Genomic DNA, 285,444 nt, shown 5'->3' with positions numbered 1-285,444 from the left:
TGCCTCTGGAGCTCTGCTCTTGGACTCTCTACCTACATGGCCACCTTCGTTTGCTTGGAGAACTTGTATCTATCCATTAGCTTCCAGCTCCACCATCACTTCCTCCAGGAAGCCCCCCTTAATCCCCCTGAGTAATTCAATAGCATTTCCTGGAATTTTTCCTCAGAGAACAGGCCACCACACAGAAGGGGCCTTGTCTACTTTCTGTAAATCCACGGAAGCTTTCTGTGGGCAACAGATGTCTCACTTGTGCATTGCTGTTTTGGTAGAACTCAACTCTCAGTGGATGCTTTAATGAGATGAATAGATGATGATAAAAATTGGGGGGCCTTGATTAAGTTTGTTGTGAAAACTCAGATGTGTGTTGGTTTCGAGTTGTCGGAGAGGGGTGTTCCTGGAGAGAGCAACAAACCCAGGCACATCCCTGCATTTAAGAAGCACCCGTTTGCTTAAAACGTGGAGTTGAACCAACCATTTGTGGGCTTCAGATAAGCCCCTTCCATCAGGATTGGGTGGGCCGGGGTCATCTGTACCTGTGAATGTGGGCACCTTTGACCTGAGGGAGATCTCAAGGAGGAGAGGTGGGCAGATGGTGTAATTTGCACATGAGGTGTTTGGGTGGGAGCTAGGCTGGAGCTGATCTATAGACCAAAGGCACTTTGCTTGTGGCTGAAGATGCTTCAAAGGCCTATTCTTACGGCTCTTTCCTTAGGTTCTGTCCCAAGATCTAAGGCTTTTCATGGGGGTGGGGATGGGGCAGGTGGGATTCACCACCTCTGGGAGGCATGTAGGAATGCTCGTTCATCATAACTCACATTTGACTTCTGGGGCAGTTCAGCCCTATTCCAAGCTTCTGCCAAGATCTAACCTTTATCTGTAGCCACCGCCTCTTCTCCAGAATGAGGGCCTACCTGGGCCCTTGTCTTTCTGAGGAGTTCACATGTGACACAGCCTGGTCACAAGAACCTATCAAAGAGAAGGACCTGTAGCCTCCTGCTACGTCTGCAGGAGATGCGTGAGGAATTTAGTGGGCAGTTTTTCTGTGTCATAAAGTTGGGATGCACCTCAAACTTTCCCATGGGCCTGGATAGCCATTGGTAATGGCATGTGGTTTCATCACGAGCCTTACAGCTCTTCTCCATGTCACTCCACAGGTATGACGCCCAGTGGGCTTTGGTCTGTTCCACTTCTCTCCACGGAGGTGGCTGGTGTTAGGGAACCAGACCAGCTTCTCATCTCTAACTTGCTTTTGCCCTGAAGATACTCAGTTCCATGTGAACAAACAGGAAGGAAGATCTGGGCATGTTTCTGCCCTGGTGACCTCAGCCCATTTATCTCTTTGCTCTTTCCTTAGACTGGAACCACTGGGAAGGCAGCTGATGGCTCCCAGGGCAGTCCTCTGAGGAGGCTGCAGCAGCTGGTAAAAGGCGCCCCAGCAGTGTCTTTCCAGGGGTGAATACAAGTCAAGAACCAGAGTGGCCCTTGTCCCCATTCTCCAGATCTGTCAGCCTGGGAGCCATGGTCAGGCTGAGCTGGGAAGCTGTGGAGAATGTGATCCATTTCAACTTTGACAGAACAAGGTTAGAAGGGAAAATGTCCCCAGTTGGCAAGAATTGCAAGGTAAAAAGCAAGGCAACGAATGTGCCTGAAAATGAAGCTTTGGAGTGGAGGGCAGGGGACATGTAGACTATGGTGAAGGTGAGACCAGATGAGTGAACGAAGGGAAGAATGGCCAGGGGGCATCGCAGGGCTGAGTCAACAGAGGAAGTGGAACAGCACGGGCCAGGGAAGCTGCCAGGTGCAGTGCCACATCCCGCCAAGAAGGAGCTGTTCCCTGAACGCCTTCAATGCTGCAGAAAAGTTGGGGAGGAGGTTGGCACGGGGAGGGCCTGCCGTATCCAAGAGAGAAACTCTTTGGGTAGAGGGTTGGCACCCCTTCCTGCGTAATAATGTGAGGCAGTGAGCGTCACCAGGTCGTAGGCATGCAGAGGTGTAACAAAAAGTGGGTTTGGATGTCGCTGATTGCCAGTGGGCACCTTGGAATTTCTTCTAGGACCGGAGGAGGCTGGGTGTTTGGTCCTTGGTGGTGAGTATGTTTGACACATGGAGGAGGCCACTCTCCTCATTGCAGAGGTTGGGGACATGCAAAGCGAGATGGGGCAGAGAGCAGGGCTGCAGGTTGCAGGAGAGACGGTGAGGAGACACTCTAGGGGAAGATGAAAGACTTTCCAGAAAACAGCCACAAAGTCCCACGCCTAAGGACTGGAGTTTCTGTGTGTCCTCCTGCTGATTTACAGACGGGAGCAGGGAAGTCAGGGGTGGGAGGGAGAGGAGGATGGGGAGTGCTGAGGGCTGCACGTCCGCTTAATCACCATCCATCTGTCCTTCTCTGGCTGCTGCGTGCTCGGGGGAGACCTCCGTGAGCATGAGCCTGTGAGGATGAACAGAGATGCTGTGTTCACATGCACTTTGGGAGTAAAAGTGCTACATAAATACGCAGAGTGAGTACAGTCTCAAGGCAGAATTTATTTCAGAAATGCAGCCTGATGCTCCGGGAGGCTGGAGATGCCAGCACATTACGTCGTCCTAGTGATGTGTTTGTCATTTGAATGGTTCATCTCTGCTTCCCACAAGCTGGCCAGGCCCAGAAGGAAGCAAAAATAAATCAGCAGGAGATTGTGTACTTTCTACAATGTCAAACAATGTTTCCCATGTTGAAGTTGAGAGAAAATGAATTCCCCTCATTTTCCAACCAGCGGCAGCACAAGTGCGTCTCCCAAGGTGTCCGGCGGGGAGCGGGGCGGTGTCTGTGGGGCCAGTTTGGAGAACGGTCTCAGCCATCTCTAGTCTGGCTTCTCACTGATGCTCCTGCCATCGGACATCTGGCCGCGTCCAGCTGCCTGTCCTACCTCAGGTGGCCAGGCACGCTGGCTTCCGTATTTGCTTCCTATAAGCCAAACTTGTGGGCCCCTGGTCTTTTGTTCGTCCACCCCGACTCATTTACTTGAGGCAACTCTTCCTTCGCGAGTCATAGTACAAAAGCAGGAGACGTGTCGCCTTGCAGAGGGACCTGGCATCCTCGCGGGAGGCAGCTGGCACTGGCAGGAAGATGCTGACCAGGGAGCCCGGGGAGCCCACGGCCCTGTCACGTCCCAGCTCATGCCTCCAGCGGGAAAGGTTAGCTGGGAATGTGCACCTTACTTGCCTTCAGATGAAGTCAAGCAGTGGAGCTGAGCTGAACCCTCTCAGGCTGTGAGGGCAGCGTCTGGCTTTATTGTACTGAAATGTCTTCTACATAACATTGCATTTCTCAGCTGACAGCTCATCCTCATCCTGGAGGTTGAAGCCCATTGACACCTGAAAAAACTAGCGCAATTATCTGTGTCAGGGAGCCCTGCCTCTCACCTGCCTTCAAACCAAGGTTACTGGGTTGCTCGAATATTTTGGGGGTTCAGATGGTGCGGCTCTTAGTTTGGGCTTCCAAAGGGCTCCGCGGCCATGCACGTCTGTCACCAGGCGTCCTTCTGAACCAGCAAAGTCACGCCCGCCTCACCCTCCTCTGGGGTGCCGTTTTGTACATCGGCAAATTAGCTCATTTCCTCCTTGATGTCTGAGATAATTAAGTGACAGTCACTAAATGACTGACGAGAAGCACGAGGCACTCAAAGGAGCCTTCCGCCGCCGCCCAGCCGCGTCTCCCGCGCCGCGCGTCAGCGGAAGTCGGGCGCGCCGCCTGCGAGGGGCTGCGCCTGCCTTTGTGTTCCCCGGGTGGAAGAGGTCAGCTTCTCGAGCCACGTCTGCACCCCCAGCCGCACGTACGGCAGGGGGCGGGGCTGGCTCGGTTTATTCAAGTAATATTCAAACTCACTTTTGAACGTGCTCATTTCAGAAGTAAGACTACAGCTCTACAGGAGATTATTCGAAATCCTTCACTCTTCCGCGTGTATGCAAAAAGCTCTCTTTTTGCATAAAAAATTAGAAGGTACGGAAACCTTCAAACCACCGAATGCTTTCTCCAAGCTTACTGTTTCCTTACTCTCCCTTTTCCTACTGCAGGAGATGGAAATAGACCCAAAACACATCTTACAGCAGGAGGCTGGGTTGGCAATATTCCTTCACAATCTTTGTGATGAATTATTTTATGCGTTTGAGAAAACGTACCTGAGCTATGTGAGATGTAAAGGGCGACGAGATGAGCAGCAGCGTGCCCGTTACCCTGCTTCCAGAGAAGGACCTCAGGTGCGGTCCCTGAGCTGCCATCCTTGTCACACCTCCCCTGCCCCCTGCCCCCCGAACTTTGTGTTTGTCACTCTGCTCGTGACTCCATTTCCATAAATAAAATGTGATTGCTAATTTCCTAATTTTAAATTATAAAGCTGAGTGGAAGAATAGCTAGTCTTGAATACAGAAGTTCTCTGTAAGGGCAGAGAGCCAACCTCAACCGTCTTCTGATAAGCAGGATCAGTTCCCTCTGATCCTTGAATGAAACCATCCTCCTCGCCCGTCTGTCTGCGCCGTGAGGTGTCTATGGGTCCCTGGGTCCGCGTCCGGGCTATTTCCTCTTGCCCTCTGTTGTCCTTCTTCGCCCCAACTCCTCATCCTCCAGTCACTACAACTTCATAAGGTAAAATCCCTGCCATGTGTCTGGGTACGTTTATGTAACTGCATCTTCTCTACGAGTGTCTTCACTATTTTTCTTGGCTTTTCCACATACATTTTAGATTTAGTTTATGAAGTTCCTTGAAAAACTCTGTTGAGATTTTGACTAGAAGCATCCTGAAAAATTAGACCAGTATGGGGAGATTTCTCTGATCTTGCAATATTGAGTTTTATTATCCACGAGCCTGGTGAGTCTCCTCACTTTTTTATGTTTCCCCTAATGTCTTTCACTGAAGTATACAAATTTTTCCCTTGAAAGATGATTCATTTCTGTGGTTAACCTAATTTTAGGTATTTTATATTTTTAGTGCTATTATAAATCATATTGCTACGAGTCAGGGCAGGATATGTTATGTGTAGTAACAAATAGCCCCCAAATCTCTTAGTGGTTGAAACAAAAATTTTAATCTTCACTCACGTGACATGCACACAGGATTAGCTAGGAACATTTTCCCCAAAGATACGAATACCTCATCACAGCTGGGTCTTCAGAAACCTCACGTCTGTCCTCACGCAGACCCTTCCCCGGGAGGGAGCTCCCTTGCTTGTTCTGAATCAAAGGAGCAGAGACCCAAGTGCCACTAATGTCGGGGATGCGTGATTTGTTAAAGTCACAGTTGAGGCTCTATGAAGCCAACTGTTTTACTGGAGAGTTTTCCTTTTTAAAAGGATTTTATCTGCTAGAACCAGCCCTTGCTGGGGGTTGGGGGGGAGGGGGGAGGGGAGATATGCTTGGACAGGGGCCCTTCCCATACGTGTTGTTTCTCTGTGGCCCTTGGGGACATCCAGGTGTGCAAAGGGAAACCAAGGCAGAGAGCAGAGGAGGTTTGACTGGGCTCCTTGCAAGTCCCTCTGCTTACAAGGCTGCTGGAGCCAGGGTCCTGGGGTGGGTTTGCCCAGAAAGACCTGTGAATGTCCTCGGGAGGCGCATCAGCTCCTGCCAGACTCCGTCAGTGAACCTCTGGGCCAAGCAGGTCTCCTCTAGAAAGCCTGCAGCCACTCCAGTCTCAGCGGACAGGGCCAGGACTGGTCTCCTGAGATGCTGAATTCACTTTTCCCGGGGACAGGTCATCAGAGATTTAGGACGCTTACCTCTGTCACCCAACCCAGTAGATCATGAAGGCACCCAAAGCAGCTCTTCCGTAAAAGAAATGGTGCAAGTTCAACCTGAGCCTCCCGCACAGCGGCCCTTCCGCCCCCTGGCATCTACCCAGGAAAAGCACCAACACACGTCCCTGCAGAGAGCTCAGAGCTGGGGACAGTCCAGTGTCCACCCGCTGGGCAGGGGGTGATCAAAATGGGCCGCGTCTGTGCCGTGGAACCCTACCAGAAGGTTCTGGAACGTGGCCGAGCCTCAAAGACATGCTGAGTGAAAGAAGCAAAGGACGCTACACTGCTTGATTCTATTTGTAGGAAACATCCGGGAAGGGCAAATGCGCACGTGCAGGAAGCAGCCCAGGGCCTGCTCGATTCTGGAGACTGAGCTGCGGGCGAGGGGGCTCGCTGGGAAGAGAATGTCCTGCCTTTGCCTGGTGATGGCTGCACAGCCCCGAGCATGTAGATGAGGCGCAGTTGGATTGCTCTCCTCAATTTTGTTGTAGATAAACTCTCAACAAAGCTCCTAAGTGCATCTGAGGCGCTGTGTGCGTTTGTCCAAACTTGTCAAACTGTACATTTGAAAGGATGGACTTTACTGTGTGTAAACTTGCTCTCAATAAATCTGATTTTCACAACGGAATATCCACAGTTGAGTTTAAGACCCCAAGGACCTTTTCATGACTATGAACCTGAGAGACAGAGCCCCTCCCCGCCCTGGAGCAGGTGCAGAGAAGTTCCCAGAGATGGGGACACAGCATGGCGCCCTGGGAGGCTGGCCTTGGTCGCCCTGTCTGCTCTGCACGCTGGCCCCACTCATGTGTGGCTTGTGACCCTGGGACACAAACCCTGGGGAGTTGTCTCTTCTTGTTGGGCCTCCGTTCTCTCACCTATAAAATCACTGATAGAACCCAGGCCGTGGGACATTCAGTCACCCGCAACGGAGTGACCTCTTCCAGGTCACAGCTTCTATGGATATTACCCACTCCTCGAAAGAGTGAGATCTGGCAGTGCACAAAGAGGAGGAGCCGTGGGGGGCCCCCTCCTTCTGGTTGGGGGGCAGACACAGGGAGCAGGTGGGAGGCACCGCTCCCGCGCTGGGCCTGCTTCTCCGCCGGGACCACTCACGGGCCCCTGAGGTCTGGGCCTCGGCTGCCGCTTCCTGGGCCAGTAGAACGTGCAGGGAAGATGTGCTGCTGCTTTCCGGGCCCAGGACTCAGGGGCCCTGCGGCTTCTGCTTCAGTCTCTGGGAACACTCTTTCTGGGAGCCCTGAGGTCCTTCTGCCCTGAGACACTGAGCCCTTGGCCCTCAGGGCTGCGCGGCCATGCTGCTGGGGGCCCCGTCACGTGGGTGAGTGAGTGCCACTGAGGACCCTCAGTTGTCACTACAGCAAGGAGCCTCACCCAAAGCCGAGGCCCGCCTGGCTCTGGACCACGCAGGTCGTGAGCTACAGCAAAATGCTCCGGGTGTTTAGCGGTGGCCTGTGACATGGCAGTAATCAGGTGGAACAGGGGGGGCATCGGAAGTCCCCTGGTCCCATGCTGCCTTCTTCTACACACACGCTGGTGGGTCACAGCTGCTGCTCTGAGGGTGGAGGAGGCCCGGCCTCTCGTGTGTACAGAGAGTCATGAGTCTGGGTGGCCCAGGACAGTCCCAGCATAATTTTTAATAGCTCCCTCTTTCCCTGTCAAAAGGGAAAAAATACTAAAAGAGACTTACCTTAAAAAACTAAAAACAGACTTACCATATGATCCAGCAATCCCACTCCTGGGCTTATATCCAGAGAAAACTCTAATTCGAAAAGATGCAATGTTCACAGCAGCACTATTTACATGGAAACAACCTAAATGTCCATCAACAAATGACTGGATAAAGAAGACGTGCTATATTTATACAGTGGAATACTACTTAGCCATAAAAAAGAATGAAATAATGCCATTTGCAGCAACACGGATGGACCTGGAGATCGTCATTCTAAGTAAAGTAAGTCAGACAGAGAAAAAAAAAACCACCATATGATATTGCTTATATGTGGACTCTGAAAAAAGACACAAATGAACTTATTTATGAAACAGACTCACAGACAGAAAACAAACTTATGGGTACCAGTGGGGAAAGGAGGGAGGGAGGGATAAATTGGGAGTTCGAGATCTGCAGACACTAATAAATATATATAAAATAGATAAACAACAAGTCTTTACCGTACAGCACAGGGAACTATATTCAATGTACTGTAGTAACCTATCATGAAAAAGAACATGAAGGGGAATATATGCACGTGTACGTGTGACTGCGACATGACACCGTGCGCCAGAAACGGACACAACAGTGTCAACTGACGATACTTCAATTTAAAAGAATGCAAATTTTAAAAAGAAGAGCCTGGTGAGTGATAGCTGATACAAGCACCCTCCTGCGGGGCTTTCTCAGGCACTGTGGGGTCGAAGTTTCTGTGCCCCTGCTAAATGAGCGCTCTGGCAGCTGGACCGCCTGGCTCCGGGAGAAAGGCTGACCTCTTGCTATGCTTGGGGGGCCTCGGGCTGTGGCAAAGCAGAGCCAGTGGTCACTGTGTCCTGACTTTGCCTAGGGTCACAGAAAGCATTTCACTGGCTCCTGACAGCAGACTCAGGCTGGGGCTGGTGCAGCACCGCCCTGGGTGCGCTGGCCTGGCTCCCTGCCCTTCTGTTCCAGCGTGAGTCTGCTGCGTGCCTTCCGGAGGCCACCTCACCAGGAAAGAGTTGTCAGGGATCCATCTCCAGGAGTGTTCAGGTCCCACGCCCCCTTAACTGCCCTCGTGCATTTTCAGATTATCACGGAGGAAGCTCAGAACCCACCTTGACTGGTGGCCCTTTGCAGAGAAGGCATATTAAATCATGGTCCCGTCAAGTTCCTTAAAGCAGTAGAGTGCGCTGTGAGAGACAGTCACCTCGAAGCGGAGGGGTGGATTTTATGGACACTTGGTCTGCAGCTGGGACATGTGCAAATGACAAAGAGGAGTGGAGTGAAAAAGTCACCCCATAAAAGGAATTTACTGAGCCATACGTGTGCAGCTGTTCAGAAAGAGATACTAAACCACAATCTCCACTTGTATACTTTTCTCCCAAATGCTGTTGGATACAAAACTGGTGACATAGAGACAACATTTACCCGTAAAATTAGTTTTTGACGTGACAGAGTATCCATTCTCCAGCCATCTCGCCCCTGGGCATGTGTTTTTGGAAGACCTGGATTCTGTGTTTGGTATTTTTCTAAAATGAGACATGAGGCACATTTGCTGGTCTGTGTATGGGAGAGATGCTTCCCATCCCAGGAGCAGATGGACACAGTTCTGATGCACATAATGGAACAAATTCGGTTCCAGTCTGAGGAGAGGGCATCCTGCCTTATGGACTGTCGGTAGCAATCCAACCAGAGAAAGAGATACACGTCCACCCATATCCGTCACGCTTCTGGGACTCAAACATCTGTGCAGAGAGAATCTCAATAAAATTTTTATCCAAAGATAAAGTGGCAATATTACATTTATACATTTATTTCCAGATAAAATAAAATTGATCAAAGTCGATGCCTTAATGACATGTTAGGGGTTTTCACCAGAGACATACGCCACACATGATTTCTTCTTGGAAAACCGCACACTAAGCTGTCTCGAACAAGAAGCCGAGAGAATAATTAGTTTTCACCCTGAATGAAATACATTTGTAGCCCTTAACGGTTCAAAAATCTAACATTTATTTCAAATTTCTTCACTCAATTCAAGGGATTTAGAGTGATATTGAAGAACCCCAGCGTATGAAGTAACATCCTAACTTTCTTGACATAGACATTCTTGCTGGGAAATTCTGCCCAACATCCCAGGAATCAATAACTTCTGTGAAGCTTAAAGCCGTCAAGAGAGGGGATATGCTAGCATATTATCCCATTTCTTTTTATGTTTTCAAATTTTATTTATTATTTTACATATACATATTGGGTACCTACCATGCACTAGGTACGTTTCTAGGTACTGGGGATCTGGCAGAGAGCAAAATCAATTGCTTTTTTTAATTTCTGCATAAAAAACTAGTTAGTGTTTTGATATGTTGTTGAATCCATAGACTAATGTGGAGGGTATTGCCATCTTAACAATATTAAATCTCCTGATCCATAAATCTCCATTTATTTAGATCTTTCAAAATTTATTTCAACAATATTTTACGGTTTTTAGAGTGCACCTTGCACTTATGTTATTAAATTTATTTCTATTAGTATTTGATTCTTTTTCTGCTATTGTAAGTGGAATTGTTTTATTAAATTCATTTTTAACTGCTTTTTTCCAGTGACTAGAAATAGGGATGAGTTTTGTATGTTGATCGTGTATCTTTCAATGTTGCTAAACTTGTTTCTTAGTTCTAATAGGTTTTATTTATAGATTCCTTTGTTTTTAATATACATTATCCTGAATGCAAATAGAATTGGTTTTACAACTTCATTTCTGATATTGATGACTTTTCTTTCATTTTTATGCATGACTGTCCTAGATAGAATCCCAGTAGAATAGAATAGTATAGAACAGAACAGAACAGACTTCCTTGTCTTGTCTGACTTTAGGGGAAAAATGTTCAGTCTTTCATCCTGAGATAGCATGTTAGCTGTGGAATTTTAATAAATACCTCTTATCAGTTTGAGGAAATTCCTTTTGATTTCTATTCTAGTGAGTGTTTTTTTAATTATTATAAAAGTGGACTAGATTTTGTTAAATGCCTTCTATGTTATACTGAGATGATCATGTGGACTCTTGTCCCTTATTCTTTTGATAGGAAGTATTACACTGATTAGATTTCAGATGTTAAACCAACCTTGAATTCCAGGGGTACATCTTATTTGCTCATGGTGTATAATCTCTTTTATGTGTTGGTAGGTTTGGTTTGCCGCTTTTGGAGGAGAGGAGTTTGAGGATTTTTGCATCATTATTCAAAAGGTGTAGTAAGTGTTTTTTATTTCTTGTCAATTGCTTGTCGAGTTTTGGTATCAGGGTAATGCTTTCCTTGTTGAATGACTTAGGATGGGGTTCCCTCTTTCCTATTTTTTGGAAGAGTTTGTGAAGTATTGATAATAATTCTTTAATTATTTCATAGAATTTATCAGTGAGGTCATGTTGACATGGCTTTTCCTTGTGGAAAGTTTTCAGCTACTAATTCAATCACTATTGTTCTAGCTCTGTTCAGATTTTTTCTTCTTCAGTCTGTCTCAGTAGTTTGCTCTTTCTGGGAACATGTTTCATCTAAGTTATCTAATTTATTGGCATATATTTTTGCATAGTCTTAGAGGACTCTCTTTTATTATTGTAAGGTCAGGTAATAATGTTCTTTCTTTCACTCTTGGCTGCACACACTCAGAGTAGAATTTCAGTCACACTGCACTCAGGTTATGGGGGGGTAAAGGGAAGAGGCTGGTGTTAATAGGATTCAAATGCCCTGAAGTCTCACTGTTCTTAGTGAGATTTAGTAGATATTCTTGAGGAGATGCTTCTCCATTTGCTGTTTGCTCTTCTGACAATTTCCAGAGATGGTGTTTTTATTCTTATTGTTTTGGTTTGTTGTCTTCATTTTTTAATAATTTTCAGCTGTCTGATCATTGTTTCATGAAGAAGAGGAAACACTGCATGCCATTTGGCCATTCTGAAAGACAAACTCCAATCATTTTATTTTGTGTTTATCCATTTTGACATATGTGGCTCATTCATTCAAATATCATATATTTTTCCAACATATAAAAAATATTTTTACATTACTGATAAACACTGAGATTGTCTCCCTTTTCCTCTGTACAATAATGTTGCAAATGTTCTCATATATGAGTGTCTGGAATATGTCTGCATTTCTTCTTTAAATTGAGACCTAAGAATGAAATTGCAGGGTGTGGGAAATTTGCATCCTCATTAGATATTGCCCAGCTGGTTATACCAATTAAAGCTACAACCACCATCATTACTTTACAGTTTTATCAACAATTGAATGGTAAGAGTTTAGTTTGTCAGTCTGAGGCCAGCCTACTTTTGGATTTTATTTTATTTTTCTCTGATTGTTAATGAGATTGTGGGTCATTTCATGTTTCTGGATCTTTGGATTTCCTACCACATTAATTTTTTGTACATATTATTTGCCCATTTTCCTGTTGGGTTGTTTTTCTTTTAAAAAGCTTAATCTGTAGAAATTACTTATTCTGGATTTATAAGTTATCCTTATAAATGTTATAAATATCTCTTCTCAGTCTGTGACATGTCTTTTTACTTTATACATAATTTCTTCCATAGCAAGATATTAATTCTCTCCTTTCCCAAATCATAATGGAATTCTAGATTTTCTAGCAAAAGTTGTAAAGATTTGCTTTTTACATTTAGCCTTTTTTAGATTTTACCTAGACTTTATTTTAGCAATTGTCTCTGCACCATTAACTGAATAGTGCATTCTTTCCCCACTAATTTGTAAGGACTTCTTGGTCAGACATGAATGAAGCTGTGTTTGGACCTCAGGGGTATCGCTATGGTCTATCTTCTATTCCCTGCACCAATGTCACCTGATTTGTAAGTACTGTAACTTTTTAATAAGTCTGCTAGAGTGGATATTCTAACTCTCCCTGTATTATTTTTGTTATTTTGACATTTTCCCCTTTGGACTTGCATACGAATTTTCAGCATTAGCTTGTCTAGATCTGTGTCTCTTTAAAAAGAGCTTTATTTTTTTTTTTCTACATAGAGTTGTTTTTTGTTAAGTTGATTTATTATTAGTTACTTTATTTTCTGTGTTGTTATGTGGCAGGATCTTCTTTTAAATCATGTTTTCTAATAGATGTTGCTGTGTCTGGGGAACATGTGATCCCTGCGTTTTATCTTGCATTTAGCAACCTGGGTGGCCTCTCCTATTCATGTACGAAATCTCTTGTAACTGCTCTGCTGACAAATGTACTTCTTCTTTTTCATGCCTTAGAAGTTCTTTCTCTTGTTTCATTTTCCTCTCTAGAAACTCTAATAAAATGTTAAGTAGCATTAAGTGATGACAAGCGCTCTTACCTTATTCTTGACTGAAAAAGAGTGCCTTTAATCTTTAACTATGATATTCTAATATCATGGTAGGCACCGTGCGTCACGCACAGCGGCACAGGTTGGGCTCTCTGGAAGTGGATGTGAGATGGAGTTTGGGGTGAAGGATGTCTATGATGGGTCATAACCTGTAAAGGAGGGAGATTGGGCAGATGGAGAGGTTGAACTGTGACCAGGAGAAACCTTGGCCAGTCTGCTGGGGAAACTCCAATGTGAGAGCTGCCCACCAGAGTTGTTCCATGTTGGACCAAAATGGCCAAGACTTCTTTAGCTTCCCTCCCAGCTCAGCCACCAGATGAGATTTGTCCCAGAGGGGCTTAACCTCGGGGAGAGGCTCCTCTGCTCTTGATGCTAAACTCGAAGGCCCGGAGCTGGGGCCTCACTGCTGGCTCAGCTCCGTGTGGCCGGGCAGGCGTTCTGTCCTTGTAAGAGAGCGACAAGGGTGCCTCTCTGTCCACCACAACTGTGTGTCCTCGTCTAATTTCCTGAGTTTCTAAATGAATGTAAATTCTTATTAAATGCTTTGCTTGCAGCTACTGAAAAATGTCCCCCTCGTTTAGTCTTGTTGCAAGGAATTCCAAATTTAAGAAGTCAGGTGTACCTCATCTTTGGATCTGTTGAATTAAGCTCTGCCTTGGACAGGACGTGTAATTTTTCGCTGTGCACATTGATGGATTGGATTTGTAATATATATATATTTTTAGAAGATTTAGCTCTATTGTCATGAAGAAGGCTGGGCTGAATGTTCTCTTTCTTCTTTGATCTTGCTCCAATTTGACATCTTGGCTCTGCTGGCAGGAAAAAAGTGGACTACGTATGCTCCCCTGTTTTACTTAGTTTTTAGACTATGAGGCTGTTTGTACAAGATGATGATTATTTCGCTTCTGAAGGTTGGGTAGAACTTTTGTGTAGCACTACGTGGACTTGGCCAGGTTTATTTACTTATTAATTTTTTTTGGTGGTAAAGTGACAATGGAGAACAGAAGGGATCTTTTTGGGGTCTTTGGGTTTTGGCCTGGAGATTTCATTTCTTCAGTGATTTTATGTTTAACTCGCGCAGCCACCAGTCCTCACTCATCCTCCATCCCCTTACCTACTGTGTTTGTTTCATACAATTTATCACGCTCCTAAAACCTAACCTGTCTGTTTGATTGTTATTATCTGTCTCCCTGACTAGGATGTAAATTAATTAGGGACTTTGCCCATTTGCTGTTTTATTTCTAGATAATAGAAAGGTCTGTCACATCAAAGCACTTAATAAAATGTGAAAGATTGCAGGACGTTACATGTTTAGAATATTGAGCTTCTCCTAAGAAAACGGGAGTTAGTCCATATTCTCCTTCACTGCATCACATTGTTACATCAATAGGAAACGTAAGGCCGTCCCAACAGAGAACAAGATGCATGTAGGTAATGTATTTTTTAGAGAGTCGAAGACCTTATAAGAGGAGCTGCTAGCTGGCATGCAGTGCTGCGAACACAGGCGCAGGTGTTTCTCCTGGACCCACAAATATTCCTGAAGTGCGGAGCTCCCTCTAATTCCCGAGCCAGAGCTGGGGGTGGGGCTGAGTGAGACCCCGGGCCCACCTGGGTGGACGTCAGCGAGAACCGTGAGGCGGCCTGAACTCCAGGCAGTGCGCAACAGTGGGGCCTGTTAGCAACAAGAGGGGCCCGGGGCCAGGGAGGTTTTCCTCAGTAGGTGTCTGCCAGGGGCAGGCCTCAGCCTGTCAGTAACCAGCCTGTGGCCGGACCAGCCCTTGCGGTTCTCGTTATGACCGCAAGGTGCCCTTCAGCAACAACCATTAGGAAACTTTGAAAAATTAAAGTCTGTGACTTACAGGGCCTTCAAGTTACACAGCACAGCCGGGGCCTCACGGAGAGCTCGCTGGGAGAGCGAGGGAGAGAGGGCCGGCGGTCTGCTTTTACTGGGGTCGAGAGCGGGGGCCTAGGTGTCATGGGTGCACTTTTTCTTGGTGAATTTAAAACACAAGAGCAGGAATTTAAAGCCCAGAAGAGGAAAAACGAGTGGCTAAAATGGTCAGTTCGCAGAATCAATCAAGCTCTCCGACGCCAAGGGGGCTCCCCGGGGCGGGGGGGGGGGCAGCCTGCCTCCTTACCCAGGCCTGCGCTGCAACGTGTTCGTTCAGGAAGGCCGTCTTCGAGGTGGGCGCCCCTCGCAGCCGAAGCTCGGGCCGGGCAGCTGCATTACAGAACGAACGTGTAAGCAAACTGCCATCGTCTGCATTACAGGATCTTAACTCTTAATTAGAAAGTATGATAAATGAAAAATACAGTGAACTTCAAGAGGCTCACTCTCCTCTGTCGCAGGAGGGCACAGCGCCGTCAAGCATATGGAGACGGAAGACGGTTTATAGCGCGTATTTCCCTCCGGTTGGCTGAGCTGTGTGGCCCTCCTGTAGGCAGCAACCCGAGAAAAAGCGCATCTTACAAATGAAGAAGAAATAAACACACTTTCAGACTCACAAAAGCTGAAACATTTCAGTACCACAGACCTGAACTAAAAACATAAATCCTCTATCACTCTCCTGCTTTGAAGCCTTTAGTAAGTCCCCATGGCACTAAAAGAAATAATAGTACAATAGGTAGGTAGGTGGGTGGGGGGACAGGCAGATAAGTGAACAAGTGAACCGGCGTGTTTGCAGAGTCTCCAAAAGAGCCGCCGGCGTCTGGGAGCAGAACCCCGGATCAACAGCTCCTCCTCCCGCCACGCCCTTCCGTCCGTTGAAGCTGCTACCCTGTGCCTTCCGGCTTGCGCAGCTTCCGACAAGAACACCCCCATTTCTGCTGCCTTTGGTCTTTGCGTGCGATGTGTCTTTTTTCCCCAAGTGTTTTCAGAGTCTCTTCTTTCTGATTGACCTTGGGCAATTTGATTGTGGTTGTCGGTCTGTTCATGTTTACCGTGCTCGGGGTTTGTCCCACTTCTCAGATCTGTGGGCCTGTAGTTTGCATCAAATGTGCAACGTTTTTGACCATTACTTCTTTAAATTCTGCTTCCACCTCCCCCACTCTGTGTCCTACTTTCCAGGGCATCCACTGTTTGTCTGTTAAACTAGCGGAAGTCATCCCACAGCTACGGAAGCTCTTTCTGCTTTTGTGCTCCTTTTCCCTCATCGTGCTTCATTCTGCATCACTGCCACCGCTGCCACCGCTCTGCCTTCAAGGTAAGCGGCCTCTCCTTCTGCGGCGCGGCCGCCGGCCCTCCACCCAGGGCGTTGCGAGCCTCAGGCCTTGTAGTTTTCACCTCCAGACATTCGAGCCGATCTTTTGAATTTTCGGTGCTTCTCCTCAACATGTTCAATCTTTCCTTTAGCTTTCCAAGCATACGGAGCACAATTCCAATGACTTAGTATTTTTATCTATTGAATACTCTGTACTAGCTGTTGGTTTCGGGTGATCAGTTTTTGTCTGTTATGCATTGTGTTTTCCTGTTTCTCTGTAGGCCTCGGCAGTTTTGACTGAATGCTGGATATGACAGAACTGGCCAACTGAGTGCTGAAGGCTCTGAGCCTTGTCTGGAGGGCAGGGCGGCGACCTGGAAGCAGGTTCATCTCCCCAGGTCTCGCTTTTAAGCTTCCTCAGTTGAGGCCAGAGCGGCCCTTAGTCTAATTTTTCACTCCCCACTACTGAGGCGCCACCAGTCCAAGGAATGCCCCTGCCGCCCCAGGAATCGTGAAGTTTGTTCACTCTGGTTGGTTGGAACAGAAAGTGACAGTGGAAATCGGTGTGTGTAATGTTCCGGAGGCCAAGAGAAGAAAGTATTTCAAGAAGAGAAGACGTCACAGCCGCGAGACTGCTGAGATGAGGAGGAAGGCGGTGGGTGCTCCCTGGGTTTGGTGCCCTCAGGCTGGCTGGTGACCTTGGCTCACGTCACGTCAAGGTTCATGCAAAAATCTGGATGACGGTCAGTTGAGGAGGGAGTGCGGGATGAGGAAGCCGAGATGGCAGCCATACAGAACCCCCCAAGTTCTGTGCGGGGGGCTCAGAGAAACAGGGCGGTGAGGGTAAGAATGAGGACCAGCAGAGAATCGCGTAAAAGTGAACGAACAAGATGAAAGCTTAGCTGTGTCTCCAGAACTTACCTGGAGTTCCCCAAACAGACAGGGCGGGGCAGGGGGCGTTTTGGGAGGGCGGGGGTGTGCGGGTGTCTGTAGGGAGGGGAGCACCGCACGCACCAAACTCTACCAGAGCCCGGACACGTTTGCTGTCGTCGCTGCTAAGATGAGTAGAGACCCTGACATTGCATTTGTGTTCTCTGGGCCCTCCCGGGCCTTTATGCCTCTGAACACATGTGAACGTTCCCCCGGAGAGGCGCCTGGTGTCCTGGAGCACGCGCTGCCCCAGCTGCCCTGGCTCTGCTCCTGCGGTCTCCTTGTGCCCCCGACAAGGAGGCTGAGGCCGCACAGGTCCTCGGGGGGACGGAGAGGAGGAGGCTGCCCTTGCCCTCCCCTCCCTGCTGGCCCCGGCCGAGGTGCCCCTGCCGCTCCCGGACCAGTCCCCTCCCAGCCCTCGGGGCTGCGCCTCTCCCTCTGCCCTCGGGGAGCTGTCCTGCCGCCAGACCGCACGACCTGGAGGGCGGACACTTCTGGTGTGAGTCACTGTGGCGACCTGCTCCCAGCCCCGTCCTGGGCGTGCAGTGGGTACCTGAGCGTCTGGTACAATGCTTGCATTGTTTGGAAGCAGAAGCCAGCTCCCACTCTGCCTTCGTAGAGGTCCAGGATCAAACTGTGGGGGCTGTGGGATGAAGGAGAGGGGCTGAGTTCTCAGCCTCTGCAGGCAGACACCGCAGGGGCCCCTGAATGGGGTGCTGTGCTGGGACCCAAGGCGCTGTCCCCCCACTCCTTCGCTGCCCTGCGGACAGCTTACAGAGGGAGGTGCTGCCCGTCCTGGCGAGGGTGTCGGTGCCACAGCCTCCCTGGTGGGAGGCCAGGCCGCTGCCCACTCCCGGCCAGGAATTCAGTACTCGTCTCATCCCACCCCCATTACTTCTGAGCTTTTAATTGCACATCAGGTGGCTGGGGCTGGTGTTTGATAAATATGTCTTGAAGAAGCTGGAGTGAGTGAAACTGCTGGAGCACAAGGGGCGTGGGGCTGTGTCTCCAGCGCTGGCCCCGGCCGCTCGGAGCGCTCATCCTTCCCTGGGCCAGACAGGTGTAGGGGTCACCGCGGAGCAGCCTCCCCGCAGCCTCCCGCCAAGGTGCCCACCTCACAGGCGCTTTGCAATCACCCTGGCGCGGAGCCAGCCCTCTAGCTCTCCTAGAAATCCACGCCGCCTTTGTCACCTGGACGTCGGTCTACACCGCACCGAGGTGTCCAGATTAAAAGTGAAAACAGCGATCGCCCGTCCCATTTTGTCTCTCCCCTGAAATGATGGATCGGCTGTTAGCGTCCTTTGCTGAATTATCTCGTTTTGGAGAGGGTCTTTCTTGCAGCTGTCTTGGCGCCGGGGGCCAGCGGAGTCGGGCAGGAGGAGCTGGGAGACGGGTTTATGACGCCGTTCCGGCCTTCATCCCGGTGACGGATGGGCGGTGTTAGCAGTCCACCGGGGGAAGGACTACCGTATTTCGTCACTTACAGGATACCTGGGGAAAATGTGATTCACAGGGTATGGAATCAAGCAGGATAAAAAAATCAATTTATTATTTCAGCCATTCCTGAACATCACTTTGTAGCTGTCTCCAGCCCTGGGATGCTCTGAGGAATGGAAGCGCACTCCATCAAAAACCCTACAGCGTGATTTTTGCAAAGCACACCCTCCCTCTGGCTCCCCGGCAAACGATTTGGCAGAAGAGCCGGGGGAGACGGCGAGTGACGGGGCGCGAGGAGGGCCTCTGCATCCGGGGGTCTTCCTGGGCGCATGTGGCCGTTTTATGCTTATGGCCAACATGCTTCGCCCTCCACGGCCAGCCCCCGGGGCGGGGGTGCCTGATCAGCCAGGACGCTTTAGGTGCTGGGACGCCCCCAGCCTGGTTCTGTGCTGCCCGGAGGACTCAGCGGTGAGTCAGATCCTTTTTTTCCAGAGCGGAGGGGTCAGCCTTCAGGTGGTTCCTAGCTGGGCCGTGGGAGCTGAGACCAGGGCCCGCCTCTCCAGCACGGTCAGGTCCATCCATTCCTGGAATTGGCCGGGTCCCCTCAAGCCCTCATGGAGGTGGACCTCCCCTGCCCTGAGGACAAGGCAGACCTGCCTCTGAGTCCAGGACGAGGAAACCACCTGAACCTTCCCACTGTATCGCCCATCCCGAGCCTTAGGGTACAGACGGATTCCAGGACCACCCCCCTAATGCTGAAGAAACCCTTTCTCACTGCTCATCGACGCCCCATCTTCTGCCCTCAGGAAGCCGCTCCTTGGCAGACTCTGGGCACTTCCTCTGTGCGCCGTGGATGTCAGGGAAGCGCTGGGTGACTTTTAGCCATTTTCATCCCCACGTGAATGAATGATAGCGCCCACCCCCAGGGAAGCTGAGGAGGCCCAGGTGGCTGGAGTCAGGTGTGAGAACTCCTGCAGGGGACATTAGGAGAGGGGGCTGAGGCGCTGCACAGGAGGTGTCCCAGACCGCCGGCCCCGCTCCCTCTGGACGGCTGCTCTCTGGTCACCCCAGTCCCCCACCCCGACTCCATTTCACCCAGAGGGAGGCCACACCACGACCTCTTCTCCCCGCTCGCTGCCTGCCCGGCTCTCCCGCTCTCTGGACCCCTTTTGCACGTGGGAGCGCTGCTGAGCGTTCAATGTAAGAGCGCCTCCAAGCTGCGCCCTGGGCTTTCCTGAGATGCGGTTAGGTAGTCAGACGACAGGCGCCTGGGTCACCTCCTGGGGCTGGAGCTGGAGCGGCCGTGAGACCAGGTGCCTAATCCGGGTGGGGTGTCTTCCGTCCGTGCAGGATCAGCTGCGGCTCTGACGTGCCTTTCGTTCCTCTCTCCAGCCTTTCTGGCTTCCACGCTGAAGTCCTCCGGTTGCTATGGAAACGATGAGATCCTCTGGGCTTACTTAAGGTCACCCACGAGGGGCCTGGATCTCCATCACCGAAGGCGCAGCCCAGCACGCGCGGGGTGGAAGGCAGTGGACCCCGCCTCCACTCCTCCGCGTGAAGGAGACCCTCCCCGCCCCTGGCCGCGAGTGCGCGCTTCCCCCGGCCCATCAGTAAGCTTGAAGCTGAGAGCGAGGCCGCGTGGTGCTGCGACTGCAGAGAAGCGTCCGCTGGGACCAGTGTCCTCTCATGTTTCTCAGCCCTCTCAGTGTCTCTTGGTTGAGACCACATCAGACCCACCTCCGTGGCCTCAAACTCCCTCCTTCTGTGGGCCCTGCCCTCCAGGGGGCTCCTCTGCTCCCCTCACCCTTGGCCCTCCTGGGGGGCCCAGCCCCGCGGCCCCTCGCATCCCCACTCTGAGGCCCCGGGACTGGCTGAGTGACCCCAGGATGGCTTCTGAGGGCTGGTCCGGGCAGACTCAGCTTCTAAGACCCCAGGGACACAGAGCCAGGACTGCCTGGTGCACTCCTCCCCCTCCAGGGTTTGGCAAGTAGGTGTTCTGTCTCCAAAGCAGGCTCCTAGGGGGCAGAGACCACGGGCCCCTCGGAGTGTTTTCCCCGCACGTGCTTCAGCATCCCTGCTTCCCCAGGCCTCTGGCTCCTCTCTGAGCCCAGTGTCTGGGCTCTGCAGGCCCCTTCCTGCAGGGAGTCTCTGCTACGGGGGTAAAGGGCTCGCAGGGCCCCTGAGCCGGGCAGAGGCCAGTCAGACAGCAGCAGGGCTCCCCACCTGCTCAGGTACAGACAGCGGGCTCTCCTCCCGGGACCGTCCTTTCCCACCTCCCGCGGGCACCTGCCGCCCTTGGGGCCCAGGTGGAGCCCGCCCCTCCGCTCACTCTTCTGCCCGGGGAGCGGCTGCTCATTCACGTTCCAGGGCCTCTTCGCCTTGAACTCCTACAGGGGGTTCTGAATAACCAGGTCTGTCTGCTTCCGGGGCCGTGCCCCCTCGGTGCAAGCAGGACACACACCGGACACAGGCCAGCCCTGCAAAATCCCATGGCCTGCTGACCCGTGTGGACCCGTCACACCTCCCCAGGGAGCTGGAAACTCTTCCCAGAAAGACACAAACCTATGCACGCGTCTTTTATGATGACGTGCAAACATCAGGGCACTACAAAGAGATGGAGACTGTGTGTGCGTGTACGTGTGTGCGCAGGGAGAACGAGGGAGCTTGTGCACCAGAACACTGACCCTTTGGGGGGCAGCTTTTCATACTCTGTAGTGTATTTCATGTATTTCTCTAATGACTAAAGTTTATATAAGATGCGTAAATTCTCTCTGAAATCAGAAAAGAAAAAGCCCCCAGCACACCCACCGCATGAAGGGGTCTGAGCTGGTAAGGCCCATGGGAGATGCTCCCTGCTGCCCTGGCTCTGCATCCTGCCGTGTGGCCACTGTCTGTCCATTCACCTCCATTCTGAAGGCACACCGTAGAGGAAGGACCCCGACTTGCCATCTGTGCTAAACCCTGGCTGTTTCCCAGATGGTTCCGGGCACCAAAAGTGCAGAGGAGGTACCCGGCCCGCGAGAAGCTGCTGACCGTGGGAAGAGGGGGATGCACACCCAGCCTCATCCAAGAACAAGGTTTCTGGAAGCTTCCCCAATGGTGTGTCTGACAGGTGTGCTTGAGCAAGAAAAGGGAAAGGGTGTCCGGAGACCGGGAGCTCGCTGAGTAGCCGGCAAGGGCAGGACGAACCCACTGATGGACCCAGGGGAGCTCGCCACACCGCCCCGCTTACGCTGCCCCTTGTCAGGTGCCCTTCTGTCCCCCGAGCTGGGCGTTCTGCAAATTCCTGGTCCTCCTCCCTCCCTTCGAGGCCAGAGAGCAGAGCTAAAATCAGCTTCTCCGGGAGCACAGCTCTGTGGACCCATGAGCTCATCTGAAGACAAACAAGTGATGTTTAAATTACTCACTCAGCCCCATATTCAGGCAGAGAATGGACGGCTGACCAAACGCTGAGCAGTTAAGGATGAGCAGTCTGGCAGATGAAGAGGTCAGCTGGGCAAGGCTCCAAACAGGAGGAGGATGGGCTGAGTCCAGGGCAGACACTGGAGCATCTTGTCAGCAGCCCTGGCCACACCGAGAAGCAGCAACTCAATGTCTTGATCCCGACCGTGCACGTGGGGGCCCTGGGGCTTCTTGATGCTCCTGCAGCCCCTCCATCTGGAGATGCCCCCTTGCAGGCTGGCTCTGGACCTGCCAACCCAGAGCAAGCTGTTTACGAGGCACAGAAGCTGGCTCACTTGTTGATTCAGAGAGTCCTCAGCACGAGGTTGGAGATTTAGATGCAAACACAAGCTGCCAGCTTCCCAGAGCTTGTGGTTGTGCGTACGTGGTCTCCCGGGGGGCGCTGGGCCCCACGGAGAGCTGGGCCAGGACGCAGCTCTGAGCCAGCCTGCCGGCCCCCTGAAGGGGGAACTTCTGGGGCCCCTGGATCTCCCAGTCTTCCTGGTGTCTCCTTTCTCCCCTCCCTGCCTCCTTCCCTCTCCCCTCTCCTCCCCAGACAGAATTTGCCAGAAGGACTCCTGGCCCATCAGACATGTGGGGAATACCCTGTACAACAGCAAGTTGTCCAAAGACCCGTTTCCCAGCCTGCCCCAGCGTTAATGCAGAACATTTGTAAACAAGCTGATGACTGTCACCAAAGCCCCATCTACGAGATAATGAGCTCAGAACACGCCCACAGCACAGAGCTGAGAAATAGTTTCCCCCGAACTTCCCAGATGGGGTAGAGCTGTGCGGTCTAACAGAGGGTTATGGGCTGCCTTAGCCATCGAATACACAAATATTTGCCTTCTGTGTTCAGGAGGCACGGCGGGGACTCGTTTTTCACTGCTGCGTCTTACCGCCGCTAGTCAGGATCCGGCGCCAACAGATACAGAAGCCAATTAATTCTGGACGCATTCAAAACACAAATTCCGGCCGACCACCTGTTTTCTGGTGACAGCTTTATGCCATTTCACTCCTTCGTAAACAGGCCGGCAAAGCGGCTCCCGGTCTCTGCCCCGCACGGAGCGAGGCCGGCTTACTAGCCGCCTCGGCCCGTGTGGGCCCCAGAAGGGCTGCTCGCTCAGGCCTGTCCGCGTTCAGCACTGGTGAGCTTTAAAGGCTTTGCCAGTGGGGAGAAACTTCCAGAATCACTTCCTTTTGGTGAACAGAGGGAAATTTGCAGTAAAAATAGTAATAAATCAGAATCAAAACTGTTAAAGGAGAAAAATATCTTAATACCCTGTGGACCATCTGCACCGGAAGTCAGCGATGCTGGAGTGCGGGTCTTTAGAAATAGCCCTCAGTTAATGCCGCCCACTCGCGGCCCCTCACAGGGCAGGTCTTTCTACCCAATGCTCACCCTCAGGGTGAAGATTTCTGTCGTCTGGATACGGAGAAATACTGGGAGTGTCCGCGGCAGTGGCCGCCGTGCCAGTTACGCCGACAGAAGGCAAAGAGGGTGTCCTGGGGCTGCTCAGGGCCGTGCGGTGGCCACCAGGCTGGGTCAGCAGAGATGCAGGGCTGGACAAAGGCTGATTCTTTGTGACCAACAGAGAAGAGGCTGACTCTCAGGATCGAGTACTTAGTCGGGGACCTCAGCAGAGCCACACAATTACAGGCGTGCTCAACGCGTCCCTTCCCCGCGCACCTGGCGCCCGGCACGCCTTTAGTGGGACAGACCGAACCCCCGGAGCCTGTGGGTGGCGTGTCCACCTGTGCAGTTAGAATCAGTTCAAGCACATTCCAGCAAAATACCCTTCTCCTTTGTGTATACTTAGACGAAATATCGTACAATTGCATGTTACGTACGTGTGTGCGCCACCGTATGCACATGCAGGGGCACGCATGCGCCGGCGCGTGCACACGCAGCCCTGCGAGCGGGCCTCATCTCGTCGTGCTTGGTTTGTTGCACTTAAGGTGCTGCATCACTTGCCGACTGGAGGTTTGTGGCAGCCCCGCGTCGGGCGGGGCCGTCAGCACGGCTTTGCGACAGCGTTTGTTTACTTCATGTCTCTGTGTCGCGTTTTGGTGATGCTCACACTATTTCCACCTTCCTCATTATTATTAGGCGGAGCTCCAGGACCCGTGGTCTGTGGTGTCAGCACTGCGACTCAGATGCTGAAGGCTCGGGCGATGGCTGGCATTTTTAGCAATGAAGTGTATTTAATGGAGGTCGGCACCTTGTTTCTTAGATGTAATGCCACTGCACACTTGGCAGACCGCAGGATAGCATGAACACACCTTTTATAGTCACTGGGCAGCTGACACCTGTGTGTGACTTGCTTTATTACGACGTTTGCTTTGTTGGGCTGCCCTGGAACCAAGCCCACTCGGCATTTGCCTGCACAGCTCTCTGCACAAGTGGTCGTCCATGTGGATGTGTATAACATTAAGTTTTTGGATGCATAGAGAGACTGAGCAACGTGGAGACTATCTCACACACATACACATGCACACACACACACACACACACACAATTCTGCCGGCAGGGGAGCTGGAGAGCCTGCACACTGTCCAGTCCATGTCCTCCAACCCACACATGCTCGTTTCCAAACCCTGTCGCCGTCCTAACCGGGCAGTGCGTCCACGTGAGTGGAGGACATGCACGCAAGGGCTGAGGGAAGGTGACCCCGAGGAACCACGATCACAAGATTCCCCCTCAGCTGTCAGCAGACAGGTGGAGGTGACAACAGGCAACACGTGGAATCCCCTTCCTTTGCTCCTAAACTATCTTTTTAATGAAACCGATGGCACTTGGGGAAGAGGGCGCCGGGTGCACTGGGAGCATATTTTGTGCTCATACAGTATGCCTGCGCAGTCTCATATTTAGTATTTTCATTGATCAAGAAAAAGTCAAATAGAAACACCCTTTAGTCCCCCAGCACCCTGGGTTGCCCTTCTCAGTGAAGAGAGCCCGCGAGGGTGCAGCCGATCGCTCTAAAGACTGATGTTTGCTCAGATGATCCAAGTCAACAGTTTTATAATTGTGTCCACTCTGTTCCTGGACTTAATGGTCTTGTAAATAGAGGGCATTCGAGTTCAGCTGCTCTCCAAATTATTCTGTACGGCCGGGGGGTTCTTTCCCATCAAACACGACCGTGTCAGAGACTCGCTGGCACAGGGCTCGAGTGCAGCTGCGCACGCTTTGCACGATTCCAGCTGTTTCTTGTTCCAGCCCCAGTAAGTACTGAAAAATACACTTTATTCCTTCGAAATGAAAGTGATTCAAGGCTGTCACTTAAACTTAAAAAACGCTCTCAGTTCATCAGACGTTAATCTGACGTTTCACACCGGCTTGACCGGCTTGGGCAGCACTCGCTGGTTCTAGAGCTCGGAGGGCGGCTCTTCCAGGAGGGCTGATTGCTGATGCGTCCGTCTCGGGGGTGGGTGGCGCCGCCATCGCCGGCCGCCCAGAGAGCTCGTGGGCCAAGAAGGGCACGGCCTCTCCCTCTCGCCGGGTGTCCGCGGGCGACCTCCGCTTGGAGACTCAGGCTGCGGGAGCCTCTGACTCCCCGTTTCCCCGTCGCTCACTAGGGAAGGAAGAACAGGACAGGCTCTTGACCCTTCTGTCCAGAGGCGACCCATGCCACTCCTCGCACCTCGCTGGTCAAAGCAGGTGCAAGGTCACGCTCCACGTCTTCAAGGGCAAAGGCTCTGATTCCGCCTCGGTCCCGGAGGAACGGAGTTGGAGGCATCGGCTCTGCGGATGACGTGTGTACCCGTGAAACCCGCCTCCAGGCAGCTGATGCTGGAGCTTAGAATACGCACGTCTGTAGGAGCACGAGAGCTGCTGTTTGGCCAAGGTGGGCCCCTCCTGCAGGTGGAGGGTCTGAGACCGTGGGTCTGACTTCCCCTGAGCTCCCCACCTGGCGCAACTTCAAACCTCTCTGTTCCACGACAGCACTGGGGCAGGAGAGGGGCCCGGGGCGGGGGTGGGCTACGTCTCTGGTCTCAGGGCCCCTCACGGGGCTGAGTCTGGTCTTAGGAGCGATGCCCCAGCCAGCGCGCGAGGCTGGCGCCCGCGGGTTGACTCTCCTTTCTCGTCTCAAGGCCACGTGGCACAGGCATGGCCCCACTCCCAGTTTCCCTGCACCCCGCTCCCCCGCCCCAGACCCAGCCTTGTGCTTCTCGAGCAGAACAGCCCTGGCAAGACGCTCTGTCCGCACGTTCTGCTGGGCTGGTTGAGTCTAGAAGTGCTTTCAGCAGCATTTACTCTGAGGGCCCCCGGTCACCGGGGAGGGGCCAGAGCAGCGGCTCTCGAGTGGGTGGACCTGACTCCCTCAGCTGAACTCAAGGAAACGGAGGTCCTGGACAGTCTCAGAAGCGGGGCTGGAACCCGAGCCAGGACACCCCGGCCAGTCAGCGCCGAGCTGTGGCAAGCCTGTGCTCGCCCCTGCACTCGCCCCGGGATGCTCTCTGGCAGAGGCGTTTGCAGAAGCCCCGTGTTGAGCCAGCTGGTCCCCGGTCACAGCGGGCCCTACACCCACTGCTCTAGCCGGGTGGCCAGGCAAACGGGGCAGTGACAGAGGGGGGCACAGTGGGCAGGCCCATCCCTCTGTTTTCCGTTTGCTTGAGACAGCGGGCGTTCGGTTTAGGAAACAAGCTGAGTGTTTGGTGTGGGGAGTGAGCGCTGGCCCTGCCCCTGGTGGGGGACAACTGCCAAGGAGCTGCCCCGGGAGAGCACCAGTGGGCTGGAGCCTCCGGCCACAGGACAGTAGTGGCACCAGTGTTGGTCTCCTGGGACCATTCTGACAAAGTATGACACACAGGGGGGCTTAACACACCTGAATCCAACCTCCCAGGGCTCTGGAGCCCAGAAGTCCGAAATCCAGGTGCCAGAAGGGCTGGTCCTTCTGGAGGCTCACAGGAGGCACTGTCACCCCCCACCTCCCTTCCGGGGGCTCCGGGCACCCTTTGGTGTCCCTTGGGTCGCAGACGCATCTCTCTAATCATTACCTCCGTCTTCACATGGCCTTTCCCCTCCCACATCTTCCCATCTCAGGTCCCCCTCTCTTTTCCCTTATAAGGACATCAGGCTTTGAACTGGGGTCCACCCTGAACCCAAGATCCATACCTTGATTACATCTTAAGGACCGTGATTCCAAATAAGGTCACCTTCACAGGTGCAGAGGCTAGGATGCAGACACGTATTTTGAGGGGACACTGTTCACTCCAGTACCCCTGCATCCTGGTTTCTGAAGATGGTTGGGGTGGGTGGGTATAAGGGAAAAAATTGGTTGCTGGTCCTCAGCCTACAGGGAGAGGAGGCAAAGCTGAAACTGGAGGCCTACTTCAAGACAGGAATTTTTTAATCCTGCTGAGGCTAGACTGAGCCCCACGGCCAGCAGAGTGAGGTGTGGGTGGGGTGGGGCCGCGGGAAGGGAGGTCTCCTCTGAGAGCCCAAGGAGGCCTGGCCCCAGGGAGGGTGAAGCTAAGGCTTTGTTCCCTGAAAAGCTGAATCACTCAGCACCTGCCCAGCTGCAGAATGCACGCGGCATTGTTCCAAGGAAAGAATGAATAAATAAATGAATCAAGTCAATAATTTATACTCCTAAGGTTTCAGCATTAACAAATTCAATGCTCCATTTGTTAAATTTTAAAATGAGAGCAAAACACCAGAAATTAGACCATATCCCTCTTCTAATCACAAATTCACATGCCTCTCTGTCCTCTTGTGTCACAGCGTAGGACGTGTTACTATATTGAAAAGTCATGCCGTTCAGGTTATCAGGCTGAGAAGTAAGGGTCTAGGAAGGAAGAGAAGCCTAGAACACTGGGGGTCGGGTGCAGAGTCCCGGGCACTGGGAGGGCGGCGTGGGCGCTCGCCGTGCGTTTCCCACGGCAGGACCAAACGACGTGCGGCGGGCCTTCGTCCCCCCGGCGGCAAGGCCGGCCCCGGCCCTGCAGCTGGAACCTGGGCGCAGGGGCCCTGGGCCCCCAGAGGCGGCACGCTCCGAAGTTCATGGGAGACGCAAAGTGTCCAGTGAAAAGTGCGTCTCTGATGAGCAGCAAGAGGAGAAGCAGAGTAAATCCTGACAGAGAGCCCGTGGGGCAGTCATGGCAACGGACGCGGCCGTGTACTTGGGCCCCGGCACCACTCGCATTTGTGTTTCTAGCGAATGGCATGTCGACTCTGCCTGTCCTCCCTTTCGCCCTGTCACCTCTTGCTTCGTCCATTCTGCAGCCCCGTTAGGAGGGACACACGTGTTTGTGGCTGGTAGGTCTTAGCGGAGGTACCGCTCTTTTCATCATGAAGTGTCATTCGGTTCTTTGGTTGCACTGCTTGCTCTAAGGTCTGTTTTGCCTGCTATTAACAATGCGGCCTCTCCCGTTGCCTTATGACGAGTGCTTGCATGCACACACGTGCAATTGATAATGACTATGTAGACAATTTATAAACACACACATATGCATCCTCTTTTATTGTGGTAAAATACACAACATAAAATTTTCCATTTTAACGATTTTCAAGTATACAATTCCACAGTGTTGATTATATTTGCAATGTTGCACAACTATCACCACTATTTCCAAAATTTGTCTCTGTCACCACCAGATCCTCTGTACCCACCAAGCAATAACTGCCCTCCCCCGGCCCCTGGTAACCTCCAGGCTACAGTCTCACTGCATGAATTTGCCTGTTAGAGATATTCATGTAAGTGGAATACTATGTATCTACCAAACAAACTGCAAACAGGGATGGGAACAGATGCCTGTACACACATGTTCACCGCATCATCACTCACAGGAGTCGGAAGGTGGAAACAACCAGGTGCCTATCCACAGGTGATGGATAAACAGGGTGTGGTCTGATATTCATTGCACACAATGGAATACCTTTCAGTCAAGAAAGGAATGCATGGTATATGTTCTTCCTTCACTTGCTTTTATCTTAATGTTGCCCATGTTTTTAAAATGCTTTTTTTTTTTTTTCCTGAGAGCATCTGATTGGGTCTTGCTTTTTTTAATCAGCCTGGCAATCTCTACCTTTTAGGTGGAGTGTTTGGTTTACTTACGTTTGATGTGACGATTAATACGTCAGATTTAGCCGCCCCCACATGCTCCTGGATTTCTGGTCGCCTCATCTAGTTTTGCTCCTGGATCTCTCCTTGCCTGCCCGCTTTTGGGCTCACGGGACGCATCTCAGTGCTCCGTCCCGATCCCTCTGCTGACACGGTAGCCGGGTCGCTGCTGTGCTCTGCTGTCCGCGGCTGCTCTTCAGACGATGGACTGTCCTTAAGTGGACACAGTAATTCAAATGTGTAAAATACAAGTAAGTTGCAAGTGTGCCTCCACTCACCTGCTCACTTGCGTCTGTGCCCCTTTACAAACGTTAAAGCCAAAATGTGTTTTGTTTGTTTGTTTGCTTTAATGAGTCAGTTTATCCACATGATCACCTGTCTGTGCTCTTTGCTGCGGGGTTTGTTCTCAATTTCCTTCATCCTGAAGCCTTTCTTTCGCCGTCTGCTGCCGCCAGAGTATCTCCATTTTTATTTACCGGAAATGTCTTTATTTCACCTCCGGTTTTGAAGGGTCGTTTTTCACTGGGTATGGAATTCTGGTTTGCCCACTTACTCCTTTCAGTATTCCATTGTCCTCTTACCTTTGTTGTTCCTGCTGGGAAGTCCACCTTCATCTGTGTGTATTTTTTCTCTTACGTCCAGTGTGTTGTATTTCTTTGGATGCTTTAAAACTTTCTCTTTCTCTTTGGGTTGAAGCGACTTGACCTCTATGTGCCCAGGTACAATTATTATTTGTTTATTTATTTACTTACCCTACTTAGCGTTTCTTGATCTTCATGGGGTTATAAATCATGTTCTTCACCAACTTTGGGGACCTTTTGGGCTATTTCTTCAAATTTTTATGTATTTTTATATATGCTAGTAGACTTGATATTTCCTTGTGGCTTTGAGATTCTGTTTGATATTTTTAATCTGTTCAGTTTCATTTTATTCTTCAGTTTGGACCATTTCTATTGATCTATCTTTGAGTCGGCTTTTTTTCCCCCTTTTCTTCTCAAATCTTCTGTTGTACCTTCCTGGTAAAATTTTCATTTAATTTTTGTTCTTCTTGAGCTCTCAGTTTTCCATTTAGTTCCTTTTTAAAAAGAGTATCCACATATCTGCTGAGAATCTCTGCTTTGCCAGTGTGTGTGTATTTTCTTTCAAGTCCCTGAGTCTATTAACAGGAGCCGCTCACAGTCACTGTCTGCTGATTGCAACATCTGGGTCATCTCAGTGTCAGTTTCTGTTGACCTGGTTTCCATTCTTAGTTTGGGTCACACTTTGCTTTCTATGGTTATTACTGTTACGATGTTTGAGAGCGGGCACTGAGTGATAAATTACAGAGACTCTGGCCTTTCTCACGTTACCCTGCAGAGTGATTTTTGTCTTAGGAGGCGATCAACTTACCTGGAATCAAACCACAAATCTCTGTGCCCTCTGTGGTGGGAAATTGCTACCATCTCACCTCGGTTTTGTCAACTTTCAATCCTTCTTTTCCACCAGTCCCCGCCCCTCTCCACTGCATGTCTGGTACAGGTCTTAGGCAGGGACTTGCTAGATCTCAGACACAACTCGGGGGCTCACACTTACCTGGGGCTCCCTCCCTGCCTGGGCTGCCTCACTGACTCTGTGGCCGTCCTGAGCGCCTTGTCACAGGCAAGTCTTATTGGCCCGAGGGCCCTTCTAACACCTTGGCTGCCACCAACTGAACAGCATCTTAGTCAGAAACCGACAGCCTCGCAGACCTCACCCCTGCCGCTCAGTGCTCAAGGCAGACTCCCTTCAGTGTCCCTTGCTTCCTTCCTCAGTGCCTGCAAAAAGTTATGTTCTTTAAAAACACTATTTTCAGTCCAGAATCCGTGACTATTGTCTGTGAGTGAGTTAGCTTGCTAGGCTTGCCTGTCATTAACCTCTGACAGAGGTTTGCTAAAGGTCTGGGTAAGTCACACCGACCCTGGACTCTTAGGGAAGAATGTTTACAAGGCCACATTTTAGGTCGAGGCAAAAGCAGCCACCTCGACATGATGGTGACAATAGCTTTAATCATTTACCTCCACTTGTCAGCTTAAAAAAATCATTCTGTGGCTGACCATGAGGAACTAACATCAGAGGATATCTATTGTGCCCACAAAGGATAGTTGCTGAGGGTTTTGTTCAGTTCCCTGGGGTTTCAAATCAAACTGTGCCAGGAACCACTCGATCAGTTCCTCTGGTGCTTGCGTTCTTTGATGTACATCACCCAGAGAGCTAGTCGATTGCCTGGGGGGGCGGATACTTCCCTCACCACGGGGCTCCCACACTGTGAGCGTGAGCGCTCCGGCCACAGGCACCTTCTGTTTACGGGGCGCCGGGCGGCCGGCAGCCCCCAGGGCAGTGCGGGGGGGCGCCCTGACTTCCGAGCTGGCTCAGATGCACGTGTGAGCGGCCCGTCCCGGCTGCGGAGGCGGGGTTTCACCTGGTGCGGGGAGAAGCCACCGCAGGGTGTCGGTGTCGGGGAGCAGACGGTGGCGAGGTGTCTCTTTTCTAGCCTGTTTGCTTACTTTCTGTGTTTGTCCTTCAAAGACGGGAAAGACACTCCTTTATATACTGAGGAGGATGAAATGAAAAGAGGGTGTTTAGTGACACAGGAAGAGAAGACGTGCATGTCGCGACCGGCTCTGCCAGGGCTCGGGGGTGGGAGTCAGGCTTGGACAGAGGGGTGGCCCTTGAGCCGGAAAGGCGGTTTTGCTCCATTTCAATGGAAGTGACAGACGGAGCGAGGGGTGCAGATGGAGATGCTAGCCGGTGAGAACGAAGCCCCACTCACGTGTGGCCAGCAGCTCCAGTGCTTGGTACCGGCCGTCAGGCGGTGAAGAGGACACCGTCCTTCTTTCCTGTCACTCAGACACAGCCGGATGGACCCCTGCTGCCCTCACCTTCTAGTCCGAGAGCACAGCACAGAGACCAGCCTGCCAGGTCTCAGGGGAAAGAGAATTTCTGCAGAACTAGACCGACATGCCGCCGTTTTACCGGGGGGACGAGGAAGCAGAGGTTAAGACAGGCCCTGGGAAAGGTCCTGAGGGAGCCCCTGGCCTTCCCCACGCTGACGCTGGCCAGCGGCCTTCTCTGCTGCAGGCACACAGACGGTCAGCAGAATCACTGTCACCGCTGAGCTTCGCCCGCGGAGCCGCGCAGCATTTCCCATCTAGAGAGTCAGAGGCGAGGCGGAACTGAACGTCTTCTCTTGGCAAAGGCGCAGTTCTGTGCAGGCAGAGAGGGTTCCAGAGTGGCATGAGGCCCCTCTGCCCTGCCCCGTGGGCCAGGACTGGGGGTAAGGATGCAGCGAGGAGCCCTCTGCAGACCCAAGCTGCAAGGCTGGCTGACAAATCCAAAGGGGACAGAGAGACAACTGGAAACAGGCTTCTCTTAGACTCCACCAGCGCGTCACGTCCAGATGGGGATGTCCGAGGCGGGCAGTGGACATCTGTCTGGACTGCTGGGGATGGTGAGGGTTCTCTGGGAGCTCAGGCCCCGCTCCGTCTGGACGAAGCTGCTCACCATCCCTTGGATCCTGGAAACGAGTCATCCTGCTCACCTAGGCCCCCACCCCCAGTGCTGCAGCGCATACCGACAGGAATTCACCCGCCCTCCACGGCCACCGGGAGGCTCGGCCGAGCAGGCTGCACAGGTTCTGAGCCTCAGTCTCAAACAGACTCGTCATCTCGACCCGCTCACCGGCTGCGGCGGGTCTCTCTGTCCTGCTGTCCCTCTGGGAGCTGCCCACCCTCACTGAAGCAGCCCCGGCCATGGCTTCCCAAAGATGAAAGGCCCTGACCTGCCACACTCAGGTTCTCTCCTCCGACCGATCAACTGTCAGCACCAGAGTCTAACTTCTCAAACATAATCTCTCCCTGGTGGCTCAAGGCACCCCTTTCTCAACAAGACCGGCTTTACGATAGCAAGGCATGGGAACAACTTAAGAGTTTGTCAACAGATGACTGGATAAAGAAGTTGCGGTATATTTATACAATGGAATACTACTCAGCCATAAAAAATGAAATAATGTCATTTGCAGCAACATTGATGGACCTGGAGATCTTCATACTAAATGAAATAAGTCAGACAGAGGAAGATACCATATGATATCACTTATATGTGGAATCTGGAAGAAAAATCACACAAACTTCTTTACAAAACAGAAACATATTCACAGACATAGAAAACAAATTAATGGTTACCAAAGGGGGAAGTTTCGGGGAGGGATAAATCAGGAACTTGGGCTTAGCAGATACATGCAGCTATAGCAGATACATGCTATTATATATGCAATAGATGAACCACAGAGTCCTACCGTACAGCCCAGGGGGCTGCATGCAATATCTTATAAGAGCCGATAATGAAAAGGAATATAAAAAGGAATATGTATGTGCATGACTGAGTCACTGTGCTGTGCACCAGAGATGAACACAACATTGTAAACCAACTACACTTCAATTAAAAAAATAATAAATAAATAAATACGAGGCAGGCTTTGTATTCTCCCCTTTCTAGAAGCAACATTCCAAGTCTTTTCCCAGATTATGTAAGAAATGTCGTCATCTCAGAGACAAACATAAACATTTCCCCTTAGAGGAGAGCGGCTGTGTTTTCAAGGGGATGGTGAAAGGCACTGTGGGGAGGGGGTGGGGACGGGGAGGCCAGGCTGTGGGCCCCACCCCCGGAGGGGAGGGGCGGAGGGAGGCCGTGAGGGGGTCTCGGAGCCCTAACCCGGCCCCCGTGAACCCTGTGAAGCTTGAGGAGGCGGTTGGACCTGGCGGAGCCTCGGGGCACAGCCTGAGTGGTAGGTGACAGGCTGACCTGACGGGGGCGGGGTTTAAATTCACACGTGTCAGCAGGGTCTGGCTGGAGTCTCCAAGATGAGGCCGTGCCCTCCTCTCTGTGCTCAGAATCCACTTTCAGGCTGTGGTCGGGTGGGGTCTTCCCCCTGAAGAGTGACAGGACTGGGCCCCCCGTTTCTCCCTCACCGTCTTCTGTGTGACCCCCCCACTGCCGCCGGGGACCAGACGAAGTCACAGTCTGCCCGGGCTGCCATCTCGGGCGCTGGCCTCAGCGTCTCTGCTGTGGCGCCGATGCTCTCAGCGCCTGCACCTCCAGACCCCTGCACTCTGCCCTGGCTCAGCCGCCATCCCCACCTGGTCCAGGACAACCCGCTTCCACTTCCTGCCTGGGGCACCTGGGCTCTGAGACCCGGCTCACGCAGCGTCCTCACCTGGCCGGGCTGCCGAGTTCTGAGGTGCCGGCCTGGTTGGCACCCTCCCTCGTTCAGAGCCACAGCCAGACACCGAGGCCAGGCTCCCTCGGTGCCCCGTGAAGGGCGAGGGCAGGCAGAACAGGAGGGAGACCTACAGACCTTCCCTGACCCATCTGTTCCGTAGCGCTGTGTCCGCAGCCCTGCCCAGCGCTGCGGGGTCCTTGCCCGAGGGAGCCGCCATGTGTCAGGTGACTTTGCACCGCCTTTAAATGTAGTGTCTGTTTCATAGCTGGTTGATCACCAGAGTGTTTTCCTAATCAAAGCTTTCCCAAGGATCTAGCCCCGATCAGAAGCCCAAGAAATTGAGTCTGGCCACTAGGACATACTAACCCAACCTCACTTTGCAAACAAAGCCCACAGCTGGTTTTAAACCATACCTGGCCATCCATTCTGACCAATCAAGGGAACACTGACAGCCGTGGCTGCCCTGTTGCCAGAGGATGGGGTGCGTCTTCATTACCTGGAGGATTAATGGAGCCGGAACACTTCTCCCCGACTGTGTCTGCCTCCTGATCAGGAAAGCCAAGGTCTAGGCCAGTGAGACACCTGGGGGCCTCCATGTCTGGGATGTACCCTGAGTTTTTCCTCCCCCACCGCCCCCTAAGCAGATCCATGTGTGTCTTGACTCAGTAAGAGGTGGCAACACCAAAAAGGGGTGATGGGTTGAGGAAGAGCCTTGCATCTTGACAGATTAAGTCCCCAAATAAAGCGCCAGGTGGGAGGAGATGGGAGGATGCCCTGCAGCCTGCGGGGTTGGGAGTCAGAGAGCCAGGAGGGAGGAGGTGCGCTGCTCTGTACTAGGTGAGTAGCTGGTGAGCAGAAACGGGGGAGACGTGCGTACATCTGTGGGCGCCCAGGTGTGATCTGAAAGAGGCAGTTTAATCAGTGAGCAGATGAGCAGAGACAAAAGCAAGATGAGATAAAACATTAAACCTTTCTCCTCCTCCCTGTGGACTCATTCTCAGCCTAATGGGTCCAACTGTGAGAATGACCAAGCTGCGAGGAAACAGTATAAAACCTACAAGTACAAATCACCAAAACACGTTATCCCTAGCCGAAAGAGGAAATAGGGTCCTGAGAGCTTCGGCAATAAGCAGACTCTTAAAATCGTATGGCATCTTTCATTAGATGCAAAAAAGAAAAAGGGAAAAATTAGGGGTCTTTGAAACAAAAACAGAAAAGAGATTGCCATGGAATTGAAAGGGAGCGATTAAAGGGGACACTGAGAAGGTATCAATTATACATTGAATGGCAAAATTTATATTCATATTGGTGGTGATAAAGAATAGTTTTGACCCTGCAAAAATGTAAATCACAGTGGTCTGTGGTTGAAACCTATTAACAGAGAGAAAATTGTCAACATTACAAAAAAAGGGGCATATTCTGAGGGAAAAAAACCCCGTGTATTTGCATGAGGAACTTTCACGTGCAAAGAACATTCATAAAAGGAGACCTTGGTATAGAAATACTCTGGCAAAATTTTTTGAGTAAAAATTTAAAGAGAGAAAAGGAAAAACCCCACAAGTCTCTAGACAGGAATTAGAATATTAAATCTCAAGGCGTAGGCTTGACGCTGACCTCAGACTTCTTTCCAACTCTGCCGGAAGTGAATTCAGGTTTTCTACCAAAATCCAAAATGGAAAATGTTGTGTCCCTTGATTTTTAATCCAGATGTCCTGCGAGTATGAAAAAAAGATCAGTCTCAGAAAATAATGCCACTCAAACTGTCTGATAGTAAAAGCCACCTGGGGGGGTGCTCTGGGGACTGACAGTGAGTCAGACATAAAGGGCTGCGCGGATCAGCTGGACACCAGAGCCGGTGGGTGTCCCCACGCCTCCCGGGACTCGGCTCCAAGCTCAGCTGGATCGTGAGGTCGCCTGTGGGCTCCCCTCTCGGGGGAACAGCTTTCCCAGCCGGGCCTCCCTCGTGAGTCTTGCTTTGCCCATCTCAGTCCCGGGGGTCCCTGCTTTTCTGGTGCCCTTCGATGAGCCTCTCTCCTTCTCCCCCGCCCCCACCTCTGGTGACCCCCTTTCTATGCTCTGCGTCTATGAGTTCCACTCTCTTTTTGGTTCTGCATAGCTCACACAGTGTTTGTCTGTCTCTGTCTGGCTAATTTCACTCAGCACAGTGTCCCCGGGGCTCACCGTGCTGCGGGCACGGCCAGTGACACTCCGCTGTGTGTGTATGCCACGTGGCCTTCACCCAGTCCCCCGTCCACGACACCGGGGCCCTTGTCCTGGCTTCTGTGAATAACGAAGCGGCGAACGTGGGCTGCCTCTTCCAGGCTGTGGTTTCACCTCCTTGGGATTCGCGCCCAGAGGCGGGGCTGCTGAGTGATGCTGCAGCTCTTTTTCCAATTTTCTGAGGGGCCTCCATTCTGAGCTCCCCACCGCCTTCCCAGACCGCCTGCCTCCTGAGGTCCCTCGTGTGGGCCACGACTCAGGTGGGCCCCCGCACCCCCGGGCAGACTGCCGAACACAGGATGTCAGGACCCGACCCAGGGTTTGTAATCACGGCAGTGCTTTACGAAACGGTGACCCCCGGGAGCCCGCCCGTGAGCTTCCAGTGCAGCTGGTCGGAGGCTCTCTGCTTTGACGGCTCCCAGGTGCTTCTAAGTTCCGGCAGAGCTGAGACCCAGTGACGCCCTGCCCACCAGCCCTGCTCGCGACCCCAGCACAGAACTTCCGGCGCACAAGCTTGACCACTGCCATCAGCGCCCCTGTGCCCATCTGCGGGGACCCGTGGGCTGCTGCCCTTTTGTCTTCTGGGGGAGACGCAAACTCTAGGTCATACCCGGTGGCAAAGGACGCCCTGTCTTAGAGATTCACATTTCCTGAAGAGCCACAGCGTCGAGCGCTTCCTGCTGCAGACATGCCTCCTTCAGCTGAAACTGCCGAGGCGGAGCGGGCTGTGCTGAGCTGCTGAAGTCTTTGAAGCCCCTGGTTTCTGGCTGCCTGCAGGGGTCCCTCTGCATGACTCCACAGCCCCTCCTGGGCTCCTGGGCCTGGAGGCTCAGAGCTGCTGGAGGCGTGTGTGTGGACGGACGGCGGTGGGGGGGGGTCTTTCTCGTCCTTGCTCTCAGCGGCAGGTTCCAGCACACAGAAGCCCCCCAGTGGAATCTGGGGGGGGGGGGCTGGGCGCTGTGGGAGGAGGCCCCGTTATCCCTGGAGGGCTCTGGTCTGCGTGGCCCTGGGGGGCCCCACGCCTGGCACGAGGCTGCTGCTTGTGTTCAGACCACAAAGCCGCTCCCTTCCTGGCTCTGTGAGAAGAAGAAAAATGGGAACACGAGCATTCTTGTTTTCACTTATTAGACACAAGACAGACATAGGCAGGGGCGGAGTTCTGGCGGAGCATTTGGTGGGAATACGATTCCACCTGCTGAGCTGTTGCAGTCCAAGAGATTGATGGTGATGGTGCCTCCGCTCTCTCAACAAAGGCCTCCGACAGCTCTGGGGCGGCCGGGCCACAGCGCAGCCATCTGCGTCCCAGCTTTGCACCAAAATATAATCTGGGCTCACAGGCACGTTCAGGGCAGCGTGTGGAACCGCAAATCTTTTCAGCAGCCCTGTCTGTGGTTGGCACCTGCCCCAGCCTCGCCGTGGCCGACAGCGCCGTGGGCGCCTCCCGCAGGAGGGCCGCTCCGGCTGCCCCCACGGCGAGCCTCTCCTCCGAGGACGCCTGGGTGTCTCCTGGGCCCGCCTGCTGCCGGAGCAGAGCCCGCCAGGGCTGGGGAGCGCGCGCCGGCGGCGCTGGGGAGAGGCTTGAGCGAAGTGTCAGCTGTGAATCACAGCCCCTCCTCCTTGCTGGCGTTTCTGGTCACAGAAACAAGGAGGGTGTGAGCTGCAGTCTGTCACCCGGGAAGTGGCGTGATAGCATTTCCTCAGTCACCCGCTCGGCTCTGAGAATGGCTCTCCAGCTGGTCCCTGCACAGCCAGGCTCTGGCTTTGAGGACAAGAGGAAGACAACAGGCCTCTGTCCTGACGGAAGCCCCTGGATTCCCTGCGAGCCCCCAGGCTTCTAAAGGGATTCTGCGTGTCCCTCATTCCTCCTGAGTTGCTCTGTGCTGGGGACTTTGTAAAAGGTCCCTTTGTTAATGTATTTCCCCCTAGTCCTCCTGCCAGACCCATTCTCTGCCAGTGTAACAGGTAAATCCAGGCAGATTGGTCATCTGCACCCATGAAATAAGAACCTGTTCCGAGAAGGATTGTTTTGTTTGCATGAATCAATATGTTATTTAGTTACGAAGTTGAATTACCTGTGCCTTGACCTTGAGGTGCTTACATAGATGGTTTTTATGCGCTGGCAATGGAACACAGAGCAGCACGTCTAAATCAAAAGTTTTGGTGATAAATGAAGAGAGCAAAATTAATCCAATATTCATGGCCGTGAGGAGTCTGTTTCGTGCTGCCAGCCACGAGGAGAGAAATCAGATTTATGTTCCAGAGAAAAATCGCAGAGCCCCCCGCAGGCCTCGAAGGTGCCGTGTTCTGCTCTCAGGGACTCGGGGGCAAGCCGCCTTCCTGGGGGCCCTGCCTCCTGGAGCGCCGGCTGCCCCCAGCGCCGGGCCGGCTCAGGGCGGGGTGGCAGCGACAGCCTCTCCCGGCCTGCACCCACCCCCTTTATCCAAACGCATGTTCACAAGGTGCTGTGTAAATCTGGCAAATTAACTGCACCCTGCAAACCATTCTGTTCCAGCTGACAGAGGGGAGGTCCGGGGCTGGAGGCAGGAGTTACGGCTCCAAATGCACACGGCTCTCCGTGACCCTAGCTGGCTCTCTCAGCGGCAGGGAGAGCAGACATGGCGTGTTGGAAAGGGGAAACTGAGGCTGGGATGCGGTCAGAGATTTGCTCCAGAGCTCAGAGTGACAGAGCTGGGTCCCACCCCCGCACCACGTTCGCCCGGATGGAGCAGACTGTGCGGGGGGTTTATTCCGTCCCTGGGACGTCAGTGCTTAAACCCGAGGTGAGGATTTGAACTAGACTGTGCTTCTCCCAGGGGTGGGCACTGTTTTGTTCATTTTGGAACGCTCGGCCCCGACACGGGGAGCCGTGCAACATGCCGCGCAAATATCCATCTTGGGTCGCTCAGACCCGTAAACGTTCTTTTGGTTTGCACTGTTTTGTGCTCTTACGGCACACTGGATGTCACTGAGCTGTTTGCCCCCAGAGGAGCAGAAAGTGTGGTCCTCTTAGGAAGGGACCCCCTCCCGCCTTCCTGGGTGCAAAGGGCCCCCTGGCTGATGAGCACTTGAAACGGTGCTCACACCCAGGAAGCCAGTGCCAGGGGCGGAGGGGAGCGTCTCCACAGGACTCCTGTCCATCGCGGGGGGCGGGGGGCAGGCATTAATTAATATAATTAATTTGGGAAACAGTTTGACATTATCTCCGAAAGTCACATATTCATAGATCCTCTTCCACAGACGTTTCGCTCCCAGATAAACACCCAGGGGGAGTTCTGGCCTGGGATCCCGGAGACGGACATTCGTGTGTTAGCAGCACTGTTGACAGTAGCAAACCCTGGAAATAAGCCAGATGCCCGTCAGCCTAAGGGGACGGACAAGCTGTGGAGCAGGCATTCAGCAGTGCTTCCAGCAATCCAGGTGAGTGAATGCAGACACAGCCCCAGGCAGCTTGGCCTTAGCAATACAACGCCAATGAGCAATTGAATCCCCAAAGTCACATGCTGGGAAATAGTATTCTTATAAAGGGACGGGTAATGGAGAAATGTAATTTTAAGAAAAAAGTAATTGGGAAAGAAAGGAACGGCGAACCAGGGGCTGAGGACGTTTACGTTGGGTGGATGGAGGTGGGGGGGGCGGGGTCACGAGAGGTTAGAGGTACTTTCTTCTTTTTTCTTTTTTTTTGGGGGTCAAGATCTTAATTTTTGTGGGTAGTGGATTTACAGGTGCTTATAATATCATAAAAATAACTAAATAAGAGGTTACAGATACTCTATATAAAATAGATAAACAACAAGGACCTGCTGTACAGCACAGGGAACTTTGTTCAATTTCTTGTAATAACATAAAAAGGAAAAGAACCTGAGAAAAGTGTATGTCTGTACACGCATAACTGAATCGCTTTGCTGTACACCTGAAACTAACATCGTAAGTCAACTACACACCAATAAAAAAATTTTAAAAGCCCCCAAAACCTAGATAAAAATATAACTCGGGAAAGAGCTGTGTGTTCTGATAAACTGATCTCACAGGGCCCTGCTATGTGCAAGGTGGCATTTTTAAAAATAACGTATTTAATACCACAACTTTCTTATAAGGACATACTCTCAATGTCAGCAGGGAACACGGGCAGCTTCTAAACCCCAGGCTCAGGCTCAGGTGCGTGCTGTGCCTTCCCGTGAGGAGGGCTGTGATCCCTGGACAGCGGGGGGGGGGGGGGGGGGGGAGGGTGATAAAACAGAAGGGGGGGCTGCCACGGTGCGGCCCAGCCAGGGAGAAAACACAGCTGGTCTTTGCTCATGGGTGCGATTTGGGTGATTCCAACCACACAGGAGGCCAGACAGACCTGGGGAGGCAGTGTCTTCTTCAGCTACATGCCCAGGAGTGGGACTGCTGGATCACACGGTGAGTCTATTTTCAGTTTTTTGAGGAACCTCCATACTGTCCTCCATGGTGGCTGCGCCAGTTTACGTCCCCACCAGCAGCACAGGAGGGCTGCTTTCTCTCCACACCCTCTCCAGCATTTGTTCTTTGTAGACTTTTTACTGATGGCCGTTCTGATCGATGTGTTTTGAGTTGCATTTTCTCTAATAATTAGTGATATTGAGCATCTTTTCATAGGAGTGTTGGCCATCTGACTGTCTTCTTTGCAGAAATGTCTATTTAAGGCTTCTGGGGAGGCAGTGTCTTAACACAGGTACAGAGAGGCTAGTTAACTTTCCTAAGGCCACACAGCCAGAAAGTGGCAGAGCCAGGGTTTGAACCCAGGCTGTCTGGCTCAAGAGCCTGTGGCCTCACCCACTGTGTTGCTCTGCCTCGGGGCAAGGTGCCGAGTCGCTGACTCCACGGGGGGGGGGGGGCTCATAGCGGGGCCGGTGCGGTATAACGGCCCGACTCCTGCGGTATGATAAGAGCGTCTGTCTGTCAGTGTAATTTTTTGTTTTTCTTTGCTTTGCTGTTTTCCCAGCACTTCATACACATCTTCATCATCACAAAATGGGACTGCAATGACCAGTTACGTCCGTTTTCCCTAATCATACATGCCCAGGTTCCGTGGCGCCATGCTGTGTGTGCAGTGGGATGGACACAGGGCACTAACAAAGGTACACCCACGTTCCTGGACGAGCCCCGGGACGCTGTCTGCAGCAGCAGAGAGCAGACTGCAGGCGTGGTTCCTGGAGGCGCACCGTCCAGCTGCACGAGGGGGGCTTCTGGGCCTCTGTGACGCTGGGTGAACAAGGACAGTTGCGCACTGGAGCTTTTGTCTCTGCGATACTGCAGACTGGTGACTCACAGCACCCCGCCCTTCAATGTGACTACACACGTTGGAAAAAATATAAATAAAGACACCTTCTTGTGCACATCGCTGAGTTGGCAGAGGGGTCAAGACAGTCCTCAGAGGCCAACACCGGGGGAAGCGGGGCTTCAGGGAAGTAAGTCAGCAGCTGCAGTGTCTCCTGTCCTGGTGACCTTGACACAGGAGGCAGCAGACGAAGCCCAGGGCCCAGCCCCAGGGCAGGTTTGACAGGACCTTGCCTCAGAAAGCCAGGAATTCTCACTAAAAGGACTGGTTCGGAACAAATAGCCCCTTAAGGAAGGAACGCGGGGACCCAAGTGGGAGGCGGGCTTCCCCTCCGAGAAGCTTCGCCGTGGCCCACGTGTAAGCTACTGGCCCGAATTTACACCGCGTGGGTGGCCCAGGAAATTCCAGCTTAAGCATTTACTTAGAAGTAGTTGCAGGTTATTGAGTATATGTAGTAGGACCTTGTTGTTTATCTGTTTTATATTCAGTAGTTTGTATCCGCAAATCCCAAGCTCCCAATTTATCCCTCCCCATCCCCCTAAATAGCCCATAATGAAAAAGAATAAAAAAAAGGAATATATATGTAACTGAGTTACTATGCTGCACACCAGAAACTAGCACAACACTGTAAATCAACTAGACTTCAACTGGAAAAAAGGGGTTGCAGGTTAGTGGTGTTTCCAAGTGCCTGTCTGAAGTCGTCACCTTCCACTCAGGCCTCTGAGAATTCCCCCAGGTAGGGCTCAAGCAAACACACGCTCTGAGTAAAAAAATAAAAATTACAAACCTCATGAGGAAACAAGACGTCAGGCGTCAGAGCTAACATCCACAAAAGACAAAGCTGGCAGATAGTGAGGTCACTGAAAACAGAACGTAAAACTTAACATAGTTTATATGTTTAAAGTCATAGAAATAAAGGGCGGTGTTGAATACACAAATAAGGAATTTAAAAAGATTAAATACGATTAGGCAGATTTGAAAACTAATGAAATAAAACTTCAACTTCAAGGGATTTAAAAAATACTAAATATTAAAAACTGCCAATGAATCAAACAAAATGGAAACAATGGAAGAGAAAATTTAGTGAACTAGAAGACAGATCTAAGAAGTTGCACAGAACCGACACAGGAGACGAAGAATTGGAGAGGGCGGGAAGGGGCACAGGGACTCAGAGGTGGAGGCAGGCGGTCTGACGTGTGTGTGGTCAGAGTCCGGAAGGAACTCATAGCCAACATCATCTAAGAGTAATCAGATGATAACTAATAGTTTTCCAAATTATTATGAAATCCAGGGACTCAAGTGTTTTCAAAACAGGCTAATGAAAAATATTAAAATTATATATATACACTATATAGCATGTAAGATATATAATATATAATGTATATAATTTTAATATTTTAGTTGTATATGTATGCATATATATATTTATAAATATATGTGTGTGTGTGTGTGTGTGTGTATCTCCCCATCAAGATGAAGTCTCAGCTTAGTGGAACCACAGCACATTAATTAGACGTAAAAGCTTAAGAGCAGCCGAAGAGAAACACTACAAAGGAAGGGCAGCAGGGCTGACGGCAGGTTTCAGCAGAGCAAAGCTGGAACCCAGAAGGCAGTGGGAAATAGCTTCAAAGGGTTAAGGACAAAGACAAAAGCAAAGAAACAACTATCATTTAACAATTGCCGACATAGCAAATTCGTTCTTTTTTACGAGCTGCGTTGAGACAGCGTTTTCAGGAAAACGAAACGAGAATCGACCGCCCTCGGCTGCGCTCCGGGCCGGGCTCTCAGGAGGAAGGTCCGTGGGGCAGATGAGACCGGTGAGCAGGGCAAGGTCTAAACGAAGAAGGACCGGGTGAGAGCGCTGCTGCGCGGCTTCTGGTGGAAAAGCAGAGCTGGTGGTGCGCAGCAGAGCTGGTGGTGCGCAGCACAGCCGTAAACTGGGAGCCGGGGTCAGAGTTCAAGTGCTTTAGAGACTTCGCGTTGTTTGAGCCGATGATAAAACTATCGATTATTTAGTCTGTTCCGTCTGCCGTGGATTCTCCCAGATAACCGTGCAAGGACAGCAGCGGGGCATCGGTGAGGTCGTGGGGCGAGTGCCTCGGCCTCTGGGAAACGCGGGGTGGTGTAGGACCCAGAAAGGATGGCCGTGCACACGGAGGAGCCCTGCAGAACAGAGACCCCAGACGAGACCGGACTCTCCATCTTTAAGCTGTGGGTGGAGAGCCTCGGCAGTGAACTTCTAGAGAGTCTGTTGCAGGGGGTTTGGGGGGACCCAGGGGCTGCAGAGTGCCCCCGGGGGAACTAAGCCCCTGTGCGCAGACCCTTAGAGCACAGGGAGCTCACACGAGTCCAGACAAACTTTCAGCATCTCTAAGGATATAGCTGGAATTTCTTTTCTAAATAACGGTCCTGACTGCAGGTTATTCTGTAGTAAAATACAGTCCCTAAGCGGCCCTACAAAGGCAGGCTGGAGCTGTGCTCCCACACCGGTGTCTGTCCAGCCCCAACCCCTGTCTCACCTCTGTGTGGTTACTAACGTTACAGGGGGTGGAGCACGTGTCACACTGTGAGAGTCTGGGAGCTCCAAGGACAACATCTCTCTCTTCTTCTGTTAGAATTGTCAGCGGTAAATAAGGAAAGAGCTTTGACATAATGATAATCTCTCAAGGACCATTGGTAGCGACTCTGGAAAGAACTTTCGCTTGGCTTTGTTTTTTATTCCTGTAATTAGTATTAGCCTTCTTTGTTATCTGGGGCCTTTAGCAGTGCATCAGACCCTCAGGAGGACAGCATTCTGGGGAGAGTACACCTCTTTCGTACTCAACCAGGAGCTAATCCTCCTTCTTTCTTTCCAGAATTAATTTCTCTCCCTAGAAATATTATTTACTTCTTCATACATCAAGCTGTCAATACAAGTGATTTGGAAACCGGCGGGTTCAAGGAGGCTTAGCTTGGGGGAAAGAGAAACGGAATCTTGTGCTAGAGGGAGGTTTTTGAGTTTGAGTCGGGAAGCCCCACTGAGACTGCCGACCACTGTGGGCGGGTTTCCGGGAAGTGTCTCCTCTGCTCAGAAGTGGTGCTTCTGTATGTGACCAGCGAGGTGCTGTCTACAGCAACTCTGTGTTGCTGAGAACGCTCTTGTCATTAAAACGAGGGCAGCGCTGGTAACGTCTTAGAAGGTCGGTACTGAGACCAGAGATGCTCATGTGGGTGGATAAGTGGGTAAATTTTAATCTAAGTGTCTGGTTTATTTTTTTAAGGATTTAAAAAAATTTTATTGGCGTGTAGTTGATTTACAGTGTTAGTTTCAGGTGCACAGCACAGTGATTCAGCTACACACATACATATGTATCTTCTTTTCAGATTCTTTGCCATTATATGTTATTACAAGAAATTGGGTATAGTTCTGGTTTACTTTGTTTTGAAGATTTTGAACAGGGTCAGTGCCTGTAGCCACCAGAGTTGGCCTGAGAAAGGTGACCAGGTAGGGGGGTGGGGGGAGCCAGGCAGAGGAGGACTGGGGGGCCCAGCGGGTGATCAGGGTCAGAGACAAAGAATCCACCACTCCCAGGGCCCAGGGCCCAGCAGGAGGCTGAAGCCGGCTTCCACGCCCGCCGAGGCCTGCCGTCCGAGGGCGCAGCGGGCTTGGCCACAGGACTGAACCGCCTCCCACGGCTCTTCGTTGCTTTTGGTGGATCAGAAGCCAGGAGTCAGTAAACACCTGTGTGCTGGCTTCCTCTGTGAACCTCTTCACTACTTTCAAGGAAGCACTTAGGAGATGGCTTCACTGCGTCACCACAGGATGGGGACCCAGACCCACGGCCGGAGGGCCAGGCTGGCTGCGGGGCGGGAGAGAGGAATCAGAGCTGAGTGAAGAGACTCTAGGTGACGAAACGCTTGCAGAAGACCCCAGCCCCTGCCCCGCAGGTCCCATGAGAGCCTACCCTCTCCCAAGTCTAGAGACCCCAGCCTTCCTCCCGGAGCTCCCACCCTGTCGCCCTGAGTCTGGGGCCACTCAGGACAAGCACCGCCCTGTCCTGCAGACATCTGGGTCTGCCCGTTTTTCCGCCAGACTCACCCCCCCCAGGACCCTTGTCATTTCCATCAATCTTATGCCGTGGCTCCCAGTCCTTCTCAAGGGTTGCTCCAGATACACGGTGCCAAGAACTCGAGGTGGTGCCTTGGCACGATCTTCCCTGCGGGGAGGGAAGCCCCCATCTACACCGGCCTCTGTCTGGAGTCTGCTCTCTGTGGCAGCACTTGTGCCTGGTGGGGCAGAGGTCCTGGCGGGGGCGCAGCATCCAGAGCCCATCAGAGTTCGCGGGGAGGAGGTTCGGGGCAGAATTACTTTGCTGGGAAGAGCTGGGCTTGCGGGCATTAGTAAGATCAGGAGAAGAAGGGAGCTGGCAGCGAAGCCAGCCAGGTCTGAGGACCGAAGGCAACGTGGGCTTGGCCACAGAGCAGGGGCCCAAGGACTGAGACCAAAGTGAGACCCCGCAGGGCACTGATGCCAGTTCCTGTCACCCGTACGAAATACCCCTGTGGGATGAGACCTAAAAGTAAGGTTCCGTATTGTGTGCTGCCCTGACATCTGAAACTGGAGTGCCTTGAACAGCTAACTGCCAGTGTCCCCTCCCACCTCTGCTCCCACGGGACAAGGTCCCCTGGTCCAAACAGCCCTCCTTATCAAACAAATTGAAAGCAGTCTCTGCCTATCCCTGGGTGGTGAGTCTCAGGGCCCTGCCGTCCTCAAGAATTACTCAAGTACGCCAGTCACATCTCCCGCAGGAACAGGGCACCCCGCGCTCCTGCTATGACAAAGTGCCCTCCCGGGGCCCTGCTGGTTCACTCCGCTCCCCAGACCAACCTCCCAGGACGGCGTGTGGCAAGCCGTGTCCTCCTCCCCCGGCTGTGAGCACATCGGGCGGATGAACAGCTGCTGATCTCATCTGCCTGGGGTCAGACGTGCGTCTGGTTGTCCCCAAAACGCAGGGGGTAAAAGCCTCTCTCACCAAAGGGGTGAAGAGGAAGCAGTGTAAACAGCCCCCCTGCAGCCCAGCCAGCACCCTCGATGGCGAGCCTGGCCCCAGCCAGGGAGGACAGAAGCCGCTGAAACCTGACACTTTGCAAAGTGACTGCTTGCCTGTTCCTGGTCCGGCCCTCCACATGGAGTACCAGGCACCTGTGAGGTTTCCCGGCCCGGCACACCTGTCCCCTCGTCCTGGGGCCTGGGCTCTGTCACTCCCCAGCCGGGCCCTCTGCCGGGGTAAACGAGCCCACAGCTGCCGCGCCTCCAGCGTGGTCTCCCCTGGGCGCCTCCAGCCTGAGACTGGGGCCCCTGCCCTGACCCCGGCCCTGAGGCTGAGCCGGCCCTGCCCCAGGCTGCCCACCCAGTGGGCTCTCTGTCTGGGGCACCCCGGCTCTTGGAATCACAGTTGTCAAGCTCGACCTGCTGTGATCTGAATGTGCCCCCGAGATTCTTGTGTTGAAACCCTAACCCCCAAAGGTGACGGAATTAGCAGATGAGCCTTTGAGGGGTGCTTGAATCAGGAGTGTGGAGCCCCCATGCGTGGGATCGGGGCCATTTTAAAAGAGGCCCCAGAGAGCTCCCAGACCGTTCCTCCAGGCGAGGACACAGGGAGAAGGCCCCAGCTGCAACCCATGCAGAAGGCCCACGTCTGACATGCTGGTGCCCGCACCTCGGACTTCCCGCCCCTGAACTGTGAGAAACAAATTCACGTCCTGTGGCAGCCCCGCGGCCCGAGGTCTTCTGCTGCAGCGGCCCCAGTGGCCTGAGACCTCACCCGCGCTGAAACTCCCGCCCGTGTGTCACGACAGCGGCCTGGCGGCAACGGGCCGTCTGCCTGCCTGGCCTCTGGCATCCGCGCTCCCCCCGCCAGGATCGCTTCCCCGCGGTTGGCGGCCCCCGTCCGACTCCCCGCCCTGGGATGCGCGCTCGGCTCACTCCGATGCCGGTATCGGGGCCCTGCCTGCCTGTCCGCGGCCTCCCTTTCTGCATCTCGTGTTCCCTGCGATTCGGGGTGGAGGGAATCCGGGGCTGGGGAGCCACGGAGCCCGGCAGGTCACAGCAGCCCCCGGAGTGCTGCGGGCAGAGTGGCCATCGTCGCTGAGTGGTGACGTGGGTCAGTGGCCACCCTCAGTAGGTCAGAGGGCGATTATTTCAATCCATTGTATTACAGAGGCAAATGATACAATGAAGTTTTCCTTTCATCTACAAAAATAATTTCACACCTTTTAATGACATAATCACAGCTAATTGATCCTACAGGCTATTCTGTTTTATACATGTAGCAATTAATTTACACAAAAAAAGCCAGGAAATGTTCTAAAATGACATCAATTTGAATATTTCTCCTAAATGTTACAAACAAAGCCTTTTAAAGTTCACATTTGACAAATGCTAAGTGCCATGGCCCATGAACAGGTTTTTCTTTTTCTTTTCTTTTTTTTTTTTTTTTAAGGTTTTTACTGTCTAGGATTTAACACATGAGTATTTAAAAACGGCCTTGTTTGGCCTTGGTTCAAGATGACACAGACGGTGGAGAAGGCCTGATGGTGGGTGAGGCTTCCCTGAGAGCAATGGAAACATTTTACGATTGTTTAAGGGAAAAACAAAATGCAGAGATCGGTTCTGGAGGCTCATTGCTCTGGAGAAGGGGACCCGTGGGCCCCGGGTAGGAGAGAGAGCCAGGCTGAGACCCAGGTGCAGGACCTGCTCAGGCCAAGTCATCTCCAGGGCCAGGAGCCCTGTCGGCCTCACCTGGGTGACCTCTGGCTTTAAGGGGTGGGTCCCCCGTCCACAGTTGCACCCAGACCTCAGAGACTGTGTGGCTCAGCTCAGGGAAGGAGAAGCTACAACCAGAAGGGGAAGGGCAGGGGTCCAGGGCGGGCAAAGCCAGCAGGTGTCCAGGGACAGCCGATATTTCAGTGATGAGGAAAAAGTGACCTAATTCCGAGCATTCAGACACAGGCACGTTGTCGATTTCAGATAAGCAATCAACGACAGGCCAGCACGTAGTGGGTGGGTAATCAGCCTTTTGCAAATTTAGAATTTAATTATGTTATGTTTAAAATATCTGCATTATAAAGCAATATGTTTAGCATAATTATAAATGCCATTTGGGGTGGTGCGTTTTTCTTAGTTGTTGGGTAATTTTCTGGAATTGGAGTCCCGTGTTCTTCCCTAAATTATGACCTGGGTAATCTGGCATTTTGTTAAAGGTAGAAGAAAAATTACAAAATGTTCAGCATGAGGTTTGCAAATTGGGAAGTAAATGTTGTGGAAATGTACCTAAAAAGATTCTCTGAATACAGTTCGCCTTGCATTTAAATATTCATCTTATTCAATTGATGGGAGTTTTCTAGGTGCATCCCGCATGCGCAGGATTGAGGGGAATTTTTTATATCTATTTATAAATTGATCTATTTATCTACCTGTCCATCCACCAGCCAGCCACCCACCAGGCTCTCTGACTTCTGGGTTGACCACCTGCTGGCACCTGAGACACATACGTGTACTCCAGCCACTGAGTCAGTTCCAATCCGAGGTGAAGCTGAGAAGGTCCCAAATGAGGGGAAAAGGCAAACACTGTGAAAGCCGGCAGGAGGCAGGGTGTTGTCTTCTGCAGGTGGCTGGGGTGCCTGGAGAGGACATGAAAGATCAGAAGGGCTTGGCCACACACAGGGGAGAAGGGACAGTGCCATGTGGACACAGCATGAGCTGAGGCTTCAGTCATTTACCCCAGGGCCCAGTCATTTACCCCAGGAGCCCCAGCTGCTCTGACGGACAGGTCCCAGTGCGGACGGAGACTTACCAAGCTGGGGGCTCTGGGGAAAGCTTTAGTTTTCAGAGACGGCGAACCTGGAACTGAGGAGGGGAACCAGAGGGGAGAACGGAGGCAGGGCTGCCACCCCTCGTCCCCACAGGCACAGAGTCCCGGGAGTCCAGACACGGGGTGGGCACTGGGCCCCACTGCAGGAAGGAGGGACCCCCAGCCTGCCTTTTTCCCAGTCTGCGCACCCCAGGAGAGTTTTCCTCAGTGCCTGTGTTGGAACAAATCCGTCTAAAGTCAGTGCCGCTGTCGGATCAGACCTTCTTCCCCCTTAGAGGAGCTCGGCGTGAGCTCCTGCACCTTGTAACTCATCCAATTCTTCGCAAGTGTGCGATTGTAGGTACAGTTGCTTCCTTTAGTTAAAAGTCAATTTTTGCACGAAGATTTTATTCTTAAAAGTCCTTTTTTAAAAAGTAAATAACTGTTCACCCTAACAAAAATAATTAGGAACATCTTGGCTTTTCATTTGTTGTTTCAGTCAGAAAAAAATGGCATCCTGTTTCCCATCACCCAGGGACAGGCCCAGCCATTTTTTTCATGAAGTCACAGTCCTTTAGCCCCAGGACCTGAATGCTCCTGACCAGCACCTGAGCTCGGAGAGGCAGCCTTCCCCAGCTGAGCCTCAGATGAGACCGCAGCCCTAGCCAACATCTTGACGGCCGCCTCTCAGAGGACCCTGATGAGCTGTGCGTGGAGCCCTGCCTGACCTGCAGGACCTGGGAGGTGACAGTGAGTGGTTTTAGGGAAGGCTCTGGAAAAGCGGTTACACAGCAACAGAGAACGTACCCTAGTTAGAGTCAGTCCTCACTCTCTGTACTTCCCATGGGGTGACAAGTCATCACAGATCCACAGATCTCCAGCACCGTCCACGTCAACCCCCACTGAGCGCGCAGGGCTTCCTAACCAGGTGGAAGCGAAGGCGGATGACATCACCAGCACGTGGTACCCCAAACCCTGCGCACCCCACCCGGCTGCCCCTCGGTCTTCTTTGAGAGGAGCTGGAAGTCATGGTTTCGTGGTCACAGCGAGCAGATTTGATGTGTATGTGTAGGTAGCACAGTCCGTAACCTCATTCCTGGTGTCTTCAAGCCTCGATGGGAGAAACAGTGACAGACATAACAGCAGGAAAGCCCCAAGCCTCCAAATTAAACATCCATCTGGCATCGCACTTACTTTTCTAGGTTCTGCTGAATCTTTCTCGCAAGCCAGTTCACAACTGATAAACCGAGCACTTTCTCAAACGAGGTGAATGCCAACGGGCCTTGAAGACCAAGTCGCAGCGGAGCGGGTGGGCCCCTGTCGCTGCCCCTCGTCCGCTCTCCCCGGCTCTGGCAGGAGCGGCCATGAGCGAGGCGAGGCCCACAGCCCGTCTGCCCGCGCCCCGAGCCCGGCCCTGCTTCAGGCCCCGCGTGAAGGGTGTGAGGCCGTGAGGTCGGAGCTCAGAACCCTGCTTCCTGGTTTAGACTTCGTTATTGCTTTGTTTTCAAAAAAATTTGTTTTTTTGGTCCCTGGGTTATGAATTAGGGTTAATTTTCTAAGATGTTTCCATTCATTTAAACGAACAGGAGTTCCCAGCTTTCCGGGATAAATGCCCCGAAGGTGGAGAGCTGATGTCCCAAGGTCACGGCCCGTCCTGGCTCACCTGCAGCTGCGTCTGACCCTGGACCCCTGACACTGATGACGCGGGCCGGGCTCTGAGGGCCATCAGGTGTGTCCCCCTACCCCGGTGCCGGTCACTGAGAAGGACTGAAGCCCGAGTGCGTTAGCCAAGCTGAGGAGCAGCTGACGGCAAGAAACACGTGTGTCCAGCGGGGCCCCTGCTCCTGCTGGGAGCTGAGCGCCAGTGCGGGCTGCGGGCCGGCAGGTCCCCGCTCCATTGTGTCTCAATGCTGCCCACCCCCGCGCTTGCCGCACTTGGGGAAAGGGCCCCGGATCACTGCTTTGTCATTTTTCAAGCAGCAGCAGCTTTGTATTTATCAGATGGGAGATAAGGTGTCCTCATCGTTATCTCCCCGAGGCGTCACTGGGAGGCTGGGAGCAGGGGCGGGAGGGAGCCCGGAGATGCTGCCACGCAGACCCCGAGTACCTGCTCCCGGGCCGCGTGTGTACCGGCGCCATCTACCTAAGAAGACTAGGCTGCTTGTCCCCATGAGAAACCGTTCTTGTCGCCAGACATTCCTGTTGAGAATGTGTGGTTGGACCGAAGGCGGTTTAAGAAATAGACTGTATCTGGACGGGCAGGACGAGGGCTGGTGAGACCTGGGGAGGACGCCCGGGCCATGTGCGGACACAAAGGAGACAGCGGTGTGACGTCAGCCAGGGGACAGTCATGGGGGATGCTCTGCAGGGGTGGGGGCCGCCCAAGAACTCGGCCACCATGGGAAGCCCCTGCCACAAGCACCTGCATCTCTCTCCTTCCTCGGCGTCTCCTGCTGGGGTCTCCATTGGCTGAACTCAGCTGTCTCCCTTGGGCAGGTCCCCACCTCGAGGCACAAGGATGGAGAAGGATGGAGATGGGGGTGGGTGGAGCCGTGGGTGAGACGCAGCAGATGTCAGGCGTCCCGCCCGCCTGCTGGCCTCTGCTCTCTCCCAGTCGGCCAGCCCTCCCCAGATGTCCTTGCCCCACTAGAGGAAGAAGCCAGCCCCATCCCGCCATGCCGTGCCAGGGCTTGGCTCCCGTCTGCCACAGGGGTCACTCATGGGCGCCGGACATCACCAGGTTTCTTGGCGGTGTCCTGCTGCCACTCTGCCCACTGGACCCACCACCTCCTGTGCGCTGGGAACTCCGCATCCTGCGCCTTTCTCGGTCCTGCGCCTGTGCTCTGACGCCTTGGCAACTGGGAAGGCTCCCTCCTGCATGGGACAGCTCAGTCCCAGCATCTGCCTCTGCCCTGGTGCTCCGGAGCATTCCTCCCTGTTCACGCTAGGACCCGTGCCTGTTCAGGGTGGAAGCTCCCTGGGAGGCGAGATGCCGAAGCTCCCTGGGAGGGGAGATGCCACAGCTCTCTGTTCCCCTGCCGTGGGCTGGGGCTGGGGGTGGGCCAGATGGAGAGTCCCAGCAGCCCGGGCATCGCTCCCCCCCCCCCCCGAGCCCCGTGCCCTTGGAAGGCAGGTGCGGAATTGCCTTCCACAGACAATGGGGGTGACGCCGTCTTAGTCTCAACGGGGCAGGAGCTCACCTGGGCAGGAGGGGCGCTCGTCTACATGGAGCACAAATGGTGCGATGACGCCTTCTTGCAGCACAGGAAGCTCCGGCTTGGAGGCTCGGAGAGGGTCCTGGTCCAGCCGGGTCCGCATCCCATGCGTCTGCTGTCTCTGCCTACAGTGGGAGGGACCAGACATCTGGGTGTGGTTTGCACAGTAAGGACTGGCGGGCGGTGAGTCTGGGTGAGCTGGCCAACACGAGGCGGGTGCAGAGCCCTGGGCTCCTCAGGACCCACACCACATTCTCAGGGCCGTGGCAGCTTCCGTAGTGCGATCTCCAGAGCCTGCACGGGGCAGTCTGAGGGTAGCCCTTATCCTAAGCTGTCCCTCCAGCCAGAGCTGCCCCTCAGGTCATCCGAGTGCTGGAGACACTTGTTCTAAGAGGGTCTTTCTAAAACCAGCACAGAAGAGCCGTCTGGGAAGCATCCGGTTACCTATTCCCTTAGCGCCACCTCCTGTGGACACCCAGCCACGCTGTGGATCCCGCAGATGGCTCATGCCTGCCCCCCACCCCACGTCCACGGGGAGTGAAGGAAAGTCTCCCTGCAGAGCACGGGACCGGCTGGAGGGGCGGAGTGGGCCACCCAGAGTCCAGGTGGGAGGCTGCCAGCCCTGGAGTTGATCAAAGACAAAGTCAGACAAAGAATTCTTCCTTAAGAGGCAGAGCAGCCCGTGAACGTCACCCAGTGGCCGGGATGGACAGGCCCTCCAGGACGGCACAGCTTGGCCCCCAAGGAGCCGTGACCTGGAGGCAGGGCCTTCCTGGATGCCGGGGGGAGGGGACAGAAGTCGGTGACCCCCCAGGACAGGGCAGGACAGCAGGTGTGCAGGGAAGATCAAAGGAAGTGCCCCAGGGCTTCAGAGGGGGAGCGTCCCTCAGCAGCCCCGGCAGGAGGGCGGTCCTGCTCTGGAGCCCGGCTGCGCAGCCCTGGCGCTGGTGAGCAGGCGGCCTGCTGCTGAGAGCTCGGGACAGAGCTTTCTCCCCAGGAAGCAGCACACAGCAGGGGAAGGAGTAGGAAACTAGCTAACCAGGTGGCTTCCCCGCCACTAGAGCTGTCTGCTGACTCACTGTGACGCAGATTCTTGCAGCGTGTTTCCCCCTTTTCTCTGACACAGCCCATCTCGGCCTCACTTGCTCAGCTGCTTCTGTGCTGAGCAGGCTCCAGCCTTCCCCCACCCTCCCCGCTCCCTAGACACTCTTGACCCAGAACAGCTCGTCCTTTACCCCAGCAGCTGCGCTCCAGCAAGGTGGTCACACGCCGACAGCCTCCGAAGAATGAACTGGCCCTCCGGAGTTTCTCCGTGACACCAGGTGGGTTCATCAAGATTAAGACGAATACAGCACCCCGGGGAACACCCTGATTGTTGTCACCTTTTTTGTAAAACCTCAGGACCCCAACCCCAAGGTGGACTCACAGCCCCTAAGGCACGAGCCTGCTGGGACTCCCTTTGCCCGGCCAAGCAATAAAGCTGTTCTTTGCCGATTCTCCCAAAACTCTGCGTCCGAGTGTCAGTTGGGCCACTGGGGTACAGAGGCCAGCTTTGGGGCAACACGAGACCCTGCACGTGCGCCGGGAAGGTCAGACTGGTGAATCAAGCCGAAGAGCGGGCTTGGGGGGGGGAGGGGAGTCCAGCAGCGCTCCCCCATTGCTGCCCCCGCCCCCACCCCCGAGGATGCGGGCACCCGGGGCGGGTCCTGGGCCACACGGATGACTGGGCTCCACCCCAGGACGGGCCTTGGGCTTCTGCTTTTAGCTTCTCCCTGTGCAGCTCCCAACTGGCTGCCCTGAGACTCAGGTTGGTGGCCTGTGGAGCCTGTGAGTGCCAGGCACGCAGTCAGTGCCCGACCACTCAGCACTAAGGCTCATTGGATGCCACGAGTCCCCCAGACATCACTTTTTACTCCAGGCACAAAGTACTGTCCCCCTCACCACTCGCACAGACGCACGCACCCTCATCACTGCAGGGAAAGGGTGGGACTCCCCGCGTTAGTCACGGTAAACATGGAACCTTGTTAGCACATCACAGACTCCATCCACCCAGGACAATAAAACAGCATCTGTGTTTGCGCCGCTCCCTCCAGACACAGGCCTGCCTCACAGATGGGGGGGGAGGGGGGCTGGGGGGCAGGGATGAGACCTGAGCGCTTCCTGGGCACGGCTGGGACGGCGGCTTCAGCACCTCAAGGCGTTGGATCAAAAGCCTAGGTGACTCAGGTGTGAGCAGAGCCCGGGTGGAACGTGCCCTGGAGGAGAAGCCCTTCTGTGGGGTTCGCAGGGAGGGCTGTTATGTCCACTGGGACGAGACCTGGCCTCGCCTGGAGGTGTGTGCCATCCAGTGTGAGCCCCGGGGGCCAGGAGTCGGGTCTGGCATGTCCTACGCAGCGCAGGGACCGGGGACTTTCTCCCCGACTCGCCAGCAGATCCCCCCTCACTGGGCACGGGGGGACCTTGGGAAGAAGGTAGGGGCCTCCTTAACCACTGCTTTTGGGAAACCTGGGGGTGGAGGCTGTGCCTGGCCTGAATGCTCTGGCCATAGAAACTGACCTGAGAGACGAGCGCACCAAACCGGAGTGCGGCCCAGCTCGGAGCGCAGGCTGGGGTGTCAGCCGGTCTCTCTGTCACATTTTAAGGGCAATAAACTGAAAAGGTGATGTTGGTGACAGTGTCTTAGAGCAGCGCCCCGACGGACTCCCAGGCCACCTGGCACCCATCCTGCAGAGCCACCCACTCCATGGGGGACACACAGGTTTTATGGGCCAGCAGGGAAAGTCCGCCTTCAGGGCCCTGGGAAAGCGCGGCCAGGCCAGGACACAGCGGAGGACAGAGCTACTGCAAGTGATCACAATAGGGACCGTCTCTTCTCCTTTTCTTGTCCAGGGACCCTCAGAAGTTCATTATGAAGCTGCAGGGGTCAGACCCCAGGTGCCAGGCCGGGGCTCCCCGCAGAGCCAGAGGCAAAGACCAGCCCCCGGGGAGGGCCGGGAGCTGGGACCTCAAATGCGAGTAAGTCCCCAGTGGGCTCCCGAGGCGGGGTGTGCTCTCAGAGGGCCACCAGAGCAGGAGGCCCTGCGCAGAGAGATTGAGAAGGGAGAATGAAGCCCACAGCCCACGGCCGATCGCAAAACAGAGGACAGCAGGGATAACCAGAGAGAGTCCCAGAAACCTGGCAGGGTGCCTGGAATGCAGCACTCGAGAAGCCATTTGGAAAAGGGGGCCATTCGATCTGGTGGCCCTGGTGGTGGCTTTCCTGTCATCACCCTGTTGGGGTGGGGGGGCCTGAACAGCCTGAAGGCTGGGATAAGGAAGTCCTGTGTGCTTTTTGAGTTGGGTCTGCAGGACCCGGAGGCAGCTTGGACCGAGGATGCTGTCCCATGTCCCACGTCCCACCAGGCAGCGAGACTCGGGGAGGGAGTGTCCCTTCAGGCGGACATGACACCACGTAACCAGAAATCCATCCGTGGGGCAGGTGCGAACTGACCCCTCCATCTGTTTCAGTAAGGAAACTGGTGGAGGGGGCACTTCCAACCTGACCATGGGACATCTTTTTCCTCCAGCTGCCTCAGAAATGTCTGGATCAGGCCAGTGAGTGTTTCCCCTGGAATCTGGATACTGAGTCAGACGAGGCTCTGTGTCCGCTGCCTTCCTCCAGGGCCCCTCGTGGGTCTGGGCCAGGCTCACCGTCGTCCTGGGCTGAGCCCGCAGTGCAGCACACACTTCGGTATCTGACAAAGTTCCCAACTGGAATTGCATTCTGCTTAACATGTTCCCAAATGTGCATGCGGATAAAACCACTGCACAGCTGTGTTTTGAAATGAGGTCATGTTTCATTGGTTTAAAGGGATTTTCCTTAAAAAGAGACTGGGCCATTTCGGAAGGACGTCCTCGTCACGTGGGCTTGGTGGCCGACAGCTGGCTTCCCTGGGTACTAACTCTGAGTCTGTGCAGCGTTCGTGCAGGGGGCAACACGCAGCAGCTGAAACAGGACCAGGAGGAAAACAAAGGCGCCGTCCTCCTTCTCTCCTTCCCTCTCTTGCTCACAGCCCACCGCCTGTAAGTGGATCCCGAGGGCTTGTGCTTCGGGAGCGGACGCGGCACCAGTAAATTCTGATGATTCCACGCTCCTCTCTGCCCCCGCTTTTCTGCTCCGGACAGGGTGTCCCTTCCCACCCTCTGGCTGTCATCTCAGCTCTGCGGCCAGCTCTGACCAACAGTGTGAGCGACGTGACAAGTGCTTCTGGGATTGCCTCGGCCTCTTGTGCCTCTGCCTTTCCTGTGAAAACAGCCGGTCTGGTCCAGTCTGCTGGTCCCAGAAGCCTGGACAAGCCAAACCCCAGCCACAGGCCGCCCGGGAGCCAGAGCAGAGCTCTTTGTGGTTTTGCAGACCACTAAGTTCTTGTGGTTGTTACACAGCATGCTGTAGTCATGCTGACAACTGTAGCTTCCCTCTCCCTCATCGCGGAGGCATGGACAAGAGGCCAGTGAGATATGTGATGAGCGAGACACAGCTGAGAGAGACAGGGTGAGATATAAGTGAGACATGGCTAAGAGAAGGCACAAGCACTGGCCTTTCACAGCCTTAAACTCCAAAGTGCACCTGCACACGCATGCACAATGCTCCAAGCTGACCCCACCATGAAGGTAATTCAGACCCTTGACTAAAATTGGCCTTGAGTGGAACTCAGTTAGAATCTGTACAGATTACCAGCTCAATTCCCACAAAGGAGCCAACATCCCTTTGAATTTCTTTAAATTTTGCTTCAATTATATATCATGTCTAAAATGATAGTGTTAAAAAGGTTTGAAAAGCATTTACACAACTTTTAAATATGAAGTTAAATGAAACCTCAATGTAAACAGTAATTCATTTTGTTCTGGGGAGAAGCTGTGATTCCCTGGGTGGACGTGTGGGTTTTGTTCGAGTCAATACTTTCACTCTAGGAATCCAGCCACCTCCTCCCATTCTCCGAGAAAGCCACCCAGATCGTTTACTGTTAGTTTCCAGGTTCCTCACTGGGTCCGGAGTGCCTGCAGTGCCTTCATCTTTGGAGGCTATGGTTTTGCCCTGACCAGCCAGGCCATTAGGCTGGTACCACCCAAGTGAGATGCGTTCAGGGAGGACCCAGTGCGGGGAGGAGGGCGGACATCCCCTCCTGACTCCTGATCTGTTCCAGTCACCAAAATGAAAATGTGTGGCTCTTGGATTAGGATATTTCTATTAAGCTATGAAATATTTTTAAAACAAACCAAGGAGCCCAGAGAATATCGTTATGAAAACACAGGACTCTCAGCACCACCAGGGAGGGACAGCTCCTTCAGAGCTCCCCCCCCCAAGGGGTGCACCGATGTGCGTCTCACGGGGGGACACCTTGTGGTTTCTGTGTGAACCATAAGCAGTTTGCACGTCCTACCATTTTGTGTAAATGTCACTCTGTCCTCCCCGAAACTGGCTCTGTCTGGGGGACTTAGTCGTGTTGACGTCTGTGGCTCCTGGCTGCTTATGTAAATAAACCACCGTGTGGTCGCGCATCCTGTGAGTCCACACGCTTCGTCCATCCACGTTCTAATTCAGGGGAATTCAGTCACCCTCAGCGTCTCGTGTCAGGACACGCGCTCCGAAACGCGTCCCCACGTGCGCATGTGGAAGGCTGTCTTTCTAGAGGCTCTGAGTTTGAAAGCACAATTTGAGGGGGCATCCTCCACGTTACAAGGTTTGGTTAGATCACCCTAAAACATGGTTGCACAATGTGCTCTCCTCCCTCAGGGTCTGACGGCACCTGTCACACTGCTGTCTCATCAAAAATTAATTCTGACCAGCTTCTCATTCCAATATGCATTTCCCCGCTCATCTGAGGCCCAGAAACACAGTGCGTGTTTCTGGCCACTGATAGGCCCTCATCTGTACGTTACCTGTTTGTCTGCTGGGCCTTGCCTTTTCTTCTCATTGACTAGTTGACCTTTATTTATCTTAGACATTGATTATCTGCATCGCAAATACCTTCTCTGCCTGCGCCTTGACTTTCCATTCTGTTTATGGCCTCTGTTGTCAGAAACGTGACACTTTAATGCTCTCACATCTATCAGTCTTTGTTTCCATGATTTTTGTTTCGGATCTCTTATTTAAGAAATCTCTGCCTACGCCAGAGTCAAAGATACTCTTCTGAAAATTCTTCTAAAAAATTCTTTAAAAAAACCCCATGCCTTTCATAGCTCTGCTTCTGACAGACAGAAACCTATTAAAGTTGTTTTTGAGCCTAGCTTTGTTTCTCTGGCTTTCTTTTTCGAAATCGTGTGCATCACTGATCTGCACTGGAAGCTCGTGGGATGTGTGCAGTCGTAAGCCAGCAACCCCTTCCCTGTCAGAAGTCAGCTCTGAGTCTAAATGAGACTCAAAGCTACTTTGTAGCCAGGGTGGGGGGAGGGCTGAGGAGGAGGACGCCCCTTGACCTCATGGAGGGAGCCTTGAGTCCACAGGGAAAGTTCCCCTGACTCTCTTCTCATTCCTGCGATCAGCAGAAGCGCTCTGGCGTCGGCCGAAGTGGCTCATTTCTTTGGCGTGTCTCCTGGGTGTTGTGTCGAGCTGTCCAGCCTGCTTAACGCGATCGCCTCCACCTTTCTCTTGCTGGGGAACCAGGGCTCTGTCAGGATGCAGGGTTCACGGTGGCAACTTCTCCATCAGTTCTCGGCTGCCCCAGCATTTTTATTTTATTTTATTTTATTTTACTCCCCCTATGCCTCATCCCGGGTGTCTTCCCAGCATCTCCTGCTCAGGGATGCCCACCGTCCCCAGCACTTCAGTTCCCAAACTCACTCCCCTTCCCTGCTGTGTCTCCTTGATGGCTGTCACTCCTGTCAAACCATCGCAATGACTATTTTTCTTCTCGTGGCCCAGCTTCCCATTAGAAGATAAACCTCACGAAGGCAGGAACTGTTGCTGCCTCCTGTCTGTTTTGCGCATCACACCATCGCCAACACGCAGGAGGCGACATCCAGTAAATGTTGAGTGTGTGCGGCCGTGGATTGCTTCAGATGGGTCTTCACGGCGTGGCCGGACTCCTGTCTGTCCATGACGTCGGGACAGATCCAAACTGGCCTTTCGGAGCTCTTCTGGGGCGTGGAGGGGCGTTCCCCTCCCTTACAAACCACAATCTGTGGGGACAGAGGCCTTGGGCTGCCAGCTGCCGTTTGTCCTTCTGCGTGGAGAAAGCCCATCTCTGGCAGAAGCGCTCAGAGACAGCTCAGAAGGAGAAGCAGAGCTCAGGGAGGGAGAAGAAAAAGGAGGAAGAGAGAGAGGACCGTGACACCATCTGGGCCCCAGGATCCAGCTGCGGCTGAAGCTGCCCTCGGAATTACAAGTCCCAGGAGGCAGTCAGTTTGCTTCTTGGCTGGGGTTCCATCACTTGCAACTTTTGGGGATATTACAGAGTGCCTCGCTCTGGGCCGCACCAGAGAGCTAACAGGACCTCGCCCCCAAAACACACCCGAGAAGCACAGAGCTTGGCACAACGCTGGAGCTTGTTTAAGGAATGAGAGGCCCTTTCCAGCCAGCCCTCTGCACCCCCAGCAGGGCACTCGGGGCTTCCCGGGTGCCTGGTCTCTGACACCCCCCCTGGGGGCACGGCGCTCCAGCGCGGGGCTGTCCTGCCTCAGGCACCTGCGCAGCGAGGCCAGCGAGGAACCAGCTGCGCAGACTCCGCGGCTGCTGGACCACACCCTCCCCCTCCCCTGCCTCTGTCTTGTCACGTGACCCCGACTGGTTTGGACGGCACTACGCCCAGCCTGGAGGGCCAGTCAGGACCCGCCCAGCTCGGTGCCACCGCCTGCTGCCTCTTCACCTGAGGTGGCTCTGAGACGACAGGCAGCCCGGCTCCGGGAAATGAGAAGCAGAAGTCTGCGGATTCTTATTTTTAAATGTACAGACTTAAAAATTTTGAAATAGCTTAAGACCGACCAGCGTTGCCGCAGTCCCACAGTGAGTTCCGAGTCCCCTTCCCCCAGCCTCCTCCAGCCTCCCCCAGCGGCGGCGTCTCGCACAGTCCTGGTGCCTTGGCAGAAGCAGGAACTGGCACTGGTGCCATTCAGTTGACACAAATATAGTCTCTGTTTGACTCGTCAGTTATCCACGGACTTGCTCTTGTTTCCAGTCTTTGCCATATGGTCCTATGGAAACTCACTCATGCACAGATTCGAGTCTCCCTCGGTACCACCCAGAGGCAGGGCCGTCCCTGACAGATGCCCACCCCGGTCAAGGAGGACCTCGGTACACGTGGATTAGCCATCACCTTTCAGTCCAAAAGTCTGTGTTCATAAGCCCAACAGAGAACGGAGGAGGCGTCTTTCATGCCTGTCCCAGCAGAGCCCAGCTGAGGGTGAGTCAGCCCCAGCCCGGGTGGTGGACGCGCTCCGCTGGTCTGCGTTTGCCTGGTTGATGGTGAACAAATGAACAAAGAAGTGCCTGAGGCCATTAATCTGACTCCACCCAACACAGAACGACAGGTGTGCCCAGGGATGGAGACCTGGCACAGGACCTGAGTTGTCACATGGGGCACAGTGTCCCCAGCTGGGCTGCAGGGACAAACCAGAGAGCCAGGGCCATCACCGGCCAGTGCTCCTCTGAGCGCGGCTGAATCCCACTGTGTCCCACTGGGCTCTGCAGTAAAGTCCCCGGCTTGAGTTTCTCATCAGCTCTTCTCGGGACCAGGACTGTGACAAACCCTGGGGCACTCTGAGGTCCTACCAGCTGCAAAGCCCATCAAACCATGCAGGCTTTCCAGAGAGGCTCCTGCAGGAATCCCCCCTACATCTTTTATGAGTACATTCATAATGGATTTTGAAAGGATGCAGCGAGAGTGCTGTCTTTGTAAAGCAGGCTGCAGCTCCTGAGTTCACTGCGTGGTTAATTGTGGCTAACAGGAAAACAGTGGACATATGCCAGTATTTATGCAAATAGCAAGGCTGCCCGGGGTGTGTGCCCGGGGTGTGTGCCCTGGGGACATCAGCTCGGCATGGCCGTCTTCCAAAGACACAGGGCCTAGTTTCACAGGGCAATTTAGATTACTTTGCAGGTTGGATGGGAATAAATTTTGAATATTAATGCTAATGGTGTCAAAGGTTCATAATCAGAGTCCATGGTCCTAATTTTAGACCCAGGAGTGTGTCTGTGAGAGAACGGGTTGGGAGTGTCTACGGCCATCGTGGGGTCAGACTGGCTGATAGCTCCACTGATCACCGTTCTGGCATGAGGAGAACTTGTTCTGAGCACTGAGATGTGAGGGTCTCAAATGCTTAAGATGCTGTCTAAGAAATCGTCAGACACCCAGATTTTGTAATATCTGCATAGCTGCTGCCCGGGTCTGGTTCCCCAGAAGCAGCACTGGAGATGTGCATGCATGTTAGACTGATGCGTTGCCGGGGTGGCCCTCGAGATGGGGTGCAGGGAAGAGCCAGGAAGCTAAGCAAGAGCTGGTCTTGGCTGGAGGCTGCAGGAAAGCCTGGGGGGACACACACCTGCCAGCAGTGGGCTCCTGGGGGAGCACTGGCAGCGTCCGCCGGAGTCCTCGCCTCACACCGTCCTGTCCACTTGTCCCCGTGTTCCATTCACGCCGTCTGGACACAGCTTCTCCAGGACTCTTGTTTCAAGGAGGCGACTCACAGTTTCAAGGAGGTGTGTTCAGAAGACCAGACCCTGGGGCTGCACTGGACTTACAGCCATCAGCAGTGCCACGCGGCAGGGTGTCAGGCGACTTGCCAGACACCTGCTGGGCTTTCCCAAGAACAGGCGCACCCCTGGGGTCCCACTTCTGTAGGAAGATGCTAAGACTTCTGGGACATGGGGGTTCTTGGAAAGTGGCCTCGGGCTCCTCCCTTGATTGTGCAACCAGAAAGCTGCCCCCAGGACAGAGATGCTCGCCTTGTAACCCTCGGGAGTTTTCACAGCGCAGGTGAGGGACGGACGGGGAGGGCCTGTCCCTGTCCCTGTCCCTGCCTTGTCATCCCCGGGACGCTGCTCCAGGCGCAGGGACCAATAAGGCAGCGCAAGAGGCTCAGGCGCCCCCTCTCCCTCTCCGGCTCCCCCAGCGCCTCACCTCCCCCCTCCCTCTGCCTCCCGTCTTGCGGTCGCCATGGCAACACGAGCAGATGTTTTCATCCCTCCCCTTCACTCCGCCAGAGCACTTGGTGGGTGCAGCCGAACTTCTTTTGATCACTAGTCTTAACACTGTGCTAATTATAGCCACAGGATGGAGACCACAGGGTCAGGGGAAGGGACAGCAGCACGTGCGGGGGAGCCCGCTGTGAGCCGGGCCTGCTGCGGGTGCCACTGACCCACGATGTCCTCGGGTCCAGCCCAGTAACTGGGTTCCAGGAAGGCTTTTTGTGCAGCCCCCCAGTCCTCATGATTGATGCGTCTGCCCCCCTCCAGGTGAGCGAGGACCCCCGCGGGGCCTGGGAGCCGGTCTGAGTCCAGATCAGGCCCGCGCCGGGGCGTGCGGAAGGCGACGGGGTCTCCTGAAGCCTAGTCAAGGCTCCTTCCAGCCCAGATCTCACTACTGGCCTACGTCAAGCTTCGCTGTGGGGACCTCCAGGGTGAGGGGATGGGCCACCTCGCGCTTCCTTCGGCGTCTCCTTAGAGGGAGAGGGAGACAGAAGGGGGGAAGAGGAGGGAAGGAGGAGGTGGCGGGGGAGGAGAGAGAGGGGAGCCCTTGTTTGACTTTTCCACCTTTAAGCATCTTGGTTGGGCATCCTCGGGGTACAGCTAATACGTGAAAACTTTCTCCCCTAGAAAAATACTGCAAACCAGCAATTAACTAAGGGGGTCAGGCACAACTCACACCTTAACACGTGACTAGAAAAATAAAGCAAATTTTCTATTTTTTTTTAAAGAAGTATACAGTTAGCGTCCTCCGTCTGCCTGGCAGCTGCAGGTCCACTCTGGAGGCAAACAGTGACCAGAAAAGCTGCGTTTCCCCAGCGCCGCCTCCACCTTCATGTCACCTAAATTCCAGCAGAGAGACGGAACTTAGTCACGAAGTGCTCGTTAAACAAGGCAGTAATCCCATAAAATGACGCAGAAGAACGTGGATTTGCTATAACTTTTTTTTTGCCGATTCATTTTTTTTTTCATGTTAAAACACCAGATCAGTCAACTTGGTTCTAAGGTGCCATGGAACTCAGATAAATCTGCAGTTTTTCCTGCTTGCTTCAGGCCCGTCTCAGCCTGGTTACATGCCTGAAAGAAATGCGTTTGACCCTGGAGGCCTTAAAGTGAAAAATCGACGTTCAGCAGAGGCTTTCTTCAGGGGCCGGGGAGAGGGGTTACCTGGTGGGACACACGGCACGGTCTCACCCCAGCACCTCACGCCAGGACCTCCCCTACAGCCCCGCCTGGCATGGCCGGTGCCCCCAGAGCCCCTTTCCGGAGGGACTTGGCTCTGAACATTCCCTCTCACTTGCTTCTCTCCCAGTTGCTCGCCTTTCCGGCCACCACCCCCACCAGGAACCTGAAGACAAGAGTTCAGCCGCTGTCATAACCACTGTGGGCCGTCCTTCTGGTTCTGAGAATATCGTGAGGGAAGAGAATTTAGAACTTAGGATTTAGGATTTAATTTAGAATTTAATAAATTAAATTTAATTAAATTAAGATTAAAATTTAGATTTAGACTTCAGGAGCTCAGCTCTTAGGATCACTCTTCCTGGTTGTTGCACCTGAGGGGGCGCAGCTTGGTGACATTGGCTTCCAGGGTGGCCCCATGGATGGATGCCGAGTGCCCGGTGCCCCTGAAGCCCCGTCACCCCAATCAGGGGCAGGAGGCCGCACCAAGGGTGCTGTCCCCACGCCCTGGACACTCGGTCTGACCGTTCCCAGGCACAAGCATCCTTGTCCACATGGAGTCCCCACTTTCCTGGCTGAGCCGGGGCCCGGGGAGGGTCCTGGAGGAGTGGGGACTGGGGCGAAGGAGAGCTGACCGGAGGCGTGGGGGGAGGAAGGGGAGAGTGTAGGATGAGGGACGTGGAGGAAGGAAGCCGCAGGAACAAAGGAGGGTGGGGCGCTGACCACAGTTGGGGGGGGGGGCTGGGTGCTGTGGGGATGGCGGAAAGGCACAGAGCAGGTCCCCCTGCCCATCACCAGCTCTCCTGGGGGGCTTACCTGGAGGAGGTGCTGGGTGGGAGGGATGAGGCAGGCCTGGAAGGCGGGGGCCTCTGATGCCCCGTGGATGAGAAGGAGAGGAGACAGGTCCAGAGGCAGGAGAGCCTGCAGGTTTGAGGTCAGGACAGAGACGGGTCTCTCGGACGGAGCCCCAGCAAACCACCAAGTCCCCAGGTCCCCAGCTTGCTTCTCTCACCCCACAGCCCTGGGGCGGACTGTGCCGAGGGGGTCACATGTTCACATAGTTTTACTAAATTTGTGAAATCTCTGCCACTCTCCCCCTCATGTGTGGGGTGATGGGTCAGGTGTAGATATTTTTAGGACCCAACTAAGGGGGAGTTAAGTTTAATGAGGCAAATTTATGGGTTTACAGTTAGCTCCTGTCCCGGTATAGAGGTGGCTTTGAGGAAGCATGCCCGACTCGCTCTGATGACTTTCAGGTAAGGGGACATCAAGGTGCAGGACCAGGGGCCGAGGCAATGTGAACGCCCGAACTGGGAGAATATGGTTAGTGAAGGAGGAAAAAGGTGGGAAACCTGCGGAGCCAGAAGCTGGTGTGGGGGAGACTTTCCCAGCCGTCACGTGGGTAAAATTCTAAGAAGACAATCAACTTTCATCAACAAATATCTAGACAAAGGGAAGTTTCTCTGGTCAGGTTACCCTCAGATGCCCAAGCACGTACAATTAAAAATGCGTCCTGCACAAAAGTGGCGCGGGCGCATGCTCCCCCTGGGCGAGCCGACGGAGAGGTAGACTGTGCTATCTCAGAGCGTGTGGACTGTATGTTCCACTTCATGCAGTTTCGATGAAAATAATTACGGATGTAGCAGATACACACATGCATGTACATAGAGATATATGCACACATGTATACTATACAGAGAGAATAATTACGTACGTAGCAGATGTGCACACACGTCACATGTGCTGTGGTTTCTTTGTCATTATACAGGTGCATTTTGTACCTATCTCATATTTGTGATTTCATTGTCTTCCCTACATATAATTCTTTCGTACATATTTATTGACGGAAACTACATGGACACAGTTTATCCGAATTCCTCCTCCGCAGCACAGTTAGCAGGACTAGCAGGTGCAGGCGCGAAGCCTCAGGGCTGACCCACGTTGCTGCTCTCGCGCGCTCACACACACCCACTGAGACACTATTTACATTCTCTGCTCAATTGACAGGAAGTGTTCACGTCAAAGAAGTTAACATAAAACTCACACCGCGTGAGACCGTCAATGACAGACCGGTTAACCAGCGCTGACAACTCAGGGAGGGCTTGACATCAGCGGCTGCGTGGGGCGTCCGGATGCCCTGAAGGCTTATGGTTCACACGTGAGAGAAACCTAACAAGATTTTCCCAAATGTGACACCAGTCCTAAGACGTACATGACGTTCCCGAGAAGCTGGGAAGCTGAAAGAGATTGTCTCAACTATCAATTATAAAAGGAAGAAAAAAGGGTTGATCTGCCATGCTAGAGGAAAGACCGCTTCCTTTTTCTACTCTACACAGAAGATATTTTGCAAAAGCTTGTTAAATTTAGAGTCCACAGCCAAAAATGTAGTAAAAATAAAGAGGCTTCCGTGGACGTCAGGCAGCTGCTACACACAGGAAGGGTTTTGCTTGCAGAGGGGGAGGCGAGTTGTCTGCTATTTCTGGCGTTCGCCATTATTTTTAGCTTGTACTTTGTGGTGATCCTTTGTCGTCTTTGATGTGTGTTTTTCTCCCTCTCATATTTGTAATTTCATGGTCTTTCTCAAGGATTCTCACTTTCCTCCGCTCCAGCAGTACCTGGCAGGTGACACAGTGGCCAGGAAAGGACCCTCTCTCCCTAGGGGGTGAGATGGAGGGACCGTGGCTCAGATAGAGGGATGTGTTGTCGGTCCAACCAGGTGGGACAGACCTGAAGACGGGAAAGAAATAAGTGGTGGACCAGAAAGCCTGAGAAGGACGAGGCCTGCTGGCCCCGACGAGGGCCGACCGGCGTGTGGGGCAGGTGCAGAGGGCCAGGACGCCAAGGGCAAGTTTCAGTTTCAGGTCTCAGAGGTGAACCCGGCTGCAGGGGCTGCTGTGTGTGGAGGTGACGGTAACTGGCGTGAGGCCGCGGCACCAGGGCTGGCGTCAGGACGGCTCATTCACGGGAGCCAGGTCACGGGACCCAGTGCTGCAGGGGGGCGTTGTGACCGAGAGGAACAAGGCTGTGTGAGCTCCCAGGTCCCCGGGGGGCCGGCGTGAGCACAGATGGGGAGAGGGGAGCGCTTCTCCAGAGAACACGAGGCTCGGGAGAAAAGCGGCGTTCCGTTGTGCTGGTTGTTTTGTGGAGGTTGGAGCATTAGCTGGAAGTAAAATGAACGCTGTGTCCTCCTCTGAGCTGGGAGCAGCAGTTAAGGATCATGGGAGATGCATTTGGTGTCCAAGTCATGCTTTTGGACTCCCAGTCCCAGGCCAGTGTCAGCAGTGGACCGCGCAGGCGCCCCTCTGAGGGCCAGAGCACCAGCAGCTCTGGACCTGGCCCCGAGCTCCCGGGACGTCCTCGGGGACTGGCCTGGGGCTGCCGAGGACAGGGGGGCAGAGGCCTCAGCACGGGAGGGGATGCTCGGCAGTTCACCCTGCAGGTGAAGCCCAGCCTGCTGGGGGCTTTCAGCACATACACAGGGACCAGCACTTGAGGTCTGGTCCCATTCCTGAGAACAGATCAACATCCAAATAAGCCTCCTACACACGCGCTGTGGCCACTGTGGTGGCTCTGTGGACACTGTGGTGGCGCTGTGGCCACTGTGGTGGCTCTGTGGACACTTTGGTGGCGCTGTGGACACTGTGGTGGCACTGTGGCATTGTGGTGGTGCTGCAGATGTTGTGGTGGCACTGGCTATAATGCCCATCAGTCAATATACAACAGAGGCTGCAGTAGCTGTTTTCATGGCTCCCTGCCTTCCTTTGCTTGAAAGTAGAAACAGACAGCTGCTTTACAGAAAGGTAGGACCCCTCGACATTAAAGGGTACCTTCTCCTCTCTAAGAGCTTGCTTTTTATCTGCTCTATTGGAAAAAACTGCCTCTTTGCTCAGTGAACTAGTGGAGAATTTCTGCCCACCCCAACCCCATGGGCACAGTCCTGTGTAATCTTTTTAGCATCACAAACAGGGTAATGAGCCAGCTCCTCCCCCTGGCTGCACCCCACAGAGTTAATCTGCCTGCTGTCAACCAGAGGGGCACACCTCAGTGGGCCCAGCAGGACGCGGGTAGAATGAGGGCTGGGACCAATGACAATATTTCTCAGTTAGTCATCTCTTGTGCTTGGATGACTCAGTTTAATGAGCCCCGTATGAGTGCTGCCCTGTGCCGTCTGGGTGCCTGGTCTCCCCTCTCCAGGCCCTTTCTCTGGTTCTCCCAAACCCTCTCCTTGTCTGAGTCTTCAAAGCAGAGCTTTACTGAGCAATAGAAATTGAACACAATAGAAGCATGTTACAGTACAATGCAACTGTATTTTCAATGCAGTGATCCAAGCCACAAATATCACTTTTTAACATTTTCTAACAACCACATTTTAAAAAAATGAAAAACAGATGAAACTTATTTCAGTAATATCTTATTTAATCTAGTGTATCAACAATATTATCATTAGAACATGTAATCAATGTAAAAATTATTAGTGAAATGCTTTCCATTTTTAATACCAAGTCTTTGAACTCTAGCCTGCATTTCAAACCTATAACCCGTCTCAGTCTTGCCCGGCCCCATTTCAAGGGCTCAGCAGCCTCCCAGGTCTATGGTGTCACTTTGCCATAACCCTCTGCTCAAGAACTTCATGACTTATTATTGCTTTCCCAGGGGTTCAGATTGTGGGTTTTAGAGTCAGACCACTTGGGATAAATCCTGTTGCACCTGCTCTTGGTGACTTGGGGAAGTTCTTTCACATCTCTAAGGTGTGGTTGCCTTACCCACAGAACTACCAGCACACTAGGATGTGGTTGGTGGACCTGGTGTGTCATTGCACTCATCTCATAGGAAGAGCTGAGCCTGTGCTCCCCAAGCCCACTGGCAAGATGGTGGGGCTGGTTTCCTGCACCAGCCGTGGTTTGTGGACCTGTCTGTGGGTGGAGGCTCCAGGACAGAGACCCTCCCCACAAACATCATCCCGACCCCACCCTGACAGCCCCTCCCACTATGCTGATCTCGTCAGCCCAGGCCTTTCACCTTCTGCACACACCCCCCCTCCCCTGACCTTGCTCTCACCATACTGAACTCCTACAGTTTCTCTTATTACTTTCTCATTAATTCACCATAACACTGAATCTGAGCCCCCCTGAAATCATGTTCTCCTGCTGAGTTTATGATTAACCTCTCTGTCCAAAATTGTATTCTCATTCTTGTCCCAGCCCTGTCTCCCTCAGGATGGAGAAGTATCAAAGAAAAGGGGGTGATTGAAACCGAGCAAGATTCTGTGGGGTCTTCCTGGGTACAAAGGCCCCTCCATGACCCCTATTTCTTGTTTGTAGAAAAAGGCTTTAGTCTCCTAGTCCTTCCCTGACTTCCAAAGAGCAGACTTGAGCAGTTGCTAACTAAAGAAGTGCAGGAATGCAGAAATAAGGAAAAGCAGTCAAGCAAGAAGAACAATAGTTCAGCAATAAAACAGAGCCCTAGCTCCTCCTCAAGGGATATACATAACAATCTGATGCATATTTTTTGAGTATGAGCTGCCTGTTCTTCTTTCTTGGTGCACTGCGATAAATGCTGTACTTTTCTTCACCACAACCTGATGTCAGGTTTGTGACAGATTGCCACCTCCTATATGTTCCAAGGATTCTAGTGGATTCCATGAATGAATGATATGCCTAAGGCTTGGCATAATGGCATTTCTATTTCTTGTTTAGGAAAAGTCTTCTGGACCCAGGACTGTAGCCATCACTGAGCACATTAATACAAGCGGCCACATCACTGAAGACAGAGATAGTAGATAATAGTTAGTGCAATGCTGCAGTGCAGCCCTGGTGATGGAGTTAGTGTAGACCTTATGGGACACAGTCCCCAACTAGCCTGCTCTCATTTCAAATGCCAACTGCAAGTTCAAGGGTCCCCAGGCCTCCTGCACTTCTAGCCAACTGGATACAAATTTTAGATTTTCATGACCTTTTCAGTTTCAGTAATTCACTAGAATGACTCAGAGAACTCCAGAAAGTGCTGTGCTTATGGTTCAGTTTTCTTATAGAAGTTACAACTCAGGGCCAGCCACGTGTAGAATATTGGGAAGGACAAAACTTTCCTTTGCCCTTCTAGGTTCTTCTGGTCATTCTAATAATTAAATTGACACAAGACAGATTAACAGGAGCAAATCCAGCAGAAGTTTAATAACATGTCCACACGGGAGAGACCCAGGAAAACTGAGCAACACCTCAAAATGGTCAAAGCCCTCACCTTAAATACCATTTTCAGCTAAAGACAAAGAAAAAATGTTAGAGGGAGTTCTTTGGGACGTCAAAGGGGAGGAAGGCAATTGTCATGCAGATGAAAAAACAAGTTTTTGTGTGTCTCTTTGTTGCTCCATAGCCCAGCAAATATTTGTGTACCAAAGCGTTGCTTTTCCATGAGTCACCTAGTTAGCATGAGCTCTGCTGTGGTCCCAGTGCCTGCTGTGAATGACAAAGATGCCTACTCCTATCATTCAGGAAATCCAAAGGGTTTAGAGGCTCCCAGCACCAGCACAAGGCATAAAAGCTAGATGCATTATTTATTATACACAATTAGTTATTCAAAATGCATTGGAAATTGAGTTCTTGTTCACTGCCATTTCTAGTAAATCAAGAATTATTACATGCTTAGTTCTCTCTAAAGTTATGAAATAAACGTTTGACATAAACACAGACATTTTATATGTATTGTAGAAAGGTATATCCCCAGAGTCAACGGGAGAGCAAAGTTCCCATAAGGTACTAGAAAGAGAATGTTGCACACTTTATGCAGATGGAAATAGGGCTGGAATTCACATATACATGTGTTTAAAACAAAAATACAACTATTACAATATAGAAAATTCTGTTAATGGATATACAGTTTTGAACCTAAGGATAAAAATTTTTTTTTTCAAATTGTCTAAATTGACCTCTGCGGAGTAAACATCACATTACAGGTAAGTAAGATTGTAGTCCTATAAATTAGTGGGTAACATGATGAGTCCTGTGCTACTATTTTTATTTCACTGTGACTGTGTTGCAGAAAAATAGGGTGCAAGAGGATGGCAATGTGCCAGGTCCAGGCGAGTCCCTGGGGTGCACCTTGTCAAGTGATGGTCCTTGTGCCCAAGGTCACTGAGAGTTGAATCTTCCACCATCTGGGTTCTAACCAGTTTCCATCCTATTCGCAATTGCTGGGTCATTCTTTTAATGGCTGTGCCCTGCCCCCTTCCCTCCTGACCCAACCACATCACAAGAGTGCAAAGGAGGACAGAATTTGCTCGGAACCTCTGCAGCCCCCCCCCCATCCTACCCTGGAAATTACTGCAGTTTAGAGTGTTACTTTTCTGTTAGGGTGAAAAGTTGACTTAAAAAATACAAAACAAAACAAAACAAAACAAAACCAATTCCATAACCTAGGGGCATTTGGCAAGGTAGGAAATTTCATACCTTGGGAGCCGTGAAGATTTAACTAACACATGAGATGCCTTTCTAGGTGCCTCTAGAACCTCCTTTGTTTTGTCCTAAGACTTCTATCAAACAACTTCCAGGACAAAACACTAGTTTCTGTGACACCTTTCCTCTTGATTCACAACTTTTACTTTTGAGAGAAAGTAAGTTACTATCCTGAGGGGCTGGTTGACTTGGCTCTCATTTTAAAGGAGGCTTTTCTTGGTGCATGAATATCAGCTAAAAGAAGAAAACAGGAGCTCTGTGCCGAAGGCCTCCTGGGGCACATACACCTTATTTGGAATTTATACAAATTGCAGTGTCAAATAATCTCATTAACATACGGTTTTGTTCCCAAGCTTGGGATGCAGCTGTGCAGAACTGGGTAAAAACGCCGACCTTGATCACTGTGTTACAGCCGCAAATCACTCTCACATCCAGCAGCTGGAGTGAAAGGAAACGGCCTTGCCGTTGACGTTCTTCTTTGACATTTCTCTTAATGTAATTGAGGTGAGTAAAGACCGGAAAGCACAGCAAAGGGAAAGTGTCCACGGAGTTTATTTTTGTCCCCGAGTGGAATGGGAGTCAAAGGGCATAGGGCTTTTGGTTAAGACTGTCGGCCATTGAGAGGTTAAGCAGTGATTTACTTCTGTGCATCTGCATAAATCCATTGGAGAATATGGATCATTTCAGCGGAGAATTGCTCTTTCTGAAAAGACTGTAATTTAAACAAAATTCAAATTGGCCCCAAGGCAAAAACCTTGCCTTGAAAACACCTGCCAGGCCGCTCATTTCCTGCCAATAGGAAGAAGCCACATGAAAGTGCAGAGCCCTGAAAAAGCCCGTGTCCCGGAAGGACCCGGGTTTGTGGCTTGGGGTGGAGGGATAACGGTGCATCCGTTCCAGAACTGCTGCCACGTCGTGTGACACACCGAAGGGAAACCACGCAGGAGCCTGGGGGGACCTCCCAGGCACAAATTCTCCCCGTGTCCCTGTTTCTTGCTTGCAGGAAGTCAGCTTCATTCAGCCTGCCTGACCTCCCCTGAGCTCCAAAGTGCAGGTGCTGACAGTGCTAATCGGGGAAGGGAGGGAACCAAGAACGAAGGAGGGGCAGTCAGCAGACTACAGTGCAGCAGTTAAAGCAGGACCCGGTCCCTCCCCAAGGAATACGCGCGAGCGTACGCGTCCTCTTCTGCAGGCGCTGAGGCCCCCCCCCAGGGGGAGGATGGTAACCTCAGGCTGAGCAGAGACCCCTGGAACATCACCCTCTCACAGCCCCACCGGCCAGTCAGAAGAAAGCCCCACACCCTGCAGCCCTCACCTCAAACTTGCCTGTAAAGACTCCTCCCTGAAAACCATGGGGAGCTCAGGTTTTCCAAGTCCGTTCTCCTTGCGTGGCCCTGCAATAAACCTTGCTCTGCTCCGAACTCTGACACTTCTGTTCGTTTGGCCTCACTGTGCGTCAGGCGCTTGAACGTGCATTTGGTGACGGCAGCAGGTGCCCCCTCGTCGCGCCCCAGATGAAGCCACTGGTACCTGCTCTTCGCCGCGCCCACTCTGCCGTCAGGACTCCGGATGCTGCCTGTCCTTGTCTTCCGCCTCCTGCTTCTTTTTTAAACTTCAAAGGACGTACATATCTTTGAAATTGTAGAATGTTTTCCTTCCAAGAGCAACTTTGACTATAATGAAAGTCTTAGCATTCAGTACACAAGGAGAATGTCTCCTGTGTCTGGCAACCCACCTGGCTTTGCTGCTTTTGGAGAAGGAACAAGCCTCCCCGAGCCTCAGAGTCTATACCAGATTACACTCTAACGCCATCAATAATCTGCAAAATGTCTCACCCACAACTGTGGAATTTATCAAATCCATAAGAGACAGCCTTGAAATACTGCCTTTCAACAGATTTTTGCCAGGAAATGAAAGTAGGATGCAAGATTTTTCTCCGCAGAAATCCTTTAGCTCTTCAGAGAATCTGTTATAAGTGCTCACTTGAACTTTATGCACACACTTCGCTTTGGGGCCGAGGAAGAAGAGCTGGCTCTGGGAGCAGTTTGACAGGGGGTGTGATTCACGGCTCGGCTCACCTGGAGAATTCTGCTGACATACGGGCAGAGTGAGCGATGTGATTAAAAGCCCCACGGCCACCATGTTGAGTGCGAGTGAAAAGCCTTCCCTGTAAGAGAGGCTCGTCCTGCTTCAGAAACTCCAGGGCCGCCTGCCCCGTCGCTCTGCGGGCGGAAGTCCAGAAGGAGACAGCGAGGAGTTCTTCGCATTTTTGTTTAAAGAGGTATCTGGGGCTTCTTCCAGCAAGAAGGAGTAGGTGTATTTTCCGGGTGCATCCTGCTAAGTCAGCTACCACCCAGACGCTATGTGTTGCAGGCTCAGGACGCCTCTGCACCGGTGGGCGGTGTGGACTGGAGGGCAGCTCGGGACCTGCAGAACCACCGGTCCTGAGCCTCCGGGTCCTTTTGTCTCATACACCTGACACTGGAGGGAAGTTGGGGGGGGGCACAACCATGAAAAGAATGACACAGCAATTAGCACAAGATGTTGGGAGATTCAAGTCCCAGGAGACCTTGAGCTTCAATATATGCTCATTAAAATACAATGGCTGCTAAATGGCCCTCCCACAGGTGCCAGGAGAGTTTCACGGCTGCCCATGCAAGGTCAAAGATGGCCCCGTTCCTGGGAATCCTGGCCCCTTCCCCAAGCAGTTGGAGTAATCCTCCCCTTTATTAGCCTATGAAGTTACCGAGCCCATAAAAACCAACAGCCCCGCCCCTCGTGGCGTTTTCTCTGGCCTTCCTCTGCCTTCTGAGACAGCCCACACTCTGTCTATGGAGCATGTACCTCTCTGAATAAATGTACTTTTACTCAACTATGACTCGCTTTTGAATTCCTGGGTGAAGCCAAGGACTCTCGCTCGGTGGGGTGCATCCCAAGGCCTGGGACACAGCCATCCTCCCGCACCACATTTTTCCTATATTATAGTCAGATTTGGAGCTGAAGAAGCCCTGCCTGTGCCCCAAGGCCAGGTGGGGAGCCCAGACGTCTGCCCTCACCTGGCTGCAATGAGGCATCCGGCCCCCCAGGGGCTGTCCAAACCAAGTAGGGAGCCAGACTTTGAACTCACTGGGTTATAACAAGGACAGTCCCCTCCCAGGCATGCTGTCAGTGGAGACCGTGCCTGGATGTACACCCCCTCCCAGCAGTAACGAGCTTCCCTTCCCAGCCCCTCCCCACCGTGGTGGTGCGGGAGGAGGCTGAGTGGGGAGTCAGGTGTGTAACCACCATCCAGAGATAACAAGGCCGCCCCAGCCCCTGCGCTGCCAGTGGAGGTCACGCGGGGATCAGTAAGAGGGACTCCTACCCTTCCCGGCCACGCAGGTGTCAGTGGAGGCCCAGTGGGGAGCCGGGTCTCCCTCCCCCCTCCAGACTGTAATAAAGACAGTCTGTACACCTTGTGTTTCAATGGAGTCAAACGGGAAAATGGACTTCTGCGCCTGTCTGGAAGTCACAAGTTGACATCTACCTCCTCCTGCTGGAGTGATGTTGGCGGAAACCAGACAAAACAGAAGAATTAAATTGTATCAGGAATCTCAGAACATAATAGCCCAGATGGCCAGGTTTCAACAGAAAATCACCCATCATACCAAGAACCAGGAATTTCTCCAAATGAATTGAAACTCAAAATCAACAGACGCTGAGACTGAGATGATGACGACGTTGGCACCATCCAAGACTTGAACTCATGACTGTGCTTCGAGAAGCAGTGATGGGCACACGTGAACCGAGTGGGAAAACAGAAAATCTCAGCAAAGACACAAATGATTTACGGAAAAAACAAAAGGGAGTTTTAGGACCAATAAATACAATGACAAAAAGATACAGTCAGTGGAAGAATGGAGGGGGCAGAGGAAAGGGTTGGGTGACATTGTCCCTAGAAGGTTGTGTGCGGGGTGACTGGAGAGCAGTGGGATTATCCAATCTGAGCAACAGAGAGAGAGAGTAAACTGGAAAAAATGCCGAGAACCCAGGGACCTGCAGGACAATAGCAAAACATGACCACATGTGTGGACGGAGGGGAGAGGACGGGCTGAAAACGTCCTCAAAGAAATAGTGGCTGAAACGTCCCAAATTTGTCAAAGGACAAAACTATAGATTTAAGAAGCTGGGGAAATCCAAATGGGATAACCTGAAAGAAATCCAGATCAAGGCACATTGTACTCAAACTAATGAAAACTAAAGATGAAATAGTTTGAAAGCAGGGAGAGAAAACGGACACCTTACCTACAGGAGAACAGCCACTGGAATGAGAGTGGACTTCTCATTAAAAGCCGCAGTGGCCATAAGGAAGAGGCTCGGCAGGTTTCACATACTGGAAGGAAGGAATGCCAGCCCAGGGTCCTGTCTCCAGCAGAAGTGCCCCTCAGGAGTGGAAGGAAACGGGGCCCCTTCTGTCGCGGAGAACGGAGAAGCGAGAGAGCTTGTCTCCAGCGGACGGACTTCAGAGTGAGGAAAGGACATTCTCTGAGGAGAAATGAACAGCCAGGAGGACACTCGGGACAACAAGGCATGGGGCAGAACAGGGTTGGGAAGAAGATACATAAGCACAACAGGCTGGCAGTTTCTTTTAAAAGAAAACTAAACCAAACGTGTGTGCGCCCCACGTCCCAGCAGCTGAGCTCCCGGACAGCTCTCCCGGAAAACGAAGACTTGCGTGCACGCAGAAGCCTGGTTGGACCTGGGTGTTTACAGTGCCTTTATTTGTAACAGCCCCAGACCAGAAACCATCCAGACGCCCCTCAGTGGGTGGCTGGTCGCGCCGCGCTGCCTTGTCTCGCCGCACACCGCTCCGCGTGATCTGCAGTGACCTGACAGTGCGCACACCTGGTGTGAGCATCCAGAGAATGATGCTGAGTGAGAAAAGCCAGTCCCCAGGTGGCACACGCTGCACGATTCCATTCATATGCTATACTTGACATGACAAAATGACAGGTCGGTGGTCGCCAGAGGCTGCGGAGAGGTGGGTAGGGGTGGGCGTGTGAGGCCTCGGAGGGGCTGAGTGAGCCGTGTCTCTGCCGTGGTGAGTCTGCTCCGTATTTCAACTCCATCATCATCACTATCCTGGTTGTGGTATCAATTATAGCTGTGCAGGATGTTACCTTTGGGAGAAACTGGCTTTCTGTGTATGAATCTGCAACTATCTCAAAATGAAAAGCTTAAATGAAAAAAGAAGGGGGCCTGCAGATGCCTGGAAGCTCTGCAGAGTTCCAGCAATGGTCAACTGCTCACACACCGAGCACCAAGTGTGTGCTTTGGAGCCTCCGAGCCTGGGCAGTGCATCAGTGAGGGAGCTCTTATCATCGGGGACCTCACTGACCCGAGGACAGGTGCAGCCACTGGACTCACACTGAACTTGAAGAACTCTCCAGCTCAAAACATTTTCTGACATAAATCTTAGCAATGTTCTCCTAGGGTAGTCTGCCCAGGAAGCAGAAATAAAAGCAAAAATAAACAAATCAGACCTGATCAAACTTACAAACTTTTGCACAGCAAAGGAAACCATAAGCAAAACAAAAAGACAACCTATGGAATGGGAGAAAATATTTGCAAATGATGCGACTGACAAGGGCTTAATTTCCAGGATATATAAGCAGCTCAGACAGCTTAATAACATAAAAACAAACAACCCAATCCAAAAATGGGCAGAAGACCTAAACAAGCAATTCTCCAATGAAGACATACAAAGGGCCAATTGGCACATGAAAAAATGCACAATATCGCTAATTATCGGAGAAATGCAAACCAAAACCACAGTAAGTATCACCTCACACCAGTCAGAATGGCCATCATCCAAAAGTCGATAAATGATAAATACTGGAGAGGGTGTGGAGAAAAGGGAGCCCTCCTACACTCTGGTGGGAATGTAGTTTGGTGCAGCCACTATGGAAAACAGTATGTAGACTCTTTAAGAAACTAAAAATAGACTTACCATATGACCCAGCAATCCTACTCTTGGGCATATATCCAGAGGGAACTATATTTCAAAAAGACACCTGCACCCCAATGTTCTTAGCAGCCAAGACATGGAAGCAACCTAAATGTCCATTGACAGATGACTGGATAAAGAAGTTGTGGTGTATTTATACAGTGGAATACTACTCAGCCATAAAAAAGAATGAAAGAATGCCATTTGCAGCAACATGGATGGACCCAGAGATCATCACACTAAGTGAAGTAAACCAAAGGAGAAAGAAAAATACCATATTATATCACTCATATGTGGAATCTTAAAAAAAAGAATATGAATGAACTTATTTTCAAAACAGAAACAGACTCACAGACATAGTAAACAAAATTATGGTTACCACAGGGAAAGGGAGTGGGAAGAGATAAATTGGGATTTTGAACTACTAACTACTATACACAAAATAAACAACAAATTTCTTCTGTCCAGCACAGGGAACTATATTCAGTACCTTGTGAAAATGAAAAGGAATATATGTACGTGTATGTGTGACTGAAACCTGATGCTGTGCACCAGAAACTGACACAACACTGTAAACTGACTATACTTCAATTATTAAAAAATTCTGAAAAAAAGAACTCTCTGACTCTTTGACAAAAATAGACTCTCTCCTGGCAAATCAAATTCTAGAAGCTCTAAGTCTGTTGCAAGTGGAGGTGTTTAAAAATCTGCATTTTCAGCATTTATGGCCATAAAGATGAACATCAAGGTCAATCGGAGGTCACAGGTGACAGCTGTCACGTCCAAGTGCAGCTTCACTCTCAACTCACCTGAGTCCAGCCGTGGTGACTCTCACTGTCTTTGTCTGTGGTACATTATTTACGCTCACTGTTTGGGTTTGTTGTTCTAACTAACATTTGTGCCAATTATCTTACCTAAACTGGAAAGCCATTTTTGTGTGAGAAAAATGAAGGCTAAAAGATATTCTCCACAAAATGTAGTCTTTTGTTTTCACTAAAGATATTTGTTTCCAATACAATAAACCACAATTGTATGCAAATTTCTATGAGTCCGTAGAACACAGCTTTTGTCAGAATCTCAGAAACCTGTGATCAAAAAAAAATTCATCAGCGAAGAGCCGCTAAACTTCCAGGCTTGACTAACGTGCAGGATTTCCCCAAAGGAGTGACGTGCAGAGTGCAGTGTATCTAAATATTACGTGCTTTAAAAAGAAGGATGAGGAAGAAGCCGCTATCTTCGGAAAACAGAGAAGTGGGCGCTGGGTTTAGACCGCGTCACGCCCAGAGGCCCAGGCGGTCTTGATTAAAGGTGTCACTCAGCCGGGCTGCCCTACGCCCCCCTCGCCTTTCCTAGCGAGGTGCTCGCGTCCCCAGACTCTGACGTCAGTCCCTGCCAAATCGTGACCCAGCTACAGAATTCCAAGCCTGGACAGCTCTGGCTCCAGGCTACCACGTCCCTCCCTGGGGCTCCCTCCGCCGTGACCTGAGCGCCGGCCCTGAGCTACTCCTGAGCTCTCCCAAGTGCTGGCGCTTGGAGGTCACGTGTCCTGGATAGTCCGGAAGCGTCCTCTTGCTGGCTAAGCGACACCACATCCTGGCTCTGAGCCACGACCGACGAGGTCATCCTTCGAACACGGGAGCTTAGGAGCCGAGGCAGCGTCAGGCTCGGGTTTAGAAAGTGCCTCGGCGCCATTGCCGGAGCCCGGCCCGGGAAAATCGTTTGATTCCCCCGTGTCAGCAGCACCGCTCGTCCCAGCAGGCAGTGATTATGGGCCATGCTCCCCTGGGGGCCGGGACAGACGCCCACTGCTCGTCATACGGATGCCTTCACCGGAAGCCCCTTAGGGCCCCTGCTCATCCACACACAGAAATCCCACCTCCCCAGGAGGCTGCTCCAGTCCGGACGGGCCCACATCCAGGCCCCCTTCCAGGGGGCCACGGGGGCCTCTGGGGTGTCTTCTCAGGCTGGGATTTGGGGAGAGGCAGCATCTCGGAAACAGGGAGCAGGCAGAAGAGGATGTGGGCTGAAGGAAGGTGGCGGTGGGCAGTGCAGGTCTTCACAAGGGGGGAAAAGGGAGCCCGGGCCCTCCCCACACTGCGCTCCCAGGGCACGCAGGGTGCCCGCCCTCCTCCACCACGCTGGCCTCGTCCTGAGCCCTGTGTCCCAGGCACCGCACAGCCTGAAACAACCCACTTCCCCACCCCTGCTGCTGCCCCTGCCCGGGACTCTCCGGCTTACCTCCTGCCCGCCCGACAAATTCCCGCATCACCTCCAAGCCCAGCCCAAGCGCCACCTCTCTGACAGAGCTTTTCCTCATTTCCCCAGCGCCTGCCTGTCTTCCTCACCGCTCCCAGGCCAGTCGGCTCCCGGGGTCTACGTCAAAGAGCGCCCCCGAGGACACATTCCTGCGAGCTACTTCACTCCACTCTGGATTCAGAGGGCCTCCGGGGGAGGGTCTCACCAGCTGGGGCCTGGCCCCTACATAGGAGGGTCTTAGGGTCTTCTCTGAATCTTGGTGGTAATTCCACCCACTTTGCACAGGCAGAAACCGAGGTTCTTGCCACAAGCCCCCACCCCCAGCCGGCTGTCCCTCGTCTGGATCCAGCCCCTCCTTCCCGGTGGGGCTGGTGGGCTGTGCTCGGCCCCCCCTGCCCAGTGCTGGGATGGGTGTCCTCGGCAATGCAGGGGCTCCCCCTGCTCCGAAGGCTTCCAGCCCACCTCACCCCAGGGCTCTTCAGAAAGCACAGTGCAGACCCCGCAGAGGCCAGGGTGCAGGTCCCCTAGGGGGCAGATCTGAGACTCCCCTTCCCTCCTGAACTGCCCCTCAAAAGATTCCTCGAATCGCGTCTGCCCAGTGGCAGATAAAGCTTCATTTCTAAGGAGAAAAATAAAGAAACCAAAATCGCGTTTCGATCATAAACATAAAATAAAATGAATAACAATAAAGCAAGAAAGGAAAAAACAACCCGGACTGGAAAATTAAGATCTATAAACGTGTAATGATATACGAGGAGCTGCTTCTTCAGTCAGTAGAGAGCAGAACAGAATTATGAGATGTTTTTTCAGGAGGCTGACTAAGCCCGCAGCCCTGGAGCTGATTTACATGGCGACGTGGGCTCTGGAAGCTCAAGGGCCAGCTCAGCAGGGCTCGTGCAGCTCCTTACGTGAAGGGCCCTGACTGGTCTTCTTTGTCATCACTGCTGCTTTTAGAAAGTGATACCCACTTATATATAAGAAAGTACGAGGAAGAGCTGTATTTTAAAGAAAGACCTGTAGCGCTGTAACCCAGGGCTGAGCACTGTTCGGATCATCTGCCTTTCCTTCCGGGCTTGTGCGCACAGATTTGCATAACTGAGACTATACTGCGTGTGCGACTTTGCATCCTGATTGTTTTCCACTTAATATCGCAGAGTAAAATTTTTTACAAGTCGTTGACAATTTTCAAGAAGTCTTTTAGCGGTGATGTAATTATCTGTTGTATGATCTGGCACAATTTAATTATTCCCTATTGTTGGACAGAAGGTTTTTGCATTCTTTGACCATTACAGACAATATAGTGATAAGGACCTTGGCAAAGAGGTCTCTGATGGTCACTTTGACTGTTTCCTGGAAACAGATACTAAGAACAGGAATCCCCGAGTCAAACTGTGTGAGTCAAGAAAAAATGAGACAATTAATCCTGACGGAGCAGAAGCAGGTTCTCTGCGGTCGGTAAAGATGAGCATTGCTTCTAAACTCCTCTACTTTAGTAGGGAGCAAACATCTTTCCATCGTGATGACTTGTCTCTTCCTAATCACCAGCAAATTTGAATAATTTTTAAGTTTGCTTATCAATAATCTCCTTGCAAATAGCCTGCCAACGATAAGTGCTAAAGAGGGTGTGGAGAAAAAGGAACCCTCCTCCGCTGTTGGTGGGAATGTAAACTGGTGCAGCCACTATGGAAAACAGTATGGGTGTTCCTTAAAAATTCATGTCTCTGTGGGAGGAGCCCCGCCAGACCCGGACCGGCTGCAGAGACTCACCCTCCACAAGCCACTCAAAACTCGAGCTTCTGGGTCCCGGATCCAGGGCAGCATTTCCCTGCGTTTCTGTATTGAGTCTGAGCGAGACAGTTCTTGCCGTGTCTCTGATAGAAAAAAAAATCCTTTAATTAATCAATATTTTGTCCAACCACACTGCTGAGACTATCAATAAACTTTTCTAAAGATGTAAATTTTGTCTGAATCTCATTATTGGAACTTCATCACAAATTTATATTTTGAGCAGCTGATTCCAAGCTCAAGAAACCAGCAGAAAGGTTGGCTGACCCTTAGCGGTGGCGGGGCCAGACCCTTGATGACTGAGGACCCTCTGGACCGAGAGGCTGGACCCACGTGGATGAGCAGGACAACCTGCTGAATCTTGTCTTCCCAGGTGAGAACCGGGTTGTGGGCCAACCCAGGTTTCACCCGCACAGCACCTCACCACCCGGACAACAGAGGCACAGGAACCAAAAGTGAAAAGAAACACCGAACCACCCAGGACCACCTGGGCCGAGCTGCTGGATTTCCGCTGACCTTCGGAGAAGGTTAGCTTTTATGGGGAGGCCATTGGGCTGGTCATCACGTGGCATTGCTGAAAGTTAAGAGCATCGAGACGTCTCTGAACAGAGACGAGATCTGAGCTCCGGTGCTGGTCCCCAGGGCGGCCCCTGAGCCCTGCGACTGCCCAAGGCATGGGCAGGGGAGCTTGTTGGTGGGACCGTATCTCTCCTTAAGCCACAACCACAGGGGCAGTGCCTTCTCTGCGCCAGGCAGGGGTGAGCATGATGTTGGTTCTGGGCTTGTGGTCAGAAACCCTCCTCTGTCATGACTGGACCGTGGGTGCTAAGTCATGTGGGGTCTGAAGCCCGGGGACCAGAGTGGGAGGGGCACCCAAGGGACCCAGCTGCAGGGTCTGGGGCTCCTGATGGGAGACCTGAGTGCCTGGCAGGCAATACTCTCTCTCCATTCTTCTACGTGTTTGAAAAATTCCATCTTAAAACATGTTTAAAGGCCTTAATTCACTCCAGGTCAACGTCTCATGTAAGTACGTTGAAGTGTTGCTCAGAAACAAAGAAGGATAAAGGTCAGGACATGCAACGATGGAGTCAGCATTTCGTGCCTCTGGTCCCCGGTCAGCCCTCATCCCTCCTGGGACCTCGCGCTCCCCGTCTGTCCATCTGTCTGGGTCTCCAGCTGCAGCCGTCCCGCTGCCCGGTTTGGCCCTTGCTGCTTGCCAAGCAGATGACGTGTCCCCAGTGAGCATGGCCTGGCTCCTTCACATCAGCTCCTGCACTGAGCGACACAGAGGCCGCTGTGAACGCACACCTCTCCTCGCCCGGTTCCCGTAAATCACCAGTGCGATCTGACGGCGAACCCCCACCTCTGTCTTCGCTCCCAAGCAGTCTCTCTCTGTTTGGTGCCAGGACTGCTGAGAAGATGTTGAAGTCATGAAATACACATAAAGGTAAGCTCAGAGCATCCAAGGAGGCCTCTGCGGGGACCCCACTCCCTCCCCTAGGGATGCAGCCAGAGCCCATGAAGTGGCCGCCCCCGCACAGCACCCCCGGGACGCCTCCACCAGCCACCTGTCAGGGCGGCACTGGGGAGCCGGGCTCCAGCAGCAGGAGTGGGGCCCAGGCAGCACCCCAGCTTTGTCCTGGAGGCTCACTCCACCTCTCTGGGCCTCCTCTGCAGAGCCAGGTTACGGACTAAAGAGAAAGAAAACAAAATTAGGTGAGGAAGGGTGTTTCCTAAAGGCCCCTCTGATAGGTGGGGGGTGGGGTGGGCGGGGCAGCCTGGATGTGGGGCCTGAGCCCAAGCTTTAGGGGCCTGGTGGGGCTGGTCGTGGTGGCAGACAGGCGGGTCCGGCCTGTGCCCCGCCCCATCCCAGGCCTGGAGGTGGGGGAGGTCAGGAAGGATCAGCTCCTGCAAGGCTGGGGAGGGACAAGGGCCGGCCCCATAGGTTGCCAGCCCCGGGTCGGCTGTGGGAAAGGCAGCTCCAACTCTGCCCGTGGGCGCCGTGTAACTCACATCACCCGCTTGGACCTCGGTGGGAGAATCCTGGAATTCAGAGCAGAAGGAGGCTTGGCAGATGGAACCCAAACCCTCATCTACGGTGGAGAATCGGAGGCCCACAGAGAAAGGGCTGGGCCAGGGGGAGGCCGAGGAGACCCGCTTGGCCCCGCAGCCACCAGCCCCCACAAGATTGGAGGCCCTTTAAAAAGCCACCTTGCACCTGGCCTGCCTTCTCAGCCTGTGGCCAAAGGAACGTTCAAATCCTAAATATTTTCCTGTAAATCTGTCTCTAGACTTATGCTAAAAACAGAAATGATCCTGGAAGGGAACCCATAGCTGAGAGGCTGATTTTTTTTTTTTGGAGATATTTTCATTATTTGATAAGGATTTAAATGGATTTTAACTACCTCCCCAGATAGTTCTTTTTAAATGTTTTAATTTTAAGACCTTCCTGGCTTAATACATTACATGGCGCATAATCAGGTTATATATTCCCTATCTGAACTCAGCTGAATAATAGAAAATGGGATTATAATAATGCCTCTGCAGGGGCGATTAAACGCAGCCGTCATGCGGCGAAGCGGGTCTCTTCCCCGTGCGAGCTGGTGGGGGGCTCTCCATCCCCAGCCAGCCTCTCCCTGACCTCCCCTCCCCGCCCGCCTCCGCAGGCCCCGGGGCCCCGCCCGCCCAGGCGGCCCAGCCAGGACCCCTGTCCCCGTGCTGAGGACGTCTTGGGCCCACAAGCGCCTCCCTGTCCTGCACGCGGCATCGACTGGGCCTGTTTGCCGCAGCCACCTGCACTCGTGGCAGTGCCCACCAGCTGGGAACTGCTGTCTGGCAGCAGAAGAATCGATTTGGCACTTCTGGGGGGTTAAAGAGCCAGCCAAGCTCGCCCGGCCGCCGGCGCTCTCTGACCCGCAGACTCTCTTTCAAACAACACTGACCTTCAGTCTTCCCTGCAGGGAAGCTGAGGTCGGGTGGGCTAGATCTGCGGCCCTGGGTAAGTGGCTCTGTCGGAGCCCTGGGACTCCCGGGAGCCTGGTGAGTGTGGGAGGGGTGGAGGCTGTGACAGGGCTCCGAGCCTAGAACCCTTGCCGGAAATTCTCTGTGGAGGTCCCCTCCTGTCTTTACTGCAGGGGATCTTGTGGAACAGGGACCAGACACCCCGATCATCCAGGCAGCCGTCCCGCTCTCCACTCCCTGCCCCGGCGCACACAGCATCTCTTTGACACAGTCTGCCCGTCTATAAAATGGGGCGATAATCCTGACTGGGTCCCTGGTCCATGTGATGACTTCATGAGTCAAGAGCTGGAAGCAGGCAGAGAAATGCCTGGCAGGGGGTCTGCGCTGGGGACATCCGAGGGCCATTGTCGCCTTGGGCATCCTGACACCGGACACCCGCTGTGAGCGCTCCGGCAGCTGGGTCCCTGTCCCACTGCTGCCTTCCCTCGGCTGGAGTCCTGGAGACGGGGGCTGTGTCTGCATCCCCGGAAGGGAACAGGCCCGGCACGGGGTAGGGACTCAGCGTCTGTGTAGCCAGATTGCCGCGTGGGACCCAGTTGTCCAGCATCACACTAGAGGCCAAGGGCAGTGAGATCAGGCCCCAGCCAGCCCTGGACAAGGGGCTCCAAGCCGGTCACCCCGGGACTGCTGCCCTGAGCTCACAGGGACTGCCGCCCTGAGCTCACAGGGACTGACCCACTGCCAGGGTTCAGGGTCCCAGAGTTGCTCCAGGAGCATTCCACGCGGCTGGGCCTGAAGTGGCCTCGGGGCAGTGCCAGCAGGCCCGCGGCTCTGCTGATGCTTTCACGGCGGGCTCGTTGGTGCCTTTACGGGCAGTTTCTGTTTCTAAAATACGGTGTAAGGATGATGCATGTGGCGAGAAGTATTTATTATGTGCAGGACCGCAATAAATACTTCTTTTATATCCTAAATAAAACCTAAAATTCCGGAGCGTTCTGTGGACCTCTTTTATGTTTTCCCATCATGGCCCCGGTCCTGTGATTTAGCCAGAATTCAGTGGCAGGGAACGCGAGCTGCAGTGGAGCGCTCCGACCCCGGCGGTTGTCGGCACCCGGTGCCGAGAGCAAGTTCCATCGCCCTTGTTCTGAGGAGAGCCCCACTCAGGCAGAAAAGGCAGACGGGGTGGAGAGGCAGGGATGGCGTCTCAACACATGGGCGGCGGCCACGTAACTCAGTCACTGATGTCTGCGTTTAGCACCGTGGCTGGGCCGGGATTTCTCTTTTTGTATCTGAGGGGAGGTGTTGTGGAAAAGACGAGGAAGTTGAGGGAGGAGCGATGGCAAATCCGTTTGGACCCAGGGAGCATCTCAGTCCCGTCAGTCTGAGCTGCAGCGCCCGGGGCTGTAGGTCTGCGGCTCTGGGGTTGAGTGTGGGTGCGGGGCAGGCGGAGGAAGTGGGGCGGGTAGCGAAAGGATCCATTCCTCCACACGCTTGGCCCGACGGCAGCTCCTGTGGGAGGCGTGGGGGCGCCCGCGCTCCGAGGATTCACAGGCAGACCTGGAGGATGTTCAGAAAGCAGAGCGGTTGGTGCTGGACGGACGCGGAGGTCAGTCAAGTAACTTCGCCCCGGCAGCCGCCGTCGCGTGCTGCCCGCCGCTGTCTGTCCTCTGCGCGGGCGTGGCGTCCTGTCCATGCTCCTCTTCCTGGCACCATCTTCTCGAGGAGAGGTCATCTCCCCAAGGACGGTCCACATCACACTGAGACTGGGGCCCAAGAGGGCGACTCAGTGGACATCTGGCCTGGTACAGAGGTGAGCGTACCCCTGGCTGAAGGCCCCCTGTGTGGGCATAGCACCCATGGATACGAGGCCTTGCCTGCTGGGGACGACTTCCTGAGCTCGTGAAGGAGGGCCTTGGGGACAAAGGAGGGAATGAGGGCTCGGGCCCCACAAAGGTTCTCCAGGGGCAGCGGCTGGGGCCCCAGGAGAGCGGTACCTGCTGTAAGTTGGGCCGGGCATGGGACGCCCTGCCGTTCTTGGGACATGGGGATTTTCCCGGTGATGCCGGCCATCGGGGGCAGAGTGGCCGTCTCCTCTCCCAGTGCTCACCTCGTCCTTGGACTGGATGTGATGCTGACTGATTGTCATGTCTCACTTTCCCATGGATTTTTGTAAAGAGAAGATGGCAAATGAAGTTTATTTTTTTCCTCCACTTTTCACCCATTTTTCCACCCGCCACCCGCCTCTGGCTACCACGGATCCGTGGTTAGTTTCCAGCTAAGTGTTAACAGCTCACTACTGACTTAACCGGAGCTATGCTAGTGGCGTTTAAAATGGGAGCGAAATGTGCAGAAATTAGAGGAAGTTATCATTTCAAAGGAATCTTAGTCTTTTGTGTTTCTGTAATGACTTAAAATAGATGCGAAAGACTGAAAAATAGTGCATTCCTTCTGCAGCCCTGAGAAGGGGCAGCCGTTTGAAATGCAGTCCAGGCGTGCAGGTAAACCAGCTTTTCTCTGAGCTCACGCTTCTCCTTGGAAGCCAGTCCGGTTGGAACCCGGGTGCCGTTTCACCTCCTACCACATGCCGATTGCCAGTGGCGGGTATGCACATCTGGGAGTTCTCTGTCTGGCCACCTGCAAGTTTAAATCGTGCAATTTTCTTAGATCCAAAAATCACAACTACGTGAGCTAAAATGTAAGCTTCCAAGCACTTCTGTGAGAGCAGAAGTGTCTAGAAACTTCCCCACAGGCTGGTGGCATCTGGGTGTTTCTAAGCACCAGGGTTACGGAAGTTTTCACATTGCATCCAGCACAGAGGCTAGCGTAGGGGCGCACGATCCCCCGTGTCCCCCTGCTGACGGCACCTCCGGCGTCAGTCTGCGTCCTCCTGAGCCCTGGTCGGCCGCACTTCGAGCGTGATGACGATGGTGGTGATGGCGGTGAAAATGGCGGTCCTGATGCTGACGGCGAGTGGATGGCCCCTCAACAGGGCTGACAGTGGAGTTTAACGGAGCAGTGACGAGGGATGCAGGAGCAGTTCAGGGAGATGGAGACACGGCAGAGCTCCTGGGGTCACCCCACTCCAAGCTGGGGCCCACTGTGCTGCAGGATGGAGGGAAAACTGGGCCGGGGGCGGGGGAGCACATGCCCCAATCTCTCCTCCCACCCTCCCCACCGACAGAGCCACCTAGAAGCCAGGGGAAGGAAGCCCCACATAGCCGAGGTGTGCATGGGCTCCTGGGCCACGGGCAGGGGCCAGGTCTTGGGGAGTGGACCCCCAGCCTCTTCGTAGGTTGACCCGCTGAGCGAGAATCAGGTGGCAAGGGAAAGATGCAGCTGATGTCCTCAGGACCAGGACGGCCCACCGGGTCTCTGGGTGCTGAGAGCTCTGCTGGGGGCTCATGGGGCATCGGTGTTCCCACACTCTGTGACAACCTCGCCATCACCCACCTCCCAAGCCCCCAGCAGCTGGCCCCTCATGAACCCTCTCCCCTACAGATCAATGTGGATTTGTGCCTGGGGCCACCTCCCCCTTCACAGAGGATAGCACTGTTTAGAGTACCGTCATTTTGAACAGCTCACCACAGAGACTCTCCAGGCACCAGTGCTTTCAGGGCCTCTCCTGACCGGGGCTGCCCTGGGGCACACAGTGAGGTCAGACCACTCATCCAGGCTGCACCTGCCCCCTCGGCTACCGGACGCTGAGCAGCTGGCGGGGGCGGAGCTGGGGGCGGGGGAGGTGTCCAAGAGGGGGCGTGGGTTTGCTGGTGCCTTCCAGACAGGCCCAGACCTGGCTGTGGTCTTTCCATTTTACTTTTCTTTTTTTTTAAAATTTTTTCCATGTCAGTGAGTCTGTCTCTGTTTTGTAAATAAGTCCATTTGTGTCTTTCTTTTTTTTAGATTCCAGATATGAGTGATAGCATATGATATTTTTCTTTTTCTTTCTGGTTTCACTTAGTATGACAATCTCCAGGTCCATCCATGTTGCTGCAAATGGCATTATTTTATTCTTTTTTATGACCAAGTAGTATTCCATTGTATAAACACATCACAGCTTCTTTAGCCAGTCCTCTGTTGATGGACACTGAGGTTGCTTCTGTGTCTCAGCTGTTGTAAATAGTGCTGCTATGAACACTGGGGTATATGTACCGTTTTGAATTAGAGTTCCCTCCAGTTATGTGCCCAGGAGTGGGACTGCTGGATCCAAGGGTAAGTCTGTGTTCAGTCAGCCTTTCCATTTTAAATGACACACCTCCGTGCATGGCCAATGTTATGCTGGGGAATCAGACAACAGCTCACGGGGGCAATTCTGGCTGCAGACGCTAGTGTCCTGGGGTCCGGTGGTCAGCCCCCACCAGGGCAAGAGGCAAGCCAGCTGGCTTTTCAGATGGATGCTATGGATGGCAGGAGAGGGCACTGGCTTTGTGCAAAACCCCAGGGGTCACCGGAAGCTCTTTACTGCAGCTCCCGCAGGGCCCGGCCCGAGCCTCCCCTGCCCCCCCTTCCACCAACGTCTCTTGGAAGTTTCGGGCAGAGTGCGTCCAAGGAGACATCGCCACTGGGGTGACCTTCCCAGCACCCTGGAGGGCGTGTCGCCAGCAGCTTCTGCCAGCGCCTCTGCCTTTCACTCTCAGCCACAGCCCTGCCCTCTCCAGCGGGTCCAGATCTCTGTGCTTGCGGGGGCGGGGAAGGGAGGGCACTTTGCATGGATGCTTCCCTGAGCTGCAGTGGGGGTGGGGACAGCTGCTTCTCTGTCTATGGTTCCCAAGTCCTCCAGACGTGCCTCTGCTCACCACCCTCATTGCTCAAATCCCCGTCAGAGGTAGGCATTTTTCCTGTCGAATTTCTCGCTTCTAACTACAAGGTAGGGTCTGTCTCCCGACTGGGCCCCGTCGGATCCGAGTCAGCACTTGCTTTCCCAGAGCCTGTCCCCTGCAGCACTGGCCGTGGGCGCCCAGCCCCACTGGGTCGCGGCCTGAACCGGAGCGATGGCTTGGAACCCACAGAGGCCACCAGCATGGAAGGTAACGGGTAACGATACGGGCATTAAGACCAGGGTGTACCCCATAAAGAGAGCATCTCACTCTGCCCACTTACGTCCTAACCTTTGTGGCAAAAAGTGTTCTTGTAGGAACTGGCTGATGAGAAAGAAGGTAGGTGAGGAGGAGGGGGCGCTGTGTGCGGGGGACACAGACAGCGTATTTGAGTAGGGACTCCATGGATCTGAAGCTGATGAACAGATGCTCAGTGATTTACAGAAAACGATGAATTAGCCAAACATCGGTCCACTTGGGACCGGGAGCTTGAAAAGCAAGGTTTCTACCCGGGGAGCACTTTCACAGCCTGGTGTGCCACCACAAACACTTTTATTTTATTTATTTTATTTTGAGGGGGGAGGCCTTTAGGTTTATTTATCTATTTATTATTTGTTTCTTTTTAACGGAGACACTGGGGATTGAGCCCAGGGCCTCGTGCGTGCTAAGCTTGTGCTCTACTCCTGAGCTACACCCTCCCCCCTTCATCATCAATGTTTTTATGACTCTTTCAAAGTAGAGTATCTTTAGTTGAAACGCAATTTTGTTGCTTTTGTTGGAAGTCTAAGCCACAAAAATACACTGGTTTAAAATATTTATTAATTAAAAAAAATTTAAAATTTTTTATACAAAGATGATGAGAAAAATCTCATGCAAACTCTGGGCATACGAGAAAAAAATAACTCAAAGGGTAGTCGGATGATCTTGTACAAAATAATCCTTTTGTAAGTGGGACCCCCCACAGGCAGCACAGCCCCCTCTCCAGGCCCGACGCCCCCGGGGATGGGGTGACCACCCTTTGGCCTGCGGGTGGTGCGTGGTCCATGTGTCAGGTGGCCACTGGTGTCACTATGGTGATGACGAATAGCCTACGCTACTACTCAGAAAACTAGACCGCGACGCGGGGACCCTGGCCAGGATGTCCCAACGGCATGGAGCTCCTGAAGACCCGAAGGAACTCGCGAAGGTTTTCAGAAGTTTCAGATAATCGGCTTGACTCATGAAAACGCGTTGAGATGGTGAGAGATGGCGCCTGTTTCTGCTGAGCTACGAACCTGCAGTGGATTTGTAGTCTGTCTATGTTACAAGTAATTTGCATAATTAAAACAATCAAGGGATCGACGTACCATGGCAACTGGAAACGCATCAAACTCTGAACGTGGTACAAAAGGGAGCTTCAATATGAAACAGTAATCTTCTGAGAAGGAAGCCCACGGGCCCGGGGCTCCGCCCCGCGCCCTCCGCCCGCGGGCCCCCAGCTCGGCGACTCTCAGCCTTATTGCCTCTGTGCGCACTCATCTCATTCTCCGCAGCCTGAGTCTGTTCTCCTTATCCCGCTTCTTGAGAATAAGTATGAATTGGTTAAAAAAATGCTCCTGGTCCTTCTTTTTCGGGACAAGTCGAAACCTCTGGTCCCGGCCGTACTTCTCAGCAAACTCCTTAAACGTGGTCCTGAAAGATAAGAAGCGTCCTGAGACCCCTTCCCGGAGAGCTGGTCTGGGCGCTCTGTGCCCCGCGTGCCCGTGTGCTCGGGGTTGGGGCTGCATCCCCCAGACCCAGCCGCTGGCTGCAGGGCCGGGGGAGCAGGACACTCGGGCAGGTGGACAAGCAGAAGGGAACAGCGCTGCACCCCCGACACCTGTCCCACCTGCTCCCCGCCCTGGACCTCACTCCCTATGTAACCTGCAGACCTGCCACCTCTGCATCCAACCGGCCTCTGGAAACGAGCCTGGCCTCACCTGTCCCTCGGGCCCCGTCTCAGTCCGAGTCCCCCTGGCCACCTGCGTCGCTGCTCGGCCACACAGGCCTTCCTCCGTCCCCTGCCCTCACCGAGCCCCAGTCTGCCGTGGTCTTTGCGTGTGCTAGTTCCTCTGCCTGGCCCACCCTTCCCTTATTTCCTCACCTGTCCCTGAAAGCCTTCTCATTCTCAGAAGCCAGGACCAGCCTGTCTTCTTCGGGAAACACGCCTTATCTAGAGGGTCAGAGAACTGGGCTCACCCTCGCTCAGCCTTCATCACAGGCGTCATCTCCAGGAGCCTTACTTGCGCAGGTTTGCCCGCCTCCCTCTGCTCACTAGAGCAAGCATGTCACCTGCCTGGTTTTCTGTGGACCATCCTGAGCGTCCAGCCCAGCGGCTGGGCACCTGCTAAGCTCCCAGATGTTGACTGAGTGAATCCATGATTGACAGGCCCGGGGTCCCCTGTCAGAAACTCCAGTGAAGCCAGCCAGGCCAGCGAGGGAGCGGGGCAGCTCAAAGGACAAAGGGGTGGAAGCGGCTTTGTGGGACAAATGGACCTTTGTCAGCACCGGGTCCCCTGGCTCCCTCTCCTCCCAGGCCTGAGCTCCGAGCTGGGGACTGTGACAGCTCCAGGCGGCAGGGGCCCCGAGGAGCCTGGTCTCCCCAGCCTGCACCCTGCCTGAGCCGCCCTCGCGGGGAGCTGGGGCCGGAGCTGCTCGCCCTGCCCCAGGGGTGCCTCTCACTTCTCCCGTTTATCTTTGCGGAGAATTTTGTATTTCACTGCAGCCATTTAATTATTGTATTCAGTTATTATAACTTAATAGTTCTTTTTTATACGTGAATAACGAGATTATACTGACAGGGCTGTTAGGAAACAGGACGGTAATTAGTGGTCACATCCCCACTGCTGTCACTCACATCGCCTCAGTCCTTCCTCACCCAGCACAGCTGCCTCCTGTCACCTGCAGACCTGCCGGGGTCCCTCTCCAGGGTCCTGTCACCCTCCAGGGTCTTGCTGCTCCCACACATCTTGGAGAGAAAACACTTCTCTCTGCTTTTCGACCTCCTCCCTCCCTCCTTCCCAAGACCCCGAGAGCTGGGCAGGGCTGGGAGCTGGCCCTGGCCTACCCCTGCGGCCAGGATCAGAGCCAGCATGGCTGGAGGTGTGGCCACAGACACTGAGGCACCTGCCCTGAACCCCCTGGCGGCCCGCGGGCGGTGCCCAGAATGCACAAGGACGCCTGTGCAATGGCAGGAAGGAAACGGAGCGGGGGTCTCGAAAGGCTTTGAACGGTTGCCGAACTAGCCACCTTTGAAATAAAAACGGTTTTGTAGTTATAAAAGTAATAGACGCCCAGTGTACATTTAAAAAAAATAGCCAGCAATTAAATCCAACTTCAAAGCAGGGTAAGTCTCACTCTCTCCTCGCTTCTAGCACTCGTGTTCCTTCTGTGTGTCGTTTCCCCAGTTGCCCCCATGTTCTGGGTGCTTCTCCTTTGCCTTCATGGTACATTCATGGAGGGGATACACTCCTTACGGTTAACGCTTTACCAGTGGACAGACAGAGGACACAGCTGAGTGTCTTCAGCGGGAGCCCCAGGACCAATGGTGAGACCCCTGCTGGACCTGCCAGCCCCCCCCCCCCCCGTGTCTCGCCCACACTCCTAGTCACCTGTGAGGCGAGGCAGCTGTCCCTCGGGTGAGGACCCGGAGCTGTGAGGGTCCCAGTGCCTTACTCCGTGGCCGAGGCCAAGGAGGGGCAGGCCGTGCTGCGCTCTGAGCTGGAGGCTCCAGAAGCTTCTCCCTCCGCCCTGGGCTCACCGTGCGGGGGGGGGGGGGCAGATCAAGCCCCAGCTGCACCCCAGCGTTCTCGGAGGAGGCCGCCTTTCACAAGCCATTAGACCCACGTTTGCTTTTCTAGGTTCACATTTGGTGACGGGGGCTACTCACACCGATTTCTCCTGTCCACACAGTACCTATCCTTCCTACAGCTGGAGGTGTTTTATCAGGACTATGGGACCAGCACTAAGGTACATGACCCAGTCATTGCCAGGAGAATTAACCAGTTACTGATCAAAATGTAGTTGCCTGCACACTGTGTAGGGAGCAAACGTCAGTTAATGTCCGTTTACATATAACTTATTTATGCATTGTTATTGAAAATGCACAATGTCAGCATTATTATTATAAATAAAAATGCATAAGTGTCTGTTTAGAAATAATGTCCATTTAAAATAAAAACACATCAAAATCAGTCATTTCCACTCATAAAAGCTATGGCTGTACAATTCTAAACACAGGATGTGTGCATTAGGGTTTTGAATGTCAGTCAGTGGAAGCTAGTTTCAAAGAGGAGTTAAGCTTATGAATTTCTCTTGTTTCTAACGTCACTTTCCTATTAGCTTACTTCACGGGAGTAATGCCTGATGGCTGTAGGTGAGTGTGACAGCCAGGTTCACCCGGCCCCGCTGCCCGAGTGTCGCGTCTTCCTTCTGCACCCCGGACAGCCACCGAGGCATGTGGAACCCAGCGGGCTGGTGGGGTGTCCTCGGCTGCTGCCGTGTGCTGTTTTGCATTTTCACTCCTTGATCGTTAGATCAGGAATTAGACCCCATCTCACGGGGGCCGACCTATTGATGAGTTATTCTGGCCTTGGAGTCAGGGCAGCTGACGTGCGGAAACCGCGCAGGGCAGACAGCAGGGCCAGGGTGTCTTTGGTCAGCAAACAAACAAATCGCTGGGGTGACGGGGAAGTGGGTCGGGGACCACACCGGGGAGAAGGCGGCTCCCGTCCCCAGCGCAGTACGAAAATCACACTCTGACTTTTATACCTATCCACTTTTTAATGTTTTCTTTTTTTTTTCTGTTAAGAAACATATCCTGTGAGAAGGAATGTAGTTCAAAGTGTAGTCTCATTTCTAGACAGTATACAGGCATTATAATGTGTGATAGTAGGAAAAAACCCAGAAAATGGCAAAAAAATAAATAAAATGAAATTACACTTTTGATGTCTATGAAACGGAGGTCACATGATTCAACCTCAACAGCCTTTAAAAGCCCTCTGACAAAATCTGGTAAACTTGTAGCCCCGGAAGTTGCCCGGCGTGCCTGTCTCTCCGTACCTGGGTGACAGCTTCGACTCCTCCAGAAGCTTCTTGAATTCCTCTTTGGCTAGCAGCAATTTGCTTTTCTTCTCCTTGTATTCTTCTTTTATTCTGGTCTTGACAAACTGTTCGAATATCTTAAGACACACAAAAGAAAACTGTTACAAGAACGTGTGTCAGAAATGAAATCTTGTGTTTCAAACACGACGCGGCAGTGAGAATCCGAGATAAGCCTGTCTTTCTCGCAGCTGCTGGAGCTGCGAGCAGCAGCCTTCAGTTACGGCCTCTGCGATGAGACCACGTGTCTGCATAACTCCACCCGCTTCCCCTCGAGGCCCATGCGCGTCTGCGTCCAAGCACCCTCTCGGGGTCAAACCCTGAATCCACCCGCTTAGAAACCCAGAATGAGCAGCGGTGGGCGCGGTCAGCAGTGAGGGGACCCGGCCCCAGGGCTTGGTGTCCGTGGCTGGGGAGCCCCGGGAGCGGCAGGCCTGGTCTCCCCGACATTCACATCCCCCAGCCACTGAGGCGCCGTGACACGCGGAGCCCGCAATTTGTCCCAGTAAATCGCTGTGGCAGCGTAACTGGCACTTAAGCCTCAGAATGCCTTTGACCTGTGAAAAGACCTCGGCCCAGCACCCCGTGTTGTCCCTCACCCGAGGCGCAGGGGCACCCACTTGTGAGCGAGGGGGCTGGCTCCCCAGGGCTCCAGTGGGCACGCTCCCGGGTGTCACGGAAGCGCCCAGCGAGGAGACCGGACCCTCGGGCGCTGCACTCGCACTTGACGGGAAGTGGGTTCTGAGAACTGCCTCGACAGGAAAACCCGTTCCTTCACCTGAGTGATATGAATACCGTCTGGTAGCAAATGCATCCGCGACCCTGAGAAGGTTTCTCTTGGGAACTGGCAGCCAACGTAACAAAATGCCACCAGGGAACCCCTCTTCGCAGTGGACCATAGCGTGACCTGGTTAGACCGAGACCACTCACAGAATGTTCTAACATCAGAAAGCCGTCATTTGCAGACTAAAGCCAAAGGGAGGCGGAGACAGCTGTTCCTTCCCGATGCTCCCCAAGCCTCAAGAAACACTAACGAGAGGGTAAACTGGAGATAATTAGATGTGCCTGCAAACATGAGTAACAGGATCGGTAAAAAGCCCCCATGTGACCCTGTGAGGCCAGTAAGGAGCAGTCCTGACTAGCCCATCACCGGCCACTGCAGGTGCTGGGAGCCGACCTGCGTGCTCGGGGCGTCTCCGCGTCCCTGAGGAGGGGCCAGAGCTGGGAAGCGACCACGTGGCCGGTTACAGCCTCCATCACTCCGCGCAGAATGGGCCTCCTTCGGCTCCGCCTGACCGTTTCAGATTCCATCTCGGGAACGGCGAGGCTTTATAGGATTATAAATACAAAAGGCCGCTTGCCTCCTGCAGAATCATCAGTGAGATGAAATATTCACGAACAGGACTTAGACGGAGGGCGTGCGTCTGGATTTAAGAATATGATCAACTTATCTCCCTTTCAAGGGAAGTGGAAATGTAAGCTCTCCAGTTCTCTTATAATTTAAGCTAATAAAAAAGGTGAATGCAGGGTGATTATCCAAATAAACGTGTGGGGCTCCATCACTAGTCGGAGTGTTGCTCTGTTAATTTTAAATCTGGAGCGAAGCCCTGGTGGGCAGGGGGTCAGAGCTGGCAGGAAGGAGCTGCCTCTCTCTGCCGAGAACCGTTTATCCCTCTAATCAGATCTCGCTCTCTCCACCGCCTTTGCTCTGTTGCTTTATTTATGCTGCTGTAATTTAATACAACAGTTTTTTCCCCTCCTTTTTAACAAAATACACCAGTATTATTCAAAGTGGGGCATGACTTTAAAAGACAGACCATTGGCCATTACCTCGTCATGGCGCGTTCTGGTGAAACAAAATGGAACACGGTTTCTTACCAGAGAAACAGGGCTGGTGAGCACTCCCAGGACCCCTGCTCTCCGTTTGGGCTCGTTCACATCTCCTTTGCAGCTCCCGTACGGGGATGGTTGCAATCCACACGCCATGAGCCTCAGTTTTCCCCACCGGACACCACAGGACAGTAGGTCCCAAACAGATTTCACGTCTGTGGCTTCCTCGCCTGATTCACTCGTAAATAGGACTATGAATGGGGTCCAAACAGTGTCTCCCTCATCCGTCTGCTTCAGTCCCTCACCTCGTAGAAAGCGCCGCCCTGCCGCTGCCCTGGGCTTGGCTCCTCGCGGGGACCAGGCATCTAACCCGAGGCCCCGGGGCCGGAGCAGGCGGCTGCCGGGGAGCCTGCTTCCTCCTCCCCACGGGGCTCTGGGACCTTGCCGCGGTGTAGAAAGGGGCCTGGCGCTCCCCCTGGGCGACTTCGCAGGGACGTCTGAGGGCTCCCCCCAAAACTCAGGCTCCCAGAGTTGGCGGACGGACCCTCTAGTCTGATCTGTCTGCACCCCGCGCCTCCTGGAAGGCGCGGCCCGCTCTGGGCAGTGCCTGCCTCCCGGACCAGTTCCTCTGGGTCGAGCCCCCCTGCTCCGGCGCGTGAGCCTTGTGCCTGGACCGCCCCGCAGGCAGCAGGAGGGCGGGACGCCCTGCCCAGCCCACGAGCCAGTTCCACGCAGCCCAGGTGGGGCCCGGAGCGCCTGCCGTCTGAGGGGCGGGATGAGAGCACCGCGTCAGCCGGGCTTTTCTTCAAGGTGTGGAAGGTCTTGCACCTTCGGTTGCCTCGAAAGGGGCGATGGCTTCTGAAAACATCCACGAGCTGGAGAGGGAGCAGCAGTGGCCACGGCTGGCGGCGCTGGCTGCGCTCGTTGCGGCTGCCGGTGCCGCGGTCACAGACCTGAACGGGCGTCCTACGGGGGTGGTCGCGCTGGCTGGCGGGACTCCTGGTCCTCCTGGTCCCGGCTCACCTGGGCCCCGCTGTCGGACCCCAGACGCACGCCGGGGGCCGGGCCCGCTGAGGCCTCCTCTCACACGACCCTCCTGGGCTCCTGCCTTCAGTGGTGGCTCCTGACCACCTGCTCTCTTTCTTTTTGGTGTTAGTTCTTTTTCTTTTAATTGAAGTTTGGTCGACTTACAATGCTGTGTTAATTTCTGGTGGGCAGGGCAGTGACTGAGTCACACACACACACACACACACACACAGCCCTTTCCATGTTCCTTTCCCCTGTAGGCTGTATCAGGCATGGAACACGTCCCCTGCGCTGTGCAGTGGGGCCTTGTTGTTCACTCCTCACCTGCTTTCCCTGGGCGCCCTCTGCACTCAGGGCAGAGGGATCAGAACCGGAACCAGAGACTCAGACGCGGCACCTCGATCCTTCTGGAATTTATCTCAGAACCCCTCTCGGGGCTGCTCGGCGAGCATCGGCCCCAGCAGGACTGACAGCTCACGCCTCACAGCTCCGGCCCCGCCCGCCGGCCACATGGCCCGTCCCTCTGTCCGGCTGCCTCACCTGGGAGGCAGCACGGGCTCCAAGACTTGACTTGTGAGCCAGCCAGGCCGACGCCTGCCGAGTCTCCTTCCAGGCAGCTGCCTCTAACCCACTCTTGCTTTCCTGGGGACCTGCTTTCTAGAAACGTCCCCCCATTCCTTATACTGCCGTTGTCCCCTGGACCCTCTCCTATTTCACTGCTACTTTTTAAGATCTTAATACAGTCATCGAGGGTGTGATTAATGTTCCCCAAAGCTGAGTTTCCATTTTAAACACGAGTGTTTGTCTTGTGGGGCCACAGCCTGACGGTGTGCTGAGAACAGGTACCAGGATGACCTCTCTCTGCACCTGTGACTCCTACTGTTCACAGGCTCACAGGCGCTCAGCCCTCACGGCTGCCCCAGGACGCGGTGAAGAAGCCAGGCGCCCGCTCGCCCGCAGGGGTCTCCGGAAGGAGCGTCACTGACACCGCAGCCCGGCTCCAGCAGCAGGTCCTACCTGTCTGCGCTCCTCGGGGTTGAGCAGGAGATAGCGCGGGTCGAACACGATTTTGTGTAGTTCTTTCTCCCAGGTGGAAAACGCTGACACCTGAAGAAAGATATTCAATAAAGTTGCTTTTAGCATCTAACACTGAGCCCGGAATCGCACTGAAATGATCAATGATGAGAAACAGCATAAAGGAACCGGGGCTGAGTGACACAGTGCCGTTTAAAAGTGTTTGGCACGGCAAACTTTGAAGAAAATCAATATTTAGAACATTGGAGAATTTAATTCCTAGACTCATAACACGATTTCTTCCCGGGATATCTTCCAAGGCCGTGTGCCCTGATCTAAGCCCCAGTTACATCCGTGAAGCTGGGATGTTCTGAAATGTCACGTCTTGAAAGGAGAACTTTTATTTGTAAAAATTTTCAGGATGCCCCAGGCCGTAGCAGAGGCCAGTGTCTTGCAAATGGTCAGAGTTTAGCACAATTTCAATTGATTTTTAATCAAGTTAACCCTTTTTGAGGCAGGTCTTTTTTTTTTTTTTTCCAAACTACCTTATTTTGCAGTAGTTTCAAATTTACAGGCAACTTACAAGCATGTTAGGAAGTCACCATCCACCCCACACCCAGTGTCCTGCACTGTTAGCATCTCAATGTTAGTGCGGTCGATTTGTCTACACCGTTAGGAACAGAAGTGCTCACCCCGCTCAGACTTCTTTGGTTTTTACCCAATTGTTTTTGCTATCCCAGGACTCCACCCAGGCCCCACTTCTCATTTGGTCTCATGTCTCCTTAGGCAACTCTCAAAAGGGGGTCCTGACCCACCTCTTGAGATGGGGCTGTCTCTGTAAGTTATTTGGAATTCTTGTCCATTCTCCCAACTTTACTAAGGTATTCAACCATTTATTTGCAGCAGGACAGACCCCTGGATGCTGATTTCACACTGTGAGTTATAACCTAATGTGACTTCATTATTTTTTATGCTCAAATTCCTCCAGGTTTGGCCACTGAGAGCTGTTGCAGTTGGCTCCTGTGTTCCGGGGACATTCTCCCATCATTTTGGTTTTGGAGCCCTTCAAAATGCTCCAGAGCCATCTTTGCTCTCCCCGTGGCCCTAGAGTCGGCATTCTCCGAGAAGTCCTGGTTCCTCTTAACTGGGGCTGGTGTCTGGGGCCGGGATCTGGGTGCCAAGTGTGCTCATTGCTACTGGCATGTTGTTGCTTCCAGACTCTGTCAGCTGATGGAGCAGTGAAATGTTTAAGTCATCCGAAAATAATCTATTCATTTAAAAGCACAGACTAAACATTGACTGTGCCTTAGGCCCCTGTTAAATGCTGAGAATTCAGAGAAAATAAGTCAAGGCCACTGAGAGCAGAGAGACCGTGGCCCCAGGCGAGCAGGGAACCCGCGGTCCAAGGCAAGCACGGAGCTCGTGGTCCGGGGTGAGTAGGGAGCTCGTGGTCCGGGGTGAGCAGGGAGCTCGTGGTCCGGGGTGAGCTGGAGTGTTCAGGAGGCACTGTCCGTAGAGCAAAGCCAGGCTCCGTGAAGGCTGTGAGATGTGGAGATACATGGGGTTGAACGCTGGGGATGAAGGAGGCCATGAGGGGGTGGGAAGAGGCAGGGGAGACAGACAGAGCAGGGGGGCAGGATGCTCCCAGACCCGCTTAGGAACCAGAGCCTTGTCCTGAGAGCAACGGGAGACAGAGAGGCAGATGTGATGCGATTTTAGGAGCCGGGGTGGGGGATGAACTCTGGGCACTGCAGAAGGGAAGCCGCGGGCAGATCACACAGACAACATCCCTTCACAGTCCTACTTCTGAGCAGGTGAAATGTTTCTGATACAGGAACTATTTCAATAGACACGTGCTTTGCTTGGCACATCATAACACACGGGTTTTTTTAATTGACAATTTCAATCTTCAATAGTAAAAATCAAAGCTCTCTTTCATACCGTAAGCTCTTTTATCGTCGGGGTGACCCGCACTCCACCTGGGGATTTTTCTCAATCAGCTGAGAACGTGGTGAAGTGTGGACTCATCACGGGGACTAGGGGGAGGGACTGCAGGAAAATGCAGGACAGAGGGGCTCCCTGTTCTTTGACAGCAGACCCTGGACCACGTGAGCATTAGGGTGGTCATGGAGAGAGGGATCCGCTGACCCAATTCAGCCTGATCATGTGGGCATCTGCCCGCCTTGGAGGGACCTGCAAACCCCAGGGGCCCCAGGTCTGTAGGGAGAGCAGGCGATTATTAAGAATTGGTGTCTCAGTAACTGAGTCCACAGGCTTGTTGAGAATTTTTGGAGTTCTAGATGTACACTAAAATATATTGAAAAAAATAGTATATCATCCTTGTCTCCAGAGGACTTAACCATCCGTACGCAAGGCAAGGTGAGCGTCTCTACAAGGACTGTTATTTGTGATGATGAAACAGACGCCATCACGTTGCCTGACCGTCAAGCTAACGGACGCTTGAAGCTCAGAGGAGGATGGCCGTGCTTGGGGCGGGGGGGGGGGGGGGAGGGGGACCTGGGACAGCGGCTGGAGTGGAAGGAAAGTCTGGACTGTGGAATTTGAAACGGGGCCCTGCAGCGGGCACAGCCTTGTCTGTGAGACGGATTGTTCACAGAGAAGGACTTGGTAGCTGCCGTTCCCTTAACCATGCAACTCACTTATGACACAAGCCCAGCCACTCTGGTCCACACAGTCACGCTGCCAGTAAGTTCACTCCATGGGGCAGGGACTGTGACCGACACCGCCTTCTTACTGGAGGCCAGTGGGCAGCCACTCTCAGCTCCCGGGGCCCCGCCGTACCCCACTGGGGGCCCCTCCACAATAGGGCGGCTTCAGCAAACCAGGAGGAAACCTCTACACGGACCCAGCCCTACAGAACAGAGTCACAGCGCCCCAGGGGCTCCCCCTCCTGTTCACAGGCCCGCCCGCTCTCGAGGGAGGGCTGGTTCAGGAGCTGAACTGGGCGGTGTGAGCGAACCTTGGGGCCAAAGCAGGTCCCCGAGACGGTGCGTGTTACTGCCTCTTACTTGACCTTCACGTCCCAGGCGTGATCTCCATCCCTCCTCCCACCTGACAGGCCTCTGATTCTTTGGCATCTTATGTGCGATTTGGTCCTTGACTCACAGAATTCTCCAGCCCATTTTAGACTCTTTCCTGCCAGAGTCCAGCCCTTCGCTGCAGCCTGACTGCGCGACGTAGTGGCCCCCTCTCCCTGCTGGACCCCGTTCCATGATCTTCACGTCACCAGCCGACCATCAGCCATGTACTCCCAGGACCGTCCGAGCATCTCAGGGCGCCGCCGCTGACTCGGAGCCGGCGGCGCAGTCCGCGCTGCCTGTCTTGCAGGCAGTGTGGGTTGCTTCGATGTTGCGGGCCGTTAGGCTCCCGCGCATCCACATTGAACCCCCGCCCTCTGAGAGCCAGGAGAGCAGGGCCTCGGGTCACACGAGCTGTGCTGGCGGTCCCACCGCCTCCTTCCAGCTCCTGCAGCCTGGCCCTCCTGCCCCCAGGCTCCCCTCTGCCTCACCCTCAGGGTCTGAGTTGCACTCCGTTCGCCGCCATTTCCACCATGGAAGACACCAGAGCTGGTCGTCTGAAACACAGGCACAGAGAAGGGGCGGGAGTGGCTGGGGCGCAGTTCCCAGACCCCACAGCTGCCGCCGTGAAAGGGAAACTGTCAGCGGGTGTCAAGGCCTGGGCAGGGGTCCGAGGCCGGCGCCCGGCTGGCCGGTACGCGGGCGTCCTGCATGGCACCGTCTGTACTACAGGAGTCCCTGCAGGAGAGATGACAGGCGCGGGGGTGCTGCAGTTCCGAGGGGAGACGCTGGCACCCTCTGCGGTCACAGAGACCGGGTCCTTCCTTTTATGGCTGTTTTCAATGTTATCCCAGAAAAATAACCTTGTTTAAAAACCCCAACGCGTTTTGCCAGAACGAGCAGCAAAATGGTGACCTCACCCCCGCGGCCCTTGGGGGAGGTCGTCTCGCACCGGGGCGAACGTCGTGGTCTCCTGACAGCTCTTCCGTCCTCCAGCATCATGTTCCCTCGACCCACAGCCCTCTCCTTCCCGAGAGCTCTTTCTCCAGCCCTGAGACTAGCGGGCCAATCGTCAGCCGGCATGCAGAGTCCTCGGTCTGGCCCCAGCTGCCTCTGAGCAGCTCCCTCGCTGGCCAAAGTCCCTCGATGGCGCGCACGCCCGGCGGCGGGGCACGGCCATGGCGACCCTCTCTTGGAAGCCGCTGTGCGGGGACCTGTCCCCGATGAGACTGGTTCCAACCTCAGCTCCAGCTCCACCAAAACCTCTCTGGATTCCAGGAGTGGGTCTTGTGTTGCCCCTGGGGTGACTCAACTTTAGAGAAAAGGGACCACGTACAGGAATGTGGTGTGAGAGCGTCCGCGAAGGCTAAAAAGCAAGATAATCCTGCCAATCCTGCCGGTGGGCCGTGCCCAGGGCCGTCGCCCTCGAGGTCCTGACCACCAGAAGGTGCCCTCAGGCACCCAAAGGAGACAGATGCCTTTCATTTCCAAAACCAAAGGCTGTTTGAGTATCTGTCAATCCTCGGGTCACAGAAAAGGCCAGGAGCCCATCCACCAGAGGAAAAGGAGGTGGCTGAGCCCTGAACTGGATGGTGGGGTCGTCCGGCCATGAGGGGTCTCCCAGGCCGGGCGCTGAGTCGGCACAGGGGACCGGGCTCCCCTCTGCCCGGGGGGCGGTTGTGGCTGCTCGTGCACCTGGGATGTCTGCCTATCTGTCTGTCTGTCTGTCTGTCTGCACCTCGTGCTCGGCTCAGCCCAGATGCAGGGCTGGGTCTTCCCAGGACCTTCTTTCGGGGCTGACGTCCATGCAAACACAAACCCGTTTCTTCAGAAGCTAATGTTTTTGACCAGCTCTGATGCTCAGACACCTGCATTTACTCTTTGCCCCTCAATGACTGCAAACACTGACCTGTTACCCAGGGCAGAGCCGTTCATCCTGAGTGGGGAGTTCCCTTCTGGTTTTTACAACCAAGGGTCCAGCCCCGACCCTTGACCCAGCACCACCCACCTCCATGGGCGGCTCTCCAGCCCCTGCAGAGCCCAGACCCCGCTTCCTGCCGCTGACTCTCCCCCCAGGCCCTCCGCTCCTAAGCATCCCGGGCCCCGCTGCTCTGACGACGCAGTTCAGGTGTGAGGAGGTGCCCAGCCAGCGCCATGCCTGTCACACCTCCTTCCTCTGCCTCCCCTCCCCCCATGCTCCCCGTGCCTGCAGGCTCAGCCCCCAACAAACCCAAGTTCTTTGTAATTAGCGCTCAAGTCATCACCCTCCTTATCCCATTTCCTGGAATGCATGGCTGCGTCTTCTGTTTCCGGCTCTGGAGGTCCCGACAGTTAAAGGCGTGAGCTGGACTCAGCGCAGGGGACATGAGCAGCCGGTGCTCCCGGCTCAGTCCAGCCAGGGAGGCGGTGTCGTCTCCGGGATTGTCTAGAAGCAGCGTGGGACAGGGCTTGGGTCCCGGCGGCGCATTTGGGAGGTGATTCCAGGTGTGCTGGGAGGAGAAAAGCCAAGGGCGGTGCCTGAGCGACCAGGTGACCCCTGGGCCGCGGGGTGAGGTCCTTCGGGGAAGCTTGGAAGACGCATGTAGAACACGCTGGAACCTGCCTGCAATTCGTCCCGTGATGTGGAAGTAGGGGATCCCCCTCATTCCCCCTTCCCTGGCTGAGTGTTTCCTTGGAGGTGTTCAACCCCCAAATTTAGGGGAGGGAGTGGTCGGCATGTGGAAAGTTCCCCTGAGCCCAGGTGAGCCAGGCGACCCTTGGTGAACCCAGAAGTGAGCAAGGGGCTGCTTGCTTCCCCCGAACTCTGGGGCAAGGCGACCCACCCTCACCTCCCAGTGCTCGGTGCTTTACCGGTGTTGGCACTTCCTTCTCGTATTTTGACGGATAGAATACTTCGCACTGCTATTCCACCTCAGCTCAGCTAATTTAACTTACTTTTTGCATTAAGGATAGTTCTAACCCGGTTCTAGGAATTAGCGGTTCACGGCCCCCCAAGTCATCTTCACAATCAGCCCGCACTCTGCTCGCTGACAGAGCGGTGACCACAGTGATATCTAAAGAGCTGAGCTGCCGCGTAGTCAGCACACGCTGCTGACTCGGGACAGAGGAAGCCAAGAGAAAGCACAAGTCAGAGGAAAATGACAATGAGATTCAAAAAGTAGTAAATAGTCAACACCTGCGCTTCTCACGGCCCGTGCTGGCGCAGCGCCGGCCGAGCCGGCTCTCTGGAGCTTTCAGACAGCACTAGGGGAAGACATTGCACAAAAGGGACTTTCTCCGGAATACTCTGGTATATAGTAAACGTCAAGTGTTGACAGTGCGTAGGAAACACCACCCCCCCCCAAGTTCCTGCATCGACGTGACCGTGAGGGCGCTGCCTGAAACAGCAATAGCGGGGCACAGACGGAACACATGGAGAGGTGGGATTGTGAACTGACAATGATAGACTACCATGCTCTTACCAAAAATGTTTTCCCAAGGTTTGTAGGAATATTTTTAAAATGCATAAAAGGGACAAAACAGTGTTTAAATATATAAATTAGATTGAATCTTATGACGTTGACTATGCTAAAAAAGTTGGTTCAGCCATGATCAGCCACAGGTCAGTCTTGGTTAGACTATCTAGGAAAAATATTTGTTCTTGATATTTCTTTATAATCTGTTTTTAGGAAAAAAACACTAGAAGGAAATGTACCCATTGATGGGGATGACTGTCCCTCAGGGCAGGATTTCAGGTGCCCTCTTTCTTCTTCTTGGCATTCTTTGTATTCCGTGAATTCTGTGATGAGCACGCGTTCCTTGGGTAGCACAGCTTTATTTTGTTAGTGGTGTGACCACGTGTGTTGCGAGACTTTGAGGAGTTTTCGTGGGAACACGAAGCAGACAAGTTCCCACGAGGCCGATTCGCTTGCTGGGGCAGACGCTGTGGGCGTTCGGGACCCCAGGGCTGCAGCTTGGGCCCCGTCTCCGGGCCGTCTCACCCGTGACGCCCGCCCGCACATGGGGATGCCGAGCCTCTCCCCACGTCCTGGCCCGGGTACCGCTGTGGCTCCAGAGAGGCCATCACCCATCGGGAGGCCCTCCTGCTTTAGGGAGGAGGGGCGGGGCCCAGGTGGCTGGAGGACGCCTGGCAAAGAGCCTCTGTTTCATTTGTACTAACTTTGCACCAACAGCCTCATGGTGGACGCCCGTCTGAGCACAGAAAGGCTCAGGTGTGCGGTCTGTGTGGTTCTCATTCCAGCACAGACTTGGATCCAAACTCCAGGGGGCTCATCTGGCCACGGCGTCAATCCGTCTCCCCAGGACTGCCCACGGCCAGGGGGCTGGCCGAGGGTCACCCGCCGAGGGCCTGACCTCAGAGGGCCTGAGTCAAGATCCAGGGTTACGGAAAAGTCTTTCTTTCCTGGCCCCCGGGAAGGCTGTCCCTACTTCCAAGGGGCATTTTGCAGAAGGAAGAGGCCCTCAACAGAACGTCCCCAATGCCTTTATCTAAGCAGACAGGGGTAAATGAATAGTCTTCTGCTCAGTTTGCTCTGCCCCTTACAGCCTGGGTTTTAAAAAGGCTCTCTTGTGGTTTGTACTCGTGAAAACAATATAGAAACAAAAGCTTCCACTTACAGATTACAAAACCGCAAACCCAAAGGCCCCTTCCCCAGGCCAGAATCCCCAGGGAAGACCCCAAGCCAGGCCCTTTTAAACCACCAGGAATCCACACAGCCTTGCTTCATTATTCCATAAGTTCAGGAATTTCCAAGCTGGAGCATTGAACAAATGCAATGAAAAATCGTATTAATCACTCAGTCCATGAATCAAGTGACCTTTCTGGGCCTTGTTTTTAAGCAGCTGGAAATCTGATGGGCTTTGCTATCAAATCCTCGAGTGTGAGCAGCTCATAAAGGCTGCCGGCCTGCTTTATAGAGTCCCGCGGTCGTAAGCGCCACCCTCTCTACGGCGCCAGCGGGGCACTCGGACTGGCCTTGTCTGTTCACGAGCTGCTTGCAGGCTTCTTCTGAAATCCTTGTAAGGTAGGGGTCTAGGCCTCCCCCAGAAAAACTCAGAACACTGGGGCTGGTGCCTCGTGCCCCCACCTTGTTTCCACTGATTCTCACATGTCAGCACCTAAGAACCAAGGTCTGGGTGGAATCGCCCACTTCAATGAGGCAAGAAAATCTCGTTAGTAAAACCGCTCAACAGACGCCGCGGGGACGCATTCCGAGGCCGACCGCGTCAACTTCGCATCCCGGGCGGGGGGGGGGGGGTGTCTCCGGCAGCCGGCCCGCGTAGGTCAGTCTGATGCTGTGTTGCTAAGTGGGGCCTGGCCGGTTTCCAAAACAAGGAGGGGGAGCTCTTCGACACGGACGTCGTGACACAGGTGCGCGCACGTATTTCTCAAAAGCTCACGCGCCATCGTGTCTAGGGAAGATGGTTCGCACCTCCCAGTCAATTCCACTGGAACAGACTGGTCAGACTGATTCAGGCCCTCAAAATTATAAATACGTCTGCATTGTCAGGCGGGCCGTGGCAGCAAAACTCAGGCGCATCCATCGCGCGGGTCTCCAGGGAGGAGCCCTGTCCTGGGTGACTCTGTGGGGCGGGAATCTGCTCCATCTCATCGCGTGACTAACGCCTAAGCCCAGCCCTGCGGGCAATTCGTGGCCACAGGAGTGGAGTAGAGAGAAACAGAAAGAGCCTCTGCTCCAGGGGACACACCCCTCATCTGGGCTCCGCGGGCCCCCCTGGAGCCAGTGCCGGGCGGGCCTGGGGGCACGTGCAGCAAGACCAGAGCCCGGGCACTGAGGGGGTCCCGGGGACCCCTGCGTGCCGAGTGGGAGCCCCGCCCTTCCAGGGGCTGCCACCGCACACGGTCACGTGGTGGCACGGAGGAGGCACAGAGTGGTCGCCTGGCATCACGTGTCAGTCGGGTGGGGCGGGCAGGCCGGGCAGGCGGGCTCCCAGGAAGGGACTCGGTGTCAAGAATGGAAGGTGGGCAGAGAGGGCGGTGAGACAGCTCAGGGTGGCCAGCGGGGCTGGTGACTGGCGGTGACACTGGGTACAAGCTTCCAGGACCATAAGGCCAGTGTACTGGACACAGAACCAGCAACCCCTTTGGGTGGCAGTGATGGTGACCAAATGGGGTCAAGGCCCTGTGGGCACTGCCCTCCCAGACGTCTGGAGAAATGGCAGGAACCGAGGGGCAGGAACGGCCGGGAGCTCCGGCTTTTGTCCCTCGCCTCCTGCCTCTGGGGCGGGGCGCAGAGAGGGGAAGTGGATTTGCCGGGCGTCTCTGGTGTCCCCGTGGGAGGGAGAGCGGGCACGTGGGGGCAGAGCCTCGGCGAGGGAGAGGCCAGTGCCCTTCCCATCCGCCACGCCGGGTTGTGCCGGGGCCTGGGGAGCATTCACCCCCTCCACGCACACAGACACACACACACACACACACACACACACACACTCCTGTACACATGTACACACACAGACATACACACATGTGTGCCCCTCTACACACACTTATACACTCCCACGCGCACCAGCCACACACACAGCATATACATGCACATACTGGCTCCCCTCTACACACGTACACACCTCTGCACACACACCCTCGTGCATACAGCACACACGCAGACACACACCCCACACGAGAGCCTCAGCTGTTTCAGAGGCCGTTCCGTCCTGCAGGAGCTGTTTAATCAAATCACCTCTACGTCTTGGAAAACAAAGAAAGTCTCATGGGGAGGGAGTCTTTTTTAAAATAAAATTTTAGCTTAATAACTGTGGTTTTTAAAATCAGGTCTTTGCAAAGATGCCCTCCGCGTACACCAGGGCGGCCCCGTGCGTGTGTGCACGGCGCTCACTCTGGCACTCCATGTCACCGGGCGTATCTGCTCATTTAGGTGAACGCGCTGCTCTGCAGTTCTGAGCCCGCAAGGCTACTTCTCCTGCCAGGGCCTTGCGCCAAGGGCTGTATTTTATTTCCGAGCGAGTCTCTGGATAGATAGAGCGATGCAGGCACTAAAATTCTCGGTGCAAAGGGAAAGTGGTCTCCCGCGAGGGTGGCTGAGATAATCTCCCTCTTGCGTCTAATTCTTAAGAGCTGGCGCCACCTCCGTCCTCCCCGAAGCCCCAGGGCCTCACCGCACCAGGTGCCAGTGCCCCAGCCCGACTCTGAGGAGCCCGGCTCGGTCCCCCTGCTCGGGGGGGGATGGGTCTCCCGGGCGGCCCTCCCCTGCTGTCCTCCTGGGGCCCGAGTCTCCATTCCAGCTGCACCTGCTCGGGGAGGGGCTGCAGAATGCAGCCTGGGGGGAGCTGGCTGCAGGGCGCGTTTGCTTTTGAACTCCCAAGGCCATCTCCAGGCTTCATTATAATTATCATTACACACACGTTCCTATTACCGCCTTCTGCGTTCAGCCTCATTTTGTGAAGAAATCCAAGTGGCTACACGCTGTATCAGGTTCACTTTATACCCAAAGGCCAAAGCAGGAAAGAAAACTCATTGGCAGGAGATTCAATTATAAAAGGGTTTTTCCCCCTAAATTCAAACGAGATTCAGAAGTCAACTGCCACCAAGTCATCCTAAGGGCGTAAAGACCGCTGGGCCCGTCCACAGGTGCGGGAGCCCCTGCCCGAGCCCGACGCCCGCGGGGCACGTGCCTCAGAGGGGTGTGCGCCCCGGCCCCCAGCCCGGGGCCGGCAGGAATCACATCGGCACAGACACATGCTTCCTCTGCGCCTTCCCTGTAACCGTCCCTTCCAGGGACCCGCTCCTGTTTGCCTGTCAGTGGCTTCCACGTACAGGTGGAGACAGGTGCCCTGCGATGCCACCACACCCTTCAGAGCCTCCTTCCCCATCAGGACAAGAAGCAGGCTCCTTTTCTTTTGCTTTGGCCTCAGATCATTTGACCCCTGAGTGTCACCCGGCCTGATTCCATGGCCCCGTACGGAAAGGGGCGGGTCCCTGGGCTTGGGGGACGGTCACTGAGGAGCGTCTTCACTTGTGGTCCTTACCCCTCTCTCCAGAAGCATGTCTCGGAAGTGGGTCGCCCGCTCCTCCAGGGGCAGGAGGATCTGGGCAGGCGGTGGCGTCTTGGCGCCCGGGTCCTCTCTCTCTGCCTCCTCAGGCCCGGGACTCGCGAGGCCTTCCGTCCTTCGGGGGACAAGACAGAGAGAGTCAGATGTGACCTTGGAGATGCAGCTGCTTGTCACTGCAACCTTTCAAAAGCCTCCAGGTGACCCTGTCAGAAGCAAAGACCCTTTGAACACTTTGGGAAGCCTGGTGCTGTTGGCCCAGCGAGGCCGAGACTTGGCCTCAAACGGCTTTGCTGTGTTTGGGGCAGAAAGTCGAGACGGAAGCCCCCGTGAGTGGAGCGGCAGCCGGAGGGAAGGCAGCAGGGCCCCCAGGCGGGAGGCTGAGAGGCCCCCCGCGCCAGGGTTTCACTGCTCCAGGCCGTCATCGCCGGGGAACAGAGCCAGCCTTTCTCTGAACAAGTCGCTGAAGCTAACCCCCGGTTCTGCTTGGGTTTTTAGAGAGGCCTTTATCTGGGACAAATGCATGGAAGACGGTCCTGGGGAGACTGTTCTCTCGGCACCCAGGGTACAGAAAACAGAACCTGTTGTCCTGAGGTCTAACACGAAAGGGAGATTCCAGTGACAGCAGGAGGACGGGACCCACCCCAGGCAGCCAGCCCAGGACGGGGAGGGCTGGGCCACCGCGACCCGCAGGCGGTCCCCCTGGCGGGAAGGAAGGGGAGAGGCCGCTTCCGTGAAGCACCAGCTCTGTGACTTGCATGCTTTCTCTAACTGGCCGTTTGAAAGACCTCCTCACAGCTCTGCATCTTATTCTGGAAGCATCTGGAAGCCTCCTTCTAAAACACCTTGACATTTGCTGCTGGAAGAAAGCATGTGGCCAAACGCAGATACAGTAGCTGCCATGCCTGGCCCCCCCGGTCCCTGACCTGGCCTGCTCGGGAGCGGGGTCCCCACAGTCGCCAACCCTGTCTCCTCCCACGCAGCCCACCCTCAGCCATGGTAGGCAGACTCGACCACGCTGGCCTGGAGAGCAGCTCGCCTCTCACGCAGACCCCCTGCGGGCCTCCTCCCCTCCCAGGCCTGTCCCCACCCCCGGAGCCAGGGCCTGTGGCAGTGACGCCAGGCGGCAGGTGGCTTAGTGCCTCCTGCGGACCCGACAGCAGGGAGCACGCACTTGAGGAGTCTGGCCCTTCCCTGCTTCTTTGCAAACCAGCCTCACTCCGGGAACTGCCGGGCTGAAGTCACTCAGGCCACGCATGCTCAGTTCCCTGATGCAGGTCGAGATCAGGGCTCTCGCCCGGGTGACTTGTTCCTGGGGGACTCTGGCAGTGTCTGGGGACAGTTGTGACCATCACCGCTGGGGCAGCACTCCCGGCACACAGGAACAGAGTCCAAGGGTGCCGCTAAACACCCTGCAGTGCACGGGACGAGCGGGGCACGTCTACACCCCCGCATGTGGGGAGGGGACGGACTGGTCAAGGTCGTACAGTCGCTCGGCAGCCCGACCAGGGCCACCCCACCTCCCAACACCAGCCAGGCCCACGGCTGTCCCATCCCTGCCTGTCCAGGGTGCTGCGGAAATACGTTAGCTACCAATCTGGGGACGTGCTGAGAATGTACCAGGTTCTATTTCTAACAAGGGTTTTCACGCATCAGGGTTATAATATGGATTAATTCAACCTCATACGATACGTGCGAAGAAAAAAATCTGTTTGCTCAGCCCATTAGGGAATCTTATTTATAGACCAACTATTTCAGGAGAACTTACATTCTTTGCTTCTTAGGCGATTATGTGGACTTTTGAAAAAAGAAAATTACCAGTGGATTCGCCATTGTATCACATTCTGAAGGGTGTAATTAGGATTCCTTTGTAATAAGTTTTCATTAGTTAAAAATAGATGTGTGGAAACAAGGCTTGCATTGTTGTAACTTGAAATAAGATTAATAGGAACATTGTGGATTCAGCGATGATCACATATTACAGCTTATTCAACAAAATACTCTGTTTTGAACCCCTGGACGCCTTGCAGACAGCAAAGTGATCGGTTCCATTAGGATCAATCAAAAGCAAAGGCAAGCTTGCTAAATATATTTTTAATATTCTTATGGCTAAATACTTTGGGGACAAAAATTAAATTCTAATATTTAAAATGAACAAAAATTAGTTCAAGCCAAAATTGTACCGAGGGTGAGAGGCAGCGTCCCAAGGGCACTGTGGGAACCCGGGTGGGGACGACCTTGTGTCTCGGGAGGGTTCTGCCGCGTGGCTGTGGCCTCGCTAGCTTGACATACTGCACTGGGACATTTTCCAGGTCAAGTTTAGGCTGGAAGTGGCTTGGTCTTGTCCAGCCCTTCCTCTGCAGAGCTGGGGTCTTTCACTGCGAGGGGCGGCATGGCCCCGGCCGCCTGTCCCCACTTCGGAGACGTCACACTGGCCATGCCTTCCTCGGAGCCCTGCTCCCCGCTCTGCCCCTCCCCTCATCCCCCCAGGTGCCACTGTGGCCATCTAGCTGAGCCGCTGACAGGTATGCGTGTGCACATGAGCGTGTCTGTCGCGTGGTGGTAGTCCACAATGCCAGGGTTTTCTGACTCTGCCCCTGTGCACAGGACAGCTCATTATTTTGCAGAAGTCAGTGCAATTAGATTTTAGACACAGCAAGTCCTTTTATGGACAACAAACTTTAATTAGCTTATCTGGGGCAGAAGGCACTCGCGCCACTGGCCCTGGCACATCCGTGTGCCCAGAGGTCACCTCGCAGACTCACAGACACGCCTCTTTCCGCCTCCAGAATCTTCCGGTGGAGCCATCCTGAGGTCGGTATGGTTGCCCTGGCAGAGGAATTACAGCTGCTGAACAGCTGCCTGTTACAGTTCAAAGGAAAGTGGCTTTTTATTGTCTTGTCTATGAAGGGAGGGAAGGCGGGGTCGGGGAGAGCGAGAGCGAGAGAGGTTGGGAGTGATTCAGAAAACTGCGCGGACTTTACAGCAGCCGCACCCCGGGAGGAGTATTTCTCAGCAAATCTGAGACCCCTCCTGTTGACTCAAGTCTCACTACTGCTGCCCCCTTATCCCTGGGGAACGCGTTCCAAGACCCCCAGCAGACGCCTGATGCCTTGGCTAGTGCGGAACCTTAGAGATGCAGAGGCAGATACAGATACAGGTTTCCCTATGCAGCCACGCCTATGACAAACTGTAATTTATGAATCAAGCACGGTGAGAGTTTAACAACAAAAACCAACAATAAAAGAGAACAATTACAACAAGGTGCTGCACTAAAACTTATGTGAATGTGGTCTCTCGCTCTCAAAATATCTTATTATGTAAATGCAGTACCTTTTGCATCTTAACTCAGCCCTCAGCATGCACTGCGGCCACAGCTCTGGCGGCAGGGCTGTGAGGGCAGCAAAACCAGCACAGAGCTCTTCCTCCTGCACAACTGCGTGGACAAAAGGCCCCTCCTTACCCTCGATCTAGCAACTTCAGCTTCAGTCACTTTTCTTTTTCAGTCGAGGACGTTCACTTAAAGGAAGCACGGTGTGGATTCTCTTTGGCAGCTCCAAATTGCCGGCATTGCTACTCTTTTGCTTTGGGGCCACTAAGTAAAACCAGGGTCCCTGGGACACAAGCACTTGCCACTGAGAACGTGGACGTGGCGCCCTCGGTGGCTAAGGGGCCAGCGGGCGGGACACAGCGGGGTGATCTGCATTCCGGGTGGGACGGTGCTGACGGTGCGAGATTTCATCTCGCTGCTCAGAACTGCACACAATTTGAAACACACGGATTGTTTATTTCAGGAATTTTCCACTGAATATGTTTAGCCCTGGTTCGACCGCAGATGACGTGAAACCGCCAAAAGGGAACGCTCAGATAAGAGGGGGCGACTGTGTAAAAGTGTCTTCATCATCACAGCAGCCAGATGGGCGGAGGCTCAGAGCACGGAGCTGGACGGGTCAGGTCCAAACCTCACCTGGGGCAGATGTGTCCCGCATGCCTCAGTGTCCTCACGTGGCCAGTGACAGTGCCCCCCGGCAGGGTTGTTGTGCGAATCTGATGAGACGTTCCAGGTCACTCCATCAGAGCAGCCCCCGCTCCGTGAGTGCCCCCCCGCCTCTCCCTCCGTCCCCTCCTCTAGCACTCGCCTTTGAGAGACTTGGAAGAAATGCAGGACTTTTGACTTGACCACCATCTGAACGCAGGCGTGGGATGGAAAGAGAAATGAACGCTGACTCAAGCTGAGATGGGGGCTGCACCCCGGTGACGGCACCTCCTCCAGAGAAACTGCTGGCATCTGAGCAGCACCTCGTTCTGGAGAAGAACCATGGGGGATGGACGGTGGGGCTGAGGGTGCCTGTGACGCTCGGGAGAGGGCGCTGTCCGCATGACCTGGGGAGCACTGTGGGTGCTTGCTGGACCCTGTCTTTGGTAAAATGGGTAATTTAGGAAGGATGAGTCTGACACGCCCCCAAGCAGCCCTGTGGTGCGAACGCACCCGTGTTTTCAGTCCTGTTGAAATACTTAAATGTCTTGATTCTGCCATCAGTTTATTAGCTCTGACTCCCAGGTTTGCAGTTCCTATAAATGTGATAAGTGGGCCTTCTGCATCCAATTTGTTCATAAAAATGTTCAGCAGGAAATGTCAAAAGTAGATGCCTCCAGCAGGTCCCACCAGCCTCTCCGTGCTGGCGACAACCACTCTCACTGGCTGGTGAAGGGCCGGGAGGATTTCTGGGCAGCCCTGGCCGGCCTCCTGCAGAACTTGTGTCTGCTCGCGCTGTGGCTCCCATCTGGGGTCCCTGCTGGTGGCATCTGAGGCTGTGCAGCCCCTTGTAAGGATGGCCACTGAGTGACTTGGGGTTTTGCTCAAACCCACATCTCTCCCTCCCTGCCCTTGGGTGGCTTCCCAGGTGGAGGGCAGCTGGAACTGCATTCCTGCTTAACCCACCAACTGCCTGTAACCAGTGACCCCTGGGTGCCACATGCCACCAGTCCCCCAGGGCCCGCAGGTTTTATTCTAGAACATTCAGATCTTCTGTTTGCCCACCGTCTGCACTGGGTACCTCCTGTGGCCTTCTGTGGGGCCTACAAGCCCTCAGTCCAGACCAGGTCCACAAGCTGGTGGCCCGGCCACGACTTCTCATCATTCCACTTCCTCTCCATTTCTTTCATCTCAAGAGTATAAATTATAATAGTACTTGCCACTTAAGAATTGTTCGTAAGAATTAAATTAAACAATGAGAATGACTGATACTTGCTGAAAATGCTGCCAAACCCTCTCCACCCCCTTTACCTACATCATCACATCCAGTCCTCATCACAACCCTGTGGGGCAGCCATGCTTTTCATCCCCAGTTTACAGCCGGGAAAACTGAGGGGCATGTAGGATCCTCAGCACAATGGCAGGTCTGTAAATAGTAATGATGATTATGGGGGTGGTGGTGGTGATGGTGGTGGTGGTGGTGGTGGTGATGGTGGTGATGGTGGTGGTGGTGATGGTGGTGATGTTGGTGGTGGTGATGGTGGTGATGGTGGTGGTGATGGTGGTGGTGGTGATGGTGATGGTGGTGATGGTGGTGGTGGTGATGGTGGTAACGGTGGTGGTGGTGGTGATGGTGGTGATGGTGGTGACGGTAGTGGTGGTGATGGTGGTGATGGTGGTAATGTTGGTGGTGGTGATGGTGGAGGTGATGGTGGTGGAGATGGTGGTGGTGGTGATGGTGGTGACGGTGGTGGTGGTGATGGTGGTGGTGGTGATGATGTTGGTGGTGGTGGTGATGGTGGTGGGGGTGGGGGTGGTGGCATAATAGTGATAATAATGGTGATTCTTCACCTTCCTTGTCTCTGACAGCTTCTGACCATCCACATCAACCCTCCTCAAGCTGGGTTCCAGCCTTCTGTTTAGCTGGGCGACATCTCGTCTTTTATTTAATTTAATGGATTGGGGAAACCTGTTCTTTCCTCCGGCAAAAAGGGCTAGGAATTTATCATCAAAATACTGCCAGCCTGCAATTCCGGTGTGAGACACAGTATGAAATTCCGCAAGAATCAAAGTTTCTGTGAATTTCTTTGCCTTATGGGGCCTCAGACATTCCACCGTATGAGTTGTAACAAATGGTCTTTAGATGTGGCAAACTTGGAAAGATCTGTGTTCTCCAGTTTTTAGCCTGGATGCTGCAGCCTGGGAGCGTGCCTCTGGCTGCTGGCGGAAGATTGGAACGTTGATCGGGGGTCTCCAGGCCCCGGGGTGGGCTAGGGTGCAGGGCGTCTGGGGCGCACTGCCCGTCCACGTTGGGGATTGGGATGCAAAGCCAACGGGGGCATCAAGGAGGCCGCCTCCCCAGGAAACAGTCATGGCCATGGGTGCGGCCCTGACTCTGGCCCCGAGCAGGATGGCGTTGAGCGAGAGCAGCTGTCCTCTGTCCTGACAGAGCAGCCCGGTGAGCAGAGACGAGGCCGCAGGATGGGCAGGGGCACAAAATCCCCTCGGAGCAGCACTAGGGCTCCAGGCTGGGGCTGGGCTGTCCCAGAGCCTCGGGTATCATCCCCAGCCCCGGCCTCGCTGCTCCCCTGCTCTGACTGTCTGATCATGGCCCACTTGGAAAGCTTCCTGATGTGCCTGGCCCTGCCCCACCCTCTCACCCCTGCTGGTTTTGCCCTGGCCCCTGGTGTGGGGGGTTCTTCTGGCCTGATGACACCTGCCAGGGAGGGGCTCTGGGGGCACTAAAGGCATTCCCAGCTCTGCCATCCCAGGCAGGATGCCCTGGGGACAGACGGCATAGACTCAGGGCTGTTTACAAAGCCACAGGTCTCTATAGAAACAACTGGGCAACTAAACCCAGGGCTGATGTGCAAAGACTCACTCACACAGTCAGTGGTCGCTGACAGCTCGTCTTCCGCGCATGTCAAAGGCCACAAAGAGACACACACCGGCCTAAGAACACGAGACTCCAGCACGAGCGTCGGCATGTAGACCATTCTCTTACCTCTGGACACTCTAAAGATATAATTTTATAGCAATCTTAATTTGCAGTCCACATTTTTTCTAGCAATATTTCAAAGAAGCAATGCCCTCACTTTCTCAATAGCTAACTTTTCCGGGATTCTGGAAATCCGTATATGGAAGTGGAAGAGCTGGTCTCCTTGGTGGGAGGATGGCACGCGGCCAGCTGCCCCTCCCTGCTGCCCGCGCTCAATGACCGCTGTTGCCTTTGCTCCAGCGGGAACAGCCATCTGACTGTAAAGAGAGCGTTTCCTCCCCTTCTCACAGGTGGCTCTCTCAAGGTCTGGGCTGGACATGGGGACAGGCTCAAGGCTAGTGGTTGCAACACCCCCAGACATTGCATTGTTTTGCTTCATTTTGTCTTTTGCATGGTGGTGTTCCTCTTTTGTCCCAGCTGGATGCTCCCTGCCCCAGGCTGTCCCTAGGCCGGGGCCAGAACTGCACGTAGACAGATCCTAGCCTCAGACTGTGCGGGCACCTCAGGGTCACAAGGCGCGTGGAGGATGGGCCCACCTCCGCAGGCTGCCTCCAAAGTCCTTAAGGATGCAGCCCCATCCACGGGACATGCTCTGGGTGTATTTTGGCCACTGGTTTGTCAAGAGGAGAACAGTGGACGGCATTTTGGGGAAGGCAGAAAAATAAGCACAAGGGCACTTTGTGCTGATTCCATGTGCTTGGGTCTCCGGTCCAAGCTCAATCCGGCCCCCTGACAGCACCTTCCTGACGGTAAGATTTTACGGTACAAGGTCAGCTTTGCCACTTACATCCAAGGCCATCAACTGAGCATCCCCAGAGTTTACAAACTACCACACTGAGCTACGTTCCAAGCCAAGAGATTTTTCTTTTGCTGTTCATAATTAAAGAAATCTATACCAAATGGTATAGAAACATAAGTAAGCTTCCAAAGCTACAGGGCCCAAAATATTTGAAAACTCAAAAGAGTTCCTTTCACTCTGCCATGCTATGGAAAGCCATTAATTTAGCAGGAACCCCCTGGCTCGTCAACTAGCAAAAAGGCAGAGCCTCCCGGGGGGGGGGGGGCTGGAAGCACTGCAGACCCCTGGCGATTTCTTCCTTCATCTGTTTTGTGGGTAACTTCACTCTGGTTTTAAACCAAATGGCATCCTTTTGCTGGAGCCTAAAAATAATTCAATTCAATTATTGGAAATAAATCCTAAGTTCTTTAAATAGACAGCACATTCGAAAAGTAAGTCTGAAATATAAAAAAACCTACACGTCAGAAGCCGGCAGAAGCCCTGGGCACTACACACAATTCATGTTCTGGTCCCAGGGAAGGCGTACGATTGTGCGTCAGAAACACGCGGCATTAAGCAGTGAGCAAGCTCTCTGAAGCGGCACTGACAGGCAGCAGGGGATATTGGCGTAATTTCAAAGCTTGTCATTGTGACATACTTCTCTTCCCAGGAAATTTTAGGGAAAGTATCACCTGGCCCTGAAGGATGTGCACAAGTGACTTTCTTCCGTCTGCGTAAGAACATCCAGAATGTGTAAGAACCAGACCCGGGAACACAAGAGATGCCGGAGGCGACAGCACGTCCCAGACACCCAAGTGGTCCAGCCCCTTGTGTCTCGGAGGCCAGGACACGGTGGCTGAAGTCAGACGTCAAGGGGCATTGACGTGCTCTTTGAAGAGGAAAAATTGCATCATTTATACAAAAGGGTCGGTCAAAAGGCATTGATTCGGGCAAGTTCTCTGAAGCCGGGTCTCTTACCAGGGATGCCAGAGTCAACAAATCAAAGTGTGCGGAGGGGGTTAGACGGCCGAGGAGTCCTTGGACTCACGGACACAACCTTCCCCCCAATGGACTGAAGTGCCCAGATGGCGCTGCTGTCTGTGCAGCGGGGGGACACGCATGCCGTGCAGCAGGAGCTTTGGGAAAGGCCACAGGAGGGTGAAGCTCCCCCAGAGTGAGCACAGTTTGTGTAAATCAGCTCATAAGTGAATGCCCGGGACTCACGGAACATTCCAGATTCTCAGTCCAGCCCCCAACTTCTGCTGAAGCATCTCCTCCCGGATCTCAGTGGCAGAACGGAGCCACTTGGGGACCGAGGCCTGACATGGGGAGGGAGCCCGGGTGCCTGAGCGCCGTCCACACAGGCAGGGCCCGCGGGCCAAGTGGGGCTGGGGATGGAGGACGGAGGGACAGAAGCTTCCTGCAAAACATCCGTGATTCCTTCAAAGCCAGAGCTCGGTCACGGAGGAAGTCGTCCGGATGATTAAAACCGGGATTAACGCCTGGATGCTGTTCAAACACCAAGTGTTGGGCATTGGGGGCCAGTCCAGGGGAAGCGACCACCGGCTGCCGCAGGGGGACGTCCCAGCTGCTCTGGACCCCGCTGAGTCTTCCCTCCTACACGACTTCAGACGCACCCAATGATGCCTCAGGGAGCTCGTTTGCTTTTGAAGTTGTGTGCATCTATCCAGAGCCCAAAGAGAACTGCTTAGCTGACAACCATGGTCTGAGCGTAACAATACAGAGGTGACGCTTGGGTCCCTTTCCTGGAGCCCTCGGCCCCCATTGGAGGCTCTCGGTGTCCATCCTCTGTGGCCCACACGCGCGTCCTTTGCCCTCGAAAGCGGCTGTCTAAGGAGAAGCCGCGGGGAGGCAAGAAAACAGGGGCCTGTGAGGCTGGGTGGGGCGCAGCTCACTCTGGCACCCCAGGGAGCCCCTGGTCCTGCCAAACTGCAGCCCCAGGTCTCCTTCACCCTGGGAGGAAGACCCCGCTGCTTCCTTGTCTTGGGGAGACAATGCTCATCCTTCTCAGCATTGTTTCTGGAAGCTCTGTGATGTCCGCTTGGTACCTGTGAGAACAGCACTACACCTGGGCCCTGGTCAGCAAAACTATTCCGTGAGGGGCGCACAGTGGGGAAAGGACAAAGGTATTGAAATGGAAGGAAAAATGAACCCACCCGGGTCTAATTCCACAGGTTGGTGGCCCCCCAGGCATCCATCAGAGGACGCCCAGCCCCCAGCTGCCAGGCACCCCCGGCCGGCAGCCCCCTTCCTCCCTCTCCCACCCCCTTTCACCAGGAAACTACAGGGTGAGGACGGAAGAGGTGAGGACGGGTCCAGGTTCTGAGCCAAGACTGCATTTTCCTTCATGGCTGCAAAGATTTGTTATCACAAAAGGCTTACTGCTTCTGAGGCACATTTTTTAGAGAAAACACACACAGTGCAAACATCTTGACAACTGCACTGGGGTTCCCGCTGCAGGCCTAGGGGTCCCACGACAGCGGTGACCAGCCTGCACCTGGTAGCTGAGGGGACACACAGCTGGGCCGACGTGAGGTGGGGCGGGTCCTGCCGGGACATCGGCTCCACGTCAGCACAGGAAGTGGCCCCCGGGTTCCCTTCCAGAGTCGCCCTCACCTTTCCCCACATCGCTCCATCCGTCTCTCCCCTTCCAGGAACTTAGACGCACAGACCCCGAATTCTACCGCTTTATATGGGACTCCGTAGGAAAGGGGCCACGGACAGGGCCTCGCAGGAGGGTTAAAGGGGCAACGCTCATCCCCCAGCTGGAAAGGAAAGGCCGATCTCCCTCCCGCCTGTGTTGGGACCACAACCAAGCCCTCAGAAGCACACTCGGACAGCAGGGTCCCTGCTCCCCTGGTGCTGCGGGAGGTCACCTGGGCCTCCCTCACCCAGGCGTCACCCACTTTGTAGGTGAGAAGCCTGGACATAGGGTAGATTACTTGGCCCAAAGTCACAAAGTGAGACAGAGACAGAGCCAGACCTTCAGCCCACCCTCCGCCAACACACCGCCCCACCTGGCAGCTCGACAGCTCTCTCCACCCCCAGGGGGCTGCGGAAACACGGCCAGGGCTGAGCCAGGGGACGGTGCACGCTGTCCGGCGTCCGAGGTCCCCACCCAGACAGGGGCACAGGAGCAGCTGCTCAGACGCACCCTGAGGACTCCCGCCCTCTGTTTAGGGCTGGAACTCAGCTCTAGGTTCAGTCAGTGGGGTTAGAATGACCCCCTAAGCATCCCCTTCCGGAAAGACGCACGAGGAAAGGACATCGCCACCTACCGATTCCTCTTGGTCTTCAGGTTTGGGTCTTCCCTGCCGTCTTCAGAACTTGACCCGTCGCTGTGGTTGGCTGGAAGAATACAGGTGAACACGGTTAATGCAAAGCTCAGGGCTTTGGCAAACCACAGGGAAGCCCCGCTTTCAAACAGCCTCATCCTGAAGCTAAGAAAACAGATTCCTCTGAAAGATGGGCCTTAAACCCTGTAACTACACTCGCAGTTCACACCTTTCATATTTTGGCAGAAGAGACATCGGATGTGCTGCTGTGCAGAGAAGTCGCCTCCGGCCACCCATGTAGAGGCTGCCAGACCTTCCAGAGGGGCTGGGGGGGGGTGGGGGAAGGCGGGGTCCCCCCCCCACCCCGAGGGGGCAGGCGCCGGCCCCGGTCTAGCCCTTCAGCTCACGGCTGCCCTCACATTCCCGGGAGCGACCCCCCAGGCCTCTCGTGCACGGCGCGCGCGCCGCCGCTGTCTCCGAGGTCACTGTCAAAGAGCCAAACTGGTTCTGAGGTCAGGTCCCTCCTCACACCCCGAAGGGCCGGCCCCGTAAATGTCTGATGAGCTTTCAGAATGAAAAAGTGAAACGGGGCTTTGGAGTTCCACACTTGTCTCCAAAAGGGAAAGAGGAGAAACGAGGACAGAGACGGCGCTGGAGCATCATCACTGCGGTCCTGACAGGCCGAGCGCTGCCCAGCCCTGCCGGCGTCACAGCCGTCTTCTCCCCTGGTTTTCTTTCCGTGTCCGTCACCCCCGGGAAACCACCCCCCATCACCGTGTCCCCGTGGGGGCACCGGAGCAGGGGGCTCGCTCTGCAGGGCGTCCTCTGCGCCCCCACCTGCCGCCCCGCCCCCAGGGCTGCTGCAACCCACGTCCTTCCCGAGGAAGCCCTGCAGGGAGCACGCGCTCACGGTGAGTGTGGCTTATGGGGAAAACATCGGTTCCCACAGCACAGACAAAGCCCTGCTCACCTCCTCTCCTTACAAAGCCGATGCTCCTCCTCGGGCACCGCCGGCAGCCCCGCACGCCTCCACCACCAGCCCCAGCCCAGTCCCAGGCGGGCTCTCAGGGCGCAGTGTGGGGCTGCTAGTGAGACGACAGGGTCAGCTTCTGGAGCTCCCAGGCCACCCATCCACCCTGCATCCTTGTTCTCATGGCTCCTTCCTATCGCTGGCCCATCCACGCCAAGTCCTGCACCCCACACCCCAGCCCACCACCACGGGGTCAGAGGAAGCCCCCCTGTGAGAGCCCGAGCCCAGGTGGGCTTCTGAGGGCTCTCAAGCCGAGCTCCTTAACCTGACACCAGTGACGCTTGGGGCTGGATGGCGGGGCATCCTGTGCACTGTAGGATGGCGAACAGCATCCCAGGTCTCCACCCCCAGACGCCAGTGGCGGTGACCCTCCCAGTAGTCACAACCGCAGATGTCTCCAGAAATTGCCAAATGTCCCCTAGGGGACAGAGCCCCTTTCCCGCCCCACTGAGCACCAGCGGTCTAGGGAAGGAGCCTTGTGATAACTGAGCAGATGTGCGGACAGGGAGGGCTCACCTGCCTTGCTCCAATGCCCTGTCCCCACCTGCCGGTCTGCAGCTCCCACAGTTGGTCCCTTTTCTGTTGTGACCCCAAAGGACGCTAGCAGCAGAATAAGAAGGCAACCCACAGAATGGGAAGCATATTTGCAAGTTGCATGTCTGATAAGGGGTTAGTATTCATAATATACAAAACTCAACAACAGCAACTAAAACAGAAATAACCCAATTACAAACAGGCAAAGGCTTGAGTGGACATTTCTCTGGAAAAGACAGACAAACGGCCAAGAAGCAAACGAAAACACTTTTAGTCATTAGGGAAATGCAAATCAAAACCACAGTGAGATACCATTTCACACACTATGATGGTAATGAAATACTACAACTAATAATTTTTTAAAAACCCAGCGAACAACAGGTATTGGCAAGGATGTGAAGGATGTGGAACTCGTGTGCTTTGCTGGTGGGAACACAAAATGGAAAAAAGGTTGGTCCATTCCTCAAAGAGTTAAACATAGAATTATCATGTGAGCCAGAAATTCTACTCCCAAGTGTGTACCAAAAAGAATGGAGAACAAGGATTCAGACAGATACTTGTGTGCCAGCGTTCATACCAGCGTCGTCCATGATAGCCAAAACATAGAAACAACCCAGGTGTCCATCAACAGGTGAATAAATAAACAAAATGGGCGTTACCAATACAATGGAATATTATTCAGCCATGAAAAGGAATGGATCACTGACACGAGCTACAATATGGATGGACCTTGAAAACATCATGCTGAGTGAAATAAGCCAGACACAAATGGACAAATATCACATGGTTTCACTTACACGAGGCACACAGAATGGGAAACCTGCAGATGTGGGAAGCAGAACAGGGGTAACCAGGGGAAAATGGGTCATAGGACGTTACCAATAAATGGTTACAGAGTTTCTTTTTCGGGTGTCAAAAAATGTTTGGAAATAATGGGGATGATTACACAACATCGGGAAGGCATTTAGTGCCACTGAACTGTGTGTGCAGTTAAAAACGGGTAAAAATCAAACTTCACGTTATGTATGTTTTACCACAATAAGAAAAAATTCAAGATCCACTTGTTTTATGGAAAATATCAAAAGAAAAATGTCGGGATGATGACACAATCAGAACACTGGTCTCCTCGACTGACACGGTTCCATGTAATTCAGTAAGAAGGACAAACACCACATCAGGGGAATACGTACCAAAACAAACGGCCAATAAAGCAGTTGGAAGGTTCAGTTTCACCCACAAGTAAAGGAAGGCCAACTGACACAAGGGACGGCTTGTGAAAATCAAGTCTGGATGATCTACGGGGCTTACGAGAATGTGCTGAGTCGTCAGGAGGCGTGTGAGCCGGTCGGTCTTTTTGGAGGAAGGTTTAGCAATGTCTGCCAGCATGTACCCTGAAGGTGCCTTTCGACCTGCGATTCCAAGAATGTGAATTTGTACAATAGAAACGCTTGTGAGAAGGTGATCTCATTGCACTGTGTGTATGTGCGTGAACAAACCGCTGACCTGGAAGCGCATCGGCTGGAGAGACCTGCCGGAGTCACGTGGACCCCGCTGAGAGAGAGAGAGAGAGGGAGAGAGAGGAGGCGGGGAGAGAGGCTCAGAGCACGGGGAGCCGGACAGATGCCCAAGGCGGCGAACACCAGCGAGCGCAGCGCGGCAAGTCCTCAGCTGTCCTGTGACGCCCATACATACAAACATCTACGTATTTTCAAAATTATTGTTTCATTTATTTAACCAGCAAGGGTATGTGCATTTTTTAAAAAAGACACTGAGTGTGCAGGGAGGTTGGAGCAGGGAGTGAAAGGTGTTCCAAGTCTGTGAGACAAGTGTCTCTTTTTCCGCAAGTGGAACCGGTTACCCCAGAAAGGGAAGGCGCGGTCTCTGGTTACAACCCGCTGGAGCTCTGGTGGGGACGGCACGCTTGCACTCGGGCGAGGGGCTGGCGTGCGGCCTACACCTGAGACCCGAGGCGGGAGCGCTCGGCAAGCTGCTCCTGGGGTCCGGGAACAGGGGTGCCCTGGCCTGCGAACTGGGTGGAACTCGCGGTTCTCCCGTAATAGTGCTGGTCACCACGGCAGTGACCACATCGGTCACCACGGCAGTGGCCACGTTCGTCGCCTGCGTGAGCCCCACGCATGCGCCTTCAGGCTCACCAGTGCCACCGCGACTTTTTTCCCCCCGGCTCCCGGGGAGCAGAGCTCCCTTAGCACGGACGAGCTTTCTGGGGACGTGAGCAAACGCACGCCCTGAGACCTCACGGAAGCTGGAGGGGCGTCTGCGACCCCCTGGCTGGAAGGCTGGCAGCGGGTTAAATGGCTTCGACACTCACGCCCCGTGCGAGGTGCTCAGCAGAGGCGCCCTCAGAGCTACTCCAGCCCGGGGGCGCCCCCAGTCCGCAGCCGGGCGCTGGCGGGGGGCAGCTCGCACACCAGGGGGCAGCCCCTTTGGAGGTAGCTGGTCCTTTCACTTGGGTGTCTGCAAACACGGCAATTCGGGCCCCTGACAGACAAGGTGATGCGGTGCTTTCGTCCCCGCGTCTGAAGCCATCATTCTCTAGCTTGGGGTCCGCCCGCCGAGGCGGCCCTGGGCTGGGACCTTCGTCAGCTCCCGAGGCTGCGACCTGGGAGCCCAGCACGGAGAACGTGCCCCCGGCCCGCCCGGGAAGCTGGGGGAAATGGCCCGGGGTGGAAGGCTGCACGCGCCGTCCAAGCCCCGCCACGCAGGGCCTGCCGTCCACCCTGCTTGCTCGGAGCTAAGCTTCAGCAGAACAGCCGCAGCTCAGGCCCGCGCTCGCCCTCAGCCCCTGCGGGCGGCTCCCTCTGCGCTTTCCATCACCCATGGGATTCGCCGCAAAGTCATTCGTGGTAAAGTGCTTATTCTGTGGTCTGTTTAAGATTGGTGTTTGTGAGCAGATAGGGGTCATGGGCAGCGTGAAGCACCTCCAGGGGGGCAGAAGGGCCAACGCCCCCAGGACCGGGTTTCTGGGGCAGAAAGGGGGAGGTGGGGCTGCTCGCAGCTGCTGGGCCAGAACCCGTCCACAGAGTGGGGGCTGGCAGTGACCCTGCAGGCACCGTCCTGGACGGCTCTGCACCCACTGGGAGGGAGAAGACACCAGGATGGAGCCCAGGGTCCAGGGGCCGAGGAGACGTGAGGACCGGAGTTCTGCATTCAGTCGGTCGGACATAATAATGGGGTCTTGTGGCCACTTGGAGATTCCGCTGTCCGTCACTGCAGGAACCCCCCCCACGTTTCCACGTCGTGACGTTCACTTTGAGCTTGTCCAGGCTCGTGCCCTCTGAGGGCAGCCACAGGGGGCGGGGCCGCCCAAATGTGCTCCGTCTCCTGGGATCCAGTTGAGGGATCCTCCATCCGGCAGCCCCAACCGCTGCAGGTCTGGGGACTCACGCTGCTCCTCCCCGCCCCCCCGGGTGCGTCACTGCCCGTCCGCCCACCCCGCCGGCTGCTGGAACCCGTGCCAAGCCCAGGGCTCAGTCAGTCACCAGTCCCCGACTAAGTAAACAACTGGTTTAAGATGGAATTATCTTCCCCCCTCCCCACACCCCTCCCCTTCCTTCCCTCATCCCTGGGCCAGGAGACCAGGGCAGTTTGAAGCACTAGGTTCTGGGGGAAACGCCTTGGAAAAATGATGTTCCCGTCTGCCCTGTTTAGCAGTCCTGGGCCTTGAAGGCACCGAGACATGACACAGGCCTTCCATCAGCACTGATTCGGGGGCATCTGGAAGCCTGCACGAGCCTCGGACCTGCCCATCCAGCCAACTGAGAGGTGTTACAGAGCCTCGTGAAGACCCCGCAGTGCCCGCTCGCCGGGCTGGCTCCCTCCTTGTCCGCCTGAGTCCTGACAAACAGCGGCGCTCGTCCTTGCCACTTTGGAGAACAACCCGGCACTGGCGTTTTCCACGGTCCCAGGCTTGCTGAGCGCCGGCCACCACGTCCCCACTGTGCCGTGGAGATCGGTGCACACTGTCCTTGGGCAAACAGTGCTTGGGAAGTGACCCCTTCACAAGTCACAGCTGTGTTTACTCACAGGGACAGCTTCATGTCTTCCTCGGTGAAATGAATGTCATTGTCAGACTGCACTGTCTTGAATGTAAATGACTGAAATGTTTACAGAGCGACTGAAGCCAGGTGAAGCCGCGCCTTGTGCATTGCAGGTCGGGGACAGGGCAGCGCAGACGCACCAGGCCCCGCACCTGGCTGCTCCCGGGTCAGACACAGGGAGCAAAGTGTGTTCCAGAAACGCCTTCTTATCGTTTGCTCATAAGATGCCTGGTGAGGCTGCCCTTCCTTGGATCTGGAGTCAGACCCCCAGGGTGCAAACCCTGGTGCCCACTTACAGAAGCGCGACCGTGGGCGTGTCAGTTAATCTCCTTTCTGTAATTCCCTCTTCTGTACAGCAGGCCTGAAGACGGCGCGCTGCAGAATTCTGGCCCCCAAAGGCGTCTAGACCCTGAGCCCTGGAGCCTGTGACGAGGCCAGGTTGTGGGACGGGACGCGGGGGATTCAGGCACGGAGCAGGCAACCTCGGGGCGGGAGGTGAGCCTGCATCATCCAGCGTGCCCGGGGAGCCACGAGGACCCCGGCGAGGGGAGAGGGAGGCAGCAGAGCCGCCCAGAGCGACGCAGGGCTGCCGCTCTGTGTGACAGCAGCAACAGGAAGCTGAGAGGGGGGCCCCCCTCCTCTTGGGGACGTGGTGAGCATTAAAGAGCTAAGAGCCCCCTTTTTCTCTCCAGGGTCCCCCTCACTGTCCCACCTCTGCAGTCCTCACCCTGCCTCAGCCGGGGAGACAAAATGCAGGAGAGAGAGGTCGGGGATATTCCTTCCCCATCTCTGCCCCTGCCTCCCCTCTTCCCCCCGCCCACAGGAGGAGCCACGGACGTTTTGTGTGACCGCCCTCGGACACCTCCCGCCAGACTGCACCCCGCCCTCCCAGCAGGAGGGACGTGATTCCCGCCGTGGTCAGGGCTGGGCGAGGAGGCGGCAGGTACCTCAGCCAGGCTGCCGCATGATTTCTACCGTGGACAAAACATGCTGGCGCGGTTTCTGTAGAGGAAGAGTGTGGCCCACAGCCCAACCCTCAGCCCCTGCAGCTGCCCCGACAGTGCGCCCAGAGGGGACTCACGGTGGAGAAGAGCAGGACGCTGGCCCTCAGGAGCTAAGATGAGCCCTGAGGAATAATGCCCACGAGCCCCACTCTGGCCTCTTCCCGTATGTAGAAAAGCGCTAAAACCATTAGCTTGTGACGTCCGCTTGCTGTGATTAGCAGCAATCTTTCGATGTTCAGCTGTGTGGTTTTGTGCTCTTTTCTCAGCAAAGGCTCCCACCTACCCGGCCCTTCCCTCACGCCTTGGGAACAGCTCCTCGGAGCTGCCCGGGAGGCCGCGTCCCGGGCTGTGGTCCTCAGCAGGGTCCCCCAGTAAGACACAGCTCGCAGCTTCTAGCTTCTCTTCAGTCAACGCGACCCACTGCTTGGAAGGGAGGTCTTTGGTGCTGCGGGTAAATACAGTGGAAGAATTGAGCCTCTGAAGGATCTGAGAAATGCTGTAGGAAAGACAAACCTGAGTGTGGTCTCCTCCGGACTGACGAGCTCGGGGCCGTGAAGGGCTGTGGTGGGGGGAGGATGAGGGGGGGCCTGCGGGGGGAGGGGAGGGGGCTGTGCGTGGGGCCCTGGGACTTCTCATCCGGCTGTAGTTCCCCCAGCACTGAATCCCAACTAGCGGCATGTCTGCTAGAGCCATAAAAACCTGGATGCACAGCAGGGTAACTAGGAAATAATTCAGGCCTTCATCTGACTCTCTAAGCAACGAAAAAGAATGGGGGAGAAAAGGGACTTTTTCCTTATCTGCTGAATGATGAATGGCTTAGCGCTTTTGGCAGGTCTGCGTCTGGGACGCATAATTGTCCGCCTGACACGTCTTGCTCCCACTTCTATGCCCGACACCCCCAGTACGCGCGTGCACACGCACACACACACACTCTCACACACACTCACTCATGCACACACACACACTCATACACTCACACTCATACACTCTCACACACTCACACACGCACACACACTCACTCTCACACACACTCACTCATACACTCACATACACTCACACACGCTCACACACACACACACACACACCTTGAAACCTAACAGCCGGTAAACGTAGCAGCCACCCTGTAAAATTCGCTTATCTCACTTGTCTCTCACCTGGATGCTTAATCGCTCCGTGTCAGACAAGCAACAGGCTGTAATGCACTCAAACTGAGAGTGACTCACAGCTGAACAAAATGCGGAAAACAGAATTCTACACCAAGAACCATCTCCCCTAGAGCTGCTTCTTAGAATAATTAGGCTCATGTCATTAGATGTGCCCTGATGGGTGACCAGCCAGGGAAAACGCCCCTGCTCACGGCCGGAGGTCACAGCTCGGCCTGCTGGCTGCTAATTAGTCCCCGAAACGCTACCTGTCCTGAGTGGTTTGCCGTAGACAGAGCAGTGGGGGTGAGCGGGTCTTAGGAAGTTAGAAGTTACATAAGTAAATGTCAGTTCTCTGCAACAGGAAGGTGAGAATTGAGGCCATTTGTGTCTCTTTAAGATGCAGCTTAAAATGCACTGGTTTAAGGAGGCCTCCTCCTGCAGGTCTATCATCACAGATCCACGGGTGGCGGAGTGGAGGGGCCGCAGTGGCCTTGGTGGAGGACAGAGCACCTTGACGTGTTAAATCTGGGTCAGTCAGGTATTTCCGGTTGTGTTTGGCTTAAGGCTCCGTTCTCTCCCTTTTTAGGTGTAAAATGAGATTCAGGGCAGCAGAGTGAGCCGGGGCCCTGACCTGCGGCCCAGGCAACTCAGAGCCTGGCTGTAAGTACTCATGCACGGAGGCCGCTGGGCCAAATCCAAGCCCGTAAAAGCCTGAAGGGTACACATCAATGCAGCCGCTAAGGGGGACCAGTGACGAGGGCCATCTGGGGTCAGGGGTCGCCGGCCCAGCGGCCGGTGTCCTCTCTCTGCCTCCCCACCTTCTCCCCACCAGCCTCCCCACTCCTAGCCACTTCCGGGGCGGCCTTGCTGGATTGCAATCGATTTTGGCTCAAATACACTCCTCACATTTCTGATAGGCCTCTCCATCTCTTAATGCTGCCCTCCACCTGCTGTCCTCACGAGCATCGGGGAATTGTGCAGACCCCTCCCCGACTCGACTCGGCCCAGAGGGGAGAAGCAAGAGCAGCTGGCACCGGCTGCGTCGCCTGAGACACACGCACAGCCTAAGGGGTGAGAGCTGTGTCTTATCCGGTGGGCGTTTCCCAGGACCGGAGCCCCTCGGGCCCAGGACGACGGCCTCTCGATCGCTCTGGGGGACGGCTCTGCAGAGGCTGGGAGGAGCCAGGGTATGTGGGAGTTCTTACCACAAAGACCAGGCAGTCAGAACATCAAAAGATGACTGTTAATTGAAGAAAACCAGACGTCCCAAGTTAAGGAATTTAGCACTTTTCTGTGTAGGGCAAGGTGCAAACGTCAGGGCTCACTGACATCATCCCCTAGACGTGCACCTGCGCTGTCTGGGGCCCGTGTCCTGTGCATTCCCAGCCTGCGTGCCCTCTGCTCGCTGTCGGGGAGGCCATGGTGGCTGATGACTTGATGGTCACAGCGTCCCTTGTGTGCTGGTGTTGCTTATAGTATTTTCTGTTCACAATTGGTAATGAGTTCCTTTCTCAGTCCTACCACGCCTTGGGGAAAAACAAAAGAAGAAGACACAGCACCCAATTATCTCCAAGAATGCAAGCTCAAGAGAGGAGAAACGGGCCCGCCTGCACTGTTGGCTTCTTCCAAGTAAATGAAAATCATTGTGAGGACAAACTGCACCTTGATGTCCTCGAGGGGTCTGTGGGCTTCAGGAACCCCGCAGGCCGGCCACACTCTGACCCCTGAGTAAGGACCTTGGGAGATGGGTGTCTGAGGGCTTCTCATTCAAGCCTTCATTCCCCCTGCACAGCACCCTTTTAATAATGGATGTCCGTGAACAAGGGAGGAAACGGTCTTACCGCCCCCGAACACAGCTCATCTTTACAGGTCAGTGGGATGCGCACCTAGGCTGCTTCTGTCCCAGCGTCAGCTGACTCGCGTTGACTCTGCGGGACGCACGTGTTATCCTACGTGAGAGGGCGGGTTAACTGTGCCAACCTCTCAGTCTTAGCAGACTCCTACCGGCTTTGCAAGAGCAATCTTTCCCGCATCTCCGAGCACTGTTCAGAATGCTGAGCCCACTTTTATGATACAGCCTTCTCAAGTTCCATTCAAATGCCTCTGGATCTGACAACGCGGGCTGATGTCTGTCATCTGTGTCAGCCCCACGTGAGGTGGAATCGAAAAGATTATTGCAAACGCAGTAAAACACCCCACGAAAGTAAAACCCTCTTTCAGGGGATGAAGCCCCATCGCCTGGCCTTCCAGCCGAGCTCTGCAGGCCAGTCAGGGAGAGCTCCCTGCCTCGAGCTCCAGTGACGCCAACGTGACGTAACCCACGTGCTCAGGGAGTGGCGCTTCCCCGACACAGCAGCTGGTAAAAAATGTGTGAGATCGCATCGGAAAGGACGCTTTCCGAAAATGCTAAGTGCTCTCCCCTGACCGTGGGGAAGAGGAGCTCTGCGGGGCACCGCCAGAAGCGGCTGCCCCTCCGCCAAGCACCCGCTCTGCCTGCAGCCCAAAGGAACCCTTCCCCGCCCACACGTGCGCTTTCCTGGAACCCAAGCACCCAGTCAAACGCAGGACGCTGGATTCCATCCAAAGCTCTGGCCGGAGCGTGTGAGATGGAAGAACCCTTTCTCTCGCGCTACCTCTGGTCTCAGGTGGCGTTCATAAGACCTTCGGAACAAAATTACATGCTGGAGAGAAAGTTTCGAGGGGCTGATGGATAAAACCTTTCTCTGGGTTAGTAACGTTACGTGGTGCCAAAGGAGAGCCAGAGCCGACCCCTTGGGAGGATCGTTTCTGCAGGAAGCACCATAAAGATGTAATTGCTAAATTCTGAAGCGGGGAACGCGACTCCTTAAAAATCAGTTGCGAACATAACCAGGAAAAATGTGCCTTCCTCGCACATTCACTGGGAACGTATAGTTTAGATTAAACAGGACGGGTGCAAAGGGCCCGCCCTTAGTTACTTGTTGTGGCCTCCAGTTTGCGCTTGTGGGGAGGGTCTTCGATGATCCTATTGAGGTCCCCGCGGTTCCGCAGGTCCACAGGCTTCTCCCAGACCGACAGCTGCATCGTCGGGTTGAAGAAGAAAACTCGGTCGTCGCCCGTCCACACCACACACCTGTGCGAGTTGAGAAACTCCTCTTAGTTCCCTCAGCGACATTCAGAAAAAATTGGTCAGCATGCGCCCTAACTCAAGAAGCCTCCGGGGTCAAAATCCACACATTTGCAAAGATTTTTTACACCCAGACTGAATAACGGTGATGTCTGGCATCTTAGGGTGATTTCCAGACGTTTCTCGTGTGTTACCTCATTTGATTCGCAAGCGGACACTGTTCTGACCACCCTTTTACCTGTAAGGACACCGAAGTTCAGAGAAGCGAGCGGCTTCACGGGCCCCAGGAAGCCTGAGCCCTTCCCTGCACGCCACCTCCCTCCTTTTAGAGGAATTCGCGCCCTGGCCCCGGGTCCAGGGGCTGAGCGACACCGGGAGTGGCTCCCAGTCAACCTCCCCTGCCGGGCACTGCCCGTGCGGCAAGGTTCATGGGCCACGGAGGTAGACACAGGCCCACAGCTCACCCCTCACCAGCAGAGAGACAGCAAAGGGGCTGCTTGAATTAGCGACCTCGCCCTGGCGTCCTGGCTCATTTCTAGAGCAAACAATTAAGCCTCGTATTTTGACACATAGTGAAAGGAATAACATACAATTTGAAGACCTCATATCTTTGAAAGGTTATCAGAGAGGAGAAAAGATTACAAAGGGGAAAAAAGCAAAGCAAAGAAAACCAAAAGAAAGGAAAGGGGCCCTTCCTAAGGAATACGGGTCTGCAACGTGGGAGCCAGCACAGGGCTGGGGTCTGGCCTCCGTGCTTCCCAGCAAACATGGTCACTGGGCGGCCCTCCGGCCGTGGCTGTGTCCCCGGTCAGTCTTGCAGTGGTGCAGACGGATGGGCTCTGTCGGACACCAAGGCCTGTTTCTGGTCTGAGCTTTTCAGAAGGTTTCCCTCGGGCAAGGCCTCTCCCCTCCCTGGACCTCAGCTTCCCACAGTGACCACCGAGGGCCCTGAAAGCTCCAGGCCTGTCCTCAGGCTCCCCAGAAGCTGCGGGAATGGTCAGGACACCCACAGGGGCTGGACCCCCCGGCCTTTGATGTCTCTTGGAGACAAATTGGGGGCACTCCTGGGCCCTGCCCGGGCTCCCAGCAGCCGGCCCCTACGTCACCAGGCAGACATGCGTGGCTGTTTGCCCTCTGTCTGGATCCACGTCCGCACAGACCACTCTGCTTCACACACAGAATGTCCTTCCCACCCCCGGTCTCCACACTCAGCCCCGCCAGCCACTTTCCACCGGCCGGATGGAGGGCTTGGGGGCTGGGCCTCCGGTGCTGGAAACTGCAGACCAGGTCCCTTTGCAGAGATGACCTTGGGATGGTCTGTCTGATTTACTGCCCAGACAGACCGGTTCATGGGAGTGGTAGACAGAATAATGGCCCCAAAGAGGTGCCCATCTGACTCCCCAGGGCCTCTGAGTGTTGCCTGACGTGGCAAAGGGGACCTTGCACCTGGGACTAAGGTAATATCCTGAGACGGGGGGAGTACCCTGGACTGTCCAGGTGGGTTCAGTGCAATCACAAGGGTCCTCAGAAGAGGAGGGGAAGGCAGGAGGGTGGAGTCAGAGAAGGAAATGTCAGGACAGAAGGAGAAGTGAGACAGACAGACAGACACACACACACACGTACACACACAGGGTTGGGGGAGAGAGATCAGAAGATGCTCCACTGCTGGCCTTGAACTTGGAGGAAGGGGATCAGGGATGTAGGCGCCTCTAGAAGCCAGAAAAGGGGAGGAGCAGATTCTCCCGGAGCCTCTGGAAGGAGCCAGCCCCGCCCACACCGTGGTTCAGCCCCGTGAGACCCGTGTTGGATTCTGACCTCCAGCACCGTGAGATGACAAACCCCTGTTGCTGAAGCCTCTGAGTTTGTCGTGGACAAGTCGGTGGGCTCCCTCGTGGCCCCTCTGGGTCCTGGGTGCCAGCATCAGGGCCCGCAGCCAGCCAGCAGCGACCCAAACCCCAGCACTGGGCCTGCAGCTTTGGCCACAGCTGGCCTGGTCATCCACTTGGAGGACCGTGACCTGCCTTCTTGGCTTACGCACCCTCCAGCTCCAGACCTGCCCTTGACCTTCAGGTGACCTTGGGAGCTGCCCTCACCCTCTGTGGCCTCAGCGCCATCACTGGTGAAGGCGGGGGTTGGGGTGAGACTAGTGTGACTCTAACACACTCCTCGCTGCGGGGAAATCAAGGCAAGACATGCGGGCTCCACATTTGTTAGAGGTCGGACGGTGCCACAGGGGTGCAGCCTGGGCCCCGGCTGGGGGCTACAGGCCCAGGAGCGATGCTGGCAAACTGGACAAGGTCCCTGCCCGGTGGATTGGGCCCTCCTTAGCGAGCCTGGGCGGGGGACAGGTAACCCCTCGGGGCCTGGAGGAGAGTGCCTGCCTTTCAGTGCAGAGCTGGGCTGGGATAAGAGGCTTTTGTCAACTGTAAAGCTGGAGGTAATTATGCTGTGCCATAAATTATGTAGCATTCTGCCACTGCGTGAGCTCTGTCACAGAATTCCGGGCTTGCAGGGACCATAAGCCCTGCCGGGGCACGTGCCCCTTCCCTCTCACACGTGGCTCCGGTGATGAGTGCTTCCTGGTGGGTCTGGGGGCTGCGTTCCCTGGCAATGCTCAGTGCATGCTCCCGGCCCCACACTTGGCCCACCTGCACTCTTTGGGGAGCATGGGGTTGGGGGGTGGGGGTGGTCTCCTGTCTGGAACGTTAAAGCCCCCAGCTAGGTCAGAGCACAGGCGATGCCGAGCGAGAGGCAAGCAGACTGGCAGCTGCAGGGTTGACGGCAGGCTCTCCCTCCCACGTTGAGTGCATCTAGCCGGGCTCGTCTGGTGCACGTGAGCAGCTGGCCACTGGCCACATGCAGGTTCAGAAGTCTTCTGTGGCTGGGCTGTGGCTGGAAAATAAGCCCCAAGGCCGAAGCTCCTGGCAGATATCAGGTAAAATCTGTAACAGTCTGGCTTGGATTTTTTTTTTATGATGTTTGACTGTGCTTGGCCTGAGTGGAAAATTCCAGAAGCATCTTTGGCTCCCTGCATCCCTGTCTATCCACTTAAGATTTAAGAGCTGCTATGTGAACCCCAGGACCCCTGACCTCACCTGTGGGACAATGAACTTCTGCTGGTCCAGCTGCAGTGGATACACCTGGCAGGAACCACTGTCCCAGCAGGAGGACCTCCGGCCCCCACCGCCCTCCACACACACACACCAGCGATCTGGGCATCGCACCCCAGCCCCTAGTGGCCTCACCCCCATGGCTCACTGACCTGCTCCCTCCTCTAGACTCCTGGAGGGAGGGCCCACTCAGCTGGGGGTCCAGGGTGGAGACTCTGGGCAGTGAAGTCACAGCCGTGGGCCTCAGTGTCCTCCTGGACAGAAGATTGGTGGACTAGCATGATTTCTGAAGTCCCTTCCAACTCTTATTTAACTAGCTTCTGTTCTTTTCTCCTGAGTTTCCAGTTTGGTCCAGGACCCCAGTCACCGTCATGCTGGTGCCCCTCCCCGCGTGTCAGCCTTACGGGCAGGGAAGTCCACCCCCAGCTCCCTGAGCTGGGCTGTCCTGGGCTCACAGCTGCATGTTCTCTGGATAATTGTGCTCAGCTGGTCACTGCGTCACCTGGAGACCCCCCACTGGCAGCTGCCCTGGACAGCCTGGTAGGGTTCATGGTCCAAGGCACTCGGGGCATAGCCTCCAGCTGAGACCCCATCCTGCTCAGCCCTGCCTTCCCACGCCTGCTTTCCTGGAAAGCCCCCTCAGTGACCCACAGGCACCTCGAGCCCTGTCCAAGGTGCTGCTTCTGCAGAGCCCGACTCAGGACAGACCCCAACGCAGAGGACGGACTCTGGGGAGACTTTCCAATAGTGAGACAGCAGCTGGGGTCTGTGCAGGGACACTTGCCCCACCACCTCCCTCTTCCCTAAAGATCTGCACCTCAGGTTTTTACAGATGGGTCCTGGTCCCCCCAAACCCGGCACTGCCTTCGCTGTGGCAGCTGCAGGACCCAGGGAGTGATGTGCTCACTGAGGAAGCACTGTCATGGAGGATCCACGGACGTGGAAAAGTCAGGGGTGTGTAAATCCATGCTGGGGGGTAAGGGGTATTTCAGTGAGAATTCCTGAGGTGCCACATCCTCGGAACACAGAGGAGGGCAGCTACCGGGAAAGGGTTATGCACCCGAGGGCACAGACAGGGAGCAGAGGCAGCCCGGGCCAGCTCCTAACAAGGGGCCTCAGTGCACCCCAGCCCCTCCCACCGGCTCTGGGGGTGCATCATAGTGTCTCAGTGCAGAGGTCCCGTTGGGCCTGAGAAGGTTCTGGTCAGGGGAGGGGGCGGGGACGGGGGATAAGAAGCAGCTGAACGTAGGAGAGCGAAGACGTCCACTGCCCAGTGAAGAGCGGCAGGACTGCAGGGTCCGTCCAGGCTGCTGCTGACGGCGCCACGGCCACCTGTCCTGCAGCTGGGCCGAGCGCAGGCCGGCGGGTCTGGGCAGGTGTCCCTCCCTGAAGAAGTGGGTACACGCAGACACTGGGGAGCACAGGCTCCAAGAGTCCCCTGATGTGAGGCCCCAGGTGTCCTTTGTCAGGTGCACTCAGGTCTTTATCTCCCTGAGTTCCTGGGTAGCTTTCCCTCTGGCTCCAAGCCTGGCTGTTAACTCAAGAAAGAAGCTTTACATTTGTGGATTTACTTGGGCCAGTTGTCCCCAGATGCTGAGTGGGTCTGGGCTGAACATTTGCTGCCTTGGGGATACACTGTAAGTGCCTGGGGATGCGTCCACGGATGCCCACACCACATCCTCATTGTGGGGATGGGCCTGGACCGCAGCAAAGTGTAGGAAACAGTCACACCTCGCTATTTCCACCACCCACCGAGCCTCTCGAGCCAGGGAAGAATGGAGCTAATTAGGGACTTAATAAGGGATCATTGCCCGGGGGACAGTAGAGTGACAACAGTTAACACGGCACACGCTTACATCCCGGCTACAGAGAACCAGTTCCTGTGCCATAGGGACACGTGCGGAACTGAACCAAAAAGCTGGCAGCAGGGTAAATAAACATGATTTCCCAAGAGAAACCTGCCCATCCACTTGTTACGGCTGGTCTCAACTAGGCCAGGCCAGCTGTAACATGCAAAATTAATTTTATGTATCGTTTTATGCACGTTTTAAGTAACACATATACCTTCTCCTTCTTTAATCACACTGATAAGTCCTGGATGGCTGCCACGTTCCTCCTTCTCTCTGACTGTCCTCGCTTCCCAGAGGGTATCATTAGAGCACAGGAGTAGTGGAGTTGGCTACGAAACAGCCTCACTTAGCGGCCCTGATACACGACGATCTGGACTGCAGCAAATGGAGCCTGGGAGTGCTGGCGAGGGGACCGTCCTGCAGAAGGACTCCCGGCCACCTTCGCACAGCGAGCCCCAGCGTTCATGGGCTCTATAAGACGGAAGACATTTCTGCTTCTCTCTCCAAGCATCCACATTGTTCCAGTGGGGAGAGGGGTACGTGCCTCCCCTGCTCCCACCACACCCACACAGAAACCCGCCTGGGTCCTCTCTCCACCTGCTGTTTGCTCCTGCGTGCCCCGTCCCAGGAGGAGTGTCCTGTCTGCAGGACATTCACTGGGTCGCATGCCCAGGGCGGGGGTCTCTGAACTGAAAACCAGCACCTGTGTGCCCTTTGCTCTCCTTCCCCCTCCTGGTTCTGCCCACCTTTGTCTCCGGGAAGGGGCTGACCCGGCAGGGTTGGGTGAGGCAGCCTGGAGACACGAAGGTTCAGGCAAGAGAGGATCGAAACCTCACTCCTGCTCTCGCTCTTGTGACATCATGATTTATATTCAGAAATATATATTCGGTCTCCATCCCCATTTCTAAACAGGCTCCCAAAACCCTTCCTAACTGAGGAGGGAAGAGCAATCAAGGTGGAAGGAGCACCTTCTATCACTCACATCCCAGGCCCCTCCCATCACACCTGAGTCTACATCAATGGGGGTACTCTGGGAAGGTGCCGAGGATGGGGCTGGTTACCAGGGAACCAAGCCTGTGACTAGAGGATGGGGACAGCCTCTGGGGAGGGGAGAGGGGCTGGAGGCTGAGCCAGTCAACCAGCTCACACCAGTCAGAATGGCATCAGCAAAAGTCTCATGTAATAAATGCTGGAGAGGATGTGGAGAAACAGGAGCCCTCCTACAGTGCTGGTGGGAATGTAGTCTGTCGCAGCCATCATGGAAAACAGTATGGACGTTCCTTAAAAAACTGAAAATAGATTTACCATATGATCCAGCAATGCCATTCCTGGGTATATATCCAGAGGGAAGTCTAATTCAAAAAGATATATGCACCCCAATGTTCATTAGCACTCTATTTACAACAGCCAAGACATGGAAGCAAACTAAATGCCCATCAACAGATGACTGGATAAAGCAGATGTGGTATATTTATACAATGGAATACTACTCAGCCATAAAAAGGATAATGCCATTTGCAGCAAAATGGATGGACCTAGAGATTATCATACAAAGTGAAGTAAGTCAGACAAACACAAACATCATATAATATCACTTACATGTGGAATCTTAAAAAAAAAAGACACAAATGAATGTATTTATAAAACAGAAACAGACTCACAGACATAGAAAACAATCATGGTTACCAAAGAGGAAAGGGGATGGAGGAGGATAAATTGGGGGTATGGGATTAGCAGATACTAACTGCTATATATAAAATAGATAAACAACAAGGTCCTACTGTAGAGCACAGGGAACTGTATTCAATTTCCTGTCATAAACCACAATGGAAAAGAATCTGGAAAAGAATCCGTGTATGTACACGTATGACAGAGTCACGCTGCTGTACACCTGAAACTAACGCTGTAAGTCAACTGCACTTCAACAACGATAAATAATAAATAAAGGACTTGGGTTTTGCTATTAACACATCACTGACATAAACCTTGTACTGCATTAATCTTCATTTTGTGGAAAAAGATATAATCCTAAAGCCAGTGGTCCGATTTTATGAAAACTGCTCATTATTTATAAATCCATAGTCTTAAATAATTTAAAACGGTAATGAATCATTGGTGATGGCCTTTTTTTGTCATTTGAGCCAAAAGCTCATGGGTCTTACACTTCATTTAGCAATTACTTTTGATGTTTTCCCATGTCTTCAATAATTTCCAGAAAAACATTTTAAGTATCTCCCAATAATACAATAGTTTAATTCCGCCCAAATTGCCATTTGGGTCAAAAGCCAAACTATTAAATATAAAGAAGAAGAAGAAACAGAAATTCTTTAAGAGACTTAAACGATGCTATGCTAGTATTAACATACCTGAAAACAGGAGCAGATTTGAAAAAAAGAATAATTCAAATTACGCTGCAACCCTTGCTAGGACGCAAGTCCAGGCTCCCCGTTCCGGGGCGGAGAGGGTGCTCCTCGTGTGGAAGTTCATGTGCAGACTTCGTTTTCTTTTTCCTTCTTAAAATACTGCGTCTCAGTTAATGGCATCCTCACAGCTCCCCTGAGGCGTGAAGCTGAACGAGTTCTGGAGAACAGAGGCGGCTGAAGAAATTGTTCTGGACTCTGAAACTGTATCCAGTGGTTACACCGCCCAGGCCGTGAGATGAGAGCGGGCAGGCGGCTCTCTCCCTTTCTCGTGTGTCGTCGGGGCGCTGATTGCACATCCTGAAGCGCTTCGTGCTGCCTTAATGCTCTCAAGGAGGCTACGCGTCCGGCCATCTCTCTTGGCAATTACAGCAGCGGAGAGAGTCGCAGCGAGTTAAGAACAGCTCCGGATACACCCCGCTTCTCGGGGCTCTCCATGTGCGCGCACTTAGATGTCCTGCCCAGAACGGCTCTTACAGAGAACCTCCCTCATCACGTCTAAACCAACCAACACGTTCCTACATCTCCCAGTGTGTTTTCCAAAATGCCAACAGTATAACTTTTAGAAGCAAGTTTCTCCCCGACAAATACACGCATCTGACTTGAGGCCTCAGCTCACCCTGCTGTCTTCTCGAACATTCAATTTCTAAGCCCCGATTTGTTAAAAAGCATAACCACAATGGAAACAGTAGCCAAAAATACGAGTTTGATTTCTATGTTACAGTCTTTGAATCGATTGCCAAACTTTGACTTCCTTTTTGTGCTTCCTGCTGCCCCTACACGGCCCCGCGGTGACCAGGAGTCCTCCCCGAGCCTGCGCCAGCCCAGCCGGCTCGGCCCGCCCCACCTGCACTGCATCGTCTGGAAGCCTCTAGGAATTCCCAGTCTTCTTAGGAGAATGTTGCTCTGAGGCTGAGGCCGAGGCTCTGTGGGCAAAGTGTCTCACGCCCGGATCTGACCTGGGCCGGCAGCCTTCCCTCCGGGGGGTCAGCCCTCGAGGCGGGAGCGAGCTGGCCCTTGACTGGTGGGGGGCGTCCGCGGAGAGGCAGGAACAAGGACACGAGGGGCTGGGACGCGGGCAGGGTGCCCCGGGCTTCCGGCCATGAGAACGAAGAGACCCACTTGGTGGAGTCCCCCGAGGCCCCTGGCGGTCCCCACCCCCCGCCCCACTGACAGTGCCTGCAGGACCCTGGCTCGCGTCTTAGAGACCCGGCCGCTTCTCCGCAGCCTCTCCACCTCGCTTTCACCTGAAACACCCGCCCCCGTGAGTCCCTGCTCATCAGGGAGTTAAAGGCACCCAGCGCCCCTGGAACATTCTCCGTCTGGGTGAGGACACCCTTACCTGCCGATGGCCGACTCAAGCGCCCTAAGCTGTGGGTAAGTGGCCGGCAGGGACGGCAGATGGAGGAGCCAGCATCCTGGCCTCCCCGCGCCTCCGGTGGGTCTCTCTGCGCTTTATCTCCTGAGAACCTGGCTGACCCCGGATACGGGCTGACGCCTAGCCGACCCGGGAGCGGGGTCATGGTGGGCGATCTGCGCTCCCTGTGTGCGAGAGGCACAGCTCCCGGGGCGGACGGGCTCTCCCTGGGGGCAGATCGCAGTCGGCACGAGGCGTGTCCTTACCGGGGCTTCCGTTTGTGCAATGCCGACATGAATGTGAGGTCAGCCCACGTGGCAGGCAGCCTCTCCCCAGTCAGAGGGGAGCCGCAGGAGGAGCCGGGTCCAGCGCTGCCCCCGCACCCCTGCACCCTGCGAGGTCCGGGGTCCCTCCTCCACTTCTCAGGGGGCACAGAGCCTCCCTCCCAGGTGTGGCCGGTCTTTGAACGCTTGCATCCTTAACCTGGTGACTGCTCAGCAAGGCCGGGCAGCCCTCCCTCAGGTGGAACTGAGTCAGGGAGGCAGGGAGAGAGGGGAGCAGAGGTGCAAAATGATGCCGGGTCCAGCCAGCGGGCGTAATTCCCACTCACAAAGTGCACACGGGGCGTGGGCACGCCTGTGGGCACGACCGCTCTCCTGCAGTGTGCAAGCACGTGTCACCTGCCTTCCCTGACCTGCTGCCGCTGAGTCAGGAGGGGACGGCTCCCGCACAGCTGCCGCTCGGGGCTGCTTAATAATTTACAGGCAGAGACCCACACGGAGCAGGAGCGGAAGCCGGGACAGTGCAATTTCATATCTCACGAAGCACTCTGCACTTAACGGCATTATCAAGGAATGAAAATGCGGCTTCCACAATTAGAAGGCGCTTGTGCTCAAGGTCACGTCTTCACCTCATTGCAATCCCCCAAGCGCAGCACTGCGGACGCAGAGTAACAGGGCCACACCTGCGCTGGGTTTATCCCAACCCCCTGAATATGACTTGTTGTAAAGTGTGTTTGCTTTCGAAACACACGTGAGAGGGTCTGGTCACAGAAGACCCCAGACGGCATTTGTGGCATCATAAAAATGCACATTGTTTGTTTTGTCCCCAGTCAGTTCCTGGCACCAAGCTCCGGAGGCTCTTGGAATCAGTTGAGTGACTGGAGGATCTTTTTATCCATAAGGAGCCCCTCTGACCACACGCGTGTTCACGCTGATGAGGTGACTCTTGGGGGCGGGGGGCTGGTCACAGAGGGACCCACCACGTGATTAGAGGGAGGGTTTTTGGCCCTGCCCCTGACCTCCAGGAGGGGACAGGGCTGCTGTGGGATGAAATGTCCATAAAACCCTATCTGGGTTCGAGAACGTCCTGGCTGGTGACCACATTGATGTCCTGGGAGGGGGGTGGCCCCAGGAAGGCGCGGAGGCTCTGAGGCTCTTCCACGCGCTTGCCCCATACCGCCTCTTCCATCCGGCCGGCCCTGTGCTGTGTCCTTCAGAATAAAACTGTCATCACACGTAAATCACTGTCCTAAGTTCTGTGAGTCATTCTAGCAAATTATCGAACCTGAGGGGAGGTCACGGGGATGCCAGAATTTGTGGTCAGCCAGGCAGAGGTGCCAGCGGCCCGGGGACCCCAGCTGCAGATGGGCCTGAAGCAGGGGCAGGGTTGTGGACTGAGCCCGTAGCCCGCGGGGTCGGGGCGAACTCCAGGGGTTGGCGTCAGAACTGAACTGAATCACGGGACACTCGGTAACTGCTGGGATTGGAGAACGGGTGTTGTTGGAAATACTATGACACTGAGCATCAGCACGAGGAGTCCCTTCTCCGTGAGGCGTCCCCAGTGTGCAGAGCATTTCAGCTGAAGGCAGAGGGCAGGAGGCCACCGGGTGCCGGCGACAAGGACCACTGGCCAGACAGAGAAAGTCTCTCCAGTTAAGAGCCCGGTGTCCCACAGTAATCAGGTGACCAGGGTGTGCAGACGCCCCACGTGCCTTTGGCATCGCCAGTCACCAGGGACACCTGCAGGGCGGACGCCACCCTGGGGACCCCGGTCGGCTGCTGCCCCCACCCTGACCGCTCACGAGACGGACACAAGTGGTTGCTTTTCTGCTCTCTGAACGAGCGGCTCCTCCCAGCTATACCCTGCACTCTCATCTTCAGGTTCTAAAACTAATTTTTGCCATAACAACCTTTTTATTCTGCTTCCGAATCACTCCATTACGAAAGGACATTTAAAAAACACCGAAGTCAGGGCTCCCTGGTGGAGGGCACTTTGTGTGTGGTGCACTCACAGATCAGGACTCCTCACGGGGCAGCTGGGAGAGTCAGACACAGCTTTAATGAACAGCCATTCAGCCAGGCTTTCCTTGGAGTAGAGGGAAAAGCCTGTGACCTCAAGGCACGCTGCGCTTCCTCCAGACACCGCCTTTCACCCGCCGACATGCGACCGCATCACGATTTTAATACATAGTTGCAAATATATCGGAGCAGGAGAACTTAGCACTCGCATGCTGTTTTCCTTCCTGCAGAACGTGACAACAGGGTGGAATATACCCACCAGGAGTTGCAAAGTAATTTTTTAAAACAGCGTCACCTAAGGAGCACGCGTTCCCCTGTGGTGAGAGCCAGCACACGCTGGGACCAGACGAGGCTCTTTCCCACGGCTCCCGGGCTCCGGGCATCTTACCAGGGGGATCCGGGCACTGGGGTGGAGGCCACGGGTCTCGTGCCTTTGGCTGCGCTGTCCTCTCCTGTCACTAGGATCGAAGGAGGCTCCTTTCAACAGAAAGAGAAGGAGATCACTTTCTTTGTTTTTTAAACTTAGAACACTCGTTTCCAATGATAAGCAGCCAAGTAAAGGAGAACAGGTCTGCAGACAGACCTGCCCGCAGCGGCTGCTAGGTGGTGGCCCGCTGGGGACAGTCAGCGAAGGGGCCTAGAACCAGCGGCACAACCAGGCGGAGTCACTCAGACTGAGGCGTCCCCCCGGTTAGCCCAAACTGGCTGAGCCGCCTGCTCGTGCGGAATCAGGCACAGGCGTGGCAGCCGAGAGCCTGCTTCTGGCTGCCCGGGCGTCCGGGGGCAGGGAGTCCCGCTGCATTTATCTCTGGGAACGGGCTGACCCAGCGGCTGGAGTCACGGTGCCCCACACGCTGCCTTCAGGGGCAGAGGACCTCGGAGCTCGGAGGGTCCCGGGTGCGGCTGGGCCGCCCGGCCCGGCCCTCGAAGGCAGGAGGAAGTGACAAGGCCGCTCCTTGCCGGGTCCAGCAGCTCCGGTGACGCGCCTCCTAGAGCGCCTCTCCGGGGGCCGACGTCAGGGGTTGTTTTACATCGTGCGGGTGATTCTGGTGCACTGTGGGGTTTGAATCCCTCTGTCTCTGTCTCCAATGAGAAAATAAAAACGTTTGAACGTGGCATCACTTAGAAGAAAATGAAGATTTATTTCCTAAAGTTGAAAAAAAAAAAATAAACTGTGGCTGGGACACTTGATCGTTGTTCACTATGGATGGAATTTGGAGAAAAGCAGAAGCTGCTTGAGGTGGGGAAACACGGACGGTTGCACCGCAGCTCGGACCCCCGGTTCAGGCTGGCCTGTCGGCCGCAGCAGGTTGCAGCGGACCCCGGGTTTTGTTAGACAAAAGGAATCAGAACCCAGTCCCTACAGGGGGGACTGGAGGACCCCAAGGAGGAGGCTGTGTGTGTGTGTGTTTTAGGGAGACTCGGCCTCAGTTTGGGAGTAGCTGTAAGAAAGAAATGCAGTCGCAGAGAGCGCAATAAACCCTGGTGGGGAGGAACTTTTTCCCTTCTGCCAGCTGCCTCCATGGTTTTAAATCCCAAATTTAGAAGGCTGTGAAGAGGACGCGTCCGCTGCCTCTCGGAGCCAGGTGAGAGTAGATGCTAGACGTTCCTCAAGGCGGCGGCCGGGCTCTGGGTGGGGTCAGGAGCGATCACGGCTGTAGATTTGTGTGTAAAGAATTGGAACGCAACCCGGAACGCCATCCCGCATGTGGAGAATCTGTTTCCACCATCACCACTGTCAGTGCTTTGTGAGTGAAGGCGAGGACACCATTAACCGTTTGCCTGAATGATGACAAGTGGGGACACCACACCCCCTCACCCCGTGTGAGCCTGACACTGCAGGGCCGGCCGTGCAGGGATGTGGCGGTGGATGCAAAGACTTGCTCCAGGGCCCCCGAGGGCCACACTGGGACCAGGACTCATCCCACCGTCGCGGCCAAATTTCTGATTCATTCGAAAGGAAAGGGCCAAATTCTGGGAGCACTGAAGCATCAAATTCAGACATAAAGTTAAAAGAGCACCGAGGGTCTGCACGGGCGAGACAAACCCCAAACGAGCAACGTGGAGCTCCCGCAGAGCCCTCGGCTGCAGAGTGAAGCTGCCTTCTCCTCACAGCGGAGGAGGACCTGGGTCAAAGGGAGCAAACGGCCAGTGTCAGCAGAGCCGGCCGGAGGACGGGCTGGAGGATGGGCGGGAGGAGGGGCCGGAGGCCTGGCCTGGCCCGGGATACAGCACTCATCCGGGCGAGGCCCAGCGTGGACTCTGGGCGGGGCCGTCGGCAGCCCGTCCCCTCGGCCTCAGGCCAGGAAGCCCCGGGCCGTGACAGGCAGTCTCGGCCGCACGTGTCCATTCCGGGGTCCGCTTGTGGCCCTTCATTCATCGTGACAGGTAATCACACTGAATAAATGATCTGTGATTTATGTAATTATCCCTAGGTTGGTAAGTTTAGGAACAGCGTTTTTCAGAATTCGAGGGTAACAGGAAATGTGCTCGTGTCCCGTGAGAAAGTGAGTTCAAGCTACATAACAAACATGTCAGGAGTGTTCAGAAACAGCTGTGTTAAAACTTCTATAAGTGTTAGGACCAGAGTTTATGTCACTAACCCAATCAGAAAAGCTAGGGGCGGTTTTCATTACGAAGCTAATTGAATAATGAAACCCAATGAGGGGCCTCTGAGCAGGAGGTGACCCCAGCTAATTATTCCAGGGACCTTGGTGGGATGTGATTTGCGACGGGGACTAACACTCAAACGTGGCGACGCCGGCGTTCTCCAGGGCTAATTATCAAGGTCGTCTTCCTGAGGCCCGTGCTGGTCATGATTTCCTGGTGGTGATAAAAATGGCTAATCATGGCATAAAACTCCCCTTCCACGCTGAAGTAATAAAAGTGAGTTAGAGATGCGGAGCCCCGTGATGAAGAAAGTAGTTAAGACAGAAGAAAGACGATCTGCTTAGCAAACACGTAATTCCGGCCTGGCAGTGCATCTCCTCTAGAGAAGTCCTGTGTGGGGAGCGAAAGCTCAGCCTGCACTCGCGTTGGTGATCCACTCACACCGTCTGGCGTCGGCACTCAGGGCAGGAGGGAGCCGTGAACCCCGGGTGGAGCGGCCCGGGGCTGTGGCCAGCCGGGGCCTGGGGCGGACGGGCGGGAACGGGAGGTCACAGGCTTGAGGCAGAGACACTCCCGGTGACAGCGGAGGGAGAGCGAACGTTCACAGGACCCGGGGGCAGACCCGCGGCCTCCAGCGTATCTGACGGATCAGAGCAGGTGCCATTTGTGACTTTCAAAGCAGCAATCAAAGCCAATTCTGTGGGTTATTCACGGGAAGGTAAATGCCTCAAACACACTCAAGGTCGATCCAGCAAAGGCCGTTTGGTAAGGAGCAGGGAAGGACTGGAGATTCTACTGAGTTAAGAAGACACAAACGTGTGTCGGGTTTTCTGTGGCAGGGAGACCAATCTCAGACGACAGCCTTGCCCGAGTGCCATGTGGCTGCGACAGCCTGGCCGCCTGCGTGCACGCGCCTCCTGAGATGCGGGGACAGCGCACGTGGGGACCAGGGTCACCACCCACACTGCCCTGGGCCCAGACGCGGAGGGGACGGCCAGGCTGCTTCTGCCCAGGTTCCACACGCCCCTCCCTCCCGTTCTGCAGTGAACTGGGACAGTCCCGCTGGGTCTGGCCCTGCTTCACACACAGATCTGCAAAGCGTCACAGCCCAGAGCCGGGCGGGAAAACAGGTGCGAAGGGTGCGCAGGCCCCCGGGCCCCCAGCCTGGGGTTTCACGTCTTTTACGCCCACTGACCTTGTCCTCCGTGTCCCCCGCCGGGCTCCTCCTCTCCGCCTGCAGCGTCGGGGCCGGAGGGCAGGGCGCTCGGCCGCGCTCCCTGCTTTTATCTGTGGGACCAAAGCAACCGTCATGAGCATCCACGGGTCACGTCCGTTTGGAAAAACTGAACAGGGACAAACAATGGCCTGAGAGTTCAAGGTGGTGGCACAAAGCATGCATCCGGGAGGCAGAGCTGACCACGCTTCCACTGCAGCCTCGTGACGAGGTCCCCTGGCAACTCCATCCCCAGCGCAATTGGCTACACCTTGTGGACCAGGCCACACAGGTCACGGACCTACAGGACATGGGCCCCCTGATAGGACAAGGGCCAACGCAGGCGGCAAGGCCAGGCTTTCCTAGGCTTTGACAGTTGGTGGCCGTGATGGGCCACCTGGGGCCTGGGTCCCCCCAGGGGGTCCATGTTGGTCACACCTCCCATTTCCACTTTTTGTTGGTCACTAGAGTGGGCTCTGGCTCAGCCACGGGCGGTCTGCATGGTGCTTTGAAAAGGGAGTGTCTGGGAGGAAGGGGGCAAAAGTGGCAAAAACGTGGTCACAGGATGTGAGAACAGCTTCATCCTCATGGAGGACGCCCACGTCGCCCTGGGGTGGGGAGCGGGCAGTGCTGGCCAGCAGGGCTGACCGCTGTGTTACTGCCACGGTCAGGAGGGCCCAGACAGCTGGCCACACACCACGCCTAGTTCACCCGGGGGAGCCTGGGAGGGGTCGTTTGACCTGGGGCTCCTGTCTGTCCAGCGCAGCTGGCAAGGTCCCAGGGGCACGTCTTCCCAGCGGAAGGGAGGAAGGAGGGACAACGAGCATCTGCGTGTGTGTGTGCCTGTGTATGTATGTGTGCGTGTGTGTGCACGTGTCTATGTGTGTATGCGTGTGTCCTAGTATGTGTGTATGTGTGCATGTGCGTGTGTATATGTGCGTTGTGTATGTGTGGATGTGCACGTGTGTGTGTGTATGTGTTAGTGTGTGTGCATGTGTCTGTATGTGTATGTGCGTGTACTAGTGTGTGTGCATGTGTGTTTATGTGTGTATGCGTGCATGTTTGTGTGTGTGCGTTTCTGTGTGTGTGCATGTGTATGTGTGTACGTGTGTGTGCACACACTGGCTCAGCTCCCGCATGGGGCCCAGCCACGGCGCCCAGGCGGCATCCGTACCTGCACTCATGGCTTCAGAGCTGCATCCAGTCTGCGTGAGCCCTCGGTGAGGAAGCCCCTCACTCCGACCCTCCGTTATGTGCTCGGAGGTGGAGGTGGCCAGCACCCAGGCCCCACAGAGGCGCTGCACCTGGACAAGGCAGAAGCGTGGGGGAGCCAACCCGGATGTCTCCCTCCATCTGTCACCGGCACGGATGGATGGATAGAGTTTGTCACGACCACAGAGAGGCCCTTGCCCACTCGCTGTCACTCTGAAGGGTGGTCTGGCCTGCAGGCTCTCCCCAGTGGCCAGCAGGCTGGTCCTGGCTGTTAAACGGGGCTTTGTGGAGCTGATGGCAAACAGGCCGAGCAGGGAGCCAGGCCTCGTGGCTCCTGTGGCCCTCACTTCTCACGCAAGTGCGTCTAGAGCCTGGACCGCACCTTCCTTCACGCACAGAGCCGACCGCGGCGCTCCCGGGCAGACGTGACCACCACCCAGAGACACGCCTCGGGCCACTTCACTGTCGGCCTTGGGGAAGGAGCCACCCACTGGTCACCGAGCTGCAAACCCGGACCCCGCTCCGCCGCACAGGCAGCGGGGCTGCTTTGTTGTCTCCCAGGGTGACAGCAGGGCCCCGGGCGGCGAGCGTCTCCAGAACCTGCAAGAACGACGTGCCCCACGCCCGCCTGCTGCCGCGGTGGGCGTGCAGCGTGGGGCCGGGACTCTGGGTGGGGCTGCCCGCTCCCGCCTCTACCCGGAGGCCCTTTGTGCGGTGGAGACCAGGTGCCCTAAACACCCTGGAACCCTCGGCAACGAGGTTATCCTCTCAGGGCGGAGCCGGCCATGGAGCAGGCGCGGTGATGCCATTAGATCGACAGTGCATTCTCCGACGCCCGCCCCACTCATCCCACGGAGCCCCCTGTCTATCAAGGTCTGGAGCTGCGGAGCTCCGTCTCCGCTTCAGCCCTGGCCCCGATCCCACCAGCCAGCCAGCTCGTGTGAGATGGGAGCAGCGAGTTTGCCAGGAGGAGTCCGAGGGGCAGCTCTGGGACCCAGCCCTTCTCTCTGCTCATCCGAGGGCCAGTGCCCAAGGTGGGCAGAGCGGATTTGCCATGACGTCTAGCTGCGGGCGGCCCTGGCGGGATGTCTGGTCCGGCCAGAGGGACGCGAGGGCCCGTTCTGGGGGGAAGCCAAGAGGGCAGTGTCTGGAGACCCCACCAGAGCAGCTCTTGTGGGAAAGAGGCTGGGGACACAAGGACACGGCCTCATCCAAGAGACCGCAGCCCCGGGAGCTCCCCAGAGCCGCCCACAGGACCTGGGACCCTCAGCCCCGCCCAGCAAGGGAGGCCAGAGAATAAGCAGAAACCCAGCCAACCCCCCGCCTCCCCACAGAGTCTGAGGAAGGGGGAGAGAAGCTTGAACTTCTAAGGAGGTGGCCCGTTTGGGTTGTGACCCTGGGCTCCGCTTTCTAATTGCTGGACTGAGCCCTGTGTTGTGGACAGAAGCGAGCAGATGGCTTTTCATGACCTGAGCTCGAGCCAGAGCCACATGGCCTGGGGTCCTTCCCAGTCTGCAGGGGGCCGTGCCAAGAGGAGGCGGCTGTGTCCTGTGCCAACATGGGGGCTCCGGGCAGGGGCTACAGCCATCCTGCATCACCAGACCCGCGAGTCAGCATCCTCTCAGCTCGTGCAATCACACGCATTATAAACAAAAACGGGAGGGGAAACTGAGAGCAGGGCCCCCTGCTCATCAGAACACTCTTCTCGAAGAGAGCCGTCTGCTTACACGTAGTCCCTCGTTACCCTGAGAAAATATGTGCATTTTTTCTTGCTTTTTAAAACCAGTTGAGCCTGGTAGAAATCAGCTCCACAAATCCAGCTCTGGGGACAAAGGCACCGGCAGTGCGCACTGTGACTGCTTCTTTGAGAAGGAAGTCCTTCCTGGGGAATCACTTGAAAGCCCCTCGGGGCGCCACGGACCCCCACTCGACTCCTGTGACAAACGCCTGGGCCCGGCCCTGCGCTCCGTCCTTACAAGCCGGCACTTTCTAACCGCACGGGTCCCACGGCCGCCTCGCTGTGTGGCTGAGCCCGGCGGCCCTGCGCTCCCGGGGCGGCTGGCATCTGGCCGTTCCCCCCTGGAAGTGCCGAGGGCCCCAGGCGGCTGCAGGGCCCTCTGACACGCGTAAATGCCCTGCACTCTGGGCCTCTCTGCAAACTCCGACGACGTTGTCATAAAGCGCCCCTGGGGTGCCCTGGAGGACTGGCTTATGGAGGGACACCCACAAGCTGTGAGTCCCCGGGCGCCGAAGCGCTGGGAGCACGCGGCACGTCTCCCCGCACAGCTCACCCCTCCATCAGGCCTGGCTCTCGGGTCTGGAGAGCTCTCAGCTGGCCTGCGGCCGATTTTCCTCCTGGCAGGGCTGAGTGACAGGGGCCCGGGAAGGTGGCGTGGAGTCTGGAAGGGAAAAGGTGCCTGGGTGATGTGGATCAATCACTGACAAGCACACATCTGCTGCGTGTCCGGGGTCCAGCACAGCCCTGGTGCTCGTGGGGAGAAGTGGGGGCAGAGGTGGGTGCAGCAGGATGGCGTCTTCCCTCGGAAGGCTGTGGGAATCGGGGAGGGGAGGGGGTACACTGCAGCCCTTGGGAGGTGGCTGGTGGCAATAACTTGTCCCCTTGAACAAAGAGGATAGAAGACCGAGCTCCTTCTCACGGGCAAGGCTTAGCTGTGAAAATTCTCGGCCCAGCAATCAGCCAACCTTGCGTCCCTGAGAGAAGCGTGAGGTGGGTGCGCTGCGTCCTGATCTGAGGGCAGGGGTCCCGCCAGCTGTCCAGCATGTCACCCCAGGCCATGATTCCCATCCAAACCGCCTGTCCTCTTAGCGTCGCAGAGCCATGAAGACTCAAAGGAACCTGCCGTCTTCGGGCACCCAGGCTCAGACCAAAGATGGCTTCCCCGCGGCGGAGCTGGGTCAGCAGCCGTGCCCCGTGCTTCCGCAAAGACTGCTTCTGCTGAATAAAGCACTAGGGTGTTTTTAAACATTTAAAAATCATTTTTAATTATTAAAATGAAGAACCTTCGCAGACAAGTCCAAATTGTCTAATGTCTAATGGTCAAAAGTGATGAAAATTAGTCAGCGTCTTCTACTTCAAAGGGTGATTCTGAAATTCAGTCCCATTTGAATCCAATACATTCTGCCCTGTCTTGGTCTCAGTTTCCTCCTCTAAAAAGTTAACTCATCTCCTAAATTTCTTGCAATTCTAGGACTTTGAAAGTCAACAGGAGGCCTGGAATGCTTGGGGCACATTGCAGGGAAAAGAAGAGGCCAGCAGTGACCTTGGAGGGCCGGTGAGGACAGTCTTCCGGTCTCCTCCTGAGAGGATGGAAGTGGATTAACCCCACAAAGAGGCAAGAGGCCTTTAGATTCTGGAAGCCAGCAGTGACCTCGCATGGAGTTAGTGCGGGGTCTCCTCCGAGACTGAGGAGACGCCTGACCCACAGACCACCTGCACCATGGGACCCTGACGGTGACTTCCCGGGGGTGCCGGTGAGGCTGGGGGGCACCAGGATGGCTTGAGGTCTCTGGTCGTTGCAGACCACTGGCCGTCATGGGAAGGTTTACAGAGCGAACCCACACCACTAACCCCGCACGCGCACGGGCCTCAGCCCGCAGCAGGCTGGAAGCAGCAAACATCCTGGTGTCTGCGGGGGCAGCGCTTGGAAGCAGAGGTCTCCTCAGCGACCCCACTCCTGGAGAGGCTGTAGGGGACGTGGGCTGTGAGGTGCAGCCCTGTCATCCTGGGCTCCGTCTTCCGGGGTCGCCACATCTAGCGACCCGTTTCCCTAGATGAATGTTCTCACCTCCAAGAACAAGTGACACGCCGTCCACTTAGGGAAGTGCCTTACGGGGGATGATGAGCGGTGCTTTAATCTTGAATCCTGGCTCCTCGTAAGCACCATCTTAAAATAATTCCTGCGACGCCCGGGCCAAATAGAAACCATCATCTCCCTTTACACGTAAGACGACGAGACGAGGTGAGCCAGTTTCCAGGTTAAAACATAAATCATAAGGGAAGGCGGAAATTATTTGCCAACTGAAGCGGCACTGGGGTCCTTTGAAAAATTTGATAATAAAATAAGAGGAAAATGTAGTTTCTGTGTAAGATAATAAAAATGGCACACGCCGTCAGTTGCGTACGGTTCTGAATGAGGCTGGAGAAGGCACTGATTTCCAGAATCCACCCTCTCCATAAAAACCAAAATATCAAAAGGAGACTGGGCCCCAGGGAAGTGGCCGAGCTCAGTTTTACTGCAGCCCAGGTGGTGCCCTAGCAGGGCTGCCGGCCCTGGAGGACCAGCGGACACAGGAGAGACACGGACAGACGCCGGGACCGAAGACAAGCAAACCGAGAGGACCAGACGGCAGGGAGCAGGGTGTTGAGCTGGTCTGTGGGGGGCGGGGAAGCCTGGCGGAGGGAGCCTGGAGCAAGGAGGTTGCTCCTGCCGTCCCCTGTCCCCTCAAGCTGCGCCACCGGGGAGACTCAGGGGTCTCCCTGCTCAGAGATTGGAAGGGTGGTCTGAGTGGCCAGGCTGGGCTCACGGGGAGCTGTTCTCCCTGCCCTCCTCTCGGGCCCACGGGCTGGGTCTCCTGTCCTCTGGAGGCACCCACCACTTAGCGTGGCCAACGTGGCTGGGGACCTGAGGCTGTGAGTCAAAGTCCCCGGACACCTGGGGGCGCAGCTGCCCGGGCGTGACGATGATGCTGGGAGCGTCCGCACCAACGCATCTCCCCGTCTCACTGGGGACACAGCCTCGGCGCGCACAGCAGGCCCACAGCCAGCAACACAGACAGGACCCCGGCGGCTCGGGCGGTTTTCTCTGACAGCCCCACACGGGGATAAAGGACAGACACTGGTCCGGCAGGGGCACCTCCGGGTGATGCTGTCAGGCCTGCTCAGGGGGCCAGAGCAGCAGCCGGGGTCCAGGACCTCAGGACACTGCGTGCTGGAGAGGGCGAGGGTCACAGGTCACTGATGGGCCCTGGATCCCGCGCTCAGGCCAGCCCACGCACGCCCACCGTCCTGCTCCCCCAGCAGAGAAGTCCTTCTCGCCTTCCTGTAGCTGGAGCTCATTTTCAGTAAACGGCGAATCGTTCCCGAGCCCTAAAGTTTTCACGGGCAGCGATTTCACAGGGGTGACAAGCTGCGAAGGGAATTCACCCCCGCCCATTTGTAACACCCTGGATCCCCCTTTCTGGAACAAAGGGTTTCAAAACACTCACCCTGGAGGACGAGAGCTTGGCTTCCTCCACAAGGAAGGGTCACAGGACCGCAACGTGGGTCCACCCTGTAACGTGACCGTCACCCCACTCCCGCAGAGCGCCCGCACCACATGTCACTTGTCCACCCGCCTCCGTCCCCAGCCAAGATCCCCAGGGTCTGCTGCTGGCCTGATGGACCCCACAGTGTCCGGTGTCACCACTGTGATACAGGAGAAACGGAGCGTGAGAGGATGGCGGTGTCCCAGGTCCCAGGCGAGTCCCTGGGATGTGCCCTGCCAAGTGAGGGTCCTTGGCTTCATGTAGGGAAGAATTCAAGAGTGAGCCACGGTTGAGCAAAGGTAGATTTATTCAGACAGATACACACGCCATAGACAGAGTGCGAGGCATCTCCGAAGGCCAGAGAGAGCGACCAAGGCCTAGGAGACACACCCGCAGCCAGAACGCGGGCCTTCTCAGCCAGAAGGGAGAGCAGTGGCCTCAGAGCATGAAGTCAGCCTGGAAAATGAGACTGGCCACGAGGTGCGCGGTGGCTGGGTTATGGGCTCGGTAACTTCACAGGCTAACAAGTGGGACGATTACTCCAACTGCTTTGGGGAAGGGGCGGGGCTTCCCAGGCCCCGGGCCACCGCCCCCCCCCCCCCCGTTTGACCTCTCAGGGCCAGCCTGGGGGCTGTCCTGGCCCGTGGGAGGGCCAGTCGGCAGCCGTCGTGTTACAATGGGCGGATACGGAAGCTCCACGTGGGGGCTGAATCTTCCGCCATCTGGGTGCCCGTGGCCGTGTCATTCCTTGAGTGGCTGTGCCCTGCCCCTCCCCCCGGTCAGCCCTGCCCCCTCTCCTCCTGCGTCGGCTGGACAGAACGGCTGTGGGTGATGGGTTATCCTCACCGACCGTTATAAAACCTGAAGCCCCCGTCCTTTCGTGAAGGCAGGCTACGCAGGCTGACGGGGAGCAAGGTCAGAACAGAGACGCGGGAATCCGGCCGGCAGCGCGGCGAGCTTTGGCGTGTCCGCTGTGACGGCACTGCTGGCCGTTTCCGGTGTGGATGCGGCGCACGGGGGACATCAGGGTGTGGGATGGAAACCGGGCCGGTGCTGCACTGGCCCAGAACGCTGCTCCAGACCCACCGGCACCGCAGCCCTGGGAGCAGGCCTTGTCCACCGGGGCCAGAGGCGGCCGCACCCAGGCAGTGCATGTCCGGCGGGTGATCCAGGCGGCCGGCTGCCCAGGCCACCCCCCTGCCCCGACCTCAATACACACGTGCTCCGTGAATGAACCGACGAACGAATGAAGGAGCTACAGGTGAGCCTTATGCAATTTCAAAACATACACACAAAGTTCTGGTTATCATCCCATAGTGGGTACAGCACAGGCAAGAGAGACATATTAAATGAGACAGCTTCCGTAAGGACACGTAGAAGATTCTGCGCACCCCAGCAGACGTGTACTAAGCCAGTTAAGGCCTTCCGCCAGACTCGGGCCAGGAGGTGGAGGGACAGCGACGGAGACAGCGGGGGACGGAGGAAGAGGCGGAGGCTGGAAGGGGGACGGAGAGAGACTCACGCAGACAGACTGCAAACCTCCTTTAAAACACTCCCCTCCGGCTCAGGCAGAACGCGCCGCAGACATGCAGCGTTCAGCCTTCTCCAGCGAGCACACACCCCCTCCGCGGTGCCAGGCTGAGTTACTTCTGCAGCCCCCCCTTCAAGGCAGCGTGGGAGCCACGGCTGCTGAAGGAAGGAGAGCGCCCGCCATCACTCCGCCCCGCCCCCGGGATGCCAGGGAGCACACGCCAGTGACGTCTGTGCCTCCAACGTGGGTGTCACCAAAGTCACGCTGGGCTTGTCACTGCAGTTCCCTGGTGACTGGAGCTGGCAGCGGGGGGGCAGGTGCCCACTCGCCTGAGAGGTGACGGTGCACCCAACACGCACAGCACCTGCACATGCACACGCACACACGGGCACACATGCACAGCACCTGCACACGCACACGGACATGCACACACGGGTACACACGCACAGAAGGCTACTATCTTGATGAGTTTTCAGCCGTCACAGAAGTTAAATTTGTTGTCCCGAGGTCCCCTGCAAAGTCAGGTTCTCCAGTCTACACCTGTCAGAAAAGACTGAGAGGAAGCAGACACACACGGAGAAACGAACGAGCAAAGTGTCAGCACGTGGCTTTTTCTAAAGGTGACACGGAAAATAAGCTGCCACCATTAAAAACAACAACAACAACAAACACCTGTACTTGGCATTGCCTTCAGAACGTGGACAACACCTTGGAAAGCTGTCCTGCGACGCCTCATTCCCCGTCACCCGGCGGAAGCCTGCCGCCCCCGACTCCAAGGGCACTCAATGGCCTCCTCTGGCCTGGGCGTGAGGGGCAGGCTGTGCGCTGCACCCCACGTTCGACAAGCCCCCCAGGCCACCGGCAGAATCCACCTCCGGGCGGCCCTGAGCGGCAGGCCTGGGACAGACGCCGGCCGGTGAACAGGGGGGCCTGGAGGCCGCTCCCGGGACAGAAGTCCCCCTCGGTGTGCCGGCACGGCCCCCCGCCGCTGACCCCGCCCGTCTCCCGACGCCCCCCAAGAGCCGCGCTCCCGCTCCTCGCCCCCAGCGGCAGCCGTCCAGCCCGGGGCCCCCCAGTGGGTCGCGGCCTGCCTCCACTTCCCTCTTCCCCCCGCGGCCGGGCCTGGCCTGCCACCATTTGTATTTAACCAGCGTCCTCGCTCCTGGACAGTTAGTAAGTCTCTGCCTCCCCTGTAGTCCGGAGGATTTTTCGAGCTCCCTCGTGCCCCCCCTCGGAGATCTAACAAACCGCTAGTCCCACAGGGGCCCGCGGTCACCGGGCAGGGAGGGCCTCACACGGCGGCGTCTGAGTGGCGACGCCGGACGCCCCGCCCGGCAGGTGCAGACCTCGGCCCGCGGGTCCCCCGGGGCCCTGGGATCTGGCCTTGGGGCTGACTTCTCCCAGCAGGGCCTCCTGAGGAAGCTGCTTCCAGCCTTTGTGCCTGGAGGTCACCCGTCTTCATGAGATTATGAGTCCAAAACCAGACGCCAGCGCGGGCGCTGCTCCCAGGGGCTGAGCAGCGGGAGTGAGAAGGCCGGCGGGCTGAGGCCTGGAGGTGGTTTTGGACAAGGATGACGCGGTTTGCAGTCTGCGTGTCTCTCGTTCCATCAGCTGAGTTTTGACAAATATGACAATGAGCGTCTCAGGACTCCCGAAGGGTCCTCAGGAGGCTTGAAGGAGGCTCCTCATGGCTGAGTGTGGTTCAGGGACCCTGCTTGATCCGGGGGCACCTCAGCTCTCGGGGACGGGACTCCCGGCTTTCGCAGGCACTGGCCTTATTGAGAACCTGGTGGCGGAGCCCCTCACCGCTTCCTGGACATGAGGTCTCCCCAGTCCCAGGGGCTGCGGGGAAGCACAGGAGGACACAGTGGCCTCCCGACCCCCCACAACAGGTGTCCCGGGGACCCCTCAGCACCCCGTCCTCAGCGCCCACCTCAGCGTTCGTGCTTCCAGGTTGACTGTCCGGTTTCTGCACCTACCGGTTCTCTCTTTATCAACTTAAAAAACAGAATCAAGGGATGGAAGCCCACCACCCACACCGGAGAGCCCCAGATTCACTGCTTAATGAGAAAACACAGCAGTCCCAGCAGAGCAGCGCTGACTCCCTCACGGGGCTCAAGCATCCAGTGCCTCAGACGTGCCCCTTACTGCTTGCGTCTTGGTCCCTCGGGGACAAGCTCCGTGCTGTCAGCACCGAGGGGGCCCTGTGCTTCCCTCTCATGGGGACACCAGCCCAGCCTCGAGGGCCCCGCTGACGGCAGAGCAAATGCTCCACCAGGGGGTTCCTGTGAACACACCCCCAACCCCCAAGGTGGGGAAGCAAGCACGTCTCGCAGACAGGCCAGAGCAGCTGGGGGGGGGGGGACCGAGGCCACCGGGGCAGGAGCGGCACCTGTGAGTGTCCCAGGATGGAGAGCCTCTCTCTTTCCTTCTCTGGGTCACAGGGAGAGGCCAGGCTGTGCTTAAGGGCAGGATTGGCTCCCGTTATAAATATAGGAACTTGAAAATTGGTATCATTTAATTTAGTTTTCAAACTTGTCTGTCGCACCAAGTAGAGGGGTGAGTACTGCCCTTCAGGGCACCCGGGTGCGAAGACCTCCACCCGCCCTCCTCTCAGGCCGCTGGGTCCCCTGTCCCCCGAGGGTGCCTCCTCCAGCCTCACAGCAGACAGGTGGCCCAGGCTGCCCAGCCCCAGGAAGCTGGGGAGTCAGGCAAAGCCCACCCTCCGACAGGGCCTCCGTGAGGGGCGGGGGGCACGGCCCCAGCACTGTCTTCACACCCCAGGGGACGAAGCAAGGGTCCCAGGTTTTCATCTGACGTGGGCTTTGGGGTTAGTGGGAACGTGGGTGATCTACTGGCTGCAGCGGATGAACAGAGCCCGACATGGTGCTTCACATGCTGAAAGCAGGGCAGGCACTGGGGCGGGCGGTTCGGTCGCACTGCTGACTCGGGCGGTCCCTCTGGGGAGGGGGGTCCCACGCATCCTGGCTCCCCGGCAGCCGCTGTGGTCCGACTGCAGGGTGGGGGTGCTGGCAGCTTCAGAGTCCCCGCATTCTCGTTTCTGTGCCTGGTGACAGCAGCGCGCCCCGAGGACAAAGGGCTCACAACTGTTTCTTCACTTTTTGGTCAAAATCAGGCACCAGGCACAGCCCGGCTCTAATGGGGCACGAGTGCCAGGGGCTGGGGGGGGAAAGAAAGGCTCTGAAGTCAGGCTGCGCCTCGGGCAGTCTGTGACCGTCCAACCCCACGGCTGGGGCGCCTGGGCTGGGGCAGGACTGGCACCCCCGGAGCCGCGCAGGCGACTACACACAGGGCTGTGGACAGAGGGTCCAAAGGTGGGTGGTGCTGGGACGAGGCCGGGGACACCTCACGGAGACAGAGCAGGTGTCAAGTCCCAGAGCTTAGACGTCACGTCCCTAACACACCTCTGCCCCAGAGGCTGGGCAGGCGACGGCAGGTGGGGCCAGAGCAGGGAGCCGGGGCCGGCTGCGGCCAGTGCGGGGCCAGCCGTCCCCTCCCCTCTGCGTGGGTGCCACAGGGAGCCGTGAAGGCAGAAACACGAGGACAGTGACGTGTGCCATCGTCAGTGTCAACAATGCTAACACACGAGGTTATATACGGTACATTATACAGTGGTTCACACACATCGTCAAATGCTTAAACCCATTTTCACACTGAAGGTCTTTCCCAGGCTGCTGTCTTCTGTGACCGTCATTTCCTAGAAGCAAAGGCATCTCTGGAGGAGTCTGCAGCTCCCCTAGGAGCCTCGTGACGATGCTAAAATTAAGTGTTATCGCCTCAGAGCTCGAATATCGTATTTAACCCTTTAGTTCTCTTGCCTCGAGTATTCACGGCTTCAGAGCGTAGAACATCCTCAAGGCACCTTTTAATATAACCTTCAGTTACACACGGAAGGGAAGCGAAGCACGCGATTAAATACGTCCATGTTCTAAATGACATCGTTGCATTTTATCAGATCGGAACATAAACGCAAAAAAAGAGAAACCTGATATTAAAGCAAGTGTCACATAAAAGGGAGATTTGAGAAACCTGTGTTTCTGGAGCAGGAATCACAGCCACTGACTGACTTCCGTTGTCAGCAATGTCCGTCGCCGCGAAGTGAAGGGCGCTGCGTGCCGCGGCCTTCGGGTTGGAAGCGGCTTTTCAGGGGGGATTCTCACCACGGGGAGCTTCGGGGAGCAGGCCAAGAGGGGCACAGCCTCCCCACACAGGCCGCCCCCAGGGAGCTGACACAGCCACCCCGAGTCTGGGGAGTCTCTGCCGCTCCCGGGTCTGTGTGGTTGAGATGAGCCCTCCGGTTCTCTGGCCGGGACTGGGTCCCCCCCAACGGTGGAGCCCTGGCCTGGAGGGGAGGCCGCGGTGGGGCTCAGCTAGGGACCCCCGCTCCCCTCCCCTGGTCTGGGACGCGCAGGAATCGGGGAGGATGGGCGGCAGCCACCGCATCCTGGGGGACCAGACATGCTGGGCCCCGCACGCAGGCTGGGCTTGGAAGCAGAGCCGGGAGTCTGCGCTCCGCTCAGCTGCTTACTAGGCTGAAGCCTGGGGACGATCTCTTCTCTCCTTTGAGTTTCAGTTTTCCCAACCAAATGGAAAACAATCCCCCCGGCCGCCATAACAAAATACCCTGGATGGGGCGGCTTAACAGCAGACGTTCGTTCCTCCAGGCGGTTCTGGAGGCTGGACATCCAGATCAGGGGTCCTGGGGAAGGGTCTGCATGTGGCAGAGATAGGCTGCCCTGGGCTGCTTCTGCTAAGGCTGCCCCTCCCAGTATGATGGCCCCACCCTCACGTCCTCATCTAAACCTCATCTCCTCCTACGGGCTCCGCCTCAGCACCCTGACACAGTGAGGCTAGGGCTTCAGCAAACGGGTCTCCGGGGTGTGGGAACAGTGCCAGCAGCACATGGGAGATTCGGGCCGTGGACAGAGGTGCCGAGTATTCAGCGCTGGGTGCAGTCGGCCACGGCGGGTGCTCACACAACGGGATCCAGCAGTCACCGGGGCAAAATCATCCTAAACCAGCCTCGTCTCCCGCACAGGGTCTGCCTGCAGCTGAGCAAGCAGAGAGGACCCCAGACGGGGTGCAGACGCAGGCTGGGCCCTGGGAGTCAGGGACGGAGGGGCTGGGGGGTTCCCTGAGCCCCCAGGTCCAGCTGTCTAATCTGCAAAACGCAGCCTGTTCCTCTAGCTGGATCTTCTGAAACACTGTGGTAGCAATTACTCTATCATGAAAATTTTAAGGGAAGCATTTGACAGTTCTTTGCAAATACGATAGGAAAGACCATTCATTCTTCCCAAAGCATCATCGCTCATGTTAAGATGTAGCTGCAAATCAGGACACAGGTGTCAAAGCCATCCTGACGCACAGTGAATCTCAGTGCATCTGTGTTGCCGTGTGTGTGCGTTTCCAGGCTTTCAACCAAGCCAAGCTACTAAATTCTAGATCCTCTCACAGGCCCCTGAGTCTCCCATGTGAGTGGACACAGCGAGAAAGGCCTGAAGAATTTTCTCATGCCTCTTAAAAAAGTTCATCCTGCCCTGTCGTCGTGTAGAAGCGAGGAGGGCACCAGGAGGGCCTCCCTACGCGTAGGATGCACAAGGGACAAACACCTCTTTTTAAAATTCTCTTAGGTATAAATCAAGATTTGTGATAAATTTGTCTGAACCTAACCCATTTGCATAACTGAAATGAACAGATACCTACAAGGGTGTATACCCGATGCTCAGAAGTGCCCTTGCGTTTCTTCGAAGTCTGCAGCACCGAAAGAAGAGGTGATTTCCAGAGAACTGTGCAGACCGCTGCGTGTTTGATGGCGGTGGGCCTTGGATTTATATACCCGCCGCTTAGCATCTGCAGGCGGGTTATTCTCCAAAGAGCTCGTATTGAGTCCGCTCTGACTTTTGCAGACTAATCTATATGAAAATGCAGCCCTCGCCTAGCTGATTTATTTTCACATTTAGATGTAGTAAAATTAATAGTGCAGTTCTCATCTTGGTTGATGAAATTAACTCAGACCCTTTTTTCTTCTTTCTTTTCCTTTCTTTTCTTGAACCAACTTCTTCCAGTTATTGTCTTTATTTTCAGAAGGGAAGTTATTCCAGTCATTTGATACAAATGGCTTTAATTAGTTTAAGGCAAACATAACCTTTAACAAAAAACACAGGCAGGGGACTGCTGGTCTGCGTGCCACGGGAGGAAAACCCGGGCCGTGCTCACCAGTTGACTTGCCACAGCCGCTGCACAGTCCGATCTGGTTCGGCGTCAGAATAAACCACCCACCACCTGGAAGAATGATTCCTCTGCTGAGGCCATCAAACCGCCAGCGCGTCCCCACACACAAACGTATTTATATCACAAGGGCCGGTGCACCGAGTGATGGGGGGGGGCTGTCAGGTCTGTGCTGTCCACCCTGCTCCGTCCCACGCAAGACAGGCTTGCTCTGGCTGCGAGCAGAGTAGTTTCAAAGGAACTTGCCTTCTTAATAACTGTCTCTTTCAAAGGTATTAAAAGTCAGAAACAGTCAACGCTACGCTTACTGTGGAGCAGCCAGAAGAAAGAGCCTGAATTTCGGAAAAAGTCAAGGGAAGGTTCTCATCGAGGTGTACCCTTCCCAGTTCTGTCGGGCTGGTCGCCGCATGTGCCAGCCCTCTGCCACGAGATTCCGAGTTTCTGGCCCATACACCAGCACTCCTGCTGTGAATCGGACCTTGGACCGCCCACGCCCTCAATGGCCCCTCGTCCTCCGCAGGTCCAGGATGGAACCCAGTCCATCCCCTCCTCATCACGTCCTGTCTTCTAGGACTTCCGCTCTGAACCCCACCCCAGAACAAGCACAGGATGCTGTTTCATGCCCCTGCCGTGTCTGGAGCAACTTCCCAGGCCTCCCGCCAGGTGGGCTCAGGGCCCCCCCGCTCTGGGACGCCGCCCGTGGCTCCCCACGTACAGGAGAGCACCCCTGCTCTGCCCTCCATTCTGTCCACGTCTCGTCTCTTTTCAGACCATGCTTAGTCATCGGCTGAAGCACCTCTCCTTCGTGGAAGATAAACTCATTAAGGGAGGGGCCGTGTCTTGGGCAGTCTTGTCAGCCGCGCCCCTGCACAGGTACCTGTGTTCTGCGGGGGTCAGCCAACCCCGTCCACCAAGGTGACCCCCACACCTGACTCTTGCTGCTCTCTGCGCCTGTCTGGGCTGTGCAGTGGGCTTTTCCAACCCCCCCACGCTCCCTGGGTTTGTGCCTTTGCTGGAAGTTTCAGTGTCCTGGAATTTGCTTCCCTTTCTGCCTAACAAAGTCCTTCCCGCCTTCCCAGGAGAGCGGGCCGCCTTCCGCACCTGCCAAGCCCACACTGGGAGTGGCGCCCAAGCAAAGACCGCACATCCTTCTGTGCGTCAGCACACGTTACACACGTTCCTGCTCCTGCGTGTCACATTTACATGACCCATTTTCTGAAAACAGAAACCATGCCTTTTAATCTTTTAATCGACTTGAAATCAACTGTGTGATTCACACAAAACAGACGCTTAGTAAGTGTGGAACGGCTGACTAGCTGTACACAGATGAATGGACAGCTACCCATGGGGAGAGACGAGGGGGCTTGTCCATCTGCCTCCTCCCACGTGCGGAGCCGTCAAACCAAGAGAAACAAATCAGCAAATAAACAAGACACGAGATCTGGCCGGAGCCAAGGCCGCTGGGGGGGGGGGTGGTCTCCGTCTCCGAGCAAAGACTCCCACGCCAGTCGCTGAAGGATCCTACTACCACAGGGCCGGCCCCCAGCCACGCACGTCTCCAGATGCTCCGCATGGACATGCAGGAATCGCAGCTGGAACTCGCTTCTCTACTGGCTGAGCCTACAGTGTGGACAGGCAGCCCGGGACTGCCGGGCACCTGAGCGCGTCTGCAGCACGAACAGCCAGGTCGGCCGTCAGCACAGCTCAGGCCCACGTGGTGCACCTCCCGGAGCAGAGAGGGAAGGTCAACGCGAACCGACGGAGCCCACTCATGCTCCACGTGGTGTCTCAGAGGGATTCAGGAGGGCACGCTGTCCGTGAAACAGGAACAGAATGCTCTAAAACCAACAGTCAGAAAACGGGAATAAACTCTAGGAAACTATATATAATCCTATTATATTTATATATACTTATATTTTTATTTCCCAAAGAGCTCTTTCTTACTCTCTTTTACTTATGCTATCTTTTAATTTAATTTATGTGTCCTCATATAGAAGTAGGTCTATATCATCTTAATAGAGAAAATGAGTGGAGATTTGAAAGAAAATACAAGGCAACACCCCCGACTGAAGAAGACGGTGATAAAGACCTTAGGGGAGGGAGGCATGAACTTGGGCTTGGCGATGGGTTCTTAGATACGGCACCAGAAGCGGGAGCAACCAAAGAGACAGACAGAGCAACTGCCCTTTACCAAACCTGAAATCTCTTCTTCATCAAAGGGCGATACCAAGAAGGTGAAAAGGATGACTTGCAGAGCGGCAGGAAGTATTTCCAAACCGCGTGTCTGATAAAGGCTTCGTAGCCAAAAGTAAGACACTCTTACAACTTAACAAGAAAAGACAACTGAGTTAAAAAATCAATGAAAACTTGACGAGCTGTTTCTCCAGAAATGATACACAAACGGCCCACACGCACATGGAGAGAGGTTCTGCATCACTAGTCGCTAGGGAGGTGCAAACCCAAAGCACCACTGGAGACCACGTCACACCCACTAGAATGTAACAACTGAAAAAAAAAAAAGAAAGGAAAATAATGCTGGCGAGGATCTGGAGAAATTGGAAGCTTTGAACATCCTAGTGGGAATGCAGGATGGTGTAGCTGCTGTGGAAAACAGGGTGGTGGTTCCTCAAAACCTTAAGCATAAAATCAACATAAGACATAATAATTCCACTCCTAGTCATGTAATCAAAAAATTGAAAACAGGTACTCAGCAGATGCTTACAGACAAATGCACACAGTAGCACGAGCCACAACAGCCAAGGGGTGGGATCGACACAAGACGCTAGCAGCGGGAGGTTGGGTAAACAAGACATGGCCTATCCGTACAGCGGGCTGTTCTCCAGCCACAAACAGCAGTGAAGTCCTGGCACCGGCTGCAACGTGGACGCGCCTTAAGCCGTGTGCTAAGTGACAGAAGCCGGGCACAAGGTCGCCTTCCCTGATTTCATTCATACGGAATTTCCAGATTAGGACAGAGCACAGACGGGTGGCTTTGGGGCTGGGGGACGGCGAGGGGTGCAGAGTAACTGATTAATGGACAAGAGTCTTCTTTTCTGGTGGTAAAAATGTTTTGGAATTAGAAGGGGCAGCTCCCCATCCTTGTGAAGACACCAAATACCACTGAATTGTTCACTTTAAAATCATTGATTTTATGTTCTATAAATTTTTTTTTGATCAAAAAGAGAGAAAAAGTAGGAAACAGAGAGAGAAAAGTAATTTAGGAAGCTGAACATCGAATTAACGGAAGAACCAGAAAGAGAACAGAGAATGCTGGGGGAGGATTTCTGACGGCTCCGGAGACCAGGCTTCAGGTTTACTGGCAACGGAGTTCCACCTTGACCCGTCGAAGTGAGATTTTGGAGCACTGGTGATAAGCATAGATCTAGAACATTCCAGAAAGAAAAAGAGAACTGATCTCCCCTAACCTTCCTAAGGGTGCAGACAGGCTGCAGGTGGCTGTGGGCTGGATGTGGTCAGCAGGAAGACCTCCGTCCTTGGGCACCCGGTGTGTGGTCAGGTGGAGGGGCCGCGGCACGGAAGCTCTGGACTCGGACGCGCCTCTGCTCCGGGTGCTGCACGCACACTGAGATGCTGTCAGCATCCTTGGTGCTCATTGGCTGGCTTTTGCCTTTTCTCACGTGTCTCACAGGGACAAAGATAACGCCTTCATCGTCCCCACAGGATGGCTGTTAGAACAACGCTGGGTGATGTTTATTTGAGACCCTTCGAAGAGTCGGAAGCAGGGACGGGAGCCGAACCTCAGGGAGCTGCCACCAGCCACCAGATCTGTAACCCACACCACCAGCCCGCAGGTCAGCGGCCTTCTACCCTGCAGGGTCCTTTCCCTCCCAGCCCTGCCCTCGCTCCCCGCCGACACACAGCCCTGGCCCTTGTGACCAGAGGCAAGTCCCCCAGAGGCGACACACATGGCGACTCCAAGGGTAACAGAGAAGCCCAGGCTGCAAGCTGGATGAAGGACTGAGACTTTGACACCAAAGACAGTGACCACGGTGACGGTGGGCACATAGATCAAGTTTACTGTCACTGCCCACCCCTCCCATCTCTAGGCTGGGAGGGCCTGCTGAAGGAAGGAGTGATTTGCGGAGTAGCAGATATTTGCTGGGGTGACTTGACCTCCAAGGCAGGGTCCCAGCTCACCCACAGCTGTCCTGGACCCTCCCATCGTCCAGAACATCACAATGGACGTCCAAGCGGTCCAACAGGGGGCACCCCACCCGGCGCTCTGCTCTGCTGCTATTGAACCTGCTGGCCTCACTCATCACTGACCCCGTCCCCACCCACCCTGTCCCTCCCTGTGCTTGTGAGGAGGGCAGGTTCGCAAGCGGGTGGCCGCGAACCTCTCCTGCAGCCAATCCCTGAGGTATCCGCCCCTGTGGCTGACCAGGGTCTCCCTGGTTCTCCCTGGGGTCTTCAACTTCCCAACTTCCCACCGGCCCCCTCACTATCCATCACCCGCAAAACTGCGCTGAATGGTGGTGTCTGGGCCGCTCAGTTCTCCCGGGGAGCTCTCACGCAGGCCGGCGCTGCCCTCCCTGCCAGCACTCCTTCCCCTGCTTTGGGGCACTGAGGGTGAACAGGTCAAAAGAAGGAAAGAATAAGAGGGTGTCCCGACGCAGCCTGCAGGGTCCACACGGACCCCCACGCCATCCCAGTCAGCCTCCCGCCTCCTGGACGGGAAGGGACCGGTGTGGAGGCGGGCTGAACGCGCACTCTGCATCTAAGGTGCTCTTCCCCCCTGAACGGCAGCCTCTCCTCTGCCGAGCCCCCCCGCACGCTCCGCACCGGGAGGCCGGAAGTCACCGCCACCGCCTGCCTGGGTCCAATTAGAGCCGGGAGTACCCGGCTTCTGACAAGAAGATGGAGGGCTTGGCTGTCACGGCGGTTAATTGGGGTGTTATTTACATGTTTTGAATGCTTGTGAAGTTCCCGGGCTGTTTCTGATGCAATGAGCTCCACTGATGGCCGGGTTTATGAGTTGAAATACTGGTAATCAAAGAGCCGCCCGGTACAACAGAACACAGTGAACACGGGCCTGCTCTGCTGGTTTCCGTGCGGAACACCGAGAAAATGGGTTTCAAAGTTTCTCCAGGGAGATAAAAGCTCCCTCTCGCCGGCACAAGTACTTCCTCCACTTTGGAAAGATACAGGCTACAGCCAGAGAGACGTGAACGTCTGAAAGAAGAGGCAAATACACACAAAAACAGGTTTACCTGTAGGCAGCCCAGCACCTAACCAGCAGGGCCAAAACAGAGCTGAGTTTCTCCATTTCATTACTCCAACGTTCAGCAACGGGCACATGATTAACGTGCACCCAGGACAATTATTATAGAAGAACTCAAACGACCTCTCACACAAATGCTTCAATAGCTTTGACTCTGGACTCTTTTTGCACATGTAAGTGAGACGTAATTGTGTATTTTTTAAGAAAATCAATTTAAACTTTTACGAATGTAACACTGTACCTCTGAGATTCAGGAGAGCAAAGCACACACGGGCCTTTCTAACGGATCACGCCGTCCATTGCAAGGGCGGGCCACGTCTGTTTAACCTCCCGTGTGGATGGCCGAGACGTTTTCCCCAGCGCTTTGGTGTGCCAAGTCTTACTGCCACGCTCAGCCCTGCACACACTGACTTGGCATCTCAGGGACTTTCCTGAAGGTCAGTCTCGTGAGGGAGCAGCTTGGTCAGAGGCTGCACATAACTGTGACTTTGGTAAGGATGCCAAATGCACCACCTCATCTTTAGCTTTAATGAATGACCAAGCCTCCCACCTGGAGGGAGGGGCTCTGCACCCTGGCCTTACGATGAGGCCTCCTTACCTGTGCCAACGGCAGGGCAGGGGAAGATGCCAGCCTGAGTAGAGGTTCATTTACCTCCTGCTCTTCCATTAAACATAAACTCTGAGAACTTACTGGGTCCCCGGCACCGCTCTTGGCCCTGCAGGAGGCAGCCTGGCCCGGGCGGTACGCAGCGGACACACTGAACCGGCGGATGAAGCTAGTCTCCCCGACCACTGGCTGCGCCCCGTTTTGCTAGCCCCACTGGGGTGTCAGTAGGTAAAGAGCCCCATTCACGGAACTTACACTGCAGAGGACAAAGTCACAGGGTAAAATTAACGGATGAAACGCTAATGGATACACGAAAGCCATATGGCGTTCAGAATACAGTGTAAATTAGTAACAAACAAAGCAAACCCATGGCCGGGCCCTGGGCGGAGGCCGGGACGTAGGGGCTCCCGGTCGGCTCCCCACCGGCAGCTCCCGCTTGGAGACAACCCCTGACTCCGGCAGCCGCGGGCCCCGGGGGCTGCGTGTTAGAGAAAGCAACTCCACTCGCTGTGAGCGCCCACCCCCCGCCACCCGTCACCGTGGACAGAGGGCTGACCTCTCCCCGGAGGCGGGACGTTCACAGGCTCGGTGCCGTCTGGACACCTGGTCAGAGCACCCTCTGGCCACCACTCCTCAAAGCCTCGACGATCACTGTCCTCCTTGAACCTGAGACAGGGCCCAGCCACGTGTCCTCTGTGCAAGCACTGCCAGTCGCGGAGAAGGCAGAGGGGCAGGTCCACCCCAGGGGAAGAGCAGGCAGGACGCTGGAGGCGCGGTCAGGGCGCTGCTGTGGTTGGGCTCCCACGCCTGAGGCTGGGGTGTTCCCTGAAGACAGCCCGGCTGTGCAGGGGGTGCCTCCACTCTTCCAGCCCCACAGGTCCACTGCCTGAAGGTCACTGTGAACACGGCCCAAGCGTCCACCAGTGCAGACTTAGAGCCAGGGCAGGAGGGGCCGTGGGTGCAGGGGACCGCCTTCCCGCCCCTCGGGGACACTGCCAGGATCTCAGCTTTTCTGCCGCCAGAGCGGATTCACGTTGCCTGGCCAGGCTGGCTGGGACGCCACCACCAAGCAATTTATTAGAGATAATAAACAATCTAAAGACAAAAACCAATGACCTCTACTACTGTCAAGTAGCAGCCATTCACCCTCTAGTATAAGTGGGTGGATTTGTATTCTTGATACCAGAGATACCAAGACAAGAGGAAGAACTTTGCAGAGAAGGAGGTACTTAGAAAGGGCCCTGACTTGGCCCCAAAGGGAGGCAGAATGAGGAAACTGGGCATCAGGACAACAGAGGAGCTGGGGGCTGCTCCAGAGAAGCAGGAAGGCAGGAGAAGCTGCCAAAGGGAAGTAGAGCCCGGCTGGGAGACACCCCCCCCCCCACGGCCTCCCCTTTCTGCACACGCCATTTCCACGGTCCCTCAGCATCAGGGACCAGGAGTCTCATCACAGCTTTCACTGGGGACCCAACCCAGTCCCCTCCTCCTGAGCATCACCAAAGGGTCCCATTGTCCCTCCATTTCTTCTGACACAAACTGCAGAAGCTTGCAAAGGAACAAAGTGCAAAACGAAGCAAAAAGAAAACTACCCATCATCCTGTATTAGGAGACAATTACTAAACCCTAGTGAATATTTTGTTTCCATTCTAATCTTTACTGATAAACACGTCGGCCCCGCTGAGACGACTGAGGGTGGTGAGTTCGTGTGGATGTCGGCCAGGGATTCTGCAAGCTGCAGGCCCTCATGAGGAAAAATAATATAAAATTACAAAAAAAATTAGACGTAAACGTGAATCTTAACTTAGAACGATGAAAGAAAACACAACATATTCTGAACATTTAGAGATATATATATGTGTCAGCAAATCCAGAAAGATAACATAATATTTACGTTCACTGCCTTTCAGGTTTCTGAAATTCTTTTTGCTCCTACACGTCCAGGCTGCATCCTTGTCGAATGATTCTTCGTACGATAATTTCGTGGTGTCACCTCGTCACTCTGCAGCGGAACAGCAATGCGCTTCCGTGTCCTGTGGGGTCGCCGCCGGCAGTCGCCACACCTGCAGACGTGCTTGCCGGGCGCGGAGTCGCTGCAGGCTCTGCCCCTTCATTTCATGACCCAGGGCGAGAGCAACAGGAGGCAGCAGCCCCCTGGGAGTGGTGCCCACCTGGCATGGCCGGCACCGCCCTGTTGGAAGGGCGCCACGAGCCCGAGAAACCTCCCCCTGCACTTGCTGCACTAAATGCACCCAAACTTCATTCCAGCTGGATCCTGCTGCCCCTGGACCCCCGCCCGCCCCTGCAGGAGGAGCAGCGGTGGACAGACAGCCGCCCTGATGGGGCACAGCCCAATGCCTTTGCAGATCTGACAGGAGCACGGGGCAGGGCCAGAGCTCCCCGGGACCTCGGACAGATCCTGAGGGAGCTGGGCGGTGGGTGGGCGGGCCCGGGGCTCTGGCTTCATTCCTGTCCCTGCAGACCCATCGCGGAGGCTTCAGGGCTGCTTGCTGGACTTCCTCCCCCTCCGTTAACACGCACGTTCTCTGTGCTGCCCAGAGCGGCGGGCGTGGCTGTAAAGGCTGCCTGAACTTTCAGCAGAAGCACGCCCTGCTGTGTCCCCAGCCCCTGCTGCTGGGCACTTAAGCTTAATTTTTAACTTCTCCATTTTAAACCGTGTGCTGTGGGTTCCTCATGCATCCTTCCCTGTGGGCCTGTGATGATGCCAAACTGCTCCCTCAGTCTTGGGACCCCCCGCTCAGTTTGCTAAAGAACCTCACCCCACCTCACATGCAGGGGTGCCCGGGGCCGGCAGTGCACCTGTCAGCCCTTCTGTAGAGACAAGGAAAGAGCAGAGCTGAAGGGTGAGAAGGGCCCCAAGACCACAGGCTCTGTGGGGGCGGCGGGCTTGCCCCGTCCGCGGCTGCAGCTGCCGGTGGATTTCTGATCACAGGGTTTCTTAGGAGAGTCCCAGGACTGGAACTGCTGGACTAAATGATACAGGAAAATTGAGTCTCAGTTTCTATCAACCCCTTTTCTTTCTGCCAGAAACATTGCACTAAGCTACATTCCACCAACTACACATGGCGTTTTACCATCAGCAGGAAGAAGAGTGTAGGAAACACTCAAGAGTTGCTTGTAACAGCCCCACGTTAGAAACAGCATGATGTCCAACCGCAAAGAAATAAGTTTATGCCCAAACCATGGATCTGACCAGAGCAGTTAAGACGGCAAATTCTTCCTACGTCACCTTATCTTATGTTGCTAAGTGAAAAGTCAGAAATACAAGCCCTGCACAACCCCATGCAATTTTTAAAAAGCCTTTGCGTTTTCATGAACACTTGTGAGCGCCATCACGCGTGGGAACTGTAAGACCATCACCCCAAACTGCTCATGGAAGTTTCTCAGTGAGAACAGCAGGGCTGAGAGGAAGAAAGTCTGTGTGCTTCTAAATTGATTCCATTTCTGAAGGAGAATCTACTCACGATTCACTGCTTAATTACAAAGCAACGTAAACGTTTAAGTAATTAAGTCTTTAGTCCATAGAGACACACACCTCAGCGGCACGTTGCCTGATGGCTTAGGCTTAATTCACTGTCACCCTAAATGGCAGTGTAGGGTGAGGAGGCCCCTCTGGTCACGGGTGACGGCCGGCCACGGGCAAAGACTGGGCTGACGGGCACCTGCCCTGTCTGTCACAGGACCGCGAGGAACCCCACTTCTAAACCCAAGGACCACCGTGACAGCCCTCGAAGAGCCTGAACGACCGGCTGGCTGACGACTTCTCAAGGACCAGTAACCGCGTCTGTGAATGACGCTTCACCCCCGTCACCCACCCGCAGAGCTGCGCTCACTCAGCTCCTCGCAGGCAGCTGTGCGGGGGGAGGACCCGCGTCAGGACCTTCCATAATTTATCCGGGGATGTTCGCGGGGGCGCAGCACTTCAGGTCAGCTCATTTCGGTGAAGGATGGAGCGTTTAATGAGGCTGATGACAAAGAAGTCTCCAAGACTGCTCTTTTGGCGTAAGACACACCGTTTCTGGCGGAACGTCCAAGTTAGCCCCCCACACACGTCGCTGTTTCCACCGTAAGAAAACGCGTGTGTAGGACTCGTGAGCTCTGCCACAGAAGCGTTCCTCTGTGTTCGCCCACTCGGGCTGGAGGTCAGTCACCCTGCGTAAGAACCAGTCAGCTTCAGCAGCAGTGACTCAGGGACGTGGCTCCTTCCTTTTGGGGCCCTGCCTTCCCCAGGGTCTCAGAGGGGCCAGAATCGAAGGTAAGTGGGAGGCAAGAGGTAGAGAGAGGGAGGTCTTCTTCTTGACCTGCACAGCCTGGCCCACAGTCCGCCAGTCAGAGCCAGGTCTGCGGACCACCCTGGCCCAGGAGGGGCAGGGAAACGCAGTCCTGGGCCAGCAGACACCTTCCAGCTACAATCCTACACCTGGGGAGAGGTGACCTGGAGTGGACGGCTGATGTCTGCACAGAGCACAGCGGAGGTGGGGTGGGGTGGTACATTAGTCCCTGACCAAGGAGTGGGCTGGTGCGACCGGCTCCACCTGCCAGGTGTCCAGAGAGAGCCGGGGCTCCCGGATCTCGGCCCCTCTGGTAACCCTCTGGGGCTGCCCCATCGGGTCCTCACCTGCGGACCCTGGAGCATGCAGGATGCTCCTGGCATCCACATCATGTCTTCTCAAGTCACGGGGTGGCTTAAAGGGGACAGAGGTTCGCTGCTGCAGAACGCTGGCTCACCCCACGATCAAGTGGCTGTTTCTGTAGGAGATGATTAATTATAATTGTTAATTAAGTTTGCTCTGAATTACAGTCATTTTAATTGGGTCATTTGGCCTTGGGGTGTGGATCCCAGTTGTCACAGAGTGAAGTATTTTGATGAAGTCCTCTGTGGGCACGTCGCCAAGGATGTTCAACCCTATTGAGTGAGATTCTCCTGAATTTCATTCATTTCAGATGTCATGGCACCACCACGAGCTGGCGATGCTGTTGCCAAGCCTCCGACAATAAAAGGCCCGTGGGTGGCAGACTGGGCACCACCGTTCGCACAGTGAGGAGGGTCCCGCTGGGGCGCCAGCCAGGGGAGCAGAGCAGCCTGGCCGGAGGGGTCTCTTCCCTCCCATATGAGAAGCTCTTTCTTTCCTGTGGTCTCTGTGAACTGAGTGTATTCCGGATGGAAGAAAGTGAAGGCAGGGTGGCCGGAGATGGTTACAGGAGAGAACATGGATCTCCACCCAGAGCCACCACTGTCAGGCCTCCAAAACCCTGTCAAGTGACTTGTCCTCTTAACCTCCACGTGCACAGCTGAGAAGCGGGATAAGAGGGTCAGCTCCAACCTGGGTGCTAGCGAGCACCCGTTAGCCCTTTCCAAAGCGAGGAGTTCCATCAGATGCCAGCTGCCCCCTGCTTCTGGCAGAGCTACCAGCCTTAGCTCTGGGGTGGGCGGGGCTAAACCAGCCGCACGGGTCCTCAGTTGAAGGGCGCTGGTCTAACATTCTTCCCTTGGAGGCTACAACAAACCCACAAGCCTGCGGTGGGACGCGGGAAATTTTGTTTTCAGAGCAGAAGCCCTAAGGGAGAGGCTCTTCTTGGAAATGGGTATTTTCCCCCAGCCCTTGGCAGCTGGCCCGCGGGGTCCGTGGGTCGGCTGGGGACCAGGTGTGTGGGAGCCTGGATGCAGAAGGTCACTGTGTGGGTGAGGCAGAGCAGAGGGAGGAGCAGCGAGACGGGGGAGGAGCAGCTGTCTAGGGAGGGGGTGGTCGTGATGTCTGCTTTGTGTCCTGTGCACCACGTATCCACCCCAATTCCTCCAAAATTTGCAGATTGCTCAGCACTGTGTTAGTGTCCAGGGGTCTGTCAAGATAAATGAGCACAAACTGGCTTAGAACAACAGAAATTTATCCTCTCACAGTTCCGGAGACCAGGAGCCCTAAATCCAGGTGTCGGTCGAGCTCAGCTCCCTCTGAGACTCGGGGGAGGGTCCCTCCTGCCTCTTCCAGCTCCTGGGGGCTCCAGGCATCCTTGGCTTGTGCAGCATCCCCCCAGCCTCTGCCTCTGTCTTCACGTGGCCTTGTCCCCTAGGTGTCTGTGTGCCCCTCCAAGCATTGGATGTAGGGTCTGTCCCAAATCTAAGGTGATTTCATCTCGAAGTCCTTAATTAATTGTATCTACAAAGACCCTCTTTCCAAATCAAGTCAGATTCTGCGGTTGCCTGTGGGTGTGAATCTGGGGGGGGTGCCAGTCAGCCCGGGACACTTCTGTTTTGTCGAAGGATAGCTGTTCACAGCGTTGTGCCGATTTCCAGCGTGCAGCGCGATGGTCCAGGTGCACACGTATCTTTTCATATTATTTTTCATTATAGGCTCTTACAAGGTGCTGAACACAGCTCCCTGGGCTGCACAGTAGGACCTTGTTGTTTCTCTATTTTAGATAGAGCAGTTAGTATCTACAAATCCTGGACTCCCAATTTATCCCTCCACCCCAACTTTTCCCCCTGGTGATCATATTTGTTTTCTATGTCTGTGGGTCTGCTTCTGTTTTGCAAATAAATTGTGTCCTTTTTTTTAGATTCCACATATAGGTGATATCATGTGGTATTTTTATTTCTCCTTCTGGCTTACTTTGCTTAGTATGACGATCTCCAGGTCCATCCACATTGCTGCAGACGGCATTATTTCATTCTATTTTACGGCTGAGTAGTACTCCACCACATCAACCCAGGACACTTCTGAAATAGATTTCCCCTTAGAAGAAGCTACAAGTGCAGCTCCTGCTTCCAAACTGGTACAAGTGGAAACCGTCCAGGGGTCTGCATGGGAGAACGGCCAGGAATGAACGCTAAGAAGTCGAAGGCACAAATGCTCCTTGGTCCTCTGTGCTAAGAAGGGGTCTGGGGCATAGCCTCACCCACACCCTGGCTTCACCCGCAGGTGGAGGAAGAGGTTCTCACCAAGGCTGGAGACGCCCGGCCCCCGGGGCCGAGTCCGCGGGCCCCGGGCTCCGCCCGTCTACCCTGAGGCGCGGTCTCCACCTCTGTCTGTCTCGGGGATAAGCCCCGCCCTCCCGCTGCTCCCCGGGGGCTGCTCCGAGTCACTTCAGCCCACCCGCCCAGTCTCATTGCGCCTGCTCTTACGGCCTCTGGTGCCTGGTAAGTGGCTCCCTTAAAAGGGGAAGAAAATGTTCATCTCAGCACTTTATCCCTTCATCTCGCCGGAGCTCTTCTGCGGAAAAGCCGCATAATTAAAGAGGGAAGGGAGGTCTCCGCGCTGCATAAATCAGACGCGTCCTGGCTGCGAGCGGTGGTGCTTTCCTCTCAGACGTGAAGCTATGAAATCGAAGCAGGTTTTCAATTTCTCCTAATGCCAAAAAATGGCCATAAAATCAAAAAGTGTGAGAGACAGGGAGAAGGAGAGAGACGTGGGGACGGCGCCCCCCGAAGCGGCCCCGGGGGGAGTCACCCCTCAGCCGTGTCCTGCGGAGCCGCCTCACTCCAGCCTCTTACTCACATGAGACTCCTCAACGGGCTGGACTTCTATCTGGAGAAAAATAACGCCTTCCTCCTAGGCTGCCGCGGCGGGCGCGGCTTCCTGTGAGCCCGCCTCCCTGCCGCGGCCACCTCGCCGGGGCCACGGGTCCGTCGTAGGCCGGGCGTTGCCGGGACTCGGCTGCTTGTTAGATGCAGCGCCCGCATGGCCGGAGGCAGAGGGAGCCCGGGACGCAGCGCGCGGCGCGTGGCTGACGCTCAGGGGCGCGGTGCGGGGCCCTGGGGTCTGTGCGGGGACAGAGCGGGACACGGCAGACCCCCGAGCCACCCTCAAGACTCCTTAGTCTGGAGGCCCGGCTGGTGGCTCTGCATTCTGGACTGAAAAGCAGAGACACACGTTACTATACAGAAAATAGGTAAACAACAAGGACCTACTGTAGGCACAGGGCACGGTATTCAATTTCTGGTCATAACATACAATGGAAAAGAATCTGAAAAGGAAAGATACGTATGTGTGTGTGCATGTGACTGAATCACTCTGTGTACACCTGAAACTAACACTGTGAATCAACTACACTTCAAAAAAAAATTAAAAAAACAAAAGGATAGACAGCATTTAAACGGCACCTTGGGCACCAACTGACCCTCACCAGAGCGGGCCCTCACAAGGAGGCGGGGGTCCCGGCTCGAACGGCCAGTCTGCTGACCAGGAGCCACGGCCCGGTAGGCGGAGGTGGCAGGGAGCAGAGAGGTGTCACCCAGGCGGACACGGGCAGCTGGTTTGGTCTTGGGCATCTGGGTAGAGGACAGTCTCAGGAGCTCCGACCCGGCCTCCGGGGCCCCCGACAACCTGGGACGGGCAGGACCTGGCCTCAGGACACGACAGAAGGCAGAACAGTGAGTGCTTCGTGTGTGCACCAGCTCTGCGCAAGACGGCAGTGAGCCAGGCGACACGGCTCTAAGTCTGCACAGACAGGGACTCGCTCACTGAGCCCACTGCCAGGCGGCAGGTGTGGGGAGGGCAGCACGGGCAGCTGTCTCCCTAACAGGTGACTGTGATGGGGACCAGAGCATCGTGGAGAAGGTGCCTGCTGCTCTTGGAGCCTGGAGAGGTGGCTGAGACCTGCGGGGGCGGAAGGGAGCCCGGGATGGCCCAGGCCCACAGACCTCCCAGGACCATGCAGAGGGTTAGGAACATGGGGAGAGGATGGGGTGCATCCAGGGAGGATCAGAGGGCTCCTTGTGGCCAAGCAGGGGTGGGGACAATACGGTCTGGGACGGTCACTTCATTCCCAGGTGGGGGGAGTACAGCAAGTCTAGGGAGCAAACAGTCTTCCAATCTCTCTCCTGATTCTGACCCTGGAGAGGTCTCTGTGTGGGCACCATGGCTGGCACCTTCCTCAGTGCCCACCCTCAGATCTGATGCAGGAATCTCCCAGGTGTGTGTTGTCCTTGCCTGTGAACGTGGGATGTGGGCACTCCCCACATGCTGGCCATCAGCATTATTTCATTCATTTTTAAGGCTGAGTAGTATTCCACTGTGTGTGTGTGTGTGTGTGTGTGTGTGTGTGTGTGTGTGTGTGTGTGTGTGTGTGTGTACACCACATCTTCTTTATCCAGTCATCTGTCGATGAACATTCAGGTTGCTTCCATGTCTTGGCTGTTGTATATAGTGCTGCTGTGAACATTGGGGTGCATGTGCCTTTTCGAATTAGAGGTCCCCCCAGTTATATGCCCAGGAGTGGGATTGCTGGATCATAGGGTAAGTCTATTTTCAGTTTTTTAAGGAATGTCCATGCTGTTTTCCATAGTGGCTGCACCAGCCCAGACACGATTTTAACTCGCCTCACCTAAGCCCACATCAGACCCAGGGCCACCCTGAGGACTGAGAGAGGACAGGACTGGACTTCATAAGCCACCATCAGTGCCCTCATCTGAGTCACCCTGCCCGCCACACCTGGGAGGGTCCACGAGCCTGGCCTTCCTCAGCTTGGCTCCCCCGCTCCGGCCACGCGCAGAACCACCCGCTCAGCAGAGACGAGGATGTGCTGGGGCCCGGCTCTGAGCGGACCTCTGCGGTGGTGACATTTCAGCAGATTTCCACAGTCAGAGTCAAAGTGCGAAACAGCACTGACGCACGTGAGAGTGCTGTGGGATCTGCCCCCCCCCCCCCCGCCCGCTGCTCCGGAGGAGGAAAAACCTCCTGTAGCAAAACTTGCCCTCTCCACCCATTCTTAACAAATGTGCTAAAATCTGGCAAAGCATGAGCCATTTACATGGAGACGCGCGCTAAGCTTACGAATAACTTCCAGTGCAAGTGTAAGAGGAATGTGCGTCCTGCACACGGCAGTTAGGGCTGAGAGTAGGAGCTTTGTTTAAAAATCATTAAAAAATCACTAAGAACTTTGAGGAACAGACGTCTTTGTATGCACATCACACGATTAGTAAAATAATGCTGTTATCACAAATGCAAATGTCCTCGATAAATGGGCTGAGAAATATAAATAAATGATACTTAACACTTGCGAGCTCTGCCAACCTTCTCCGAATAATCATCCAGATCTTGCAGTTTCTGGCAGCCAAAATCTCCCATCTGTCTTCCCCCAACAGTGACCAGCACCATAGAACAGCGTTAAAATAATCGTAATGTTTTAAAATTATTTAAATACTTATTAAAATAAGTTATGAAATAAAACATTTTAATTATCTGAATAAATGTAAGTATTTAAGTGATTTTCACCTGAAAGAACACTTTAAGTATTAACATTACTTTGCAAAGATAAACACTTTTTAAATATTGTTTAATAGGCCAGAACCTTAGTGGCGCCGCACCCAGAGGAGCTGTGTTGCGGATACAAACGCAGCAAGCATGGGTCAGCCTGCATTATGCAGTGCCGTAATCTCACTGGGCTGGCCGTACCAACAAAAGTGAGAATCTTAAAATCTAGAAAAATACTTTTCTTTTCCTAGTTCACAAAAATGTATTTTTGGCTGAGCCAGGAACATCGGTGAGACAAAGATTAGCAGGAGGAAAATAAGAGGCCTGACCTGAAATTCAGGATCGCACCCGACTCTAAAGCATTTTGACGTCCTCTCTCGTCGTTGGCCTGATTTCGAGAAGAACTCTTTTGCCCACGCGCAGACGCGGATGCTGGGTGGACGGGGCTCCCCCTGAGGTCCACAGCCCCCCAGGAATGTCGGCTCATAGGCCAATGCCAGAGCCTCCTGGGAGCCCGCCCAGGCCCCACCCCACCCTGAGTAGAGCGAGAACCTGCTCTCCACACTTCAGTCCCTGTTGTCACCAGAGCCGCCTCTGAAGGGACCCTCCATGCAAAGCCCCCTCGGGCAGGGAGACAGCCAAGTGGCTGGGCTTCAGTGTGCAAGGACGCTGGACCCTACAGGGCCTTCCAGGGACAGAATCCCCTCGTGTCCTCCACCTGCCTCTTGTCTGTAGAAAAACTTTAGCCAAAGAATAAATTAAATCATGGAAATCAGAGGATGCGGAAAAGAAAGGGGAACAGGCAGCATGGCAAACAAGAGCAGCTCAGCCTTTAGACAAAGTCCAGGACCTTCCGCCCCCCCAAGGGCCCTAGGGAACCGCGAGCCCTGCCCGCTGGGCCCTGTCCACGGGTCCTGAGCCCTCACCGGGCGGAGGACGTCAACTACCTGACGACCAGACTGTAGCCACGACATCGCACACAGTTCTGAGAGCTGGCCTCAAGGAAATGGGAACACACCGACCCCGGAACTGAAGGTTAACTGTGCTTCAAACAATCAAGGTGCTGCTGCAGGACTGACTTCAAGGTGATGGCCAGAGCCGACTGTGGCCCCTCACCCTGACTGTGCACCCCTGAAGCTCCCCTCTAGAAGCCCCCACCCCCGACCAACGGTCAGATGTTGGTTCTTGGACATGAGTCCGCCTTCTCCCCCAGGCAGCCGGCCTCCTGAATAAAGCAACCTCTCCTTTCCTTCCAGCGCTTCTCTCTCGAGTATTGGCTTTCAAGTGATGAGCAGCTGAACCTGAGTTTGGTAACAGATAGGCAATGCCAAGGGGACAACAGGAGAGAGAGGACCATCTGGGGATGTAACACAGAGTGGGCATCCAGGCTTTGCCTCTTACAGGTGGTATGGCTTGGCCGGGCCACTTAAACATGGTGACCATGACACTGAGCATGCCAATCGCACGCGTAGCCCTCGGAGCGCTCCAGGACTGTGCCCGGGTCGGGAGGAGCCCGGCAGGTCTGTCCTGGGGCTGCGCCCTCCCCCTTCTTACTGTTCCTTCCTCTGCCTTTGCTACTCATCCCACCAGGTCCAGGTCACAAACATATTTTGCTCATTAGTAATAAATTATATCTGCAGTCAATAATTCATCTCCCCAAAATTAATTTGGGAGCCACAATACCCAGCTCCCCGTGTAAAAGCAAGCAGGCGCCGCGAGCCTGGGAAACACCAGGCCGTTATTTCACGTCCTCCTGCTTTCTCATTTCTCTCCAGCAAAGATTTACAATTTCCATGAAGGGCTGCCATGCACTTTAATGTTTTAACCAAAATAAAATGTCTGGAGACATTGCTTTCACTCTCCCCTCCTGACTCCGTCCCGCTCGGGGAGCCTCTGAACGCTTGTTTTCAGACTCTGCCTGCGGCGTGTGGATCTGCGCTCGGAGGATGCAGCGGGCGGTGCCCGGGGCAGGGAGGCAGACCAGGGGCGCGGCGTGGGCGACGGGGCACAGCCAGGCCCAGCGCGGCCCAGCCCTCGATGCCGGAGGAACCACAGCCCTCCAGCTGCAAGTACAAAACCTAGGCCAGCCTGATGGGGCCGAGGCCTTCCTGAGCCCTCCGGCTGCCAGCAGGCAGAACTAGAATTATACTAGATGCTCCGAATCAGGACAGTGTCTGGTGAGCCTGGGGTGAGTCTGCGCCTGAGCGTGCAGGTACCCACAGCTCTGTCTCACTCCACCGGCGTGCCCCGGCTGGGGGAGGGCTTCCTGCGGCAGCTCCCTTCCTGCTGTTCCGGACCCGTGCTGTGACGGGGACCCTGCTCTCACACACAAACCTTCCGCCAGCACCAACATACCTCAGCCACCACTGCCGCCGCCTCCACAATCACCCACCATAATCATCATCACCATCACCACTTCCATCACCACCGTCACCACCACCACCACCACCACCATCACCATCATCACTATCACCACCACCATTTCCATCACCACCACCACCACCAGCTTTGTCACCATCATCACCATCGTCATCATGGCAGCTGCCCTCGCCATCTTCACTATGACTGCTAACACTTGCTCTAGACCAGGCCTGCATTAATCATCTTTATATACGGTGTTTAATTCTTCCCATTACGCTCTGCACTGTAAATACCACACTTTATAGTAAAGACGTTGAGGAGCAGAGAGGTGGAGTGACTTCCCTAACATCAGGCAGCTTTTACATGATAAAGCTTAACATTGAACCCCAGACATCCGACTCCAGGACCATGGCGTCTAAGCCCTAACCACCTGTTAGGGCCCCGATGCTGCCCTGGGCTAACCAGCTCCATCCTCCTCGCCCCCGGGGCCCGGGGGTCTCCTTCCCTGTACCAGGCTGGTGTACGGAGGCTGCCACCTCCAGCTCCCCTCTGCCCGTGGCCTGGACGCCCATCCAGGCCCCACTCTTGGGTATCCCTCAATTGTTGCTCGTGTTGCTCTGTCCCAGAACTGAGCTGGAGGAGTCACAGTCCTCGGGACAGTGGCTGGCTTCCCTGGAGGGAGAGTGGAATCAGCAGAGACAGATCTAAACGCCCACCCCACCTTGTGTATCTTTCCCCGGAGTCTCTGAGTCTCTCTCTGCCATGCACATTTAACTGTCACTCAGTGTGGCTCCCAGGGACCAAGTCACGGCCAGAGACTGAGCAGGGAGCCCAGGGTCAGGGAGGCTCCTCTCTGTGCCTCAGCTCCCTCGTCTGGGGAGGGATCACTGCACCTGCCACTGCCTTCCCCCTGGGCTCGCAAGGGGGCCGGGATGAGTGCCTTCCTGCGATTAGGTTATCGTTCTCAGGCAGGATTATTTAAAAACCTTCACAAGGAACCTAGATTCTTTCAGGGGAGCGCTTCAGCATCCTGAGTTGGCTTAGAGGAAAGAATTATGTTTCCAGACTAGAAGCTTACATTTTCACTCACTGCTAAAATCTCCTCAGTCCTGCAAAGTTCAAAGACACGATGCACAAAGACTTTGAGACTCAAGGTGCAGTGTGGCCGCGTCACCGCGTGTCTCAGGTGGATGGGAGACCATCTTATCCCCCGGTGATTCTCTGAAAGGCAGGCAAGGTCCGCTGGGCTTGCGTCTGCTCCCTCGTTCCCTCTCTCCACCTGCCGACACATCTTAACTCAGACGCAGAGACCAGGCAAGACAGCCGTCCCCTCTCCCATCGCCCTTAGAACCCTGGCCCAGTTTATTTTGCAAGGTCTTACAGGAAATGCCTGGAAAATCCTTCTCCGTGTCCACACTTATGACCTGACATTAAGAATGTCCCAAATGCATGATGGGAAACTTCATTCATCCAGGCAAATGCGTGATAGGAAACGTCATTCATTTAGAAATGGCATCTGTAGGATCAAAATTTCTCTCACCTAATGAACCCATAATTAAATTTAGCCTCTAAAAAGGAATGGTGAATAAAAGAGGCGAGGTTCCAGGTGATTTGACAAATGTGTGAGAATGATTTTTGAAGGGTCTCCGGTACCCTCTAATTTGCACGGACCCAAGTCTGCTATTCCAAGAGTCTTAATTATACCTGAAACTACTAAATTAGATCTGTTTACCGGTGGTTAATAAAACAGCTAATTCACTTGTGAATGCTGTAACTGCAGATGCAAATAAAAGCTCACGTTACAATAAGGTGAAAATTGCTGAGGTGTGGGTAGTCAGGACAGGTCCCAGGTGACATGTGCCATACAGATGACAAAGGTGCCAAGGGTCCCAAACGCGCCCTGCCCGCAGCCTACTGCTCCACCTTCCTTCCATGCGTGTTGGGTCTGAAGACTTTCGTCACTAACCAGCCCCAAAATGCCCCTCTCTGCTCCTGTGAGACAGGCAGCCCAGAAAACCATCTCCTAACAGCCTCAACCAGAGGTGGCATAGGCAGTAAGGGGTGCCTGTGGGGCCTGAGGGGCGACTGCCACCCCCAGGGGCCAGGAGGAGCCCCCTCCTGGGCCGGTACGGCCCTGACACCTGGAAGCTGTCGCATCTCGAAGCAGGAGGGAGGCTGGAGAACCAGCACGTGTGCGTGGACCCCTCTGTGATGGGGGGGCTTGAAGTCCGGGACGTTTCTACTGAAATTCAAACCCAGAAACCAGACATAATTGGAGCAACAGTTCATAATATAAAATAATTTCTTCACCAGGACCAGCTATTTGTAAACTTCCAGAAGGTATTTAAACAATTTCCCAGTGAAGCAGCAGAGCCACTAAGAGCTCAGCCTGGGGCAGCCCGAAGCGTCAGCGGGGTCCCGCTCCCCTGGGCCGCCCTCTGTCTGTCCGGCGGGACTGTGCCTCGGTCCCTTTCTGCAGGTCGGGACAGTCGCCAGACCTGGGTCCAGTGCGGAGAACGCATTTAAGCAAAGCACTTAGAAGTGCACCTGGCTCCACATAAGCCCTGAACACATGTGAGTCCTGTGTCCTGCTCTCTGCTTTGTTTGCTGAGCAAATGCCTGATTCAAAGAGTGATTTACACACGAATGGGAGCCTTCAGGTCGGCAGAAGCTTCCGGCTGCTGCGGGGCTAGGGGCTAGGAGGCTGGGGGGCGGTGCGCCAGCCTGTATCCCCCGCCACCCGGAGCCCCTGGGGGGGGTGCGCTGAGCTCCTCTCCAGCACTGGAGACAAATGGAAACCTGACACCTGCCCCACAGGAGGCCCGAAGGGCCTGCTCAGCGGCGGGAGGATGGCGGTTTCCCAGGTCCTGAGAAGCCCTCCCAGGTACTGGTCTGTCCTGCAGGGAGGACGGCTGGCGATGTGGAAGTGGATCCGTTTAATCCACTTCTCTGTTCCCTGTGTGTCAGTATGGGGACGTGCTTTTAATGTAAAATAAACAGAACAAAACAAAACTCAGTGACCCTGCTGACCGCAGAACTGGGCATTTTTAATGGAAGCGTGGCTGATTCACAGTGTTGTGTTGGCTTCAGGTGAACTGCGCAGTTACTCAGTTATACATATATATGTTCTTTTTAAAACTCTTTCCCACCCTAGGCTATTATAGGATATTGAATACAGTTCCCTGTGCTCTGCAGTGGGTCCTTGTTTGCCTGTTTTACATACAGCAGTTTGGAGCTGCGAATTCCAAACTCTGAACTTACCCCTCCCCGTGTCCTCTCCCTCGGGAACCAGAACGTGTCTTCTACGTCGTGAATCTCTCTCTGTTTTGTGAATGAGCGCATCTGTGCCACTTTTTGGATTCCACGTACAAGTGATACATGTGGTGTTTGTCTTTCTCCGTCTGACTTCACGGAGTATGAGCATCCCAGGCCCGTCCATGTTGCTGCAAGCGGTGTTGTTTCATTCTTTTTATGGCGGAGTGGCTGGTGCTCCACTGTGCATGTGCACTGCATCTGCTTTATCCAGTCATCTGTCAGTGGATGTTTGGAGAACTGGGCATTTTTTGTGTGACTTCAGCTCCCTGCAGAATCTCACAGGCTTCCTGGCAACCTCTATCCTGGCTCTGAGGCCCTAACACGTGAGGACTGGGCTTCTGAGGGGCCGGACTCACATCCCAGCCAGCTTGGCTGGTCCAGAACGTCCCATGTGAGGCCAACTCATCGGGCCCCAGAGTCCCTTCCTGTCTTCAGACCCCCCTCCACACACACACACACACACACAGGCCCAGGTGCAGGGCAGTCCCCCCAGCTGGGAGGCCGCCGCGGCCCACGGGCTGGGCCGCTCACCTCCCTCCCTCCCTCGCAGCGGGGCTGGGAGCCGGCAGGTCACCCTTCGGTCTCTGCCTGTTGGTGTGGGAGCGAGCCCTCCTCCCAGAGCCGGGCGCTCCTTCAGGAAACAGGGGCACACGCAGTCCGGGTGCAGACAGCCCACGTGCGTGCTGTTGAGGCAAAGGCGGCACTCGTCGTGGACACCTCCTGTGTGCGCCAAGCAGTGAGCGGCGGGAGGAAGAGGCGTTTCCTCCCTTATTTAAGTGCTTCCCTCTGAGCCCACCCAGGTCTGGCTCTCAGGAAGCGCCCAGTGCTAACTCCAGGGGAGGGGCAGGCGTGAGTTCCACCTGAGGAGGGATTTCAGCCCTGGAGACGGTCTGCAGGCCGCGTGGGTGTGAGTGGTCCCCGTTCCGTGCCCCGCTCTCTCCCAAGCCTGTTACAAATGTCTCACCGAACTTTCACACCAGCCCTGCTGGGAGGCTCGGTCCTGTCCCCGCTGCCAGGCAGGGAAGCTGGAGCTCGGAGCCGTGCCCATCGCCTGGCCCCGGAGGGCGCGGAGCAGGTGCAGGGCGGGACTCAGCCCGGCCAGCTTCCCAGGGTCTCCCTGCCCAACCCCGTTCCTCCGAGTGACACATCCGCATCGATGCTTTCTGGTCGGCGCTGCGGTCCTCAGAAACCATCCTGGCCCCGACTCACTCGCGACCTCTGACCGTCAGGAAACCCGAGACCCGAGTCAGCCCTGCGCGCCTGTGATCTCCCAGAAATGAACGGCTTAATCAGACGAGTTTTAAGTCACCACTAGATAAACACTCAACTCCTGAGAGAAAATTACCTTTAAATGTATATTTAAACATAAATTGGGAATTTTAATTCCAATCCAATTTGATTGAAACGGAGTGAACATACTTGGTGAACGCGGGGCCTTGTGCCCTGTGGAGTCTCTCGGTTTGCGGACCGGATGGAGGGTCTCACCGGGGGGAGCACGGGACCCCCTGCGGGGAAGAGCGGACCCCCGCCTGAGGAAGCAGCCCAGGAGGGAGACAGGCCCGAGCACCTGGTCCAGCCCCGGGAGGTGTGGGCTGAGGTCCGACAGAGGCGTGTGGACGAGACGGGCGCCCACCCAGGGCCTGAGAGGCAGTCGCTGAGGACCGTGGGGAGAGAGTCGTCACAGGCCCAGGGTTTAACCCTCAAAAGCCCAGAACCATGCAAAGAAAAGGGCAGGCTAAGTTTGTTTCAGGGAAGCACGAAAACACTTCCTGCAGCAAACCCACAAGACAGAGAGAAATAACGACCAAGCCGGAGCGCGGAGAGGAGGCCAGTCTGCCGCCGGTTCAGAAGCAGGAGTCCGAGCGAGCATACGGCCACGGTCACAGCTGAGCCTGGGCCGCCCCGCGCTGTCTCCGCGTCAGCCCTGAAGGCAGAGCTGGACTGGAGGAGAATCACTTCACTTTAAGTAAAAACAGTTTCAGGTTGGCAAGATCCGGCCAGCAGACATCAGTGAGTCACTTCCTGTCCACTCTGCCCTTGATTAGGATGGAGAAGTGGAAAAACAGACCCAATCGTACGAAGCCCAAGAGGACACGGAAAGTCAGAAGTGGGTTGGTTGTAAGACAATAGGGAGGGGTGGAGACTGGGGCAAAGTGGAGTTTACCAAGCCTGCAGGCCCCGCTTTGAAAGTATTAGCCCTTAAGCACTCAGAGGATCTGTACTGTCTTGTCTCTGATGCTACAGCTCTCTGCTCTGTTCAGTGTGGCCTTCAGTTTGGACAACATGTTGCCTCTTCGGAGGGCCGTCTTGAGACCCCTGGGATCAACAGGCACGCGCCCGCTGCGGGAGCTCTGGGGTAGGTTTGCTCGTGCGCTCGGGCACTACGAAGGAGGCGGGGGCAGGAACGCCTTCTCCAGCAGCTCTCCTCCGCTTCACTGGGCTCCGATGGTGGACAGCAGCAAGAGGAACAGACAATGGACCTAAGAAAACAGCCTGCTGATCAGCCCAGGGCAGCTGGCCTTCACCTCCACCACCACGGTGGGCAAACAGATACTGACAGCTTTTATACAAAGGCACACTTCATGCCAGTCACAGGCTGGCCACGGGATGTGCCTCACTCATGTCTCCAGCCACCCCACTGTCTTAGAAGGGACATGCCTCCGCCCATGGCTGGATGAGGGAGATGCTCTTGTCCAAAGACTCTGCTTCGTGGCAAAGGGGACAAGGAAGTAGGACCGAGGCAGGTCTGGATCTGAGACACAGGCTGGTGGTCTGGCATCCGCAAAACATCCTCACTCCAACCTCCCTGCCTGACAGTGATAGCACTAGTGTGCCCAGAAACCTGGAGGGTGGCAGCGGGGCCACACCAGGTGGGGAGGGGAAGCTCTGATCTGACCCTACGCGGTGGCTGGCATCCCTCAGTGCAGGCAGAGCTGGCCCCCGTTGCCTGGACGAGCCAAGGTCTGGTGCTTCCCAAGTGCCGACCCTGCTGGCAGATGCCTCCTTCCCTTCCCAGCTCCCTGAGTGTGTCCCCCGGGGTCTTGATTTTCCCTGTTATACAGCACGTGACTTGTGTTGTATTTCTACGCAGAGTTCTGTGGGCGCTGTATTAGAGATGCCAGTGCATCGAACAGAGAAAAGGAATTGCTAGAAATGCCCTTTTTACAGCACCCGGGGAAACACCGCGTCGTCCTGTTAGCTGTCCACCCTCGCGCCGGGGAACAAAGCCGCCCGGCCGCCCCCTGCGGGGGTCCCGGCGCCTTCCTGGCTTGAGAGGTGTCACAGCGCTGCATGTCGACTCACAGCTCTGCATGAGAACTCTGAGTGGTCCAGACCGGGCTGAACTGAAGCCCACCTCTGCAGTCGTCTGTCCTTCCCGCCCGGGAACCAGCCCTTCTCAGCCTGTTGAATGCGGGCACTGGGCGTAGGAGGGCGAAGCGTCAGTGGTTTAGAATCGAGCCAGTGCATCGAGTGGGACCCAGTTCTCGTCTAGAAGCCTGAGGGCAGCTGGGTGCACCCCCGGCCCCGGGGCCCACCGTGCTCCCTGCCCCTGACGGCTCAGGTCGGGAGGGTCCGCAGCCAGGGAACAGCGCACGGCTGTGCGGGGAAGCTCCTCCCTCCACCGTCCTTCTATCAGCACAGGGGTCCCCGGGCAGACGGAGCCAGAGGGCACCTTCTGTGAGCTTGACTCATGGGGACAAAGCTTCTCACTCCATCCACTTCTCAGTGTCAGTGTACCTGCCACTGTCATAGATTCTACTTCTTTTCGTTGGTTTATAAACATCAGTGGGTTTTCTAGGGTGGATTCCAAGAATATATTTATCTCTTTACCACCAGATACGTCGTGATGGGGCTCTCCTTTGACAAATTGTCAAATGAGTCACAGAGGACCTGGAGCCCCGCGTCTGCGCTCCTAGCAGGGCTGTCTGACCTTGCCCGCCGGGCGCACGCCCGCGTGCCCGGCGTGGGTCCTGGCGTGGAGATGTCGTCAGCCCGCACCGCGGCTCTTGGCGGAAACGTCCTAGTGGCCCTGCTTTAGAACTGAGAAGGTCCAGTGGAGTCAGGAATGTGTGCAGGTATCCTGGGAGCCCCGAGCTGGAGGGACCGTCAGCGTCACAGGACATTTGGGCAAAGCTGCGTGAGTTTGCCGGGGTGGTGCTGCCTTCCCGGTGGACCCAGACGCTTATGCACCAGGGCCTTCTGTCTTCCGCGAGGACAGGAGCGGGGCTCTGCAGCCTGGTGAGTTCCAGCCACACTGAAAATTCGCAGGGTGGCCAGAGCCCTGCAGCCCTTGTCCCTGAGCTAGGTGAGTTCTGTCCATCCTTCAGACCCTGACTCTGATGTCCCCCCAGGAGCCGCCTGCCCTCCCTCTGCCTGGCAGAGCCCCAGACGCCCTCTGGGATGAGCTGGGGCTCTCAGACATCACTCCCACGACCGGCACGCACGCGTGCTCGGTGGTCGGTCTCTGGTCCGAGTTGTCCCCACAGCAGGCACCGTGGATGCCGGGCTGCGCGGACATCTAGCTGTCTCCCAGGTGATCCCTGTGCTTGTCACGCAGCCTGGCACATAGTAGGTGCTCTGCAAACATTTGTTGGGGGGTGGCTGAGTGACCCTTAGCCCGAGGCCACTCTGCAGCTCGTGGCCTCTGACCCTCAGCTATGTGGGGGGTTGCGCCCAGGACCCTGGGTGGCTTCCTCACTGTCCCCATCCACGTTCCCAAACCCCGCAGGAAAGCTTTCCCAGCCAGCCCCACCCCTCAGGAGTCTGGGGCACGAAGCCCACCAATGGGCAGGCACCCAAGGCCACAGCCACCGCCACGGGGTTTAACACTCATTGACCTGCATCTCCTAAGTGACGAGATCGACAGTTGTCACCATGAAACAGTGTCTAGTGTCTGTCATAGTTGGAGGGCAAAACCAAAGTTGATTGTTACCATAACGCTGTGGTTGACAGACCGCCCTGGGCCGCCCTAGGGCCCTCCCTGGGGTGGGTGGGTGGCGTCCTGCCCCGGTGCCCTGGTGGAGCTCGGACTGCCCCCGGGCCAGCTCCGGGCAGGGCTGCGGGACGCACAGCCCCACACGCCCTGTGGGCACAATGTCCAGATTCTGCTGGCCTCGGTGGCACGTCCCTGCCGTTGTAACCTGGGAAACATGCCTGGTTCCCATCCCACTGAGATGTCAGCCAAATAAAAACAAAACCCAAAACCCAACCCAGCGATGCTGGCGGCTCCGGGGGCCTCCCCACCCCCACTCTCAAGCCCAGGCCCACTTGCATGCTGTACGTCAGGGCCGAGCCACGGGCTCCAGACCCAGGCGGCCCAGACTTCAGTTCTGGACTCGCCACCCAGGGGTTCCTCCGAAACCTAGTGGGGCCGGGGTTTCCTCTTCTGTAAAGTGGAGATGACAGCGGCCCCTTCCCCCAGGCTCGCTCTGAGGGTCACACGTGTGAAAAGCGCACGTCACAATGTAAGTGCTTCATTGATACTTAATTGAGTAAGGGCTGGATAAACGCGCGGGCTCTGGGCCGACAAGTTTGTGCGGCTGGAGGATGCCCCGTCCTCCCACACCGGATCGACCGCTCACGTGGACCAGCCAGAGGCGCCGAGCCCCGGGCCTGGGCTGATGGGGAGCGAACAGAGAGGGCGCTCTGAGCGACAGCCTCTGCTCTGCAGACACCAGGAGGCTGCCTGCGGAACCTACGCGGCGGGGGCCAGAGCGCACGGGGCACCTCGGGCCAGAGCAGCGGCTTCCGGACCCAGGACACAGGCGAGGGTGGGAGCCCCGGTCTCACGAGGGGAGAAGAAACTGGGCTAAAAAGTAGTTTTCTCTCCATGACCGAGACCCGAGCGTCTCAGCTCATTCTCCGCAGGGTTCAGGCCCAGGAAAGCGCTGGTTCCAGCGCTCCTCAGCCGGTTTCGGAGAGAGGACACATTCAGAACGTTCAGCCCTGCGCCTTCTGGAGCCACTGCGAGCAGAACGCATCTGAGAATCTAATCAAGGAAGCCAACCCTTTTTAGAGGGGAATTTCTCTGGTAATGCCAAGTGTCTATTTATATGCATTTAATTTATAAAGATTCCCACAGGACAGATTTCCTGCTGATTAAAAATATTTAACCACGTTTCTTCTTTGATGCCAAACCAGCCTAGTGGTGTGACAGCACAGACCTTCTTTTATTCTGAGGAACGCGCTGTTGTTTTTAGGGAGGAGAGGCTTTGTGAGGAGGCAGGCTCCCCGGGGGCGACACATGTGCTGGACCTGAGGCCTATTCCTCTCAACACCACCTTGTACAGAACTGCCAGGAGCGCCCTGAGGAGAACCCCCCCCGGGCGAGGGCGGGGAGGGCAGGCCAGCAAGACCCCAGCTGGTGCCCAGAAGCCCGTCTCCTCTGCGCCCAGAAGGTGTCCGGGAAGGACGGGGCCTTCCAGCCGTGTCTCCAAGTGCAGATTCCCAAAAGGTACACAACAAGCAGGTAACATTAGAAGGAATTCAGTTTTAAAATACACCAAACAGGTTAAAAAATGGCGTGTTTCTATCTCTCATAAAAAACAGATTCGAATTCTCCGCACAGTGAACTTTGGCACCGTTTTTCACAGCCAACCAAGTCCGCGCGGTGCGACTTGGGGCTCTAAGTGCAGACCCCAGAACACGTCCCCCCCAGCCTGGCCGCGTTCCCGCGGCACCGACGTCCTCCGGGCAGAGTGGGGCCCCTCTGCAGAGGCTCGCCCCGTCTCGCACGGATCCTGTGCGGCCGCCCCAGCGACAGCCACCTCGACCTGCGGGAGGGGACGAGGCCAGCTGTGGTCCCGGGTGTGCCGACTTCTGCCTGCCCTGTAGCTGACAGGCTCCCGAGGCCTCGTCCTCAGAGAAGACAGACACAGTAAACCCTCGAGTCCTTGGGCGTGGCCCGCGCTCTGCACCAGCACAGAACCTGTGAGAGGGCTGCTTGCTTCGTCAGGAGCGCAGCCGGGTGACAGGTTCTGCAGTAAATGGAAAACCAGGCCGCTGAGACGCCGTTCCCCTGCAGGCGCTGGTTTTATCCCGGCAAATACATCGACTTGTCCAAGTGAGGAGGGAGGGAAGGGGGCAGGGCACAGCCATTCAGGGAGTGACACAGCCATCAGCACCAAAGCGGTGGAGATTCACTCCCAGGGGACCTGAGGCCCAAGATGGTGGGACACTTGACTTCCAGTCGACCTTGAGCTTCATTGCTGCTCATCGTAATACGTCAGCTTGGCCAGTGGCCCTCCCACGGGCGCCAAGACAGCGCCGAGGCTGACCGTGGAAGGTCAAGAAGTGAGCGGTGGCCCTACTCCCGGGCAGCGCCGCCCCTCCCCCAGGGGCGTGGTGGCAACCCTCCCCCTTGTCAGCCCGCGAAGCTCCCGAGCCCACAACACTAGCGACCCTGCTCCTCACGGCCGCTCTGCCGTCCGAGTGAGACCAACTCTGTCCAGGAGTGTGTGTCTACTTTTACTTTAACCTGGGCGCCCAACGCCCACACTTCGTGGCCTTTCTCTCACCTTCTGAAACAGCCTGCACTCTGTCTATGGAGGGTGTGTCTCTCTGAACTTTACTCAACTGTGGCTCACTCTTGAACCCTTTCCCGCACGCAGCCAAGGACCCACACTTGGCGAGGCATGTCCCCAGGACTCAGCTGAGGCCTGGGACACAGCCCTCTCACCCCCCATTTTTTCTTGCATCACAAAAAGTGAATTACTGATGCCACCTCAGGACCCTGAGTGCCCCAGATCTGATAAAGGCTTCAGAATTACCCACAAATGATGCTTTGCTGGGACAGGGATGCCTGCATTTTGAACCCTGCTCTGCTGGCTATTAATCTGTGACTGTGTGCCTGCTAACAGCCCATGAGTCTGAAAAATGTGTTGACTTCTTTAAACAAAATTCAGCATTCTGAGAAAGGTGCATATCTCCCTTGGTAGGTTGGCCACTCACGATAATTTCTCCACCTAAATCAGAAGGCAACCACAGTGTGCGTGTGACCTACAAGAGGGTACAAAGGCCCCTGAGGAGACAGGAGAAAGTTCTAGATTTTCAGATGGGCTGTTCAGCACAGTGGATCTTTGCAGACTTCCTGGGTGCCTCCCAGAAGTGAGGGTCCTGGAAACAGTCAAGCTGTGGCCTGGCTGTTTGGGACCACCGTTCTCTGGAGAAGACCGCCCTCCTGCAGTCCCGGGCCTCTCTCACGTGGGCCGCCCCGCCTGGTCCCTTCCCGCCCCCCTCTCGCCTGTGGTTTATTAAGCAGGCAAGGTCCTTCCCGATTCAGAGCCTTCTGGGGAGATGGTAAGGGAAGCCCCGAGGGTCCCGTCAGCCGAGGGCTGAACCCCTGCCCTCCCCGTCCCTTGGAATCGAACTTGGCGGCAGAATTCCATCCTTGAGGATGGCTTGTCCCCCCACCACTCCCTGGGTCCTCAGAGCATGCAAGCATAGTTCTTAATTCCCCACGAATCAAGTAGAAGGGGTGAGGACCCCCGGGGCTCCCCATCCTCTTGTGCGTCTCAGGGAGCAGAGGCCAGGCACGATCCGTGCCCTCATCGGAGCTGCGTGTCCCCGCTCCCCTCGGTCAGGGTCCTCAGCGTCAGCTAGCCACCCACGCCAGGTCTCTGCAGCCACGGGCCTCGGGGATGTCAGGCCGCCCAGTGGGCAGCGAGGCAGGGGCCCACGGGGCCGTGTCCCAGAACAGGAGTCCCAGCCAGAGGCCCTCCCGACAGGTGCGTGGGGCCACCTCTCCTCTCTGCTCCCCGGCCCCCATCCCGAGGGCCCCCCTAACCGCAGCTGGGCTTGTGTGCTGCCCACGGAGGGTGAAGGGACAGCCTCTATGCTTTATTCAAACATTCTTTTAAGGCCACTTTTTTCTGTCTTTGATTTCTCTCTGTCTGTTAACTCTTTTCTTAGAATATACAGACCCCAATGTCTTTACCTAAAAACCAACAGCTACAAGAATGAAACAAAACAAAATACGTGTGTGTGGGCCCCCCCCCCCCCACAGGGCCACACAGCACAATGCTCCTACAAGGATGCTCACGCTCACACACACGCACACTGTTCTGACCCGGTTGTGGCGGTCACTGCTGGGTGGACTTTCTTCCCAGCATGCCGTCCTGAACCGTCAGACCGTTCTGAGTCTGTGTCCTGCGCCCTGAACCCCGTCCCCCCAGGGCCCAGGTGACCAGACACCCTAGCTCTCGGCACAGACATTTCAGGGGCAAAGGGCGCGGCTCTCCTCAGGCTCTGCCCGCAGGGCCCTGTAGGCTGCACGCGGTGACCAGCGACCACGTCCAACAGGGAAGAGCACCGTCTGGGACCCGCCGGCCCGCAGGCCTGCCCTCACGCTCAGGTCGGGTCACGCCTCGCAGTCTGCCGCTCGCCCACCGAGCCCCCGACACCGGCGTTGCTCTGCCCCGAGCTCCTCCCCCAAGCCTCCCAGACAAAACATAAGAAAACACCAGGAATCTGGGGAAGTGACAGGAAAGCAGCTCTGGCAAGTTCCAGTCCTGATAAAACCCCTGTTCTACTTCTGAGCACAGTGGCGAGTGGGGCCTGCTCTCTCACTGCTGGAGGCAGCAACGATAACCTGGAGATACTGCGGAGATGGGCGCGGTTCAGACTACTCCACGTGTGTCTGTCATGCCCCGGGCACCAGCCCAGGCACTGCCCATCAATGCCGTCGCCGTGCCACCCCGTCTCACGGGGTGCGTGAGGCTCTGAGGGCACCGCCTCGCCCCGGGCCCATAGCTGGCAGCACCCAGATTTCAGCTCACTCCCCCTCGGATGCCAGAGTTTGGACTTCCCTCCACATCACGCACCTTATTAGCTTGTCAGAGGACAGAGACTTCGAGGACAGCAGAGCGACTGCAGCTGGGTGGCACCTGAGATGGGCCACGTGCCCCAGACAGGAGTAGCCAACAGAGACAGTGACCCGGCCCGGCCGAGCCGCTCGGGCCGGAGCCCCTGCGCTGCGGCCAGAGTTGTCAATAAGGACCACGGGGACCGGGTCATGGGAAGTCGCTGCGTCTGTCCGCGAGCACACCCAGATCCGGGGCAGGGCTGAGGAGAATGCAGGCGGCCTTCACTTCTTGACCTAATGACTCCGAGACCACCGGCTCCCAGCGCTGCCTTCACAACACCCACACTTGTTTTTATTTCAGACCAAGGATACACTTTGATTAATTTCGAGACCCAGTCGCCATGCAATGCTGACACCCAAAGCAACACAGAAGGAAAACCCCAAATCTCACAGCTAGCACAGAGGGGTCCCCACGACGTGAGAAATATGGGCTCTGTGGGATGCAGATGAAGAAAAATTCCCACCTCAGTGCACGTCCAGGGTGTTACCCGCCATCCCTCGCGGGAGTAACGCTCTGACCCGTGTGTAATGGTGCCCGGCGGTAGCCTCAGGGTCAGGTAAGTGTTCTCGGCCTCATGAATGCAGACTCCAAATCAGTGCGCTTGTTTTAAATCATCCTAACGAGACGAGATGCCTTGATGGATACGCACCTCACTGCCACATCCTCTAGACCCCAAATATGAATTTCCCTGAAACACCTAATTTGCCTGGTGTTTCCCTGCCCAGCAGAAACGGGAGACCGCCTTTCCAGAAGAGCAGAGGGAAGTCCAGGAAATGATTGGGTTTTCAAGTTTTCCTTCAGCGCCATAAAAATGAAGATTACAGCTGGGGAAATCAGCATTCAGAAGAAGCCGTTTTCCCTGCCCCGCAGCTGAGGCACTGAAGTGTGGTCTTATTAAGCAGACAACCAAAGGAAGTGAGAAATATGGAGCAGCTGGTGGGGAAGAGACAGAACTGCACCCACAAATTCGGTTTCAAGGCATTCAAGGTAAATTAACCACATAGTAAATACATGTAATCAAAAATAATTATAGTTTATAAGTTTAAAAGCCCAGGCAACGAGAAACGAGGTTCATTTTGAACAAAGAAGAATCCTGTCTTTGCCGAGGGGCATATGGACAGATAAAATGTTGTATTTTAATGTTGGTGTAAAATTTGGAAGAAACAGGTTTCCTGCTTCAAAATAAAAGCACAGAAGCAAAACGAAGGCCCGAATGTGGGGAGTTCTGACACCGCTGGCCTCGGGGTCAGCTCCTGGTGGCGGGAGGCGGCTGCCCCAGGCCAGGTGGGCCCCTGGGGGAGGACACGCCCCTCCCCTCCCCCTCCCCCAGGTGTCACCTGCTCTCCCAGCTAAGTCCCCTGCCTGTGGCCTCCTCACAGCAGCGAGGCTGGAAACTGGCCCAGTCCTCTGCCCTGGCAGGCCCCACCCCATCAGAGGCCAGCACTCCAGAACTTTCCATGGGAGTGGCCGCTGGTCTCCAGCAGGGAGCTTTCCTTTAGTGAGGCGTCACCACCAGGGATGGAGATGTGACAGCCGGTGTGAGCCCCAGCAGCTCCAGTCCCCGTGAAGGCCCCCATGTCTGCACCTGGGCCAGGTGGTCTAGGGAGAGACCACCCCCCTTTCTCATCCTCCCGGGGTGGGCTCGGAACTGGCAAATGAAGAGCAGAGTGCACTCAGGTGGGCTCTGAGAGGTGGGCAGCGCTGGACAGGGTGGGCCCTGCACTGGCCTCAGGCTCTGCCTCCTCCCAGGCGGGCTGGGGTCCCTGTCGTCAGGGCTGGGGCAGGAGAGGAGCCCAGTGCATCCCCCATGCCCTGATGCAGACCTGAAGTGGCAACACCTCCAAGGACCGTCCAGCTCAGGCTGCGAGGGGGAGACGGAGAGGCCGGCGGCACCACCATCACACAGATCTGTGGTTTTCACGGAACTGACCTCTGCGCTCAGCTGAACAGCCAGATCAGCTGAGTTTAAGGGTCCATCAGGCCGGCTGTCTCTCAGAATTGGCTGTTTTAGCCTGAATAGATGCATAGACGGGGCTACGGACAGGAGCACACAGCCTGAGGGATGCATTGTGATTGTTACAAAAGGATTACAGTCAGACGCATTGAAACATCGATCACTTGCAAATACTGTTCTTTATGTCTCATTTTTCAACAGAAAAGGGAAGCTCTTCTCGTGGTGTCTGTCCAGCTCTGAAGTTTTAATTTGAGTGCCGTTACCTTGAAAGCCGTGTGTTCAGCAGCCGTCCAGACACGCCGGCTGGAGACCCTCTAGCTCGTTCACTCTCCTGTCTGGCCCCGGAGGGCGGTTCCCACCTCTGCCCCAATCACTCCAACCCTCCCTCCGTCCTGACTTTGATCCTCTCCCCGTCCCTCACAGGCCACCGCCTCTCCTGCCCCCAACTGTCCTTTGCTTTGTTAGTAACATCCCGGGATCATTAATCCGGACTATTTCATGGGTTCCGGAGTCTGGAAACGGCAGCTCTCAACGACCTTGTGAGTGTCCCTGCCTCTCGTAACCTCTGGGTCAGGGTCATCCCAAGACCGGCTGGGGCCACGTTCCAGCAGGACAGAGCCTGGGTGCTAATTCTCCCTTCAGAATTCCACTTAGATTTTTTTTTTTATTATTTATTTCCAAATGATGGATCAGGGAGGAAGCTAAATGCCTTCACATAAAATATCAAGTTCTTTAGGGAGAACGGGTCTCGGCGGTCAACGACCCACACGTGCTTTATGCTCCCCGCCCTCGCTCTTCAACTGCCAAGGTGCCGGCTGGGGCATCCATCTCCAGCAGGAAGGCTGCCCAGCATCACCCCCTCCAAGTGAAGGTCAAAGCACTGCCAGGCTGAGCAGCGTTAAGTGGAAGTGCCAGTGCCTCATTAGCGCAGGCATCGGCCTCTGCATCTGGGAGGGGCGTGAAATCCCAGGGAACACGCAGGGGTGCTCTGCCAGAGAAGGCAGGGACTACGGATGCAGGACTGAGATGAGCAGCCCTCTCACCGCGTTCAAGTCTGACTTGGGAAGAACGTGTTCCCGTTTTGTTGCTGTCACCTCTGCCCCTTCCTCTCGCTGGCTTATGGGGCAGGGCCCTCCCCACAGAGACTGGCCCGGAGGTTCCTCTGATCAGCCAAGAAGGGGGCGACAGTCACGGTCCGTCCACAGCCTCAGCCCCCGGCCCCGACACAGTGAGCTGACCGTCCACACAGCCCGGCCAGAGCCCTTCCTAGGCGGCTTCTCCACCTGCGGCCGCTGTGGAGAGCAATGGGCCCGCCCCAGCCAAGGTCACCGACCTCACAGCCATGGCCGCCTCAGACCAGCGGGCACAGTGAGGCCACCTGCCCGCCCCCGGGGGCTGAGCACCCCCCCCACACACACACAGGGCCGAACAGGGCGAAAGGGCAGAGGAAGGAGGGGTCGTGCTCTGCTGACCGAGCGCCAGGACGGCATCTTCTCCTGCCCTTAGCTTCTGGTCCTCAGGCCCTGGGACGTGGTCTGGGATCTACCCCACGGCCGCCTGCTCCCCGTGGAGGGCTTGGAGCCCCCCACGTGCTCTCCTGGGCCTCAGCTTGCAGACAGGGCAGTGGGACATCTCAGCCTCTGTAATCACACCAGCCAACTTCCTATAATAAATCTCATTATAGTCGCACCATCTCAGGATGTAGAACCCTGACTAACACAATATACACGAGTGTACATGTGTGTACGAGGTGCGTGTGTGCACACCCGTATATATGTGATACGTACGGAATGGAGACCTTTAAAGAGGGTCTGTCACTTCCTTGGATTTTGAGATTCTAACTGTTAATATTTAAATACACATCCAAGGGGCTCACAGGTGATTGCGCATCTAACAGACACTCCGTCCTGATTTCAGGAAACAAACACCGGGCGCCACTCCTGTGCGGTCCCCGTGGTGGCAGCAGCCTGCGAGCAGCAGGAATGCAGACTCTCAGGCCCTCGGACCCTGGAATTGGAATCTGGTGTTACCTGGATCCCGAGGCGATGCCTGTGGGCAGGACAGGGTGGGTCACACTGGCCCGAGCACCCTCTTCAATGGGAGAAAATTCTGTGCCGGTGCCCTGCCCACGGGGCTGCTGTGGCTCAGAGATGCGTCCTGCCCCCAGTACCACCCCGGCTTCAGGGTCCTCACTGAGGAGTGATGGCTCCCCTGCCTGCAGCCATCAGGGCCTGAGGATCCCACGGGAGCACCGTCCCTAATCTGCTCCCTGACCATCCAGACCCACCTCCCTAAATTCACCTGCAGGCCAGCCAGGCTGTGCTCGGACCCTGGCCTTGGAGGCTGTGAGCCCACACACGAATATTTAGCACATGCGTTTATTATAACCCAAGGGACTCACAGTGGACTGGAAATAGAGCTTACAGCCTCCATGAGCAACTGGATACCGAACACACAAAGACAGAGTTCTCCCTTTTGTATAAGGATGTGTGTGTGTGTGTGTGTCCATGAGTGAGTGTGGGTGTGTGTGTGTCTATATTAATGGGAAAAGGAAAGCCCAGAAGGCGGCACACACACTTTTACCAGCATCAGCCGTGTTCCCAGCAGAGTGAGATCAGACTGGCTGCAGGCAGTATTTTCATGTTTATTATATAAACTCTTCTGTTGTTCGCAGTATTTCAAGAAGCATGTGTGACTTTTGTCATCCATCCTTTGTCTGCTGCGTGCCCATGACCGGCTCCCCGGCCCGCCTGCCCGACGCCGGGCGACCAGCCCACTCAGGCTCCCACTGCCGTGTCTCTGTGTCTGCACCTGCTGCCCCAGAGGGCACCGGCTGAGAAGCACAATCCGGGTGGGTTTCACCTGCAGCAAATCTCTAGCAGGTGGAGGAACACTGGCTAAAGCAACCTTTTTGCAAAAGACACAGGCACATTCTGCCAACTGGTGGACCCCTGTTGGTGGAGGGAGAGGCCACACTGAATTACATCTCAGCAGAGCCATTCGTGCAGGCAGTAAGATGATCGCTGTGGGTGTGCAGCCGGGGATGCCACTGTCCGTGGGCTGCGAGCTCAGGGCTGGAGCTCCCTGGCTGCTGGGAGAGAGGCCAGGTCCGCACCAGCCCTGGGAAGTCCCAACAGGCATGTGGCCGCAGTGCTGAGGGGCTGCGGGGGACAGTGCGCCCCACACCGCCACAGAGGGAACGCTGCAGGGGGCCGTGTGCAAGGCCGCCAAAACTGAGCACTTCGTCTGCTTGGGGTGCAGAAAACAGATCCTGAGAGCCACCCCTGAGAGCATGACAACCGCATAAGCAGGAGGTACCAGCTGATGGATGTGCCCGCCGCGTGTCCTCCTCCTCCAGCCCTGCCCTCCGAGGCGAGTGTCAGGATGAGCAGCTGAGGCTCAGAGAGTCCGAGCCCCGGGAAAGGGGCGGCCTCAGGTCATGCCAGGATCTGCCTGGACCCCGGCTGCCCTCACCGCACGCCACTCACCCCGCACCACCTCCTGCTGAATCACAGGTGAGTCACAGGACGGGGTGTCGCCCTCACAGGACGCGCAGTGTGGGGTGGGGCGAGTGTGATCGAGGCAGGTCCTCACTCTTCTCAAAGAAGAGATAAGGCCACTGGAGCAGGAAGATAAGGGGAAAAGCCAACACGCGACGTCATCCAACAGGTCAGGTTTCACCTCCCATCGGCACCGAGAGACCCCGACGGACTGAGTCTCAGCGCTCTGAGACGGGTGGGGGCCGCGGAGGACCCGGCTTCCATATTTGGGGCCCTGGGTGGAGATGGCAGGTGGACCTGACTGCCAGGAGCCCCCCAGGTGGGCAGACAGGCCTGAGTGAAACTTTCAGAAGTTTCCCTGGCTTCGTGAAGTGTAGGGGGTCGTGGAGGTAGGAGGAAGGGACGGAGCAAGCTGAGGATGGGGGGGCACTACTGAGGGAACGGGGGGCTTCCAGCAGAGAAACACCACGGGAGCCTCCCCGACGTGCAGAGCCCCCATGGGGCGGAACGAGCCAGGAAGACCCCATCTGGGCCCCCCGACCAAGAGAGGAGACCCACAGAGCTCAGCAGAGGGTCTCAGACCCTGTTGAGGGTCTCAGGTCAAGCCCCTCAGGGGGCACAAACCAGCACAGCCAGGCCGGCACGAGGACCCAACATCACAGAGACACTGCTGGCCAGACGGCCTCCACCCTGGGGAGGCAGATGTGACCAGAAGTCTCCCAGAGCGCGCGAACCTTCCAAGGAGACTGCCAGCCAACCATGATGGGGCGTTTCCTTTTGAAAAGACTGAGTCTTTAAAGAGAACGAAGAGCTTGTAAACGGTAGCACCCCACTTAGTAGGCGGATACCCCAGAAATCAAGGCCCCCGAGGATGTCTGTGTCCTGCCTGTGGCAACCGCAGCGAAGCCCTGGGTGCCCGCCCTGGAAGGGACCGTCGTGCCTCCTCCCTGACCCTCAGCGTCTGGCCTGGGGCTGAGGGCACGTGAGCCCATGTGACGCGACCGTGGCTTGAAGCACCCGTGCTGCCGGGCTCTCCCCCTCTTGCACTTCTGCATCCCCATGCCACACGGCTGGCCAAGGACGGGGGCCGTGCAGGGCACCTGTGATTCTGCACGAGACCATCCTGGTCCCGTGGCTGCCAGCCAGCCCGCACCTGACAAGCAGCTGCCCAGCTAACGCCTATTGCTGCCCCCACCGGGATTTTGCATTTGTTACGCGGCTCCTCTGGGAAGATACCTGATACACCTCACCACTGCAACCAGCACGAGCCCACGTGCACCTCCCAGAAGAGGCTCTGAGGAAGCCTGCTAACCAAGTCATCGCCCACGACCTGGGCCATAGCTCATCTTTGCTCACAAGAAGTGAGTGAGAGGTTGATGAGTCCTGAAAAAAGTTTTAAAAAAGCTTGTGTTCTTTCTCTTTTAAATTGCCGTTTGTAGAAAATTGCCAAGAACACGGCAATCGTGCTCTAGGAGTGCTGACTCCTCAAGGAGCGTGCGCACAGACAGCCGTCCGCCGGGAGCTGCCTGCGGACCCCTCCCGCCCTCGCCCCACCACCCGAGTTCACTCCCCAGCTCACGAGACAGGAGGCCTGGACTGAGACGCAGGACTCGTCTCCTGAAAGTCCCCACCCGCCTCCAGCCTCCGCAGCTGAGGAACACCCCGTGTGGTCAGCATTCCACGTTACTCCGGGGTCTTGGTAAATAGCTTTTCTAAAAGGCTACATAGAAGAGTTACTTCAAAGAACCACTGGTACCTCAGACCATCGGAGATGCAAGTTGCTGTCAGTTTTAAATATCACAGAGAGCTCCGCCCAGACTCAGCTTCCCGCGTCCTGAGACGGAATTTCAGAGGATGCCAACGTCTATAAAGGAAATGATATGAATTCCCAAAATGTTTTCAGAAGGACACTTTATCTGGCTAACAGCAGCCTCCGAGACTGTCTCCAGCAGCTTCTCCCGCAGGGGGAGCGCAGTCAAGAAGAGGGGGCGGGAATCTTGCAGGAAAATATTGAGAGTCCTTTGTCATTTGCATTTATGATTACTGATGAAACTACATTTATTCTGTAGATTTATTAATGCATGTATTTCTACCTTCTTGATCCCTTATTCCCAGCATTATATTTTCATAAGCAGGAGACACCGTTCATACACGTGTGTGTGGTGTCAGTACATACGTATACACGCGCGCACACGTAGGGAATCGAGGCCAGGCGTTCAAGTCTCCCTGTCTTTGGGGACTTTGCCCTCTCATTTCTGCAGCTCACTGGCCCTTTTCTCTCCAGATGTTTTCCCCAGTTAGCACTGTTTTTACGTAACTCTATAATCCACTTTTAATGGTGCAGGAAAACATAAATTTTAAAACTGTTAAATATAGGCTGCAGGAAAAAAGAGACTCCATGGTTTTAATTTCCATTAAACTTCTAAGAAATGATTTAATTCTTTAAAAATTCTCGGAAGCAGATCATCAAGTATCCATGTATGTATGTATTTGTTCTTCTCATTTCCTCCTTTTTTAGTGACGTACAGTCGGTTGGCAACACTGTGTCAGTGTCCGCGCACAGCGCCGTGTTTCAGTCATACACACACAGACACACAGACATTCATTTTCAGATTCTTTTACATTCTAGGTGACTACAAGATTCTGAATAGAGCTCCCTGTGCTGTACAGTAGAAACTTGAGGTTTATCTATTATATATATATATGGTAGTTAGTATCTGCAAATCTCAGAATTCCAATTTATCCCTCCTCCCCCCTCCCCCCGGGTAACCATAGTTACCCTCATCGTAGTTACCATCAAAATATAAATACTTGGTGATCAAGTATTTATGTTTTGATTCTTTCCTGCTCCAGCTGACCCCAATCCATTGCATCTAAGAGGCCCGACACACCTTTCAAGCCCACGGCTGGAAACACACTTCTAGGAAAAGCAGCTACTTTTCCTATGCGATTTCATGAATGACTGCTAAGACAAACAATATTTTTGCAGTTTATCACTAGCTGTGAAGCACAACAAATTGCTAAAATCCTGGGATGAAATATGAAGCCCATGGAGCAAAATTATTAAAATCTTTTCTGGGAAACTTCTGAGGAAACCAGGGCTTCCTGACCTGCAGACGGAGGACTGAGGCTCGGAGTTCGCGCTGCTCAGGCGACTGTCTTGGAGGTGACGCCCGCGTTCTCCCATCTCCCATCGCGGTGGCGGCAGTTAGCAGGGCTGGAGCGGTTAGCGCATCGGCAGCTAGAAAGCGACGTCTGTTCCATCTCAGCCGTCCCCCGGGGGGGAAGAGCTGTAAACCTTTGAATCATCTCTCTCCCCATCTCGGATCACAGCTGCCAACGACCCAGGAGTGAGGACACTGCAGACAACCGGGTCTGTCGGAGGACCCACCAGGAGCTCAGACTCCGGGGAGAAGAGCGCCGAGAAAGGTCCCTGCAGGCTGGTGCACTCCAGACCTTCAACTGAGCCATCCGTTTACATGAGTCAGCAACTTGAAGTGAATAGACGACATTTGTTCTAGTAAATTTTATCATGTGAGCATCTGCTTCCCCCTTTGCCCCCACCCAGTTTATTCTTAGCAGCCAGAGGGGTGCTTCTCACTATGAGACACGCTGTGGCACGTCATTGTCCCAACCCTGCAGAGGCCTCGGGGCACAAGCAGTGGGAGTCCGTCTTGCAATTTCCTCCAATGCCCATCTCCCCACCATCCCTCCGACCCCGTCTCCCGCCATCCTCCCGATCCCGTCTCCCCGCTATCCTCTAGGCCCCGTCTCCCCACCATGCTCCCGACCCCGTCTCCCCGCCATCCTCCCGACCCCGTCTCCCACTACACCCACTTTATCCTCCCTGCGGGACTCTGAGCGTGTGAGACTCACTCCTGACTTGGGTCTCTGTGGGGGCTGTCCCTGCTGCTGGAATGGTCCCCCCCCCCCAGAGAGCCACGGGGCTGAACCCCTCACCTCCTTCCAGCTTTGCCACAAAGGTCACCTTCCAGTGTGCCTCTCTGACCCCCGTTTGATCCGTGAGAGCCCCTCTGCACCCGGACCTCCCTTCTTGTCTGTCACTCTGAGTCCCAGATGCTGTCACTGTGTCACACGACCCCCTAAAACACCTCGCCTTTGTTTACCATTTGCTTCGTGCGTTGTGAGGTGCACCCCTCAAGGGCAGAGATGTGTACTTGTTTCTCAAGGTTTCCCACAATCAGTTCTTTGCACAAAGTAGATGCTTAATGACTATTTATGGAAACAAGTGAATGTATAAAGGAAGGTACGTTAGTGTGTCCCCTAATTTAATACTTAGTTGTCTGGTATCTGATGAATCAAAATTGCAGATGACTTGCATAAAATTTCCCCGCTTCGCATGGCACTGTTTCCCAGGAGCGCTGCATCCCTCAGGCGCACTGGAAGCCGGGGCTCTCGGTGCTGTGTGGCGGTCGGTGTTTGTCACTACTTCCAGCACTGTGCACTTGGCAAGCCCGGGGACCACGCCGCTGACCCCACGTCCTCTGTGCTGATGCCAGGCAGGCGGGCAGCAAATCCTCGCTGAGTGAACTGAAGACTGAAAACGCGACCTTGCCGTGCTTGGCCGTGCATGTCCGAGCGGAGGCCGTGGGGCTCCCGTGTCCGCACACAAGGAGTTTTCAGGGATACAAGGAGGCACCAAGGGCAAAATACTTCTCAGCCTTGAAGCAAAGAGTGAGGTTGGGGCAGTTTCATGCTTCACTCTGAGACACTGGAAACAAGCCAGTGACTACGCACACCTGGCGGGGGCGGCTAGGGCTCCTCACGGCGAGACCGCACTCACCACTGGCAGCGATGCGGGAGCCATGCACACGCTGCTGGCGCAGCTGGCCCACGGTCAGACGGGCAGAGGAACGGCCAAGTCGCTCTCTTGTAAATACTCCCCTGCAGGTGGAAGGGGCTGGACCCCACGACAACCAGCGGTTTGCATTTCAACACTCTTTCATCACACGTACTGAGAACTGAGTTGCATCTGCTCACATTCACGTGCTCTCAGATTAGATGTTTTATCAATTTTTGAATCAGAGTATTGTGGGTAGCCCCCCCACCCCCCCAAGTCCTAATTCAGAGCACTCCTAACTCAAGCACGGGGAAATAAATTGCTTTATTTTCATCAAAATGCTTTTTGGTGTTTTGGAATCTCGAGGAACCGTTAGTGACATCAGGGTCTGCCTGATGCCTGCCACCCTCCCCCCGCCCACCCACCCAGACCTGGGTCAGCCTCGCCCTTCAGGCTGGCGCTGCCCTCGGGACCACGGCTGGCACAGGTGTCTCATTGAGGACTCCTCATGGAGCACCAATAACACTATTGCTCCCTGGATCTGATATTTTGAAACATTTCTGCAGAAGGTGCTCAGCTTTCAGTCCAAAAGGAAGGGTCACGGAGCAAGTCCATGCTCTGTAGGGCTGGGGCTCCCCTCCGACACCACCCGAAGCCCACCACCTGCAGAACCTCCTGGCCCAGGACGGCATCCCTGTGAGGGCAAGGCCAGCCAGGCCGTGTTTCATGCGGGGGCCCCCAGGAAACGGGGAGGGGCCTCGTCCAGGCAGAGGCGTGTTTCCACGCCTGGCTGCTCTCTCTGCTGTTGCTTTGAGTGTCCCAAGACTCTGAGAAACAGGAGACCACGCTTGCATCTGCGCCCCCCGCAGTGTCAGCTGGACCATCGAGAACAGGGCCTGACTAGACGCTCCCATGGGGGCCGGTGGTGACTGCTGCAGGAGCACTGGGGCCGCGGGCCGGAAACGGGCTGGAAGTGGGCTGGATGGCCCAACCTCTCACCATCAGGAAGCTGGGCTGAAGGGAAGGAGGGCTGGCTGCAGCCTCCGCCCAGCCCTGCAGGCCCGGAGCCCTCTGCCCACAGATACCGTGCACTGCTGGGTGTGGTCCATCCCACCTGGTCACCAGGGCGCCCCTGGCAGACACTGCATTCCGATGCTGTCTCCTTGCCAGGCACACACTTGAGCTCCAAGAAGACTGAAGCAAAGGCCCCAAGCAGCACTTGTGCTCTGCCACCTGCTGTTAAGCAAGCAGAGCCCTTTTCCCAAAAAACAGTCCCCTGAGGCCGCAGGAACCACGCAGCTGGGACGTGGTGCAGCACGGAGCTGAGCTGGGACAGACTGTTTCACTCTCAGTAGAGACAAAGTCATATCTGCAGCCCCCTTTTTGAAATGTAATTCCACACCTTCACTTGAATGCAGTCTTTATCAGACATAAAAAATAAGTAACAGTCCATAAGCTGCTTGCTGATATGGGAACCAAAGATGTGCTGATACGGGGATGCCCACCGAAGACATGCAGGACACCCGGAGCGACAACGAGAATGAGATGTCAGTGTACGTCTTGTCTCCCCAAATAAAGACATGTCGAACAAAGAACATGCTCCCTTGTTATCTGCTTACTTATTACCTCGAAAGAAAGCTTTTGCAGATTTGGACAAGTGGTCCAACGGTGGAAACAACCCTGGTGATAATCAGACAGCTTTCGGACACACCACGGTCAAAGATTCCTGTCTGCAGGGATGCCCAGCGCCTCCGCTACTCAGAACCCAGCTGCCGAGGGAACAGTAACCAGAGGCCAGCGGAGCAGCAGAAGCAGAGAAGGTTTTATGGGATTGACCTTGAAGACCGGGACGCCAGGTGCCCGGGGAGGAAATCGCTCCCGGCGCTGTGGAAATCATGCCACTTGACTTTCGGCCCCAGCTCCTGCACGAAGGAGATTGTGGTCACTTCCTGATCTGCACAGACCCCGCACCAGCTCGGGGCAGAGCCAGGACCCTTCCAGGGCGCCTCGTGGCCTCTACAATGGGGGCCCATAAAGCTCCCCAGAATACAGAGGACTGCGATGCCAGCCAGGTGGGAAATGGGAACGGGGGTCGGGGGAAGAGCCTCTCCCTGGACCAGAATCACCACCTGTCCTTGTGCTGGGACGGGATCGGCCACACCACGTCACCCCCGACTTTCATTCTATGCAGAGACCTTGTTTCAGGAGCACAGTCGCCTTTCACACCAGTTCTGGGCACAGAGGTGGACGAAGCTGGGGGTCGGGCCCCCGGGACAGCGCCCTCACCGTGTGGCCCCACGTCTGCGTCCTCCTCCGGTTGCCGGTACTTTGTCACCCGTACGGGAGTTGGGAAAGGTCCCCTCCTACCCCTGCGCTGTCCCCCTTCATTCCTTTACTGAAGGCATTTAAGGAGCTGACTTACTGCCTGCCGTCTGCGTCCTCTGTCTGACCTGGAAGCGCCCTGAGAGCAGGGACTTTTTGCCTCTTTCATAAACTGACCATCTCAACCCCTGGCAGCGGTAAGAACTCGATGAGCACCTGCTGAATGAACGAATGAAGGTCTGTCCCTGAGGCCAGGCCCAGTGTGAGGTGCGGAGATGTGACAGTGGGCACAAGCCCAGCCCCGCCCTGTGGATGCCAGCCTTGTGGGAGGACAGTAATCAAACGTTCTTAAACACTCACACACGTCCTGACGCCTAAAGATCATGGAGGTGCGATGGCCGCCCATCCCTTCCCAACACACAAACACAGAACCAAGAAGGCGAAGAGCTCACGGGAGGGGGAGCAGAGGGACGTCACTACCAGGGGAGATGCCACAGGCTTCAGGGAGGTGAGGGGCAGAGGAGCCATGGCCCAGGGTCCCTGGTCAGGGGGACGCAGAGGCATTGGGTCACTCGGCTGAGACCCAAGAGGCTCTGGTGCCCCCTCCTGCAGAGCAGAGGAGACCCACAGCCACGCCCACGTCTTCTCCTCAACCAGGAAAGAGCAGGAGGGAAACACGAGGAGAGGTGGCAGCAAGACAGAGACGGACTAAGGTGCTCAGAGAGAAGGCGTCACCCAGGAGGTGGGGGCTGATAAAGCGGAGAGCTGAGCGGAGGGCGGGGTTAGGGGCGGGGCAGGGGAGGGCGGGGCAGTGGGGGCGGGGTTAGGGGCGGGGCAGGGGAGGGCGGGGCAGCAGAGAGCGGGGCTAGGGGCGGGGCAGCGGGGGCGGGGTTAGTGGCGGGGCAGCGGGGGCGGGGCAGCGGGGGCGGGGCAGGTGCTGGCAGCGCCCCCTGACAGGGAGCCCAGACACAGCCCAGACACGCAGAAGCGGGGCGGTTACGTGGGACAGACCGTCTCTACTACACCACGCCCAACGCGCATTGGCTATTATGCTACATAGAACACAGCGCACTACTTTGCACTGCGCATAGCATATAGCATAAATGCAGCAGCGCAGAGCGTATATGAACTGCACGTGTGTGAATGTGCTCCTGTGCTTGTACCTGGAAACAGGAGAATTTCCCAGAGGCAACGAAGAACATGACTCTCTGTATCGAAAAAGTTCATAGAATTTTCCACAAAACTGATACTTTTAAAATGTGTAGACGTCATCAGAGAATCAGTAAACATCAAAGATAAACGTGAAAGCATGACTGTAGTATTTTTCCACAAAGAAAACACAAGTCTCCTCTAAAGTAACACCGGCTGGAAGACACCTTCCCTTTGCGAGCTCAGGTTTTAGGAGATATCAGAACAATGTCTTCAAAAATTCGGAGAAAAGCAATTCAAGCAAATCATTGTATAATAGGCAACATGTCAGTCAAGTTTGCAGACAAACGAGAATTGTAAACATCAAAGAAATCAGATGTTATCTTAGGAGATGCTCCAGGAAAGTGTGGCTGTGAACGAGGGAAGGAGAAGACACCAAATGCGGTGGCTCAGTGCCAGCGGGGCGCTGACACGGAGGCCCAGCCTCCCCGTGGGAGGGAACTGCCGAGAGGAAGAGAATCAGAAAGACAGGCGCTTTGAGGAAGGACGTGCCTCCGGGAAAAAGAAGAAAAACAGGATAGAAAAGTACAGTGAGGAATGTGAGAAAGACACTGGCCACATGTGAGAGTGAAGAACAAGGAACGGCGGGGCAGCCAAGCCGAGACACGGAGGAAGCCATGGCTTCATCTGGCGCGAGCACGAGCCATGAGAGACGTGTCTGTGTGTCCGTCGGGCTCTGAGGACGACACATCGTCCCGGGGGTGGGGACTCCCTGTGGAACGTCATCTTCCTGACTGTAACAGTGACAACTTTTTACTTATCTACTTATTTGTCAACTTGCAGAGCCAGCCTGTGGAGGAAGCCAGAGAGCCCCAGCGGTGCCCGTGGGCGAGGCCACCATCATCAGCACCCCTGGCCTAGAAAAGTGCAGCTTCCCCAAAGGCGGGCTGCGAGGGAAGTCCGGGAGCTGGTCTCCCCATGCTGTAAAAGAGAGAGTCACCACGTTAGGGAAGAAACTCAGCACCTTATGGGAAAAGAATGAGAAGTTGAAGTGTTTTATTTACCCATGCTTTATTGAGAGAGTATTTAGTTTGGAATATTTGAGAAGACACGGCGTCACGGTGAGGGCCTGTGTGGCTGAGCCCAGCTCTCAGGGAGGCTGTGTGGTGACAGACCCCTGTTTGCTCACACTGCCCCGGGTCCGAGTGCCTTGGAAGGCCACCCGTACTGGCCCTCGCCTGGACCATCGTATCTGCCTCGCCAGTGGGACAGAAGCCAATGTGACTCGGGCAGACACCTGAAAACTGCTCGCATGTTGTCTCCCCTGTCTCGCTATGCCTAGAATCCCATGACCTCCACATGGAAAGCGTGGCCTCAGGAAGGAGGGGCACGTGGCCTGACCCCCTTTCTTCCTGCTGAAGTCGGCAGACAGGCGTGTGGTTAATACCGCCTGGATCAGCCAGCCAGGGGGCAAAATGACAGCTGATGGTGATGCACGGGGGACCAGCTGGGAGCCACAGAAGTACCACCCAGCAGAGCGTGGCCCCAAGTGCTGATCCGGGGCATCATGAGCTAAATAACCCCGGTTGTTTAAGCCACTAGGTTCTGGAGTGGTTGGTCACGTGGCAGTGTGTGACTGTCACAGAGAGCTGTACAGAAAGGGCTCCCAAGGCAAAAACCTACAAAGCGTGGCATTTACATGGGGACGCTGGGTCCCGTTTATGGAACGTGGGAACCGTCAGCAAGGCCACTGCCTGTGCTCACTTGGAAGGTGGAAGATACACTCAGTGAGCAGAGTCGCTGAGCTGGGAAGATGATTTCCAGGCAAAAGGCTGCAGGCGTCAGTCAGCTGCTGTGGTCTGCTGGTGACGAGGCAGGAGACGGGCAAGACGAGCTGAAGAAAGGTTTGTTCCGTTTGCAAGTAGAATTGAGAGGGGCCCAGACGTGCAGAGTTGGAAGAAAGGAACCTGTTTCTCACCCCAAGGCCCCAGCTGCAAGTGATCCTCAAAGTGCAGTGGGGCCTGGGCCCCAAACCGAGTAAAACCAGCTCCCATAAAAGACTTCGGTAAGGCCTCCGAATGGTTCGGGCTGGCGTCAGCAGCTGGGGAAAAGGCCGCTGAGGACTCTGGCCGCTGAAAGCCTGCAGAAGGCCCGTCCTGCCGCCGCTGACGGCTGCGTCTCCGCAAAGCGCGTGGGTGTGGCTTTTGTCAAATCCGATGCACAGAAAACCCACAGAGCTTTCAAGAGTGTTACACCAGGGAGAGGACCGCCGCCTCGACTCAGCGCAAACTGCTGATCTGCCAGATCACGCATTAAATAGGTGGCCATCCCGCTGGCCCCCTGCCCGGGGTGGTGCGCTGGGAGGGTTGCTTTGTCAGCAAAAGCTCACTCTCCCATCATGCGGCCAGAGAGGATTCGGACCATTCCTCACTTTTCCTGAGACGTCAACAGCCATTGTCTAAAGCCGACAAATCAAGAAACGAAAACATCAACAGCCTGGTTACAATGGAAAAGTTAACTGATGAAAATTTAAAAAAAAACAAAAACAAAAACATAAAAGTACTAGCCGTCCAAGGAAGCGGGCTCTGGGGTGGGGCGCGCGTCCCTGGAGCACGAGACCCTCACTTTCCCTCTTGGTCTTCTGTTCCAGTGCGTAAGATGCATGAGTGAAAGTAAATGTGAAGACCTGTGAAGTTAGAGCCTCGGGAAGTGGCGCAGAGCTGAGGTGCCAGACGCATCACACCACACGACAGGCACACGCGGGGCAGGGTGCGCGCCCAGGAGCGAGTGAGGGGCGAGTCCCCATCGGGCAGCCCCAGGGGGTGAACCATGCAGAGTGGGCGGTGCGGCCCGGGGGCACTTGAGGGCGGGCACTCTCAGCAGCCCACAGAGAGGATTTAAGGTGTGGTGGGGAAAGGATTCAAGAGTAGTGTCTCACAGACTCACCACCTGGGGTCAGGGGACATTTAGGGCAGACAGTGGCCCCCTCGCACACGACGTTGTGTCCCTGCCGGCCTTGCCGGGACCTCAGTGTTGGGACGTCCTGGGTGTGGCGGGATGTCCTTGACGGGTTCTGGTCAAGTGACCAGCCGGGACGGGATTCCTCCAGCTCATGGCCATTGAAATCATGGTGCAATCTGAATTTGCTTTCCCTCTGGACACGGTCAACTGTGTGACTTCAGTAGCACCATGGACTTAAAGGGCCTGGGTGTCCCCAGCACCCCCCCCCCCCGACCCCGCTCAGCTGCTGCCTGGAGTGCGATGCCGTTCCCCTGGTGGGCGGGGGATCACGAAAGACCCGGCACATCTCCCATCCCGTGAGCACAGGTGGGGCCGGTGTTTGCCTTGGGGCAGCAGGAGGAGCTGCGGTGATTATGGGAAGAGGCAGGGCCTGCAGGAGCACCCGGTAGAGAGAAACCCCATTCAGGGCAGTTCTGGTGGCGCCTGGAAAAAGCCAAGCCCCAGCCTCGGAGACAGCATCACTGTCACCCGCGCCCGGACCCCGGGGTAGGCTGCTGGGAAATGAGCCTGACTTCAGTCACGACCTTCCCATCAGGGAACCGGAATTCCTCAGGGATGGATCTGCACCACGAAAGGCCAGCAGGACCTCATGCTTCCTCGAAGGGGCCTCTTTGGTGTGTGGAGCAGGGCACTGCGACCCGCCACGCGCTGGAGAAAGCGTCGGTGAGACATAATTACAGAGGCCAGTGGAAGGAGGCTGCGGGAGTGATATTAATTACAGCCTTTAATCCATCAGGCGGTGCCGCCGGCTTAACCTCTTCGGGGTTCTCTGAGTTCGTCTATGATTAATTATTTTTGGAAATAACAGCCAACATCATAGCTTGTTAATAGGTTTAAAGTAATAAATTTAAAAAAAAAAAACCTGAGAGGTTTACAACGGCTTTAGCTTCCTAAGTGTCGTAAGTAATTTCGCCAATAAAGCATCCACTTCCGTCCATGGGATCTTCTCCTCCGTCTGCGTTCTCTCTCCACGAAGGCACAGCTCTCCAGGCGCAGCAGCTGAGACACGGCGAAGTCAGCCGCTCGTGACCCTCCCAGAAAACCACATGCCTCGCGGACAAGTCCTCCTGCGTCTCAAACGGTGACGGCTCAGACCAGAGGTGGGGCCGCCCAAAGGGCCTGGCGTGATTCACTCTGGTTAAGAGTTAACATCCTGTCCTAATACGGAGCTGGTCCAGGTCTGCGTTGGCGGCAGGGATGCAGCGGGCGCCGTACACGTTTGGGAAATGCGCACAGGCTGCTTTCACCCGAGAAGGGAGCCAAGTGCAGCGGGGCTGAGGGGAGGCTGGACTGGAGACCTGGTCTGGGCAGCAGAGGTCGCTCTGCGGGCAGGTGTGCGGGCAGAGGGTCGCTGGCTGTCTGCATCACCCTGGAGCATCACACATCTCCTGACTCTGACACCTTCGCCCCCAGGGTCACAGCGGGGAGGGGTGCTGCTGCCACCAGGCAGGATTTCATCCTGGACCGAGCACTGGTGGACCGCCGTGGGGTACTCGGCTGTCCGGGGGCGAGAGGGAGGGTCACGGTGTATCCAGGCCCTCGCGGGCTCGCTCACAGTCTAGTGGGGGTGGGCACCGCGTGAATGGACGGTGACAGACGAGCAGGTGCCCCACATGCAGGTGCACTCGGGGAGGCTTTCTGGGGCGACGCCAGCTGAGGGTTCAAGGATGAGCAAGAGCTGGCCGGGACCTCCGTGGAGAGACGCCTGGGGCTCCCAAGGGCTGCGGGGAGTGCTGGGCCTGGAGGGAAGGCGGGGGCTGGAGAGGGGAGCGGGCCACATGCCAGGCCAGGACCAGATGCTGGAGCCGGGGGGGGGGGGGCGGTGAGCAGGCTGGGAACAGTGGGGCTGGAGCGGAACACCGCCGCGTGTGCCTGCCCGGCTGTGGGAAAGCGGGCAAACCAGGCAGAGGGAGGCGGGACCTCACCAGCTGCAGGAGGGGCAGCGGGAAGCAGAAAGCTGGGGGCCGTGACACCCCCTCCTCTCCCTCCTGCACCCTGACCCTGCAGAGGGCTCCTCCTTGTGGCTGTCCCTGCCTGCATGCGCCAGAACCCAGGGGCCACCCAGGGGTGTGACAGAAGTCACAGCAAAGGCAAGGGGCTTGGTCCAGAGGAGAAAACTGGGGTCACCTGCCCCTCGGGCGGGACTACCGGGGGGGTGAGATGCCCTCATCCGCTCTGAGCACGGCAGGCAGTGGGCACCCTTAGTCTGCACCTGGAGCGACGTGCTCCGGGGACAGGGTCCCCAGTGCTCCGTGTTCAAACACAGATGGCAAAGCCCTTCCCAGGCCCCTCAGGTGCCTGGGCTCCAAGAATCCCCAAGTTCACGGAGGTGTAGAGAGGCTGGCACCTGAGTTCATTCAGCCCTGTGATGGGGGGCACAGCTCAGGGGTAGTGCGGACGCTTCACATGCACAGGGGCCCGGGTTCAATCCCCAGTGCCTCCGTTAAAACAAATAAAATAAAAAATAATTAAATAAATAAAATGGGTAAAAATTTCTAAAAAAAAAAAAAAAAAAGGAAAAGTCAACTGACCGCATTAAAAAATGAATAAATAAAATCAACTTGTTTAAAAAAAAAACACTGCGCAGGGATGAAGCCCAGCACCATCTCCAGTAGAGACGTGGAGAGGAGCTGTGCACCCGCTCACACACACACACACGCACACACACACACACGCACACACACACCCCACGCGCAGCAACAGGCGCATTGTCACTGGATGCCGCACCTACAGGCACGTTCGTGCTGGGCAGGAGCAAATTCCCTCAGGTGTGTAATTTGTTTCAATTAATTACTAGAAATGATTACATATTGGATAACAAATTACACCTGCGAGTTCTTATTATTCCGCATTTTGAGACGCGTGCACGCAGACCGGTGCGGCAACCAGACACGGCCTGTTTACCCTCTTGTCCCCACAGGAGCCCCTTCCTTAAATGACCTCGCACACCTGCAGCCCCCCGGGTGAGCCCCTGGCGCGCGGGAAGAAGATAAGGTTTCTGTGGCAGAGGAGTTTCTCACTTGATGAGAAGGACAAGATAGGAGAAAAATGATGAAAAGATCCCCACGGACGAGGACACATCACAGAGGAGAGTTTAGGGCAGAACTTCCTGACTTCCCTCACTGCATCGTCCACCCTGGATGGACCCACAGGTCCGGGCCATTTACTGTTTTCCAAATGGTTCTCAGATACGCTCCTGAAAGCTGCCTCCCCCCACCCTCGCCAGCACCGGCACTGTCACCTGGCCCTCTGCCTCAGCCTGAGCCACATGCCCACACACTCACACACACCCCCCAGCACACAACCGCATAAGCATTTGCACACACTCAGACCTGTGTGAGTTACTGAGCAAACCAGAGGAGACGTGATGGATTCTGGACAGACATGCCGAGTTCTCTGATCCCCATCATCTTTAAAACGAGTAAGAAAGATGAAGACGCTCCCTTGTCCTGGCTCCCGTGTGAGGAGATGCATCTGAAGAGTGTGAGGCCTCCCACCTGAAGGGCTACTGAAGTGAAGACCGTCCCACGGCTGGGAGCGCCTGGATCCAGCTGTTCCTGAAGGCATCCGCGCAGCAGAAGGAACCACGCCCCTAGCGCCCTGGGGCGCCTGCTACCTCTGTAGCCCCGTGGGGCCACATTTCATGTGCATCCTCCTTCCCAAGACAGGGCACGTTCCAGAATGGCTGAAGGAGGGGGCAGACGGGGGGGTTTAGAGACCGGGGACAGCTGGCTGCCCAGAGCTTCCCAGAGTCGATCCCCTCCACCAGGCGGTGCCGCCGGCCTGCAGGCACAGAGCCGGCAGTGGCAGGAAGGAGGTGGGCTCCATGCCTCCCCGCAGAGCTGACCCTGGAGGGGGAGTGAAATGGGGCCGGCCGTGAAGTTGTTTTGCTGCAACAGCTTTATTGAGCTGAAATTCACAGGCCATACGATTCACCCGCTTGAAGTGTCCGAAAGGATGGTTTTTAACTAGATGCACAGAGCTGTGCAGCCATCACCACAACCAATCGTAGAATATTTCATCACCCCAAAAACAAACCCCAGACAACCAGCCATCAACTCCTTTTTCCACCTGGGCCTCCTGCTCCCGCCCTCACCCTAAGCAGCTACTTGTCTGCGTCCTGTCGCTGTGGATTTGCACGTTCCGGACGCTTCATAGAAATGGAATCATAGAAATACACGGTTCCGTGACCGGCTTCCTTCACAAACGCGATGTTTTCAAAGCTCATCCGTGTCTCAGCCCCTGTCCGGGTTCGGTCCTTTTATTGCTAATATTCCGTCGTTGGGGAGACTGCACCTAATTTTCCCGCTCCTCAGCCGCTGAACATCTGGGCAGCTTCTGCATTGGGGCCGTTATGAATAACGCCGCCGTGAACAACTGTGTACACGTTTTTGCATGGACATACGTTTTCATTTCTCGTGAGTGCATGCCTGGGGCGGACTTGCTGAGTCTCACGGTCATTCTACATCTGCGCACTCGAGGAACCGCGCGCCTGTTTCCCAGCGCAGCTGCACCACTTGGCATTCCCACCAGCGGTGTACGAGGCTTCCAATTCCTCCCCATTTCCACCAGCACCTGCCATTGTCCCTCTTCTTATTTTAGCCGAGCCGTCAGCATGCAGTGGAATTTCATCGTGGTTTTGATTTGCATTTCTCGATGACTAATGCGGTGGAGCGTCTTCCACGTGTTTACTGGCCATTTGCTTCTCTTCTTTGGAGAATGTCTATCAGGTCCTTTATTAACTGGGTTATGTATCTTGCATACACCCCTTTACAAGTACAAGTGAACCTGTAACGGACGTTGTAATTCCACAACACGTGGGAAATGACAACAGCACACACATAATGAATGCAGAGCAGATGGTTTGGGCGCGAGCGCACGCCCTTCTCTGTTAGGCCGCGGACCTCTTATCAAAGGCTGCACATCCTCTCCAGGAACAGGGCGCAGCCTCCGTGACCACAAAACTACAACCAAAGGATGCCTGACCGGCCACCGGTGTCCCTGCCGTCTGCCCCAGCCGCTGTCCTTCACGTGCCCTCCACCCGCACACCGTGCGTCCTCGCTCTGCTCGTGTCCCCTCAGATGCTGCCTTGAGAAGAAGGACGACGACAAACATGACAGCTTGTCTGATGGACCTGTCGGGACATGTGGGCACAGCTGGGGTCTGCTCAGTGGGAGGTGTTTACTGAACGCACAGGTGGGAGTGTCGCGTAGACGTCAGGACGGAGGAGGCAGAGACTGGGGGTAACGCCACGGAGCCGACAGCTGAGCCAGGAGACGGGGCGGCGTATTGGAGGTTGCGCCCATCAGCTTGGGCGGCTGTGCACACTGAGGCGGAAGGGTCAAGGACTGAGACCAGGCTGGCTCCGTATTTTGGGGGGTGACAGGGCCGTCTGCACGGGTTTCCTCCAGCAGCCGGTGGTCCACAGCAGTAAGGAAGGAAAGGGGACCGGCAGGGGCTGAAGCCACACGCAGCCCTCAAGCGCTGTCTACACCGCGAGCAAACGCTGGCGAGGCTTCCGTAGTCCATGTGGGGCAGAGGGGTTGCGGGGAACTTTCATTTCTCAGTTAGGCTCTCGGTTTTTTCCCAAGTGAGCTTTTATCACCTTAACAATTAGGGGCAATTGCTGAGCGATACAAGGAAACGGTAAACAGCAGCCGGAAAAGATGCCCTTGGCTCAGCAGCAGCTGGACCCCAGGCGGCGTCACCAGAACTTTGTCACGGCCACAAAAGGACGAATGACCCTAGGTGTCCCCAGAGCTGTTCCGGTCCCGTGGACGTGTTTCCTGCTGTCACTGAAATCAGAGCTGGGCTGCAGTGTGAGCTGGGGGGAGGCAAAGGGGAGGGTGAGCAGCAGGTACAACCGGCGAAACGTGGGGGCCCCCTCGGGGACCAACAGGAAGTACCGGAGATGTCTGCTGCTGGGGAGCTGCTCCCTGCGCCGCAGAAACTGTGTGTGGGGGGGAGGGGGCGGGTGAGACAGACAGACAGACAGCGTGTGCCAGCGTGCGCGTGTGTGAGGGAGAGTGAGACCCCCAGAACTTGCTCTCTGACTCAGACGCTAAGAGCCTTTTGACTGTAAACTGTCATTGGTCCCCAGTCATCACTTCATCTCACCCCAAAGTGCTCCATACAACTGGGGACAGAGGAGAGGATTCGGACCCGTCCACCTGCAAGCCTGGACCCCACACCAGTTTGCTCAGGAAACTGTCTCTGTGGCTCAGCACAGACAGATGAGAGAGGCTGCCCACGAAAGACGGGGCACAAGGAAGGGGACAAGGGGCCGCCCAAGACTGCAGCAGCGCCGGGGAGACCCCTGTGTGTCCTGCCGGTGCTGACAGCCGACCTGACCGGAGTGGAGAGAGGAGAGCTTCCTGGGGCCGGTGGGCAGGGCTGTGTGGGGGCTGGACCATTTCGTCAGCTCATTTCTAGACAACCAGGAATTACTTCTCTGTCCTGAAGCGATGGGCTCCCCTTTGCCGCATCTTCCCGGGATCCAGACCCCCTGGCTCTGAGCCTCTGCCCGCCCAGCCCTCCCTCCACCCCTCACAGTGGGACCAGTGGGACGTGGACACCTGGCCTGGCGGGTCCGGGCTCCTCCCCAGCCCACCCCTGAGTGCACAGGGACAGGTGATGTGGGGCGACTTCCCAGCCGCACTCAAAGTGGGCCCCAGGCGTGGACAACACAGGACCGTCTGTGTGCGCCGTGGTCCTCCTCCGGCTCTGTGCCTGCAACGCTCTCTGATGTTGCACGGCCCAGAGCACTGCTGCTTTCCCCTGGTAGAAGGCAAATGAGCTGCAGCCGATGACACTTTCTGTGGCTAGAGGAGGACTCACCAGCGCCCACGCTCCCCCGAGTATAAGGCTGCGCAGCTGTGCACGGGGACCTGGAGCTGAAAGGAAACGCAGTAACGCCTCTCGGAGGAAATGTGCCACTACTGCTCCCCCCTTCAGTCCATCGGGCTGTACTTACACGGCCACAACAGGAAAAGACCGTGCTGGCTACCTGCTGCATAAACAGGGAGGGGGCTCTTGTGTGACGCGCTGTAATCGTAACAAGTCAGCCTACTTGACTGACAGAAGTCCCTGCATCTCCTCCAGCCGCCGAGTCTCCCGTCCGGGACATACTCTCGGAGCTGTTCTGAGTGCTGATCGGGGAGGAGACGGCGCTGTGGTCTCTGCCCCGTGGACGCTCAGCGTGGACAGGCCACGTGTAAACGTTTGAACAGTTCACTGTCAGTTAAGTGACAGGTGAGACCAGGCACAGGATAGGCGTTTGAAGGCTGAAATGGTTTTGATTGACAGAAGGGGTCAAGGCAGGCACCACGGACGAGGTCAGCTCACAACTGGGCTTCCAGGAAGGGGCTGGGATGTGAACACAAGGAGAGGAAAGGCCGCGGGAGCGGGGGGCAGGGGGAGCACAGCTGTTAGCATGCGGGTGTCAGCTCTGACGCCGTGTCCCTGCTGCTGTCTGAGGGTCCGCCCGGGAGCATCCTTCCTCTCTTCCTTTCCTCATGAAGGTGGTCCTGCAGCCTGTCCCCGGGTGGGCTTAATGCATGCTGAGACAAGGGACTGGGGAGCCTGGGACCCCGGTACCAAGCAGGGCTCCATGTCCCCACCATTTCCCCCGAATGGAAAGATGGCCTGTGCACCTGAGTTTGCAAAGTCTCATCCCAAGAACCCTGGGAGCCCAGGAGACACACGGCTGGTGAGCTGGATCCTGGACGCCGTTCATCACACAGGTCTGAGCACAGCCATTCTTACATCAGATCAGGGAATGGGAGGCGGACGTGACAGCCGGCGCTGGCCCGGGTCTGCTCCAGCGCAGCGCCCTCCCCCTCTCCTTCCTGCAGTAGCTGATGGGCGCAGCTTCCAGCTGACTTTTTAAGGCAGTGAGGAGCTCGCATGCTGCTGGATGAGGAAGCTCACCCTCTAACCCTCGGCGTTGATAAGACTGAGACCATGGATAGGACCTTCCAACAGCCCCTCCTTAGCGAAAGGAAGCACCCGAGAGCAACATGCCAGCTCCCTCACCGACACAGGCCATTGAGCAAGCGAAGACCCGCACGCTCCCGCACAGGCACGGTTCTGTGTGCGGCCTTGGTCCTGCTCACACACCAAAGGTCTGTCAGAGAGTTACAACCAGAGCAGCTGGGCCTGAAGGCCCTCCCAGGGGCTCCTGCGACCGGCTTTCCCCAGCGAGTGCACATCCAGGCGCCTCATCCCCTCCCCCCCAACCAGGTGCCACTCCTGCTGCCTCTGGCCGCTGGCCACGGACGGGCACCGTTTCCACCAGGGCTGTCATCACAGACGAGGCGAGCCGGCGGCCCAGGAAGGAGCGGCCGCTCTAGTTACAGCCACTGGGGGCAGACAGTGTGCCGGCTCGTGGCCGCAGCCCCGGGACCTCAGGCAGCACCCAAGCCCCTTCGAGGATTTCCTCCCTGAGAGCGACAGCCCCTTCCTCTGTCTGCAGGCCCGTTTGCTCACAGTCCTTCCCAGTCTCTTCTTAAAATGCCACCCCCCAGAGGAGCCGAGGCCCAGCCCAGGGATCATACCGCAGGCCCCCCGTGTGTGAGTGCAGCCTGGCAGTCCCCTCTGCCTGGACGGGCCCCAGGGCTGAATGTAGTCAGCGTCGCTATGGCGCCAGTAGCCTGACCAGAGTCCTGGTCAGAAGGTCATGGATCTGAGCACAGTGGCTCTACTGCTGATTGTGAACTGGGGCTGGGGGAGGGGCGGGGAAGAGGGTGATGGGGGAGGGGCTGGTGGGGAGGGTTGATGGGGAGAGGTTGGTGGGGGAGGGTTGATGGGGAGAGGTTGGTGGGGGAGGGTTGATGGGGAGAGGTTGGTGGGGGAGGGTTGATGGGGAGGGGTTGGTGGGGGAGGGTTGATGGGGAGAGGTTGGTGGAGGGAGGGTTGATGGGGAGGGGTTGGTGGGGGAGGGTTGATGGGGAGGGGTTGGTGGGGGAGGGTTGATGGGGAGAGGTTGGTGGGGGAGGGGTCGGTGGGAGGAGGGCCTGACGGTGGTGCTTACGAAAGACAAGCACGGCCCTCGGGAAGGTGGGCTGAGCTCTGGGCTGGCTCTTACCTTCCTGTCTTTGGCACTCAGGTGAGGAGGCCTTCACCCACCTCCCACTCTGTCTCCCAGCTTAAGGAATGGGATGAGCTGTATGGGGGCCAAGAGCCTTTTCAGGGTGAAAGCTTGAAGTCCCTCAGCAAATGGCCTGGTTTCCTGCTGAGCCTCCGGACTGGACGTCCCGGTCAACGCGTGGTGAAGAGTGACCTCAGGAGCCGGGTTCCACAGCCCGAGCACCCGAGAGGCCCTGGCATGTGGACAGCTGCCCCGTTTCCTCCCCTGTGTGTGAGGACTGAGCCGGGGTGGGGTGCAGCGTGCACATGCTCAGGCGGGCCCGTCACCCTCCCCTCCCTCAGACAGAACGCAGGGGCGGATGCCTTCCTTCAGCAGAGTCGCGGGGAGACGGCTTTGCCCCCAGCACTGCCCTTGGCAGTGGCTCGTGACGAATACGACTCAGGAGGCCCTGGTCCGCCTGGGTCCAGCGTTGGGCTTGAGAGGTGGCTGGCAGCAGAGAGACATCAGGATCACCCCAGACAGGGAGAAGCGCTGCAAAGTAAGCGACAGGGGAGGAGAAGGGACTTCAGCACAGGACGGAGGGACGGGGCCCCTCTCAGCTGGGCCTGGGTGATGGGGGAGAGCCTCCAAGGCGGGGCAACGGCCAGCGCAGAGGCCCTGAGGCAGCCAGACGTGACGTGTTTGAGGGACCAGCGGCAGGCGGGTGAGGCGGGTGGGAAGACGGAGAGCGGGACCGGCACCAGAGCGTCAGCCGGGTCACGGACGCTGGGCTTGGGAGGCGCTGGGGAGAAGGTTAGGGTTTGCTCGATGCCCCGTGGAGGACAGTCACTGAGGGTTTTCAGCAGGGGGAGGCTTGGTCTGAGGTGCCTCTTTGAGAACTGAACTCTGGCTCCTGTGTGGGAAAGTGGCTGGTAAGGGTGAGAGGAAGCAGAGAGATTACGGGCAGCGGCTCCAGGCAAAAGGTCGGAAGATCACGTTAGTTTGGAGCAGGAAGCCAGGCGTGGGACCTAGACTGGAAGGAGGGACAGCAGTGCTGATGGACTGGAAGTGAGGGGTCAGGCAAAGAAGGAACCAAGGATGACGCCTGGGTGCTGGGCTCAAACAGCTGGACAGATGGGGTGCAGTTTACGAATTAGGGAGAACTCGGGAAGAAGGGGCTCGCTTGCCCAGAAGGCTGCAGGAGAAACTGGCTCCCTGGCTCTGTCCTGTGTTCTGAGCAGGACCGCAGTGGGAAATCAATACTGCCTTGACGGAAAAGCACGGTTTGAGATGCCATCCGGAAGTGCAGGTGTCCAGCGGGAAACTGGTCTCCCAAGCCAGAGCCCGAGGGAGAAACGGGAGCCGAGGTAAAGCTGGGGTGAGCTGTTATCTAGGGTAAGAGTGCCCGGGACACTGGAGGGAGAGGGTCCCGCACACCCCGGGCTGCAGAGATCTGTGCCAGGACCCCCTCTGCCCCGCATCCCAAACCTGGGAGGAACACCAAGGACCCCAAAGGAAGGAGGGACAACTGCGCGGCCGCGTCAGAGACCAGCCCAGATGCAGCCCTGCCAGCGGCAGAGCGGACGACGCGCCAACCCACACATGCTACACCAAAGTGAACGTGGCCGCATCACCAGGTCAGCAGGGATGATCAGGAAAGAAACCCATCATTTTGAGCAGAAAAGGCCATCACAGGAGAATGTGCGAGTCATGATTACACTTACATAAAATTCAAAGAGCACCTAAATTCTGAAGTATATGCTTTGGGAATAATGCTTGTATGTAAACATATTTCTTAAAACAAACAAACAAACAAACAGCATAGGAATGGTTGGCACACGTTCAGGAGAGTAATTGTTCCTGAAGGGGCTGGGGGGACAGAAACACCTAATTGCTTGGGCTCAGAGGGAGGGAGGTACGTGGGGGGTCTGCTGTATCCGCGTCCCTTATACCCGCACGAACATACACGCGCTTCTGTGTGCAAGGTGGATCGCCAATTTTGCTTTTCAAAGAACGAGTGAACTGGAGGTGGCAATGCAGATGGGAAGGCGGCAGGAGCGGGGCGGCCCAGGGCAGACAGGCCGCAGGAGGGCTCTTCCACATGGACTAATCTGGAACACGCTTCCCAGCTGATAGGGGCAGTGGGGGCTCCGCTTAGAAAATTCTGCACCTGGCACGGCCCAAATGTCAAGACACCTGCTTGCCTGTTTGTGTCTTGCACCCTTAACACGCATTCACTTGTGGACGACAAGCTGTACAGAGTCTTTTTTTGTTTGCTTAAATCCAAGTAAGCTTCCTTCTAACAGCAGCTCAGTGTCTCCATTAGAAACACACGCGCCCCCCTCACAGAAGCCAGCGGCGTCGCAGGCCCTCTGGGGTGTGAGTAATTACGTTGCGGCAAGATTTTTGTTGCTACAAATCTCTAAAATGTTAATATGTATTATGACATTTTTGATGATGGTGGAGGAGGAAACAATTCCTGGATAAAAAGAGAGAAGGCTGCCTGGCCACGGCAGAGCCTTGCCAGCACGGGCGGCCCCAGGGCGGCGCTGAGACCCCGGCTTGGCGACTTCCCTGACTTGCGATGCAGCCCGGCTGGTAGGCTCCTGACAGAGGGAAGAACAGCCACTTCCCAGCTGCCCTGTGGCAGGACACGGTGCTAAATTTAGACCACTGAATAGTTCTGGAAGCACAAGAACAGGCGGTAAACGGCTCCGAGGCAGATGGCACTCCTTAACCGTCGTGTTCGAGAGCCCCTTGCTTTACTGGAGACCCTCGCCATCGCTCATGTCTCACCTTTTTCACTCGAATGCTTACGAAACAGTGGGTGAAGTTTCAAAAACAGCTACCAGCATCCTTAATAAAAGAATCACTTCATCTGTTTCATCAAACCGGGGCCGGCGCTGGCGCTGGCGCTGCGTGGCATTTCCACCCCTGAATGTGGGCGCCCCCCTTCGCCCCGCCCCGTGACGCGGAGGGGACGGCCGAGTGGGCGCAGGTCGGGGAGTCCAGCCTGGAGGGGGACCAGGAAGGAAGTCCCCATCGCTCGGGCAAGCCCTTCTGCAACGTCTCCCGTCTCCCCGAAGAACTTCACGTTCTCCTTAAAAACTAAGAAATAGGAGACAAGGTACGTTTTTTCCCCGAAACGTGTTCCTTCTTTAACCTGAAATGCTAAGGCTTGAAGGGCCAGCTGAGAACGGGGCAAACTGGTTCAGCTGAGACCTGCTTAAAGGCAGCAACGCGGAGAGGCTTCCAGCCCACCCACCCCTCACTCTCCCTCAGCCCGGCTCCCAGCCCACGTTCGAGGGTCTTCTGACGGGATCTCTCCAGGCAAACCCCCTGCTCCGCCTGCCCTTCCTTCTACCTCGCCCCCGACTCAGGAGCGAGCATGAGAGAAACAGCCCTAGAGTCATGTTCCTGGTGGAATGGGCTGTGTCCAACCTCCCGACGCGCAGTCAGGAGAAAGGACACCGAAGCCTGGGACATCGCTGGGGAGCGCATTGCACGGGGTCATCAGTTCAGCCCCCAGCACCGCAGCAGGTGGGGCGGGAGAGGGAACCCCCCCCCGCCCCCAGCAGGTGGCTCACAGGCTGGGAAGGGGACGAGCAAGTGAACAGACTGAGCACGAGGCCAGCGGGAGACCCCAGGCGAGCCCAGGGCCTTTGGAAGAGCCACAGGGAGGTGCGACTTGGCTGCACGTGGTGGCAAGACTTGGAAAGAGAAAACCCAGCTTTTGGTTGAATTTGGAACGGATTGTGAGTTCTTTAAACAGGGTATCTTCCTCGAAATTCTAAATCACATTATAGGCATCTAATTCAGGGTAAGCTGTGACCGATCTTCCTTCCTCCTTGCGGATCCGGCAGGTGCCAGGTCAGCCCCCCCCGGGCGAGCGTCTTTACCCAGCAGCCCTGGCTGGTGCCGTTTAGACACAGCTGTAGAGCGTGAACCAGGGCTTCTCGCAGGAGGCGCTGCCACCATCCGGGGCCAGACGGCCCTCCGCCACAGGGCTGCCCTCGGCTGGAGGACGTGCGGCAGAAGGCCTGGTCTCTACGGCCGAGACCCCAGGAGCAACCCCCGGGCCGCAGAGACCAAAACTGTCCCTGGCCATCAGCTAGTGTCTCCTGGGGGCAGAACTGCCCTCAGCTGAGAGCCGCAAAGCTAAGGCGCGTTGGGCGTCCGGCCACCTGGCTTTGATTACCAAGCCGAGGGTGTGCATGCAAGGCTCACTTGTCTAAGATGGGAATCACTGCCGTCTGAATGAAAGCAGGGCTGTGTACCTGCAGACACGTGAACGCCTACTGGCTTTAGTGAAGTCCATCTGGACGAGGAGCAGACGGCACAGGGCTGCGTTCTTCTGGGCTGGGGGGAGGTGTCTTTTGCTGTCGGTGCCATCTGTCCCCTCTGCCCCGCCCCCCAGCCCCCCTCCCCTCTCCCCACCCCCGCCCCAGGCACCTGTGTGAAGGGGCTTAGGGACTTGCTAGCAGAACGCGTGGACCTCCGCTGAGGACACACGTCAGGACGGGCAGCGCTTCAGCCTCACCCGATGTCACCTCACGGGGCCACCGACGGTGGTTAAAACACAGCTCTGGTAGACGGAGCGTCTGCCCTCGTCTCCTTCAAGCCTCGGTTTTCAGAAAGCATTCGGGGGAACTGTGTGCAGGGCTCCACCCTGCGCGCGGGCAGTCTCTCTCAGGTGCCCTCTGCGGCCGTCAGCGCGGCTAGGCGGCCCTGCCTCCCGGAGAACCACTTCCGGGGCAGCCGTGGGAGCGCCACCCCCTGCGCTCACGCCCGGGACTGGCCCTGGAGCTCAGAGGCCGCCCGCCGGGCTGGGGCCACGGTCCGGGCCGCCACCCCTGTTTCAACCCAGTAGTGATCAGGGTTTCCAGAGCAGAGGGGTCAACGCCAGCATGACAAAGGCAGCCTCAGAAGCCACCTGTCGAGGGCTGCCCCTTGGTCTCCCTGGCTGCCCACGTGGCCGTTACCTACAGGACAGACACTGTGGGGGCGGCCTTTCTCTAACTGAATGCACATGGTGGCAGATTTGATCATAGAGCCTTAGGAAACACAGACATGGAGAGACGCCTGGTTATTATGTCACTGTATAAATCACACAACAGAACGTGCAGAGCGAAGCCGCCCCCGGGGAGCACGGGGTTTGGTCTTGGGTTCTTTCTAGGATTAATCTGCTCAGAAAACAGTAAGTCATCATTAAAAAACACCAATGAACTGATGGATTTTAACCAAAATCTTGACACAGCTGTAAATTATGTTCCACACAAGAGACTATCTACGTGTTTTATTTATTTCCCCATCGCACCTGAAGTGCCTGCTCAGTGACAAACCGAAACAGACGTAAGTTCCTGCGACTACCACAGTCTATTAACCGCCCAATTTATCAAGTCAACTTCGAAGTATGGAAGCCGGGGTCCAGCGTCGGGAAGACCACATCAGATTTACTAGAAAGAAGCCCAGAAAACCAAGGGCACTCCCACAACTGAAATATAATAAAACCAGGTTGTTACACACACACACACACACACACACACCCCTCTCTCTCACAACCTAGCGATGTTCCCTGTCACTGATCCCCTAGCAATTAATCTGATACTAGTGTGCAATCCTAGCATTAACTCTAGTAGAGAATTAATATTATCATCCCACAGAATTTCTATCCAAACCTTATCGTAGCACGAGAAAAACCACAAGCCAGGCAACGGCACCAGCTCGCGAGACTCCAGCCCTCACTAAGTGCCACTCCTGCTCAAGGCTGCTCTTGTCGCTTTAAGGGCAGGCCCAACCTGCACTCACTGTTATGGCCTGGGCACACGGAGTCCTGGCCACAGTTAGCAGACGAGCGCGCACAAGCGAGAACGCGCTTAGACCGCAGGGTTGCAGCCGACCCAGGACCAGGGCCCTCATCTCCCTCTAGAGCCCTTCCTCGCACGTCTCAGCACAGTACCACGAAGCCTACCGGCCCCGCGTCTGCCACGAGCGCTCAGAACAGCACACCCGCCGCACGTGTGGACCCCGCGCCTCGGTGGCCGCTTCAGTGGGCTTCCGCACAGGTCCCGCCGTGGTGGAAGGACCCCGCCGTGTGTGCAGACTGGGCCCAGCTGGCCGGCCCAGGAGGGACGACTCAGTGAGAGCCCCTTGCAAGTCTGAGCTTTGCACGTTTGTGCGTTTCATTAACTCAGAGGCTTAACTATTTTCCAGCACCTTCCCTTTGCTTTCTTCCAAGCTCCACATAAGACAATTAGAAATTCCTCAGTCACGCGCATCGCTCCCCGTGAAGTTAGTAAAGAGACACCCCACGTCTTTAAACAGAAACTTTAAACTGTCTGCGTTAGGGCAGGAAGCCCCTGGGCGGACTCACGAGACCTTGCTCGACGGAGCTGAGGTCCATTGTGTGCTCTGAAGAGGAGCGAGCCCACGGAATCCCTCCCGAGAGCGCTCCCCCCCCCCCGGTGCTCCCGGCACAAGAACCCAGGGAACTGTGAGCCTGGGCGCTGGCAGGCTCCTGCCTTGGTCACCATGCTGTGGGCTCTGGAACCAGCCCAAGGCTTTGAGAGAGCGGCTCTGTCTTACCGGAGAAGGGTGCGGTCCGCAGGGGTATTTTGATGGGTGCCAACGTCAGAAAGTGGCAGGGCTGCACGCTGGAGGGGGCCGGGCCCCCCAGCCCCTCCGGGTCCACGGAGACCATGGCTGCGGCGGCGGCGATGGCAATGGTGGGGCCGTTGCCGACAGGCTTGAGACTGTTGTGGCAGCCACCTGCAGAGGAGGGACAGGGAGGTCAGCACGCACACCCGGAGCCCACTGGGGACTATGCCACTTCGTTATGCGACATGTGAGCGCCCAGAAGACAAGAGCGCGGTAACCCCCTTTCTTGGAAGCCTGAGCCCGGGGCCACTGTCCTAGAAATAAACGTGACGAGCTCTCATCCTGCCCAAATGTCACCTGTGCAGGGGGGGCGACGTCACAAGGCTTGCAGGCACCAGGGGACATGCCTGCCTGAAAGAGAAGTAACTTGGCTGCTGCTGCTGCTGCGGTGCTCAGCGAACAGAGCAGATTACGCGATCACTTGTGTGTCTACACGACAGCGTCACTCACTCAACACGGCTGCACGTGGCTCTCTAGACGCCGAAGGTGATCTAGCCCTCAGGTGCAGAGCAGTGGCCCAGGCAGACGGGAGGCCTGCCCACAGGGGCCCCGCATCCAGGTGGGGAAGACACACATGCAAGCTTTTCTTGTTGATTTGCTTCATGTCACAGGTTAGAGGGAAGGAAAGCGGGGAAAAGGGCCAAGAACTGGTAGGCGGGTTTCAGCTTTAAATGGGGTTGTGGGGAGGGTCTTCACTGGGAAGGGGACGCAGAGGTGACGGCCTGCAGGAGGCAAGCAGGGAGCCACACTGGCACCTGAGGAAGAGCAGGTTGGGGAGAGGTGAAGGGGGTGCAAAGGCCCTGAGGCGCACGCCTACCCAGTGTGCTCCAGCAGCTGCCAGGAGGCCAGGGAGGCTGGAAGGGGCTGGGCAAGGGGCAGAGATGAGGGACTCGGCGGGGCAGGTTTGCAGGGACACAGGCACGTTGCTGACCTAGGATTCCACTCAGAGAGGCAGGTGTGGGAGGAGGTGGAATGAGGGGGGTGCTCTGACTTCCATTTCACGTCCTCACCCTGGCTGCTCTGCTGGGAGCCGACTGAGGTCTGGACACAGCGCCTGATCCTATTGTGTCTCTTTGTCTTTTTGTAATTTCCAAAGGCCCTATGATGGGCATATACAGATTTTTAAGATTAAATTTAATTTTTAAAATTTTAACATTAAAAAAATTGAAGTCTAGTTGGTCTACAGTGTTGTGTTAGTTTCTGGTGTGCAGCACAATGGTTCAGTTATACATATATGCACTCTTTTCCATAATCTCTTTCTTCTTTATTTTTCTGGGGAGTAATTAGGTTTATTTGTTTCTTCATTTGTTGATGGAGGGGCTGGTGATTGAACCCAGGGCCTGGTGCGTGATGAGCACGTGCTCCACCCCGAGCCACACCCCCGCCCCTCACACCCTCTTTCATTACCAGTTACTACAAGCTATTGAATGTAGCTCCCTGTGCTGCGCAGCAGGACCTTGCGGTTTATCTAGTCTGTGCATAGCAGTTGGTATCTGCACGTCTCCGACTCCCGATTTACCCTTCTCTCCTTCCTGGTCACTGTAAGTTTGTTTTCTTTTCTGTGACTGTTTCTGTTCTGTAAGTAAGTTCATTTATGTCATTTCTTCCTTCCGCGTATAAGTGGTGTCACGTGGCGTTTGCCTCTGTCTGACTTCCTTCACTTAGTGTGACCGTCTCCAGGTCCGTCCGCGTTGCCGCGCACGGCATTATTTGCTTTTTTATGGCTGAGTAACACTCCATTGTATATATATGCCACATCTGTATCCAGCCATCTGTCGATGAACATCTAATTCTTCGCACAGCAAGTTGAGCAGGAGGCACAGAGAGCCCACACCCCCCCCCCCGGACCCGGTTTCCCCTCTGGTCGCCCTGTGTTACCCCTTCTGAGCCAACACGGATACACTGTTATTAATCAGAGTCCAGAGTTGACCACACACTGCTTGTGTTGAACATTCTATGAGTTTTGCCAGATGCACGATAAACGGCACAGCATCACACAGGACGAATTCACTGCCCTAGAAACCCTGTGTGCTCTGCCTGTTCATCTCCACCCCCACGGGCCACCGCCCCTGAGATCTGCCTTCTGTCTCCACGTTTTCCCTTTTCCCACAAGGTCTCACAGTGGGAGCCACACAGAATGGAGCCTTCTCAGCCTGGCCTCTGCCACGTGGCAGCACGGCCACCTCGTGCAACTGCACTTCCCTTGACTGTGCACTGTGGAAACTACCTTCTTTACAAGTTGAAGGGCTGAAGGGCTGTGGAAACCCGGCATGGGGCCAGCCTATCGGCACCACTTGTCCAACAGCATCTGCTCATGTCACGTCTCTGTCACACTCTGATGATTCTCGCCGCATTTCAGAACTGTCATGGTTACTGTACTTGTTGCGGCGGTCTGTGGTCTGTGGTCTGTGGTCGGTGGCATCTGATGTTGCCGTGGCAATTGTTTCGGGCGGCACAAGCCGCGTCCACATAAGACGGCGAACTTAATGCATAAATGCTCTGTGTTCTGACAGTTCTGCCCGCCGGCCACTGCCCGGTCCCTCTCCCTCTCCTCAGGCCTCCCCACACCCGAGACACGGTAATACTGGAATTAGGCCATTTTGACTTTTGAGTCTCATTATTTAAGAAATACGTTTCACAAGGCTATAGCCACCCCAGGTGGCAGTTTCTCTGGTGGATCTGGGCAAAGTCAATTGAAAGCCTTCTGGAAAGGATTCGCCATCTGAAGTGCCATGAAGAGCATTTGTGATGCGTGGGAAGAGGTCACAATACCGACCTTAACAGGATTTTGGAAGAAGTTGGTTCCAGCCCTCATGGATGACTTTGAGGGGTTCAAGACCTCAGTGGAGGAAGTCACTGCAGACTTGGTGGAAACAGCAAGAGAAGCTGACTTAGGCGTGGAGCCTGAGGAGGAGACTGAACGGCTGCCCTTTCATGATAACATTTCAGTGGGTAAAGAGCTGCTGCTTAGGGCTGAGCAGAGAAAGTGGTTTCTCGGGATGGGGTCTACGCCTGGTGAAGACGCTGTGAAGATTATTGAAATGACAGCAAAGGATATGACCGCAACTTAGTTTTCAGAGCAGTGAGCGGGATTGGGAAGACGGACTCCAATTTTGAAAGAAGTTCTAACTGTGGGTAAAACGCTATCGAGCAGCACTACGTGCTACAGAGAAATTGCTCATGAAAGAAAAAGTCGATTGGTGTGGCGAATTCATTGTTGTCTTATTTCAAGAAATTGCCACCCCAGCCTTCAGCGGCCACCACTCCATCAGTCAGCAACATCAAGGCAAGACTCTCCAGCAAAAAGATCACAACTTGCTGAAGGCTCCGATGACAGCCAACCTTTTTCAGCAAGAAGTTATCTAAGGCGTGTACGCTGTTGGCGACATAACGCTACGGCACACTTAGTAGGCTGCAGTATACTGTGAACATACGTTTATATGCACTTAGAAGCCAAGAATTCTGTTTTATTGCCGCATTCCTTTCATGGCAGTGGTCTGGATCGGAACCAGCGGTATCTCTGAGGTATGCAGGGATGTATTTATTCCTTTGTGTCCTTTCGTGGAAAATAGCTCATTTCTTTTTATTACTAAATAATATGCTACTGTCTGGGTGGACCACAGTTTTTCCATTCACCTACAGGAAGGATATGCTGAGTGCTTCACGGTTTTACAATTATGAATAAAATAGCTATAAACATGTGTGTGCACGTTTTTGTATGGACAAGGGTCTCAGCTTATTTGGGTAAACACCGAGCAGTGTGACAGCTGGACGACGTGGTAAGACTGCCTTCAGTTGTCGGAGGAACCGACACACGGTCTCCCAAGGTGGTGGCCCCGTTTTGCGTCCCCACCAGCAACAAACGAGAGTTCCCGTGGCCCCAGAGCCCCACCGGTGCGTGGTGTCGATGCTGCAGGTGTCAGCCGTCCTCACGTGCGTGTGGTGGTGTCTTAGCGTCGTCACACACAGATTTAAAGTCAGGAAAAACCCCACTATGCAACACATGTCGTCTTACTCAACAATAAAAACATGTTATAGACAGTACAAAATGGAGTAAATGAGACATGAAAACGTGCCCAGGGTCCTGCAGCCGAACGCTGATGATCTCCTGTGACGCACCGACTGGAAGTGCCCAGCACCGCGCTCCGGCTGTGCTGGTGACGGGCCGCCAGCAAGCAGCACGCTCTGCCCTTCCATGGGGCGTGAGGATAAACTCTCTCCTCATCATGGAAAGGCCCTCCCGAGCCCAGTGGTTAATCGGAGCCCAGCATCCCAGGCCGTGGACCTGCCACACAAACCTGCCACGTTCACGTACCCAGCCCATCCTAATCGGTGGTGCTCGTCATAAACGAACGCAACACAAACAGCTGTCTACAAAGGTAATTTCTGCACGTACCGCCTGTCCCAGGAGGGACGTCCAGGGTCAAGACCAGGGGAGCACTGCGGGCCTGCCTGCGCCAGTCTGGTGAGGTCATTCTGTGACGTCCGCACACGGCGAAGCTGCGCACAAACGTCTCAGTAAATCCAGCCCCGCCCCGTTTCTATTCACTTCACTGCAGGTGTTTTCACTGAGTCCAGCCGCTCGTCGGCCCCGCTCAGACAGGGCTGCGGGCGCGAGCCTGCGTGAAAGACCTGGGACTCTTAACGTATCCCTTTACCAAGTGACCTCAGGGACGGGCCACCTGATGATTCGGTCACTGAACTTCATCTACTGTGCGGGATGAAGGTGACCTTTCAGCAAAGGATGAGAAAGTAACCAGCAATGATGCAAAAGAAACAGGTGCTGGGCAGGAGCTTCTCACAGATGAGGGCGTGGGAGGAGCTTCATCATCACATGGTTCTGTTCTCAAAAACAGTGAGTCAACCAAAACGGGGGGAAAAAGTCAATTTTACCTGTCTCTTAAAAAAAAAACCCTGGAAAGATAGTTTTTAATCTGCTTTGAGTTCATTCATTTACATATAAAAATGCACCACCTGCCAGTTAGTTCACAAAATCGAGTGGATGAGATGAGTGGAGATGGAAGGTTATAACCAGTGTGGATGAAACTGCTGCCGCGGTTGGTGGATGAGATGGAGAAGGGGTCCAGGTCTCATCCCCACGAGGCCCCCATCAGCCCCCAGGCCTGGCCCAGGTGCGCTGTGCCTGGCTCCTCTGCGGGTGCAGGACTCAGCCCCCAGCCTCCAGCCTCCAAGCCGGGAGCGAGAGCCAGGTGAGCTCAGCGCTCTCGGCTGGTTGAAGAGGCAGCGCATGCGCCGTGGGAGGAGGGGTCTGCCCTCCCCTGATGCAACGTCACCACCAGCCCAGCGTGGGCGGAACCTCGGATCCCTGCGTGGGCGGAGCCACTGGCCGCTTCCTCCCTCCGTCTCCATCCCCCCCGGCCCCGCCCCTCGGTCAGGCATTTATCAAGCATCTCCACGCGCCAGGCCGCACACAGCCCCTATGGGAAAGACGATGCCACAGGAGACACCGATGCAAACAGTGGCCCGCAGGTCCCTGCTGCCCGCGGATGCCAGCCAGGAGGTGCGCAGGGCCCACCAGGGCCCGGAGACACCAGCTGCTCCGGGAGAGATGCCTTTTGAGCCGAGTTTTGGAAGATGAGCAGGCACTCAATAAATCGTGCCAGCTGATAAGTAATTATCATAACTTGCTTTCCCCAAAGGACTGCTGAGAATCCCTTAGCTGAGTAAATAAACTGAGGTAAGAAGTACAGCCAAAAAAAAAAAGCCGCTAAGTCAGCTAAGAGGTAAGCCAGCAGTGCTCTCCCATAAGGATTACTGATAAAAATCAATCTGTTAAGTAAAACAGTAATTAACCGCGTGCTTCCCTCGAAGGCAGTCAGAGGAGAGCGCGCCTGCCGGCCACTGTGGGGACCACGGGGACCCTGGGTTGTAGGTTCTGTCACTACTGCCGGCTCCTGCTCTCTCTCTGAAGGCCACACTTGCCAAGGAGCTCTGTTTGCATCTTTACTCTGAACCACCCCATGAGAGCCACATGAAGGAGGACTTCTATGGCCCTGTTGTAGCCAGAGACGTAGACCCAGGGAGGCTCAAAAGACTCACAACGGCCCTGGAAAAAGACCGGACCAACTCTGAAGCCACGTGGTCTGCCCTGAGCCCCGCGGCAGGGCTGGCTGGGGCCCATCCAGCTAAACACGAGCCCCCTCCAGTCTGGACCCCTGGAGGGACAGGAGCATCTTAAAGACTTCCTCCCTTGTGCTGCCAGAGCCCAGCCTGCCATCCGCATGGGGCCCTGTGGTCACTGACACACTCATGTACTTATAGGAGAGGGCGAGGGTCCCTCTGTGGCCTGCTGGGCTCACGGACACCCTCCTAGCACCTGCTTCCAAAACTGGAACCCACCAGCATCTGGAGTTTGCTTTTCCCAGGATTCAGCAGAAAAGAAGAAAAGAAAGCCTGGTGGCCCAGGGACTGGGACAGTGGGACAGGCAGGGGACCTAGGCCATCCAGCCTCAGGCTGAGATGCCAGGCGGGCTAAGGTGCTGGGTTCAGGGGTGTCCTCTCAGACACCGGGCAGCCTGGTCTGTTCCTGACCCCCAGCTCTTCTCTCCCCACAGGCTTGCACTGAAACAGAGCTGGCTGTCAGCCTGAGGGTCTCCGTCACTGGCTGCATCCCTCAGGGGAAGAACGGGAGAGGAGAGGACCTCCCCTGCGGGCCAGGCCTCTGGCCTCTCTGCCGGAGGGACGCTCAACCTGGAGGGGCTTCCCTGGCAACGGAGGATCCTTGGGGTTGTAACTGCCCGTGGGCTGCAGAATAGATAGAATGCTAGACATTTAACTTCTGTATCTTTACAAAAGAGCAGGAAGAAGGCCTCACCTGTGAGGACACTACGAGGACGGAAAGACCTTCATCTCAGGACGCAGAGGGTGTGGAGTGAACACCGGGTCGGCGGCGGGTTCTGACGACCAGGAGCCTCGCCTGGTGCCCAGCTGCCGCGCTCCCTGCTCAGCCACATCGTCCACACAGCCAACAGTCGTCAGTTTATTTCAGTTTATTACATCTATTTAGTAACAGATTCGCCTCCAGGCAATGAACCTACCAACTGGTAATTATGTCTGCAAACACGACTGTTTGGTTGGGCTGTGACTTCAAACAGCCGTACATGTGCAGCGGCTTCACCAGAGGTGGTTCTGGGGTCTCTGGTGGCACATGAGCAGAGGGGAGGAGGGAGGGCAGGGTGCGGTCGAGAGCGCAGGCTCCTCCTTCGTCCCCTGTCCTCTGAGGGCGTCCTGTCCTGTGCCCTGACACCCAGCTCCCCAGAACAAGGAAATCCATCCGCGCTCACCCGGCTCCTTTTAGGAAGCACAGTGACGGGGCTTGGTGCCTAAGGCCAGCGCCACGTTCCTGCAGGTGTGTTTGAACTGCTGCTTAAAGAGGTGGCCCTTTGTTTGCCTTTCTTGGTGTTTGCATTCAGCGGTTTTCTGAGGGAGGCACCCAGTTCCCGGTCTTGTTAACATTTTCCACGTGTTGAGGACGCAAACTCATGGGCTGGGCTGCGTGTCCACCCAAGCTCCACGGTCATGCCCGCCTCCCCCGCCCAAGTGTCTGTTCCCCCATCGGGCTCTGGCTGGGTGTGAGCCGTTCAAGGCACCTGCCACACTTGTCTTCTCTGCCCCACCCGGCACCTCCCCCGCCCCGAGAGGAATTAACACAAATCTTGACATCCCAGGGTATGGTGACAAAAAAAGGAAAGAGACAAAAACCAGGTGGAAGCTGCTGGAACCGAGATGGCACGGATCTGCCCTTCGGCAGGCCTGAGTCCCGGTCTACGCTGATTTCCCTGCATCAGCTCCTGCGTGACACACCTATGACGGCAAGTCATGGGCCAGAGAAGGATAAAGAGTGGGTGGCTCTGGCCCACTCCTCGGAAAGCCCCGTCCCTTCCACGGAGACGATGCAACTGCCTCCCCATCGCGAGCCTCACTCCTCCTCCCTCGTCTTCACTCTTTAAAATCAAATCCCTCTCACCACGTGGGCGAGAAGTTGATCTGGGAACCAAGTTCCTGCTTCTCCAGTCTTTGGCCACCAAATAAAGCTGGCGCCGCGTCGACCTCAGCTCTGGCTTTGTCATTGGGCTGCACGACCCCTAACAGAAGAAGAGCCCTTCAGCCCGAGGCAGAGGCCCCGGCCAGGCCAGGGGTCCATACGACTTAATTCAGCAACACCAGCACCACCCCCAAGTGCCCACGTTAGTTCTGCTAGACGCCTGCCCCCATGGACCCCGAGTCGGCGAGATTTACCCACGGTGGGTGCGCTTCCCTCTGCCTCCCCTCAATTCCAGTATTCGGAAGACGCCTTCTCGTGCAAATCCCCTTCGCCTGTCCACAGATCCCCTCGGTTTGGGGGCATTTACAGGCATGCCTGGCACAGAGCCGTTCTGCAAAGGGCGGGTTTCAGTTTAGCTGTTTCACTTAAAACTTCCCTGGGACGCCAGCTCCTCAGCAGGGCGCCCTGCTGCTCTCTGACTCGCATTACTGCAGCTCTGGCCGCACATCCGTACACGTTGCAGGTTTCACCCAGAACGGGGAGGCCCCATCGACCCCCGATACATCCTGGCTGTGGGCACAGACCCCGAAGACCCCACGGTGGTGCTCCGAGCCCCCACCCCTGACTGATGGTCCCTCCAGGTCCTTGTCTCCAACCATATGATGGAAGGTGCTCCCTTCCTTGACGGGGCCACCAGCCAGGATTAGTCCAGACACTTCCCTCCCAGCCCTGGGGACCCTCTCAGCTGGGTCCCTCCCACGGAGCGGAGGAGCAGAAGGCGCGGTTTTGACGTGTGTCTCTGTCCTGTCAGGGACACTGATGACACAAGCTCCAGCAGTGCCCTGGGACCCCACCGCGTCACTGCGGACCAGCACCTGCCCCCAGCAGACGGAGGTCCACCCCTCACCCCAGAGCCGCAGGCATCGTGAAGGCGGGGGACCAGCTCTGCCTGCCCCCCCAGCACACATGCCAGGCGAGGATGTGCGAGTTACTTCATGCCAAGAGGGGGCGAATTCACTTAGCTTTGTGCACCAGCTTAGAAGTACTGATTTACTGTTATTTTTATGGTTTCCTGGAAGTGGGTGCGCAATAATTTGAATATTCACTTTATCAAAGCTAGAGATTCATTACACCCCCCCCCCCAAAGAACAGACTGCCACTCATACCGAGTCATCCCGGTGTCCCAACGGCTGCAGTGAGCGTGGCCAGTGAGGAAAGCGGGAGGGGAGCAGGGCAGCAACCACCATCAGGAACCGGCAGGCAGACTGACTGTAGCTTCTCATGGGCGCCTCCCACCCGCCTTCCCCTCTGGGCCGGCACCTGCCTGGGCAGCCGGCTCTGTGGAACCCCAGACCCAACACGGGGAGGAGCGGAGTGGGCGGCTGACCCGGGCCGCGGTGGCAAGGGACTGGGACAAGTGCACGTGCCCGGCCAAGCTGGACCCCGGGCTGGCTCAGCAGCGTGACTGCCCCCCGACCCGACTCACGCTCCACCGGAGCGCCCAGGGCCACACACGGTAACAAACCCCTTGAGGGCAGGGCTGAGCTCGCAGGACGTTTTCCAGTAAGGCGTATGCAGTGGGAGCTTAACAAATGCACCTCAGCCAAGCGGCTGCTCGACATTCGTCTCCTGCAGGGCCCGTTCTGCAAGTGGCTTAGTGGGCTCAGTGGGCCCAAGCAGGTTCTCTGACTTCTGAGGGGACTCCCGGTGGGGGGCTCCCTCGGGGACTCCGGCCACGGCGGCCCCATGCGGGGTCCCCGGGTGCACGTGGCTGTCCCTCGAAGGACTGTCATTTTCTGTAGCACGCTGTGGCATTTCAAAGACTTCACTGTTTGCTTGGAAACAGATGCGTTTTCCCCAAGAAAGCTGCAGCAGGGGGCTTCTGCTCCCACAGGCCGCCCGAGGTCTCACTGACCTTGAAACAGGCCAACATCCTATCTGTCTGCACAGCAACAAAGTTGTGGGGAGGGCGTCTGGGAGGCAGTGAGCAGAACCGCGCTCGCGCCATCAGACAGCTGTTCCCAGCCCCTCGTGATGCTCAAGGCGGACACGATTTATGCTCACCTCTTACCTGTCTCATAACATCCCACGGCAGTAATAAAGTGCAGGAAATTGTTCTCGGCCCACGTCTTTCTCTTCAGAGACACATTCAGACAGCGACACCATCAACCAGCTGACAATTTTTAGTTTCCCTGCTTCACGGTGTCTCTCCTCATTATGAAATTAAGATGATTGAAGACCTCATGATGGATACGGCAAACACGCCTTTCCCTTCACCACCTGCCAAGAGAGGGTTCCGTCCCTGAATCCCCAGGCAGAGGCGTTCACGAGATGCTCAGGGGGCAGACAGGGCTCTAATGATTGCACCGGGATAGACGCACCCAGCTGACAACTCAGCTCCTCAAAACCCAAACGCTCTCCCAGGAAAGAGCTTCTGGAACAGGGTCCGTACATTCCCCCAACGAACGCGCATGGTGTTTGAGAACAGAAATATCTGAGACAGACATTTTCAGAAAAGTGTTCCTATGTAGTTGCTCTTAAAAATGCTGCACTGAACACGCCTTAGCAGAACAGGGTCCAGCTGTGCTCGTCCTTGTGCGAGCGCTGGGGCCTAACCCCTGGCCACCAGGCAGGGCGGTGCCTGTCCTTGTGGAATCGGCCCCGCAGGCGAGAGGAGAAGTTGAGTTTTCAGAATCAGGGCGTCGCTGGGGGTGGGGGTGGGACCCCTGCTGAGAGGGGAACCCTAGGGAACAAGGGCACCCGCACTTGCCCATACGACGCCCGCCGCCAGCCCGGGCACCGCTCCCCACGGAGGGCGGCCGCCGAGGACGGAGGGGGGCCCGCTACGGAGGCTGCGGAACATGCACAGGAGATGTCAGCTCATTCTGAACTTCAGCTGCTGAGTCATAAGAAGGACTTCCCGCAGCAGTGCGTGCACACCTTGTAGCTTTCACAGCTGTCCCCGTCACTGCAGCTACACAGGGGACAGCAGGAAATCCCCTGCAGGCTGGGGAGGTGGTGGCCTGTCCCCACTCCAGCACAAGGAGGCCGCCCTCTGCTTCCTGACGAGATGCCGACGTCCAGCCACGGCCGTGTCCATGAGCTCGTTCTCCCAGGGAGCGTGCAGGGTGCAGCATGGCGGAGGCTGCCAGCCCCCTTCCCGGCAGGGCCTCACGGTCCCCTGAGAACGCAGAGCCGGGCTCTCTGGGGCAGCACCTCCACTGACTCCGGGACTCCGAGCCCAGGGCCTTGGGCCGGGGAACGTGACCTCCCAGGGCCCGCAGATCCTCACTGAGACTTCAGGACGGCCGCGCCTTCCCCAGATCAGGCTCCTGCAGCCCCATCCCCTCTGGTTTATCTCCACACTTGAGCCACAGGTGCCTTTTCAAAACACAAAACTGACTGTGTCTCTTCCGTAGGGTCATTAACTGACGCGGTGGCGGCCGGGTCGCCCTCCTGCCTCCCTGCCCCGCACTCCTGCCGCTGCTCCAGAGTTGCTCCAGGCCCCACCCCCACAGGCTCACCTCTCCCCATCTCCCCCCCGCCCCGGCCCCAGGCACTTGCAGGGGGAGCACTCTTCCCTCCACGTGTAAAGTCGCCCCATCACACTGACAGCCCCGCCTTCTCCGACTCGGTGACTGACGACCCTCCCGTGGGACCTCGTGGCCCCACACCCCTCCCCTCGCAGGCACACCTGCTGCCCCGCTCATGCCAGTAGGGCCTTCACACCGTGAAAACCTGTCTCACCCGGGGCCTCAGAGCTGCGGGAGCCCAAGACCTTGGCTGATCCAGTTCAGCACCACCTACCGGGAGCTGGCCCAGCTGCGCCACAAGACCAGTGTCCCCGGGGTGGGAGAGAGCTGTGTCACCTGTGCCACAGAGTCTGGGTGAGGGTTTGCTGAGCTCATCCCCTGGGAAAGAGCCTGCACACAGCACATGCACAGAGCAAGACTGGTCATTTTCCTGACACTCTGAAGGCATTCTCCACATATACTGACTTTACAAGGGGACAGAGGAAGGGAGGGAGGGAAGGAAAAAGGGAGGCAGCGGGCGAGCAGGTAGGCAGGAGCCGAGGATGCTGGTGCAATACGTTTACGCATAACCGCCGTTCCTGCCAGTAAGCTCCGGGCATCTGGTCCCATCTAGAATTCTTATGGCCTGACGCCTCCCCAGGAGGGGCCAAAGGAAACTTGTAGCATCATGGTCAACAGCACAGTGAAGGATCCCTGGGAAGGTGACATTTGGTGAGACAGGTTTATGTCACACCTTTAATGGTGCCCAACACAAAGAGAAGACCGTGGCCAACTTCGCCCGGAATCCGGGAAACTGCCAAACAAAGGAGACGGAAAATCGAGGTGACCTGGGAGGGACACTGGCCATCCCGCGCCCCTCAGAGGACTGTCAAGCTTCAACAAACCGCCTCGACTATCAGGGAGACAGTCCCTGAACAATCCAAAGGAGTAAAACATGGATGCGTGCAGGGCCTCAGTGCGTCCCAGCCGAAGCAAACCCGTCCACACCCACTTGAAGCCACTCCCTCTGCCTTCCACTGCGGCGGCTGAGCCACTCTCTCAGGAGTGCTCCCTCCTGCCAGTGGGAGCTCCCACGGGGATTGTTCGGTGAGAGAGTCTCCCTTCATAACGGGGCCTCGCTGAGCCGGCCTGCGCCCTTCAGTGTTAAGCTCCGTGCGGCACCCGTGCCCAGGGGAGGACACACACACGCATTCTTTTTTGGCAGGAAACACGTTTGCCTGCGTAGCCTCGGAGCAGCACCTGTGATAGGTTCAGGGCAGGCCGAAGTGAGGCTCTGCACCCAGAGGCACCCTGCGTCAGGGTTCCCGGGCCCCGTCTTTACGTCCCTCCGGCACAGAGAAAAGCTCTGTCAGACACGGAGTCCAGGCGAACCCCGAGGCCCTGCCCTTCCTCCTCTGTCTCAAGTTTCTATCTTGGCCTTTGGAGCCAGGCGCAGCATTTCATTTCTAAGCGCCGTCACGGCCCTCTGCGAACTCCGCTCCTCTCATCCGTCAGTGTCCATACCCTCCCTCTCACGCTGTCGGGGCAGCGATCCACCACTGACAGGCAGTAGCCATCTTCCTTCTACTGAAAATTGTAAAACCCCGTTCTCTGCGTCCCAGGTTATATCCAGTCTGCCTTTCACTGACTCAATAGACATTTCTTGAGTGTCCGTTTCGTGTGGGCCGCGCTGCACGGGGAAGTCCACGTGCAGGTTGGTCTCTACCACGGGGAAAGAATGCAAACAGGCTGATTAGATCAGGAGCAACTCAAGGTTCATTTCCAATTTTAAAACATCCACTGTGCTGAGAATAATGCTGCCTGAAATGAATGCTCACTTCCCTTAGAAGAGTGCATACACATTGTCTCTATAAATGGCATTATTGTTGATGTCAGAGGAACAAAGAGAACGCAAGCCAAATTCACGACCGCCAGCTCGTTATCGCGAGGGAAAGTGCAAGGCGTGGTCACTGAGAAGCACTCACGTGGGCCTTCTTTCCAGGGCTGACGAGCCCTAACCTCCAGGTGTTCACTCACACGGACCCGCCCAGGACTCCGGCCCCAGTTCCTGTCAGTGATTTTGTATTCTTTTCCTTAAAGAGGACACTAAGTCTGTGTAAGTTTCATGGTCCCAAACCCCCGGCTGCCCCTGCTTACCGCCTTCAGTGCTTGAAGGCAAATGTTGTCAGATACAAATGAAAGTCCCTTCTTCTGCAAAGCCACTTAGAAAGACTTTACCCAAATCTCCGTCTCCTAAACCACACACGATAGCTAGACATTCAGATCTCCACCTTTCAAGTTTCTAGGCATTTTAACCAAAAACACGTGCACATGCATTACCAAACGTAACTATGACAAATTATGACAAACATGGCCAAGCATACAGGGAGTTTTAGGAGCACACATAATTTTTTAACATTCCTGATGCAATTGTTTTGAGCATTTGCTGTGTTGGCCATATCTAGTGAGCAGAAGGGGACTGATTCTTCATTTAGAAACCAGGGGAAGTAGCCTCAGGTGTTACACCTGAGAGACTAGGTCCCCCATCTGGAAACTGCCCACCAAGAGTATTTTAATCTATGAATACAAGTGATGCTCCGAAATGGAAACACACTAAGCTGGACTGTAGACCTATGGAAGCAGAGGTTCCATTGGCTTTGTTTCCTGCTCTGTTCCCCAGCACACAGACTGGGGCACAGGACATGGTAGGTGCTCGATCCATATTTGTGATATTGATTATTGATTTAATATTTTCTGTGCCCTTGTCAGAGACAAGGCCCTCTGCCAGGGGCTGTAGATACAGGAGTAAATCAGACGGACAAGGCCACTGTGCTCTAAGAACCCACATCCTCCCCTGCATGGCACTGTACTGAATGTCTAAAGGAAGAAGATTATGGCAGGGCAAGCTGAATATTTAATTTTCATCAAAAACATTATTTCTCACAGCTTATGTCTCCTGGGCCTTGAAGCCAACTTTTGAATGAAATAAAGTCCTGGTGATAGCCATGATTCAAGGGAAATCTGTAAACCTACTACCCACCCAGCTCTTTGCCTGGCTGTGAGCCCACAAAAGTACGTAATCGGAGAAGAAAATGTGAACTGTGATGAATATTTCTCATCATACAATTCTAGAGATAAGTGGATGGGGGCCGCTGAGCTGACCAACGTTTTCAGCCAGAACAGTTGAGCGGACTCATGGCTCCATCAGTGCGATGAGCAGTAACAGGGGGCTTCAGCACCCACTTACAACAGCGGACAGCCCATCCAGACGGAAAGTCACCCAGGAAACAGGCCCTCAGTGATGCATAGCTCAGATGGAGTTAGTGATATTTACAGAGCGTTCTGTCTGAAAGCAGCAGAATGCACATTCTCTCCAAGTGCACGTGGAACATTCTTGAGGATAGAGCACATGCTGGGCCACAACGCAAGCCTCAGTAAACTTAAGAAAATTGAAACCATATCAAGCATCTTTTCCGACCACAATGCTATGAGATTAGAAATCAATTACAAGAAAAAAAAACTGCAAAAAGCAACAACAACAACAACAACAACAATGACAACATGCTGACTTAGGTGCTCTGAGGGACTCCCAACCACTAGAAAAAAACTGCATTGAGTAACCTCCACTTTTTGATGCTTCACTAAACTTTCTGACAGCAGAAGGAGTCTCCAAGGACCCCACCTCTTCCTATTCCCAGAAGATCTCTGGTCTTAGATTTACAGGAGGCAGACACGGAGGGACAGGCTTGCAACACGGGCAGACGTGGGGACTGGCCAGCAGTGGACAGGGGAGCTGAGTCTATGATTTTAGAATTGAGCAGGAGCTGTATCTTCATGGGGATTGGCCTGGTCCTGGGCTAGTGGTGCCCCTTAGCTCTGCAGAAGCAGGTGCAAAACCTTTTTAGAGGAAAGCATAACCAGCTTGGGCCTGCTGAAGTTCCACCTATAGTGACAAAGTTACAACCTCATGACTAAAGTTCGCCAGGTCAAAGAAGACAGCCAACGAGAGTGAGAGACGTCAGAATAACAAATAACAAAGCTGAGCCTCCAAAGCTTAGAGGTGCTGGGATTTTCATATGCACAATATAAGATGTTTGTGTGTGAAATGTTCTCAGGAGGGGCAAGGACCAAGACACCACGAGCAATGAAGAAGTAGATTTGAACAAAAGAAGCCAGTGGAATTTCTAGAGATTAAAAGTATAACTCTTGAAGTAGAAATCTTCATGGAGAGCTGACACAGAAGATTAGATACAGATGAAGAGAGACATAATGACTGGAAAATACGTCTAAATAAATTATCGAGATTACAGCATAGAGAACACAAAGATAAATAGTACGAAAGGAAACTAAGAGATGTGGAATTTAGAATAATAAGATTTAAAATATTCCTTATCAACATTTCAGAAGGAGAAAATGAAGACAACAGAGAAAAGGTAGCATTTGAAGTCCTAGAAATCAAAGACATAAACTCACAGGAGTGTAACATAGAAGTTATGAATTTTTAAAAGAAACACATCTAGACACAGTGTGATGAAACTGTAGATTATGACGTCAAAGAGAAAATCTTTAAAACACTCAGAGAGAAAAGATAGATTACTTACACATTAACATCATTTAGAACAATGGAAAACTTAGCAGAAATCAATACATGCCATACATTATTGGAGTATCTTCAATGAGTTAAGGAAAAATTACCATGAACCAGAAAAAACATCCTTTAAAAATGAGAAAAAATTTTTTCTCAGATGAGCAAAAACAGGGATTTTACTGCTTGGTGAATTCACTGAAAAAAATCATAAAAAATTTAATAAAAGAGAAGAAAAATGATCCTGAAGGGTCATAAGAGAAAAATCAAGAAGTGGCCTTTAAAGCAAGTGAAAGACTTTGACAACTTATATGAAGATGTCTTTAAGAAGTCTGGAAATTATGATAAAGAAATTATGCTAAATTGCCTAAAAGATATTTACAGACAGTGAAAATTTGGAAACAGTTTCCTCCGGTGTATTTATGATAAGTAAACTCTGATTCATCAGCCGGAATTTTGAAATTTCATTAAAGGTGACATTTACTAATTTATACTACGATAGAGAAATACATAGTGAAATCTGAAGTCAGGGCGGAGCACAAAATCGTGGCTACAGCAGTGCATCGTGCATGGTGCACCTGAGCGTCAGCATTGTCCCTAAACACCTCCTGGAGCTGCGGGTGACTTTTTTTCTTCCTTCTACATTTTGGTAGTTTCTGGTTTTTTGATATCTAACAATATGAGTTCTTCTTAAATTGGTAAAAAAGAAATGTGTACAGATAAAAGACATACAAATGTGCATATGGACACCATACACCTTTGCACCTTTTAAGTATTTTACACGTAGGCTAAAAGAGGTGCTCTAGCTGTTTATAAGGCCACCTTACAGACATGGGAGGGGCACCGAAACGCCAGGTGGTCACAGAACGGGCAGTAAGCGAATTCTTCTAATGCTACCTTGACACCTCACTGACTGGTCACTCTGAAATATACTCTCAAAGAGACCTTCAAGATCATCACAGATAAGCATGGCTGTTGCTTTCCTGCTGTCCTGTCTTATTTTGGGGACTTTGGCTCCATTGTCAACGGAGCACTTGAGATGTGGTTGGTCTGCACTGAGATGGGCTGAATGTAACATACACAGTGGATTTCAAAGACAATACAGAACAAAATAGGGTGAATATCTCCTTAATGAATTTTATATTGATTATCAATTATATGTTGAAATGATAATGTTCTAGAGATATTGTGATAAATAAAAGAAATTACTAAAATCAATTTCACGTTTCATTGTACTTTTGAAAATATGAATACCAGGGAATTTTAAATTCCATATGCAATTCACATTGCATTTCCAGTGGAGAATGCTGCTTTAGCGTGGATGCTGGCACCTGGAAACTTCCAACGAGAAGAGAGTAGGGGGTACTCAGTCATGACTCCATTAGACGTTAAATCCACAGCCGTCGTGGAGCCCGGCAGTTCCTTGGTGACCTCTTAACAGGATCTCAGCACTAATACAGTGATTCAGGATCGTATCTGGAACTTACAACTCTCATGTTTCAACAAACTGATTTATTACTTTGTGGACTGTCACCCATAAATTCAAGGGAAAAAATGATCACCAGGACACAAACCCCAACTTCTTTAAAGTGGTATGAGTTATGCTGGTAAGCACAAATCTCATTTGATTTTTTCATTATCTAGACAGTCTCTCAATTTTAGTTGGTGTCTGAATAATTTGCCATTGGATCTGGGGACACAACAAATTCTCATACAAACGGAGACTTGAAGTACAGTCTAGAAAGCATAAAGTGGTCGAAAGTGAGAGCTGGCTCACTCGAGTGTTCCTGAGAAGGCGTCTGCCTCCATCCTATCTGGAGAAGCATCAGGTGGGAAACGTCTACGCAGAGCAGTTGGAATAGCGCTGGCCCCACAGACGATGGGGGGTTAGCCATTTGTATCAGTTACTGACATGACAATAATAATGCATTTAACACGTGAAATGACCCCACTTTACAGGCGAGAAAACTAAGGCGCAGAAAGGCTAAACAATGTCCCCAAGGTCACACAGCTAGCAAGTGTCAGGGGTCAACCCAGGGAGTCTGGCATCAAAATCTGCACGTCATGTCACTTCTCTAGAAGCAGAATCTCGAACAGGTTATTAGAAGACGGCCTTGGACGAGCGTTTCTCACATGCGAGTGTTTTTCTGACTTCTTCCAGATGGTATAATTCATAGTCCTTCTTGGGTTTCCCCACCCCCCTAGTTTTCGTGGGAACTGGAGGGAGGCGTGAACGCACTAGCTGGGTGAGGGCAGACCCTGACTGGCAGCGCTAGCCGGCCGTGCCCTCCACGGCTTCCTGTGGTCTCCAAGAGTCAGACACATTTGCATCTTCCTCTGAAATATCCGTTTTCCATGATATAAAAGCAATGCGTCTCCCCAACTCTCTAAGTAAAATTGGGGATCCTGAAATATTTATCTGTTTATCCTTTTGCTCCAGAAATTGCTGGGCACGGGGCCCACGCCGCTGGAGGGCTGAGGCCCAGGGACAGCTGCGATGTCACAGGTTCCTTCCATGTAAGTCGGGCTGCTTCGTGACGAGGAGTGGTTTGCTCTATTCACATCCCACTCCTCCCCGGCCACCCCGTCTCCCGCGTCTGGACGCACAGGCTTAGGTGAGGACAGACCACCCTGTTCAGGACGGAGCTCTGTGGGGACGCTCATAGTCAGGGGAAGCCAGCGCTGCCCCCAAAGATCCGCAGGGCTAGAGCCCAGGAGGAAACGGAAGCTCTCTTCCCGAGCCTCTTCCAGGTGCCTAGCTCCTCGGCTGTGAGGTGACGCGCTCCTCCGCCCCGGATGCGATGCGCGGCTGGACACCACTGAGCTGTGCCTTAGCAGTGCCGCATCCTCACGGGACCGTGAGCACAGCTCCACTGCCACCTGCCAGGGCCACGCGGCCGACGGCAGGCTCAGGCAGCAGGTGGTGGTCTCACTGTCAATGGCAAGAGGAAGAAGCATTTTCACGTATTTTATGGCGCTTTTTATTATGTAAGTAATACACACTCATTAAAAACGGGAAATAACAGATATTACATAGTTGGAAATAAAAGCGCCCCCTCATCCTGGCATCCTGAAATACACGCTATTAATATTTTTCGTATGTTTCCTTCCATCTTTTAGCAGCATGTGTGTATGTGTGTGTGCGGTGCTCTCAAATGGGCAACATCCTGTTCGTACAGTTCATAAGCTGCTTTTAAAAACTTACCACCACCAAACAAAAGCATTTTCTTTTGTCCAAATAATCTTCCAAATGTGATTCCACTGATAGTTGCAGGCTATTCGTTCTTTGATATTGATACATCGTAACTCACTTAACCACTTACCTAGTCGTGGACATTTGAAATTTTGTTTTTCCTTTTGGTATCAGATAGTATGATGTGCTGAATCACGGTGCATACATATTTGTTCTCTCTTCAACTTGCCATGAAGGAGAAGCAGTGAGTGAAATTATATTCATTTCTTAAAGGGTCTGAAATTCAAACTGCAGACCCAGCACACACCACGTCTAACAGCACGTGCCAATGAATGCAAGTTCTATGACTCTATTGCAAACACTGAGTAGAGCTTTTTTGAAAGTCTGTGCTAATTTAACAGCAGAGTATTTTATTTGGTGGTTTAAATTTGCTTTCCCTGAGTTACTTGTGAGTAAGCCACATATTGCATAATGACCATTTATAACTATTCTGTGAGTCATCTGTTTATGTCTGTCTATTTTTATTATGGTATTAAAATATTGTCCTATGTAACAATTCTTTTAAAATTCATTGTATTAATCTATATGTAGATTAGTACATCACTACCACATTTTAAAAAAACTGATTTAACTCTAGAGTAATAAGTTAAATTCCCATTATAAATTTTTTAGAAGTATGCATTTGTTCATCTCCTGGGTATATTCCATTCTCGATGGTTTTAAATGGCTCTATCACATTTTGAAAAAGTAATAGAATTAGCATTATATTATTCCCATAGATTAATTTGAAAAGAGCTGATATCTTCACGGTGTTTCATTTTCCTACCCACGCTCATAGGGAGTCCCTCCAGTTGAAAAACATCATTTTCAGAAAATGCTTTGTTCTGTTTGTCCAGGGTGCGCTCGGCGTGAAGGCTGTGATGTGTCAGCTGTGCCCGCGGTGTGTCCAGGAGCCGTGTGCGCTCTCCACGCCGTGTGAAGAGACGGTCTTCCTGCTGCAACATCTACATACCTATGAATATGCAGGAAACACGTTATCTTCTGCAGGTTGGCATTTTATCAATCGACTGTGATGAACTGTCTGTTCAATTCTGAGAGTTTTTAAGTTGAACGTTGTGAGTTTTCAAAATATGAAAGAGTATATGAACTTCAAGTGGTGTTTCTGTTTCATTTTTTATTGCATTGGCTGGAGCCTCCAGAAAACAGTCAAATAAAAGATGCTAGTGATTGGTTTTCAAGGGAATGACAGTGATGTTTCCACACGATGTGGCGGTTTTTAGATAAATATTATGTATCAAGTTGAGGAATTACACATCAGTTTTTACTGTTCTTATTTTTAAAAATTTTCTATGTGTATACAATTTTTAAAAGTTACTTTCCACTGACAGTTACTACAAAATATTGGCTATCTTCCCTGTGCTGTGTAATATATCCTTGACTTTTCTGATTTTCAACGGCTGTTCACTTTTATCAAACAACACATCTTCCTATAATCTGATGAAAGAATATATAGAGTTTCTTATCAAACCCACAGAACGATGTCGCTGTCAATGCCTTTCTTCTTATTATAAAATTTCTGCAACCATGAGATGCCCTCCACTTCACCTTGGCAGAGGCTACTGCCACCACATCACTAAATTTTCAGTAATACTTGTAGGATTTGTATAGCTACCTTCACAACGGGGATCTGTCCGTATAATTTATTTGCTTCTTTTTTTTCCCTATTTTTGAAACATGGGTAAAACGGGTCACAAACATTGTCATCTGTACTTAGGTCTCACCATTTTCTATGTTGTGAAGCAAACTCTTCATCAGCAGAAGATTCTCCTCGGAGTCTGAGAGACGTACAGTAAAACCTGCAGCATTTCAGGGTGCAGGGGGCTCGGGCTAAGGGAACAGGTGAGGATGGGGTCCCCAAGCACTTGCCCAGCTAGAAGAGGCAGGAGACCTGTGGCCGTCTGCACGGGCTCTTCCATCTTGACCCAAGTGGAACAGCTCCCAGACAGCAGTTTACTAACTGTGAAAAAATACTGGTATCAAGCAGAGATGTTCCCAGTAATGTGTTTCTTTTTTTTCTGATCATGGGAGGAGAGATTTTAACCAATGTAATTCATGTCTGCTTTTAAACCTGTAGATGTCTGCCTTTGTTTTTACCGTTTGCTTCCTCACATTTTTCTTAGATTTCCCTAACTTTCTACCGCCGCGACGGGAAGCTGATTTACGCCGCGCCCTCGCTTTCGCAGTTCACCTGCCGTCTTTTCTGACTCCAGATGTGCCTGGCTGTTAAGTGCTATTGGCTGCAACCTACGACTTCTAATATGCACACATCACGGCTGGTTATTTTATAAAAGGCTTGTTTTTGTGATATTGATTTCTGTCTCGTTCATTTATTTTCTGGCAGTCTTTCAGCTTCGAGGCTGCTGGGCGTCTCTTCATAGTTCATGTTAACTGTGAACTGTGGCTCCATTGCCCTGCGGCAGGCGTGTGAGATCTAGAGTCACTCCTGGTAATTTCTTGAACTGTGCCTCTTGCTATTGCTTTTAACTCTTTTTTCTTTAATTTTTATTATGAAAACTTTCAGCAGTAGCACGATGGAGGATAGTATAAAGAAGCCCACATCCCCACTAGCCACCTTCCGCAGTCGTCAGCTCACCCCAGGACGGGGCTGCGCTCATCTCTGCACCCCGTGCCCCCACGTCTGGATAGCTGACATAACACAGATTTTATTCCAGCTGCATGTGTTTCAGCAGGTGTCTCAGAAATATCAGGGTTCTTTTTTAAAGCATGAGCATAGAGCTCTTATAACACCTGCAAATTAACAAAATTAACAATCATTCCTTAAAATTATTAAATACTTACTGCTCCAATTTCTCCAGTTGTCTTACAACTTTTTGCTTGATTTGGTCAAACCAGGGTCAGTTTTAATGGGTATGTCTCTCTTAAACAAAAAAAAAGGTGGGTGCCTTCAGGAATAATTTATACACAGTGGAACTCATGCTCCATAAGCGTACAGTTTCCTGAATTTCAGGAAAGGCCGTCCTGCAACCACAGGCACAATCAGACAAACGTGCCCCCGTCCCTTTGTAGTCAACACCCCCCTCCCCAGGTCCCTGGAAGCCGCTGATCTGGGTTTGGCCTTCTAGCTTTGCTTTTCCTAGGCTGTCATGAAAAGGGAATTGCACGTGATACAAATGTCATATTTGTAATCATTTGTAATTTGCAAATACTTATTTTGGGTGGGTTCTCACACTGGCCGTGGTGTCCCTGGGGTCCGATCACATCGCTGCCAGCACCAGAAGTCCATTCCTTGTCTCTGTCGTGGTCCGTCGTTGGCATGTGCCCAAGTTTGTCGGTCTAGTCAATGGTTAATGAGAATCTGGACTGGTCCCAGATTGTGTTGCTCACAATAAACCCGCCATACACACCCGTGTGCAGGTTGCTGTGTGGACACATCTCTTCATTTTCTTGGGGAAACGCCTGGGAGTGAGGTTTCCAGGTATATGATGTGGGTAGGTTTATAAGAAACTGTCAAACCAATTTCCAAAGTGACTGCATCGTGCTGCGTTCCCGCCACTGTCGTGAAAGTTTCAGCTGCTCCATGTCCTCACGGGCACTGGGTGCCACCAGGGTGGCGTTCAAATCGCAGGCCTTCTAACAGGTGTGTGAGGGCTCACATTGCAGGCTTGGCGTGCATTTCCCTAATGAGGGATAATAGTAAGCGTATTTCCGTGTGCTCATTTGTCGTTTCTTTGTTGGTGATGCGTCTGGTCATGTATTTTGCTGGGTTATTTGTTTTCCTATCAGTTGGCTTATGAGAGTCTGTTGTATGTTGTGGATACCAATTCTTTATCACATATGCGCTTTGCAAATGTTTTCTCCCAGGATGTGGCTTTTCGTTTTATTCAAAGTCATTTCAAAGAGTAATAGCATTTAATTGTGATGAAATCCGATTATCAGTGCATTTTACCTTATGGTTCATGCTTGTGATGTCACACCTAAAATTTTTTTGCCTAAATCAAGGTCACAAAATTTTCTTTTATGTTTTCATTCAGAAGCTCTAGGACTTTAGTTTTAAAATCAGGTCTCTGATCTATTTTGAGCTAATTTTTAAACATGACACAAGGTATTGATCAAGGTTTATTTTTGCTTATTTTAAAGATGAATGTTCAATTGTCCCAAAACCATTTATTGGAAAGGCAAGTTCTTCTCTATTGAAGGTGCCTTGGCACCTTTGTCAAAACTCAGTCGACCGTGTGTGTGTGTGTGTGTGTGTGTGTGTGTGTGTGTGTACCTCTGAGGGGCTTCACTGGGTTCTGCCAGCCTTTGTCCCTCTGCTCACCAGTTCCACAAGCCTCCACTCTGGTAGCTTTATCACAGCCTTCAGACTGGCTCTATGTGAGACTCCACACCCACCGTTCTTTTTCAAAGCTGCTGTGGCCGTTCCACTTCCTTGGCTTCCCATGTCAGGTGTAGAGTTAGCTTGTCAGTTTCTGTGACACTGGGGACTTGTTTGGGATTATATAGAATTTCTAGATCAATTTGGAGAGAACTGACGTCTTTGCATTATTGAGTCTTCCAGCCCATTAATACAAAATGTCTCTCCGTATTGGAACGTCTTTGGTTTCTCTGCTCGATGTTTTGTAGTGTTCGGGATTCCTATTTTGTTAGGTTAATCCATAAATATTTCCTGGTTTGTTGCTTTAGTGGCACTGCTGTTTTATTTCAATGTCTAGTTGTTCATTACCAGTCACGCAAGGATACAGCTGCATTTCACATTGACCTTGTGTCCTGCACCCTTGCTAAGTTCACTTCTTGGCACTCGTAGATTCTGGGGGCCTCTCTGAGACTGTCTATGTGGCCAAAATTTGGTCTGCGTGTAGAGACTTCTATTTCTTTCTTTCCAATCTGTATGTTTTTCATTGTTGCTGGTTTTTTTTTTTTTCTTTTTGCCTTGTTGCATTGGTTAGGGCTCTCAGTACAACTCTGCAAACAAACAGAGAAACTACAGATCCTTGGCTGGTCCTTCTCTGTCTCAGAAAACATCAGGCGCTCGTGATTACACACGGCGTCAGCTGTGGTTCTTCCGTAGGTGTCCTTTGTCAGCTCGAGAAAGTCTCCTTTAATTCCGAGTTGACGTAGAGGTTTGTTTGTTCTTAATCTGAACAGATGTTGAATTTGACAAATGCATTTCCTGCATCTGTTGAAATAATCATGTTGTTTTCCTTCTTTGTTCTTTTGATAAAGTATACAACATTGACTTTCTAACACTGAACCAGCACTGCATTCCTTGAAAAAGCCCCCCTTGGTCACAATGTGTTATCAACTTTATGTATTGCTAACACCACGTTGGGGGGTTTTGCATCTGCGTTTATGCAGAATGCTGATCTGTAATTGTCCTTCCTGATAGTATCTCCTTGGTTTTTGTAGCAGAGGGATGCTGACCGCAGAAGAAAACAGCTTGGGAAACGTTATTTGTCCTTTCACTTTCCGAGGAAGTTTGCTTAAGTTTGGTGCCATCCTTCCATAAACCCTGGCAGGACTTCAGTGCCGCTGTCTGGGCCTGAACGGCTCTCTGTTGGAAGGACTGAAGTTATGAACGACGTTTTAAATAGATACAGTGCTCTTCATGTCTTCCATTTCTCCCTGAGTGAGCACGGGTAGCTTGACTTGCACAGAGTCTGTGTCCTCCATGTAAGCTGCTGAATTTATCGTCAAGAAGTAGTTGATACTGTTGTCCTAGTGTATGCTCAGTGTTCAGAGCTAGTGTCATCCCTTTTCTCATTCCTGACTTCAGTAAGCCAAGTTGTCTCTCTTTTTTTCTTATTTTTCTATAACCAGTGGTTTATCAATTGCCTTGATCTGTCTTTTTTTGTTTTAAAGCTTCTGGTTTAATTTATTTTCTTTATATTTTTCTGTTCTTTATTTGATTTCTGCTCTTGTGTTTACTATTTCCTTTCTTCTGTTTGTTTCCGTTTAATTAGCTCTCTTTTTCCTAGTTTCATAAAGGAGAAGCTTAGATCACTGATTTGAAAACTTTCTTTTTCCTTTTGTTTATTAATTTTTCTTTATTTTTTGCTGAGAACATTTTATATCTAGTCTCTTAGCAACTTTCAAGTGTACAATATGGTATTGTTGACTGTAATCACCAGGTCGTACTTCAGATCCCTGGAACTTACTATGTCATATAGGTGGGCATTTGTACCCTTTGGCTCTCATTTCCCCATCCGTCCCACCAGCCCCTGGCAACCACCACTCTACTCTGTTTCCATGAGTGTGGCTATTCCAGATTCTACGTATAAGTGAGACCATTCTGCATTTGTCTTTCTCTGTCAGACTTATCTCACTCAGCATAGTGCACATCCATCCATTCATATTGTTGCAAATGGCAAGATTTCTTTCTTTTTCACGACTGCATAATATTCCATACATCTCCTTTATCCATTCATCTGTATGTGAACACAGGTTGTTTCCACATCTTGGCTATTGTGACTAATGCTGCCGTGAACATGGAAGTGTAGATATCTTTTCAATATTCTGTTTTCATCACCTTTAGATAAATATCCAAAAGGGAAATTGCCAGATCATATGGTAGTTCCATTTTCAATTTCTGAGGACGCTCCGTACTTCTTTCTGTACTAGCTGGACCAACTTTTATTTCCACCAGCAGTGCACAGGGTTCCCTCTTCTTCAGACCCTCACCAGCATTTGTTATCACTTGTCTTTCTGATAATAGCCATTTGAAGAAGTGAGGTGATATCTCACCGTAGTTTTGATTTGCAGTTCCCTGATGACTAGTGATGTTGTAAGCACTCATTCATGTACCTGCTGGCCATCTCTGTGTCTTCTTTGGAGAAATGTCATTCAGTTTCTCTGCCATTAAATTGGATCGTTTATGTTTTGTTGTTATTGTTACTGAAGTATATAAGCTCTTTATACATTTTGGATGTTAACTCCTCATCAGATACATGGTTGGCAAATGTTTTTTCTCACTGTTTAGGTTGCTTTTGCTGTGCATAAGCTTTTTAGTTGGATGTAGTCCCACCTGTTGAGATTTGTTTCTATTACTTGTGCTTTTGGGATCACATCGAAAAAAATCATCACTAGGACTCATGTCAAGGAGTTTTCCCCTCATAGTTTCTTCTGGGAGTTTTATGGTTTCATGTCTTTTTATTGAGTCTTTAGGATTTGGGTCTTATTATTAAGCCTTTAATTAACTTCAAGGTCATGTCTGTGAGTGGTATAAGTTAGAAGTCTAATTTCATTTTTCTGTGTGTGTTTATTTAATTTTCTGAACACCATTTATTGGAGAGACTGTCCTTTCCCCATTGACTATTCTTGGTTTCCCCTGTCAGATGTTCGTTGGCTGCTGACACTAGCTTATTTCTGGGCTCTCAGTTCTGTTCCTTTGGTCTGTGTGCCTGTTTTTATGTCAGTGCCATATTGTTTTAATGACTGTAACTTATAGTTTTAAATCGGGAAGTGTGATGCCCTCAACTTTGTTCTTCTTTCTCAGGATGGCTTTGGCTCTTCAGGGTCTTTTGTGTTTCTGCATAAATTTTTGGATTGGTTTTTCTATTTCTATGAAAAATGCTACTGGAATTTTGATCGAGATTGCACTGACTCCATCGATGGGTTTGCATAGTACGGTCATTTTAACTATGTTAATTCTTCTGATCCGTGGACACAGGGTATCTTTCCGTTTCTCTTGTCTTCTGTTCCTTTCATCAAAGTCTCACAGTCCTCCCTGTGTAGACCTGTCACTTCCCTGGTTAAATGTATTCCTACGCATTTTATTGTTTTTGTGCTATAGTGAATGGGTTTGTTTTCTTTATTTCTTTTTCAGATATTTCATTGTTAAGTCATAAAACACAACTGGTTTCTGTATGCTGAGTTTGTATCCTTCAACTTTACCGAATTTGTTGAGTACGTCCAACAGTTTTCTTAGTTGAGTCTTTAGGGTTTTCTATATATGAGATCACACCACCTGCAAATAAAAGCAGCGCTTCGTCTTCCTTTCCAATTTGGATGTCTTTTATTGTTTGCTTTTCCCCTCTACTGTTACAGCTAAGACTGCTAGTACTATGAGAAATAAGGGTGGTGAGAGTGGGTCCCCTTGTCTTCCGATCTTTGGGGAAAATCTTTCAGCCTTTCACCATTAAGCGTGACGTTAGCTTTGGTTTTTTCAAACCTTTATTATGTTGAGTTAGGTTCCTCCTACACCAGTTTGCTGAGGGTTTAGGGTTTTTTATTCATGAAAGAATGTTGTATTTTGTCCAATTCTTTTTCTGCATACACTGAGACAACGAGATGATATAGTGATCTGCTGTATCACGCGTATTGAGTTACATATGTTGAACCGTCCTTGCATCCTGGGGACAAACCCCACTTGGTGGTGTACGATCCTTTTAATGTGCTCTTCAATTTGCTTTGCTAATTTTTTTGAGAAATAATTTTTGGTGCTATAAATTTCCACCTGAACACTGCTGTAGCTACATTCCACCACGATTTTTTGATATGGATTTTTATTTTCATTCAATTCAAAATATTTTCTAATTCTCTTTGTCACTTCTTTTTTGACCCAGGTGTTGTTTGGAAGTCTTTTTGTTTCGTTGCCGGATATTTGGTGATTTTTCTGGATATTTTTTCTGTTACTGATTTCTAATTTAATTATATTGAGGCCAGAGAACAAATTGTGTATATTTTCAATTATTTAAAATGTACTGACTTTTTCATGGCCTAGAGTATAGACTGTATTGGTGAATGTTCCATATGTGCACAAAATGTGTATTATGTTATTATTAGGTAGTGTATTTTATAAATGTCAATTTAATCAAGTTACTGGATGGTATTGTACAAATTCTGTAACTCCTTATGGATACTTTACCTTCCTGCTCTGTTAATTACTGGGGGATGAGTGTTGAAATTTCCAAATGTAATCATGGCTTCACCCGTTCCTTTGTTCAGTTTGATCAGCTTTCGGTCCATGTGCACGAAGCTCTTTTGCTGGATGCACGCACACCTAGGGCTGCTACGCCTTCTGGGTATGTTTTTAATTACGTATTGGTAGTTATGTAGTGCCCCTTCTCATTCCTGCAAGGCGTCTTGCTCTAAATTCTAATCTACCTGATACCAGTACAGTCACACTAGCTCTCTCCTGCCTTGTAGTTGCGTGTGATATCTTTCCCATGCTTTACTTTTATCTACTCTAGCTCGTTACATTAAAAACGAATTTCCTGTGAATACAATATATTTGCAATGAAGATCTCTCCTTTTAATTATGGATTTTACACCTTTGTATTTAGATCTACCATCTTGTAGTTATTATTTTTTGAAATATTTGTTTCTTCTGTGCTTTGATCCTTTGTTTTCTTTGTCTGATTTTGGGTTGAGTATTTGTTATGATTCCAATTCTATTTCCACTCTTGTTTTATTGGTATAACTGTTTTTAATTCTTCAGTGGTTGCTCTGTGTTTTCCAATATGTATTTTAATTTGTTAGAGTTCACCTTCAAATAATATTATACTGCTTATTGTGAGATTTTTAGTTCAGTCCTTTAAAGATGTCACTTTGCTGGTTTTGGGTTTTGATCCAGGCTTTGATAACCTTCCTTTTTTATTACCTTTCGTCAACATGTCTTCAAATGTTTTTCCTGCTATGTTGTTGTTTGCTATATGCATATTAACCCATTTGATGTTGTCTCACAGCTCTCAAAAGGATGCTCCATGTTTCCACTGTTTTCTCTTTGTATTACAATTTCAGTAGTTTCTGTTGACCAGTCCTTAAGTTCACTCATTCATTCCTTAGCTATATCCTGTCTGTTCATGAGTCCATCAAAGTAATTCTTCATTTCTGACACTACATTTTATTTGTTCTAGTATGTCAATTTGACTTTCTTATATTTTCCACACCTGTAATGAAATTCGCTATCTCTTCATGCATGTCCCCTCTTTTCCCATTAGACTCATTAATACATTAATCACAGTTGTTTCAACATCCCTACCTAATAGTTTCAAAGTATGTCGTCTTAGGATCTGGTTCTGTTGTTTGCTTTATCTCTTGCCAATGGTTTATCATTTATTGCTCCATTAGTGTGTCTTGTAACCTTTATTCAATGTCCATCATCATGAGTAGAACAACAGAGCATGAGACAAATAGGATTTACTCCTGGAAATGGGCACACCCTTTCTTCTGTCAGGCTATTAGTGAATGGCGTGGGTCCGTGCATTCAGGTGTCCACCTGGATTTGAGTTTTGTTGCTACAGTTGCCAGCCTGCCCCACAGACTTCAAAACCCTTAAGAATGACTTTGCTTAGATTAAGTTCCGGGTGTCTGGCAGTCTTAATATTTGTGCCCCTCTCAGCTTCCAGCCACTTCCGTATTCCTGAACCACAGAAAAGGGCCATGGTCCATGCCCTTGGCCCTGCACCAGTGGTGGGCGGCGGTTACTTTTACCTGCGTTGTGAGGCTGGCTGTTGGGCAGGAGTCCTTGTCCTGTCTCAGTACAGAGAACCTTGTTATTCAGGCTTCTGGGGTGAGAGTTTCCTAGTGTTTCAGCTTCTTTCAGTCTATTTGAGGGATTTTGAAAGGGTTTGTGTCCTCATGTTCCTCACTTCTCCTCTTCCCAGCTTTACCGACATAGTTTGAGGTTATGTATTTGGATTATAATTATTATTCTTTTCAGCTTCAGTTTGGGGGAAAAAGTTTCTTAGAATTTTTCACTCATTCTTGTAACCAAATTAACAAATGTTTACATATATTCCATGGGATGGACAAAAGTTGTTGACAACTACAGATACTTGGAAAACTGATTTTCCCATTCTTAGCTCTTGATTTAGATTAATTCCTCAATTAGTGGAGGAAACAGAAGAGAAAGAAATAAATTTTACGACATAAACGTTTCCCAAGGTTTTCGTATCGTATAAAAGAATTCTCAAGTGACGATGCTGCCGTGATTTGAAAATCAAAGGAGACATAAAGCTTAAATCTGCTTTGTTTAAATCCTACTGGTAACTGCTCGAGAAAGCGGATCGGTACGAGCAGATTCCAAGCAGTCACATGAAACAGAAGTGAACAAACTCCAACAAAACATGCAAGCGGCACAGCGAAAGGCTGGAAGCAGACTGAAAGGAAGGAAGGACAAAAGGCCGTGCAAAGCAGGGTGTTTAATGCTATGCCAGAAGAAATATTGAGGCAAGAAGTCAGTGTAAGCACGCTAAAATCCATTTTTAAAAGGCAAAAGCGGAGGCTGTGACCATAAACAATTGAGCTAAGCTTAGAACAACAGACAAGGCAAAAACTGATGGGAAAGATAAAGTGGAGACGTGGAGTGACGGCAACATCGTCGTTCGACAAAGAAGAACGTGCGGCGAGAGCACTGGGTGTGACAGTCGATCCCTCGGTTTTTTGAGGATGTCTTTGCCTTGCTTACAAGTACGTACGACTTTCTTGTTGGGCATACATCTCGTTGATCACAAACCTTTTTCGTCGTAATTCTCTAAGGTTTTCCCCGTCAGGCCGTCACATCTAGTGCTGGACAGCGATCCGAGGCTGTGCCCACTTCTCTGCGTTCTTGTGAGAGGCGGCTCTCCTAGTCACAAACTTCACCAGGTTGTAACGAGCACGGTGCGTGGCTTCGCCACATTTAATATGTCTGCTGCATTTTACTAGTTTTTCAAGGAGTTCAAATAAATGTCTGTTTGTCCTTTGCTCTTTATTTCACTTACCCCTTCTCTCGTTACTACCACCGCTTTCTTCACCGTCACAGCTATGTGTGCCTGAGAATTCTTCTGCGTGGCTTTCGTACCACCCAGCTCAAACCATCTTTCCACATGAGTTCACGCCTCCACCAGCTCCCTTCAATTTTTCTTTCATTGCTTTTCTATAAAGTTCTTTTTATTCCTATTAAGGTAAACCAAAAGTTGATTTATGCAAAAAGTTTACAAGTTCCTGTGCCAAAGCCTTTTCCCAGGTCTGTTTTTCTTCCACATCTTTTGAGTAAATGAGTCTTTTATGAAGCAGAATATTTTCCGTGACTCCATCTCATCTTCTGCTTTCTCTCTGTCTCTCTCTCGTCATCCTTGGGTGAGGTGAGGAACAGCCAGTGTTTTTTCCCAACAAGATGTCAGTAGAATCAGGCTCTTTGATGTTCAGCTGAAGGCATGTGATTTAGACAACTTTTAGACAAATCTCCAGTTTTCGGCAAGCTGTTATGTCATGTGTCCTCACTGGACAGAAGCTGAGCTAGTTATTCTCCTATCACGGGACATTCTAAACCTAGTGAGCATATTTCTGAATACCTCGAAGGACTCTGAAGTTCTTGGGTTTAGAAGTGAAGTACAGAGACTCTTTGGAAGCGCCATTTCCACGCGAGCCCTGCTCACACTTCTCCTCGGATAAGCCCCATGTCCTAGGAAGCAAGGCAGGCCCATCGCTCCCCAGGATGAAGAGGGACTCAGCACTGCGTAGGAGAAGGGGGATGTGGACCCAGGGGACGCAGGGATGGGGCCGGTCCTCGGTGCACAGACGCCGGGAGACGAGGGGCTCCAGCACTGGCCTCTCCAGCTGCCTGACCCTGGATCCATGTCTCAGGTCTGGGAATGAGTGAACCCTACTTTCTATCTCAATTCAACCCATTTGCAGTGTCATTAGGGATAATTCCTTTAAAAGTCGCTAAATTATTCATTGGAGACTTCAGCTTCTAGTGCAGTTGTAACTTTGCGTATCCCCCTGCGCCCTGGTTTATTTTTCAGCGAGAAGACCCTGCCTTCTCCGCTGTCTGCTCTGCTTCCTGGGGACGAGTTCACACTTTGGTGAAGCAACCACGGCCCTAAGCCGAGGAACGGCGAAGAACCCCAGGGCGCTATAGAGGGCGCAGGACTCACAGCACGGGTCCAGCGGGATTGCAGGGTTCCGCTCGCGTGAAGAGGTCGAGCCTGGGCGCCCGCTGCCCGCCCGCACCAGCCCCTCCTTCTGCGGCTCAGCCCACTTGTCTGCTTGTTGTCGCCTGAGGAACAGTTTTCATGAGCTTGAGACTTTGCACACTCCACTCCTGCGTCCCCTCCTGCCCTGGGCAGGTTCTGCTGCGTCTTCATGGTGTGTTTCAGGAGGCATCACCCCAGAGTCCTTTCCTGATGATCCGTCCTGAGACCCTCCTCTACCGTCTGCCGGGAGCCCTAGGACCGCGCGCTGGGTAAGTCCTCTACTGGCAGAGCCCCCTGCACAGCGCCTGCATGAGAGGGGGCTCCTCTGATGGGTGAAGACAGGAATGTGACCGGCCTTCAGTTCTGCCCTTCAAGGTGGCCCCCAGGCTTTCTTCAGGCCTGCGCGTACTGGCAGATCATCACCTTTATCGTCAGTACAGTGAGCCTAGTATATACCAAAATAAAGTCCTTCAAAATATTTATTAAATTTTGCATGACCTATCCAAACACGTTCGAGTTGGGCTAATAGTATATGAGACCGTGTGGCTGTGCAGTTACTTCCTAGCCAACTGCAGATCAGGAGGGGCAGGCGGGATGTGAACGGGAGCCTCAGGGGCCACCCACTGGACATCTCTACCCATCCCAACTTCTAACTCAGTTCAACAGACCACATGCTCATGCAAACAAAGCCACTTTCCAGCGTCACATCATTTGAGCTCACGGTACGTGTTGCCATTGTCAAGAATGATTATTACACAGTCGCACCATCTGTTCAGGAAGGAAGCTGCCCTGAGCTTGCTGGCCTGTTTGAAATGGGGGACAGGGGTCTGACTCACTCTCTTGGGTCCCCTGGAGTTCTAATGGTGCTTCTTTGATAAATTGAAAGAGAATAATAAAATATACCTAAGATTCTAAGGACATTTACTTCTGAACATAACAATTTACAACAAGATTGATCAACTTAAAATATCGATTATATAATATATTCATATATTACATATTAATATATTGTATATACTATATATGACCTATTTTATATTTATAAATGTATAACTTCATATACTATAAACCAAATATCACATTTAAATTAATCAATTTATAACAGGATATGAAATTTAATAGCCACTGTAACAATAACTTTTAACAACACATCTGAAATGTACATGTAAAATGTTTAAATGAGGCTATATCTTCTCATTAAGCTGAAACAATGTGTCCTAACTTTCAACTGCTGGGCGTCTCCGCCATCCACCATTTTCTGGCTCCCCCTTCCAAGTTCTTCACCAAGCAGTTAGTAGCGTATAAACAATCCCCTAAATGTGTTCTTTGGACTAAGGGCCATTTAATACATGCTTTCCAGGATAATAATTTCTAAGACTTCTGAAATGCAGCAAAAAACCAACATTTTCCAAAATTTTCACAAAGCAATTCAGAAACGCCCATCTCAAAACAAGTATATTTGACTGTTATTAAAATACCTCTGAGGACATATATATTATTCCCCAAAAGATAAGTGAAGCTGTGTTATATTCTCATGGTTCATAAGTCCAAAAAAAATAAAATCCAAACAGGAATAAAAGCAGAGATTTGACAAACGGTAGATGAGTTAGAATGGGCAGTTATCCTGCTGTCGACCATGTTAGGAAGAAATAGTACTTTCTTTTGTCTTTTAAAACAGGTCAGTCAGAAAATCAAAGCGTACAATTAACATGAATATGCTTCATGTATGAAATATTTGCTCCACGAGGGTAAGCAAACAATATCCATATGATAGAGAAGCTGTGATCATTTACCTTCAGTTTCTTCAACTAAATGAGTATTTCGCATGTTCCCAGCATGAGTTTTCTAAGAGGATTTGGGTGAACTGCAAATGCCTATGACATTCCAGAATGAGCTGACAGGACGAAAGGCCCCTCAGAGCTTTTGTGGGAACACTTGAACAGATTTCACTCTTGTTTAAACTGAAGTTGCTGATTATCTTGGTGACACTGTGCCGGTGCGCTAGGAAGCGACAATATGATACTTTCACCCGCCAAAGGAGACATCTAAACCCATGCAATACTTGCATAACACATGCATTCTGGTCATCTTTTATCATCATCCAATTAGATAGGAAGCAAGATCATCTTCGTGAGAAGTGCTTATGACTGCATGTGTCCATGAGGCTTACGCATGTTTTAATAGCTCAGTAGCACGTAATTACAAGGACAGAAGGCAAGTTTCCATCAAGAGTCATTAAGGCCCTTGAAAAAACACAAGTAGTTGAGTGTCCTTCCTGTCTTATTACCAAACAAGACCCACAGCAAATGAGAACACGTAAGGTGGACAAAAAGAGAAGAAAGTAAATGTGTCTCCTGATCCAGCATGGTACTGCCCACAGGGACGTGTCCTTCTTACTAAATTTTAGAGGTACTTACTGAGACAAGCTTGCTAGGTAGGACATTACAGGGAAGATAATAGAATTCTGAAGTCATAAGATATTCCATAATAGAAGGTGTTGTGAGATAATTCTGGCATGGGTGACATTTGCTTTTGTAATATGATCATATGTTAAGGTGATTCTAAAAATCAATTTAAAAATTCGTAAGATGATTTTGCTCTCTTGTTGCTATATAGGTTTATTACACAATCTTTCAACCAGGGATTATTTCATGGGAGTCTGTTCCAGGACAAATGTTCTTTCAGGTCACTAGACTCCAAAGATAGAACAAAACCCATCTTCCAAACAGTGTGCTTTTATAGACCATCGCCAGTCTCATCCTCAACTTCGTGAAGGCAAAATTCACAAAAATTGTGCATGAGCCTCTCTGCTGCAGACCAGGGGGCTATGCAGCTCATCCCATGCAAGTAACACTTTCTAAAAGGATTACTTGATCAACTAGGGTCCCTATCAAGAGCTATCAGCAGATGATTTGGTCCAATTCTAAAAACAGAATTTTAGCACCAAAAATCTGATTCTGTACAAATCTCCTTGGCCATCTCTTCATCTAAAACAGACCCCATACTCCAAAAACGCAGGGAGTAAGCTACCCCAAACTTAATTTCTTTATAAAAAGAATTTATTTCACTGAAAGAATTGGAAAGAATTTTTTCATTGAAATGACAAATATAGTTTTCATGCCTGAAACTAATTTGGAGCTAAAGCGAACAAACAAACAAAACAAAAAACCGAAACCAACCAGCCGCGTCACAGATACGTGAGCACCAACCTGGCGCAGGCCGAGGCGCTGACCGCACCGCGGGGCGCGGCCGGGATGCCGGGGCCGGCCCGCTCAGGGACGTCGGCACTTGGTTTGCCAGCAGTTGAGGTTTTTCGAGCCCATGGAATAATCTCAGTTCTTCAGGATATATCCACGTTGAGTCCAGAGCAAAGGCGTTATTAAAAATGATCTGTTCAAAAGAAAGCAAGCAGAACACTTGGCACCATGCACATGATCAGAGCTAAAGACTGTAAAATATTCGTCTTGTTTTAGGTTGAATATTGGAGGTTCTGTAAGTGGGGACTCCATAAAGTCACTACTCTAAAACTCGAAGACCCACAGGGCTCTGACACTAATCACCTTCTAGTTAGGTCTCCTGGCTGGTCTTCAGCTACTGACTTGGCCAGTTCAGCCCAGCAGCCAGTTTACAGATCATAGAGTCACCCCAGTGAGGGAAGCAGTATGTCCCTGGACTGCTTTCTGTTGGTTTTCAAGTTAACAAAGGGCAGCCAGTATATTTGAATTCAAAAGCCAAGATATACCGTCAGAAGGATGAACACTCAAAGCCATACTAGCAAAAAAAGAAACTTGCTTTTACAATTTGTGCTTGAGTTATATGATGCCTGAGGCTAGATTTTGATCAATTGGTGGCAGACATAAAAGCTGAAAAATTTTAAAACTAGATTCTGAATCAGAAGTCAAAATTTTATATTGTTCTATGAAATCTAAATATTTTAGGCCAAAACAAAATCCCCCACCACTACCATCTACTGGTATTTTTGAACAGACCAAGCTTATTCTGAAAAGGTTTCTCTCTAAACCTAGATGGTCAGTCTGTTGCAATTAGCAAATAGAAACACACAGTGATTTCTGTTATGGAAATACCCAACGACTTAATAATTAATAGCACATTTATCCAATTAAAGTAGTTGCATTTTTACCTTACAATTCGGTATCCTTTTGTCTATCCAACTTTTCCCAACAAGAGGTGGAAGAGCAGATGGGCAGACATGTGGGAAAATGGGCACCAATTCCACAGTGGAAGAGGGAGACAGTCCAACTGATGGAGAAGGACCACCAAAAAGCCACTGAAACCGAAGAAGAGAGGAGGGAGTGCTTATCTGTTTATGTCAATCAACTCTACTTTGTACTAAAAGACACTGGGATAGCTGCTTTAAAAAGGAATTTTAAAATTCATGTATTTGATTATGAGAAAAATTTCGTCTCCACAGTCCAAAAAAAACCCTATACATATTCAAAAATTTTAAAAATCTATAAAACTTTTTGTATCTGAATCATCATAGTGCATTAACAACACTGCATTCTTTAATATTAAGAACTTCCAAGCACAAAACCGTGAGAACATGGTAAGAAATGGGCTTCTGCCCTGAGAAAACAAGAAAGCACAATGGGAAGGTGAAATGCTGGGTACTCCTTTTATAATTCTTGAATACTTTCCATAAGCAAGCAGAGAGCTGTATTTTATGGTATTATTTTTCCATATAACACTTTGTATTGATTATATTTATAATTTTAAAAACATGCACAAGTAATATTTTCAAAATAAGAGGTTAAGATTCAAAGTTTCCAAAGGTTCACAAATCCAGATTCCAAAGCAAAGAAAATATAAGTGAGCTTATCACATAACTGAAGATCCCAGTGCACAGAATAAAACAGCAAGCATTGAAAGGGAGCAGATAATTTAGGAGACAGTGTCCTTCATTAAATTAACTATCAGTGGAGAATAAGATCATTGTTCAATGATATGGAATGCTTCAATATGTATTTGTTTTAAAATCGTAAAAGCATTTTTTTAAATTTTTCTGTAATGTAAAATGTTCTTCTGGTTCTAAATATTGCTGTTTATCAGAAAATATTTAGCATGCAATATTTTTAAGACTAATAGTAAGTTTTGTGGGGGATTTTTCTTTTTAAATTTACACAAGAAAAAAATGCAGTGTTTTATACAGAAAAAAAAAATGTAGTTCCTTGATACCTCTAGTGGTAGCACTCGGATATATCAACTCCTTCAAAATATCCAAAAAGCTACCAACGTTTATTCAAAAAACCTTAACATGAACTGAATCACATATCAAAATACGATATCTAAGACCACATATATGCTGTATTATTAAGTCTGAAGACCAATTTAGGAAGCGTTAACATCTTTTAGAAACACTCACAAGATAATACTGGAATTAAATTAATTAAACGGTATATTCTAAAATCCATTCATTCGAATATGCTAATAAGGACGATCATTGGAATAAAATACATGTTATTTCCTGATTTAAATGCATCTGCATAGTTAGAGAGCAAACAATGGATCTTGCCAAAACCAGCTTGCCTTGCTCTGTTGCACCATCAATCAAAGGTACAGCCACTTTTTCTTTCTAATTCCAGGTTTTAAACGCCAAACTCTTCTAAAGTGCACTATGACACTAGCTAATTTGGCTAGTGTCAAATTAGCTCAGGCAGACCGAGGATGGGAGTGGGAATCACCAGCAGCATTTCTCAGCATGAAAGGCAGGATTTCCCTGCAGGCTTTCTCTGGTTTGAATTTCCTTAAGCGCTGTCCTGAGTCTATTTTCAAATGAAAAAAAAAAAGCTAGATCAGAATCTGAAATAGCTCTTGGTCCCCAGCTTGCTTCTCAAGCCTGGCGGAGACTGTGAAAGTATTAACTTCTCTTCTGCAAGCTGGCCACGGTGGGCAGCCGAAACGCTCGGCTCCGAGGCGGCTACTTCAGCACCGCGCTCCGGACAGCGACCCCGGCCGCGGCGAAAGTTGTGGCCGAGGCGGTCCCAACTCCGGCCTTGGGGTGCGGGCCTCCCAACTGCTCAGCTGAGAGACCGGGAAGAGCACTGCAAACACTGCCGACCGGCAGAACGGGACGTCGAAGCATGAACTTTGTTGCCGATGCATGGCTGCCAGGCTGCGCCCTGGTGCTCTGGGGAGCCGAGGACCACCACCGCGGGAGGAAACGGCGCGAGCCCTGGGGCCAGAGCCGCCCGAGCCGGGCAAGGGCCGCGCCCAAGGGGCAGAGGGGAGGCCGGGGGCCTCAAACGGGGGGCTGGGGGCCGGGGGACACGTTACCTGCCCGTTGAGCAAGGGGTAGTGGTGCACGGCGGCGGCGGCGTGGTCTGGCGCAGAGGGCAGCGGCAGCAGAGGCAGCAGGGGCTCGCCCGCGGCTTGCCAGCCGGGCGGCCCCGGGAGCAGAGGGGCGGCGGGGGGCTGGGCCGAGGCGAGCAGCACTGGCGGGGGAGCGACCCCGGCGCCCAGCCGGAGCAGCCCGGCCGAGCCAGGGACCATCCAAACCCAGGGCGGCGGCGGCGGCGGCGGCGGGTCTGCATTCATCGGCCAGAGAAGAGGCTGCCGCCGCCGGGGCTGCTGCAGCTGCCGCCTCCGCCGCTGGAGCCTGGTGCCCACCAGCATCCTACATCCCCGCGCGGGCGGCGGCGGCGGGGGCGGCGGGGGCAGCGGGCGCCCGAGGTGCGGGCCGGCGGCGGCGCGGGCTCCGGAGCGAACTCACTTGGTTCCGCGGCGCGGCCGCTCGCTCCGCCCCTGCCCCGCGCGGGGAGCCCCTCCTCCCGCCCGCCGCCCTCCTCTGCTATCGCGGCCGCCCGCGCCTCCGCCGCCCCCTGGGCCCGGGTGCGGCCCACGGAGCCCCCCAGTTCCGGGCTCTGGGCAACATGCGCTCCTGGACACCCGCGGGGGCCGGCGTGGGAGGGGGCGGGAACGGAGAGGGCGGGGACGGGGAACGGCGGGGGCGCGGGGCGCTGGGGGCGCGCCTGGCCCGGATCCGGCGGATCGCGCCCGCGGCTAAGCTGCGGCCGCTGGAGGCCGCCGGCTCTGGAGGATGGAGCCCACGGCGGGGAAGGCGCGCACGGCCGGGTCGGGAGCCAGGGTCCACGAGCAGCAGCGAGCGGAGACCAAGGTGGCTGCGCCGAGCCGGGAACGTCCCACCGACGGGCGGGGCTGGGGGCGCCGGCTGGGGCCATGCGCGGGCCCCTCTCTTCCTGGCTTAACCCGGGTCAAGAGCGCAAGGCCCCTGGGGGATGAAGGCTGCAGCCCCCGACGCCAAGCGGGCACCGATGGTCACTGGGGACAGGCAACTTCTCTCTCTGGAAAATCTGCCACTTTCCTAAGCCCCCAGCAGGTCGTCTGCCCCGGCGGCCCCCATCGCACGCCCCACTAGCTCAGCACGATGCTCAAGGCAGGTCGCCTCTGGGCCTTCGCACAGTACGTCCGGCTGTCGCTGGGACTGCCCACTCTGTACTGGTGCTGGATTCTCCCGGGCACAGAATTGTGCTCCACATTTGCCCGCCGCACGCGGCGTCTGCAGCGCAACCTGAACTGCCTGGGGCTGAGGAGCGACCCCTCTTGCGAGGACTCTCGCTCGGCCTGCGCAGCCGAGCCGGCTCCGTGCTGGTCACAGGCGGTTGCCGCCAGGCGGCGCGCGCCCCCGCTGACCTCCCTCCTGCCGTGGTCCCAGTCGGTGCGTTCTCTCCCTCTGATGCCCCGGCTGTGAGACCCAGACCAGCCCTGCGCAGTTCGTGCTGAAAGCTGGTGAGACTTCATGAGCTAATCAACTCAGATCGCTAACGCTTGAGAAGCCGGACCGCGGTTAACACGCAAGCCCAGCGCTTCTTAGGAGCATTTGGTGAAGGCCTTTCCTGCTGCCCGAAGCAGGAGGGGGCTGTTATGAAACATACTTTTAAGAGCTGGTATGAAAAGCCCACCCTGACCTGGGCGGGAGAGCACGCACCCACCCAGGCACACCCCAGGACACGCCGGGGCTCTCCGGGCGCCGCTCTCCTCCCCCGGGACTGGCCCTCTGCCCTCCCTCCCGAGGTAGACTACAGCACCGGAGTGCTTTCAGTTTGCGTCTAGGGTTGTTCCCTCCTCCTCCCAATTTGCTTAATTTCCTCCTGGCCTGGCATGATTTCTTTTAGATCCGGGCATATGCTAATTTACATAGCTGGCATCTCCGTATTTTCCTCCACACCAACCGTTTTTCAATTAGCAAGTTTCTCTCTCTCTTTGATGCAAGAGTACTGGCAAGATTTTGTTTTTTCTCACCTACAGTCAGAAAGCTCTGCAGATTAGAAGCCCGCTACTATTTAGCTTAAGCCGTTAATTCATGCGCATACATTTGTACATGCAGACCCCCGTGATGTGTCTTGATCTTGGTGGCCACGGTTAGACTACGAGACTGGGGCAGGTGTCTTCAGGCGAGCTAATGTGGACCCCTTGAGGGTCCTGTTTGAAGAGGAGTTTTTCGGCCTTTCTTAGTGCCTGGCCGGCAGGCTGCTCTCAGCAAAAGCGAAGTGCTACGTGCGCTGAGCCCAGGCTCCTGGGAAGGCAGGGAGCTGTGATGTGCGGAAGCTTCAGCAGGTGTTTGGGGGGAGTCTCACCCACTCCCACACAGCTCTGTCCTTGGAATGGTTCTGCTAAAGTCAGCTTTTGTCAACTGGTGATGTTTATTCCCTCCCAGGCTTCCCAGTTTCTTGAGAACAGGATGCCTTGGGCGACTGCTTGGCTCTGAACAGGAGCGGGGAAATCACAAGCATGCTCACTCAGAGAACCTCAGAGTAGCCCGAACTCCTCGGCCGCTTCCTGCCACAGCTCGACTGCGTTCACTTATCACAGCTTCGAGCCCCTTTCTGTACCTCACTGTGTGCCGAGTTCTGGGACCCGGCAGAGGACAACACAGATGCCACTTCCACTAGCTAATCGATGGACACCAAGGGGACCTGGGAGATGGGCTTAGCCCCTACTTTGGGCTCTTGTTTCAATCAGATTCATTTCAAGGTTTCTCCACACACTGCACTCAACCCAGGAAGAACCAGACACCCCTGTAGATAGGAGAGCGCCTCCTGGTAGATGCTCTCATTCCAGAGGGTATTTAAGTGGACTCTTTTAAAGCAGGAAGCACTTTCTCCTTGAAGACCAGAGATCTGGGGGCCGCCCGTCTGCCAGGTAAACCTGTTCTGTGGTGGGCAGGGGTACTTACCTGTCAGCGCCTCCGGGGATCCGCCCTGGGCTGGCACCCCATTAACTCAGGCCCTTTATCTCCCTGTAAAAATCAGTGAGGAATTTTCCTTGTGAAGGGTTTTATACACAATCCAGCCTCAAGTTCATGTAACCAGTAAAAACAACCTTAAGTCCGTCCATATTATTCAGGCAAAAGCAGCAGAAATTCCCAGCTAATCTGTGACAGACTGAGGAAAGATGAGACCCACTCCAGGGAAACGTGCGAATTATCCCCCCATGCTAATGAGTTCTGCATCGTTTATTACCTTCAGGAAAAAAAGGAATGTGGGGTGTCAGGGAGAGATCAATGAAATAAGATTTTGCAGCTTGTAGAAGGCTTTTAAAAAAAGTTTTTACTCTTTTTCTAAGTAAAACATAATAGATCCCACCCCCCCCCCAAAAGAGAGAGACAAAGATGAAGATGTTTCCTTCCAGGCCTGCAGAGTTAAACAATCCCCAGGGAACAGGAGGGAGGCGGGGGACCGCGATGTCACCTCCGCAGGGCCCCGCCCCGCCCACCCACTCACACCACCAGAACAACTTTCCAAAACACACGCTGATCCAACTAGGCCCTTCCCCGCTGGAGACTCGCAAGTGTGAGCGATGAGGCCCTGGGTGAAAGCCACAGACGAGAGCCACGGCGCGGGAGGCTGGTGTCTTCAGGGGGAGGAGCTGACGGCTCAACACCCGACTCAGTGAAGGGCGAGAGGAGCGGGGGTAAGAGTCACTTCCCAAGTTGTCCTAAACCTGGGGGTCTGCAGCTGGGCATTGCTTCCCAGAGATGAGGACGAGCAACAGAGAAGAGAGGTCGCCCTCAATGGGATGACTTTCAAGGTGCCGAGGGACATCCGGAAACACCATCTGGGTCACGGTTGGCAATTCCAGTCTGGAGTCAGGAGCGAAGTCTTGGATGGAGACACAACTGAAATTAGCACCAGAATGGAGAGGGACGGCTGTATGTGATGGGGTCACCCCAGGAGAGCACAGAGTGGGAGAGGAGAGGCCAGGGTCTCAAGTGGTGGGGAGTCACGCTCCCCCGGGAGCCTGGAGGTAAACAGAGGCAGGCGGTGGCAGAAAGCCACCCTGGATGGGCAAGAGTGTGCTTGATTGTTAAAGGGTGTTATCATTGACTTTGTCATAAATGCAGTACGCAGAATATCTGGAAGACATAGAAAAGCATCATGAATCAAGCCCACTCTGAGAAAAGAATACGACCCTTTTTGCTGACCTCTCCTTCATGGTATTTTTTCTATGCATCTCTCTCTATATAATGTGATATGTATATTGTATATATATTATAGAGAGAGCATCTTATATTATTGCATTTTATATTAAACTGCATTTTATAATAAAGAGTTTTAAACCTTATTTTTCACTCAGCATCATAGCATGAGTGGTTCCCCACATTGTTAAAAAGCCCCGGAGGACCCCCCCCCATCAACAGCAGAGCAGACAGCTCACTGAGTGCGTGCAGGAGTGGAGGCGAGTCTGCCCCAGGTGGGAAGAGGCAGCCGATGTGGACCGCAGTGCCTCTCACCCAACAGCCCGTCCACGTTTTGTAGCAATAAAGAGCCACCTACCTACCTGCCTAGCTTGCTGCCTGTCCATCTATCTAAAATGTATACAGAATGTCCCAACTCCTGGAGGGCGTGGAGACTGTGTGGGGCAGTGAGGCCCCTGAAAACCAGACACCCCAGGAAGATGCTCGAGGCTTGACTCCGAGGATGCTCAGGACAGAGCAGAAGCCCCTGTCACTCCCCAGAGCACTTCTCAAGGTCCACACTGATCCTGGGTCATTGCGTGCCTCAGGTCAGCTCAGTGGAGAGGCCCTGGGGGTCAGGAACCACATGTCCCTCCCTCTTCTTTCCACACCACCCAGTAAGCAATCAGTAGTGCCCAGCGACTAGAACAGGGGACCCCTCGTGCTGGATTGAAGCCCAGCCTGGGATCAACCAGAGGTTTATTACTGAACCCCCAGTGGGTGCAAAGGACAGGCAGCTGTATGATGACCACATCCCACCCAACAGACAGGAGCGCAGCCAGGGCTTTGAAGGTTGTGACCTGCACAAAGGAGCCCAGCCAGAGGGTCTGGGGTCCAGCCCAGCACAGGGGCGTGTCCACCCCAAGGGGTGACTTCCTGAGGTGCACACCAAGGTAGTCCGGGTGCCAGGCTCTAGAGAGTGTCCGTGAGGGAGACAGATGCCCCTGTGAAGCTTAGCGTCCAGGGGGTGGGCAACAGCCCCCAACAGGTGACCACAAAAAGCAGTGGACCCTGCTCTCCTGGGTGTCTGGGGACCAGAGAGCCAACAGAGGGAGAGGAACAGGCATCCTCTGTGAGGCCACCTGCCCGCATTCCATTCTTTCTGTTCTTTAGACCCAGGAAAACCTGAGACAGTAGGGAGGCCAGAGACTGGGGAGCAGCTGGGCACTCTCAGGCCCGGCTTCCAGAGTGTTGGGGGTCCTATTGCCCCCATCCTATGCCACTGGCCCTTTCCTGTGCCCTTTTCTGGCCCGAGGCTGCCTGACCAGCCCTGCTGTGGAGGGAGGCGACAGGGGCCTGTAATCTCATCAGAACGTGATTGATGGGCACTTATAACAAGGAGGGAAGGGAAGACACTCGGTGCGGTGCCTCCTCGCCAGCCACACCATTTATCAGCCTTGTTCTCGGCACACACATCTGGTGGCATGATTTGTGGGGTCTGGAGACATGAAATCGTTTGCATTTTCTCTACAAAGCCAGGACCAACAAACAGGAGCCACCAGGATGAGCGCTAAGCAGATCTTCCACCTGTCAGAAAACACCTCCACCGCCAATTCTGACGCAAAACTTTATGCTTATGTGTCCTTCTGTTCTGTTCTGTCAAAGCATGTCGGTCTCGTGTCAGATGACGCCACCATGGTCACCCTGCTCCAACCTGTCTGACGTAAAGCACTCCCCACCCCCTACCCAGACCTCTAACCGGGGCCAGCGGGGGACAGGAATTCCCAGGTCGGTCTCCTGTGGAGAGGTGCCTTGGCCGTCACTCAGCTTGATTGCACGGTGGCTGGGCCACACGCCGACACGCAGGAGAGAAACGTGCTGCGGCAGCCCCGCTAACTGGACATGATGCCGGAGGAGAAGCGGCTCGGTCTGAACCGGGAAAGGGTGTAGACTGTCAGGTGTGTTCTCAACGCGGCCTTACTGTTTGGGGCACAACCAGCAGCACAGGGTGGCGGGAGGCCGGGGAAGCCGGCGGTGCTGCCTCCAGCAAGCGAGACGCCTTCGCTCCTAGTCAGCCTCCCCTCTGCAAGGCTGCACTGGACAGTCCCAGCCGGGAGTCAGCACAGGAAACTGCAGAGCTGACCCACAGCACGGTTCTTTTCTTCAGTTCCTATTTTTCACTGAAGTTTCGTCGATTTACAATGTTAGTTTCAGGTGTACAGCAAAGCGAGTCACTTATACACATACATACGCATATATATTCAGATTCTTTTCCACTACAGCTCCTTACAAGAAGTTGAATATGGTTCCCTGTGCTCTACAGTAGGTCCTTGCTGTTTATCTAATCTTTAGAGCCACCAGACACAATGCCTGGGGAGAGGATGGTCTGCACTGGTCCCAGCTGGTGGAGCTGACCAGGATGCTGACGGTCACCGCTCACCTACCTTCCCGGCGTGTTGGCAGCATCCAAGCCGCCCAGAGGCAAGGCCCACCACGCAGGCTTCCTGGGCACTGTCACCATCAAAGACCGATCCAGTCCACAGTGTGAGCCACGTGTTGGAGCTCAGAACACTGAGAACGGTGGAAGTGGATTCCTCCAGTGGACCAGCCACCGGTGGTCCTGCACCTGCCAGGGTGATGCACCCATCCTTCATCTCTGTACGTGTCTGAACACTTCCCTTATCATTAGTGGGGTCCAGCCAGGCAGCCATTCTCTGCAAGTCTTCAATTTAACTAAGCAACATGCCTTCCTGAGAGGCGACAGCTCTGAATCTAGTGATCAGAATCCTTTAAATCCAAGTTCTCTACCCTCAGTGGTGAATTATATTCAACAGAAGGAAAGGAGGAGATGACTGAAGTGCTCTCTGCGCCACTGATTTTCTTAATAATTTTCACCTTGATCAAATATTCTTAGGGTAAGAAAAAAATAAAAATCACAGACGATAGCCTGTGTTTTTTCTTCTCTGAACAGTTAAATAATTCTGCACATTCAGCAAATTCTTCCACTTAACCTTTCCTCTGACTCCTCCAACTCATTAATAAATACACTGAAATATATTGCTTTGGGAACAGTCTGGGGGGCATCCAACTTCTGACCTTTTTCCACGCTCAGAATGAGGCAGGGCAAAAGTTTGGATTAGTTAGGGAGCCAGGTAGTAAAAGTGTATATGTGAAGCTGGGGGCCCCAGGAGCGAGGTTTTCGTGGGGACACTGGTGGAAGGACAGCTGTGCCATCTTCCTGCTCTATGGGCTCCCTGGAGTGGAGAGGCCTTGCGACCAGCTAGGCAGGATGACTCAGCAAAGTGGCAGTGACTTCCCTCTGTGCAAGTCATTCCATAGATGTCCACAGTCATCCCATAGGATGTCCACAGTGGTTGAGGGCAGAGGCCCCATGGCCCAGCTTCCAGGCCCTATCAGGTAGCTCATAGGATTCTGTCCTCCTCAGGCACCCCCTGCCAAGTCCCTGACATCCCTGGACCTCAGTTATCCATACGTGAGAGAGGTTTGGGTCAAGCCAATATTAACATGCAGTGTGGAATCTCTGAGCTCAGTCTGGGTCCTGGGTGTCCTGGGGGCCCTGTGATTCTGCACAAGTCCTGCCAGGGCCATAGGCTGCTTCCCCAATGAAAGCTAGAGGTAAGTCACATCGACTTAGTAGGGATCCTACGGAGGCAAAAGGAGGGGGGACCGTCTGGGATACTGACCAGCAGAACCCCCTGAGGTGGGACATCGCTGAGGCTGACGAGGGCTGAAAAAGTCATGTCCCATCTTCACCTCGCTTCCCTGTCCAGGAGCACGCACAATGCTCCTCAGCTCCTCTGTCACGGCCACGTCCCCTCTGCCTAAACCAGCGCCTGGAACAGCGCAGCTTGGGAAAGAACAGGCAGGTGACTCGGCCCACCCAGCTGCTGTGGCGGAGTGTCGGAGACGGCGGCCGGCGCGGCAGACTTCCACTTCCCGAAGCCCCGGAGGCTGGTCAGCCCAAGACCCAGGCGCCGGTGGGCTCAGCGTCTGGCAAGGAGCTGCCTTCTGGTCCACAGACAGCTGTCCTCTCAACACGTCCTCGTGTGACAAAGGGCAGAGGAAAGCAAGCTCTTTTGGGACCCTTGCAAGGACACCAATCCCATCATGGGGGCGCCACATTCATGACCTCATCTAAGCCTGATCATCTCCCACAGTCCCCACCCCCAAACACCACTACCTCTGGGCCGGGAGGAGGCTTTCAACTGATGGTTTTAGGGAGACACAATCACTCAGACCATAGCAGCTCGCATGTGCAAAAGCTTCCGAACTCCAACTCAACATAAAGCAAAATGCGCAAGAAACCAAGCAGCTTGTGCTGTTGAGGGACCTTCCTACCATGAGATGGTGGTCATACAACAGCCTTTCTGGGCTCCCAACCAGCAGAACCGGCTCAGAGGTCCGCCCACCCTGCACACCTGGACTCTGGAAACCCCATCCACTGCCTGGGGTCCATGGGCAGTGACGGGGCAGGCCATGGAAACCTCTCTGGGGTTTCTGCTGTTTCAAAATGGACACTTTCCTCAGCACAGAGCAAAAGGCAAAGATTAAAATAAAATAAAATAAAATAAAATAAAATGATAAAACAGCCCCAAAGGAGGGAAGAGGGTAAAGCATCCCAAACCCCCGCTCTTCATTGCTAGAGGAGCGCTCCTTTCACTGGGCCAGAAACAGACTCCTACTTTCCAGAGCAAAGCCCAGGCCAGGCCCCAGGACCCTTCTGGACGCTGCCGTGGTCTCGGCTGTGTGGGAGCGGAGGCGCCCACTGCACACAGACAGCAGGGCTGCAGGAGCAAGTCCCGGCTGCTGCCCTGGGAAGCAGGGGCCCCTCTGGCAGCTGAGATGGGGCCAGGATCCTGGTTCCTTGACTCCCAGTCCAGTGCTCTGTCTTCCATCAGTGAGACCAAGACACACCGCAGGCGGACTGACTGGTCTGACGAAGAGAGAAGGCATGTGCGGGGCCATCATGGTGAAGGACCCAGGCCTGCCGGAGCCAGAGCCACCCTGAGCCTGGGGGGCCCCCGGGAGCCCACCCTGCATGGGGAGGTTCTTCCCAGCAGGCCCGCCCGCCCACCATCTCTCTCTGACCAGAATGAATACTTGAGTTTGTGAAGGTTAAACATCGACCTGAAGTGACGTCCTCGTTGCATCAGCAGCGCTGCCGCGAGGGGGCTCAGCGGAAATCGCCCTGCAGCCGCCGCCCCTCCCACCAGCACCACCTGTGCAAACACAGAAGCCAAACGTGGGGCGGGTCCTGCCCGCAGCTCCTCCGCCCGGGAGCAGTGTCGCTCTTTCCGATTTTAACAACAAAATTGTGTCCTGCCGGGGTCTGGCTCAGCTCGCCCTTGACCGTCACGGGGACTCGTCTGGGGCGTGCAGAGCTGGGGTGTGGGGCAGGTCAGCGACCAGGGCCTGAGCGAAGAAGAGGGTGGAGGGAGGGAGGGAGGGAGGAATAGCAAGAGAAGAAGAAAAGAAGAAGCAAGAGAGTGAGAAAGGTAACTGGACACACATGCAGTTCACTTGTGTGAAAATAAGTAAATTGTAAAGTCTTCTGCCAAAACAGCGAGAGCCTGTCACTGCCTCGTTTCTGCGCTCTGCTGCCTTGATGACATCATTTTATTCATATGTAAGTAAATCAAGTAATACGTAAAAAAAAAAGCCCAACGTGGCAGGCTTTCCAAGACGCCCACTGCCTCCCTGCCTGTCGGAGCCCCTCCTTCTCCCCTTCCTTCCCCTGCTCCTCCTCCCCGCACGGTCCTCAGAGCCTCCCTGCACCCAGTTCCTCTCCTCCACCTGCCGCTGAGAAGCTGCACCCATGCCACCACCCTGTCCAAGGGCCGCTGTCACCCCACCCCGTCCTCCTGCTTCAGATGGAGCCCTTGGTCCCACGCTCCCACTCGCTCTCTCCCCCCGAGCCCAGGCAGGTGTCTCAGGCACAGTGATGGCGCCTCCCTGGGGACCGGGGGGAGGCAGGGCACTGGCTGGGGGTCCTGAGTCATCTGGACACCCCTGCCTCTGCACAGGGTGTGTGTCGTGTTCCTGGAACCAGGAACACAAGAGACCAGCACTTTGTCGAATGAGGAGCTTATGAACCATGTGTCTTGAACAAAGTTTCTAGCATGAAACGTTAAAAAATTATGATTCCAACTTTTTAAAAAAAAAAAAAAGGCTGAATTGAGAAAAAAAATAAAAAGGCTGAAAGGTTGAATTGAGAGAAAAAAAGAAAAGGTAAAGGGATTTCTGAGAGGCCAAAAATGACAAGAGAACCCAAAACGAAGACGTGATTTGGCTGAAGCCTTCATCTGACCTGGACGTTTACTGCCCGTGGCGCCCGAGCGCTCCTGCTTTCTTGCACTGCGGCTGCAGGAACTGCGGGGAGGCTGCCCGAGAGACTCCCAGGCAGAGCTGGGACCCTGGGAAGGCGACACCCTCCGTGTGAGCAGGAAGGCCTTCCTGCAAAAGGAGGTGGTCAGAAACTGGCCGGATTCCAGCAGTGGGTGGAGAACAGCTCCTCTGAAAATGTATAAACACAAACTGTCCCCACATGGAAAAAATATATATTTGAAGTGGTCCCAGGCACCCAGCAGTAAAGAACGCAAACCCTCTGGAGGGAGACATGGTGAGTGCAGTTTCCAGAGACATGCCACAGAAGATCGAAGGACCTCATGAAGCAAGGCGCACAGAGGGAAAATGTTACAGTGACGGAGGTCTGTGGGAAAAGATTAAAACAGAAGGATAGGACCCCAAAAGATGAAGAGTGTTAGAATTACAGGACATAGAATATAAAATAGGCGTGCTTGACGTAGGTAAATAAAATTTAAATGTTTTGTGCGCTCTTCTAAAAATATTTAAAATAATATACTAAAATTGACTCTAAAAATAAGAGGTTATAAAAGGCAATGAGGTGAATTTGTAAACGGATTTAATTAACCTCTTAGAAATGACAAATACAGTGTTGGAGGTTTAAAACACAATGTGTGGATTAAAAAGCAGGTTAGACACAGCTGAAGAGACAGCAAATGAATGAGGAGATACAGATGAAGGAACCAGTGGGAAAGCCCTGCGTGGCGGAGAGAAAACACAGAGGATAAAGCCGCAGGGCTAACGTGCGGCCAGTGCGGGTTCCAGGAAGCGATGCAAGAGGAAAGAGAAGAGGAGAGGGGCAGTGCTCGGAGACGCCAAACATTTTCCAGAATGTAAGGAAGCCACAAGTCCCCAGTGGCAGATCCCAGCCCATCGCTGCGGGCTCTGAAGGAGACTCGGCCCTGTGGTCACCAGCCAGGAAACCCACGGACAACTCTGAGCGGGTCATCAAAGCCAGCGTCCGCGGGCGGCAGGCCGGATGGTGTGGTTTCGGGAGAAATGATGCAGGAAGAGCCGCAGGCACAGTATTAAACCACAGACACGAGGCCACGCTGTCCAGGACAGTGGGGCTGGGCACACAGGCTCCCGGGGCCACCCTCTGCAAGTCACAGCAGCATTGCCATCTCTCTCCTCTGCTGGGAAATCGGCCAGGAACGGTGCATTTGGCAATAAATAACAGAGAAGACTCCTGGACTTGCAGAGGAAGAGACGGTATCTCAAAACCACCAAGCATCTTCACGTGCTCTGATAAACCCACTCTCTGTTGCTCTAAATCTTCATGGATAAATCATGACACCTCAGACAGACCCATGGATTTTCTAATGCATTTTCAATTTAAATTATTTTTATAGACAGTACCTCACGTGAAATATTTGTCCAGGGCCCCACAGACACTAGGCACAGCCTCGGGCACAAACACTAGCTGAGAGGGAGATGGTTTAAGTGCACGGCTATCAAAATGCACTCTAAGACAAGAAGCATTACTAGAGCTTAAAGAGAAGCAACAGGTAGGGATGTGACAGGAAGATAAAACCATTCTAAACGTATGTGCGCTGAATAACATCATCTCAAAATACAAACAATAAATACCAGCAGAATTTTCTAAAGTAAACAAATTATTAGAGACAGTGGGCAATTTTAACACATCTCTCTTAGCAACCAATAGAACAGTCAGACAAATACAGAAATCAGCAAGTGTACAGAAAAAAATTCAAATGTGGTAACAAAGTTCACCTTTTTTGATAAACATGGAGCACAGTCCCCAACACCTGTGGAGGACAAAGACAAGGGCAAAGTGAAGACTCGTGAAAACTAATAAACACTGCGAGCGTTGACTCCAGCAGACTCTCACTAGAGGGAGGCACCATGAGGGTCTGGAGAAGGAAGGACATGGTGGCGGGAGGAAGGTCAGAGACGCAGCTGAGCAGCGAGCACAGACAGCAGTAAGGTGCCGGGGGGCCTACGCCTCCCTCGCCCCACCTCTACCCCCGCAGTCAGTGAGTGCCCGGCGGAGTTAAAAATTAAGTAAGAACTAATGCTCTGCACAAAAATAGCATGTCAATCTGGAACGAAGTAAAAAGGCTGATTAAATTTTACCTTGGTTAAATATGCATGTTAGAATTTCTAGAGCAAATACTACAAGAATAAAAATAGAGTTTGGCGAGCTTTGAAAAATCAATATACAAGAGTTATTTGCATTTTCATAATACATGCAAGTGGAGCACATATAATTTAAAAATACGTAATATTTAAAATAGAAACAAAAATTATGAGGTTCCTAAGAGTAATCTAACAGAAAACGTGTAATTTCTTTATGGTTAAAATTGTTTAACTTTGCTGGGATAGTAAAGGAAAAAAAGCCTTAAAAAGTGTACAGACCATGTATGGATAAGAGGACTGAATATTTTAAAGCTGTCAATATTTCCCAAAAAATGATGCATTATTTTAATGCAAACAGAATAACCCAAAGTGGGGGAGATTTTATGTGTACATAACATATGCTTGACGTGCTAATTCTAAAACGCATGCACACGTGTTAAAGGCAAGAACAGCTGAGACACGACAGACTGGTCAAACGTCTTCTCAACAAATGGTGTGGAAACTTCTGGATAAAAGTATGAAACACAATACAGATAAACAAAGACTGGACCCCTACCTCCTACCACACGAAACTTACTGCAAGATGTAGCACAGAATTAAAAGTGAAATCCAAAATTATTAAGGCTTTTTAGAAGAAAACATGTTTCAAAATCTTCCCAACCCTGGGGTTGACGAAAATATAAGAAAATACAGAAGGCATAAAATATCAAAGAAACAGTGGGTAAATTCGTTTCCATCAAAATTTAAAACTTCTGCTCTTCAAAAGACACCGCCAGGAAAATGCAGGTATAATTCACAAACTGGTAGGAAAAAAAATCATAAGCCATACCTCTGACAAAGGATCCAGAGTGGATAAAGAACATCCGCTATATAGAAAAACTTCCGTACATCAGCAGCAAAAGAATGCGGTCCAATAAGAAACGATGTGACTAGACATTTCACCAAATAAGGAATACAATTGACTGATGCAAATTAAATGTTAATAAGCTCATGAGAAGTTGCTAAACATCATTAATTACTAGGGAAAATGCGAATTGCAATCCAAGAGAGATAGCATTTCACATCTCCCCAGGACGGCTAAAATCGACAAAGAAACAAAAAACCGAAACTCACCAAATGACCCTACCAAACACCAGCAGGCTGTGGAGTCACCAGAGCACGTGTTTGCTGAGGGTCCTGGTGGCCCGTTGCTCTGGAAGTGCATTTGCCATGAGACCAACAACTCCACCCCAGCGACTTACCTGAGACACGTGAAAACATCTGTCTGCAATAAACGCGTCCAAACTGAGCAGATTCGGTCATAACAGCCCCAAACTGGAAACATGCCAAGCGTCCATCAACAGGAAAGGGGAAAACAGATCGTGGCGTGTTGCAGCAATGGTTCACTGCTCGGCAGTGAAACAGGGCCTCACTGCTGCCCGCAGCGCCGGTTAACCGCAAAAGCGCTGTGTGGAGGGAAAGCAACCAGACGCAAGCGGACACACCCTTAGCGAGTCCGTTTTCCCCCAAGTCCAAGAACGGGGAAAGGTTGTCTATCGTGATAGACATCAGGACAGAGGTTGCCATGGGGCGGAGACTGAGTTGAAGGGGGTCCATTTGAGTGGATGGGGTTCCATGGGAGCAAACATTTGTCAAAACTCATGAAATCTCACACTTACGATCTAAGTGTCACTCTGTGTCAGTTTGTCTCATAAAAACGTAAGTACATGGCCCCTGAGGCGGAGAGGCGCTGCCAGGCGGAAGCTCTTGCTTACGCTTTTAAAAATCAAACTTTTCATTTCAGTTAGTTGTTGACTCACAGGCGACTTTAAGAAATAATGCAGAGAGATCCTGGGTGCCCCCACGCAGCTCCCTCCAGCCTTAACATCTCGCGAAGGTGCCGCCCATCCGCACAGCCTGGATTCTGGCAGAGACGCAGTCAGGAAGCGACCCTCCCCGCCGCCGTCACAAGGCCCCGCGACGTCGCCCCATCAGAGCCCGCCCCCTTCTGCGTGGCTCCTCCTCCGCCTTAACTAAGCTGCCCTCCGTTCCCACAGTTTTGTCACTCCAAGCCGGTATGCAAATGGGGTGACGTGGCGTGTAGTCTTTTGTGGGTGTTCTTGGTCACTCAGAGGGCCCTCTGCAGGTTCAGCCAGGACGGCGTGTGTGTCCGGAGCTCGCTCTTGGTAGCTAAGAGGTTCGCATGGCGTGGCTGTATCGCAGTCTCTGCAGCTGCGTATCCGTGGAACGCCGTCTGGATTGACTCGCACGTCTGCCTGCTGTGAACGGAGCATCTGCAGACAGCGGCGCACGGGATTTTATATAAACATGTTTGTCCTTCCCTGGGATAAATGTCCAGAAATGCAATTTCTGGGTCATATGAGAGTTTGGCTTTTTAAGAAACTGTCCGATTAATTTCCAGAGTGCCTTTACCACTTTGCGTGCCCTTATGAGAAATCCAGTTTCTCCTCGGCCTACCAGCATTTGATGCTGTCCCTAAAAAAAAAAAAAAAAAAAAAAAGATCCGTCCTGGCAGGTGCGTGGTGGCGGCTTCACTGCATCTCTTTCCCTGACTGGCTGAGCGTCTGTCCTGAGCTCGCTTGCTGACTGTGTTTCCTCTTTGGTCCAGTGTCTCCTCACAGCTCCACCCGCTTTCTAGTGGGGCTGCCTGTTCCACTGGCGTTGACTTAGGAGTGCTCCTTACATAGTTTACACAGAAATCCTTTGTTGGACAAGTGCTTGTTGGCAAATATTTTCTCTCAGTGTTTACCTTGTTTCTCCATCCTCTGAACAAGGCCTTTCATAGAGCAAAATACGTTAATTTTGATAAGTCCACTTTATTATATTTTTCCCTTTTGTGGGTCATACTTTTAGTGTCCAGTCTGGGAACTCTTCGCCCGGCCCTGGAGAGCAAATGTTTACTCTCATGCTTTTTTTTTTTCTTGAAGTTTCATGGGTATTATCTTTCATAAAAGTCCGTGAGTCATTTTGAATTAACGTTTGAAAGAGAAGCGAGATTCAGGTCAAGGTGCTGGTTTGTTTGTTTTGCTTATGTCATTTCAATCGCTCCTGCACCATCTGTTGAAAAGGGTACCTCTCCATCCTCGAGTCGCTTCTGCAGCTTTGCTAGAAATCAGTTAGGGGCGCGGAAATAACCCGAGTGTCCGTCAGCTGGTGGATGGACAAAATGTGGCACTTCCATTCGAAGGAGCATCAGCCATAAAAAGGAATGAAGTGCTGACGCCGGCTGCAACGTGGACGCGCCTCGGAAACATCACGGTGAGTGAAGGAAGCCAGTCACGTGAGATCACAAATGTGATTCCATTTCTATGAAACTTCTAGAATAGGCAAACCTATAGCGGCAGAAAACAGACCGGTGTTGCTTAAGACCAGGGGAGACGTGAGGATCCGGCAGCGACTGCTTAGTGGTTGGGGGTCTCCGCTGAAGTGATGAGAGTTCTAAAGTCAGCTGAGATGGCAGCTGCACACATCGTGAATACACCAGAAAGCACTTAAGCAGGCTCTTTAAATGGGTGACGTGTATCTCAATGACGCTGTTAACCGTTTAAAACAAAAACTACCCAGCTGGATCGCTCTGTGCTGAGGGGCCGTCCTGGCCACTGCAGGGTGGTTAGTACCTCCAGCCTCGCCCCAGTGGGTACCAGCAGCAACCCTCCAAGTACAGCACTCGAAACGTGTCCCGAGACACTGCCAAACACCCCGAGGGGGCCATCTCCCCGCACGACGATGGGACCCAAGGTCTCAGAACAAGAAAATAGCAAAAAAAAAAAAAAAGAAGAAGAAGAAGAAGAAGAAGAAGGCCCTTGAAGCCCAGGTCTGTGGTCACAGCGGCCGCGGCAGAGCCATCCCATGGGGGTCCTGGGATGGGTTCCGCAGCTGTCACCCTCCTTGTGTTGGCACATGTGCCCTGGAGCAATGTGGGCCACCTGGTGACCGTCCCCTAAAAGACGGCTCCTTCACTCCCTGACGGAAGCCCCGTCTCTCTAGGTCCGCCCGGTGGAGCGCCACGGGGGGTGGTGAACAGGGTCGTCCTGGTGCTGATCTCAGTGGCGAGGTGGGCGTGACGGCCCTGTGAGGTGAGTCTGCGCCAGCCCCGTGGTCGTCACCTTCCCCAGCTCACCTCACAGGATGGCTCGGGCTACGGAGCTGCCACTTGCTGTGGTGCAGACCCTCCCCCGGCCGAAGAAGCATCCTGCCCGGAGGGCCCAGCTCTGGTCCACACACACGTCCACCGTGTCGACACCACAGATCGCCTCCGCTCCCGGGAGCATCCAGTGCCTTCCTGCTGCAGGGGAAGGGCCCTCTCTTGAACGACATCCCTGAAGGAGAAGTCCTTACTCAGACACCTCAGGGAAGAACACAGAGGACAGCTGTGACCGGCCACCAAGGATGCTGCGCCTGTCACTTCATTCTGACTGGACCTTCCACAGGAAAGGCGTTAAAAGGCATATTTGGAGACGGCTGCGGTGCCTGCAAGAATGATCCCACTTCCGCCATCAAGCGGCAGGATGGCCTGAAATGACATCAGTCACGCGCTGTGGTGTCCCCTGGGAGCCTGCCTCACGGAGGGCCTATAAATAAAAGATGCAAAAGCAGGCCCTCTTCCCTGGGCTCAGCAGAGGCCGGGGGTGGGGGGGGAGGGGAGGCGCACACAGGAAACCCACGCGCCTCCACCAGCAGGAACGACACAGCCGTCCGCCTGCTCGGCCCGGAGGCGCGGCTGTCGCGTTGGAGGCCGCCAGAGCCACGCAAGGAAGCTTGCGTCAGGACCAAGCCCTCCCGACGAGCGCTGTGCCTCCAGACTTGGCCCCGAGGACCGGGCCCGGGGGCAGCCGGGCAGCAGCAGGACAGAGCTCAAGCCGAGGATGAGGAAGGTCTCAGAACGGCTCTGTGGAGCAGCACGCTGTGCGGTCCCCCACGCGCACAGGCCTGCCTCGGGGGTCGCGGAGAGGAAAGGTGGGTCGGGGACCAGTGGCGCGCTCCACTGAGACGTCTGGAGCCAAACCTCCTCCCCTGTTCCTCTTCCAAGTCTTCTTCCCTGGGACGAGATGTTCTCCCTGCAGGTGAGCGCTGCTGTGTGGGTGAAGCCAGGAATCTGCGTGGAAGGAAAGCAGAGAATGAGTCTCATTAAAGGAGGGCAGCCCAGCCCGAAGTCACAGGAGGAAGGGGGGGCGGTCCAGCCCCGAAGTCACAGGGGGAAGGGGGGGCTGTCCAGCCCCGAAGTCACAGGGGGAAGGGGGGACGGTCCAGCCCCGAAGTCACAGGGGGAAGGGGGGACGGTCCAGCCCCGAAGTCACAGGGGGAAGGGGGGACGGTCCAGCCCCGAAGTCACAGGGGGAAGGGGGGGCTGTCCAGCCCCGAAGTCACAGGATGAAGGGGGTACGGTCCAGCCCCGAAGTCACAGGGGGAAGGGGGGACGGTCCAGCCCCGAAGTCACAGGGGGAAGGGGGGACGGTCCAGCCCCGAAGTCACAGGGGGAAGGGGGGGAGGTCCAGCCCCGAAGTCACAGGGGGAAGGGGAGACGGTCCAGCCCCGAAGTCACAGGGGAAGGGGGGACGGTCCAGCCCCGAAGTCACAGGATGAAGGGGGTACGGTCCAGCCCCGAAGTCACAGGGGGAAGGGGGGACGGTCCAGCCCCGAAGTCACAGGATGAAGGGGGGGCGGTCCAGCCCCGAAGTCACAGGGGGAAGGGGGGGAGGTCCAGCCCCGAAGTCACAGGAGGAAGGGGGGGCGGTCCAGCCCCGAAGTCACAGGGGGAAGGGGGGGCGGTCCAGCCCCGAAGTCACAGGATGAAGGGGGTACGGTCCAGCCCCGAAGTCACAGGGGGAAGGGGGGACGGTCCAGCCCCGAAGTCACAGGGGGAAGGGGGGGCGGTCCAGCCCCGTAGTCACAGGGGGAAGGGGGGACGGTCCAGCCCCGAAGTCACAGGGGGAAGGGGGGGGCGGTCCAGCCCCGAAGTCACAGGGGGAAGGGGGGACGGTCCAGCCCCGAAGTCACAGGGGGAAGGGGGGACGGTCCAGCCCCGAAGTCACAGGGGGAAGGGGGGACGGTCCAGCCCCGAAGTCACAGGGGGAAGGGGGGACGGTCCAGCCCCGAAGTCACAGGGGGAAGGGGGGGCGGTCCAGCCCCGAAGTCACAGGGGGAAGGGGGGGCGGTCCAGCCCCGAAGTCACAGGGGGAAGGGGGGACGGTCCAGCCCCGAAGTCACAGGGGGAAGGGGGGACGGTCCAGCCCCGAAGTCACAGGGGGAAGGGGGGGCGGTCCAGCCCCGTAGTCACAGGGGGAAGGGGGGACGGTCCAGCCCCGAAGTCACAGGGGGAAGGGGGGGACGGTCCAGCCCCGAAGTCACAGGGGGAAGGGGGGACGGTCCAGCCCCGAAGTCACAGGGGGAAGGGGGGACGGTCCAGCCCCGAAGTCACAGGGGGAAGGGGGGGCGGTCCAGCCCCGAAGTCACAGGGGGAAGGGGGGACGGTCCAGCCCGAAGTCACAGGAGGAACGGGGGGTCCATCCCTGGAGGAGGAAGAGGAGAGTGGACTAGCCCCTTCCAAGGAGAGACGAGGTGGCATCTCAGGGGCATCCCACATGTCAGCTTCTCCACCCATCCCACCTGGGCATGGGCTGTCCCCCCCGTGTAAGCCCTCCTCCCTCCCCAGGGCCACCTCAAAGGCACTTTCGTGTGGGCCTGGCACTCTCAGGCGGAGCTAGTTACCGTCTTTCCCACGTTCACGCAAAATGCGGTGAAATGCGGTAGAGCTGGCCGGCCCTGGGAAGGGCCTTCGGCTCCCCAGGACCCAGAGCAGAGCTGGACAAACAGCAAACACCCCGTCAGTGAGCGGCAGGTTGGGTGGAGGAGAGAATGGGTGAATGAAAAGCAAATGCAACAATTTTATGCTGTCAGCGTAACATATGGGCACACGACTAGTGATGCAGTCAGCTTGTCGAATGCACACCTTTGCCACCTCCACGCATTGTTATACGTAAACAAGTAAACAAGAAGATGCAAAATCACTTTAAAAAAAACTTCAACAAAGAAATAATATAAAATGGCAGAGTTCCTCTTTTAATGTCAGTCTATAAGCACAGAATCCTTTCCCGCAAACGTCAGGCGGCTTTGTTGCAGCAGTACTATTGAGTATCCAGAGAGGTAACATCAAAACCGAAAAGCAGCCCCTGAGCTGCCCTGGGGTGGCAAGGGGGGAGGCGCAAAGGCTCGGAGGCCCGCCCCGCCCGACTGCACCGCCAGCACCGCGAAACCGCACTCCCTCAGCCCATGGGGAGGGAGTCGTATTTCATGCCAAGGACAGACTTCTTCTGAGGCATCAATTACCATCAACCCACACACTATTTCATCATTTCTCACAAATTGCCAAGAAGGGGTTGCCGTGTGAAGCCTTCGCATCAGAGGACATGTGGTAAGCAAGTCGCTGGGAGTTATTTAGAATATTTTGTGGGGGTGGATGGTGGGATGCAGACGCTGAAAACCGTTCTGCACACCTGTTTTCCATATCTCTTTTTACGGCTTCTTCTGTCCAGCCAGTGACCACCTCCACCTTAGCAAAACGCACACTAGTTTCGGGCCTTCCAAAGCAGGTTGCTTCACCCGCCTTGTTCATTCTCCAATTTATCACTTTTTTTTTTTTTCTGTTCTTCCTACATCTTTCCATAAGGAAGATGCCTGGTCCAATGCCTCCATTACCTCCATTCATGTTCTTTTAATTTTTAATGTTAATTTTTTTTAAATGTGGTAAAGGACAGAAAGCATAACATTTATTATCCCAAACATTTTAAAGTGTGCCGTTAGTGGCGCTGAGAGCGTTCACGTTGTTGTGCAAACATCACCGACATTCATCTCTAGAAATGTTTTCATCTCTCAAAACTGAAACTCCCTGCTCATTAAACAGCAGCTCCCGCTCCACCAGCCCGCAGCCCCGGGAACCGCCGCGGACTTCCCGCCTCCGTGCACCTGAGCCCTCCGGGGCCCTCGTGCGGGTGGAATCGCAGCGTTTGTCCTTTTGGGACTGGCAGCTCCACTCACCGTGATGTCTGCAGGGTCCGTCTGTGCTGTGCCGCGTCTCAGAGTCTCTGTTCTTTTTCAGGCTGAACGGCGTCCCGTCGTGGGTGCAGACCCCGCTTGGTTTACGAGTCATCCTCGGCCCGCTTGCATTGCTTCCACTTCCAGCTGATTGTGAATAATGTTGCTATGGGCACAGATGTGCAGCCATCTCCGAGACCCTGCTTTCGATTCTTTTGGGGACAGACGCAGCAGGGGACCTGCTGGGTCATGTGGAAATCCGACTTTTCATTTTTCGAGTTACCACCACGTTGTTTTCCCACAGCGGCCGCACCATCTTGCACCCCCGCCCACGGGGCCAGGCGTTCCAGTGTCTCCGCGTTCTACCAGCACTTCCTGTTCTCTGCTTTGTTTTGCCGTGTTTCTGACGGCAGCCAGCCTGGTGGGCGTGCGCTGGCGTCTCATGGCGGTGTGACGTGCATCCCGAATGGTCAGTGACGTTGAACATTTTTTTCATGTGCTTATTGGCCATTTGTATATCTTCTTTGAAGAAAAGTCCATTCAAGTCCCTAGTCCTTTTTTTGTGATCAGATTGTTTGTTTTTTGTTGCTGAACTGTCAGATTTCCTGGTACATTCTGGATATTAACCCTTTATCGGAGGAATGATTTGCAAACATTTTCTCCTAGTCTGCAGATTGCCCGTTCACTCCGTAGATTCTGCCCTTTGATGCACAGAGGTTTTTTGTTTTGATGTTGGCCAGTTTACCTATTTTTCTTTTGTTGCAACCTCCATTCCTTTTTGCAACCTCTCTCTTTGCTCCATCGTCCTCCCCTCCTTCCTTGGTGAGCTGGCGAGCTCCAGGAGGCCTTAGGCCCTCTGAACAACCCATGCCTTAGAATCTGACTGTCAGGGTTAAAATCTTAGTTCAAACCCTCTGTAAGCAACTCCAACCAAGGCATTTCACACGTGCAGCTCGGTCTTCTCAGGGACACAGAATAGACATCCTGACATTGCCTTGGCATGTTGTAATGACAACACAAAGCCGGGGCAAACGTCCCCTCTCAACAGAGTTCGCTCCTTCCTGCTTCCAGGAGCACGTGGGCTGGGTCTTCACCGTCACGGAGGCCCCATGGACCTGCTGTGCGTTCAGGAAACGTTTGGTAAACAGGGGAGCCCTGCCCGGCCCCCATTTCACATTCGAGACTGATGCCTCAGGGTGCCCTTCTTCCCTTCTCTGGGCCCGCTCCATTTACACACAGCACAGGCGGTTTCCTCTGAAAATGCACCTGATGGAAACACTTCACGGTTGAGATCATCCTAAGAAGTAAGTCGCACGCGCTTTTACACACAGTTGGGATTAGGTTCAGCTAACTAGTAGCAAAAGTAAACAACTGTCTACTTGGTCCGTCTATGCTGTTTAAGCGTTCATGTTTGGGGTTTTCCTTCTTACACGCAGACGTGCTGAGGACCGCCGTCCAGGACCAGGGCTCTGCTCCCGGACGACTTCGGGAATGCGCCTCCTGTGTGTCCCAGGTGGTCCCCGGTGGAGTGCAGCTGTAGCGTGAGCAGAGCGAGGCTGTGTGAGAAGACCACAGGTGCAGGCCAGCTGGTCTTTAAGGAAGGGTCCAGAGACTGTCATCCACTGGGAGCCTGCGGGGCACTGCTTTGTCTCAGTGCCATGCCTATCTGCAAGGGATTCTGGGAAAATCAGCGTTTGGACTTGGGAGAAGGGTGTCTCAGCTAAAAATTCCATTACTCTGCGGGCAGGAAAAAGGCTTTTAGGTAACAGCTAGCAGCCTCAGCCACGGAGAACATCCCGTGAGAATTTACACTTTGCAGAAAAGACAAATTTACAGAAAGCTGC

At 54.2% G+C, this 285,444-nt stretch overlaps 1 protein-coding gene across 1 annotated transcript; it reads right to left on the bottom strand.

Moving 5' to 3' along the window:
* Window positions 1–90,203: 90,203 nt before the first annotated feature.
* On the bottom strand, window positions 90,204–263,283 carry TCERG1L (transcription elongation regulator 1 like). The gene is made up of 12 exons (XM_074374461.1): window positions 262,945–263,283; window positions 260,792–260,938; window positions 259,860–260,040; window positions 224,364–224,546; window positions 146,093–146,184; window positions 142,676–142,764; window positions 131,102–131,256; window positions 120,377–120,446; window positions 109,305–109,443; window positions 98,269–98,358; window positions 94,357–94,475; window positions 90,204–90,948 (listed from the first exon to the last, which is right to left on the bottom strand). Exons 1-12 carry the CDS (start codon window positions 263,281–263,283, stop codon window positions 90,792–90,794), a joined length of 1,761 nt encoding a protein of 586 aa, XP_074230562.1. The 3' UTR covers window positions 90,204–90,791.
* Between the last annotated feature and the right edge of the window lie 22,161 nt (window positions 263,284–285,444).

Source organism: Camelus bactrianus, chromosome 11 (assembly GCF_048773025.1).
Source record: "Camelus bactrianus isolate YW-2024 breed Bactrian camel chromosome 11, ASM4877302v1, whole genome shotgun sequence".
NCBI classification, from domain to species: Eukaryota; Metazoa; Chordata; class Mammalia; order Artiodactyla; family Camelidae; genus Camelus; species Camelus bactrianus.
This window is presented reverse-complemented; position numbering and strand designations above follow the sequence as displayed.

Bases quoted from the DNA above. Each gene is read 5' to 3' on its own strand.
- TCERG1L (XM_074374461.1), bottom strand. From the start codon at position 263,283: ATGCTGGTGGGCACCAGGCTCCAGCGGCGGAGGCGGCAGCTGCAGCAG. The intron at 131,257-142,675 runs GTAAGATGCCCG...CAACTCGCACAG, and splicing joins CCAGTGCCCGGATCCCCCTG to GTGTGTGGTGTGGACGGGCG. The intron at 94,476-98,268 runs GTAGGACCTGCT...GTGTGTCTTAAG, and splicing joins ACCCCGAGGAGCGCAGACAG to ATATTCGAACAGTTTGTCAA.